This window comes from Pelophylax lessonae, assembly GCF_965119305.1.
Source record: "Pelophylax lessonae genome assembly, chromosome: 6".
NCBI lineage: Eukaryota > Metazoa > Chordata > Amphibia > Anura > Ranidae > Pelophylax > Pelophylax lessonae.
This window is the reverse complement of record NC_138773.1, coordinates 269,248,648-269,537,005: the sequence shown is the minus strand read 5'-3', so window position 1 is coordinate 269,537,005 and position 288,358 is coordinate 269,248,648. Positions and strand designations below refer to the sequence as shown.

At 42.8% G+C, this 288,358-nt stretch overlaps 2 protein-coding genes across 3 annotated transcripts in view; both read right to left on the bottom strand.

Annotated features, from left to right (window-relative positions):
- PLA2R1 (phospholipase A2 receptor 1) overlaps nucleotides 1-23,192 on the bottom strand; it is a 155,109-nt gene extending 131,917 nt beyond the window's left edge. Inside the window, exons 1-5 of the mRNA XM_082260092.1 lie at nucleotides 23,009-23,192; nucleotides 14,506-14,889; nucleotides 10,449-10,622; nucleotides 5,476-5,640; nucleotides 2,616-2,732 (exon numbers count right to left, since the gene is read on the bottom strand). Of these exons, the coding sequence (XP_082116218.1) occupies nucleotides 2,616-2,732; nucleotides 5,476-5,640; nucleotides 10,449-10,622; nucleotides 14,506-14,889; nucleotides 23,009-23,114 (946 nt within the window). The 5' untranslated portion in view covers nucleotides 23,115-23,192. The remainder of the gene's footprint in view (nucleotides 1-2,615; nucleotides 2,733-5,475; nucleotides 5,641-10,448; nucleotides 10,623-14,505; nucleotides 14,890-23,008) is intronic.
- A 40,780-nt stretch (nucleotides 23,193-63,972) lies between these two features.
- Nucleotides 63,973-271,622, bottom strand: ITGB6 (integrin subunit beta 6). Of its 2 annotated transcripts, none has more exons than XM_082261028.1 (16): nucleotides 271,514-271,622; nucleotides 200,932-201,008; nucleotides 177,346-177,425; nucleotides 171,252-171,456; nucleotides 159,946-160,192; nucleotides 155,023-155,185; nucleotides 152,795-152,956; nucleotides 150,427-150,522; nucleotides 136,223-136,312; nucleotides 112,217-112,351; nucleotides 102,652-103,060; nucleotides 99,114-99,336; nucleotides 91,726-91,823; nucleotides 86,816-86,935; nucleotides 71,714-71,880; nucleotides 63,973-65,103 (listed from the first exon to the last, which is right to left on the bottom strand). In XM_082261028.1, the coding sequence occupies exons 2-16, from the start codon at nucleotides 200,990-200,992 to the stop codon at nucleotides 65,017-65,019; spliced, it is 2,343 nt and encodes a 780-aa protein (XP_082117154.1). In that variant the 5' UTR covers nucleotides 200,993-201,008; nucleotides 271,514-271,622; the 3' UTR covers nucleotides 63,973-65,016. The 2 variants fall into 2 exon arrangements, with proteins under 2 accessions (XP_082117154.1, XP_082117153.1); XM_082261027.1 differs by lacking the exon at nucleotides 271,514-271,622 and adding an exon at nucleotides 201,105-201,178.
- Between the last annotated feature and the right edge of the window lie 16,736 nt (nucleotides 271,623-288,358).

The following is a 288,358-nucleotide window of genomic DNA, read 5'->3' as shown; positions in this document are numbered from 1 at the left end:
CAAATGCTGCTCGGATTGACGGAGTAACATCAGCCCGCCTCTCTGACTCTGCCAATCCGAGCAGGCTTTGCATTCAATAATAGAATACATCGCTCACTGTGATTGGCTCAGAGCGGTATACTGTATGTAGCCGAAGCTACGGTACATACTGTATACCGGTAAGGGATTCCCGCACAGCCAGCGTCTTGAGATTACATCTACTGGTAATACTTAGGGTACCTTGGAGATATTATGAGAGATTACATGTATTACAGTACTAGGGTACCTTGGAGATCTATGAGAAATCTGATGTTTTTCAATGGTGTTGCCTTGCTTCGGAAGGGGGGTAGTCTTATACGGCGAGTATAGCCCAAAACCTATGTTTTAACTTGAAAATTAGGGGGGTCGTCTTATACGCCCAGTCGTCTTATACGCCGGAAAATACGGTAATTATTTTTTCACATAGGGCCAGGCAGGTTTGGACAGCCTTTTTTTACCTTAATAAATGAAATCATAATTTAAAAACTGAATTTTGCATTTACTTGGGTTAATCAATTTTTTAACTGTGACAAATATTCAAAATACTTTTTCACAGCAATATACACCATATTACCGAAAGTATTGGGACGCCTGCCTTTACACGCACATGAACTTTAATGGCATCCCAGTTTTAGTCCCTAGGGTTCAATATTTAGTTGACCCACCCTTTGTACCTATAACAGCTTCAACTCCTCTGGGAAGGCTGTCCACAAGGTTTAGGAGTGTGTCTATGAGAATGTTTGACCATTCTTCCAGAAGTGCATTTGTCAGGTCAGGCACTGATGTTAGACGACAATGGTTTAGTGGTGAATTGGTGCAAGAAGAGGTCTCAAAAAAGTCTGGTCCTGGGGACCCGGGGAGGGGGGGAAGGGAGAAGGGAAACACCAGGGGTAGGGGGACCCCCAAACAGTTCAGGGGGTAGCTGTCCACTGTAGCGGCTGCCGGCGGAAGAGACAAAAGAGATCTCTGGGGGGAGACAAGAGGGAAGACAGCGCAGCGCCTTCTAAGTGCAGCAAGACATTTATTGAAGTATGTGCAGCAGTATTACACTCACATTTAGTCGGTGAATAAGATGCAGTTAGTCAAGTAATGTTGATCATCAGGAGCATCACTGGAGCGGGTCCTGGTGATGGAGGCAGTGAATCCCGGTGAGAGCGGCAAGGGGGGTTCCTCCGTGTGTACAGGGACGGCCTCGGTGGTGTCCGTGGGCTCCCCGTCAACTGGTGGAACGCTGGCACTCGTGGGTCCTGGGATCCTGACGTCACTCCTGTCGGTGATGCGGGATGCTACGGCTACGGTGATGCGGGATGCCGTAGCATCCCGCATCATCGCCAGGAGTGACGTCAGGATCCCAGGACCCACGAGTGCCAGTGTTCCACCAGTTGACGGGGAGCCCACGGACACCACAGAGGCCGTCCCTGTACACACGGAGGAACCCCCCCTGCCGCTTTCACCGGGATCCACTGCCTCCACCACCAGGACCCGCTCCAGTGATGCTCCTGATGATCAACATTACTTGACTAACTGCATCTTATTCACCGACTAAATGTGAGTGTAATACTGCTGCACATACTTCAATAAATGTCTTGCTGCACTTAGAAGGCGCTGCGCTGTCTTCCCTCTTGCACTGATGTTAGACGAGAAGGCCCGGCTCGCAGTCTGCGCTCAAATTCATCCCAAAGGTTGAGGTCAGGACTGTGCAGGCCAGTCAATTTTCTTCACCCCAAACCCGCTCTTCCATGTCTTTATAGACCTTGCTTTGTGCAGTGATGAACAGTCATGTTGGAACAGGAAGGGGCCATCCCCAAACTGTTCCCACAAAGTTGGGAGCATGAAATTGTCCAAAATGTCTTGGTATGCTGACGCCTTAAGAGTTCCCTTCACTGGAACTAAGGGGCCAATCCCAACCCCTGAAAACCAACCCTACACCATAACCCCCCTCCCCCAAATGATTTGGACCAGTGCACAAAGCAAGGCCCATAAAGACATGGATGAGCGAGTTTAGTGTGGAGGAACTTGACTGGCCTTCACAGAGTCCTGACCTCAACCCGATAGAACACCTTTAGGATGAATTAGAGCGGAGACTGCTAACCAGGCCTTTTCGTCCAACATCAGTGCCTGAACTTACAAATGCGCTTCTGGAAGAATGGTCAAACATTCCCATAGACACTCCTAAACCTTGTGGACGGCCTTCCCAGAAGAGTTGAAGCTGTTATAGCTGCAAAGGGTGGGCCAACTCCATATTGAACCCTACGGACTAAGACTGGGATGCCATTAAAGTTCATGTGCGTGTAAAGGCAGGCGTCTCAATACTTTTGACAATAGTATATATATATATGTATTTTTTTTAATATATACAAAAAAGTCACACAAGGCTATAGACTAATTGGGTCATCTAAAAAATGGATATATGATCCTATATACAAGACTACATGATACCACACAGGGCCTCAGGAATGCTTGGTCTGTACATCCATTTCCTTAATAACAGGCAAAATAAACATTTATTCTCGCAATAGCTTGTCTGATATTGCATAACAAACAAATTACCAAAAGATTTTGATATACTGTAAGGATAGAAAATATAGATACAGTACTTGATATCCAGTTGACTAAGGCTAAGGGGGAGCCATCCGTCCACTGCCACCCAGAAGTGGTATCCAACTGATGGAGCCCAATCCATAAAAACACAAATCCCGCATTAGCCAGTCTCTCTGCAGTGGGTGAGATAAACAGTAACAGGTTATACTGAAACATTCTTGGTCTGTTGCCTTTATTTCAATAAATGCAATGTCAAATCCTCCAAAAATAAGTAGATGTATGGTAACTGAAGAAGAATGGGTGTCAGAATTGTTGCTTTCAGGCAAACTTGCAAACAACCTAAAGTGTCTGTAAACCTCAGACATAAAATATGAACAAACCATATCCCTCTATGGTGTGTACTTGTCTCAATTAAGAGCACTAAGTGTAATTCCTGTCTTTTGCTTCCTTCCACTGCTATCCACATGAGTCACTTCTGACAAGTGTTCCTGACACCAAGAGAAAAATGGTGACAGGGGAGGGACCTCCAGCTGATTGACAGCCTCAGCTCTGTGAGCTGTGTGTAGGGTGTGTGTCCCTTCACTCCAATCAGAGCTCTCCTCACTGAGCCTTGCAGAGTGTAACTTCAGCTCTCCAGTCTCCACCCCTTTTTTCCCAAACTCTCAGATAAGCTTTATAGTTAAATTCTTTAAACAGATGTAGAGAAGAGAAGACTTTAGATAAACAGGTACAACTTATGTAGGAGGATTTGTTTAATTTCTATTTATCACCTAAACACAGTCACTTCACTGGGTATATGAAAGGGCTTACAACAATTTTAACAGTGGGTGAAAACCTATGGACAATGGGCAATCAGTCCACAATCCATCAAGATCAGAGCAAACCACCCACACAGTGCTAGACATAGTTCTGGGCTCACATGTATTTTCAGCTAATAAAGATTATGGTGGTTGTAATTGTTATTAAATATTTCTTTCAATTTTTTGTAACTTTTTTCCTATAATGTGTTACATTTTGGGAAGTTTACCTGAAAGTGCATGTTATTTTCATTGTTTATGTCCTTGCTGTGATGACACGCTTGTGATGGCATTTGATAATCAGGGCCGGCTAACATAAGGCGGCTTAGGCAGCCGCCTTAGGGCACTAGGACAGGAGGGCGGTAAAATCCAAATCCAAAATGCACCTTTGTCTAAGTAGACAAAAACCCTTGCACTGGCTCTGTTCATAGGCAGATATGTCAATTCTCGCATTGTCTAGCAAACATTGCAATCAACAAGTTGCTGAGATAAAAATTATTTCAGAGTAAATTTCCCCAGAGACTTTAGTCAATTGTGCAGGTATGATCTGGCCGAACTTTTTTAAGGATAGAATAGGTAACGGTTAAAACTCCAATCAGATTTTTTTTTGCTGTCTGTGCCCCTGGTGATTTACCCTTTCTTTTTGCCCTTATGATCTCCTCTAAGCTCTTTGTAGGCATAACCTTCTACATGCAGTCTACTTCCTTGCTTTAGGGTTTCATGCATGCCATTTTTTAGGGTAGGCTTCTGAATAGTATCCTTCGGGAGTACATAAGACAGAGCGACATAGGGCTGAACGATATTCGATGTAACATCAAATATCATGCTGGGCGTGGGCGATAGTCACATCGCCGGATCAGCCGATATTGGGGACTCACAGTGAAGGAAGGTAGAAGAATACAGCCCGACATCCGTCCCGCATGTTAAGTCCGTCCTGCAGCTCTCCTGAATGAGCGGTGAGCAGCGCGCCGTGAGCAGCGGCACAGGGAACCAATCACGCGTGCCTGCACACGTGATTGGTTCGCTGCGCCGCTACTCACGACATGATTGGTTCGCTGTGCCGCGCTCACCGCTCGGTCAGGAGAGCTGCAGGGGCAGACTTAACATGTGGGACGGATGTCGGGTTGTATTCTTCTACCTTCTACCACCACTGTAAGTCCCAATTTCTCTGCCTAAGTTCCACAGCACAGTGACACACTGTCATCTTATTAACCTGCAGTTCCCTGGAGTGTCCACCCAGTTCCCTACATTACCATTAACCCTGGCCTGCCCTGTATGGTTCAACTGCAATGACATTTAGAAGAAGGTTGCTGTTGCACTACTTCCCAAATCCTACTACAGTAAAATTAACCCTGGCTGGCCCTGTAGTACAATCAGAAGAAGGCTGCTGCACTACTTCCCATCCCTACAGTAACATTAACCCTGTATTTAGCCTGGATTGATGGCTCTCTCAATATATATTGTTGGGAAAAAAAATATCGCAATGTACTTTTTTTCCAATATCGTGCAGCCCTACAGCGACAACATAAGGGCATGTTCACATGTGTGGCAGGGACTACCACTCCTCTGAAAAGTGATCCATACACAGATCACTTTAAAGAAGCGCCTGGTACAACTCCTATGATCCTACGCTAGTGCACTGCAACAACATGCATTGCTCGTGGTTGCAGAGCAGCCTTATTCATTTGAACGGGTTGCAATTGGCAGGTGATATTTCCACTGCGGCCATGAAATCTATCCTATGGGACACAAAGGGCAAAAGAACACCTGACAGGGGTTATAACCCTTCTTTACTCTCTCCAAAATGAAAAAAAAAAAATACCTTTAATTCTACTTTAAATCTAAAATTTTGGGTGGTTGTAAGAGGATAAACCTTCCAAATAAGAAAAACAACTAGGTAAGAAATTATTTTCTTTGGGGAGATCTCCTCTCAGTTCCTGTTGAGTCTTGAAGGAAAAAGAAACCAAAAAAAATCTTGACTGAGGCTTTCACTTTTGGCTTTACACTTGGATTTAAAACAAAGAATATGTGATGCTAGGCAAGCTTCCTGCAATACCGCATTAGCCAGATTTCTGGTCTTTTTCTAACACTTGTATAATGAGAGGATTTGTCTACTTACTGGAAATATACTCATGTTCAGGAAGATTTGTGATGCTTAGCAGATCTCCACCTTGAGCTTGACAAGACTCTCTGGCTTTATTCCAGGAGAGAGAAGACCTGAGATTGAATTGGTAGCAAGCATTTGTGACATTGTTTTCCTCCCACAACAAACCACAACCATCGTCTGGAACAAAATAAAAATATCTGTTTTAGATTAAAGAAAAATGTACTTCATCCCTGTTGGTTAGGATTAATGCTCTTCAGATATAAAATAATAAAAAGCAAAGTCCTCCTAAAGATATTTCATGTATGGCCATCCATAGATTTACATGACCACTGCCTTCTTTCTATTTATCTTGAATGGCAGAAAACCTTTACCAGACTGAGGTGTATCTCCCGATTATCGCCAAATAGGGTTCCCTACAGACATAACACAGTGGTTGGACTTCTGGGCAGCCAATACCCACGAGCGCTTCAAAGTTTCAGGTATTTTCCAAAACATATTCAAGCTATTGTTACATAATGGATATGGGCTGAAAGTGCACACTCTCATATTTAATTTGAGGATATGTACATCTAAATCGGAAGAAGGGTTTAGGAATTACAGTTCTTAAAGCGGAGTTCCGGCCTCGAAAACGTTTTTTCAATAAAAATACCCTCGGGACAGTCAGGGCTAGTACATTCCATAATGGATAGCCTCTGTACTGTGAAGCAAGAAGGAATGACCGCACTTCCGATAAAGATCAAAAATGGAGTGTGTTTATTCCACATCAAACAATTGGCAAAATATGATACATACACGCTGTGAGTGCAGAACAAAACGGTAGACGCGTTTCACGACTAGATGTGTCGCTTACTCATTACCAAGTAAGCGACACATCTAGTCGTGAAACGCGTCTACCGTTTTGTCCTGCACTCACAGCGTGTATGTATCATATTTTGCCAATTGTTTGATGTGGAATAAACACGCTCCATTTTTGATCTTTATCGGAAGTGCGGTCATTCCTTCTTGCTTCATGTGACTTTGGATCACGGATCCGACCGGCACCTGATTCCTGTCTCACCTGGAGCGGTCTCCCCAGTTTGGACTCTATCTAGCCTCTGTACTGTCCCGGGTCGCACTTACCTTTTAGAAGAAATACTTACCTTGAAAATTTCTTCTCCAGCGCTGCCATCTCGGATGTGGGCAGCTGAAGCCAGCGCGTCCTCTTCTGCGTCCTCTTCCGTGTCCTCTTCTCCCAGAATGTGCTCCGGTTTGCATTGACTCCTGGGAGATGAACGTCATCGCTCCCAGGAATCAATGCGTCTGCACCGGCCCCGATCGTCACTTCAGGTGCGGGCGTGTCATCCCTCCACAGCTTCTGGGCATGCCCAGAAGCTGTTTAGAAGGGAATGACGCGCCCACACCGGAACTGACGAGCGGGGCCAGTGCAGGCGCATTGATTCCTGGGATGACGTTCATCTCCCAGGAGTCAATGCAAACCGGAAGAGACGGCATGGGCCACGGCTGCAGAAGGAGGAAGTGGAAGAAAGGTGAGTATATTTTTCTTCAATAACAAGGTAAGTAAACAAAAAAAAAAAAAAAACGTAACTATCCATTTATTTTTCAGGTGACGAAAAGCAAGTGGATGGCCCAAAATCGACTATGTCGATTTTGTGGCCGGAACTCCGCTTTAAGAGTAGCCATCCCCTCTTTTTCAAGGGACCAAAAGTAATTGGACAACTGAATCAAAAGCTGTTTCATGGCCAGGCGTGGGCTATTCCTTCGTTATTTCTTCATCAATTAAGCAGGTAAAATGTCTGGAGTTGATTCTAAGTGCGGTATTTGCATTTGGAATCTATTGCTGTGAACCTACATCATGCGTTCAAAGTAGCTGTCCATGCAAGTTAAACAGGCCTTTGTAAGACTTCAACAACAAAATCCATCAGAGAGATAGCAGCAACATTAGGAGTGGCCGAATCAACAATTTGATACATTCTGAGGAAAGAAGAACGCACTGGTGAGCTCAGCAGCATAACAAGGCCTGGACATCCATGGAAGACAACAGTGGTGGATGATTCTCTCTACAGCTCATGTTGTACTCAAGTTGATCGATCAATCAACTTGGTACATTCAGCCTGCCCATTAATAGTTTGAATATCACCAGGTTCCTGCTGAACCGGCCGAGATGCGAGCCGTGTATGGCCGGCCTAAGACATGGACAGATGTTTGCTGTGCTGCTTGTCTGATGAATGTTGGCCTAGAAGTGTGGTCCTCAAAGTGGGCATTACTGTCCCCTGGAGGCAAGGGGAAGATCCAAAGGGGACAGTGGGCGAAAAGGAAGATGGCATCAGAACCAAGATAATGAAAAAAAGTCTAAAGACTGCACTTTTGCTAGGGTCAGAATTCTAGGCTTTTCAGCCTGTTAGGGTCATGTGATCGCCTGTGTCAGCCAGTGGTGGCTGGCAAGGGAGAGGAGAAAAAGCTCCAACAAGGGCTAGTAATGTTTAAGCAGTGACATTACCCATATGCTTTAATGGCCCATCCAATGTCAGCACTTCCTCCTCTCACCTGCAGTGGCATTGGCTAACAAAGGGGAGCAGGATCACGTGACCAGAGCGGCCTGAAAATAGGTAAGTATATACATTTTTCTTACATAGTTTAGGAAACATAGGTGTTAGGAGGGGGAGGGACACTTTTAGGAGTAGTTAGGGTTAAGCCAGTTAGGAAATTCTACTTTAAGGTTGCTCCACCAGTTTGAATGTGTAAACAGAAGAGTCCTATTTTGTCCATATGAAAAGAGAAGGATGTTATTATAGATTTCATTTACGAGGCTGTAAATACCAGAATGTATTGTCTTTTCCAGCTACTTACATGTCTAGTAATATTTTATTAGGAAAGCTCTCAGAAGTCTCTATTTTATTGGCAGGAGCTGTGTTGTACCATGTACATCAGTAGAGGAATGATGTAAAGATGTAGAGCGGATTTATTTGTTGTTGTCTAGATCAGTAAATTAAGATTGCAAGTTCCAGTGTCTCTGGCACACACAGAATTTGAATATTTTGTGCCTGGGGCCTCAGTGGTCTCAAATGCCTTTAGTTTTAGACTGGCTTAACACCTATATGTTGCTTTGATGTGCATTAAAACTCTACTGTATACTCGTGCACTAATACAATGTGCAGGACCCCATGCCACTTTGTGTGTTGCGTTTCGTTCATTCTGAATGGCATCCCAACATGTAAATACAGTAGGGCATGGGTGTCAAACACATTTTCATCGCTGGCCGCATCAGCAATAGGGTTGCCCTCAAAGGGCCAGTTGCATCTGTAAGACTATATAAATATACTGCTTGTGTGGCTGTCGGGAAGCAGCGGGGGCAGAGCTGAGAAGCAGAAAGTGCAGGGTCTGGAGATGGACCAGAGGAGGGCTGGAGTCAGCTGAATGCTGAGACCAGGGGGAGTGGAGACAAGGGTGTACCTGCAGATGCACAAACAGTGCAGGATCTGTAGGAGGAGTTCTGTTCTCATTTCTGCTTCTGACTGCTGAGACGGGGGGGGGGGGGGGGTGGTAGGGGGCAGAGACAAGCATGTCCGCAGCTGCACAGAGAAGCACAGGATCTGGTGGAGGAAATCTGTTCTCCTCTCGGCTGCCAACTGCTAAGATAAGGTGGAGGTGGAGACAAAGGGGGTGCAGGAAAGGGCCACATGAAATGGCCTGGAGAGCCGGATTCAGCCTACGGCCTTGTGTTTGACCTTGTGTTAGGAGCTCTGCATTGCAAAATGGTGTAATGCTGCAGCTCTGGTTCAGAATTATTGGGCTGCCTTAATGCATGCCATGGAAACATGCAGAACAGCTCGCATTAATTCATGTAGATTAATGCAATGCACTACAATGCTAAGGTGGGAAAGGGGCCTCTAATTGGCACAACTAAAGCAAAGCACAAGTGTTTTGTTGGTGAACACATAGTTTGGTATCTACCAACGTAGTAGTGTGCTTACCACGTTACTAAATATGGGTGGAGTATCTTTAGTCTGTGGTGGGATTTCAGTTTGCTGGTAGTGCAACGTACAGCAAATATGCATAAAATACTATTTAATTTTATTGCTTTAAAAATTATTTAGTGTTTTTTTTTTATATAGCTAGTATGGGTTTTAGAATTTGAATTTCATTAAATTAGCTTCCTGTAATTTTCCTTTCAACTGGACTCAGGACTGACTGCATTGCACAGTACTGTCAAATTAACACTGGGTGGCTGCTGACAGGAGGATAAAGCAGAGTGGTGACCTCATTGGTGTGTTATTGATCCTGCATTATCCAATCAGCAAGCTGAGGGTTGTTTTGCTCCAAACTGCATTTTGTTTCAGCTTTGGACAGAGTGGAGAAGCATTAGAAAACCTGTGCCCCTTTAGGGAGATTCACTCTCCTGTTTACTGTTATCACTGAAAGTCAAAGAAAATACCATATTTTGTTTTGTCCCCAGAACAGTAATGTATGGAAAATCTTCCACTGAGGACAGTGATGACAACCAGAGATTTCCTCACTTTGGATAGAATTTCATTTCACTTCCTGTTTTGGCTATGGGATAGGAAGTGAAGGAAAATCTCCCCAATGGGACAAACATTTTTTTTGTTTTCATTGAAAAATACTGAGTGGATTCCCTTATCCCCACAGTGAGGTGGACGGAGGAATCCTCCCTGCTACGCTATTGCATTTCGACAGCGGGACTCAAAATACACTGATTATTGCCACAGCTGATTGTCTGCAAGTGCTGATCGCATGAAAATATATCAACAGTCCCGCTTGAGAGGAGTCCATCATTAGAGATCAACTCTTCTCGGGAGGAAATGGCCTCAGATGGATCAAAATTATTCTGGTCTCTGCTGAACCAGCCAAATTTCGATCCATCTGAGGCCATTTCCGCTGGAGAAGAGTTGAACAAAAACAAAGTTTTGCTTTTACTTCTACTTTGTTTTGTAGATGCATATTTAAAGTGAAATCATGTAAAACTTTACCATTTATGGGACAGTATCCCCATTTTTTGTCCTTGTCAAAGGATATGGTGGTGGCACACCATGGCAGTCCTTCAGGTCTTCCAATGGTAGTACATTCATGAAACCAGCTATTTTGGAATTTAAATGGAAATGCACAAAGATCTCCCCTGGAATTCCCTTTAAGAGTAATGATTTCTGAAAGACAAGGTAATCATTTATCAGCATGGGATGATCAAAGAGGCAGCACAAGTGTAATTGATAATAGGCAACACACCATAAGGTAAAATTAACCACTTGACCTCTGCTCACATTGTTGCTACTGCAGCAATGTGGCCCGTTATCGTCCAGCGACGTAGACCTACGTCTCTGGACTCCTCCCTCTGTAGGCGGCGCTCGCGCGCCGCCGGAGGCGCGCTCCCGCTGTTTTCAGTCACAGCGGGAGAAGGGCCAGGGGAGGAGCAGTGGCGATTGCCGCTGCTCTTCCCCGATCGTCGGGGAATCGAGTGTGGAGATCCGCCCGCTTGTGTAAACAGAGCAGGCGGATCTCCATAGCTGAACATGCGATCTGTCCCTGACTCACTCAGTCACCCCCCCCCACACACGTCAGTAAGCACCAGGCATACATTAACCCCTCCCTCTCCAATAAAATTAACCCCTTCCCTGCCAGTGTAATTTTTACAGTAACAGTGCATATATATTGCACTGATTACTGCAGTAATGTCACTGGTACCCCCAAAAGTGTCAAAAATGTCAGTCAAGGGTCCGATCTGTCCGCCGCAATGTCGCAGTCCCGCAAAACAAATCGCAGATCGCCGCCATTACTCGTTAAAAAAAAAACACCAAAAATGACAGAAATCTTTCCCTTAGTTAGTAAACGCAATAACTTTTGCGCAAACCAATCAAAATACGCTTATTGTGATTTTTTTTTACCAAACATAGGTAGCAGAAAACAAATTGGCCAAAAATTTAAAAAAAATTTGATTTTTACATTTTTTGGGGGAATTTCATATAAAAAAATGTTAAAAATATTGTTATTTTTTTCAAAATAAACGCTCTTTTTTTGTTTATAGCGCAAAAAGTAAAAATCGCACAGGTGATCAAACACCACCAAAAGAAAGCTCTGTTTGTGGGAAAAAAAGGACATAAATTTTGTTTGGTACGGCGTCGCATGACCGCGCAATTGTCAGTTAAAGTCACACAGCGCCGAATCACAAAAAGTGGCCTGGACGTAAGACAGCAAAATCCTCCGGTGGTAAAGTGGTTAAACACAAGACTGTCTGTGTCTAGAACTCCTTTTCCTTCAATTTTTCATTGAGGCCCAGTAAAGAAATTTCATTTTTAAGATTTTAACATTTTATAGCTGTCCGCAGAACAAGAATTAAGGGTAAATCCTCCAAAGGGGACACACCTGTCCTAGGAACATCTGTCTAAAGCCAGCTAAGTAGTACATGGATCGAAAATTGTCCAGTTCAACAAGGACTGGCTGAATTTCGATCCATGTATGGGCAGGGAGGTTGTACAGAAGTCAATCTACCAGTCATCTTCTGCACAACCACCCTGTCAAATATTTCCTGCTCAATCAGCGCTGCAGGTTATAACCAGCGAGGCTGATCAGTGTATTCTGGAAGGCTGTTCCACTAGAAAGAAGGCTGTCCACAAGGTTTAGGAGTGTGTCTATGGGAATGTCTGACTATTTTTCCAGAAGCACATTTGTGAGGTCAGGCACTGATGTGGACGAGAAAGCCTGGCTTGCAGTCTCTGCCCTAATTTATCCCAAAGGTGTTCTATTGAGTTGAGGTCAGGACTCTGTGCAGGCCAATCAAGTTCCTCCACCCCAAACTCGCTCATCTGTGTCCTTTTGGACCTTGCTTTGTGCACTGGTACACAGTCATGTTGGAACAGGAAGGGTCCATATCCAAACTCTTCCCACAAAGTTGGGAGCATGAAATTGTCCAAAATGTCTTGGTATGCTGACGCCTTAAGAGTTCCTTCACTGGAACTAAGGGTCCAAGCTCAACCCCTGAAAAACAACCCCACACCATAATCCCCCCTCCACAAAAGGATTTGGACCAGCACACAAAGCAATGTCCATAAAGATGTGGATGAGCGAGTTTTGGGTGGAGGAACTTGACTGGCCTGCACAGAGTCCTGACCTCAACCGATAGAACACCAGGCCTTTTCGTCCATTATCAGTGCCTGACCTTACAAATATGCTTCTGGAAGAATGGTCAAACATTCCCATAGACACACTCCTAAACCTCGTGGACAGCCTTCCCAGAAGAGTTGGAGGTGTTATAGCTGCAAAGGGCGGGCCAACTCAATATTGATCCCCACAGACTGGGATGCCATTAAAGTTCATGTGCGTGTAAAGGCAGGCGTCTCAGTACTTCTGGTAATATAGTGTGTATAAATATATATATATATATACACAGGGCCACCGTAAAAAATCACCATGCCCCCTATGACATCTAATAGTTTAGTATACTCCAAACCTAGACTCCCAGTATATTCCTGTTCTTAATATAAACATAATAAAAGATAAGGGACCATTCATAAATAACTGTGTTTTTATCTTGATCAAGTCATTCCTGTGACACTTGTAGTCCGATATATTTATGGCTATATAAATACACTCGGTTACAGGAATGACTTGATATAAATAAAAATGCAATTATTTTTGAATGGTCCCTCTCACATAGATCTTATGTTAGCTTTAATTTTATTTCTTAAAGTGATATAAAACCCAAAAGCAAAACTTTATTACATATATTGCAGCTTAGCAATTCTCGTGATGGCTGCATTTGTTTTCTTTTTTTAGGCTTGTATGACAAGTCACACTAGTGGAAACGTAGACTTAAGCCTCGTACACACGCGTCGAAATTCGGCCGGGAATTTTCGTCCGATGACCGATCTGACGATTTTCGGCTTGTTAGTATGATGCTTCCGACAACCGACTCTGACTTTTCGGCCGAAAAAAATCTGGTGTGCAGGCTAAAAATTTTTGTCCTTCGTCAAAACATGTCCGATTTTCGTGCAGTCAGTACAGATTTCGACAGGGAGAAATCTTATGAGCAAGACTGGGCATGCTCAGAGATGAAAGAACACAAAGAAAGCAAACCAACACATGACTTCACTTCTGAAGTAGAATTTTGTTGTGCGGGAAAATTCGTGTGCAGTCTAGGCACATTTCAAATAATGAAACACAACTCTGGACAAAAGACGGACGATCGGTCGGCGGAAATTCGTTGCGTGTGTACTAGGCTTTAGTGTGGTGGCCTGTACTATGATCATTGTAGACTGTGAGCTGAGCTCCCAACCCCCCCCCCCCCGTGTCCACCTTCCTTCTCCTATGGTATTCTTTATTCAAAGCCCAGTACAGCTACACTGTATATGTCCACCTCCCCAGTTATATGTCCACCTCCCCAGGTATAGGTCCACCTCCCCAGGTATATGTCCACCTCCCCAGTTATATGTCCACCTCCCCAGGTATAGGTCCACCTCCCCAGGTAAATGTCCACCTCCCCAGGTAAATGTCCACCTCCCCAGGTAAATGTCCACCTCCCCAGTTATATGTCCACCTCCCCAGGTATATGTCCACCTCCCCAGGTATATGTCCACCTCCCCAGGTATATGTCCACCTCCCCAGGTATATGTCCACCTCCCCAGGTATAGGTCCACCTCCCCAGGTATAGGCCCACCTCCCCAGGTATAGGTCCACCTCCCCAGGTATATGTCCACCTCCCCAGTTATATGTCCACCTCCCCAGGTATATGTCCACCTCCCCAGGTATATGTCCACCTCCCAGGTATAGGTCCACCTCCCCAGTTATATGTCCACCTCCCCAGTTATATGTCCACCTCCCCAGGTATATGTCCACCTCCCCAGGTATAGGTCCACCTCCCCAGGTATATGTCTACCTCCCCAGGAGAGATCGGCAATGGCTACCCCTTTATTTCTGCCCTCACAGGTTCCCTTTAAGCTAATCCGGTATAAAAAGTAGACTGCATTCCCTATTTTATACACACCAAATATGTAAATTAGTTTTACTTGTGTGTACACTTAAAAAGTTAAAAGTCACCTTGAAAATTGTAGTCGCATAAATTGTCAAGGAAGGATCCATAAGCTCTCCATTTATTTATTTGGTATTTGTTGGTGGCAATCAGTCTTTCTCCAACGACGGAAAGCTTGTAATTGTCGGCACCAACCAGAAGGCCATTGTTGCACTTCCAGCTCAGGGTGAGTTGTTCCGTATCACAATCGACCATTGCTATTTTCTCGAAGGGAAATCGGAGGTATAGTCCAAGGCACTTCTTGCTTTCCAGGTTGTAGAGCCGCTTTCCTGTACCCCACTTCCATAGCATGCCATTATTAAAGGGCTCACAGCTTGACATGGATAGGCGGGATTTGTTTATCAAAATGCACAAATGGTTCTGGCTGCTTTCTAAAATAAATAGATCTGGACCTGCAAAAATATATTTGGTTTAGTCTCAGCACATCATACACATGTAACCCCAATCTGAATGGCATTTAGCTTGTTAAAGCAGAAATCATAACCCAGATAGCAAGGATAACTTGCCCCACATTTGTGGCAGTGTTGAATTGTAAGTCTTGTTAAAGTGATTGTAAAAGCAGGTTTTTCATCTTAATGCATTGTATGCATTAAGATAAAAAAAAAACTTTCTGTGTGCAGCAGCCCTCCTCAGTCTCCCTAATACCTACCTGAGCCCCCTCTCCATCCAGCCATGTGCACGAGAGATTCGGCCCTCCACCATTGGCTCCCGCTGCTGTCTATCAAAGTCAGTGAGCCAATGAGGAGAGAGAGGGGGCAGAGCCAGGATCATGGCTCCCTGTCTGAATGGACACACAGAGCAGCAGCTCAGCTTGGGTGCCCCCATGGCAAGCTGCTTGCTATGGGGCACTCGTCAGGAGGGAGGGGCCGGGAGCACCGAAGAGGAACCTGAGAAGAGGAGGATCAGGGCTGCTCTGTGCAAAACCAACTGCACACAGGAGGTAAGTGTGACATGGTTGTTATTGTTAAGCAAAAAAACCCCTAAAAACCTAGACTTTAGTATCACTTTAACCACTTACCGACCAGCCGTTATACGGCGACAGGTCGCCAGGTTCCCGCAAATCGTTGTACCTGAATAGGACGGTTCACGGGAGTGCTCTTGTAGGCACGTCCACACCCACTCGACAGAGGAGAGGCTGAAGCGCGAGGCCGGCAGCCACGATTGCCACCAGGCACCCGCGATCGCTCCCTGTGAAGAGAGGCTGATCACCGCCATTACTAGTAAAAAAAAAAATAAATAAATAAAAAATGACATAAATCTTTCCCCTAGTTAATAGACACGATAATTTTTGCACAAACCAATCAAAATAGGCTTATTGGAATATGCAGAAATATGCAAAAATGTGTAGCAGAATACAAATTGGCCTAAAATGATGAAAAAATTGATTTTTAATTTTTTTTTTTTGGGGGGTGGGATGTTATATAGCAGTAAGTGAAAAATATATATATATTTTTTTTTGCAGAATTGTCGCTATTTTTTTGTTTATAGCGGAAAAAATTTAAAATCCCACAAGTGATCAAATACCACCAAAAGAAAGCTCTATTTGTGGGAAAAATAGGTCATCAATTTTATTTGGGTACAGCGTGGCACAACTGCGCATTTGTCCGTTAAAGTAACGCAGTGCCTAAAAAAATGGCCTGGTCTTTAGAGGCGGAAAATCGTCCAGTCCAGAAGTGGTTAAAATGGAACTTCACTCTCCCAATCAACATCAATTATTTTTAATCACCATGCTGCTAGCATTAGTAAATTCCCCTATAGGGAATTGCTGGCAGGAAGGTGGTTGTATTATCCTGACACGCCGTCATATGACGGTGGCAGGATAATGCGCTTTGCGTGCCCCCTGGGGGCGCGCAGAACGGCGATCGGTGCTGTGGTGTGTCACTCTGACTCACCGCATCTCCGATCTCGGTGATGTAGGCTCTTTACCATGTGACCAGCTGAGCCCAATTACAGCTGGTCACATAGTAAATAGGAAGTGTCATTAATCGGCTTTCCTCAGTTCGTGCCTGACAGACACGAGTAAAGGAGAGCCGATCTGCGGCTCTCCTGACAGGGGGGGGGGGGAGGTCTGCACTGGTAATCAGAGCATTGATTACCAGTGCAGACCTTTGGGGGGGTGCCACTAGAACCACCAGGGATGCCCACCCATGACCCCAGGGATGCCCACCATGGCCACCAGGGATGGCAATCAGGGCTCAGGGAGCCCGCCAGTGCCCTCCCCATCAGTGCTGCCCGCCAGTGCCCTCCCCATTAGTGCTGCCCACCAGTGACCATCATTGCCATCTATCAGTGCTGCCCACCAGTGCCGTCCACCAGTGCCCATTATTGCCCACCAGTGCCACCTATTAGTGCACATCAGTGCCGCCTATCAGTGCCGCCTATCAGTGCCCTTCAGTGGCACCTATCAGTGCCTATCAGTGGCGCCTATCAGTGCCCATCAGTGCCACCTATCAGTGCCCATCAATGCCGCCTATCAGTGCCCACTAATGCTGCATATCAGTGCTACCTATCAGTGCCACATATCAGTGCCCATCAGTGCTGCATATCAGTGAAGCCTATCAATGCTATCAATATTAGTGCCACGCCATCAGTGCCACCCCATCAGTGCCTCCTCATCAGTGTCTGTCACTGCGGCCTCATCAGTGCTCATCAGTGCAGGAAAAAACGTATCTATTTACAAAATTTTACAACATAAACAAAAAAACGTTTTGTTTTTTTTTCAAACTTTTCGGTCTTTTTTTATTTGTTTAGCAAAAAAGAAAAAACCTTGCGGTGATCAAATAGATCAAAGAAAGCTTTATTTGTGGGAAACAAATGACATAAATTTGGTTTAGATCCAGTGTTGCATGACCGCTCAATTGTCATTCAAAATGCAACAGCGCTAAAAGCTATAAATTGTCCTGGGCGGGAAGGGGGAAAAGTGCCCGGTATTGAAGTGGTTAAACTTTTATTTTTACATTTCTTCAGTTACTTCCTGGTTTCCAGGCCTAGGCAAATGATGTCATACATCCCAGGAGTCTTCAGGAGGGGAGGAGAGGAGGAGGGGTTTTCACAGCTCAGCACACTCTCCTGCATGTGTGCTTGAGCTAAGGGCAGGAAGTAAATGCTACACGAATCATTTGCCCCTACTCAAGATGGCCATGGCCAGACATGCTAGGAGGGTGTTTTTCAAAGTGATCTCTCACCAAAATAAAGCATGGACGCATGGATGGTTGGGGGAGTTTGCTTTGAATATTAAAAATTAATTAAATAGTGTTCTTGGAGAACTGCTTTAACTTGCTGTACATTTTCACTGGCAGGTTGTACACTTGCAGAGCACTTGAAGTCAGGGCCGGTGCTAGACTATTTTGCGCCCTAGGCAAGACCAGCTACTGGTGCCCCCCCCCCCCCCCGCCCCCCAAAAAAAAAAAAGGCAAATCTCAAAATAAATTCACGAATCCTGCATAACATTAAACTGATGACCTATAGGGTCTTTTTCGTGTGTGCACCCATGAAACAGCGTAAAACTTCAGTACCTAATCCTACAGGACATCAGGTGTTATGCAGTAGTTCTGATGTTAGAAATATTGCTGTCACTCTGGGGTGCGCGGTGATGCATAACATGTGCAAGGCAATCGCATGCACTTTTTTTTGTGTGTCTGTCTTGGGGGGGGGTCCAAAATGTTTTGCTTTTATATGTGGCTCTTTAAATGTTTAAAAAGTTTTTTTTTTTTTTTTACATAACTTTTATTGCCATTAGATAGAGGACCAATAGCCCCCTATGTGGTAGCATATAGGTGACAGCTACTCTTAAATAGACATTCGGGGTAAATTTGTCTCTGGATGTCTCCTCTGTACTCCTCTACAGCTGATGGAATACAGATGGTGTTCCATCAGCTGCTTCCTGAGCAATGTCCGTCACTGGTCTTTGCCTAGGAGGGAGGCTAAGCGGATGGATGTCCATGGAGGTCCCACCATCCTTCCCAGGGGCCCCCATGACTGCCCTGGGTCCACAGGTGGGATAGCAGCACCCGGTAAACAGAAACAGAGCCAGGTGGACAGGAGAGGGGGAGTGCAGTCTGGTGGAGGGGGGATGCAGCCAGGTGGGGGGGGGGGGAAGGACAGAGCCAGGTGGACAGGGGAGAGGGGGTGCAGCCAGGTTGGGGGGGGGAACAGAGCCAGGTGGACAGGAGAGGGGGGGGATGCAGCCAGGTGGTTGGGGGGTTGGGGATGCAGCCAGGTGGACAGGAGAGGAGGGTGCAGCCAGGTAGGGGGAGGACAGAGCCAGGTGGACAGGAGAGGAGGGTGCAGCCAGGTAGGGGGAGGACAGAGCCAGGTGGACAGGAGAGGAGGGTGCAGCCAGGTGGGGGGAGGACAGAGCCAGGTGGACAGGAGAGGGGGGTGCCGCCAGGTGGAGGGGGAATGCAGCCAGGTGGAAAAGAGAGGGGGTGCAGCCAGGTGGACAGGAGAGGGGGCTGGTACAGCCAGGTGGGGGGGGGGCAGAGCAAGGTGGACAGGAGAGGAAGAGGTTGCAGCTACAGAAGGTGGGGGGGGGGGAATGCAGTCAGGTGAGGACAGAGACAGAGAGAGAACATGGGAGTGGCTGGAGAAGGGATGTTATTAAAGCTGCAGGCATGCTGAAGGTGGAGAGGACAGAACAGAGGGGAATGGATCCTCTCCACCTAGGACAGTTTCACTTCCCGAGCTGTTATCTGAGCACAGAGACAGAGCAGAGAATGGAGAGGCCATGGAAGGAGGGAGGGGGAGGAGAGGAGCAGGTGAATGGGTTTTCTGAGTTCCTTACCTTACATTGCAGGTAGAAGACCGAGGATGCAGCATATCCGAGCAGAGGGCAGAAGCTGTCCAACTTTCCATTTAACAGGCAGATGATTGGTGACGTCATCGGCAGGGGGAAACCTAGTGCGCATGCGCTGTAAAGATTTCCGACGCTGGAGCCAGCAGAGAGACCACACACAAGCCGAGGGCGCCGCCGAGCCGACAGTCACATACAGGTTAGCATAGCAAGAGGGGCGCCTCCCGGCCGGCATACTCATTGCGGACGGTGCAGCAAGCAGGATACTGGCGCCCCCTGCTGAGTTGCGCCCTAGGCGAATGCCTGGGTCGCCTTACAGGTGGCGCTGGCCCTGCTTGAAGTACAAGTTCTAGTTGACACTTTTCCAATTTGCAGCAAATTTGCATGGCAAGTCTCTAGCAAAAGCAAAGCTGCAGTGTTGAGTCTACAGCAAGAGCTCTGCAGGTCACAGTGACCCCTGTGGTGGGATGACTATTGCACAGCATAACTGAACCAGGACTTGCAGCAGACTTGCAGAATGTTTGCAAAGAAAGTTGATCTGGAGTCATGCAATGCGGATTTGCTGCAATTGTGCAACAAACTTGTGAAGCCTGGCAAGTCTAGCAATAGCTTAGCAAGTCATTTTCAAACTTGCAGCCCAAGTGTTTGCAAGCTGGGAAACAATTGTCATGTTTATTTTTTAAAACAAATATGATTTTCACCTTTTTTTAAAAACTTTTTCTGGTACTGTTCACAGGCACTGTTCACATGTGCCCCCCTTAATTGTAGATACTTCTTATCTGGGCAAATGCTGCTTGTCATTTCCCAGGACGGTTTTCCTAATGGTGAGCATGCCTGTACAATGTGCTTTGGCATGGCTGATTGTGAGAGAGTGGGACAAGGTGACAACGCAGGAAAGCAATTGGGAGACAGGGAGAGAGCGTTGTCACCCTGAATGGGAGAAGTGACCATTTCTTTTTAAGGTGTGAGCATAGTTTTAAAAAAAAGAGCAGGTAGAGTTTTTTGGTCCTTTTACTTGTAGAAACAAAAAAGAAATGTATGAATTACTTTGTATACTGAATGGGTCTCAGTCCTTTCCTGCCATTTGTTAAATGGTGAGAAAGAAAGAAGACACTGGACATTGAAGAAGAACAGAAGATGACAGCAATGGCCGTGGAGCAGCAGTAGGAAGCCCGGACCTTGCATCTCTGGAGGAGAACAGATCTAGAGGTATTTGTGCATTTCTGCTGAAAGTACACTGGAGTTCAAATTTACAGCTCCACCTGCTGGCTGAGAATGAAAATGCAAAATATTCTTCCACATTTTTTATCTGATGAAATAAACATTTTTTTGAAATGTTTATTTTTTTGATGGTTCCAAATATAATAGGTAAGGAAAATACATATGTTCAAACTTAACAACAAACGGTCTTTGGAATACAGAGTCAAAATATATAATTCATACAAAACTGTTTTAAATTGTCAAACAAATATACTGTATTTGAAATCAAATCTTTATTATTTTTTGGCAATAACATGGTGTGGGCGGATTTCTGCCAGTCACAGGCTGTGTCACACCCCTCCAGCCTGTGTCTTAGAATAAGAGGGAGATGAAGCCTCTATTAATCTACATGTAATATTCCGCCCCTGTTGTGTTTAGATGGTTAGTGAGCATGGAGGAGGAGGGAGTGGGCTGTAATTCACCACTGTAGTCACATGGACTGCTCAGATGTGATAAGGAGAAAATGCTCAGCATAGAAACTCACTGAAAACTGAGCATGTGCAGAGCTGCCACCACAGCCACGAACTTTCTAGCTGAATTGGGGACATGGACAGAAGGGGGAGATAGAGACCAGCAGGATCAACCAGGTTTTCTTGCAGAATACATAAAATCAGAGGCTTAACTAGAACCTTCAGGGTCCCGGTGCAAGAAACCATGAAAGGCCCCCCCCCTGACCCCTGGCTGGGGCCCTTACCTTCAAGCCTGGGGCTATTCTCACTGATCCTGAGGCCCTTGACTCTCATTGTGGAGCCCTTTATTACACTCCCGCAGCGGGACCCTTTCACAATTTCTGCAGTGGGTCCCCTTCCTGCCATCTTAGGGTCTCCCCATGGTATTGGAATGCCAGGGCCCAGTCGAAAGTGTGACCTTTGCGATCCTGGAAGTTCACCCACTGGTGTCAGTAGTTTTTATTTTTTGGTATTTTAATTGTATAATTTTTTATCATTTTATTTTATTTTTTTACAATGTCACTGACTATGGCTCTGTCCATTCAGAAAAGGAAGGAGCTGGTAAATTACATATTTACCGACCCCTTCCTGGTTCTCTATTGTGACACATCCCCTGCAGCAGCTGGCAGGAGAGGGGAAGGAGGAAGCCGGCAGCACAGTGTGAGTGGGGGGGGGGGGGGTTCGGGGAGGACACAGGGGCCCAAAGACAGAACAACACAAGTGAACTGGATAGGAGGAGCGGTGGGGGCAGCATACAGAGGAACCAATCTCCTCCATCTTCCTCCTGCAACTACAGGAGGAAAAAGGAGGACAGTGATTTCTCTACATGCTGCCCCCGCCGCCCCTTCTATCCAGGTGTACAGGGGAGCCCCACAGGCCCCCCTGGAGCATGGGGCCTGGCAACCCATGCAATTGCAACCCCTGCAACCCCTGTAGTTACGCCCCTGCATAAAATTAATCCCATAGTGACTGAGTGAGCATAAACAGCATGTAATGTTCCATTTATTGATAGTTTTTTTTATGATTTTTTGATGTGGGTTTAGTGACACTTTAATGTTGTTTGGGAGAGTTTAATTCTGCTTTGGTAATGTGGGCGGATAATATGTTGCTCATTGAACCGTATATTTCCATTGGTTACCATACAAATGCTGTTCTGCAACTTGATTGCAATGTACAAAGTGAATATGTTCCTTTGCATTTTGAACCTGTTTGTATGACCTGTATTATCTGTGTGACAATAAATCAGTGTACTGAAATACATTTAGCCAGTAGAGTGGATATCTATATAGGGGACATCTATGAATCTGTACTACTAATACAGCAAAATATTAGTATAGCCAGGATGTAAAAACTGAAATTGCTGCAAAGTAATCTAAAAACATGTGCTGCTCATTCTATCATCTTTGTATCCGGAGAATTCTTTTATGCAGCACCCACACTACAGGATTCACTGCCAATCCATTGTCTGCGAAGCACCATCTCTGGGTATTTTTAAAGACTTAAGACACATGAATTCACCCAGATTTATAGCAACACCCGACAAATCTTTTTCTTAAAATATCCCAATGGCAATGAGTCCCAAGGGAGGAAAGCACTAAAGAAATATGTAGATATATTATTATTGTTATTAAGTTTCTGCTTAAGAAAAAAAATAAAATTTGTTTCTGCTTAGAACAACAAAAGTGCTAAAAAATAAATAAATAAGTACATATATATATATATTAGAAATATATATTATTAAGTATAAATATAACAAATTGAAAAAAAGTTTTTAAAATATTTTTGATAATAATATATATATATATATATATATATATATATATATATATATATATATATATATATATATATATATATATATATATATAAAAAAAATATATATATATATATATATATATATATAGTGCAGAAAGACTCATTAGACAATTATACAAGCTTAGATATTTACTTCCTGTGCTGTTACAGAACAATGTATATCCAGCAATAAATCTTGCTGTGTGTTGCACTCACTGTATGATGTGGAATCTGCAGGGCTGGAAAGAAGGGAGAACCCAAACAGGAGCAGAAAGCCAAGCGTACTGCTAATCAGTGTGTGGCGAATTCTTGCTGGAGTCATGACTTGTGCAGAATTGGATATCACACAGGGCTAATGTTCTCATACTGGAATGTAAAGCTTCTTCTTGTCTTGTATAGATAGGCAGAGGGTTGGGAATAGTTCTGGTATGTGGGCTGGTTTATGATTTTTCAAAGCGCTTGCTATAGGAGGTTTAGGAAGATGGGGGGCTGGACTGCTATTTCAGAACTCCTGTCTGCTGATTTTAGAGCATAAACTTTTTTTAAAGTTAAGAATGTATGAAGCAATCTAGTTGCACACATTCCCAGGCGACAGTTGACCCTTATTTCCAGGGCAATGGCTGGAGTTTGTGCCCTAGAATTTGTCCTTGCTTTTTTGAGTTTTGAGCATGCAAATACATAAATTGATTTACGAAAGCAAAAAATAAAAACAAACAAAAAATCAAACACAAAAAAAGGAGAAGATTTGATGGACCAGTTGGTATTCATCCTGTATTTAAATGAACAGGAGCATCGTGTTTCATTGCTACAAATACAAGCAGAGATGTACCTGCACACAGCGATCGCAATCCCTGACCTTGCTGCTCATTCCCTGATGTTCATTGCGCGTGGCACTGTGCTTGTTTCCCATTTGCTTTGAACATCTATGCTGCCCCACTAATCATATAGGGTGTGCTACAAAATGCAAATTCCAACATTTTACTTAAAATATAACTAAGCCCCAATACAAAACATATTGGGATTAATTTACTAAACCCTGAGAGTTCATAATCTGGTGCAGCTGTGCATGGTAGCCAATCAGTTTCTAACTTCAGCTTTTTCTTAACCACTTAACCCCCGGAAGATTTTACCCCCTTGCTGACCAGGGTTTTTTTTGCGATTTTTTACTGCGTAACTTTAACGGACAATTGCGCAGTCGTGCGACGCTGGACCTAAACTAATTTGACGTCCTTTTTTTCCCACAAACAGAGCTTTCTTTTGGTGGTATTTGATCACCTGTGCGATTTTTTGATCATGCGCTATAAACAAAAAAAGAGCGTAAATTTTTCAAAAATAACAATATTTTTCACATTTTTTTATATGAAATTCCCCAAAAAAAAAAATGTAAAAATCTAAATTTTTTAACATTTTCGGCCAATTTGTTTTATGCTACATATGTTTGGTAAAAAAAATCGCAAAAAGCGTATTTTGATTGGTTTGCGCAAAAGTTATCGTGTTTGCTAACAAAGGGAAAGATTTTTGTCATTTTTGGTGTTTTTTTTTAACGAGTAATGGCGGCGATCTGCGATTTTTTTTTTTTGCGGGACTGCGACATTGCGGCGGACAGATCGGACCCTTGACTGACATTTTTGACACTTTTGGGGCTACCAGTGACATTACTGCAGTAATCAGTGCTATACATATGCACTGTTACTGTAAAAATGACAATGGTAGGGAAGGGGTTAACTGTATTGGAGAGGGAGGGGTTAAGTGTGTCCTAGGGGAGTGTTTCTAACTGTAGTGGGACAGGTCTCCTATTGTAAAAATAGAGATCAACGGTTCTACATAGTAGAACCGTCTGATCTCCATTTTTACACAGGGGAGAATGACAGGCGGCTTGTTTACATTAGCCGCCTGCCTTTCTCCCTCTCTACCGACGATCGCAGTGTGACCGGCGGACATCGGGTCCGCCGGTCACATGCACGGACTCCTCAGTGAACGAGCCGGGGCGGGCGCGCGCTCGCCCGCTATTGGCTCACAAACCGGTGACAGGCTAGTGACGTATATATACGTCACTTTGCCTGGCCGGGGCTGACCGCCGCAGTATATCTACTTGCGGCGGTCGGCAAGTGGTGAAGCAAAAAGAAAAAACTGGAAGCTGATTGCTTTCAATGCAGAGCTGCACCATATTTTGCACTCTCCAGTTTTAGTAAATACCCCATTGCCAAGGTTTAAGGCCCCCTTCACACAAGAGAATGGGGCAGTTAGCGATTAGATGTGTGAAACCTAGCGGGGGTTTCCAGCAATTGGTTGCTGGAGGAAGTCCCGTTGAAAGCAGTAGAAGGCTGACACCTCCCGAAGCAAATCCCAGGCGCTCACATGTAATCACTCCATGAACGATTATATGAGAGCAGTTGCGAATAGCTAAGATTGCGGTCCATGTCCCATTGTGTTCAATAGGGGTTCCATCTGCAGCTGATTCCTGGGGGACCCCCGCTAGTTCTCCCACATCACTAACAGCCACATTTGCAAGTGTGAAAGGGGCCTAATACTATTCAAAAGCAGCTGGTTTTTATAGTTACCTGTTCATGGAAAGCCACATGACACTTCTCCTGGTGGCTACCTGTTCACGGATGTCTTTATTTTGGACATGCCATGATTTACAGGTGTACTTTGGAAAGCTAAGGTGTATACCACACTTGTTAGCAAATGATGTACACTGTAGCCTGTACATTGCAGTTGCATGGTAAATTCTAGCCATGTGCACAACAAAAACATTTGTTTCCTTTCGCTTCGATTCTTTATTTACATAAATTTGTTTAGTTAAATTGGTTTAGTTCGTTTTCGGAATTAATTTTGTTTATTCAAACTTGAATCAATTTGAATTTTCAGAATTCGGTCAAATTGAACTCAGTTCGGAAAATTCGAATCGATTTGAATTGCATTTGAATTGAATTCCATTTGAAATCGAATTTATTCTTTTTTCAAAATTCGAGTTTTGGAAGATGGTTATATTCTTTCTATTCCATTCTATTCTATTGTTTTTTTTCTGTTCTATTCTTTTCGGTGATATCCTATTATTTTCTATTCTAGTCGTATTCAAATTAATTCTATTAGAAATCTGAAATTCGGAAAACAGTTACATTCTTTCTGTGCTATTATTTTCTTTTCTATTATCTATTCTAATCTTTTCTATTTTATTCTCTTACAATTTGAATTTATTCTATTTAAAATTCAAAATTCGGAGGATGGTTATATTCCTCCTATTCTATTTTTTTTTCTGTTCTATTCTAGTCAATTCTATTCTTTTATCTTCTATTTGATTCTTTTCTATTCTATTCAAATTTGAATTTATTCCTTTTGAATTTTGGGAAACAATTATATTCTTTCTATTCTATTCTATTGTTTTTTTAAATTCTATTCTTTTATTTTCTATTCTATTTGAATTTGGATTTTTCTATTCAAAATGGTTATAGCAAGGTTATATTCTTTCTATTCTTTTTTCTATTCTATTGTTTTTTTTTATTCTATTCTATTTTTTTTATATTCTATCCTATTCTTTTCCATTCCATTCTTTTCTATTCTTTTTTTTTTCCTTTCAAATTTGAATGTATTCTATTTAAAATTGGAATTTCAGAAGAAGGTTATATTCTTTCTATTTTATTCTATTGTATACTTTTTTTACTATTTAATTATATTCTCTTCTTTTTTTTCTATTATTTTCTTTTATTTTGTTTTGGAATTCAAATGTATTCTGTTTGAAATTCAAATTTCAGAAGATGGTTATATTCTTTCTATTTTATTCTGTTCTATTTTCTATTCTAGTCTATTCTATTCGTTTCTTTTCGATTCTTTTTTATTCAATTTTATTTTGTTCTTTTATTTTCTATTCTATCCCTTTATTTTCCATTCTATTTTGTTTGCAATCTGTTCTGTTTTACTATTCTTTTGTTTTCTACTCTATTATATTCTTTTCTATTATATTCCTTTATTTTCTATTCTATTTTATTCTCTTCAGAAATTCGAATTTGATTAACTATTCAAAAAACATTTGAATTTAATTCAAAAACTGTTCCAATTTAATTAGAAAACTGTTTGAATTTGATTTGAAAACTGCTCAAATTTGATTTGATTAAAAAACTATTCTAATTTTGTCTGAAATACCTTATTTTGGATTTGTTTAAATTCGTTACTATTGTAATTCGGAAATTTGGATACATCCGAATTTCTGAACAATGAAAAAGTTGTTCGAGTTTAATAAGGAACGAAGGAACATGTCTAGCAAATTCCATAAAAGATAGGATTTGCTTGTTTGTGCTCAATCAATTAACCGGCATATGTGCATATCATTTAGTAAATCAGAAATTCATCTGTCACTTAAAGGCTCCTTGAAGGCCCATTTACACCATTGCATTTTTATGTGTGTTACTGCAACATGTGTTGGTGCACTGCTGTGCCAATCATCTCCATCGTATGGCATCCCAAGGCACTTCCAGAATGTATGTGCCTCAACACAGCACAGCATATTGCATAGTGTCCCATGCATTGCTCTGTAATAAAATGTAGTCTTCAGAATTTTTTGCATGCATTGCTTTGCATTGCAGCCCATTTAGATTCAGAACAATTTCACTATATCCACATTCGTCATTTTGAGACTACTTAATCCAGGATTATGATAGTTTTAAACCCTCTACGGCGTTTGAACACAGGTGTCACACCTGCCTGACCACTCAAGGCCTTATATCATTACTATACACTTCCCTATTGAATGTTACCATGTTACCACCGCCCAAACTCCCCCCAATTGTGAACGGTGGGAACCGTTTGGGGCCCTGCAAGCTCCTGAGGATTGGACCAAGATGTGGGAGGCTCTTTCATTCTTCACAAATTGTAATAGCGCTGGAGAATTTGTTCAAGATAATGTCCAGATGTTACTATACCCCAGCAAGAATTGCAAAATACCTTCCTACCCACCCTGAGCAATGCTATTGGGGCTGTGCGGAGATATGAAGCACATTTGGTGGATGCACCCCAAAGTTAAACGCCTATGGATTCATGTCTATGCTATGGTCAATACTGTACCTGAACATATGTAAGGACTCGTGGGAAGCCCTATCACACAAGCCAATACAACGAAAACAACAGCGTGTATTGGAGACATTTTTATGGCCACAAAGCCGACCATTGCATAGGCATGGAAGATGCCTTTTCTTACGATGTAAAACTGCAGGTACACTGTACCCTAGTGAAGGAGAAATTAACAGACATCCTCATGAACATGCACAATACATTTTTGCATATTTGGCAGCCCTAGTTTGATCAATTCCTGTTGACGAGTCCGCCAATGTATTTTCTAGACTTGTAAAGTGCTACTTGGGCTTTTCCAAACTGGGAGGGTTTCTGTTCTCTCTCTACTGACCCTCTCCTGCTCTTTCTCTTCTTAGTCATTTTCCCCCTCTGGTGCCCTCCTTGCCACTACTTACCCTTATTGACCCAAACCACCATGTGTTCTGTCAGTTCCCTTGTGTTTTAATTTCTCCATACATTAGATACTCTAGAGGGGGTTTTTTGATCTCTATGACCCTATGTGTAGTCGGGTTTGCCGTCGTCCCTGGTTGAATATTGTATCGGTTTGTTGGTACCTCAGGCCAATAAGAAGTGGGACTTTTAAGGCAGGTATGGAATATACGAGAAAGTACAAGCAAAAATTGCTGATAATAAATAATAATAATTGTTTAATTCTTAAAACATATGTACAGTGAAGTACAGTTGCGTGAAAGGGTTATAGACCCTTGTGAAGTTGTGTAATAGAAGGAGGGTTAGTGACATGTGAAAAATAGTGACTTTTAAGGGTATATCTCTGTCTTTCCCTGCTGTTAAGCTTGGGTTGCTCAGATCAGAGATGTCTCCTATATCCTACGCGTTTCGGCCCCTTAATGGGCCTTTTTCAAGGTTGATAGTCACTATTTCTGTTGGTAAAATGCAGATTTGTGTTAAATATTTATAAGTTTCACCACTTTTGTTAATTATATAATAGTGGTGAATTTTTTCAAAAATAGTACATACATGTTATTTTCTTTAAATCCTTGTGTGTTGAAATGGCTCCCTCTTTAGCACAGCGAGAACCTATGCGGTTTCCTGAAAAAAAATATATATATATATATATATATATATATATATATGGGATTCAGTTACAAAGTTAATGGTAGTTCTACAAGTATGTTGTTGGACTTACATGAGCCGTGTCTCGTATCTGGGGTAGATCATGTGAATCTCCCCTAGTAGTTAGTTTTGGTTCCGGTGTGTATGAAACCGGTTCTTAGCAAGGATGTCCTTGTGCCTTTAAATGGTGCAGTTCTATATGAGACAGGTATATGTATTTTGGGAAAATTATATATGTAATACAATAATGCAGTATATACAGTATATAACGTTTTTTGGGTGTTTACCTTCATTCTTAATTATTACAACAAATGGAGTCCCATGCGGTTTTCAGCCGGGTCACACTTAAAGAGAGGGAGAAAAGACTCCTTCAGTAATGTGCCTCCTTTTCAGGGTTCAGTATGTAGCAAGGGTAGTGTTTAAAACTTACATTTTTCTGTGCGCCGCTCTTGGTCCTCTCCCATCCCCGTTCGATTGGGGAATGAGAGAGGCAGTGGTTCCCCGGCCTTTTATCAGACTCGCGCATGCGCTGTGAGCGCCGCACGTCTGAAGCCAGATCACATACAGCTGGTGTATGTCTCTGGTGCGCCTGCGTCCTATGGACGAGTGCGCTTCCAGTTTCCACCGCTGTTGCTCACTGGCGCGGCCGCCGACACGGAGAGGACACAGGTTACAGACTGGCAGAGTCTGAGGGGCCGATGTCGCTGGCTGTTACGCTGTGCCTGTAAGAAGCCCCTAGGAAGGAAAACAGTGGGAGATCCTCCCAGGGGCTTACCGTGCCGGGTGTGCTATAAGTATTTGGAGAGTTTTCAAGCAAGGATTCAGTACATGGCATAAGTGCATTGTAATTTGAAAACAAGAAATATATATATAAAAGAAAGAAAAAAGGAGAAAAAACATTCCATATAATTAATAGCAGTTTTAATAGCAGTATAATAAGTAGTCAGGTTAAAGGGAAAGGAGGGGGGAATTTTCCGGTTATATCCCTATTGGAAAGGATTGAGGAAAGTCTGTTAGATCGGTCTTTTAGAAGCATAGGGAATCTAAAGGGGAATTCGCATTCTTGTCATGTCTTTTTATTTTTATCTCCAACTCGTGTTTTTGATAAAAAATATATATATATATATATATATATATATATATATATATAGTTGGACGAGTTTTTTTGTGAATAGATTGGATTGTGTGATAGAGAATGATTATGAGTATGGGGTGTGCCAATGAATGCTTCATTGTATTCTATCCCTTCTTGGTGAGGTGTTGTATGGGTGATGTTTTTTTGAACAAGAGTTTTTGTGAATGGACTTTCTAAAAGTTTTGTCATTTTTTCATTTTTTGGTGAAGGTTTCTATTCTAATCAGTTTTCCCTGATGAGAAACCTTCTAAAAAGGGGGCATAGCTTTCTGCTTCATTTAGGCCTGGAAAGGTGGTTGCGTTGAGACGTTTGATCCATCTCATCTCTAATTGAAGCAGGGTTTTGTTCCAGTCGCCCCCCCTCCTCGGGATGTGGATCCGTTCTAGGGCCATGAAGGATATTTTTGGCATCTTATGGGCGTGTTTATAGGCCACGTGTCGACCCAGTGGTAGGTGAAAGTTACACATTTCCATTGAATTTACGTGTTTGTTGATCCTCTTTCCGAATTCCTGTCTTGTTTTACCTATATAAAATGCATTACATTCGCATCTCATCATATACACCACGCCTTTAGTCCGACAATTGGTGAAGTGTTTGGGTTCAAATGTTTCTCCGTTCGGTAGAGTGGTTTTGGTGCATTTTCTTATGACTTTGCACTGGTCACATGACCCGCATGGGTATGTGCCTTTTGTCTTACATGGGTCTTTGCGTGTACCTTCTTTAAACTCGCTATGAACTAGTCCTTGTTTGACAGATCCTGCCTTTCTGTATGTGATTGGCGGGTGGTCCGTGAGAAAGTCTTTCACTGTTGGGTCCTCTTTCAAAATTGCCCAATGTTTTTCCAAAATTGCTTTGATTTTTTTATGTTCGTTGGTATATCTTAAAATGATTCGCGTTTTTTGGTCGGGTTGTTTGGGATCCTGGGATGGTTTTTTAAATAGTAACTCCTGTCTTTCCTTGGAGTTGGCCTTGTTGTAGGCTTTCCTTAGTGAGGTTTTGGTATAACCTCTTTCCATCAGTCTTGTGGTGAGTGCATCAGCTTCTTTTTTGTATTTTTCTTTTTTAGTGCAATTCCTTTTAATCCTTAAGTATTGGCTGTAAGGTATAGCTTTTTTTAGTGGAGGTGGGTGAAAGCTCGTGGCATGTAGAATTGAATTGCCTGCGGTTTCCTTCCTGTAGAGTGTGGTTTGTATGCGTCCATCGTGTTCCTTGTAAATCCATGTATCAAGGAATGGAACTTTCTTGTCACTGTAATTTAAGGTAAAATACATATTGTATGTATTGTTGTTTAATGCATTTTTTAGATCCTTGATTTGGTTTTCTGGTCCTGTCCACACTATCAGAATATCGTCTATGTATCGTTGCCATAGAAGGATGTTATCAGTTAGCCAAGCATTTTCTTCTTTGATGAGGAAGTCTTCTTCCCACTCTCCTAGATATAAATTGGCGTAGGTGGGGGCACAACTTGTGCCCATCGCCACCCCGCAGGTTTGAAGGTAGTAACGACCATCGAACGTAAAGAAATTCCGATTTAGGATGAATTCAAGCATAGTGATTATAAAGGTGTTAAATTTTTCATCGTGTGGGCTTAGCTCGTTGAGAGCATTCTTGATTGTTTCCAGTCCCTTGTTATGCGGTATATTGTTATACAATGCCTCGACATCCACAGTGATAAGAAAGGAATCACTAGGGATGGTCATGTCGTTCATTATCTGTAACAGATGCATCGTGTCTCTGGTGTAAGAGGTCAATTTTGAGACATGTGGTTTTAGATAGGCGTCAATCACTTTGCTTATGGCTTCGGTGATGTTGCCATTCCCAGATACTATTGGCCTCCCGGGTGGGTCGATCGGGTTTTTGTGAATCTTTGGAAGTGAGTAGAAAGTCGGTGTCTTCGGGTGTCTTGATCGGATATAGTTCCACAGTGTGGGGGAGATGGTTCCTTCATTTCCAGCTTTGTCAACTTTGGCGTAAAATTCCTCTTTGTATTGTTCAATCATGATGGGCATGATTTGTTTGTAACATTTCTGGTTGTTTAGAATTGTTTCACACATGTCTTTATACTTCGTGTTGTCCATCACGACAACATTCCCTCCTTTATCCGCAGGTTGTCAACCTGCGGATAAAGGAGGGAATGTTGTCGTGATGGACAACACGAAGTATAAAGACATGTGTGAAACAATTCTAAACAACCAGAAATGTTACAAACAAATCATGCCCATCATGATTGAACAATACAAAGAGGAATTTTACGCCAAAGTTGACAAAGCTGGAAATGAAGGAACCATCTCCCCCACACTGTGGAACTATATCCGATCAAGACACCCGAAGACACCGACTTTCTACTCACTTCCAAAGATTCACAAAAACCCGATCGACCCACCCGGGAGGCCAATAGTATCTGGGAATGGCAACATCACCGAAGCCATAAGCAAAGTGATTGACGCCTATCTGAAACCACATGTCTCAAAATTGACCTCTTACACCAGAGACACGATGCATCTGTTACAGATAATGAACGACATGACCATCCCTAGTGATTCCTTTCTTATCACTGTGGATGTCGAGGCATTGTATAACAATATACCGCATAACAAGGGACTGGAAACAATCAAGAATGCTCTCAACGAGCTAAGCCCACACGATGAAAAATTTAACACCTTTATAATCACTATGCTTGAATTCATCCTAAATCGGAATTTCTTTACGTTCGATGGTCGTTACTACCTTCAAACCTGCGGGGTGGCGATGGGCACAAGTTGTGCCCCCACCTACGCCAATTTATATCTAGGAGAGTGGGAAGAAGACTTCCTCATCAAAGAAGAAAATGCTTGGCTAACTGATAACATCCTTCTATGGCAACGATACATAGACGATATTCTGATAGTGTGGACAGGACCAGAAAACCAAATCAAGGATCTAAAAAATGCATTAAACAACAATACATACAATATGTATTTTACCTTAAATTACAGTGACAAGAAAGTTCCATTCCTTGATACATGGATTTACAAGGAACACGATGGACGCATACAAACCACACTCTACAGGAAGGAAACCGCAGGCAATTCAATTCTACATGCCACGAGCTTTCACCCACCTCCACTAAAAAAAGCTATACCTTACAGCCAATACTTAAGGATTAAAAGGAATTGCACTAAAAAAGAAAAATACAAAAAAGAAGCTGATGCACTCACCACAAGACTGATGGAAAGAGGTTATACCAAAACCTCACTAAGGAAAGCCTACAACAAGGCCAACTCCAAGGAAAGACAGGAGTTACTATTTAAAAAACCATCCCAGGATCCCAAACAACCCGACCAAAAAACGCGAATCATTTTAAGATATACCAACGAACATAAAAAAATCAAAGCAATTTTGGAAAAACATTGGGCAATTTTGAAAGAGGACCCAACAGTGAAAGACTTTCTCACGGACCACCCGCCAATCACATACAGAAAGGCAGGATCTGTCAAACAAGGACTAGTTCATAGCGAGTTTAAAGAAGGTACACGCAAAGACCCATGTAAGACAAAAGGCACATACCCATGCGGGTCATGTGACCAGTGCAAAGTCATAAGAAAATGCACCAAAACCACTCTACCGAACGGAGAAACATTTGAACCCAAACACTTCACCAATTGTCGGACTAAAGGCGTGGTGTATATGATGAGATGCGAATGTAATGCATTTTATATAGGTAAAACAAGACAGGAATTCGGAAAGAGGATCAACAAACACGTAAATTCAATGGAAATGTGTAACTTTCACCTACCACTGGGTCGACACGTGGCCTATAAACACGCCCATAAGATGCCAAAAATATCCTTCATGGCCCTAGAACGGATCCACATCCCGAGGAGGGGGGGCGACTGGAACAAAACCCTGCTTCAATTAGAGATGAGATGGATCAAACGTCTCAACGCAACCACCTTTCCAGGCCTAAATGAAGCAGAAAGCTATGCCCCCTTTTTAGAAGGTTTCTCATCAGGGAAAACTGATTAGAATAGAAACCTTCACCAAAAAATGAAAAAATGACAAAACATTTAGAAAGTCCATTCACAAAAACTCTTGTTCAAAAAAACATCACCCATACAACACCTCACCAAGAAGGGATAGAATACAATGAAGCAATCATTGGCACACCCCATACTCATAATCATTCTCTATCACACAATCCAATCCATTCACAAAAAAACTCATCCAACTATATATATATATATATGTATATTTTTTATCAAAAACACGAGTTGGAGATAAAAATAAAAAGACATGACAAGAATGTGAATTCCCCTTTAGATTCCCTATGCTTCTAAAAGACCGATCTAACAGACTTTCCTCAATCCTTTCCAATAGGGATATAACCGGAAAATTCCCCCCTCCTTTCCCTTTAACCTGACTACTTATTATACTGCTATTAAAACTGCTATTAATTATATGGAATGTTTTTTCTCCTTTTTTCTTTCTTTTATATATATATTTCTTGTTTTCAAATTACAATGCACTTATGCCATGTACTGAATCCTTGCTTGAAAACTCTCCAAATACTTATAGCACACCCGGCACGGTAAGCCCCTGGGAGGATCTCCCACTGTTTTCCTTCCTAGGGGCTTCTTACAGGCACAGCGTAACAGCCAGCGACATCGGCCCCTCAGACTCTGCCAGTCTGTAACCTGTGTCCTCTCCGTGTCGGCGGCCGCGCCAGTGAGCAACAGCGGTGGAAACTGGAAGCGCACTCGTCCATAGGACGCAGGCGCACCAGAGACATACACCAGCTGTATGTGATCTGGCTTCAGACGTGCGGCGCTCACAGCGCATGCGCGAGTCTGATAAAAGGCCGGGGAACCACTGCCTCTCTCATTCCCCAATCGAACGGGGATGGGAGAGGACCAAGAGCGGCGCACAGAAAAATGTAAGTTTTAAACACTACCCTTGCTACATACTGAACCCTGAAAAGGAGGCACATTACTGAAGGAGTCTTTTCTCCCTCTCTTTAAGTGTGACCCGGCTGAAAACCGCATGGGACTCCATTTGTTGTAATAATTAAGAATGAAGGTAAACACCCAAAAAACGTTATATACTGTATATACTGCATTATTGTATTACATATATAATTTTCCCAAAATACATATACCTGTCTCATATAGAACTGCACCATTTAAAGGCACAAGGACATCCTTGCTAAGAACCGGTTTCATACACACCGGAACCAAAACTAACTACTAGGGGAGATTCACATGATCTACCCCAGATACGAGACACGGCTCATGTAAGTCCAACAACATACTTGTAGAACTACCATTAACTTTGTAACTGAATCCCATATATATATATATATATATATATTTTTTTTTTCAGGAAACCGCATAGGTTCTCGCTGTGCTAAAGAGGGAGCCATTTCAACACACAAGGATTTAAAGAAAATAACATGTATGTACTATTTTTGAAAAAATTCACCACTATTATATAATTAACAAAAGTGGTGAAACTTATAAATATTTAACACAAATCTGCATTTTACCAACAGAAATAGTGACTATCAACCTTGAAAAAGGCCCATTAAGGGGCCGAAACGCGTAGGATATAGGAGACATCTCTGATCTGAGCAACCCAAGCTTAACAGCAGGGAAAGACAGAGATATACCCTTAAAAGTCACTATTTTTCACATGTCACTAACCCTCCTTCTATTACACAACTTCACAAGGGTCTATAACCCTTTCACGCAACTGTACTTCACTGTACATATGTTTTAAGAATTAAACAATTATTATTATTATTATTTATTATCAGCAATTTTTGCTTGTACTTTCTCGTATATTCCATACCTGCCTTAAAAGTCCCACTTCTTATTGGCCTGAGGTACCAACAAACCGATACAATACATTAGATACTCTGCTCCTCCGTAGGCCTAAATTTGGCCTTCCATAGAAAATTGCTTCCATAGTAGCTCCGTAAAGTTTTGCTTGGCTTTTTTGGCCCTTGCTCTGACCTTTGTTTTGGTTTAAAGTGATTGTAAAGTCTGTTAAAAAAAAAACAAACAAACATGTTATACTTCCCTCCCCTGTGCAGTTGGTTTTGCACTGAGCAGCCCCGATCCTCTTCTTCTGGGGTCCCTCGTTGGTGCTCCTAGCCCCTCCCTCCTGTCGAGAGCCCCCACAGCAAGCAGCTTGCTATTGGGGCACCTGAGCCGAGCTGCAGCTCCGTATGTATATTCAGACACAAAGCTGCCATTCGGTCCTGCCCCCTTTTTCTCCTGATTGGCTAACTGACAGGGATCCAGTGGTGCCGCGGCTGTGTCCCAGCCAATCAGGTGGGAGAGCCCTGGACGGCCAAGGGACTTGTGGACATCACTGGTCAGAGTAGGACTTCAGGTAAGTATTAGGGGGTGCTGGGGAGGATGCTACACACAGAAGGCTTTTTATTTTATTGCAAATAATGCATTAAGATAAAAAATCCTTCCTGACTTTACAACCACTTTAAGTCTACAATTGTATACAGTAATCCCTTTTCAATGAACGTATCTATTTTTGGTGTTTATTTGTATTATCCTTTCTATGGACCAAACTATTTCCTTGGGACTTTATCTCTGGAATGGCCTTCAGTTTTCTGTTGGCATGAGGTTTACCTGACTGTTACGTAGATGGTTTGGCTCATTGCTATTGTAAATTCATGTACCTGTTGCATGTTCTTTATTCCTATTGTCTGAAAAATATTGTAAAAGAAAGGAGAAGCAGTACTCTGATGAGCTCATCTCCCTATGACTCTGCTCACAGGTGTACGCATCACATTGCATTAGGGTGCGCACCCCAAAGTTCAAACACACATTGTTTTCTCTGCAGCCTCCGCTGCATGGGGCAGTGAATGAATGGGAAGTGCTCTGTGTGGAGTGACTTCCTGTTCTTTCACAAACTGAAGCATAGTAAACACATTTTACTTTTCTTCTGTTATAAAAGGACACAGTGAGCAAGTGTGTTCATTTAGAAAAGGAAGGGGCTGGTAAATTATATATTTACTTGCCCCTTCCCCCTCTCTCTATCCTGAAACATCCCCTGCAGCAGCCAGGGAAAAGGAGAGGAGGGAAGCCAACAGCACTGCTGGGCAGGGGGACCAAAACGGGGGGAAACCCGGGCAGTATAGGGAGTCGGCACCTCACGTAGCAATTAGGGTGTGCCCAGGCACACCTGGCACACCTCCTACACACACCTATGACTCTGCTCTATCCTCTTCTCAGCATGCCTCTTGCACTGCAATACACCCGATTGGCTCTTTTACTGCTTCTCCCTGCTACTTTCTGAGTTCTGCTGTACGGTAGACAGCAAGATGCTAATATCAAGTCAAAGTCACGTATTTACACTGCTTGCATTAAAAATGCATTTAAATATTGAAAAAATACCTGTAAAGATGTAATAATGAATACAGAGTTGCATCATATTTGTGCTTTTATATCTGCCTACACTTTAGCTGTAACCTTTATTTAAAACCTATTTTTATTGTGGCTGATTGGTAGTATGGATTTGGGATTTGGCAGTGTGAATTTAGGGATAGGATATGCACTCTACTGAGGGTTTCGTTTAGTTGTAAATAATTACCTGCTTGGGCTTTATTCATTTATTCTTCTTTCACTATTTTATTTGTCTATAGATATTATATTAAGCCAAAATGACCCTTCCCCTTTTTCAAAGTGAAACAGTCTGGCTGTGTGCATAGTAATAAATATGGCCATCCTTTTTTAATGGTTTGATTTCTATTTGTTGCAGCGAAGGGTTAAAACACCCCGTGCTAGATGCATTGCTAGAGAGCCTAGAGAACCTTTGCTCAGCACAGAGTACATTGGTCGGGGTCCTCAGCGGTCTGACATGTCCTCCCTGCACATTGCTTTAATCAGCAGCGTTGCTCAGGGAGTGTAAACCTCGTTAATTGGAGCAGTGTGCGAGGAGGCCATGTCCAGGGACCTAGACCATTGCGCTCAGTGTTCTAGCTACAGGCTTTTTTCACCCCTTACCACAGCAAATTGAAAGTAAATAAGAAAGAATCCAAAATGAATTACTGTGTATGCAGTCTGACCGCATCCCAGTACGAAAATCAGTGAGTTCAATTGGACTTTCATGTGGGTTTGAGATTGATGACCCTGACCAGTTGTTCCAATTTCAGCACTGGCTGGGGCACTATATTTGAGCATAAAACGCATCATCAGACCATTTAATAAATGTGTCCTAAGGTATAGAATTGATTAAAATATATTTACATTTGTGAGTGAATACTGATAAAGTCTGGGGGGGCAACTCCATGTTGTAGTAAGTAATTATTTTTTATTTATTTATTTTTTTACTGGTTAGGGTTCTGTCTAGTTTTTTATTTATTACTAACACGAGAATGAGAAGTGCAGCCTTGCATTTCTTGTGGGATCTGTATTATACAGTAAGTAGTTAGTGCAATGTTATATGTCACCACAGGGTGGCACTGTGGGCACTAATATGTAAACTGGTGCCCCGTTCTATGACATATTGTATCAAAATAGAGAAATGTGGAGAAAATGGACTTTAGTGCCACAAAACAACCTCACAAAAGGCTAAATTTGGCTAAAATATACATTTTATTGCAATTACAACAACAGTGGGGTGTTGTGTCAGTAGTTGGGGTTCAGCTCGACATGTTTCACGCCGACTGTGCTTCTTTAGGAGCTTATTTAAAAAAAAGGGAGATAGTTCTACATAAAGTTAAAGTATACAATCCATATACATGTATAAATTAATTGATTAAAGTTATGACATACTCTACCATGAAACATGGCTATACTTATAAAAGCATTTTGTGCAACAGCAAAACAACTGGAGGGAATATAACCCAGCAAAAGAAGCACGGATGGTCCCACCCAACAATTGTGGCAGTGGGGGCACACCTACAGTATAAGCATTGGCGATGATAAAAATAGGGTAGTAAAGTTGTATATGCAAATAGGGGGAAAGCACTATAATGTATGTGATGCATATTGATTATTTTATAACCCAATACCACTACAGGGCCATCATTTTTTGGCTTATGTAGTATAAGGACTGGGGGGATTACCAGATTGTTTTAAAAGCAGTTCATACTCATAATATTTTATCTAAATTATTATGACTTTTCTTTAAACATACTGATTCATGGTGACCCAGGAGTCCATAATTGGTGTCCCAACAACACACCTGATTATTAAATGGTTTTTACCTATGTTAGTTAGCAAAGAAACAGGATAAACCGAGCTTGTAATATATTTCAGCTAATAATGGTGTCCTTCCATAGATTTTGGATCGAACGATAGACCGTACAAGTCAGGGGAGGCCGCAGCTGGTACATAAACTGGACTATGAAAGTACTTATCAGGGAATCTACCTCACAGATGATAATGTAGTATTGCATTAGTTATTAAAGTTTCTCTGCTAAGGTATTAAGATAATGGCTATAGCGCTGAAATGATATCTTTGCCTAAATTAGGCTAATTGCCTAACGCCGGCAGCGTTGTGTCTTTCCTGGCAGGCTTCCAGCCTGCTCTCCTTAAGTATGCTTCCGACCAAGGCGTCCACGCCCACAGTGGCGCAGGCGTGTGATGTCACTCAGTCTGGCCGGATCCACGTCCCTTAGCTGCTGCTCGTGGCGCATGCGCACGCTGTTACCAAGATAGTCAAAAACATAGTAGTGCACTTCCTGTGTCTTCAGCCTCATAGGTGTATATCTACAGTGTGAGATCATCTAAGACACTGCTGCCTCTGACTGCTAGTCTCCCCACTTGGGAGTGAGGTCCTCCTGACTCTGGCTTATCCATTCTCTAGATCTGTGCTTCATCTACCTTTCTTGCTTCTTCTTAAAGTTGAATTCCAGGATAAACCTAACTAATTATAAAAATACCCCCCCCCACCCCATCACCTATGCTAACTAACCTTTGTTAGAAAGATGTATATAATTACCTATTTTCAGACTGCTCCAGTCCAGTCACGTGATCTCCCTTGTGGCTGCAGGGGAGAGAAGAGAGAGTCCTGAACAAAGGCTGCAATGCCTGGGAGCTGTAACGTCACCCATAGGCTCACATGGCCCATCCGTTGTTGGTGCTTCCTTATCCTGGAATTCTTCAATGATTGCTCTATCAGTCATCAGATGACCACTTATCATGGGGGTAGCTCTGACATAAGGGAAGCAAAGTCTTCTTCTCTACCAAGCTGTCGTGGTAAGTCAGTGTGGCAGAACAGAGAACCCATTATATCAAGAGGCTCATGAGGAGTATAGATTACATCAGTAACTGGGAAAATATCAGCTGTAGGGAAATCATTTGAAATATTGGTGACTAGTTCTTAGTCTTTGCCTCCATTTGTTCATTAACACAATTCACCATAGAGTCACCTGTAAAGAAAGGCTACCATGCAAAAGAAGAGCATGTGTACTTGTAGGTGAGGCCAAGAGAACTTAGGAGCAACACACTAATGTATGCCTAATCCTTGTAAACACTGACTCACAGAACAGTAAGTCAGGCATCTTTAGTTTCGCACATATCTTCTGTCCTACTTCTGGATGATCCAAGGGCCTATGTACTCCACCAGGGCCATAAGCAACGAGAATAAGAAGAGATGAGTCCAATACTTCTTTTCTGCTTTTCTTTTACTGTTGGCAACAATTCAGCCTTGCAATCATAGCGGTACATGATGGCCATTCTTGTTCTCAGACAGGGATGTCTTAACAGCATCCTAATCCTCTTTTTAGCACACTAGAGAATAAGTCTGCAGTGTTCCCTGTCCGAGTAAGGCCATTTTCTGGAATAGTTGCACCTTTCTGTGGTAGGCCTTAAAGTGGAATTACGGCCTATTTTGCAACTTTAGTGAATCCTGGAGTGCTCGCTATGCTGATCAACAATTGGGCATTTTCAATTTTTTTCGTGGGTCCTTTACCTTATATTCAGGGCATTTTTGATTGTACTTCCTCCTTCTCCCCCCTCTGTGGCCACGGCCACCGACATTACTTCCAACTTTGCATTACATCCTGGGAGCTGTTTGTTATCACTCCCAGGAGGCTGGAATCAGGAGGAACTCCCAGAACGCTCTCTGGAATCAGGAAGAAGGACACAGCAGATTACACTGCGGCTTCAGATGACCATGTCTAAGATGGCCAAGTCCAGACAGCGTTTTTTTAAAAGTAAGATTTTGACTAAAATCCAATACTGTACACCTTGTAAGTATGAGATTAGCGGTTCTGTAAAGGGCGATGGATTAGTATTATAGGGGTGTTTTTAGTTAAAAAAGGTATTTGAGGCCGGAACTCTTCTTTAAGCTTTCCCATGGGGGCCAATGAAGGAACTCTCTACCCCCTTCCTAAGACATCTCCTCTTCTCCAACCACCCTCTGCCCACAGCAGCTTTATTAATACCAGCAGCTATGGGCAAAGGAGAAGCAAGAGATAAAATCCCCTGTTTGCCACCTCACACCACCTGTACCAAATACCTAATACCTACTGTACATTTCTTGTGTCTTCATACTTCCCCAATTTCCTTATCCCCAACTGCTGCAGGTCTTTGTCACTTCTAGGTATACCTGCTTTTCCTGCCATATGCTGTACTTCTTGGTGGGAGGAACCAAAGTGTGTGGTGGGGGCGAGCAAGTATTTACAGTACATACTCAGATGTGTTGAATACCAGCAAGGGCCTGGGAACATCAAAGAGGCAGATTTTGAAGACACAGGCCGTTAGAAAAGTAGGTATAGATGGTCTTTTTGTACAGGGTGACCTTTTTTTTTTTTTTTGCAAGTGACCCTGTGGTAATTTAAGCATAACTGTCAAAATATTTGTTAATAAATGAAACTATTTTGTATTAGATGACAAAACAACAAGAGGGGTGCAACAGCCTTGCCTATTACCTTAAGCAGGATTTATTAATTAAAACAGTACAAATATACTCACAAAAGCCATATGACCTGGGTTGCATTGAATGCTTAGTCATATGGCTTTTGAGAGTATATTTGTATTCTTTCATTAAATAAATGCTTAAGTTAATACACAAGGCTGTTGTGTAAGTCTTGCCAATTTGTTGTTTATAATTAAATATTTCATCAATCGGAAAAGAGCGGCATAACCTGAAGTTTTTTGTAAACCTTGAAGGCTCTGGTGATCAAGTCCTTCTGTTTTTCACATCACTGTAGCACTAAAGTGGTATTTTTGTTTGTTCTGTAATTGTGTATGTTCTAATGAATCTACCCCATGTTTCTTCCCCAATTTGCATAATAAATCAACACACGTATATGCATAAAAAAAACACACAAAACATCCCAAAGTATTAAGGGCCCCATGAAAATCAACCCTTGTTGGCTTACCCATTGGTAAGACAACCAGAGTTGATTATCATAGGGCCCTTAATATATATTTTGGATAGAGTAGGGAAGAGTTGGAACCTTTATTGCAGTTTGCGTCCCTTTTGGTGATAATTCTTCTTATTTCTTGGCAGTGTCAGGACAGAAAGTAATGTAAATTTTATCCAATAGGGACACAGACAAAATGGTGCATTTATTGTTGTAATCCATAGAGACTAGTGATATCAGTGACTATGGATGAGCTAAATGTACCTGGATTGGTTTTTGGGAGGTTTGTTGAACAGCTCACAAGTTCGAAAAGTTAATCTGAACCTAAGTGAAATCAACGGGAAATCAATTTTTAAAAAACAAATTTGGCAAATTGGAAGGCTAAAAAGTAAAGGATTGTCAAAAAAGTTGTGTGAAATTTCCCTGCCAGCTTGGTTTTCTTTGTAAAAAAATGTCATGGGGACCTCCCAACATTCATACTAAACCCTTAAGGGTCTCTTATGTTTGTTGTGAGGACTTTGTGGAGGGGGTTCCTGTGCTTTTTCTTACAAAAAAGGGTGGTGGTAGGGAAATTTATTTTTTTCTTTCTAAACTGTCACTTCTGCGATAGTCCATCCTACAGCCAAAAGTAATAAAAAATAGAGCAAACAAATTCTTACTAGAACTCTTACCCTTAATGAGGATATGGTAGGGATTTTAAGGGGGAATCCCACCTAAAAAAGCCAAAAAAAGGGTTCCCTCCAAAATGTCATATCCAACCTTTCCGTCAGGGGGGCTGACAGCTAAATAGCCTGGTGGGGATATGTAACATTGCTAGGAAGCTGGTGGCAGCCAGCTCTCTGACAACCAGCATGAGTGGGAAGCTGTCAAACTTCCCAGCTGTAAGGTTGCATTATGGGAAGCAGAAGAAAATTGCTGAAAGATCTGATTACGACCGAACTTCAAAAATGTAAAATTGGGACCAATCATATGTTTGGTTCGTACCCCAAGCTCATCCCTATCTGTGAGGCATGAAGTATGGCGTAACTCATACCAGGTAATGCCATGAGTCATTTCCCATACAACAACCTACTTTTTCCAAAAACTTTTTCATCTCATCAAATTCTATAGGACACATTTTATGTGTTACATTCAGATGCAAATGTTTATCCAAATTCAATGAAAAACTACTACATGAAACTGAAGATTATGTGAAGCAGCATAACAAGAAGTAAAACAGGTTCTACAGAGAAGACTGAAATGTAGGAGGATGAAGTGTTTAACCGAGTGACTATATTGGCCAAGTAGCTCTTAGCTGCTCAGAGCAACGTTTCATTGACAATACTTTAAAGAACTCCAAATTGTTCTGAAGGGTGGAAACTTTTGCATTGTCAGTATAGCCATATTAGACTGAAGCATTAGTTAGGCAACAAAAGTTTTCTCTTATGTAACAGTACTTATGTCATATCCTTTTGAAAGGAACACAGCCAGAAAAACTCTGTAGAGGAAAAAATTTTCATAAGCCACTTAAAGCGGAGTTCCGGCCTATTTTGCAACTTTGGGGTGATGGGTTGTTGGTAAATGACGCTACCACTTCATAAAGCAGCACACCACTGCATAGAAGTCATAAAATCATAAAACATCTTCTATGTGGGATAGAGCAAAAACTGTGCAATATGCTAAAATATTGGGTCCTACCCAATATAATGAGCATAAAATCACATAGATAGTGTGCAGTATAAAATATTAAGAACAACTGAGTTGTGTTGAACCATAAAAAGTGCACATTGCTGTGAAAATAACGTGTCAAAGTGCTAAGTAATGGATACAGATCCTGTCTGAACCAGTGTTCAACCAATGCCGTGGTTGAAATATAAATAAAAGACTCAGTGCTGGAATAATAAAGTGCCAGTATGCTGGATGGATTCCAGAGGTATATATAATATATAATATGGTAACTTTCAGTAGGCCACGCATGCTCTTAGTGGCTATTCAATACATACTTAAAGTGATAAGTGCCTTGTAAACAGTGCTTAAATAAAACAAAGTTTAAATACAAAAGAAAAAAAGAAAAGAAACCACCTCTTGTGGTAGAGAATTCCACAATCCTGTAGCCCTAACAGTAAAGAACCCCCTGCGTTGCCTGAGGTTAAAATGCTTCTCCTCTAATCACATTGTATGCTCTCGAGTCCTCATGCAATCCTTGCGACTGAAAGGCTTTTTTCTATGCTGAGATCACCATTGAGGTATTTATAAATTGCTGTCATGTCCCCTCTCAGGCGTCTCTTCTCCAGGGAGAATAAATTAAGCGATTGTAGAAGCTCTTCATAATTATGGTCCTCCAATCCCCTAATTAGTTTAGTTGCCCTTCTCTGGACTCTCTCCAGCTCCAACACATCCCTCCTGAGGACTGGCGACCAGAACCGGACAGAATACTCCAAATGCGGTCGGACCAGAGTTTTATAAAGTGGTAGGTTTATAGTTTTACCTTTCTTTATGCATGCTAATATTCTGCCGGCTTTGACAGCTGCCGCTTGACATTGCATGCTATTGCTTAGTCTATCATCTATCAAGACTTCCAGATCTTTCTCCATTTTTGATTCCCCAAAGGTTCCCCCCCTAAAGTGTATTGTGCTTTTATGTTTTTAGTCCCCAAGTGCAAAACCTAACACTTCTCCACATTAAACCTCATTTGCCATGTCGTTGCCAACTCTGTTATTTTGTTCAGGTGATTCTGTAGGATATTTGCTTCATGCTGTGCAGTTATTGCCCTGCCCAATTTTGTGTCATCTGCAAAAACTGATATAGAACTAATGATCCCATCCTCAATGCTGTTTATGAATAAATTGAACAAGGTTGGTCCCAGGACTGAGCCGTGGGGGACCCCACTTACCACCCCAGACCAGTCTGAGTATGCGCTATGTATTACCACCCTTTGGACACGCCCTTTTAGCCAGTTCCATATCCAAGAGCAAACCTTGTGGTCGATGCCTGCAGACCTTATTTTATAAATTAAGCGCTTGTGGGGAACTGTATCAAACGCCTTAGCGAAATCCAGGTACACCACATCCGCCGGTCTCCCCCTATCTTGTTCCCAGCCACCTCCTCGTAGAATGTTAAGAGATTGGTTTGACAAGAACGCCCATTTGTAAACCTGTGCTGATTACTGCTGATGATGTTGTTGTCTTTAACAAACTCTACGATATAGTCCCTTATCATCCCCTCCAGAAGTATACCTACTATCGATGTCAGACTAACAGGCCTATAATTTCCCAGGACATGCCTCTGCCCTTTTTTGAATATCGGTACCACGTTAGCTTTCCTCCAATCCTCTGGTACATTTCCTGTCATAATACTGTCAGCAAAGATCAGGAACAGTGGTTTAGATATAGTTTTACTAAGTTCTTTGAGTACTCTCGGATGTACGCCATCCGGGCCTGGTGATTTATTTGTGTTAATTTTATCCAGCCTTTCTCTGATTTCACCCTCTGTTAGCCATAGCGGCAAGTCCTGTGTATTACTACTAACCATACAGTCATGGTCAGTGTACCCCTCCTTTTCCTGTGTAAAGACTAAGGAGAAAAAACCATTCAGCACGGTTGCCTTTTCAGTGTCCTCTGTAACCATCCTCCCATCATCAATTATGTGTGCAATATGCTCTGCCTTAGCTTTTTTGCTGTTGATATATTTAAAGAATTTCTTTGTGTTCTTTTTACTAACCTCTGCTATTTGTCGCTCAAAGTTGATTTTAGCCATTTTGATTTCGTATTTACTTTTCTTATTTGCCTCCTTGTATTTTGCTCGAAAGCCAATACTGTGCACTCTGATTTATATTTCCTGAAGGTAATTTTTTTACCCCTAATACATTTTTTAACATTACGGTTTAGCCAGCCAGGTTTGGCTTTGTCTCTTCTAAATTTATTTAGGAATGCACTGCGAGATGCATTTGTTTAATGTGTTCCTAGGGTTTGGTCCCAGTTTACCCTTTCCATCATTGAGAACAATTTGGGAAAGTTTGCCCTTCTGAAGTTTAGGGTTCTTATGTTCCCCTCTTGCCTTGTTATATTGTTATTTACGCTAAATGTGATCATCCTGTGATCGCTAGAGCCCAGGTTGTCCTGGACTCCTACCTTCGAGATTAGGTCTGGGCCATTAGTGATCAATAGATCCAGCACTGCATTTTCTCTAGTAGGAGAATCCACCAACTGAAACATGTAGTTGTCCTGTAAGGGGTTCATGAAGAGATGGGCCTTCTGTATGGGTGCTCTTCTTTTATGAGCTGGACCTACTTTACAAGTGGCCTGTGGTAATAGGATTTCTAAAGATGAAACAGGAGGTGATGAAAAGTATTTATTTTCAAAAACACTCTTATGATACAATGGTAAGTAAAATGTGCCAGAAGGCTGACATAGTGATAACAAGTGACAAGTGATAACCCCTTTTCACCCCCTCCTTGAACCCTTTAACTGGGTTTTTTTTTTGTCTGGGGGAGGGATGGACTTCTTGATCATGTGATTTCTGTGATTGGGAGCCTGTCCCTCCATGCTTTGATCATAACCAGAGACTGAGAGCTGTCTTTGAACACCTCAGCCCACCATACTGTAAATGCACATGTGCAGTATGTGGGCGTTAAGGCCCATCCTCCTTGCCACCACACATTTCCGTTATGTGCTCGACAAGAGGTTAATGATCTCTTTTGTAAACTAATTCTGAAAAATTAATTATTAATTCTGTAATTATGTAATAATGATCCTGGCAACCCATGTCATAGAGCACCCAAGATTATTACTGCTACTAACCCCTACCTTATTATCCCTACTACAGATACTGTATCTCCCTCTGTGCATAGATGTCAACACTTTACAACAGCTGAGAGCTGTTGTTGTGAGTTCATTAACGCCTCCTCCTTCTGAGTCATGGAACAATTTATATAATTTACAGTATATATTAGTGTGCCGAGTCATTAAATCAAAAAGTGTTTCAGCGTGGTGATGGTAAGTGCAAATATGTATATTGTTGTGGTGTTGAGTGCAGAAAATACATTTTTTTCTGTTTTGTCTGATGCAGAAGTATGTGTATCTGCTTTGTTGACTAGTACAGAAAAGCGTGAAGGTTCACTGTCAGCAAATGCAGAAATCCTTGTCATTGCAGTGTTGGTGGTTACAAAAGTGTGCATCGTTGTGTGGTATTGGCAAGTGGAAAGGTGCAGGTTGGTGCAGCACTGGCAAGTACAAAAGGATATGTCGGTGACTCCAGATGTGCACACTGCTGTGGTATAGGCAAATGCAAAAGTGCCCTAGGTTTGGTGTTGGCAAGTGCAGAAAAATGCATCACTGCAGTCTTGGTGAGTACAGAAAAGTACATCATTGTGGTATTATCAGGGCTTTTTTTCAGCTGGAACTTGGTGGAACTCTGGCTCAGGTCTTCTGCCCCCTGCTCACCACTATCACTTGTAAACACAGAAGTCTGGCTTGTATGTTTACAAGTGATAGCTTGTCTCCCAGTGGCTCCCATGGGGTGTAAGATGGGGACAAGGGAGATGCAGGTGCCTAGGGTGCAGTGCAGATGCTGACACCCCCACTGGATGATATCCCTGCAAGTAAAAGAGGCAGAGCCGCCTACAGTGTGCGGGGGGCTACTAGAGCCAGCTGGGTGTTTCAGCCTAATACAGCAACACAAATGAGACATGTGGAAGATGGTAGAACTTTTAAGGGGGGGGGGATGGGGGCAGTGGAAAGGGGTTTGTATGCAGGGGTCAGAGCTGAAGAGGGGGGAAAGAGAGATGTGGATGGGGGATGCAGATGTGAGCAGCTGTGGAAGAAGGCTGAACTCTGCACTCTGTGTGTAGCACACCCCAAACTCTGCACTCTGTATGTAGCACACCCCCAAACTCTGCACTCTGTACGTAATGCACTCCTGGTATTTAATGCCCCTTTAAGACCCTCCCACTGTTTGAGAAATCCGACCAAGCCCACTATTTGTAGGGTGTGTGGAGGGGAAAGGTGGGGTTTGGGGGGTTGTGTTTGAGTTCCTGCACTTATTTTCTGAGAAAAAAAAGTCCTGGGTACAAACGTTTGTGTAGGGGCAGTATTTTCTAGTGCAGAAATGCATTGAGGTTTAATTTTGACAAATGCAAGAGTGCATGTTGTTACAGTGTTGGTGAGTGTAACAGTGGACATTGGTTAATGCAGAAGTGTGCAGTGGTGCAGTTTCAACAAGTAAAAAAGTGGAAATGACATCTGTCTGAAGTCCTACAGTTTGTTAAAGACTGGTCATGGGTGGAGCAGGAAGAGTTGGAAGTGTCAGACTTTGACCTTCAACCTGGGGACAGAATGCTAGTCTAACCTAAAGGAGCACACCAGAAAGATAAATTGCAAACACTGTAAAGTGTAGTCTGTGGAGTTTTCCTACAACAGCTTATTCCAGATGTGCTAGTTTATGATGTGGAACCCAAGAAAAGCTGAGAGGCCTACACTGTAAACTTCTCAAACCCATGAAGCAACAGCTGATGTCAGCTTACTGGCTGGCCTCTGCTGCTTTCTCTTTTCCATTCTGGCTAACAACACCAGTACTAAGGGATTAGGAGCTGTAATCTTACAAGAGAAGGTGGCACGGTGAAGGTGACTTCCTACACCATTCCAAGCTTTCATGCCACTGAGCCAGCTGACCTAAGTGTAAAGACCAGGCAGTGTATTATGGCTCCAGTGAAAAACGAATTCCTGTATTAATTCTCTGGGGCCGCAAAACCCTATACACTCAGGGATTGCCTTGAATCTGTGGTATCAGTGAATGCCACCTCATCCCCATTTATTACTAACATATTAATCTATAGGGGGCAGTGTAATCTTGTTTTTCCTGGTGGGATCTGTATCATATGTAGTTAGTTTTGTTTCCAGCTCCACACTCAGTGGTGGTGCAGTTTTGTGTGGTAAAAATAAATTTGAGATTTGCTATTTTAAAAGGAATATCTAGAAATGTAATTTTGCCTCAGCAGTACCCTTAAAATCAAACTTTTGCCATCAAACCCCATGAAAAATGGCAGTGCACGTTCTATGCCTTGAATCTCATAGGTGTATATCTGCAGTGTGCGATCATCTAAGGCACTGCTGTTCTTCTTGTAATGTTCCTGCATACTGTGCTCATGAATAGCTCTCCGTGTAGCAGTCATTTTGTTCAGGTCTCAAGTCTTCCATGCCATCTTGTCTTAACTTAGCTTAGAAAGTTACCAGACTTGGGTTGTAAATACCGCAGTGGAATCTGTACAATACACATATCTGTATCTCGGTAGAATCCATCATTCTAGTATATTGAAAAAACTTCCAAAACAACAATAGCACAGCTAAAATATAGGCATATTTACTTTTCTCAGTTAATTTGTAATGCTCCAAGTCCAGACACCTCTATGTCAGATCATATGGGGAACCACTGGCACCCCTTATTCCTCCTAGGTAAAGTAGACCTCTGAGACCTGCCATATTTATTTCAAAGCAAATTTCATGCTGCACCATAATATGGACATTAGCAGTCTGTAAACAGTAGGTATTCGGAGATATGAATACTTAAAGAAAATTGCCTATGAGACATAGTCATAACCACAGGGACATCCCAGAAGCCACTCCTCAGACGCTTTATTTGCCAGATGGCTTTTGTCAACTCCCATTTGATCCCAAATAAAAAAGGAATGTCAGGACAGTTTGACAGTTCTTATGTACAAAACTATCAAATCAGGAACATCTGTCAAGTTTGAGAACTGATAATACCTGGCTCATCGACTGAACTCTGCTAAACCCAAGGACATTGCATGTACAGTATTCTCCTTCTCTGCTCTGTTCCTGTATTACGTCTTTATTTCTTTAAAACACCTTTTTTTCTGTAAATATTTTATTTTCACCAAAATGACCTTTTTATTATTAAACCTTGTTTTGAAAAGTGCTTAAACTGCCTTAAAGGCTTTTAATGCAAGCTAAACGCATCCCTGTCTCTTGAAGAGTGCTACTGTAAACAATAAATCCTATGAGCATACCTGTCTGTGGTGACAGTGTGTGTTGCAGATGTTTATTCTAAAACCATAATTGGTATTGCTAAAATTACGAGTTTCCTCCTGCTTGGTCCAAAGGGAGTGGTGGTAGCTTAAAGCATTAATTTCCTAATTTTACCCAGTGACAATTTCTCTCCTGCTGCTGGCACCTAGATTGGGTACCGCAAGCTGGGAAATTTTGGTGCTGGGAGTGGCATTGTTACGCAATATGAGATTGGCCAGTATGAGATTGGCCAGTCCTCTGTCACGAGTTGGTGAGGAAGGCAGGGATCTGATACCCACTTCCATCACACCACTGACTGCCAGCCTCATGAACTTTGGATTTGGAGATTGTGGAGCAACTCAATATTAAAGCAGTAGTTCTCTAAACAGGAAATGTCTCCTTTTACTGAAAATCATGCAAAAATTTGCTCCAGCACATTGCACGCTGTCGTTCCTCCCATAGGCTTGTATGTCCTATAGTGACCATGTTGATATGGGAATAGTCAGTATTCACATGTCTAGTAGTGTGGAATACCTGCAATGGTCATGGACAACAAAGCACCAGAATCTGAAGACACGGGAAAGGGGAGTATAGTCGCTGCTCTTCTTTTCAGGCCAGGCTTAATTTACAAGTTATTGTACAAAAAAGTGCCAACCAGCCCAACCTATAACCAGGCTTTGCTGCAAGGTGCACATGGAAGGGCGATGAACATCACAAACAAGCAAAAGATTTCCCAGCACACTTACCATACAGCCTGCAAAACAACCAAATTGGCCCTGTCTAACAGCTTACATTGAAAAAGGGTTTTGTTTGCACACATTTGAAAATATATGCATAAGCCACAGTGCTCATGTCAAGAGACCTCTGTATATAATATGGTCCTAACTCTACCTTTCCAGAGCCTCCATAGTAGGAGCACATATAAGAATGGGTGCCTTTAAGATGGGGTGGGCTCTCTCCAGGCATACCTGCCCTTAATATTTCCATTCTTATATGTGCTCCTACTACGGAGATTCTGGAGTTAGGACCACAGTACATACAAAGGTCCATTGGTGTGGGCACTGCGGCTTACTGATATATTTGCAAATGTTTGCAAACAAAACCTTCTGTTTTTAATGTAAACTGTTAGACAGGGTCAGTTTGGTTGTTTTGCAGGCTGACTGGTAAGTGTGCCAGGAAATCTTTTGTATGTTTGTAATTTTTCAAGCTACCCTGTGTTGACAGAGTCACTAAAGATTAAACAGGAGGTGATAAAATGTACAATTGGGAAACACTTCTATGGTGCAATCAACAATGGTCAGTTATAGCAGAGAAAACTGCACTGTGCCAGAATACTGATAGTCACAAACTGGTAAAGAGCTAGGATCACATGTAAGCCAATACTGACAAACAATGCATCATTAACCACTTGCCGACTGCCCACAGTAATATTACTGCGGCAGTGCGGCTCCCCTGGGTCAAGTCACGTAGTACTAGGCGCGCTGTGTTTAGACACAGCGGGAGGCGGGCAGCGGAAGGAGAGGTGGCGATTGCCGCCTTCCTCCCCCAATCGTCCGGTAAATGAAGAGAAGACCTGCCTGCTTATGTAAACAAAGCAGGCGGATCTTCTGTGAGACAGTCAGGGACAGATCTGAAGTTTCAGCTAAGCTGAAACTGCGATCTGTCTGTGTCTGTCACAGAACCCCCCCCCCCCCACACACACAGTTAGTAAGCATATAGGCATACATTAACCCCTTTGATCACCCCCAGGGTTAACCCCTTCACTGCCAATGGCATTATTACAGTAACAGTGCATATGTTTAGCACGGATTACTGTAGTTATGTCACTGGTACCCCCAAAAGTGTCAGAAATGTCAGTTAGGGGTCTGATCTGTCCGCCGCAATGTCGCAGTCCCACTAAAAATCACAGATCGCCGCCATTACTAGTAAAAAAAAAACCAAGAAAAATGACAAGTGCGCGATAACTTTTGCGCAAACCAATCAAAATACGCTTATTGTGATTTTTTTTACCAAAAATATGTAGCAGAATGCAAATTGGCCTAAAATGTTAAAAAAATGTTGATTTTAAAATGTTTTTTTTTTTTTGGGAATGTCCTTTAGCAGAATGTGAAAAATATTGTTTTTTTTTCACAATTGTCGCTCTTTTTTTGTTTATAGCGCAAAAAATAAAAATATCACAGGTGATCAAATACCACCAAAAGAAAGTTCTATTTGTGGGGAAAAAAAGGACATACATTTTATTTGGGTACAGCATCGCACGACCACACAATTGTCCGTTAAAATAAAGCAGTGCTGAATTGCAAAATAGGGCCTGATCATTAAGGGGGCAAATCCTTCCGTGGCTGAAGTGGTTAATACTGGTTCCCCAGGGTTCCTCATTATCATAGAGAACCCCATAATATTATAGCCACTATCTCTCTACTTCACTATCTCTACCACGGATCTCTCCCTCTGTGCATAGATGTCAAGCAGTCATGGCTTCCTCCTACACCTCATTCCTGGCCTTACTTGTAATATCACTCCTGGCTTAACCTTTGGCTGCAGGGGCTGCCTTCCATCTCCCATGTTGAACCTCAGATGGATAATATATATTTTCTGAAAGCAGAAAACTTGTATAATATAAAGTAGTCGCAAAGGTCACACAGAATTTGCACAACTTTATCAAACCTATATGTTCAGTAAAACAAAACATTAAGGTAGAATTATTAGCAAAACTTTTTTTTTTCATTTTGGATAGAGCAAGGGAGGGTTATAGCCCCTGTCAGGTTTTTTTTTTTAACCATCTGTGTGCCATTGCAGATATTTCCCTTCATGTCCTGTCCCATAGCCAAACAGGAAATGAGACGAAATCCCTGCAAATTAAAGGAATCTCTTGGGGATCCCTAAATAACCAGAACTACTGTCCTCATTGGAAGATTTCTCCTCTATTACCTTTCTGGGGACAGCCCAAAATTTGGAATTTTCTTTTACCTTCACTTTTAATTAAAATGGTAAACAGGACAAATGGGGAGGGGGAATCTCCCTATCAGGGACATAGACAGCAATAAAAACTCACAGGGGTTACATAGCCCCTCTCCACTCTATCCAAAACTGAAGAAAAAAAAAGTTTTGCCTTTAATTATACTTTAGGCTACATTCACACCTGAGCGTAGCGTTTTCGCACGTTTTGTACCGCGATTTTACCGCGATTTTTACCGCGATTGTACCGCGATTTTTACCGCGATTTACAGGCGTTTTTACAGGCGTTTTTTGTGCAGGCGTTTTTAGATTGAATAGAGACCAATGGAAAACGCCTGTAATCTGCCCAAAAAGAAGCTCATGTACTTTTTTGAGCGTTGGGCGTTTTGCTTACAGCGTCAAAACGCTCAGATGTGAACAGGGGCCATTGAAATGAATAGGATTTGTCTTGTTGGGCGTTTTGAGAGCTGATCCTAGAGCAGAAAAACTCCCCAAAAACGCCCCAAAACGCCTAGATGTGAACGGAGCCTAACTTTAATAAAGTGATATAATAATGTAAATCCCTTGCGCTAAAAATAAAATACCACAGATATGAAAATATAAATAAATGTCTGAATAAATAAATGAAATGAATAAATAAATGCTGCTGCTTAAAATGAATCAGGATATATATCAATAGTGAAAAACACACTAAAATATGTGAAAAACCACTAGCAGAGCAAAGAATAGGTGATTAATACTTAATTAAACAAAAGTACTCTAGAAACCAGAGTACTATAACAAAATTCAAAAACAAATAAAAAAGTCCAAAAATAATAATAATCGTGATCAGTGCACAATCCCAGAAAAATATTATTTTGAACAATAACAATAACTTGATTCAGTGCATCCTCAAGTAGATGTGAGTCCCGTGAATGGAGGATAACTCCTCAGGCTAGGCTGAACTCTATACTAATTCGTCCGGCAACTGGAGGCACATTCTACAAGCAGTGCACTGATTAATATGGGATCCTATATTCATCCCAATTACAAACAGGGAGTCTGAGGAGTGTGCAGTGAACATCACTAATCAGGTGGACTGCAGCCTCAGAGGTTCTTACTCGGTTAGCGAGAAGACCGTTGCTCTCCCACTTTCAGAGGGTACTTTGCACCAGCATATACTGTATTCCGGTAACTGCGCCTGATCCCTGGCTGCTAATGGAAGCAGCAGGGCCATCTTACTGAATGGGCACGCTGGGCAGTTGCCTGGGGGCCCCACTTGCCCTTGCACCTGCTCAGCAACCCAGCCAAGCATTAGTCCCGATTCCCATGTGCATCCTGCGGCAAACTTAGCAGGTGGTAAGCGCCTGTCGGCCCTGTGCTGCTGTCAGGCCACTTGGGCCGAGGAGGGGGAGCCCACAACTGCAGGAATGCCTGTCTGCCTCCACAGGAACAGGCACACATAGGACAGTTGAGTCTGACTTCCGTCCGTGTGTGTGTTCACCGGACCCAGCTGCCTTGGAACTTGGAAGCTGTCATTAGCCTGGCACTGCTGTACCAATAAATATCGACCTTATTGATAATTTGCATTATTATTTTCGTGGGTGATTATGTAGGCGGAGCCCCAGTGCCTGGGGCCCTTTAATGCTCTTAAGATGGCACTGGGAAGCAGATCATATTTTCTGGATTCCCCTACATACTTTACTTGACATTAACAAAAAGGACAGGAGAGGATTAAGCCCATCTAGAGGATTCTATTAATGGTTGGTCTATCAGCGCTTATGCCCAACCATGTGAATGGGGGGTATAAATATGTGGTGAGTGTCCATCTGATGGGAGCGGTAGTGGATGGTGGTTTGTGGTGATTTAAGTTATCCTCCGTTCACGGGACTCATATCTACTTGAGGACGCACTGAATCAAATTATTGTTATTGTTATCGTTCAAAAGAATATTTTTGTGTGACTGTGCACCGATCACGATTATTATTATTTTTGGACTTATTCGTTTTTGAATTTTGGATTTTGTTATAGTACTCTGGTTTCTAGAGTACTTTTGTTTAATTTAGTATTAATCACCTATTCTTCGCGCTGCTAGTGATTTTTCACATATTTTAGTGTGTTTTTCACTATTGATAGATATACATATATATTCATTTGAATGCATGCAAACACAATATAATCCTTTTTTTTTTGTAAAATATAAAAGGATGTAACTGTTGAGATCACTGTTACCAAAGATGTCAGTTTTCCAAATAGCCTACAAAATGGCGACAAACATTTTACATAAGCAACACCTTAAAACTGCTACAAGTCATCAATTTAGAGTTAATCTTAAATAATGCCCTTAAGTAATTTCCTCTCAGAAATAATAAATCTGACAAGGGACTTATTGACTTGTTTTGGGGATGCATTTGCTAACGCTGTTAACCTTTTATATTTCCTTTACTACTTGATGCTCATGACAGAAAAACAGCAATAGACTTTAATAGACCATTGATAAGTACCAGCACATGTAAGATTGCAGATTTCTCCTCAGTTGTGTTTATAGCACTTAGCGCCGGTTCACACTACCGCGACGCTACTTTAGGTGGCGACCTCCGAGGTCGCGGTGCGAGCAGCGCGCCGCGACCTCGGATCGGCCGCCACGGACTTCATAACATTGAAGTCTATGGCGGTCGCCTCCTGGTCGCCCCAAAGAAGCTCCGGACCCTTTTTCTAGGTCGGAGCGACTTGTGTTGCTCCTATTAGAACGGGTCCGTAGCTTCCCTATGGGAGACGACCTGCGGCGACCTGTGAGGCGACCAGGTCGCCTCACAGGTCGCCCTAGTGTGAACCGGCACTTAAAGTGGAACTCTATATTTATTTTTTTAACTTTTGTTGTTGTTATTTTTTGACTGGGGATCTAATATAACATATTGTGTTACGCAAATGTAATATAGACTAAACGTGGCTGTATTTTCTATGTGGCTTTTAAGTTATTAATATGCATTACTGAATTCATCGGTTCGCAAACCATAGCCTTCCTACCTCTTAAAAAGACCCTGTAACCAGACTATTCATTGTAACAAAATTATTAACCACTTTACCACTAGAGCATTTTGCTGTCTTACGTCTGGGCCACTTTTTGCGATTTGGCGCTGTGCGACTTTAACTGACAATTGCGCGGTCATGCGACGCCGTACCCAAACGAAATTTACGTCCTTTTTTTCCCACAAACAGAGCTTTCTTTTGGTGGTGTTTGATCACATGTGCGATTTTTACTTTTTGCGCTATAAACAAAAAATTAGCGTTTATTTTGAAAAAATAACAATATTTTTAACATTTTTTTATATGAAATTCCCCCCAAAAAAATGTAAAAAACAATTTTTTTTTAATTTTTGGCCAATTTGTTTTCTGCTACCCATGTTTGGTAAAAAAAATTGCAATAAGCGTATTTTGATTGGTTTGCGCAAAAGTTATTGCGTTTACTAACTAAGGGAAAGATTAATGTCATTTTTGGTGTTTTTTTTTTAACGAGTAATGGCGGCGATCTGCGATTTTTTTTGCGGGACTGCGACATTGCGGCGGACAGATCGGACCCTTGACTGACATTTTTGACACTTTTGGGGGTACCAGTGACATTACTGCAGTAATCAGTGCTATAAATATGCACTGTTACTGTAAAAATGACACTGGCAGGGAAGGGGTTAATTTTATTGGAGAGGGAGGGGTTAATGTATGCCTGGTGCTTACTAACGTGTGGGGGGGGGGAGGTGACTGTGTGAGCCAGGGACAGATCGGATGTTCAGCTATGCTGAACACTCCGATCTGTCACTTAGGAGATCCGCCCGCTCTGTTTACACAGGCGGGCGGATCTCCAAACTGGATTCCCCGACGATCGGGCAGAGCAGCGGTGATCGCCGCCGCTCCTCCCCTGGCCCGACTCCTGCTGTGAATGAAAACAGCGGGAGCGCGCCTCCGGCGGCACGCGAGCGCTGCCTACAGGGGGAGGAGTCTAGCGACGTAGGTCTACGTCGCTAGACGATAACGAGCCACTGTGCCGCAGTAGCAGCACAGTGGCTAGTGTTAAAGTGGTTAAAATAAGATTTTAGGTGCATTTAAATATTTTTTTGCAACTTATTTACCTGTATAAAAAGCCCTGAGACTGGTGCTGGGTGCAGAATATTCCCCTTTGCTCCTCCCCCAGCAGCTTTATAAGGTTTTGAAGGCAAGTGAGATAAGGAACGGAGGAGGTGGACCAACACAAAGTGTTACTAGACACCTACAGAAGAAAAGGCTTTGAACTGCAAGATGAGGGGGCTGTGCCAATAAATTTGTTCCTCCCAGAGTACTCAAATTTTCTAGCAAGTTCACAGGCATATTAAAAGTTAATAAAAATGTATTTATGTAGAGGAAAACACTGCAAGTAAGCATGTAACATATAGCACTTAATTTTTCTGTGCTTTTACATGCAATATTTTGGCTGGTGACAGGGTCTCTTTAAAACAAAGCTATCAGTAGCTTTAAAAGTCTACATTGAATGTGTCAAAAACAAGGCCTGCGGGCCAAATCCAGCCTGCCAGGCCATTTCTTATGGCTCTCATACCTCTCCTGCATCTGTACCCCCCCTTGTCTCTCTCCCCACCTTGTCTCAGCAGTCAGCAAAAGAGAGGAGGATAGAGCCTATCTGCCAGATCCTGCACTTCTCTGTGCATTGGAGACTGCTCAGACAGAACACCATGGCAGAATCATGTTCTGTCTGAGCAGTCTCCAATAAAGTTTTTTTAAGGTAATACCAGAGGTGTGTGACCCTTCTTTTCAGACTTGCATCATCTTTTACAGAAGTGTGAGTGGGCTCTATGCAAGCCTGCACCTGTCCTTCACAGCTTAAGTCTTAGCCTCCTTTCACACGGCCGCTCCGCTGCTTTCCGTGTGTCTGCAAATCATCCTATTTTTTTGCGGATGATTTGCGGACATCAATGTAAGTGAATGGCACTGCGGATGTCAGCGGAATACCATCCGCTGACATCCGATTTTCCTCCTTTCAGTTCTGTTCCATTTTTTGGAACGGAACAGAACCCCATTTTTCCATCCGTGTAAAAAACAGAAAGGAAGGAAAATCGGATGTCAGCGGTGTCATCCGCTGACATCCGCAATGCCATATACTTACATTATGTCCGCATATCATCCGCAAACAGATGGGATGATATGCGGGCACACGGAGCGGATGACACAAATGTCATCCGCTCCGTGGAAAAAAAAAAAAAAAAGTCCCGCAGCGGACTACAGCAGCGGAGCGGCCGTCTGAAAGGAGCCTTAAGCTTTTACTAAAATTAGTAATAATTGAATGCAGAGGCAATTATTTATTATGATAAAGAGTAGATACACTATATTTGTTTTAATGTGATGGTGCGCTTTTCAATGTGAAATGAATATAAACAATATATATCCTACACACAATAAACATAAATGTTGATGTGAAGTGGTGAAAACCAAAAGTGATTTTCCAATTAATCTAATAGTCTGTGAACAGAAAAAATTGACCATATCTAGGTCAAAAAGGATCACACATAAAAAAATTATGACAATAAATAATCCTTCAAACTATGATGATGAAAACAAATAATATTTAGGTGAAAAGTCCGATAGCAAATCAATAAAGTGATGAGTGATTGAGTGTTCCCTCCAACAGGTGAAATGCCTCCTTACCCGGCGGAAAAAAGGTAAGTGCCTGATAAGAAGTTCCTGTGATGGTGATATATATATATCCTAATATACACCTGCAAAACGTGCACGATCCCACCGGTGATAAAGCTTATAAAGCCTCTTACCAGATGATAAAGAAAAGACAGCCTCTTGGTCAGTCGATAAAACTGCAGGCACTTTTCTTATCCCTTTATATTAGGATGGATGCCTCACACGTTGTCCCATATACCAAACAAAAGACAGCCTCTCAGTCTCTTTATATAGGCATGGATAGTTCCCACGGTGTTCCAATGAGGTACATAAAAATATATATAGAGGACTGATAGTGCATTACCTTTTATAAAGTTTTATTTGAAAAAAGATTGCACTTACATTTGCATGAATGGTTCAGGCAGAAAAATCTTAAGTTACAGGCAGAGGATCTCTGTTGCACCTCGGATCCGGCTGCAGCACGGACTCCGAATGACGTAATGACGTCACGCCTCCCTCCTGACGCGCTTCCTCCAATAGGGCTTCGACTGAGATGGGAGATTCATATACTCCAGTAGATACACTATATTGCCAAAAGTATTGGGACGCCTGCCTTTACACGCACATGAACTTTAATTGCATCCCAGTTTTAGTTTGTAGGGTTCAATATTGAGTTTGCCCACCCTTTGCAGGTATAACAGCATCAAATCTTCTAGGAAGGCTGTCCACAAGGTTTAGGAGTGTGTCTATGTGAATGTTTGACCATTTTCCAGAAGCAAATTTGTGAGGTCAGGCACTGATGTTGTACAAGAAGGCCTGGCTCACAGTCTCAACTCTAAGTTATTCCAAAGGTACTCTTTTGGGTTGAGGTCGGGACTCTGTGCTGGCCAGTCAAGTTCCCCCAACCAAACTCACTCATCCATGTCTTTTTTTACCTTGCTTTGTGCACTGGTGCCCAGTCATGTTGGAACAGGAGGGGGCCATCCCCAAACTGTTCCCACAAAGTTGGGAGCATGAAATTGTCCAATATCTCTTGGTTTGCTGATGCCTTAAGGGTTCCCTTCACTGGAACTAAGGGGCCAAGCCCAACCCCTGAAAAAGAACCCCACACCATAATCCCCCCTTCACCAAATGATTTGGACCAGTGTGCAAAGCAAGGTCCATAAAGACATGCATGAGCGAGTTTTGGGTGGAGGAACATGACTGGCCTGCACAGAGTCCTGGCCTCAACCAGATAGAACACCTTTGGGATGAATTAAAGCAAACACAAACAGACCCACAAATTTGTTTCTGGAAGAATGGTCAAACATTCCCATAGACACACTCCTAAACCTTGTGGACAGCCTTCCCAGAAAAGTTGAAGCTGTTATAGCTGCAAAGGGTGGGCCAACTCAATATTGAACTCTATGGACTAAGACTGGGATGCCATTAAAGCGGAGTTCCAGCCAAATTTTTTTTTTTTTCTTACAAAAAATACCCATAGAATAGTCAGGGCTAGTGCATTTAAACAACTATATCCTCTAAACTGTCCCCTGTTTAGTGTACATGCAGCATGAATTACTTACCTTTTGAAGTTATTGTCCAGCGCGGCCATCTGCGGTGTGGGCAGCTGAAGCCGCAGTGTCCCTCTTCCTGGATTTTGAGAGTCCCAGAATGCTATATCCTCGTCACTTTCGGGGCAGGCGCGTCATCACACAGCAGGTTCTGCGTCATTGCACGTGCCCAGAAGCTGTTCTACATCCATCGACAGAGAATGACGCGCCTGCACCGAAAGTGACGAGGGACACCGGTGCATTGACTCCAGGGATTGATGACACTCATCTCCCAGGAGTCAATGCAAAGCAGGAAATGACGTCGGTGGCCACGGCCGCATAAGGAGGAAGTGGGAGGAATGGAGGTTATTTTTCTTTAAAAATAAGGTAAGGGAACATAAAAAAAAATAGCCAAATCGAGTTTAGAAAGGGATATAGGTATGCATGATGTGAAGTTGAAAATGTGGCTGGATCTCCGCTTTAAAGTTCATGTGTGTGTAAAGGCAGGCTTCACAACACTTTTGGCAATATAGTGTATATTTATATAGTGTTACAGATACAACCGGTCTTTGAGGGCAGCCATAATGCTAATGCGGCCCTCGATTAAAATGAGTTTGACATCACTGTTCTACATGAATAAAGCAAAGCATAACTTTAAAAAACTACAATTTTTATTATCATAATAACCACCAGTAATACACATTTTATTTTAGGTCACATTTATTTCAGATGTTCTATTCAAAATACAGATAATAGAAACATTTCTAAAAATCTAAATTTTGACCTTAAACAAGGACCAGCCTATGGTCAAATCATTTTTGTACAAAAAAAGTTGATAATGTATCAAATTCTTCAGCTACAAAACAACAACTATTCTCCATTGACAGAATGCTATAAAGTAACACAGTAACCTTTTAGTAGTCAGTTTTTTATACAGTCTTTTGTACCAGTGTTATATGCAAAATATCTAAAAAAAACAAAAAGGTCAGTTATACACATTCACACTCATAGGAAACATCCAGTTTTATTATTTTAATTCCATTGGCTAGTTTACAAGATTGTTCAAGAGGACAGTAACCCTAAAAAGTCTGTTAGGTCAGTGTAAAATAAAAACTAATACCATTGACAAATATGTAAAATTCACTATATCTACTGTTCGAAGATATCTGAATTTACATTTTTTTAAATTTGGTATGGCGATAAGCTATGAATAAAGATCTGTGTTGTCAGCCATTTTTAGCAAAGCTTAAGAAGACTTGCTTCATGACTTCCAACAGGGTATGTAAGAAATTGACTGCCCAAGGGCCTTTCCTCAGTTACCCAGCTGTTTTGTATCTGCAGCTTTTACATATGTAAGTTCCACTATATGACCAAAAGTTTGAGGACACTTGATCATCAATGATGCCTACTAAATGGCCATACGTATGGGGCTAACCCATAGCACAGGTGTTTTCTAGTGAAGGTAACTGAGCTTTTAATGCTACAACACACAATTACATTTTAGATAATCGTGCCCTTCTAACTTTGTGGCAACAATTTGGGGATGCCATTTTTTTTCTCTTGCGTTTTTTCATTACACATCGGTACCTGACATCTTTTGGCTAAATGGAAAGAAATTCCATCAGAAACACTCCAAAATCTTTTGGAAAGCCTTCTGGGGGGCAAAAGCTTGGTTTTGTTTTGGGATGTTAAGCAAGCTCATATAGATGTGTTGGTCAGGGGGCCATAAATGTTTGCTTATAAAACCAACAGTTTTATAGAAAACCAAGTAGCATTTGGTTTACTGAGGCCTTAAACTGTAAAGACACTAGGAGGTTAACTTGCTGAAGATTAATAAACCGTTCAATTTGCAAAGGAATTGCATGCGCCTTTAGTAAATCAACCCCCTAGAAACAATGCAGTTAGATGTTGTAGCATGACCTTACTGTTGTATGGTCTAGTGCTCAAATGATTGTGCACCCATGCCCGTGGGTCCATGGTCTTGCCATGAACAGAGCCAGCACCAACCTAGCTAATAATCCTTTACCAAAAATGATTATGCATAGAGTCTTCTGGTAGCAATAGATATGAGGACTTTTAATCAGTGGTGTATACAAAAAAAGAAAATGCATTAGCTACAACCACAGAGAAAGCCATTACATCATCCAATATGTTGTTGGCTTTAGTACTTATCGAACGTAGCCCTATCAATTCACTAGGGATTAGTATATCCTAGTGAGCTGGTAAGCTGAACATTGTACCTGATGACAAAATGGCTACAGATAATCTTAGGATTTGATAGATCCATATTAAGTAGAAAAATATCAAGAGTCAATCCATCAAATTTATATAAATAATTTTGCATTTGGTAGATGCTGGAAGCTAATCTAAAGGTGACAAGACATCTGATTTTGAGCTTCCCCTGTCTGCCCATTGTCCACAGCTTTACAAGATGATTTTTTGCATTATGTAGAATGCAACATTGGGACTAGGAACATGGGATGAAAAGAACACACAAAATTTTAAAGATAAATGGGATCATAGCCAGCAACTATAGAAGGGGCTACAGATTCCACCTTTAAATGAAATCCTAGTTTTTGGTGAATTGGCCATCTAATCAGCAATGAAAGCTGGCAGAGCATATGTCCATCAGGCTCTGAGTGTCTCTGAATGCCTCCTGAAATGTGTGAAATTGCCTCTTGAAAAAAGTGTAGAGATGCATTTTTAAATACTTTTCTAAAATTTAACTCCCACTCCCACTCTAACATACTAGAGCTTAAAGTTAGTGTTCACTTATTTAAGTGCTTGCTTTTTTAAAGGTCTGCAGTGACGTCAGAGCCGCCGAGAATAAGCTTCACAGGTTCTGGCATATACAAAATCTTTCAGGGTGACCCCCATTCTGGTTAATACATTAATAAGTAAATAAATGGTGAGAAATATATTAAAGAAATTAAGTAAAAAAACAAACAATCACGAAACGTTTCAATCATATGACACAAAGTAAAAAAACAAAGCAAGTCATTAAAAAAAAAAAAAAAAAAGGTTTCACCATTTAAAAACATTTGGAAGTGTGATGGTGAAACTATTGCCATAGCAGATCTATTTTGCAGTCAAGAATAGGCTGCTTCCTTAATACACTAGTGGCTCTGCCTATCTTTGACCACTGAGGCTCAGAGGGGACAGCAGTGCTCCATATACGGCATCTGCTCTCTGGCTTTATTAACCAGGATATGTAGGTAAAACTCCTTTTTATGCCTTTGGAAGAAGTTTCAGTATTTTGCTACTGTTAAAAGAAATTTCCAAGAAAACTATATTCCTATATATAGTAGCATGGGAAGGTTTCCCTACCGAAAGCTCCCTGGTCTTTTTAGTAGGAAGCTACAACTGCATATTGAAAGTGAGTCTGAACTCAAAAAGTAAACATTTTTAAATTTTATAGAAAATATAGAAACTGGGATCTGGGTGGATCCCGACATTGTCAGGATCCCTGCAGAGCCTGGACCCCCTCTATGACAGCAGCCGACAGCAGGCTTTAGCCCGCTGTCTGTTGAATCTGGGTTGCGGGAGATCAGAACTTAGTGCACCCCTGTAACCCACAGGAGAAGTAAGGCCAACAGAGCTTTGGCCATACTTCCCCTTTACGTTTTGGGTTTACATTTATTGTAAACCAATTATTATTTTGTAGTGTTATTATAAAGGTAAACACACACTGACAGTTATGAATTACGGTTACATTCTATGAACTTTTTAATGCATTTGCAGCAGAACACTGTAGTTTTAACGTAGAGAGGCAAAGTGTCACCAGCACACTAAATTACTATGTAAAGAAATAAGGACATGTATTGTCAGAAGCTGACAATGCACTATAATAATTTTTACGAGTTTTGTATCATTTGATGTGCCAATGATGCCACTCGATTCTTTACCATAGAATGGCACCATTCCTCGTTTTGTCATTAAAGCACCCACTAGCATAAAGTTTAAAGCAGCGAAGAGTACACTGGATCACACTGTAGTGATAATCTCCACTAGCTTATCTTTCCCCAAACACTTTTGAATAACACATGTTCCTTTTGCGATCTGTTTTCTCTAACTGTGGCATTGTGTAACGTAGCCATGGTCATAGTAGCAATTATCCAAAGAGCAACTCGCTGCAAATGCGTAAAAGCACAAAATAGAAATAGTGCAAATACAATGCATAAACACAGTTCAAACAGCAATATGCACATACCCTTATTTACAGTCCTTTAAGAACACAGGGGGCTCTTATTATTTTGCAACAGGCCCCTTTATTTGCAGTTATATTCCTGTCCGAACTGCCGCTTTATTAAGCAGTTCTTTCTTCTTCGGCACTCTGTGATGCATGGATTCTGCCTCGGCCTAGGGCTGTGTTCGGATGAATGGCAAAGTCATGAATTTTTACAAGAACTAATGAACTCGCAGCTCAGGGCCTTGAATTGTGTAGAAAACTCCAGGAATCTGGAATACATTAATCTTCTATACCTCCGCATAGCCACTGGAATATGTCCTCACGCTGCGCCGTCTCTTCTTTTTGCTTTCTCATAGGTGACATTTTTAAATGTGCTGATAGTGTCTTTGTACAATGGGTTTGTATTCTGGAAAGAAAACAATTGGACAGGTTACAATGCTGTGTTGGCACTGACACTAAATTATAATATATTTCTCAAAGGGTCCTTACACAGTATGGTGTTCAGTACTGGAGAGGAACAACCTTCTTCAATAAATAGTGTAAGAGAAAAGGGCTGATTTTAAAGGTTTAGTCCATTGCTTGGGCCATTTGGGGTTTATTTACTAAAACTGGAGATTGAAAAATTTGATGCAGCTCTGCATAGAAACCAATCAGTTTCTAACCTCACAACTATATAACACTTCTTAGGGGATATGATATCAATGTACAAATACTGTACTTCTGGTGACCATGGCATAAGGAACAAACTTTTCAGAGAAAGGGAATACAATAAGACACGTGCCCACTCACTAAAACTAGAGGAAAAACTATTTAACTTTAAAATACATAAAGGGTTCTTTACTGTCAGAGCGGTAAGGATGTGGAATTCTCTTCCACAAGCAGTGGTATCAGCAGGGAGCATCGATAGTTTTAAAAAAACTATTAGATGGGCACCTTAAAGACCACAACATAAAGAAGTATACAAAGCAGTGGCGGCCCGTGCATATGGGGCGCCAGGGCGCCGCCCCCCTACCCCTAAAAAAAGAAAAAAAAAACAAAACAAACAAATAAACTTGTACAAAAAAAAAATTGGGTTCGCCGGCCTGCCTGAAGGAACTGGTGGCTAGGGGGGGTGGGGTTACGTCCCAGAAGAGGCGCCGATTGGCTGCCTTCTGGGGGGTAACCTGGGCACAAGTCTTTGCGATTGGACACCCCCACTTTCTGATATCCTGGCTGTGATTGGTCCAGTCTACAGCCTGGACCAATCATCATCCAGGATATCGCTGACGTCGCAATGGGGGCGGTGCCGGTGCATGCGTCAGTCACTCACCGTCACCGCCGCTCAGAGAAGAGGAGAGGCCGCCCGCCGGTTCCCGCCGCCGAGACGAGGGAGAAGGACCCGCCGCAGAAGAGGAGGAAGAAGCTGAGCCGCGCCGCCGCCAGGTAAGTTTGAAGGGAGCACGCACGCTGGTCTCTGCATCGATTGGGGTACAATGCTGTGGGCACTCTGCAATAATTGGGGTACAATGCTGGCACTCTGCAATCATTGGGGGACAATGCTGGCGCTCTGCAATCATTGGGGGACAAAGCTGTGGCACTCTGCAATAATTGGGGTACAATGCTGGCACTCTGCAATAATTGGGGGACAATGCTGTGGCACTCTGCAATAATTGGGGTACAATGCTGGCACTCTGCAATAATTGGGGGACAATTCTGTGGCACTCTGCAATCATTGGGGGACAATGCTGTGGCACTCTGCAATCATTGGGGGACAATGCTGTGGCGCTCTGCAATCATTGGGGGACAATGCTGTGGCGCTCTGCAATCATTGGGGGACAATGCTGTGGCGCTCTGCAATGATTGGGGGACAATGCTGTGGCGCTCTGCAATAATTGGGGGACAATGCTGTGGCGCTCTGCAATCATTGGCGGACAATGCTGTGGCGCTCTGCAATCATTGGGGGACAATGCTGTGGCGCTCTGCAATCATTGGGGGACAATGCTGTGGCCACTCTGCAATCATTGGGGTACAATGCTGTGGCACTCTGCAATCATTGCGGTACAGGCTGTGGGCACTCTGCAATCATTGGGGTACAATACTGTGGCACTCTGCAATCATTGGGGTACAATGCTGTGGGCACTCTGCAATCATTGGGGGACAATGCTGTGGGCACTCTGCAATCATTGGGGGACAATGCTGTGGCGCTCTGCAATCATTGGGGGACAATGCTGTGGCGCTCTGCAATCATTGGGGGACAATGCTGTGGCGCTCTGCAACCATTGTTGTACAATGCTGTGGGCACTCTGCAATCATTAGGGGACAATGCTGTGGTGCTCTGCAATCATTGGGGGACAATGCTGTGGCGCTCTGCAATCATTGGGGGACAATGCTGTGGCGCTCTGCAATTATTGGGGGACAATGCTGTGGCGCTCTGCAATCATTGGGGGACAATGCTGTGGCGCTCTGCAATCATTGGGGGACAATGCTGTGGCACTCTGCAATCATTGGGGTACAATGCTGTGGCACTCTGCAGTGATTGGGGTACAATGCTGTGGCGCTCTGCAATCATTGGGGTACAATGCTGTGGCACTCTGCAATCATTGGGGTACAATGCTGTGGCGCACTCTGCAATCATTGGGGACAATGCTGTGGCGCTCTGCAGTGATTGGGGACAATGCTGTGGCGCTCTGCAGTGATTGGGGACAATGCTGTGGCGCTCTGCATTGAAAGGGGCTCGCACGCTGAACTCTGCATTGATGGGGGCACAGAACAGTTGCATTGAAGGGGGCACGCACGCTGAACTCTGCACAGTGTTTATTGCATTGAAGGGGGCACAGCACAGTTGCATTGAAGGGGGCATGCACGCTGAACTCTGCATTGTGGGGGCACAGCACAGTGTTCATTGCATTGAAGGGGGCACAGCACAGTTGCATTGAAGGGGGCATGCACGCTGAACTCTGCATTGTTGGGGCACAGCACAGTGTTTATTGCATTGAAGGGGGCACAGCACAGTGTTTATTGCATTGAAGGGGGCATGCACGCTGAACTCTGCATTGTTGGGGCACAGCACAGTGTTCATTGCATTGAAGGGGGCACAGCACAGTGTTCATTGCATTGAAGGGGGCACAGAACAGTGTTTATTGCATTGAAGGGGGCACAGCACAGTGTTTATTGCATTGAAGGGGGCATAGCACAGTGTTCATTGCATTGAAGGGGGCACAGCACATTGTTCATTGCATTGAAGGGGGCACAGCACAGTTGCATTGAAGGGGGCATGCACGCTGAACTCTGCATTGTGGGGGCACAGCACAGTGTTTATTGCATTGAAGGGGGCATAGCACAGTGTTAATTGCATTGAAGGGGGCACAGCACAATGTTCATTGCATTGAAGGGGGCACGCACGCTGAACTCTGCATTGAAGGGGGCATGTACACTGGTCTCTGCATTGAAAGGGGGCATGTACGCTGGTCACTGCATTGAAAGGGGGCATATACCATCTCCTGTACCATGACCTGTGACATGCCTATACCATATCTGTGCCATGCCTATACCATCTCCTGTACCATCACCTGTGCCATGCCTGTACCATCACCTATGCCATGCCTATACCATCACCTGTGCCATGCCTGTACCATGACTTCAAAGTCACGCAATTTTTTACTGCGTTTTTTGACGCGAAGCAATACCTATTACATTTTTATTTTTGCGCCCCCCCAAAAATTTTGAGCACCAGCCGCCACTGATACAAAGTACAGTTAACAGCAAACACACACACACACATCATAGGTTGAACTGGATGGACTGATGTCTTTTTTCAACCCTTACAAACTATGTAACTTCAGCTCGTTCAATTAAGCGTTGACAATAAAACCTGGAAGCTGATTGGTTTCTATGCAGAGCTGCATCAGATTTAGCACTCTCCACTTTTAGTACATTAACCCATGTGTGTCATGTTATCCACATATTGGGGTGTAACATCCAACATGATGGCGTACCTTATCCCCAAAGCCCAAACCAATACTCCACCTAGTTTGAATTTTATGGTGCCCCTGCTAGGGAAAATACAGATTTTTTATTTTATTTAGTGCTCTGCCCGCACAGCCATGTCCTCAAGGCCTGAGATCCATCAATGGCAAATACTACAAGACCCATCTGCTATCATAGCAAAGGAGCTCACAGTACATGGCAGCAACAGGGCAGTGACATTTCCTCAATTGTAGTCCTGCCACACAGAAGGCCGTACAGAAGCTAGGACTGGGGTTAACAGAGCCTGTGCATTGTAGCTGCAATGCACTGATCACAAATGAAATGCTCTGCAGGCTTTAAAGCAAAAAAAGTAGTAAATGCATTTTGATTATAAGATCAGTGTAACTGCATTTACTACTTTTTTTTGGAAGGCTGTCACTTTAACCACAGTAATTCACAGTGATCAGTTAGAATTCTCTCTGCCCAAAACCGTTTCAAGATGATTTTTTTGGCTGCTATGGGTAATTCTATATAATAACTATCTATTTGTTACTTCCACTCTCTATTGAATAGGGCTGTAACTGTACTTTTAACAAAGCTTACTTTTTTTTAAAGTAGATTTAAATTTCACTGGATGACATTCAGTTTGCTAAATCAATATGCATTGCAAACAATTTCTTGTTTTGCAATGTATCACTTGTTTTCGCTAAGGGTGACAACACAAGAGCACAATTGGGAAACAGAGGACATTAAGACTCGGTCCACACTAGCGAGACTTGTCAGGCGACTTGTCAGCCTGACAAGTCGCACTCCCTCGCGGTCCATTGACTGCTACAGGACCCGTTCTAATAGGATAGGGAGCATTGATGAGCACTGATAGGTGGCATTGATGAGCACTAATAGGTGGCACTAATGGACATTGAGCACTGATCAGCAGCACTGATAGGTGGCATTTATGAGCACTGATAGGCGGCACTGATGGGCATCGATGAGCACTGATAGGCAACATTGATGAGCACTGATAGGTGGCACTGATGAGCATTGAGCACTGATAGGCAGCACTAATGGACACTGATAGGCTTCACTGATGGGCACTGATAGGCAGCATTGATGGGTTGCACTGATGGGCACTGATGGACATTGATGGGCACTGATAGGTGGCATTAATGAGCACTGATAAGTGGCACTAATGGGCATTGAGCACTGATAGGTGGCGCTGATGGGCATTGAGCACTGATAGGCAGCATTGATGAGCACTGAAAGATGGCACTGATGGGCACTGATGGGCACTGATAGGCGGCCTTGATGAGCACTAATAAGAGGCATTGATGAGCACTGATAGGTGGCACTGATAGGCTTCACTGATAATCAGGTGTCATTATAACGATCACAACATACAACGATTCAATTTACTATTGACATAAACACACACACATCCACACAGATTGATCTGGATGGACTGGTGTCTTTTTTCAGCCTTTACAACTATGTAACGATGACAGCACCCCGCTGGAGGTTTTCAGGTAAGTTTTTCATAACGTGCTAGCATGGGGTGCATAATAGCACATTATGACATTAACTTGCAGGGAAAAGATTTTTTGTTTGTTTTGCGGTTTACTACTGCTTTAATCATAAATAAAAAAAAAGCAAAATATTGTTTATAATCCACAGTGATTTAAAAAACGAAAAACCATCCAGTTAGGGTTTATATGTACTTTAAAGAAGGTAAATGAAAGTTAAACATGTTTTTAAAAAAAAGGTTTTAAGACGTATTAAATCTTCTATGAGGGTTTAGTCATTTGGTTTACTCATGCATAGTAAGCAATTTTGCACACATATCCTTCCATTTTTTTTGTTGTACATTTTCCTACTGCCCCCTATATGATCCACAGCCATTCTGATAATTCAAATTTCCAGGATGATGGCTAACAAACTAACTGTAGGAATATTAATCAAAGTAGTTATATCAAAGTAAGTATGCCCAACATTCCTATAAAATAGATCACCGTGCCACAAACTCCTGCAGAGATGATCAAGAAGTAGGAATACCTACAAGGATTGCTGAATTTCTGGGATGCCTTGCTTTACACCAGGCATGTCCAACCTGCGGCCCGAGGGCCGCATGCGGCCCACACCCTCAGGCATTGTGGCCCACTGCCCCCTGACAATTTTTTTTTTTTTGCTGGGGAGAAAGTAAGTCAGGTCGGGGGCACGGCCACAGCAGCTTCCAACTAACGGTAAGCAGAGGCTGCCTCAGAGGGGGGAGGGGAGCATGTGCAGTGTTTCTGACTCCTACCACCATGACCACTTCAAATCACTGAAGTGGTCATGGTGGTTAGAGTGTTCCTTTATTATCGCTCAGAAGAAGTAACCCTCTGTATACTGATTCCATTTGATCATCCTCTAGTTGTGTTAAATTTAGTGCGGGGCGCGGGAAGGGGCGCGGCGGCATTTTATTACTTATATACTGTAACTATAGTATATATTTAATATGCGGCCCGAGAAAATTTCTCTACACTCAGTTTGGCCCAGAGAAGCCAAAAGGTTGGACACCCATGCTTTACACCATGGAAATGCAGTGTGTCTGTCTAAGGATTTCCTTGTACAAGTTAACTGTTAGTTGTAGCTGTCTCCATTGCTCCTTCTGGACTGCAGAAGTTTTGATTTTAGAACTTAAATTTTAAGTGTGAGGCACAAATAACAGTTATTGTTATAAAAAAAAATAAAAACAAGTGATTTTAGGTAAGTAATTTTTGTAAAAAAATATTATTTTCCCCATCAAGGAAAGGAAATCTCAATTTCACTCACTGAGCTGCTTTGGTTAAATTTGCTTTTTTCTTTTTGACCATCGCACATTTTTTTTGACCATCATTCTAATTTGTTTATTTTGACCATCATTCTAATGTACCATGAGCTGTAGATATAATAATTATTGACGGGGGTCCCCTGTAACCACAAAGTCATTAAACGGGCTCCTCAGTGTAAAAACGGTTCAGAAAGACTGGCCTAGTAGCAAATCCAGCTGGAGTGATATGTGTGCATTGCATTTACGGAGTCACCTATGCACGTACCTGTGGCCATTTTGCCTTCAACCTCTCTGCTTCGAATTTGGCAACTTCCTTCTGATCATGAAAGGATACCAGCAGCTTCCATATACACAACACCACAAAGCCAATTAACACAATGGTGATGGAGACACCGGTTAGGATCATGGGAATATTTGGAGGTTCAGGGCAATCTAGAGTTTGAAATGAAAATACAGAAAAAATACAACATTACAAAACACCCTGGAAATCTCAGAATGTGTACCTTATAGCAAATAAAATATTTGGTCTTGTATAAAAAAACTGTAGAACAAAAATGCCAAAGTGTCAACAGTTTAAACTGTATACTTGAAATTATATAATTTTTGTATGTATGTGTATATATAAAATGAATCACATCTATGATGACCTAAAATACATAGTGAGTTGCATGCATCTATATATTGTGAGATTCGCATCAAGTGTACAGCGTTTAAAGGACACCGCCACCCGCTTTTTCTTTCTTTTAAGTGTTTTCCTTGCCCATGTTTATTAAAGGAAAGTTCATCAAGCAAAAAAATAACATAGGTTTCCCACGTAGGGGTTTCAGCATTTTAATCCTCAGCAAAAATAAACGATCATTCAGCCTTCCTGGCTTGAACTTGCAGCCCTCCTGGCTTGAACTTGCAGCGCTGCTGTGGCCTCAAACTTCAGGCCTTTGTCTGTCTCCCACAGACTTCGCTCACCCAACAGGGTGCACACGGATAGCAGCCTCGTGCTGCACTGACTCCTAGGCCAAACCTCTTGTCTGCCGGTTAGAGTCCTCCTGGCTCCTGGGCCAGACCTCGTGTCTGCCCGGGTGCAGCTGTCTCCAACTGGGAGCCCTGAGTGCTAAACCTTGGAATAATATGAACCCAGCCCACAGGTGTGCAATCAGCAGGCCCGTCTTAATCAAAACCAGGCATAGATTGCTAACACACACAGTGACCCGGGGTCGCCTTTCTACAATATATATATATATATATATATATATATATACATATATATATATATATATATACATATATATATATATATATATATATATATATATATATATATATATATATATATATATATATATATATATACCAATATACACTATATTACCAAAAGTATTTGGACAACTGCCTTTACATGCACATGAACTTTAATGACATCCCAGCCTTAGTCCATAGGGTTCAATATTAAGTTGGCCCACCCTTTGCAGCTATAAAAGCTTCAACTCTTCTGGGAAGGTTGTCCACAAGGTTTAGGAGTGTCTATGGGAATGTTTGACCATTCTTCCAGAAGCGCATTTGAGGTCAGGCACTGATTTGGACGAGAAGGCCTGGCTCACAGTCTCCACTCTAATTCATCCCAAAGGTGTTCTATTGGGTTGAGGTCAGGATTCCCTCATCCATGTCTTTATGGACCTTGCTTTGTGCACTGGTCCAAATCATTTGGTGGAGGGGGGATTATGGTGTGGGGTTGTTTATCAGGGGTTGGGCTTGGCCCCCTAGTCCTAGTGAAGGGAACTCTTAAGGCGTCAGCATACCAAAACATTTTGGACAATTTAATTCTCCCAGCTTTGTGGGAACAGTTTGGGGATGACCCTTTCCTGTTCCAACATGACTGCGCACCAGTGCACAAAGCAAGGTCCATAAAGACATGGATGACTGATTTTAGGATGTAAGAACTTGACTGTCCTACACACAGTCCTGAGATCAACCCGGTAGAACACCTTTGGGCTGATTTTGAGCAGAGACTGTGAGCCAGGCATTGTTGACAGCCTTCCCGGAAAAGAATAAGCTGTTATATCTGCAAAGGGGGAGCCAACTCAATATTGAATCCTATGGACTTATATAGATAGATAGATAGATAGATAGATAGATAGATAGATAGATAGATAGATAGATAGATAGATAGATAGATAGATAGATAGATAGATAGATAGATAGATAGATAGATAGATAGATAGATAGATAGATAGATAGATAGATAGATAGATAGATAGATATGATGGTACATTGTCATCAGAAGGCAACCCATGGATACCTTTGTTATTTTATATATTTAACAGTTTAAATTGTATGTACAGCCAAGCTTACTCTTTTAGTTTTGGATAGATAGGGGAAGGACTAGAACCCTATTATTACTACTATTCTGTTCTCTATTCAAGAGACTTTTCATAACTTATGGTTATAATGACCATTTCACTGGAGTGGGAAAACATAACAGTGTCACAGACAGCAACACAAAGTTGACAATGGTTTTAACCTTCCTTACACTGCTAAAAAAAAAAATGGGTTTAGATGGGCATACACTTTAAAGCTGGAGTTTAGTTTAAAAGAAAACAAAACGTTGTTTGCTCTACAGCTTTAGCTACATTACTTACCTGTCATGAGGAATGTCTCACATTGTGCAGGCTGCCAGGTTCTGTAGCAATTTCTACTGCAGGGCTGCCCTGTCCTCTTCCTGCTGCTGAACCTCTAGCACTGTGGGCTTTAACAGCTTCAGGTCTCCAGGCTCAGCTGCCCTAAAGATAATCCAACAGGGACATGCCCACGCCCGTCCTCTCGTTTTTCTGATTACTCTGCTGCCTATTACACAATCTGTTAATGGCGGAGAGTCTGATCAATCACAGGAGTCACTTCTCATAGAAGAGGACTGGGCAGTCCTGTAGTGAGCATTTCTACAGAATTCAGCAGCCTGCAAATGATGGGGCATCCTTCATTATAGGTAAGTATTGTAACTAAAGGTGTAAAGAAAAAAAAATGCTTTTTAGCTAAACTTCAGCTTAAAAACAATTCAATATTTCCTTTTCTATTGCTGTAGTTGAAAAGAGCATGGCTGTAAATTTAAAGTGATGTCTGAGAAATAACTTTGCATAATGATGACTAAATAATAGCTGACGAACCATTCTGCAACCACTAGATGTCACTGTGAGCTAAGCGCTGCTTTGCAGACATATTGCAGACTTGCGGATATTAAACAGCTGTTATCAGACAAGACAAGGTATGGAGAATTATATTTGGAGACAAATCCTCTTTCATGTAGCAAACGGGATAAACATCTGAATGGCTTTATTGGGGCTCTAATAATGTTTGGCATAAACTACTATTGATTAGAGATGAACAAAACTGACAGCTTTCATTCTTTTAAAATTTAATTGAAAATCAAAAGATTACAATTTTTTTTTTTTTTTTTAAGGGTACAATGCGCTTTATATGACTCTTTACGGTAACAGAAATTCTTTTTAACTATCCTGAATCTATCCTTCATGCCAAAAAACAGCCCTTTATTACTTCCTTTATTTGACAGCAAAAAAGACACGTACAATATTTACAGCAACAGTACACTAATAATAAATTTATTTTAAAAAAAAACGTAAATATGAAGAAAATCAAATGAAATAAGATAAACTATCCTAAATGCCCAAAAAAAAAAACGAAAAAAAAAAACCCCAAAACATCCTCTAAATCAGGGGTCTATAAAGTTTCTAAACAAAGGGCAAGTTTACTGTCCTTCAGAATTTAGGGGGGCATTGGGAGTAGAAAAGGCCCCAGTGTAAACAATGCCCCATCTTTGGTGTCAGTAGGAGGAACAGCGCCCTATTGTTGGTGTCATTGGGCCCCATTGTTAATGTCTTTGGTAGAAATGATGCCCCATTCATTGGTGTCAGTGGGGGAATTATTCCCCACTGTTGGTATCACTGAATGAAAACCATGCCCCATTAGATTGTAAGCTCTTCTGAGCAGGGCCCTCTTAATCTTCTTGTATTTTATTGTATTGTAACTGTATTGTCTCCCTCGAACATTGTAAAGCGCTGCGTAAACTGCTGGCGCTATAGAAATCCTGAATAATAATAATAATGCCCCAAAGGGCTGGATAAAGCAAGCAAAGGGCCGCATCTGGCCCCAGGCCACCGTTTGGAGACCACTGCTATAAATAAAGAAAAGAAAGAGATTTTCTTTTCAAGCAAATGTCAACGGCGAAACTAAGCAGTTTTACGTCACCAAAGTTGTCAAATTTTGCAAGAATCATCCTGCCTGTTCATCTCTATTAATGATAAAATAACCTCGGAAAAAGAAGAATAGGAGGAAATAACTACCAAAAAATCTCATGTAAACAGTATCCTTTTAACTTGCATTTAAAATATAACTTAAAATAATTTTTATTTTTATTTTGGATAGAGTGGAGATGGATTAGAGCCAGTCAGGTCTTCATTGCTGTCTGTGCCCCAGTTAGGGAGATTCACCCTATTTGTCATGTTTACTGTCATCATCAAAAGTCACAGTAAAAGAAAGTCACAAATTTTGTGTTGTTCCCCAGAACAGTGGTGACAACTGTGTCTTGAAATAACCAGGGTTAATTATTAGGTGTTTCTTTTTAAATCTATCGTAGTGGTTGTGTCATTTTAGTGGTCTTGATTGTATACGTTTGTTTTGCTTTATCATGTATCAACTCCTGAAGAAGGAGCAATGTATGGTTTGAAACAGGTCGAGGTTATGGATTTAAGGAGTGTGGGTTTAAACTTTTGTTTATCTAACATTATTGTGATCCACCTTCTTAGAGCCCATTCACACTGCCACGACTTGTGAGGCGACTTGTGTGCCCTCAAGTCGCCCCAAGTCGCTTGACATAACAAAAGCAAAGTTAATCAATGAGTGCCGTCTTAATTGGCACTACTGAAGTCGCTCCGACTTCTGAAAAGGGTCCTGTACTACTTTGTGGCGACTTGTGATCCGACCTGTCCCATAGACTTCAATGGGAGTCACCTCCTTATCTTATTTGAAGCGACTTGTGATCCGGCTTGTGATCTGACTTTCCATTAAAATGGTCCTGAACAAGAAAAAAAGATAATTTTTCTTATAATTATTAATAGAGCAGGGTAGTGGCTCCTCTCCACCTGGGCGTTTTTGTTGCAGGCATTTATCGGGCATTTTTGGAGGCAGGCATGACTTTTTTTGGATTTAGTGTCTGGGGGGTCTAAAAAGTGTACCTGTGAAGTTTCATCTCTGTAGCATGTCCAGAACCAGAAAAAAAAATATGATTTTTCTTATAATTTTTAGTAGCACAGGCATATGGCTTCTCTTCACCTGGGCGTATTTCTTGCAGGCATTTATCGGGCATTTTTAGAAGCAGGCATAACTTTTTTTGGATTTAGTGTCTGGGGGGTCTAAAAAGTGTACCTGTGAAGTTTCAGCTCTGTAGCATGTCCAGAACCAGAAAAAAAGATATTTTTTCTTATAATTATTAATAGAGCAGGGTAGTGGCTTCTCTCCACCTGGGCGTTTTTCTTGCAGGCATTTATCGGGCATTTTTTGGGCGTCCTTGGAGGCATGCCTGAAACAAAAATGCCTGCAACAAAAAAAAATGCCTGCAAGAAAAACGCCCAGGTGGAGAGAAGCCATATGCCTGTGCAACTAAAAATTCTAAGAAAAATTATCTTTTTTTTCTGGTTCTGGACATGCTACAGAGATGAAACTTCACAGGTACACTTTTTAGACCCCCCAGACACTAAATCCAAAAAAAGTCCTGCCTGCCTGCAAAAATGCCCGATAAATGCCTGCAACAAAAACGCCCAGGTGGAGAGGAGCCCTATGTCTGTGCTACTAAAAATTATAAGAAAAATTATTTTTTTTCTGGTTCTGGACATGCTACAGAGCTGAAACTTCACAGGTACACTTTTTAGACCCCCTCAGACACTAATCCAAAGAAATCTCATTTTTTTTTCAATAATTTTTTCAATAATTGGCTCTCTATCAAAAAATGACAATTTTTAAGAACTTTTTTTTGTGTGATTGAGCATGACCCAGAACCATCATATTCTGATTGGCCAAATACAAAGTCGTACAAAGTCGTCTATCATACAAATCGCACTGAATACGCGCAAAGTCACGCTGAAGTAGCGCTGAAAGTCACGCTAACAAGTCGCCCCTTATGAGACGACTTAGAGGTCACAGCAGCGTGAACCGGCTCTTACTCTGCACTGCGTGGACTCCCATCATCCAACAGCATTGTTGTTGAATGTGGTACACCCAACCTTGGGATGTGTTTTTGAAGACCTATTGAAAGCCAACTGTGGATTCCAGCTATGTAATCTTGTTAACCAGGACACAAATTGGTGCTTTCTCAGCCACTTGCCAAGGGGAGCTGCCTACATTGATTTCAGTTTTCCTGTTCGCCTACCAATACTCTTAGATGTGCTTCACCTTTTATTTTATTATGATTTTTTATTTTTATTTTTTTATGAAAAGATATAATAAATTATGCACAAAAATGTGAGGGATGTACTCACTTTGTGAGATACTGTATATATATATATATATATATATATATATATATACAGTGGGTACGGAAAGTATTCAGACCCCCTTAAATTTTTCACTCTTTCTTATATTGCAGCCATTTGCTAAAATCATTTAGGTTCATTCTTCTTCCTCATGAATGTACACATAGCACCCCATACTGACAGAAAAACACAGAATTGTTGACATTGTTGCAGATTTATTAAAAAAGAAAAACTGAAATATCACATGATCCTAAGTATTCAGACCCTTTGCTCAGTATTTAGTAGAAGCCCCCTTTTGATCTAATACAGCCAGGAGTCTTTTTGGGAAAGATGCAACAAGTCTTTCACACCTGAATTTGGGGATCCTCTGCCATTCCTCCTTGCAGATCCTCTCCAGTTCTGTCAGGTTGGATGGTAAACGTTGGTGGACAGCCATTTTTAGGTCTCTCCAGAGATGCTCAATTGGGTTTAAGTCAGGGCTCTGGCTGGGCCATTCAAGAACAGTCACGGAGTTGTTGTGAAGCCACTCCTTCGTTATTTTAGCTGTGTGCTTAGGGTCATTGTCTTGTTGGAAGGTAAACCTTCGGCCCAGTCTGAGGTCCAGAGCACTCTGGAGAAGGTTTTTGTCCAGGATATCCCTGTACTTGGCCGCATTCATCTTTCCCTCGATTGCAACCAGTCGTCCTGTCCCTGCAGCTGAAAAACACCCCCACAGCATGATGCTGCCACCACCATGCTTCACTGTTGGGACTGTATTGGACAGGTGATGAGCAGTGCCTGGTTTTCTCCACACATACCGCTTAGAATTAAGGCCAAAAAGTTCTATTTTGGTCTCATCAGACCAGAGAATCTTATTTCTCACCATCTTGGAGTCCTTCAGGTGTTTTTTAGCAAACTCCATGCAGGCTTTCATGTGTCTTACACTGAGGAGAGGCTTCCGTCGGGCCACTCTGCCATAAAGCCCCGACTGGTGGAGGGCTGCAGTGATGGTTGACTTTCTACAACTTTCTCCCATCTCCTGACTGCATCTCTGGAGCTCAGCCACAGTGATCATTGGGTTCTTCTTTACCTCTCTCACCAAGGCTCTTCTCCCCCGATAGCTCAGTTTGGCCGGACGGCCAGCTCTAGGAAGGGTTCTGGTCGTCCCAAACGTCTTCCATTTGAGGATTATGGAGGCCACTGTGCTCTTAGGAACCTTAAGTGCAGCAGAAATCTTTTTGTAACCTTGGCCAGATCTGTGCCTTGCCACAATTCTGTCTCTGAGCTCTTCAGGCAGTTCCTTTGACCTCATGATTCTCATTTGCTCTGACATGCATTGTGATCTGGAAGGTCTTATATAGACAGGTGTGTGGCTTTCCTAATCAAGTCCAATCAGTATAATCAAACACAGCTGGACTCAAATGAAGATGTAGAACCATCTCAAGGATGATCAGAAGAAATGGAAAGCACCTGAGTTAAATTTATGAGTGTCACAGCAAAGGGTCTGAATACTTAGGACCATGTGATATTTCAGTTTTTCTTTTTTAATAAATCTGCAACAATGTCAACAATTCTGTGTTTTTCTGTCAGTATGGGGTGCTACGTGTACATTCATGAGGAAGAAGAATGAACTTAAAGGATTTTAGCAAATGGCTGCAATATAACAAAGAGTGAAAAATTTAAGGGGGTCTGAATACTTTCCGTACCCACTGTATATATATATATATATATATATATACAAATATATGTACACACTATATTATCAAAAGTATTGGGATGCCTGCTTTTACACGCATATGAACTTTAATGGCATCCCAGTCTTAGTCCGTAGGGTTCAATATTGAGTTGGCCCACCCTTTGCAACTATAAAAGCTACAACTCTTCTGAGAAGGCTATCCACAAGGTTTAGGAGTGTGTCTATGGGAATGTTTGGCCATTCTTCCAGAATTTGCGAGGTCAGGCACTGATGTGGACGAGAAGGCCTGGCTTGCAGTTTTTGCTCTACTTCATGCCAAAACTGTTCTATCAGGTTTAAGTCTGGACTCTGTGCGAGCCAGTCAAGTTCCTCCACCCCAAACTCGCTCAGCCATGTCTCTATGGACCTTGTTTGTGCACTGGTGCGCAGTCATGTTGGAACAGGAAGGGGCCATCCCCAAACTGTTTCCAAAAAGTTGGGAGCATAAAATTGTACAAAATTGCTTGGTATGCTGATGCCTTAGGAATTACCTTCACTGGAACCAAGGGGCCAAGCCCAACTCCTAAAAAAAAACCCACACCATAATCCCTCCCCCACTAAATGATTTGGACCAGTACACAAAGCAAGGTTCATAAAGACATGGATGAGTGAGTTTGGGGTGGAGAAACTTGACTGGCCTGCACAGAGTCCTGACCTCAACCCAATAGAACACCTTTGGGATGAACTAATGTGAAGACTGCTAGCCAGGCCTTCTAGTCCAACATTGGTGCCTTACCTCAAAATGCGCTTCTGGAAGAATGGTCAAACATTCCCATAGACACACTCCTAAACCTTGTGGACAGCCCTCCCAGAAGAATTGAAGCTGATATAGCTGCAAAGGGTGGGCCAACTCGATAATAAACCCTACGAACAAAGACTGGAATTCCGAGTTTATGTGCATGTATAGGCAGGCGTCCCAATACTTTTGGTAATATAGTGTGTGTGCGCGTGTATATATATATATATATATATATATATAAGACTTTCATGCTAGATTGCTATTAGTGGTGTGGACCATTGAACTTTAAGCACCATGACATCAGAAATGCAGAGCCATACTGGGGATTAAAATGATTGATAATCACCTCATCACCTCATGTCATTTTGAAATAAGATATGTTGTATATTATATATATTGTATGGGCACTCCAAACACATTTTTATAATGTTCTGTAAAATATCTGTAGCACCCTCCTAGTCAGGTACTAGGTAAAAGCATTGGGTTGCTTTCATGCTTATCAAGGAGCAGGATTTCTAATTAGGTCTGTTACATGTGTCCAGGTGTGATTCACTTGGTCTGAGGGAGTAATCCAATTGGGGAGCATGTTGGACAGTGGAGGAAACCCAGCCAGTGACACACAGGCTTTGGTGGCAGCCCCAGTGGGAGGGCACGACAGTGGTGCATCCTGGGATTGACCATAAAAGCCAAGGGCACATGTTACAGGGCAACTTTGGCAGGAAACAGAGTCCCAGGAGGAGGGTGATGGCTGTCTCTCCTCCTGTCAGGTTGGAAAGTGGTCACAGGCAGTCGGCCTAGTGGACCAGAGTGTGGAGCTGAGCTGTGAGGTCCAGGAGAAACTGACGGTGGAGCAGTGGCAGAGGTTCCTGTGAAAAACAGTGTCTGTGAGTACCAGGGAGCTTGCCAGGGGTCTGCCCAGGAAGGGGACCGCTCCAGGGAAAGTCAGTGGACAAGAATCAGCACACACAGTGGGTGAGAAAGGGGATGCCAAGTTAGACCCTGAAGAGAAGCTAAAGTACAGTTCATCAGTTAAATCTTCATCTCAGTGGCAAAGTGAAGCAGCGGCCTTTTGCCGCATCCTCAGCAGATAGTTGTCCTCAAGTTGTGCATAGCAACTAGAAGGAGTATCCCACCCATCCTTTCTCCCATCCCATTATAAAATAAAAACACAAAAAAACAAATCCCCTGGACTGTTAATTGACTGAGCAAAGTGTAAAGTGAGGAATATTTTACAGAGTGTTGCTATGGGTAACCCAGGGGAATCCGCTTTTAGCAGCTCCTACGAGGGCAGTGCTACATATCTATTTAAAGTCTCATGCACATGGTACATGAGGCTGTATATCTTAAATTGGGAGAGAATTTCCATGCCTGGGATACACAGCTGCCAAGTACAGCTGATGCGTAATAATGAATGACTGTATGCGCTACTTGCAAATTCCCACGCATGTGTAAAGTGGGATGCCCCTGTAGGCAGACTGTCTATATCCAGGGTTGTGTGCCTGTAGGCATGTGGGTTTGCGTAAATAGAGGCGTAGATTACCATATAGATCCAACATCTACAGAAGGTTCTTTATCCATAATGGTTTCTTAAAGTGATATTTATATAATCCCTGTTCATAAGGTTCAACTCACTAAGCTGAAATAACCTTTATTTGCCATCATTACCTTTACTTCCTGAAAATAAAAATTGTTATGGCAAATATTGTATGCTTTGTAGCTTAGTTATGTGAGTATTTAGTCAAGTAACATGAAAGTTTAGAATTGTTTTCTGTTATGTTCAGCTTGTCAGAGTCTCTTGAATCAGTCAGTCCAAGCAAAATGGATGTGGTTTTTATGTGTCTATGGGATGTGGGTGAATTATCTGAACTTGCATTCCCAAATCTGTACACAATAAGATTGGGAACACCCATAGAGTAGTAAGAACAGTCAAATTCCAAGGTAGGGGGAAAAAGAGTTGAGAACATTTGGTTATCTTCAAGGTATGGGGTGATTGTGTCTTTTTGGTGCAGACAATACCTCCGCAGGAGACGGCTCTACACCTTGTCTATGTCAGTATGGACGTTGGGGAGATTTCATTTCACTTTCTTTCCCCGAGATACAACTTTGGCATTGATACCTTTAAAAAAGAATTGTCACTGTACCTGGTGGAAGATTTTCCCTCACCTACTCTTCTGGTGCCAACTGTAAAATTATGGATTTCCAATCACCTTTCCGTAGATAATGGTAACAAGAAGGGTGGATCTTGTAGTGGAGGCTTATAGACAAAAATAAACCCTTACAGGGATCCTACCTGTTCTCTAATCCAGTCTTTTTCAACCAGGGTGCCCAGGCACCCTGGGGTGCCTCAAGGTGTCTTCAGGGGGGCCTTGGCAAAATGCCCAAAACTTGAATACAAGGCGGCATGTGGATAATGGCTGCTTTTTTAGTTACACTAAGTCACAGGTTTTCATTGTGCACCATTACAACCTTCTAGCTGCTGGTGTCCTAATGACCAATGGCATCATCAGTTGATAAGGAGGATGTCAGTAACCTGCACAGCATCCTTGTTTTACCCTCCCTTGCCCCTCTCCATCAGGATCACATTCGTTGAGTGATGGAGAAAAACTGAGGGAGAAGAGAAACACTGGAATACTAGTCAGTACAAGTTTGCAAAAGTATATTTGCTTTGGAAGAAAAAATCACCTCTAATGTTGGGTGTCCTACTTCAAATTATGAATGTTGCTGCATTATGTAAAACTATTAGAATAGCTTTTACGTTTTAGAATAAGGTGCCTCGAGACTGTCCATAATTTTTAAAGGGTGCCTCAAGACTGTCCAAAGTTTTACAGGGTGCCTCGCTATTGGTCACAGTTTTTAAAGGGTGCCTTGACTGAAAAAAGGTTGAGAAACACTGCTCTAATCTATCCAATACTTAGCTAGAGCTAAACCTAAAGTGATGCTGGGTCATTTGTACACAATACCAATCCTGCATAAGAAGAAGTTATATACTTAGCGGTGGCCCATGTGTTTGAACCCCCCCTCTTTGCTGCTCCCAGGAGTTCCACACTTCCAGGTATGTGTAATACTTACTCCCCTGCCACAGACATTGTCTCCTCCCGCCAGCTTATATGTATATACCTCAATAAACTAATGATCGCTCATACACACTGGATGGCTTGCCTGTGTAGATAACTATTTATAGGAAAATTCATACAAAAGAGTGTTACAACATGATATAAAAGATGAAAACCCTTGAGCAAAACAAGTTATTCTGCATGGCAATACACGTCATTGGACTGAAATGTTTGCACGGCACGCTGCCGGCTCAAAGGCTCTCATTTTCATTCTTTAGAAATTGATCAGAGTGTCATGTGACACTTCAGCTTTGAGACAGCTGGGAAACGCTGACAGATGAACAGACTGATGATTACTCAGGGGGTTCCACGTCAGACAACACCAGAGAAGGACTGCGATTTACAAAAACGTAATTCAAAATACTTCCACCCAGACCATCAATGTATTAGCAGATCTTGCAATGGTGGGCTGCAGGAAACAGGTCATCACATCTGCTGTTGTGATGTAACTCGAGGACAGCACCTGACCATTACACCTATTTGAGCATGATGGACATCCCATTCCTAAACCAGGGACAATAATTTGGAGTTTATCTCCCCCCCATCCACCTTCCTTTGTGGCTATAATGGCCTACTCTCTTCTGGGAAGGCTTTCCGCAAGATTTTTGAGTGTGCTTGTGGGAATTTGTGCCTAGTCAGTTAATACAACATCTGTGAGGGTAGGTAATGATATTGGTTGAAAAGACCTGGTTCACAATTTATTAACTTCCAAAGGTGTTCACCTGGGTTGAAGTCAGAGCTCTGTTCGGGCCATTCAGGTTCCTCCATGCCAAACCCATCAAACTATTATCTTTATGGAGCTGGCTTTGTGCTGGAGGTAGGGTTGCCACTTCATCCCTTTAATTCAGGACATATAATATTTACACGGGTTCTGAGGCTGATATAATGCACATAAGGCACTAATGGCGCTTTTCCACTGCATGGAACCGAACGGTACGGCTCTCAAAAACAGTACCACCTCGATTGTGGTTCCAAGAGGTACCATACCCGGTACCATATCCCACAATCCTTTGCATGCAGTCACTACTAGCCACTGATCTGGTCAGAGAATCATTCTTATCTCACCCACTTAACTTTAGTACTACTTTAGTGGAAAAGCAAACCATACCAAACCGTACCGAACCGTTCCAACACCGTACCATGCGGTACCAGCAGTGGAAAAGCAAACCGGGCCAAGCAGGGCCGAGTAGAGCCGAGCTGGTACTTGCAGTGGAAACGTGCTATAAGTGAGTTTAATTACCACCTTAATCAGCCACAGAACCTTTGTAATTAACGTGTGTCCTGGTTTAAATGGATGAGGTGGCAACCCTAGCACAGGGGCATAGTCAAGATGTAAAAGAAAATAATATTGCCTAATCTCAGCTTGTAACTATGTGTGATAGGGCTCAATAGCAAACTAATAGGAGGGCCCAGTGCCTTCCATCTAATGATGTTCTATACTAATTGCTTTCACTGCAATTGTATAGTGTAGTGGTGGTCAATCTGGTGACTAAAGATGGATAAGAGTGTGACCGGAGATGTCCAGAGAGCAGAACAATACCATAAAATTTACATTAGCTCACAGCTATGAACATACCATTTTTTCTGTTTTCCTGCATTGCAGTACATCAGGGGTAGGCAACCTTGGCACTCCAGCTGTTGTAGAACTGCAAGTCCCATGAGGCACTGCTAGACTCTGACAGCCACAGGCATGATGGGATTTGTAGTTTCAGCACAGTTGAAGGGCCAAGGTTGCCTACCTCCGTGGAGTACATCATCAAAAAATATGCATGATTATTAATTGGTGTTTTGACCTGCGTTGCCAGCCTATCCTAATGATTGGGCTGCCCTAACACATTGTACATTACATGCACATTAATGCATTGCAGTGTACCTTATATAGTAGGTGTAAACAAGTCCCTAAATTGGATTTAAACCCATTTACCCAGTAAAGTGACTGGCCTCACATAACACAGAGGTGATACAAATCCTCCTACATAAGTTGTACGGTTTATCTGCAGCCTTATTTTCTCTACATCCGTTCAAAGTCCAGAATATATATATAAAAAAAAAAAATTGTCTGAGCTGTCAGAAAAAAAGGGGGCAGGGAGCTGAAATCACATTTTCAGATCTCAGTGGGGAGATCTCTGATAGCTGATTGGAGGGAAGGGACACACCCTACTTCACACAAGACACAGGAACAGAGTGGAAGCTATCAATCAGCTGGAGATCCCTCCCCTGTCACCTTTTTTGTCTTGGTGTCAGGACTTATCAGAAGTGACTCATACTTATAGCAGAGGAACGAAGCGGCAGACAGAAATGACACTTAGTGCTCTTAATTGAGAGAAGTACACACTAAAGAGGGATATGCTTTGTTCATATTTAATGTCTAAAATGTACAATTATTTTAAGTATCCATTCACACTGGTACGACTTGTCAGGTGACTTGGTCAGCCTGATAAGTCGTGCACCGTCACTCCCATTGTGCAGTACAGGAGCCGTTCTAATAGGAGCGACACAACTCGCTCCGACTTAGAAAAAGGGTCCTGTACTACTTCGGGGCGACCTGGAGGCAACTTGCATTGACTTCCATTATGTGAAGTCCGTGCAAGTCGCCCCCTAAGTCGGAGCGACCTAATGTGAACGGGGGCTAAGGGTTGCATGGTAAATAAAAAAAAAACAAAAACACTTAATACAATGCATGGCACTCCAACACACAATACAAGTAGAGGCAAATGTACTATGCAGTGCACCACAACACACATAATGTATGTAAAAAAAAAGGTCATGTACATTTTTCTTGTCCTTTGCTGTACATTAGCGTGCTGGGTGATTTTTTAAAGAAGTACTGTACTAAAAGTAAAGCTCTCGTTAAGAAACCATATCTGCTTTTTCTTTACCATAGATGTTTATATTTTACTTTTTTATATTTCTGAGTGTAGAAGTCATTGTGAAAATAAATTGCCAATATACGGTTTAAACATATATCTTGTACCAGGACTGTATACGATGTATCATATGGGAGGGGTCTGCGGCACAAGCTCAAACGCTTCTTAAAATTCAATCAATATGTCTTTCCACGCTGTATATTTGCCTGCTTTGCATAAGCCTGATAATGGGTACTGCTTATAAAAACATATTTCCGTGCTCCCTGTCAGCGGTAAACGAGATAAGATATATGCACTAAATAGCCGTATTGTGTTTGCCAGCCATTTTGTTAGGCCAGCTCAATTTGTCACATTTCCACCGCTCACATTATAATCTGTGACAGACAATATTAAATGCCTACCGTTTTGGTGCAGGTTATAAATGACTTTCTTTCCGAGCTCGTCCGTGGCCATCCAAAATGTAATAGCACATTCATTTTCACCTTGCATGCTACAGAAAATAGATTTATCCTCGGAGAAATCTGAAGGGATGAGAAGGGAAAGAGACAGCTGAAATAAAATGCATGACATCAAAACAAAAGGTCTGATGGATTGTCATGTCAAGTCCAAGCTCACCAATGGTTAAGATGGAAGCAGACGGAGAAAATTGCCGGAGAAAGTTCAATATTTCTTTTTTTTTTTTCTGTCTTGGTTACAGGGACATACCTGCGTCTGGCTTTGATTATTCTTGTCTAAGTACATTCCGGATATGTCAGTCACCGCTGCTCATCTAAAGCACAAAATGGCCGCCCAATTCGGCAGGCCTTAACAATGTGACTTGGACTGAGCCAGAAGCACATAATAGTCTCATTTGTGTTAAAAGGCAACAGAGTGTTTTCTATTACTTCCAGTTACCTGAAGACACGTTGGTCTTAGCAAAAATTCTTTATTAAGGAATAGTGATACCCCAAGGCGGCGTCTTACCATGCATGGCTTGCTATAGATTGTCACAACAGTTGGAATCACTTAAGTAACGAAAACCAGGAATGTCAACTCTGTGAAATGTGACTCGCTTGCAGAAAGAAGAGGAAAAGTTATTTATGGTTAAGGTCTCCCCGAGTGATGTATTACTCCCTGCTTAGTGGCAGATACACGTTGATAAGATCCTGTACATGGTTGGAGAATAGATTGTAACTGTGGCTGAAACAGTTTATATGTTTTATGTGTTATTACAGGAAAGCCACTGAGTGCTTTCAGTAAGAATTATGTGTGTGCCTGTAATGTAATACCCACCTGAAACTATTTTTAGACTTATTTTCAGCATTTTTACATATTTGTTTCATATACCGAATTTAAATCGACAATGTCACTGGGCTGAAAAAAAAATGTAGCATAAAACCACCTGGAAAAGAAGAAGCTTTACATTCATCTGTCCCACCATTCGTTCCCTTGATCCTAACTCTGTTCAAGAACTATGACCACCTAAAAAAATCTTCACATTATGGACATGCAGGAGTGTCAGATCCCTCCACTCCCCTGCTGCATGCTGTGGTTCTTTCCACTGAACTCAATGTCACCACTGTGTCCTGTAGTGAAGTAGGCGTTGGTGGAAAGAACTAATGAGCTCAGTGGGGGGACAAGGTATCTGACACTCATGGAAGTGCTTTGGATATGAATTGGCCATTGTCCTGCAACAAAGTGAAGGTTGGAGGGATGGGCTTTAGGACAGATGAGTATAAAGCTTCCTCTTTTGCAGGTGATTCTTTACTACTTTCTTTTAACCAAATCAACTAACAATGTCTTACTATCTAGGAACCAAGACTGGTAAACAATACTTATTTAACAAAAAAAGGGTCTCCAGAGTGAATGATATACAGAGAATGGAGGGCCTAGTTGCTGCGCTCAGGGACCAATCAGTGATACACGGGGACCGTTGACTTCAGTGGGATCTGTTCCTCTCCTCCGATGAATATCTGACGTACCTTTAACTAGACCCTGCTCCCAGCGGAGGGGCGGGGTTTTTGGCCGCTGGTGGCACAGGGATACCTTTCCCCTGCCCCCTCCCCTTTTTTTTATCTCCCTTCCACCCTGCCTTTCTACTTACTAACTAATACTTTATCCCCTCCGTTCCTTTTTCTTCTTTCTACCCCCTTTCTTTTATTAGGGCACGTATCTATCCCTTTCCTCTTCATAAAATAAAAAAAGTTCTTCATGGGTATGTTTATTGCCAAGAAAATTTGTTCGTTTGTTGGATCTTCATTTTGCATAAAGGGAGGCAAGGGGGGTCCTTGCTGGGGCAAAAGATAGATCCCGGTGGGACTTTCTCCACACCCTTGGTACTATGGTCTTAGGTGTTCACTCTCCTCATGTTATATTTCTGGGATTACAATACGGTTTTATTTACCCATTACATAGGACTTGTATAATAACATTGTTTATGACGGCCACATCTAACGTTCTGTGTTTTGTAACCACATGATTCATGACGGAAGTTACATTGTACTGTTTGTCATCCCTTTGTTGTCTTTTTCTTGCATACCTCTAAATAAAAAAAAAAAAAAAAAAAAAAAAGGGGTGCGTAGCCCACCGCATAATAGCCAATTGGTCTAAAACATAACCTTTATTAACTTATATAAAATTAAAAAATGTATACAGAGTGTGTATATTAAATCACTTAAAGGGGAACACCTCAGGAAGGAAAAATGAGAGAACACCACAGTGGTCACTTGTCGATTAGCAGGCAGCACCCATAACCACACTATTGTTCTTAGTTGTACTCTGAGCTGACCTAAATGCTCTCACTGCCCTCTTGTGTTCAAGATCTTCTCAGTGCTCTAGAGTCCCTGACAGATAATACCTCACTGAGTTCACACTGCCTGTGTAATACATTGCTTGGCCTATACTGTCATTTCTGCAGCTTGCTTTCAATCAATGCAGTCACACTTCCTATGTTGGTAATCTTATATTCTGTCTCTAAATTTACTTGGTGCTAATTCTACAGTATAAAGTTCCTGATAAATAATATATCACCAAGGTCACAATGCCTATGTTGTAAACAACTGAAAATTCTGCAGCTTGCTTTCAATCAGTGTGGTCACACTGCTTATTCTAGTAGTCTTATATTCTGACTCTAAGTACAATTACTTGCAATTCTTAAGGATCAATATGGTCACTTTGTATAGATTTCTATTGCCCACCTGACCGACCACTGTTTGTCTCACATTAGTCCCAGGTTCTATTCCCCCACAAAAATCATTCTTTTAAGCAAGTGATGGGGTTGCTTTAAGCCAATAAAGGGGGAGGGGTCCCCCTGTGACGAAGTCGGAAGTGATGAAACGCATCGGGCATCGGGGTGTGGCTACATGGCGAACCGGACTATCATTCGGAGGAACAGAGGACGGCTCCTATGGTTCCTGTACCAGCATGGAGGTGGCGAGGAACGGGGCATGCTCCCTATCCCCCATTGAACTAATAATGCTATTGTCCTGTACATCTATGTGAGTGCAATGGATTAGGGATTTTGTTTTTTTATAAATGAATTATAAACGTTATCACACTAGAGTGTATTTGGAGGAGGAAGCTGATGACTACTGGCGTGATTTATAAACTTCAGCGCATTAGCCCATACCATGAGAATGGGGGGCAACAATCTCTGGTGAGTTGCCAGCTAACGGTAGTGGTTGACACACTGGTGGTGGATATCATGGTGATTTGAGCAATTCAGTCCACGGGATTCACTTATCTGATTGGTTCACTCCAATGAACATTTGGAATTGTCTATTTTTTTCATCATCATGTGGGACTATCTTATGAACTTTCACTGCTCTTGATTTTTTCTTGTTTTATGTAGCAGCATTTTCTGTGAACATTGATTTTTTCATGAAATAATTTTCATATTTAATTGATTTATTCACTTATTGCGCAGCTTGGTGTGGTGCTTATGAAGGTTTAGTCACTATTTAATTTTACTTACTGTTTATATTATAAGTCGCGGCATTATTGTTATATTATTAGATCACTATAGTCATTGGAATTTTCACTATAATTTATTAGAATTTCATTCATTTTTTCACAATTTTTCATTAATATATATTTCGTTTTTATTAAAGAATAGCGCGAGGAATTCATTTATACAAATAATACATACCTGAATAGAATATTTTTTAAGCCAGAGTTTAATGTCATAAATTGATTATTGGACAATCTGATGGGAATAAATTGAAAATGAGGGTTGGGAGAGTTGCAGCAAACATTCCATATTGCTACAGCTATGGCAATACCTGACAGATGTGAATGAAAGTGATTGTAAAGGCTGAAGGTTTTCATGAAGGTAAAAAACCTTCTGTGGGCTGCTCCTCCCCACAGTCCCCCCTAATACTCAACTGAGCCCCCTCTCTATCCAGCAATGAGCACAGGAGTCTCAGCTGTCCTGGGTCTCTCTCCTCAATGGCTAAGACAATCAGTGGGAGCCATTGGCTCCCACTGCTGTCAATCATAGCCAGTGAGCCAATGAGGAGAGAGCAGAGCCGAGCACGCACCAGTGTCCCCATAACAAGTGGCTTGCTATTGGGTGCACTTGTTGAGGGGGAGGAGCACAGTCGGGGAACTAGAGAAGAGAAGCGGGGCTGCTCTGTGCAAAATCATTGCACAAAGCAGGTAAATATAACATGTGTGTTATTTTTATTTTTTTTTAAGTATGCCTTTAATATCACTTTAATTGTACATTGGTCTGTATATAATTCATGCACCCTGCTGGTTATATGATGATAATATTCATTAAAATCAGTATATACAGTCAGTTCTTGATTCCTGGCAGGAGTGCCTTTATCATTCTAAAAATGGGAAAGATACCCTGAGCTCCATTCGCACTTACAGCTCCTACTGTTAATATTCTAACAGCCAGCACCACCGGTCAGCCAGAACTCTCGAACAGTGCCTGCATCTGATTTTGTGCAGGTGCTGTTTGGCTGACAATTTTCCAACAGACTCATTACACAAAATTCAATTGAACAATCAACTTTTGTTGAACAGAACAGTGCCAGTACGACCAAACACTAATCAAATTTTGGCAAAGCCAGCAGGAATCAGCAGAAATTTGAACAGTATATAGTCAGCTTAACACAGAATTCTCCACATGTACAAAACCAGATGAGATGAGACATTTTAGTGTTATTATTTTATAGCGGGTGACACAGTGACATCATTTGGTGCTAGGGATGACATCATCCCCATGTGGGGTCAACATAACCCTGTTAAAGAATATCTCTGAAAGCTTTATTGCAATACCAGTTACTACAAGCATACTACTTACTACAAACTTAGTACTACGAACCTTGATCTTTGCTGACCGTGACATCCATTAGGTGACATGTCTCTGCACATGCTGCTGCTTTCTCCTCCTCTGAAAACAGATGGCATTCTACACATGGTCTAGAAGAAACAACATACAGCTCATCAGTCACTAAGAATGAAGACAACATACGTGTCCCAGCCAACGCCGAGTCAAGCATTCCATTGTGAACTTTCGCAGGACCTAAGTCATTGTGCTGAAAGCAGCTTTAAAAGTCCTCACTATCTCATGAATTGCATAGATATCCTGCAGGCTAGCTTTGTCAGACAATTCTGTATGATAAACAGCTCTTTAGTCATCTTACCTGAATTCGATGCATAATCTTTTTTCATAGCTTAGATGTCATGTTCCAGACTCCTGACCTTGCTCCTGTCACTGCCCAAGGGCCCAAAATTCATCAAAACTCTATTTAGAGTATTGCATTTAAAAGGATCTGATAAATAGGGCGATGCTTTAAAAATAATGAAGTGGCTTCATCTACATTTACTTACACCAAGGGGTCCTTGCAAAATCATTACCTGGGCCCCCCTGGCTCCCTAGCATAAAATAAATTCCTGCTATTGAGACTTGCAATATTCTAAGCTATAAAAGATCATCAAGATTTTGCATTGAGATTTAAGTGCAGACTTTTTTTTTTTGGGTATCAAAATTTTAAAATATTTGTATTTATCACAGTGACATTATAAACTTCACATGAGATTTACAGTTAGTTCTAAGATAGGGGTGTCAAACTCCATTTCATCGTGGGCCACATCAGCATTATGGTTGCCCTCAAAGGGCTGGTTATATCTGTAAGATTAGATGTCCAGAGCACCCCACGCCCCCATACATGAGATGTCAACCTCCCCACCATCAGAAGTCAAGAGTCACCCACCCTTCCTTACATCACACTGCACCCCCTTACTTTGTGCTGCTGCCAGGAAGAGGATGCAGGTGGATCTGGGAAGAAGAAAGTGCAGGGTCTGGAGGAGAACCAGTGGAGGGCTGGAGTCAGCTTCCAGAGTCTGCTGAATGCTGTGACCAGGGGGGGGGGGGGGGGCAGAGACAAGGTGGTGTTGCGGCTGCACAGAGAGCTGCGGGAGTTCTGCCCTCCTCTCTGCTGCAGACTGCTGAGAAGGGGTGGGGGGGGGCAAAGACAAGCCTTTCTGCAGCTGCACAGAGGAGTGCAGGATCTGGCAAAGGAGTTCTGTCCTCTCTGCTGATGACTACTGAGACAAGGTGGGGGCAGAGACAAGGGGGATGCCGCAGCTGCAGGAGAGGTGCGAGGGCCACATTGAATGGCCTGGGGGGGCCGCATTCGGCCCGCGGGTCTTGTGTTTGACACCTGTGTTCTAAGACATAGGTTGGGGGTTGACTTTAGAAGTTACATTCGGGTTAAGAGTAGTGATCAGCTTCGGTTTGGTCTGAACTCAGAAGGCAGCTGTTATTCTTTGGCCAATGAGTTGCAGTTGGAACATTCCCCACCCCACAGCTGTATGTATACAAAGGGGCAGGGATGCATCAGATACCATTAATCTAATTATTATTTTTATTATTTTTATTATACAAGATTTATATAGTGCCAACAGTTTGCACAGCGCTTTACAACATGAGGGCAGACAGTACAGATACAATACAATTCAATACAGGAGGAATCATTGGGCCCAGCTCGTTAGAGCTTACAATCTAGGAGCTAATAAGGCCACATGCATATATTAGTTTAATGACATTGACCTAATATGGCTATATGGCCATATTAGGTTAATTATGTCACTGACAGCTGACTTCCAGGTTTACCCGAACCTGGGTTCAAATGGAACCCAGAGCCGATCACAACTTCATCCCAAGTCAAGAGCTAATGTAAAAGTATATCTAAAGGCAATTGTTTTTATTGTTTTTGAAAAAAAATAAAAAATGTTTGTGCTTTACATATACTTTTAGGTTTATGTGGTATTGTATGTGGAGGTTAAATATTAGGTTAGGTCAGCAGGTGGCTTTTACTAATTCAGGTGTGATACTTAAATAACACTTAAGCCTCAAACACAATTCTAGTTTTTGAATGAAAAAAAACTGACAGCTCAGGTCAGAGCCGCTGTGCTAACAATCCGATGTTAGTACAGTGATCTCCCCTGCTGTGCTATTATGTTCTGACAAGGGGACGGCTCCCCTGCCAGAACACTCCGGTCAGTGTTCTCAGCCATTGGCTGAGAGCGCTGATTGGGAGCCAGTCAGCAGACCTTTTTTAGTCATGACCCTTTGACAGGAGCTGGCTGAACAGCCGGCTTCTGTTGGACTGGCTGTAGTACCCACAACATGAATGTCGGTCAGTCTCTATTGAACTGGCCGGTGCCACCCGACATTCGGACCGTGTGTACTGAGCTTTACTGTAGATAGCAGTTAAGTGTGCTGAAACTTTCAGTGCAGAAAATTCTAAAGGAGAATCTGCTACTTCAGAAAAGAACCATGGCCCAGTTTTTAGAAGTAAAAAAACTATTATACTAGTATCTAACAATGCTGCTTATTATTTCCACTCATGGCTGTCACATTGGGATTGGTAGAGAATCTTCAGCCCTGTGTACGCTCCAAGTCTTTATTCTTACCAAACAACAGCGTTGTAAGGCGCTAGACTTACTCCACCTCGATGAAAAATCAACCGTCAAGAGTGATCCAGATGTCAATAGTCACTTAGAAGGGGTGCCTCGGAGTGACCACTGAGATGGTGATGAGAAACACATGAGAACATAACACTGACAAGGCGCTCCTGAAATGACATGTGGGTGTGATAAGACCTCAAAAGGCTGACTAGCAGTGATATCAAAAGCCCAGAAACACATAGGGCGGAGTATCCATTGAAACAGTCTAGGTTTATTCCACACATGGTTAAAAGAAAAATGAGATGAATGGTGGTTACCAGTTGATGACCAACCCCATAACACATGCATGCAGGATATGCTGGGGAACTGGGTTACTGATGAGGACCGTGGGAGCCATTTTGGAGCATTCTCGCCACCCGCAGCAAGGATTTGAGAAAGGGGCGTACCCCGCAACATGTTATCCCCCACCACAGACTTCCTGGTTTCCGCTACTTCCGGTGATGTGGATCCACCCACCTCCCTTCTGATGCCGGCGAGAATGTTCCAACATGGATCCAACAGTCCTTATCTGTAACCCGGGTCCCCAGCATATCCTGCATGCCTGTGGTATGGGGTTGGTCATCAACTGTTAACCACAGTTCATCTCATTTGTTTTTTAACCTTGTGTGGAATAAACCTAGACTGTTTCAGTGGATATACTGTCTTCTGTGTTTCTCAGCTTTTGATATCACTTCCAGTCAGCCCCTTGAGGTCTTATCATATCGTGCATATATGACAACCACATGTCATTTCAGGAGCGCCTTGTCAGTGTTATGTTCTCAAGTCTTTATTCTTGCCTGTCGAGTGGCATTTAGGATGAGTGTGTTCAGCTGATAGGAAGAGCATAAAGTTAACCCATGGCTTTGCCCTGCATGCACAAAGCACAGGGTCACTTTAAGACCTCCAAACAGTACCATTTGCAGAGGACAGTCTCTAAATATTGTACCAATTAAAGTGATATTTTTCCCAAAGTATGAGCAGGGTAAGGTAGATTAAAATGTTGCATTTATGGTAGGGACCAAGGCACCTCTTACTACGCTAGAATAAACGCACCATGCTGGAACTTCTTTTTTTTCTTAACATTGTAATGTGATACCCAAATGAAAAAAAACACAGTGTATGAATATTTTAAATGAACACAGAACAGTTTTCATACCAAAAATAATAACATATTGATCATATGTGATTATCAGTGGCGGGCCATCAGGGCCAGCAAGGCCATTTCTGCTGGCCTAAACATTGCCAAAACTATCAGAATTACTGACTTGTGTTTTACTATATGTATCCAGGAATGTGTTATTCTCAATAGTCTATTCTCTTACATAGCTACATAGTTTGTGATGTTGAAAAAATACATCAGTCCATCCAGTTCAACCTATGATGTGTGTTGTGTTTGCTGTTAACCGTACATTGTATACCCCTTTATGTTGTGATCTTTAAGGTGCCCATCTAATAGTTTTTTTGAAACTATCGATGCTCCCTGCTGATACCACTGCTTGTGGAAGAGAATTCCACATCCTTACTGCTCTGACAGTAAAAAACCCCCTACGTATTTTAAGGTTAAACCGGTTTTCCTCTAGTTTAATGAGTGGCCACGTGTCTTATTGTATTCCCTTTCCCTAAAAAGTTTGTTCCTTATGCTAGGGTCCTCACCAGTACAGTATTTGTGCATTGATATCAAATCCCCTCTCAAGCGTCTCTTCTCCAGTGACAATAAGTTCAATGCTTGTAGTCTTTCCTCATAGCTGATGTCCTCCATTCCCCTAATTATTTTTGTTGCTCTTCTCTGGACTCTCTCCAGTTCCAGCACATCCTTCCTGAGGACCGGTGCCCAGAACTGGACGGAATACTCCAGATGTAGCCGGACCAGAGTCTTGTAGAGTGGAAGAATAATCTCTTTATTTCTGGAGTGAATCAACTTTTTTATACATGCCAGTATTTTGTTGGCTTTGCTTGCAGGTGCTTGGCATTGCATGCTACTGCCAAGCCTGTTGTCCACTAGTACCCCCAGGTCCTTTTCCATCCTAGATCCACCCAGAGGTTCCCCCCCTAGTGAGTAGCTTGCTTTCGTGTTTCTGACGCCCAAGTGCATTACTTTACATTTTTCAACATTAAACCTCATTTGCCATTTAGTTGCCCACCCCATTATTTTGTTCAGGTCCGCTTGTAAGGTTTCCACATCCTGCATAGAAGATATTGGCATGCTTAGTTTAGTATCATCTGCAAATACAGAGATTGTGCTGGATATCCCCTCCTCTAGGTCGTTTATGAATAAATTAAACAGTATTAAACAGGATTGGCCCCAGGACAGAACTCTGGGGGACCCCACTTTCCACACCCGCCTAATCTGAGTACTCCCCATTTATCACCACCCTCTGGACTCTCCCCTGGAGCCAGTTCTCTATCCAGGTACTCACCCTATGGTCCATACCTACCTTCCTTAGTTTGTACAGTAAGTGTTTGTGGGGAACTGTTTCAAATGCCTTTTCAATGTCCAGATACACCACATATACAGGCCTTCCTTTGTCTAGATGGCAACTCACTTCATCATAGAAGGTTAATAGATTGGTTTGGCAAGAACGATTTTTCATGAATCCATGCTGGTTACTACTAATAATACCGTTTTCATTACTAAAGTCTTGTATATAGTCCCTTAACATCCCCTCCAAAATCTTGCAGACTACAGATGTTAGGCTGACCGGTCTATAGTTACCCGGGATATATCTCGGCCCTTTTTTAAATATTGCTACCACGTTGGCTTTTTCCAATCAGCTGGCACCATACCCGTCTGTAGACTATCCTTAAAGATCAAGAATAATGGTCTGGCTATCACCTGGCTGAGTTTCTTAAGTACCCTCGGGTGCAAGCCATCCGGTCCCAGTGATTTATTTATGGTAAGTTTCTCTAGTTTAGTTCTAAGTCTATCTTCTGTTAACCATGGCGGTATTTCCTGAGGTGTATTATTTAATTTATCATTACAAGCTGGGTTAGTGTAGCCCCCCGATTCTTTTGTGAAGACTGAAGAGAAGAAATTATTAACACTTTCGTCTTCTCTCTGTCCTCAGTGGCCAGCTTCCCTTCGTCATCTTTTATGGGGCCAATGTGTTCTGGCCTCGCTTTCTTACTATTTATATACTCTTCCTTTTCTTAGTTTCACTGCTTGCAGCAGTGTTTAAGCTTTTATTCAATCACATTTCAGCCATGATAGCCATTATGTGTTGCCAGGGCCAAAGAAATCTGCCTTGAGGCGTTCAGAATTAACAGTGCAGGCACCTGTAACCTATAGTAAATGTCAAATAAACTGTAGATTTAGTTCATCAGATTTTGAGTTTGTGACACTGGGGCCATCTAGCAGGCACACAATCCACGTTTGCAGCCTTTTCTATTTTTCTAGACCTAAAGGAGACAGATCAGAGGTAGTCTGATGTAAATGGACACAGCAGACCATTGTGTGTCCCTGCTTCTGTAGCCTCCTGGGATATGTGAAAGTTTTACATAAGTAAAAAATGCTGATTATTGTAAGCACCCCTGCTAGTGGTAAATGGTTGTCTCACCCCTGTTCTTTTATAAAACAACAGACTTTACTGGCTAGATCACCAGATGAAAATAAAAGAAAAGGCAAAAAAGAAAATAAATGCAGCCATCACATCTAAAAATTGTTAAGCTGCAATATAATAAATGTTTCCTTTTAGGTTTAATGACGCTTTAAGTATATTTGCTGATTTATAGGTAATCCAGGCCTGCTTTTTCCATGTCCCTGTTTTTTCTACACTGAATTTTTAAGGGTAAAGCCAAATATTGCTGGATTTATTCTGGTAGGACATCACTGAAGGCCTAGGTGTGATATGTACGGCCCACCACGGTGAATAGCATAAGTAAAGTGCAATAACTAAACATCACAAACACAAGGTAATAACAATGTCTTTATGTCACTGAAGCCCTTTAAAATCTCCTGGATTAGTGGGTTTGATAATTAATGGCCATGAAGGAGACCATGCCCCCCCCCCACCTCACTTTTTCCAGCTACTCCTTATCTCTTCCTCTGTCCCTTTTCTCCTTTGGACTGTACCTCTGATTTTTTTGGAATAAGGTTGTACTTAGCAGGGGTGTGGTGCTTTAATATCCATTTTTGTTACATACACTAAAAGCCAAAGAGACCATGGAGATCCTCTGGGGTGTAGAAACTGCCTGCTTGGGAACCAGATCATTTACAACAACATCAATGCTTTGAGATAGCAATACCATTGAGATAATCTTACAGGTGAAGCTCTATTATGCCCCTTTCCTCAACAATCCTTTTCCAAGTCTCCAATGTTGTGCTTGGCTTGGCATTGTCAGGAGCTTGCTACAGCCCATAAGGCCCAAGCAAAGAAAATCCATACAGTCTTTTAAAACCCCCAAGCATTGAACTTGAGAAGAAAAGCTAAACGCCACCTCCCATTGCTACACCTGCGGCAACTCACTGACACCATGCAAAAAAAACAAAGCGGAGGGTGGGCAGGACTCGTTTAGCTCAGTTTCATACCTAAACTTAACACCAACCATTAAACCCCCACTACCAGCTTTTAGGATTCAAAAATGTATGTTTATTCTCCTTTTCTAACACCAACCTTGTAAAAAACCTTAAGCCTTGGGCTGCCTGGCCCCATCCCAGTCAAGACTCCCCTATGCTAAATGCTCCAGGGAGGTACATTGTAAACTGTAATGCTAAATTACATTATTGTTCATAGGAAAACAAAAGCAAAGTTTATAATTTACCTTTGAAAGTCACAGGGATCGCCACAAGTTGGACACCTTTCACAAGTATTGCCAGAGACGCTTGCGCCATAGCAGATACACTTTCCGCATTGACATTTACCTCTTCCACTGCACACAATTCCACTCTCTGAGATACAGGGGTCTATGTTTGTGCTACAGTTACAGTATGGGCCGGTCCATCCACTGTGACAGGCGCACTCCCCACAGTCACAGTTTCCGTGTCCTGTAAAGGGTCATAACACAACACTTTAGCCTTGTCTCAATAGAGATGCTTCATAGTCAATTCAAATGATACACAGGCCAAAAACAATTCTAATTTGAATATCTATGAAAGGTTTCAGCTTCTATTGATTCTTAATTTTACAATATCTAAAATATATACAATATATAACATTTTGGGAAGTGTGGGATGCTTGGAAAAAATGTTTGAACTCGTCTGAATTATTGTTGTTCCTCCAATGACCAAGCTCTATTTAGGGCATCTAACTAAACTCCCTTCTGGACTCCTCCCTCATCTTCATTAGTTTTTTATTTTTAGTTATTTATTTATTTTTCTCTTTCTTCTTTTATTTTCTGTCCTTTTCTCTGTAATATTAAAATTGTGGCTTCAAATTGTGAGATATCGTCCTAACTTATGACTTATTTTTGCATTTGTGGTGAACTCTATTCACACCCACCTTAGTTTAATACTTATTGATGTTATACAGTCATCCTATTGGTTTGAATTTGTTATATATTGTAATTGATATATGTAATTAATTGCTAAATCATTTACTGTCTATATGTACATGTTTTGCCACATCTTTAATAAATATATATTTAAAAAAAAAAAAAATTACAACATCAGAATGTGAAAAAATAAAAATGTACTAATCTTAAGGGGTTCCATACTTTTTCCAGAAGTTTAGTATTTTCCTGGGCTGCGTAGTGGCTAAGTGGTTAGCACTTCTGCCTAGCAGCGCTAAGGTTGTCAGTTCAAATCCCAGCCATGATACTACCTGCCTGGAGTTTGCATGTTTTCCCTGTGCCTGCTTGGGTTTCTTCAGGGTGTTAGTTTCCTCCCACACTCCAAAGACAGGCTGGTAGGTAAATTGGCCCTAGAATTGTTTATGATGTATAAATGTGAGTTAAGGACCTTAGATTGTAAGATCCTTGAGGGCAAGGACTAATGTGAATGTATAATATACAGTGTATGTATGAATGTGTGTTAGGGACCTTAGATTGTAAGCTCATTGAGGGCAGGGACTGATGTGAATGTATAATATAGTGTATGTATGAATGTGAGTTAGGGACCTTAGATTGTAAGCTCCTTGGGGGCAGGGACTAATGTGAATGTATAATATACAGTGTATGTATGAATGTGAGTTATGGACCTTAGATTGTAAGCTCCTTGGGGGGAGGGACTAATGTGAATGTATAATATACAGTGTATGTATGAATGTGAGTTATGGACCTTAGATTGTAAGCTCCTTGGGGACAGGGACTGATGTGAATGTATAATATATTGTGTATGTATGAATGTGAGTTAGGGACCATAGATTGTAAGCTCATTGAGGGCAGGGACTGAGGTCAATGTATAATATACAGTGCTTGTATGAATGTGAGTTAGGGACCTTAGATTGTAAGCTCATTAAGGGCAGGGACTGAGGTGAATGTATAATATACAGTGTATGTATGAATTTGAGTTAGGGACCTTAGATTTTCAAGCTCCTTGGGGGCAGGGACTGATGTGAATGTATAATATATATATATATAAAGTGCTGCATAAACTGACTGCACTATAGAAGTTATAAAATAAAAAGTGCAGCGCAATCATATGGAAATACACATTACCCCAGCAATTGATGTATCCAAGTCCACTTATACGGAGACAAATCTCCAATACATCATGTAGCAAAATGAATGACACCAGTCTGTAAAGTGCAAAGTGATAGAGACAGTCCTTCTGTGGGTATTAAGAAGCAGAAACCAGGTGTTGATAGCAAATTCATGCAATAAATGGTTTAAGTGCCTGGAGGGGAAGTCACATGACTGCGGCCATCTTGGTACACCAAGGAAACAACAGGGACACGCAGACGCACACCCTGTTTGCTTGTTTGAAGCTTTTCATTCATCTGTTTATGTGAGTGCAATAATCATCTTTAATAAAAACCCTTCAAAAATATACAGAGAGCACTAGATCTTTTTCTCCCCCCCCCCCCCCTGCATATGAGTACTGTGGAGGAGACCTTTGAAAGCTATCTTTAGGCGATCAGGAGTGTCAGCATCAGGATATCTGGTTGAACGCTGGCTGGCCCTGAAGGGTCTGTATATGAAGGTGAGAGGCAAAGAATGCCTTGGTGGTGGGATGTCAAGGGCACTTAAACCATTAATTGCATGAATTTGCTATCAACACCTGGTTTCTGCTTCTTAATACCCACAGAAGGACTGTCTCTATTACTTTGCACTTTACAGACTGGAGTCATTCATTTTGCCACATGATGTATTGGAGATTTGTCTCCGTATAGGTGGACTTGGATACATCAATTGCTGGTGTAATGTGTATTTCCATATGATTGCGCTGCACTTTTTATTTTATATTTCATGGAGGTTTTATGTGATTGCCCTTGAGTGTTTAGCTGCTAATCTATATATGGTCTAGAGTAGAGTTCAGCGCTGAATATTCAGTTCAGCCACACCCCTGACGACGTCATCCTATGACGAAACGCTTCGGGATTGGCTGGTGCGGAGACGCATGCGCAGACGAGGGAAGCGGCGGCCATTTTGTCGGTTAGAAACCCACGCTACCGATGTGCGATGTTATACTCATGGAGAATGTAAGCTGCTTTTTTACCGTTTGAAATAAATGTTTATTGAATATGCTACACCATGAGGGGATTTGTCTCTTGTATTTTCCGAGTACCTAAAGGAGGAGTCGGGGGAACCCGGGTGTAAGAGCATTGGAAAGAGGCTTTTGGAAGCGGTCTTCCCTGTCAGTGTCAGCATCTTTATCTGGGCTTGGTTTGACCCTCATGGGTCTATGCAGCTGGTAAGAGTACCCGGTCACTCTGCTCGGTGGTGGTCTTTCTCTGCTTCACATTTTTCATCAATTTAGTAGATGTGGACACTGCCAGCACTTTTGGGACTCACCTTCTTACATTCATCAGCCTGCTCATTAGCACTGTTGATTATAGACTAGCGCGACACCATTTTATAAAATCATCTTGAAGATATATGTTTTCTATCTGTTTGTGTCAGCAGCTTATCTACGATTGAATTTTATACATTGTAATATTGCATATATTGATTTATTTATTGGTGCATATTTCATATGATTTTAGCGCAGCAATTTTACTATTAACAGCGCTGAATATTGTTTTATTTATTTGCACTATATAAGTCCCTGAAATAAATATATTTTTTAATGTAAAATGTGATCCTCACATTCAGTATTATTGTTCTTTTGTGTAAAAGAATACCTTTATTCATCGACATCATCATTTTGTGCTAATATGCCTAGAATGTTTTAAAAACGTGATTTTTCCATTGTAATTTTTACCTCCACATATAAATCCCCTGTGCCGAACGCAGGAAAAGTCATCGCATTCACAGCGAGGTCCATAGACTCGTCCATATATGGATGGATTACAAACGCACTGTCCACAGAAGCACTCCCCGCGGCCACTACACGCATCCAGTTCATTGCAGGAGCTGCTGTTCAGAGAGGCCTCATTACATTCACACTGAGCTCCTAGGAAGCCTGGCTTACATACACACACTCCACACTCCAGCGAGCCATTTCCATGGCTGCACTCGGGGGTCTCCTCCTCAGCTTCTGACTTGCATGAACAAGAGCACTCCGATTGAATCTCAATCTCCAGGCTCTCCTGAAGACCCAAAGGCTTTATGGCTATGCGTCGTGTTTGCTTGGAGCAGGAAGTTGAGTTTACAGTCACACTGAAGGAAACCTAAAGAAACAAATACATACATAAGAATGAACTTGTTTTATTTTCTTATGATATATGCAGGCTGACACGTCTATCTATAACGTTTTCATGCACGATTTACTTAAATGTTGCCAAAATTCACACACTGTTTTATTTGGATTCTATTGGAAAAAATGTGTAAATCTTGGGTGAAAGATAAGAGATTCCTGTGTAAAAACATTTACAAATAGACCCCATTTATTTGGTCTATCAATTGGTACACATTCAGCTATTGCACGGCATACAGATTTCTAGGTGCATTGATGGTATCAGATATAAATCCAAGCATGTAAAAATGTATCCTACCATAGCTTATTAAACTATATAATAAAATAATTTACCATCCAAACCCAACCATCCAAAACACCTAGAATTGTTGAATGGATACAGCAAATGAAAAATTTTGAAACAAACATGGAAAATGAGTTAACAAGTCAATCTAAAAACCAAGCACTTAACAGATACCGTACTTAGTTTCCTTGGATCCAATTCAAGAATACAAATATCTATGAAAACATTCTATTAAATGAAATAATCCGAGATAAATACCAATTTTAATTTTGAAATGATATCTGTTTTTGGATTTGCAGACATCAAGATGAAGCTAAAGATTTGCTGGTTCTGAAACAAACAGTATTTGTGTTTTTTATTTTCTAATATTTTTTACTTTTGATTTCTATAACTATTATATACTAAGTAGACTTATTCTTGTTTAATACTTTAGTGCTTCATTTTCTGAACCCTCCAGATCTCATTGTATTACTACATCATACATTTAACTTTCTTATTCTTACTGCATTGTTGTAACTTTTTATTTTCCACAATATGAAATATTTAAAATCAATATAAAATTAGCATTTAAAAAAAAAAAGTCCTTGGTTTGGAACTGGGTTCAGTTGTTCCAAAATGTCACTGGTTGTTTGCTTGTTCTGGTGCAGTGACTTACTAAGCAATGAAGACATAAGGAGGACAGAAATAGACAGACAATGCAAGGAATCAAGCAGGTTGATAACAAAATATCTGTAATTGTACACATAATCTTTACACGAAAAGGTCAGGTTTTTCTTTTTTTTGGCACCTACAGAGACAATATCAATAAAAGCAAATTATTTATTAATCATTTGCAGATTACAGTTTGATAAGACCATAAATTATTGTGGCAACAACTGTTCATTTTTCTATTAAAGCCTACATAAATACTCACTGGCCACTTTATTAGATGCACCTGTTCAATTGCTTGGTAACACAAATTGCTAATCAGCCAATCACATGGCAGCAACTCAATGCATTTAGGCATATAGTTGTGGTAAAGATGACTTGCTGAAGTTCAAACCCCACCATCTGAATGGGGAAGAAACGGGATTGAAGTGAATGAACGTGCCATGGTTGTTGGTGCCAGACGGGCTGGTCTGAGTATTTCAAAAACTGCTGATCTACTGGGATTTTCATGCACAACCAACTCTGGGGTTTACAGAGAATGGTCTAAAAAGAGAAAATATCCACTGAGCGGCAGTTGTGTGGACAATAATGCCTTAATGATGTCAGAGGTCAGAGGAGAATAGGCAGACTGGTTTGAGATGATAGAAAGGCAACAGTAACTCAAACAACCAAGGCATGCAGAATACCATCTCTTAATGCACAACACATCAAACTTTGAAGCAGATGGGCTACAACAGCAGAAGACCACACCGGGTGCCGCTCCTGTCAGCTAAGAAGAGGAAACTGAGGTTACAATTCCCACAGGGTCACCAAAATTGGACCATAGAAGATTGGAAAAACGTTGCCTGGTCTGATGAGTCTCGATTTCAGCTGCAACATTCAGATGGTAGGGTCAGAAATTGGTGTAAAAAACATGAAAGCATGGATCCATCCTAACTTATATCAACAGTTTAGGCTTATGGTGGTGGTGTAATGGTGTGGGGGATATTTTTTGGCACACTTTGGGTCCCTTAGTACCAGTTAAGCATCATTTAAATGCCACAGCCTACCGGAGTATTGTTACTGACCATGTCCATCCCTTTATGACTACAATGTACCCATCTTCTGATGGCTCCTTCCAGCAGGATAATGCACCATGTCACAAAGCTCATATCATCTCAAACTGGTTTCTTGAACATGACAATGAGGTCAACATTTATAAATACAGAAGGGGTCCATATAGTGAACTTGGTGTTGAGTTATTCACTTTAAGGTCAATATAGAGGACAAGGGGGCACTCTTTATGTCTAGAGGAAAACAGATTTAATTTCCAAATACGGAAAGGTTTCTTCACCGTAAGAGCTGTGAAAATGGGGAATAGACTCCCTTTAGAGGTGATTCTGGCCAGCTCACTAGATTGCTTTAAAAAAGGCCTGGATTCTTTCCTGGGTGTACATAATAAATAAATGGGTACTAATATTTATAGGTAAAGTTGATCCAGGGAATATCCGATTGCCTCTCGGGGGAGAGGAGGAAGGATTTTTTTTTCCCCTACTGTAGCAAATTGGATCATGCTTTGCTGTTTTTTTTTCGCCTTCCTCTGTATCAACTGCGGGTATAGGTTGGGTTTTCTTTACTGTTTTTTTTTTTGTTTTTCTTGGTTGAGCCAGGTGGACTTTTTTCAACCTGACTAACTATGTAACTATGTAACTATATGTGATAGGGTTGGGGGGTACTGCGCTTCTGGGAGATATTATTGGCCAGTTATACAGTGAAATAAATAAATAAATAAATAAATATGTAAATGTGGTGTGAAACACTCAAGTCCCTTAGAAGTGAGGGCACAAAAACAATATCAATAAATATATAAAGTGCTATAGTGAATCTGTGGATAAATAAATATATAAATGACGGAAATAATGCTCTTATCTCCAAATAAATCCTTCAAATATAGAGTACATTCATTTGTTTCCTATTAGACACCAAATTAAATTTATGGAAATTGCTCCTTATTTATCTTAAAATGATGTGACAGGTAAAGTGCAGTGCTTGAATACATAAATTGTGTAAAAAATCAGTCTTTTATAAAGTGCCAAAGGTGATTAAATAAGTTCTTTCCAGTGAAAAAGTATTCTTATATATCCGAGTAATACAGTTTTCATAGAGTGGTGACCCTCCACCTAGACACCATGTGGAAAGAGTGTGGGGTGCTTCTTCACTCCTATGCACCCCTCTAGGTGTGCTAGCCGCTCACCTCTATGCCTCAGAAAATGTGCCTTATTCAAATATCCAGAACTCCTCTCCACTCTTGTTATGACTCTCAATGGATGATGACTTTCAGTTAGCCCCAATGGATCAGCCTTACATATATCCCAATGGCCAGCGGATCTCGAAATACAAAGGGCTCACAATAGTGAATCCCCTGAAGAAGCCAGGTGAGCGGAAGTGGCGTAACGCGTAGGGACGCTATACCGGAAGTGACGTATGCGGAAGTGAGGACCGCGATTCTCCCTCACCCAACCTAAGGCGCATTGTTTTCTTCTCAAATGTGAGTGTTTTTAACCGCATTTTTTTTAAATAAAGCTAAATATTCACAACAATATTGCACTATTGTGAGCCCTTTGTATTTCGAGATCCGCTGGCCATTGGGATATATGTAAGCCTGATCCATTGGGGCTAACTGAAAGTCATCATCCATTGAGAGTCATAGCAAGAGTGGAGAGGAGTTCTGGATATTTGAATAAGGCACATTTTCTGAGGCATAGAGGTGAGCGGCTAGCACTCCTAGAAGGGTGCATAGGAGTGAAAAAGCACCCCACACTCTTTCCACATGGTGTCTAGGTGGAGGGTCACCACTCTATGAAAACTGTATTACTCGGATATATAAGAATACTTTTTCACTGGAAAGAACTTATTTAATCACCTTTGGCCCTTTATAAAAGACTGATTTTTTACACAATTTATGTATTCAAGCACTGCACTTTACCTGTCACATCATTTTTAGATAAAGAAGGAGCAATTTCCATAAATTTAATTTGGTGTCTAATAGGAAACAAATTAATGCACTCTATATTTGAAGGATTTATTTGGAGATAAGAGCATTATTTCCGTCATTTATATATTTATTTATCCACAGATTCACTATAGCACTTTATATATTTATTGATATTGTTTTTGTGCCCTCACTTCTAAGGGACTTGAGTTTTATATTTAAGCACTGTGTTTCACACCACATTTACATATTTATTTATTTATTTAGTTCACTGTATAACTGGCCAGTAATATCTCCCAGAAGCGCAGTACCCCCAACCCTATCACGATTCTCAAACTGACTGGTTACCAGTATTGGTACTTGCAGCATCTGGGTAGGCTCTATCTTGTAACATATCCTCCCGTAGACAGCGCGAGACTCACTCTACAACATATATGTAACTATATGTCACGGTACTCCAATGGCCTGCATGGTCACCAGATCTCAATCCAATAGAGCACCTTTGGGCTGTGGTGAAACAGAGGATTCACATCTTGGATGTGCAGCTGACAAATCTGCAGCAACTGCGTGACACTATGTAAGATTCTGGTACCTCCGGTACCCTTAATCACCACTTTCCTCTGTAATGCGTCCCACCTTTCTCTTCAGGTGGTACGCATATACCTTTAAGAACGATGATGTCACTGCTGAGCGCCGCAGAGCGGCTATTTCAACCGCCGGCGGTCTCACTCACATTGTTCGTTCAACCTGCCTTGTTATCCACATGCTTTCAAGCCTGTCTCTCGATCGGAACCTCCAGATATTCCCTCTACCTGGAGCAGACCGGAACCTCGCTACTGATCCCTGTATCTCGCTACCGGATCATTCCTTATCTACTGGACCTCTCTAAACTACTAACATTACCAGTGATAAGTACCCCGCAGGGGAACCCTCCATAACCTTATTGCACTATCTACCTATGCACATTAAGGACTGTTACTACCTATCTATACTATCCTATCATCTGCACTGTTACATAGATTGCTAGCTCTTCAGCCTACTACCATCTATCATCTGCACTGCTGCATAGATTGCTGGCTCTCCTGTCTACTACTATCTATCCTTGCACTGGGTTAGTCTATCCTGTATTTGTCATCTGCTGTCCTCACCACCTGTTAGCATACTCGATACTAACCTATCTGCATTCCTAAATACCATCTTGAACTCTCCTATACAAAACCTATCAAGTGATTACCATCCTTGTCACTGTTCACACCTGTCCCTTCAGCACATCACCTTCATACTATCATATACATCCTATCACTCCAGGAACATCTCATTGAGTGTGTATATATCTGTATGTTGAAGCTGACAGGCCCACAGTGATGAGTCCTGGAGAGTTGGATCTGGTATTCAACACATCTCTACATGACTACTGAGTGGAGATTTTGCAGCTGCAAATACAGCCTATAATAAAAACGCAGGAGCGTTACACACTATCATGTCAATATAGACCAAAATCTCTGAGGAATGTTTTCAACACCTTGTTAAATCTATGCCATGAAGAGTTAGGGCAGTTCTGAATGCAAAAGAGGGTCCAACCAGGTACTAGTAATGTGTACCTAATAAAGTGGCTGGTGACTGTATGTAACTGCATACACCACCTACTAATTAAGTACAGTAAGTTTGTAGGATATTAGGTTCAATCTAAACATACTGTGTTTCCATGTTATGATGCTGAGTCAGCAGTTGAATGGAGGTGACTGTGCATAATTCTCAGCTACAAGATCTGCTTCTTCAAGAGGATAATGGAGGTATAACTATAACATGCTACATAATGCATGTAAACTATTTCTAATAAAAATGAAAATAAATATATATTAATAATAGTATGATATATAATATATAATACATACATCACCATGCATATGTATTCTCTCATGTTGCTTAAGCCTTGGACCTATCGTTTTGGGAAGGAAATGCTTTCTATTCCCCTGAGATGCAATTAAAATCTGTCGATATGTTTAATGCCATTAATATTATATACGTTATTATATAGCCCTATATTGCCTATATTGATGAAACATCCTTATTTTATGGTTATGAAGGCTTATAACTTCTTGGGTAGGTGCCCAAATATATGATATATAGCTTATAATGTAACTGCAATTTGAATAATAGCTATGGACTCCGCATGTTTATTCTTCAGCTGGTAGATTATGTAATGACTAATTATATAATAATATACTATTATATACACATTTATTAGAGCAAATATGATCTGCATAGGAGTCCTGATGGTCTGCCTTTTCTCCATATGCCCCTGTGCTAGCGTTTGGGAACTTTTGAATGTCTGAACTATAGCCAAGTTACTGCTAATAGTAATATTTGATGTGCACATGATATATACAGGATTTTCACTTTGATGAGGTTATTTTTATGCACTGATTTTCTTGGATCTCACTTTCTCTGCATTAACATGTGGTTGCTTTAAATATACCGCCATTATCCACCCAAAAAAACAGATCTTGTATCTGAGAAACACATGGGGAAGATTTACTACAGTTGGTACACAGAGTCTAGTGCAGCTCTGCATAGAAACCAATCATCTTCCAGGTTTTATTGTCAAAGCTTAATTGAACAAGCTGAATTTAGAAGCTGATTTGTTACTATGTACAGCTGTACCAGATTTTGTGTGGTGCACAGAGTCATCTCTATTTTCATGCTTACTCAGCATCATGATATGGAAATGCTGTAGCATAAAATAGATGTGTTTTAATGTAATTTAATGGGTTTGATTTACTGAAACTGGAGAGTGCAAAATCTGGTGCAGCATTGCATAGAAACCAATCAGCTTCCAGTTTTTACGATCTTATCAAAATTGAATCTGTAAATAATTAATAAAACACTTTTACTAATGTTGTCTCTATCTAAAAAGTCTAACTTTTTATGTAAATAAACTTTCTATCTTGACAAATTCTCTGTAAAATGTATCTAAAGAAAAGAACAAAAATTTCACATATTACAGTTAAGCAGTCCTTAGATGTGGCGGCTGTTTTCTCTTGAATCATTGTCACCCTAGGCAACTAACTACTGATTTAACCCCCCCCCTCATCTTTATAATAATGGGTGAGCTGCTCAGGGCTGGTATTACTACTTGAGATAAATCTGCAGAAGAAGTTACAAGCTTAATGGATTTCTAGCGAGACCAACAGCTATTTTTTTGCAGTGTTAGAACAGGTATGACAAAACCGCTTTCAATGGTATATTTAATTAGCCAGAATGGAGCAAATAAAAGAAAGACATTATTAGGGTTTACATTCACCTTATTTATTTTTTGGTTAAAAATGTAATCTTTATTTGCATAAAAGGCATACAAAAAACAATACTTTTTGGGGGTACATTCACCTTATAGGGCAGTGATGTATTTAGGTTTTGTGCTGTCCTAGGCCTGACTAAGTTTGTGCACCCCCTAATTTAAATATGACCTACCCCTTCCTGTAAAGGCCACACCCCTTTCCGGTTTATGACGCGCTCTGTCATCTGTACACCACAGACCACAACCACAGTCTATCGGTGCCCATCAGCATAGCCCTATCAGTTCCCATAAGTTCAGCCTCATTAGTGCCCATCAGTGCCGCCTCATTACTGCCCATTAGTGCAGCCTTATCAGTGCAGCATATCAGTGTGACCTCATCAGTGGCCATCAGTACAGCCCCATCAGTGGCCACCAGTGTAGCCTATCAGTGCCCATTAGTGCAGCCTATCATACCTGCAGGTAGCAGTGTGACTGCTTTATGGTGGTGCCAGACTGATTTGCCTCCTGGACGCCGCCCCCTGGCCCAATTTGTCCCATAATACTGGCACTAAACTAAAAGTGTAGCGCAAGCCGGCAGGGACCCTTTTCGTGTGGAAGTCGAGAGGAGGCTAGTTTTTTTCATTTGGTGTGCAGCTTTTTTGCTGCCCCCCTGTAAAGTGCCGCCCTAGGCCTGGGCCTTGTCGGCTTAGGCCAAGATACAGCACTGTTATAGTGTAGATGCTGGTGTTCTGAATCACTTACTGTTTTTTTTATGTGGGCCTCTAACAAAGATCTGGATGATAGCTTTGCTTCTTCTACTTACAGAGTATCCCTCCACCTACACATATTTTTTAATAATGTGAGCTACATTGAGTGTCGGATCACACTTATGCGATGCGGGAAGGCTGCGAATTTGCAGCCTGTTCCCGCATCGCAAACGCACCCTTGGCAGTTCACACTGCCATATGCGATACGCTGGGGGTGTCAATGAAATGTTAACGACACCCCCAGTTTGATTGCATATCGCAGTGCGATCTTTACAGTTTGCACAGGATCGGATCGCACAAGTGTGAACCACTGTGCGATCCGATCCTGATGCGGCTGAAAAAAAGGGTCATGTGCGACTTTTGTGCAGGTGCAGTGCGAATTTAGCCATACAAAGTGTATGGCTGAATTCGCACCGCACAGCCGATCGCATGTAATGAAGGAGCAGTGCGCTCCGATATTACATGCGATCACCGCAGCCGCAAGAGTGTGAACCGGCACTAAAACCGCCTGTCCAATAAGCTGTGGCGGTGGAAATTCCCCACCCTGCAGCCACACATAACAAAGAGGTAGGAACGCTGGTGACACCATTGACCGATTATAGCCACATGGACATACTTATCAATAACATTACCCAGATATATACCAATGACGTCACCCTTTTGTTACTTGTAGCTATGGGGTGGGGAATTCCATGGCTGCACCCAATGGGGATAGAAACCTTCTATCATGTGACAGTTTTCCATGGATTGTGGTTGATCTGAGTTTGGCTAAAACTTTAGCTCATCCCTGATTAAAAATAACAATGTTAGTGAGCTCTCCCCCCCCCCCCCCCCTTTGTAATGGCTGTGACAGGTGAGCAGAGCTGGAAATGTACAGAACGAACCAGTGTAGTTCCAGAATGATAAAAGTAATACATGAATGAGCCTGCCAGGATCTAGCCAAATGCACATCATGTTAGGAATGGACTGACCTTTGTTTCTGAGAATGGATTACATGTGCTCAGAGATCAGCTTGCAAACTAAACTCAGCTGTAATTTTAAAAATACTGGAAATAAATATCCATTAATAAAAATTCTAGATTAACTCCAGGATTAAATCGACTTCATGCATACTAACTTTAACTATGAATAAAAGGCCCTCTGCTCTAGGACCTTATTTATATAGTAAATACATGAGTACTTACTCTGTCCCCAACTTTTATTTGCTGGCACCTCCTGCTGTTTGGGATGGATATTTCATTGTTACAGTGCGCAGTGAAGAAGAGGTTAAGTCCATCGGTGTCTCCTGATACTTCAAGCTCAATTTCTGACCTCAGTTCCTGAAAACAGAGAAGTGATTCAGCCATATTGCTAACACTCCAACATTAACATTTAGCTGATTTCCTGCCAAGATGTCAGGAACTTCTTAAGTCCCGTTAAAGTGCTCTGTGAGTCATACCAGCTTTAATCACCTTTCAATAAGGCGAAAATTAGGTTTTTATGTATTGTGCTTTGCATTTATGTAAAACAATGACAACTATATGCATTAACCTAAAACCAAGCAACCGAGTTAAATATGTCATTAAGCCATGAGCGATATTGAAATAGTAAACTGGGATTTTCATAATTCAATGCTTCAAATAAAAAGTGTAGTTTAGAGATTAAGGCTTGGTTCACAATAAGTAGACCTCATAATCTCGCGATTTTCAGTGCAACGTTGGGGTCAGACTTTAATAAACCCTTGATGTGGCTTTGAAAGGTCTTTTACACTGTGTGGCATTGAAGTCGTGTCAAAGTTGGATTAAAGTAGTGCAGGAAAGTTGGAGCGACTTCAGTAGTGCTAATTAAGACAGCTTTCATTGGCTAACATGGGATTACACATGTCAGGTGACTTGGGGTCTCACAAGTCGGATCCCAAGTCACGGCAGTGTGAACTGAGCCTAAAATTAATCATTTGTTACAATGATCAATACAGGAGCCTAAATACAGACTTTACTGCTGCACATTCTTAGGCTGGGTTCACACTGTTGCAATGTCAGATATTGCATGTGATTCGCACTGCATTGCTGTGTAGATCACATGCAATGTCTGTACGATGCAAATTCAGCCATACAGATTGATTGGCTGAATTCGCATCGCATTCAGACCAAAACGGTGCAGGACCCTTTTTTTTGGTCCGCAGTGGAATCGGATCGTATAGGTGTTTACACCTATGCGATCTGATTCCTGCACTATTTCACAGTTCTCAATGCGATCTGCGAGCCGATCTGGGTGTGTCATTACCTTTGCATTAACACCCGCAGCAGTTTGCATAGGGCAGTGTGAACTGCCTGCGAGAGACATGCGATGTGGGATCCCGCACAGGAATATGTGTAAACCCAGCCCTAAACTGGCCACAAATGGGTTGACTGCTTGTGCTGCTTTTTCCTTTCCCAGTTGGATCTCTGCTGTACAGGAACTGCATGAGGCTATCAGGTCAAATTTAGGTACTTACTTACTTATTTAGGTACTTTTTCCCCTCTTGCCAAGCTGGCTGGGTTGTCCTTAAAAAAAACATACTCACATGCCCAGCGAAGCCAGCCTTATCTAGTATAACCTCCCCTCCAATGCTGCATGCTGGGTGCCAACCTGCCATCTCCTCTGCTTTTGTCATCAGGGGGCTAGCTGTCTCTCCTGAATTTTTGTAGCTGGCCCCTTAACGATGTACTGCAACACATGCAATGTGATATGGATTGCCCTGCACATGTGCAGTGTGGAACGTATTACCCAGCTGCTTGCAACCTCCTGGGATGCATGACATGAGTATTTTAGGAGGTTACGGGCAGCTGGGGCTATGTCATCTTTGCCTAAGGAAGAAAGTCAGGAGCTCTATCTGTTTTTCTAACAAAAAAGGTAACTGTAAAAAATTGTATATTTATATATTTGTACCGGAGAAAAGAAGAAGCAATTAAATGTAAAGAAGAAGGCTAGGTTCTAGGAATCGACCGATTATTGGCAACACCGATATATCGGGGGCCGATATGTACTTTCCCAGATATATTGGAATCGGCCCCTGAGGTTACCGATATTGCCGATATTTTGGGAAAGTGCTTGTACCAGGGTGATGCCTGCAGCTAGAGTCCATAGCCGATGGTTGGCTGACTTGTAATGACAACCGATGTGGCTGAGAAGCCGCTTGGCTGTCATTACAAGGAGCAGGAGGGGATGTCCTCCCACCACCTTCCACGGCTCGCCCGGGTCTCCCGTCCCACCGGGAGACCCGGGCATCCTACCTCCACCGCTGCCGAAGAGAAGACCCGATCAAAGCCGTATTCGGCTCTGATCTGGTCTCCATGTAAAAACTTGGTGCCGAATTAAAAAAATGACAGCATTCAAAACAGCCAAACTTGGCGTTTTGAATGCTTTTCAGTACTGAGGAGGGGTTTGGGGTCTTTTAGACCCCCAGATCCCTCCACAAGGAGTACCTTTGTAAAGAAAAAGAAAAACATTTTTTTTTACACGTCCGAAAATATCAGCTGGTATTGGCCGATACCGGCCAATACCGATATCGGATGACCAAAATATTGGTATCGGCATTAAAAAACCGATATCGGTCGATTACTACTAGGTTCATACTTGTGCGTCTGCACTTTCATGCATTTGTTTACATTTTTTTTGCATTTTTTATGTGTTTACTTTGAAGTCTATGGTGCCAATGATGCACTATATTTCAGCAAAAGAAGAACATACGTTGTTTTCCAGGTTGCACGGAAGTGTGTTGCTTAGGTTTGAATTGGCCCCATAGATCCCATCTTCCTCTTCATCCTCATCTTGCTCTTGTCATGCATTGTCCTGAGATGACTGAAACACGACAAATCACACACCCCTAGTTTTCCATATGGGGCTCCTTCACACCTATGCAACTTGAAAAACACCGCAGGTGCATCTTTTGCTTTATTTTTGAACTCATAGACTTCAATGAGCACTCATGAAAAATAAAAGAAAATGGAATGAAAAACTCAGAGGCAGAAGTGTGAACCCAATGATTACTGAGTTGTATATTTGGGGCTTTTCTGCCTGCCTAGAGTTCAGCTTTAGCTTTGTACAACGTATGTTTGGTTTCTGGATGAAAGATCTGTAATGAAAGAATCTCAGACAAGCTTCGACTTGTAAACCCAGAAGCTCATTGACAATCCAAGGCCCGAGGACACTACAGCTGACTGCTGAGGAGAATTTACTACTGTTTATAGAAACTCCAGCAAACTCTCAGTGTAGGAGACTTATGTGCTTTCAGGAGACTCCTTTTGTATGGCTTTACTTTGACTTTACACATAATTCTCCAAAACAAACAAAACGAATCACAAAGTGTGGAAATAATTCTTACTAACACCCACACATCTATAGATCAGACTTTGACATTGTGAAGGATAATGTACTAAACCTAAACTTATGACCTTATATCTATATAAAGATTAATGTGTAGAGAGAAAAGTGTGAAGTGCCCTGTAAATGCGTAGTATTTATAAGCCGCGCTTAGCTCCTTTAAAGAAGAAGTATCATGTACAGCACGCCAAGGGACTGATGTTATATTTAATCTATATTTGGATTATGGTCTCTTTAAGGGAAACGGTTTTGGTGTACAGTTGGTGTACTCGGGGGGTTTTTACCCATGCAGGGTGAGGGTTTCTGGGTAGTCTGATCAGAAAGAAGAGGACTAACTTACAGTCCTCTCTGAATTTGCAGAATTTAGGGCTTCAGAGAGATATTTGGGTGGAAAACAGGGCCAGATCTAGCCTGTCTAATGTGGGGTTGCAGTAAATGTCAGGAGGCAGAGGATGGGAGGTCAGCAGGGCAGAGGATAGGGGTCAGCAGTATGGGGTGAGAAGGGCACAGCAGCAGGACAAGCCCAGCTGTTCACATGAGATCCCCCCCCCCTTACATCAAGAACTCCCATCAGATTCTCCCTCAAAGTCCCCCTCTACATCAGAGTCCTCCCCCTTACATAAGGGTTCCCAGACTCACCCCCTCTGACATCAGGGTTCTTAGAGTCCCCCCCTTACATCAGGGTTCCTGGGTTTCCTCAGCTTTACCGCAGGGTTCCCACTGCCCCCTTACATCAGGGTCCTCAGAGTCACCACCCTTACATTAAGGTCCCCCAGAACCACCCATCTTACATTAAGGTCCCCAGGGTCACCAGGGCCATCTTACCCTATGGGCACACTGGGCAGTTGCCCGGAGGCCCTATTTGCCTGGGGGGCCCTAAATGCCTTGTGACCCAGCCAAGCATTAGTCCTGATTCTCGTGTGCATCCCACTGCTGAACTTAGCAGGTGGCAAGTGCCTGTTGGCCCTGGGCTGCTGCCAGGCTACTTGGGCCATGGAGGGGTAGCCCACAACTGCAGGAATGCCTGTCTGCCTCCACGGGAACAGACACGCATGTGACAGTAGAGTCTGACTCCCGTCCGTGTGTGTGTTCCTCGGACTCAGCCGCCAAACTTGGAAGCTGTCATAAGCCTGGCACTGCTGTACCAATAAATATCGCTCTATTGATAATTTGCATTTTTATTCTCATAGGTGATTGTGTAGGCAGGGCCCCAGTGCACTGCATTGCCCGGGGCCCTTTAATGCTCTTAAGCTGGCACTGAGATTCACCCCCCTAACATCAGGGTCCCTAGAATCAACCCCCTAAGATCGGGGTCCCTAGAGTCCTCCCCCTTACATCAGGGTCCCCAGAGTCATCCCCCAAACATCAGGTTCTTTAAAGTCCAGGCTGTCCCAGTGATATCAATTGGGACGCAGCAACTGTATGGATAAAGCTGCTGCTCCCAATATGACATCTGTGTGGGTGACTCAGTCAGGCAATATTATATCTTTCTGTTTGTAAAAAATCTTATGTGAATGAAAGTGTTTTGGTACAAAAACGTTTTTATTGAATCATCAAATCACATGCATCATCAAATCACAAACCAGTGCCAATGTATTCAGAATATATACAGGTAAAAAGATGGCGCAAATATTCACACAATAAAAGATTTCCTAAGAGAACATGAACAGAGGCAGTAAATGAAAGTTTGCATTCTTTAAAATGGTCCTTTGTCCTGAGGTTTATGTGTGTCTGTAAGACTGTCAGTTGTGTTACAGTAATTTAAGAATTTTGTGGGTACAAGGACTGAGGCATACAGTATATGTACAGTGCATACAGGGACTAAGTTCTGGTTCTGTTTATTCATTCCTCGTTAAGCCATTACCACTGTTAGGCACAACCTCCAATGTTCCACTTGGAATTGGGTTCCTCAAGTCTTTCATAATACTAGTCATGCTCACATTTTGTCACACTGTTTTGACTCTTTCCTTGTAAGGCCAAGCAGATTACTTGTTATGGGCAGTGTTTATGTTTACATATTGTTTATATTTTTAAATTATCAATTATTTTAGATTATAATAGGAGTTCCTGTCATGTTTTACATTTCAGTAAAAGATGCACTCCAAATTTTTCATGCTTTATCAGTGAAAAAAGTTGAAAATGGCTGCACACAGCAATTAAACGCACCACTGCTGCTTTACTATGTAACCAGCAGGCACGTAAAGCCCTTGAAAGCTAGAGAAACCAAACCCAGTTTTTGCCATGGCACACTGTGCGTGCCGCACTTTTTTTTTCTCTGCTAGAAGGGCCCAAGATATGATCTTGCACACAGGCCCACTACTTTCATAAAACGCCCCTGCCATATACATCCTCTACCTAATGGCCTTGTAATCTATTTTTCATTAAATTGTTTCTAGCTGTGTTTTTCATCCTCCTTGTACTGTCCTACGTGAGCTCACAAACCCCCCCCCCACCCACTCCTGTTCTGTTTGGATCGCGCAGTGCATGGTAATTGCAGTCATGAACACTGCTCAATGCACACTACAAATCGCATAATACATAGTCGCTAGTCTATCTCTGGAGTGATCAGGACAGGGTGGCTAAGTTCCTACATACAGTGGGACCATGGAGACTGAACATAGCCAACCTAAAACAGGAAGTCAGATCAAAGAAGCAAAAAAAAGTAATCTGGAGGAGGCTGAGAGCATTATTTTCCAGTTGGATATAATGCCATGTGTAATTTATTTACTCAATTTGATCTGTAAGTATTAGATTTTTTTAATGGCCCTTTTTTGAATGACATTATTCATTACCAATTGAGTTATATATTCTAAACTTGGCACTCTACTCCATTGATATGGGCATATTCTCCTGATGAAGTGAGCTGAGATTCACAAAATGTGTTGAGTTTTAAGATGCATTTTTCTAATTTGATCTTGTATTGGTACCTATAACTTTATTGTATAGAATATACCATTATGTCATTTTTACGCATTGGCTTGATATTATACTACATCACTTTATTATTTATTACTACTTTATGTAGTGAGATTTGTATTTATTTACCAATAAATCTGTATCTGTGTGTGCTATTGTGGTGTTGTGCCTCATTTAGAGTCCCAAAAAAGACTGACCTTTGTTTTTTTTAGAAGGTACTTTTTTGAGATAAGAATACATACTTAAATAGAAATTGTTTTAGAGTTTAGTGCCACTTAAAAATTTCATTTGTATCAGAAAAGTACATTTAGTCTTTGAATAACACTACACTTGTCCTCTGACACATTCACAGAGAAAGGGCATGCTGGAGCCAAGCGTGACTCACACCTTGGAATTATGTTTCATCATTGCTCACTCCACAAACATTTTGAAAAGTAATTACTCGCTCCATATGTTTTAGATGTACTGTATACCTGTCATCCAGAATTATTGATAAAGCACTTGGTATTTTATGTTTTACTGCTGAGTTGATAAAATACTAACTGATGCACCCCACAGAGAAAAGAAAATTCTACTGGGAGAAAATGTTTGCGGCCATCACTGGCATATTCTGAAAATGCCAGTTGTCTGGCTGCCATGCTTATCCAATGGTTCCACTTTTTTTTAGAGCCACTGACTTGGAACAGGTATACAGATGAGCAGTTTTGTCTTCCCAGTCCCTTTCATATTAATTGGGATGCAGCCGCTGCACGGACACAGGCGCTGTTCCAAATTTGACATCTGTGCGGATGCACGGCCCCAAACGCACACTGTCTTCAGGTGTGTCATCTTCAGGTGAACAAAGAAACAAAACTATTCAGCTCCTCTCGGGGAAGCACTACACAGGAAATTCACAAAAAAAACACATAAGCATGCAGCTCTGCATGCTGATGTAAAATCAACAGTAATTTGTTTAAATAAAGGTTTTAGCTGTTAGCTGGGCTGTTTGCGTCTATTCAGACACACAGCCTGGCTTGTCACCATCCCCTGCTCTCTCCTCACAGGTTGTAACTGACAACAGCAGGAGTCAATAGCTACGGCTGCTTTCAGCTAAGCCTGTGAGAGTGGGGAGAGGGGAGAAGAGCTACTGCAGACATGCACAGCACTGGATGGCGATCGGTGAGTATTGGGGAAGGGGAGGGGGGGTGGAGTACTATTGTTAAACGGTTTTTTAGCTTAATGCAAAAAATACACTAAGCTAAAAAACCTTTTACCTTTACAACCACTTTAATTGCAATGTACACTGAGCTGCACATGCACAGCCCAGTATACAATTTTGGCAACTGCTGAGATGAATGGTGCCATTGCGGTTCGGCCAATCAAAATGGTTGAGGACTGGAAGAGGACCAGGTGAAAATATAAGCACCAGCAAGGGTGTCAATGGTGTATAGTTCTGCTTTCATGGAACTAAATCCTCCTCTCCTTTACAGCCAAGGAAACTGCCATTTTAGCCTCTGGTTGATCTGTCACTAATGCAAAGTCAATCTAAACCAGTCCACTGAACATCATCCCCTCCACTGATTGACAATGCTGCTGTTCAAGGGTAGCCTTGTTGCCAGTGTTCCCTTTAGCCTGCGCGCATGCGCGGGCGCGCAGTGTGAATGAAGGTCCCGCGCAAGCACCTATTCAAACCGCGCAGCCGCAGACGTGGCGGCCGTGTAGCAGAGCGTGCGCCGCGAGAGCACGCCCATTGTGTGACAATAGCGAATGAAAATTCGCTATTGTCACACGGATCCTCCTCCTGGCCAATCAGGGAGCGGGTCCTCCCGCTTCCTGATTGGCCGAAAGGCCAACTTCATGCCATTGGCCGAGGAAGAGGCGCCGGGACTCGGGGAGTCAGGAGGACTGAGGAGAGGCAGGAAGCCGGGGAATGAACTGAAGAGAAGCTGCCGCCCGTGACCATGAGGTAAGTGCACGGGGGGGGGGGAACACTGGCATCTCTACATTGATTTGGGGACAATGCTGTGGGCACTCTGCATTAATTAAAAACTGAAAAAATGGCAGAACCATTACTAGACTCGGGACTGAAGAGTCTCTACATTGAAAGGGGGCACACTGGCATCTCTACATTGAAAGGGGGCACACTGGCATCTCTACATTGAAAGGTGGCACACTGGCATCTCTACATTGAAAGGGGGCACACTGGCATCTCTACATTGAAAGGGGGCACACTGGCATCTCTACATTGAAAGGGGGCACGCTGGCATCTCTACATTGAAAGGTGGCACGCTGGCATCTCTACATTGAAAGGGGGCACACTGGCATCTCTACATTGAAAGGTGGCACGCTGGCATCTCTACATTGAAAGGGGGCACACTGGCATCTCTACATTGAAAGGGGGCACACTGGCATCTCTACATTGAAAGGTGGCACACTGGCATCTCTACATTGAAAGGTGGCACACTGGCATCTCTACATTGAAAGGGGGCACACTGGCACCTCTACATTGAAAAGGGGCACGCTGGCATCTCTACATTGATTGGGGGCAATGCTGTAGTACTCTGCATTGATTGGGGGCAATGCTGTAGTACTCTGCATTGATTGGGGGCAATGCTATGGCACTCTGCATTGATTGGGGGCAATGCTGTGGGCACTCTGCATTGATTGGGGGCCACAGAAAAATGATCAAACGTTGACCGGTCCGCGGCGATAAAAAGGTTGGGGAGCACTGCGCTCAGAAATTTTTTTATTTGCTCAGCCCAGTAAAAAATTAGAGGGAACATTGCTTGTTGCTGCTCCAAAGATGCAGTGGAAGAATGACTGTAGCCACCGCAAGACAGGAGGTGTGTTATTGGCTAAACCCCAGGTGAAAATAAAGGAATAAAAGCCTGAAAAAGAAGACTAATGCAGCCACCGCATTCAATGATTGGTAAGTTACAATACATTAAATCTTTGTTTTTTTAAATTAGCCCACACCAAGGATTTAGTTATGCTTTAATTTTCTACTGCAGTCAAGATCAAACCTTGCCCCATCAGCCATCCAAAGTGTAGATACTGTGTAGTACCTCCAAGTACCAATGGTAAACTTTAAAGTATCCCTGTGGAGTACGCTTGGTCCATATCCTACATGGGACCTCAGCTTCTACTAAGTCAACATAAAGTCCTTCCCCATGAATTATATGAAGTTTAGATACTTTGTGCTACCTCCAACTACCATATTGATCTTCCCTGTGAAGCCATCTCATATCTGGCTGTACTTGGAACCTTGACCTCTGTTACAGTCAGGATCAAGCATTGCCCCATCAATCGTCTGAAGAACAGACACCTTGTAAGACTTCCAAGTACCAGTATTAGTCTTCAGAGTGTACCTGTGGAACCCAGTTGTATTATAGGCCTAGGGCAAATCTTGAATTCTGCCCTAGCCAAACGATCAGACAGAGAGTACCTTTAACTTGAAGTTTACTAAACAGGTCCAATATTAGAATTAATAATGCAAAACAGGGTCTGAATGGCAAACAGCATGCATACAATACAGAGTAATAGAAAACAGATTATGAAATTTGCACAAACGATGACTCATCAAAGCAACATCTCAGTGGCTCAATCATGGTAACACGTTGCTGCATAGTATAGTCTTTATCAGAGATGTATAGTAACTAAGTAGAACTACTTCACTACTGTACTTAAGTACCAAAAGGCGGTATCTGTACTTTCCTAGAGTAGAATATTTTTCTCCTACTTCCACTTTTACTTCACTACATTTTTCCAATGATTTCAATACTTCTACCACTGCCGGAACAGTAGATGGCAGGTTTCATGAAGCTGAAAACATGTGTATTATCAGCGCATACGAAAATAAATGCTACTGTATGTATAAATAAAAGCTGCATTTGAAATAATAAAAAACAATACGATGTTCAAACTTTTGACTTCTTTCTTTAATAACTACATAACACAGTACTGGTACTTTTACTTTCAGTACTTGAGTAGCAAAATTTAAAAAAAAAACGACTTGCAATACTTAAGTACAAAAAATGTTGAATACTTTAGTACTTCTACTGAAGTCACTTTTTGATTGAGCACTTCCACTTCTACTCAAGTCACTTTTTGATCGAGCACTTGTACTTTTACTCAAGTATGGGTTTCGAGTACTTTATACAACTCTGGTCTTTATAGAACTTTTTAACAACAGACAGTCTAAATGAGAATCTCTACATTGCTAAAACTGTACACAACACGGGCACTTGCATTGTCCTTATAATAGCTTCTCTCACAAGAAAATCCAGGAAAGCTCTGTTAACACAGGTGAACAGCTGGAGGAATCTCGGGGAAAAAGGACGAAGCGCCACCCTACTGCAATTGCAGCGTTCTAGTCAACAACCAGGAGGTGCTCCCCACAATGATGGGTCTTTTTGAGAAGCCACATGCTATTAGGATCCTGATTGACTGCCTGCACACTGGTCCTGTGGTCCTGATACTGGAGGGCCACCTAACTGGCAGCAGATAATTGAATTTTCTTAGCTACCTCTGCCTCATCAGGTGTGGCCTCGCAGAGCTGCCGAGGGAGGGAAGGAGATAAACGTATCTTCTCTGGACATTTCCAGGAACCCAGGATGTTGTGAGAAAAGGAGTTAAAGGGGCATCAATCCGGGAACAGTGAGTAAATTGGCTTACACCAAGTTTTCTTAAATGCCAGAGTCTTTAATGTCCTTGAAGTTCAAATAGGGTGACACTTAGTTTAGAGATTAGGCAGGGATTCATCTGAAATAAATAATAATAAAAAGAAATGGCTGCACTCCAGATGAGGTCAAAATCCAGGTTTATTACTGGACATCCCAGTGTGACAAAAGGTGGCAAGGTAGACGCGTTTCACACACTAATATGTGTGCTTAATAATTCATCCCAGTGTGACAAAAGGTGGCAAGGTAGACGTGTTTCACACACTAATATGTGTGCTTAATAATTCATCCCAGTGTGACAAAAGGTGGCAAGGTAGACGCGTTTCACACCTTAATATGTGTGCTTAATCATTACTAATGATTAAGCACACATTTTAGTGTGTGAAACGCGTCTACCTTGCCACCTTTTGTCACACTGGGATGTCCAGTAATAAACCGGGATTTTAACCTCATCTGGAGTGCAGCCATTTCTTTTCATTATTGATTATCCATGGAGGCGAGCCGGGGCGTGCACCGCTGTAGGTCATCAGGCTTCTGGATCACCTTGAGCAGTGAGTCTCTTTCCTTTGTAGGGATTAATCTGAGTCTAGAATTAAAGGGTCTTCAAAGGGACAAAGAGATCAATTTGAACACTAACACAGTTACGTACAGGCACTACCATGTTCTGCAATTCAGGACTGTTGTAACCATTGTAGGCCAGTTCAGGTTCACTTCGCAGAGTCTATGTAAGTGACTACAGTGAGTTAATGATATAGCTGGAGATTTCACACATTGATGCCTATTACTACACTGTTTGCATAACTTTCCATGTTAATCAATCATTGGGCTTAGATTATGCTAACTGTGCCACTGACGATCATGGAGGAGCGAAGGGAGGGGCTTGCCATTCTGACTCCTGAGAGCTATTTGAAAGATAAAACCTACGCACCATGGCTACGTACTGACAATATCATTAGAAACCAGTCTTTCAGCCAACTGCTATGAAATGAAGGAAGATAATTTTGTTTATTTTCATACTAGCTCCATCACAAGGTCTTGAGGTTCAGCGACCATCCTAATTTAATGAACTCTTCAAAACAAACTCCTATGGCTTTGGTGCTTGGCGCTGTAGAGAGCCATGCATGGGATAATATTGTGCTTTCCTCCGTTCCTTGCCTTGCTAAATTGAATTTCCCCCTTTCCTTGGCTTCATACTGACTTAACAGCATTATAATAGTCTTAGTCATGGGCAGCTTTATTTTGTAAGTCTGGGCCATTAACCAGCTGCTGCAGATAAAATAGTGTGTCATATTATACAGCCATTAATGTCAAATGTGATTACACAGCCAAGATGGGAAGAGGATAGAGATGGAGCCTAATGTAGGATTCTGAAGAACAAGGCCTGAGTTCATTACCAACGCCACATGATTCAACATATCTATATTGGTTTTGCCACTGTAGCACTTAAACAGAGAAGCGATTTGTATCATCTGAATCCCCATGAAATCAAATAGTCCAATAATGGAGTTTTTAACCCACCTTTAGCCAAGGGGAACAGCAAACCAATGCAAAGAACAAAGACAGGGTCCTTGCAGAAATGAGTAACATTTATCTTGTAGCATCCCATTATTGCTTAGGAATATGCTGAGATTACATTTTTGGCTTTACATGCTTTCAAAAGCAAAGCTGATACATGTGAAACACGTCTACACCCTGCAAAAATTGCTCAAGTAAGTAAACTTTTTTGAAATGGGCACCAGTAGGCTTCTACCTTGACGCAGTGAAATGGTTCCTGCAGTCACCAAATACCGGTGTCCACGGAATGACAGGTCAGTGTGTCGGGAGTAGTAATGTTAGTAATGTAATGTTGGCTGTCTAATGTGGATTGTTTTTCAGGTTTATTTTGCACTATGACTTCTCAAGCAGGGTGACCTTCCCCTGGGCTTAGCTTGGCTCTTGATCATCAATTATCCTAGAACAGTTTGTTACTGTAAATTAGGATTTTTTACCAATAATTTTGGTCAAGAACTCGCCGATACCGAGCACTAATACCCAGGGCTGCTGTTAGAAATCGCGGGGCCCCGTACACACTACCTGGCAGGGCCCCCCCAAGAAAATATTAAAAATATATTTAGCTAAAATTACAACAAAATCACTATTAGCAGACACAAATATAACATAACTCGCATAATTCCTGCTAAATCTAAAAAAAAAACTATGTTAAATAAAAAAGATGAGATGAGAAAAATATACAGGCTGTGCAGTTGGAGCTCAGTGATCAGAGAGACAGAGAGAGAGAAACAAAGTTACAATTTACAAATAAACTCCTGAGCAGAGATAAGTGCTGGGAGGTGGGCCCACATAAGAGAGGGGGATTAGTGAGGGACAACTGTCTCTTTCTCAACAGATACAAGCTGATAGCAGGGAGAGGGACAGATCAGATTCAGGTGCTGGAGGAAGATTTCTGTATTTGTTGTCCATCACTAATCCCCCTCTCTGTGTGGACCCCCCTGTGTGCTCGGGCCCCCTACAAGAGGGCTGGTGGTCCCCCCCTATCAGCGGCCCTGCTAATACCTTTGCGGTGCAATTTGAGCCTATACAAAATGAATGGGTTTAAATCACACTGCAAAGAATTGCATGCGATTTGAACAGGAATGCGGTGCGATTCCTGTCCAAGTCGCATGCAGTTTCTCGCACCACTCCTGTGTGAACCCAGGCTGAAGTCACTATGACAAGCCTGGGTTCACACAGGAGCGGTGTGGGACACGGCATGCAATTTGGACAAGATTTGCACTGCATTCCTGTTTAAATTGCATGTGATTCTTTGCAGTGTGATTTAAACCCATTCATTTTGTACAGGCTCAAATCACACTGCAAAGGTATCGGTGCTCCATAGCAAATCGCAACACAAAGGTATTAGTTTCAGGTATCAGAGCATTCAGGTATCAGAGTAGGAGTACTTGTGCAAATACTCGGTATCAGTGCAACCCTTCTGTAAATATATTAGCAGAGCACGTAATTTAAAGATAAACTAAAAATGCTCACCTCCACATTCCAGCGATGCAGCGATTACATTCCTCACCGACTGCTGTCATCTTGTCCCTGGCTACTTCTGGGTGCTTTGTTTTCAGCCATTTATTTGGCCATTGGGAGAATAATGCCATCCCGCACAAGTGCACGGGTGTCAGTTGTTCCTAGCACAGCCGAAGTGTTCTGGGAATGCACGGTGAGCTCCGCATGCACAGCTTAGTGTTTATTCAATAGAAGACTGTCAGCTGTCAGGTAAGTGTTTGTTATTGCCGAATAAACATAGCCTGTCTATTCCGCAATAAAAAACTGCCTGCTTGCAGTTTTTTTACTAGATAAGTTTAGTAATGCTTTAAAGTGTATATAAACCCTAATTATAAATGTGTTTGTTCATGTTTGGTCTGGTAAATAGAGTGTTAAAAACCTCTGCTTATTTAAAAATACATGTTGACCTGAATTCTAGTGAGCTGATAAAGTCATGTTCTGTGCTCCTGTCAGTTAGCATTGTTCCCAGTCCACCTCTGTGAACTACAGAACCCTCCATGTTATGGGAAGAAGCAGATGTTCTGTAGTCCTAATATACTTCCTGACCTATGGGGACAATGCAGCTCCTCCATCCATACATACAGTACAGTGAGTGAGCGTTGTCACCCTAAGACAGGAGCTGAGTCATTGGCAGGATCACATGAAGAAATAAGGAAAACAAATACATCCACCACATCTAAGTTCTTGTAAGCTAAATATATATTACATTTTTGTTTAAAGTGGCTGAAAAGGCAGAAGATTTTTTTTTTTTTTTTTTAACTTAATGCAAATTCTGCATTAAGATTAAAAAAAAAAAAAAAGATTTCTGCAAGTAGCTCAGTCCCCACTAGCCCCCCTAAATACTTACCTGAGTCTGATCTTGATTCAGCAGTGTGCATGAGAGCAGAAGGCTCTTTCAGATCTCTCTCTCCTAATTGGTTCCTGCTACTGTCAATCACAGGCAGTGGGGAGGGAGTGGAAGGCAGGCCAAGCCGTGCTCTGTGTGTCTTATGAGCACAAAGATCTGGCATGGGAGCGAGCACACACAACGAGTACCCCCATAGAAAGCGTCTTACAATGGGGGCACTTGGAAGGGGGGAGGGGCCATGAGCGTAGGCGGAGGACCCAAGAAGAGGAGGATCGGGGCTGCTAAGTGCAAAACCATTGCACAAAACAGGTAAGTATAACATATTTGTTAAAAATAGTGAAAAACTCACTTTACTATTCACTTTAAAACATATTTGTTGTTGTTGTGTTTTTTTTTTTTTTTTTTTTTTTTATATAAAACGTGAGACTTAAAAACCACTTTAAAGAGGAACTGGAGTCTGCTCACATAATTTGTAATAAAAACATATTTGCCACTCTGAGGCTTCCCTCCAACCACTTTGCATATTATTTTATATGTACTGTGATTCTGTACTTGCCAAATATGCTGAAGAAATCTCCCTCCACTATGTCTGGCTGCAGCCATTTTAACTGTGGGCAGCTGAAGCTGCTGCCTGTTCACATTGCTGTCTGGATTTACACAGATACACACAAACACAGATACACATAGGTAGACACACACACACACACACACACACACACACACACACTCTGTCAGGAAAGGAATCAGCATTCAGCAACAATAGAATGCTGGATGCAGAGCAGGTGTGTCACCACGCCCATCTCCCCAGCCCTGGCCCTATATAAGACACTCTCTGGCTGTGCTTCAGTGCTGGTTTATCATCAGCTCCTGTACCCGTGACCTGTTCGATTGCCTGTTGTTCCTGTTTATCCCGGCTAGCTCCTTTGACTTACCTGCATCTCTCCTTCGTTTGACCTCGGCTTGCCTGACCACCCCTTACTCTAAAAGACACCTCTGCTGGATCTCCTGTGTGCCGACCTTGGCTTGGATCCCATGGACTCTCTCTCTCTTGTGCGGCCCTCTGTACCTTCATCTCCTCGGACTGATTATCTGTGTATGACCCTCGGCCTGGCATTAACCTTTGTCTCTTTTCTCTGAGCATCTATAGATCTCCTGGAAGCGGTCCTGAATCACCATCCATCCATCCATCTGGGATACATCCGCATCCAGTGCTCCTTGGGACGTGTCATCTCCTGTTTCACCACCAGGGGTGATCCGCACCGAGCTGCAAGGGAAGCCCTCTCAGCACTTCGGCCTCCACCAAGGTAACTGACAGCATAAACCAGCCATGTCAGAGGCCGACAGAGGTGCTTCCCCGCTCGAGGCTCTGTGCCAACAGGTTTCAGCCCTGACCCAGGCCGTACAAAGACTACAAGATGGTTACTTCCAGCTGGAAGGTCGGGTACTTAACCTAGCCGGCTCCTCCTCCCCGACGGACCCTACTCAGCCTGCCACTAGCTCGCTACCGGCTCCGTCCCAACCGGATCAAGCTAGCTCCACCCATTCAGTTTCAGCTCCGCCACCAGAGCCACGGGTGCCCACGCCAGAACGCTTCCGTGGGGAGCGAAGGAAGTTCAGGGCCTTCAAGAATGCCTGTTTGTTATATCTGGCTCTCCAGCCCAGGACCTTCTCCTCTGAATCCATTAAAGTAGGGTTTATAATTTCCCTATTGGCTGACGAACCTCAGACTTGGGCACACAACCTCCTGGAACAGAAGAGCCCGATCCTAAATTCCGTAAGCTCCTTCTTTGAGGCTATGGCCCAATTATATGAAGATCCCCAGCACACGGTCACCGCAGAGTCTGCCTTACATGCCCTACAACAGAACAAACGCCCGGCCGAGGACTACACTGTAGATTTCCGTAGGTGGGCAGCTGACACGGACTGGAATGAGGCAGCATTGAAGTATCAGTACCGACATGGCCTCTCTGAAGCTCTAAAGGACGAGCTTGCTCGAGTAGAGACACCAGCATCCTTGGAAGATTTAATCTCCCTTGCCATCCAGATGGACAGGCGTCTCCGGGAAAGACGCTCAGAACGCCTCCAGGGGGCTCGAGCTACTTGGGTCATGCCTAAGGTTCCATTTGCTGCCTCTCCTCTTCCTGGACCAGCTGTCAATGCCTCTGCAGATTGTGAACCCATGCAGATTGGGCTAATTCGTTCCTCCCTAACCCCCGAAGAGCGACAACGTCGCCGCCAGGCGAACCTCTGCCTATACTGTGGAGCTCCTGGCCATTTTCTCCGCAACTGTCCTGTGAGGCCTAGTAAGTGCTATTCACGGTCTGTTCTGAACTGTCAGGTCTCTGAGCCGTCCCCTGCTCACCTTACCCTTCCTGTCTCCCTACAGGTAGCCGAAGAGAGGATCCAGCTGACGGCAATTATTGACTCCGGAGCTTGTAGTTGTTTCCTGGACTGCACTCTAGCTAAGAAACTAGGAGTCCCCCTGCAAGTTAAGGAGCAACGGCTTCAAGTCTTTCTGGCCGACGGGTCCTTGCCTAGCTCCGGACCCGTGACCAAAGAGACCTATCCGGTTCTTACTATCACAACCCCGGGCCATCAAGAGTTCATCCGCTTCGATGTCTTGTCCTCTCCCTTATTCCCGGTAATCCTAGGCCTACCTTGGCTCCAGGCTCACAATCCCCAAATTGATTGGGTAAAGAAGAAGATCTCCTTCTCATCCAAATACTGCCAGGATCACTGCTTCCCTCCTGGACCCAATGCCCCTGCCGCTTGTCTAGCCGTCCAGCCGGTCCCAGACCCCCTTGAAGACCTTCCTGAAGCTTATCGGGACTTTAGGGATGTATTTGACAAGAAAAAGGCTGATGTTTTACCCCCTCACAGGCCCTACGACTGCCCTATTGAACTTCTCCCAGGGGCAGAGATCCCTTTCGGAAGAATATTTCCCCTGTCTGAGAAGGAATTGGAAACTCTTCGAACCTATGTCAATGAAAACTTGGAAAAGGGGTTCATCAGGCCCTCATCCTCTCCAGCGGGTGCTGGAATCTTCTTTGTTGAGAAGAAAGATGGCACATTAAGACCCTGCGTTGATTACCGGGAGCTCAACAAGGTGACCATCAAGAACCGCTATCCTCTCCCTTTGATTCCAGAGTTGTTTCAGCGCTTTCGGACTGCCCGGGTCTTTACTAAATTAGACCTCCGAGGGGCATACAACCTTATCCGCATCCGAGAGGGGGACGAGTGGAAAACAGCATTCAGGACCCGGTTTGGCCACTTCGAATATATGGTCATGCCCTTCGGGCTGTGTAACGCCCCGGCCACTTTTCAACATTTGGTGAATGACATTTTTCGAGAGTTTCTGGACAACTTCCTAATTGTGTACCTAGATGACATCCTGGTCTTTTCTTCCACTCTGGAACTCCACCGGATCCACGTTAAGAAAGTACTAGCCACCCTGAGGAAACATGGGCTCTATGTGAAACTGGAGAAGTGTGAATTTGAGAGAGAGTCCATCCAGTTCCTAGGGCTCATTATCTCAACAGGGGGTGTATCTATGGATCCGCAGAAGGTGAAAGCAATTCTGGAGTGGCCAGCCCCCACAGACAAAAAAGGAGTTCAGCGATTTGTGGGTTTCGCTAACTTTTACAGAAGGTTTGTGAAGGGGTTTTCAACAATTATTACACCCATCACCCAACTTACGCGCCAGCAGATCCGCTTCCGCTGGTCACCGGAGGCTCAGTCAGCCTTCGATGAGTTAAAGAACCTGTTCGTGACCGCACCTATTCTCCAACATCCGGACCCAGCTTTACCTTACATCCTCGAAGTGGATGCCTCGGAAGTAGCCACAGGGGCTATCCTGTCCCAGCGACAAGGCCCAAAGGCCTTACTACATCCGGTAGCGTTCTTCTCTCGGAAAATGTCACCCCCAGAGAGGAATTACGATGTGGGGGACCGGGAACTCCTGGCCATTAAATGTGCCTTAGAAGAATGGAGGTACCTGCTGGAAGGTGCAATGCACCCTATTATGATATTCACGGATCACAAAAATCTAGAATATCTCAGGGCCGCTAGACGCCTAAGACCTCGGCAAGCCCGGTGGGCTTTATTTTTCTCACGCTTCAATTTCCATATCACCTACAGGCCAGGGTCGAAGAATGGAAAAGCGGATGCCCTGTCCCGGATGTTTCCAGACTCTCCCAGCACAACGGAGCCCAATACCATCTTGTCAGCTCAAAACTTTTTCCTGATCCACGCTGACCTACAAACCTCAATTCAACAAGCCTCTACCCAATGTACAGGACTTGAAGCAGAGTCTCTAAAGAAACGGGATGGACTCCTCTGGTACCAGGAAAAAATTTTTGTTCCCGCACAAGTGAGATTGATGGTCCTCAAAACCTTTCATGACCACAAACTTGCCGGACATTTTGGGGTGAGAAAAACCTACGAACTTATTCAACGCCGCTTTTGGTGGCCTCAACTGCACCAGGACTGCAGAATGTATGTGAATTCCTGCATTACGTGCCAACGGAGCAAAGGGGCAAAAGTCAAGTCATGGGGCCTGTTGAGGCCATTACCGATTCCAGAGCAGCCCTGGAAAGGTTTATCTATGGACTTTATAGTTGAACTACCGCCCTCAGAAGGGTTTACCACCATCCTAGTAGTCGTAGATCGACTTTCAAAAATGGCTCATTTCCTGCCCATGGTGGGCACTCCTTCTGCCTTGGAAACAGCCAACGCATTCATCAAAGAGGTGGTCAGGTTACATGGACTTCCGAATAATATAGTATCAGACCGAGGCGTTCAATTTACCTCTAGATTTTGGAAGGAGCTCTGCAAGGCCTTGGCAGTTGGAGTGTCCCTGTCCTCTGCCTACCATCCACAAAGCAACGGGCAGACGGAAAGAACAAATCAAACTCTAGAACAGTACCTCCGATGCTTTTGCACCAGCTCTCAGGACAACTGGGTCTCCCTGCTCCCATGCGCAGAATTCGCTTACAATAATTCTGTACACTCCGCAACCAACCAAACCCCGTTTTGGGCTAATTATGGCTTCCATCCTTCTTTCTTGCCCAACTTGGACCAGGAAATCATGGTTCCGGCAGTCCTGGATCGTCTGGCTGCCATTAAAGCTAATTTTCAGTTACTACAGGACAATATTCAGAAAGCCCAACAGGATTATAAGAAATTCTTTGACCTCAAACGGAAGGTGAACCCTGCACACAAGGTGGGAGATAAGGTCTGGCTCTCGTCAACTAATTTAAAACTTTCTTGCCCATCCAAGAAGTTGGGGCCAAGATTCATTGGTCCTTTCGAGGTCAAGAGAGTGGTGAACCCTGTGGCCTTTGAATTAGTCTTGCCCGGTTCTTTCAAAATTCACCCGGTGTTTCATGCCTCGCTACTGAAGCCCGCAATACCGAGCCCATACCCGGGGAGAGAAGAGGTACCACCTCCTCCAGTTGCAGTGGAAGGGGAGCCTGAATTTGAGATTGAGACTATCTTAGATTGCCGACGGAGAGGCAATCGCACTCAATACTTAATTAAATGGAAAGGATACCCCCCGGAGGACAATTCCTGGGAACCATTGGGTAATATCCATGCTCCTAAGCTTCTGAGAGAATTTCATAGCAAATTTCCGGAAAAACATGGTCAGAGGGCATCCAGAGGCTGCCCCTCGGGGGGGGGGGGGCACTGTCAGGAAAGGAATCAGCATTCAGCAACAATAGAATGCTGGATGCAGAGCAGGTGTGTCACCACGCCCATCTCCCCAGCCCTGGCCCTATATAAGACACTCTCTGGCTGTGCTTCAGTGCTGGTTTATCATCAGCTCCTGTACCCGTGACCTGTTCGATTGCCTGTTGTTCCTGTTTATCCCGGCTAGCTCCTTTGACTTACCTGCATCTCTCCTTCGTTTGACCTCGGCTTGCCTGACCACCCCTTACTCTAAAAGACACCTCTGCTGGATCTCCTGTGTGCCGACCTTGGCTTGGATCCCACGGACTCTCTCTCTCTTGTGCGGCCCTCTGTACCTTCATCTCCTCGGACTGATTATCTGTGTATGACCCTCGGCCTGGCATTAACCTTTGTCTCTTTTCTCTGAGCATCTATAGATCTCCTGGAAGCGGTCCTGAATCACCATCCATCCATCCATCTGGGATCCATCCGCATCCAGTGCTCCTTGGGACGTGTCATCTCCTGTTTCACCACCAGGGGTGATCCGCACCGAGCTGCAAGGGAAGCCCTCTCAGCACTTCGGCCTCCACCAAGGTAACTGACACACTCACACCACTGCTTGCCTGCACATTTCTCCTCTGTGGATGAATACACATGAATCTCTGCAGTCTCCTGTTATCTCCACCCTCATTCAGCCCCCTCCAACTCTGCAGCTTTCATTGGCTCTCCTATGACTCACCCCTCCCTTGCTGGCAAAGAGAGAGAGCTGTGCATGATGTCATTAGCCGAGGCTAATGACCAGACAAGAAAGAGAAAGTGGGCTGTATGAGGTATTTACTGGCAGAAAAAAAAATCTTTTACTATCCAAAGTTAAAACAACAAGGGCAGAAGATTTAATAAATGGAAAGATGAAAAAAATGACTGACGAGACGCTTTAAGCTTAGTTTTGTAATAGAGTATGAAAGTGTTAGCAACCCTGCCAAGACAATATTGCTTTCAGTGTCACCAATAAGGAGATTTTCCTCATTGCTTTCCTTGTGAAAGGGGGACACTGCTATTTAAACCTATCCTTTATAGAGTTGCACTGTTGATCACTTGTGTTTCACTGATTTCTTGTTGATCCAAATGATCTCAAACATCCTAGGAGTAGTGTTGAGCGAACACGGACTGTATTATTCGGGTCCGTACCGGATAATTGGATTTTTGCTACCCGGACACGGACCCGAAAACTTTACTGTATGTTCGGGTTTAAAATCCGTGTTCGGTAATTTTATTTCCTGTTTTGTATGTAATGGCGCGCTTTTAATGGCGGGCTTTCAACAGCCAATCAACAAGCGTTTAACTGGTGTGCGCCATCATAGCCATGCCTACTAATGTATTAGGAGCTGTGATTGGCCAGCTGAAGCATGTGACCCAGGTCTTTATAAGCTCGAGAGACACAGCGCGGTGCGTCAGTCTGCTGTAGTGTAGGGAGAGAGCACACATCATAACGGTGCTGGCTGCTGCTGATTAGGGACAGACAGGGAAAAACAACATTGTGCTGAAAAGAATGCAGGGACAGGTCGGAGTGTAGGCAGGGAAAGATATTTGAGCATTTTAGGGACAGGCTGGAGAGAGTAGGCAGGGAGAGATTAGGAGACACAGGACAGAACAATCGTCCGTTAGCGATCTACATCGATTTTGCTGTGTGGGGGGTGGTGCAGTGAATGATCTTTTTGCCCTCACTTGAGCCCACTGAGGAGGAGGAGGAGGAGGAGGAGGAGGAGGAGGAGGGAGAAACAAATATATTTTTATCAGTCTGTTGTGTGCAGCGTTCAGCTATATTTTACTACAGATTGCTGTTCTAATCTGCTATTTAAAAATTACAAATTTAAAGGGGATTTTTTTTTAAGAGCACTTGCCATGCTCTTAACTACATTCTGCTGCCATTTGCAGCACTCTAGCCCTTTCCATTGGTTTTTTAGAGCCATTTTAGTGCCTGAAAGTTCGGGTCCCCATTAACTTCAATGGGGTTCGTGTCCGGGTAAAGTTCGAAAAAAGTCCGGGACACGGACCCGGACTTTTTTTTCAAGTTCGGCCGAACCCGCCGAACACGGACATCCAGGTGTCCGCTCAACTCTACCCAGGAGTCTTCAGGAGAGGACGAGGGGTTTTCTCCTCTAAGCACACTCTCCTGCATGCACGCTTGAGCTAAGGGAAGATGGATTCCAGAAAGTAAATGCTACATTAATAATTTGGCCTTACTTAACCACTTGCTGACCGTCCACCGCAGTTTTACTGTGGCAGACTGGCTCGCCTGCGCGAAATGAGGTAGCCCTACATCGGTTGCACGCGTGGTATTGGGGGGCAAGTGCGTGCCATTGCTGGCGCACTCTAGCCCCCACTAGGCAGCGGGGATGCCGATCCATGGGACCGGCGGACGCAATTGCTGCTGGGCACCCACGATCGCTCCCCGCAGAGTCTACTAACTACGGGAAAGATTTATGACATTTTTATTGTTTTTTTTTTTTTTTATTAGTAATGGCGGCGATCTGCGTTTTTTTGTGGGACTGCGACATTGCCGAGGACTGATCAGACCCCTGACATTTTTTACACTTTTGGGGGTACCAGTGACATTACTACAGTAATCAGTGCTAAAAATATGCACTGTTACTGTAATAATGCCATTGGCAGGGAAGGGGTTAACCCTGTGGGTGGTCAAGGGGTTAAATGTGAGCCTAGGGGAGTGATTCTAACTGTGGGGGGCGTAACTTCTGAAATGACCATAGAGACATGTGATCCTATATAGAAGGATCACATGGGCTCTATGATCATTTCCGGGAGAAGATCGGTCAGCTGCGTTTACAACAGCCGACCGTCCTTCTCTCTCAGCGGGGAGCGATCGCAATCGGAACCGCCTGACCAGTGCATCGGCTTCCCCGCTGCCAAGGAGGGGTGGAAGCACGCCAGTCCAAAAAATTGTTTCTTCAACAGAAAACTAAAGTGCCAAACAGGTGCTCAAATCTATAAAGGTGCCCAAGTGCTCTTCAGGAAAAAAGACCCCCAATGGGGATGCACTCACCAGACTTTGGGTAAAAATGAGCCTTAAACATATATAATGTTCCTTAATCGGATCACAGGATCAATGCAGCCACCCAAGCATATGAGATATCCCTCGAACGGATGGATGGATGACTTGGGCACCTTTATAGATTTGAGCACCTGTTTGGCACTTTAGTTTTCTGTTGAAGAAACAATTTTTTGGACTGCACCTTAACAAACTATTCTGCACTTTAATGGTCATATTATGGACACCTAATTATAGCACTTTATTATACAGTATATTCATTGTTTATGAATGCACTTTTGGCTATATTAATCAATTTTCTAGAGCACCGATTAATCTTTGTAGCATTTTTATATATATTTATATTTTATTTATATTTTGTCACCTGTTAGCGCTGTCTATTTATGTTTACAGTTTTTTTCTGGTATTTCACCTAGTGAGCAGCAGCTTCAGATTTTTTATATATCGTTCTTATTCCCCATTGTCACTAAATTATACATCACAGCGCGGACAATAATTTATTGTTTTACACTATAATACATAACGCCAAATTTCCATGAAAAAAATTGTACCGCTTTTGGTACAGAATTCCTGACATAATCATACCGCCAGCGGCGCCAGGGAGGTTAAATAAGTAAGTACGGTAAATAAGTATAAACCTTACTTTGTATGCCGTTAAAATCAGCTGTAATATGTTTCTGGAGTCGTCTTTCAGCAGTCCAACTGTGGCTCCAGGTATGAGCTTGGTGTAATTCTACAATAAATAATGAACACAAAAGCGTTAAAAGTGTAGCCCACAGGAGTGCATGCAATGCCTTCTATAACTTACTATGTGCCCAAATATAGAGAGAGAATGTGATTAAAGCTTTTTCCACTGAGATTATAAGCATGCATTTCTACAGCCCATAGAATGTGTTCCTGTGTGACAGAAAGAAGTTCATATATTGTGCTGAGATGTTGATTTTTCCTCCAGAAAAATGCACATAAGGTTATGTAACTGCTACACAAATGAACTGCAGGCAGATATATAATTTTTTTTTCCACTTATGAAAAATCGTTGAAAAAAAAAAAATATATATATATATATACTGTATATACACTGTACATATACAATTGAATCTGTCTTGATATCAGCTTCCTGTATTTCCCTGCAAAGGAGCACTCTCATTGGCAGAAGGAAGGGAAGCTCTGTCAGTCAAGACTGAGGCTGCATTCACACCTAGGCGCTTTCAATCGTGGGCAGATTCGTCGCAATTCTGCCCACGATTTCAAAGCGCCGGGGTGCGAATAACAAATTGCCGAACGCACATTTCAGATGCCATTTATTTGAATGGCACCTAAAATTGCGGTGCAGTTCTGCCATGATTGTCAAGCAATAAATTCGCGGCAACCCGCATCGCATGCAGCAAGTTGCTCAAAAGTAGCACCTGAACTTTTTTTAGGCGAGAAGCTTTCCGCGATACGGGTTGCCGCAATTGCAGCGTGGCAATCGCAGCAAAACCGCCCTGTGATATTAGGAGACATTTAAATGAATGGCATCTCAAATGTTCTGCCATTTGTCACCTCGGCGCTTTAAAATCACAGGCAGAATCGCGGGAAATCTGGAGGTGTGAATGCAGCCTGAGAGTGATCACGTCCTGGGAACCAAGCCTTATTACTTAAAGCAGTATTAAACCCAAAACTAAAAATGGAATATATTGCAGCTTACCAATCATTAGATGTGGTGGCTGCATTAGTTTCCTCTTTTTTTAAGGCTTTTTGTCCCCTCTGTTTTCACCTGGTTATCTGTCCAGTAACAGACCTCCTGTATTAGAGTGCCCCCACTCTGGATGAAGGAGCACAGGGGGAAGGGTGTAGGAACCCACACAAATCTGGGGGGGACAGCATTTTTACTCACCAGGTATATGCTTTTTCTGTAAACTGCGAGAGAGAGAGAGTGTGTGTGTGTGTGTGTGTGTGTACGTGCAATACAATTAATTCATCGAATTTGTTTATTATATCCCACATAACCCACATAGCATTAATAAAAATGAACCCACATAGCATTAATAAAAATGAACCCACATAGCATTAATAAAAATTAACCCACATAGCATTAATAAAAATTAACCCACCTGGCATTAATAAAAATGAACCCCCAAATTAATCCCATGGCATTAATAAAAATTAGTGCTGGTGCTGCTTGGCTTGCTGGCTGGGCTGGCATATGCTTGCTGCCAGTGCCTTGCCTTGCGCTGCCGCCGGAACCTCCTCACTGTGTTATACAAGCAGTTACAGGAACAGGTTTTTTTTTTCTTTTGGAATAAAGATTTTACACGAATAAATAAAATCTGGTTATTGTAAGCACCCCTAACTGCAGTAAATTGTTTATCTCAACACTCTGACTGCTACATTTGAAGGAATGCTTGTTCTGTTAAAAAAACAACAGACTTAGTGCCGGTTCACACCACCTCGGCACGACTTCGGGGGCGACCTGTGAAGTCGCATGCACCGCGACTTCAGCGCGACTTGCACAGACTTCATATAATGAATGTCAATGCAAGTCGCTCCGATGTCGCCCCGAAGTAGTACAGGAACAATTTTCTAAGTCGGAGCGACTTGAGTCGCTCCTATTAGAACGGTTCCCGTAGCACTGCATGGACCGGCCACATGTCAGGCTGACCAGTCGCCTGACAAGTCGCGGTAGTGTGAATGGGCACTTACTGGCTGTATCACCAGATGAAAATAAAGGAAAGAAAGCCTAAAAAAGAAAACAAATGCAGCCATTACATTTAAGAATTGGTAAGCTACAATATTCCTGGGCTCCAAGATCACGGCAGACGGTGACTGCAACCAGACTGCAGACTGTGACACTTGCTTCTTGGGAGAAAAGCAATGGCAATCCTAAACAACACTATAAAAAGCAGAGACATCACCCTACTGACAAAGTGCCTTTTAGTCAAAACTCTGGTATTCCCAGTAGTAACCTATGGTTGAAAAAGTTGGACCATAAGGAAGGTTAAACACTGAAGAATTGATGCTTTTGAACTATGGTGTTGGAGAAGACTCTTGAAAGTCCCTTGGATGGCAAGAAGATGAAACCAGTCAATCCTGAAATAAATCAACCCTGAATATCAACTGGAAGCACAGATCCTGAAGCTGAAACTAGAATACTTTGGCCACCTAATGTGAAGAGAGGACTCATTGGAAAAGACCCTGATGCTGGGAAACATGGAAGGAAAAAGGAGAAGAGGACGACAGAAAACAAGATGGATAGATAGTATCATCGAAACAATGATCATGAAGTTAAAGCGGTTGTATACTCAAAAAAAAAAAAAAACCCTGCAAGACAAAGGCATAATGAGCTTATGCATTATGAAATACTTACCTTAAAACGAAGCCCCGACACGGACCCCCGGACACCGCTGTGGGAGCGGACATGATCCCTCTGCGTCTCTTCCGGGTTTGGCGGCTCCGGCGCTGTGAGTTGCCGGAGCCGCGATGATGTCAAATATCTCCTAAACAGTGCAGGTTTAGGAGATATTAATTGTACCTACAGGTAAGCCTTATTATAGGCTTGCCTGTAGGTAAAAGTCAACAAAATGACTATACTACCGCTTTAAGTAAGCTCCGGGAGGCAGTGGAGGACAGAAAAGCCTGGCATGCTATGGTTCATGAGGTCACGAAGAGTTGGACACGCCTAGACGACTGAACAACAACAACAAGCTGCAATATAATAAATGTTTGTTTTGAGTTTAATACTGACTTAACTGCAAAATAAAAAAGTGAGGTCACTAAGTGGTTAGTATCTGGCAGGGATTGCTCGATCATAAGTCTGGCTAAACAATCTTACAAATTTTTCAGGAGGAAATTCCAGTTGACTTTTTTTTTTTTTTTTTAAGTTAAAAAGAAAAGCTATTGCCCTTTTTGTAAAAAAAAAAAAAAAAAAAAAAAAAGAGGTTGGCATATCCAATATTTGATAATTTGAAGCAAGTGAAGTTTTGCTTTAGTTTAGGTGTGTACGGTCACCCCTTCCCCCTCCATGCTGTCCAAGCCTGAACTAGAAATTCCGGATGTCCTCATAAAAAGCATGCGGATTACTGTAAAAAATGTGTAAGGCCCTTTATAACACATCTATGAATGTGGGCCATACATGTTTGTTTGAAGGGAAATATAGTATTTTCAGTTTTTTTTTTAGATATCCATGAAATAGATCAGTTTGATGCAAATGATTAACTTTTACTTAAAATACCAGTTTTTTTATATAGTCTGTAGTTATATATGTGCATGGGTGCTGCCATATTTGCTGACTACATTGGGCTCTGCTTCCTGCTTTTCAGTGCTACACAATGCACTCCAACTTGCAGTACTGCTCAGGGCTCTCTTGGACCATTCCCACCAGCCATAAGTGCTGGCAAGGTACAAGGATCTGTCTTGTCCTCCTCTAATTCCTCTTCCCATAACAACAACACAGCCACACCAACCACAAGAATGAGGTGATTTTGAAGCTTTATAGTATGCCAATGGAAATGGACCCTCACCCAGTCTATTCGGATGCCCTATTAAGGGCCTTTATTAAGCCTAAACCCTAGTACACAATATCAGGACTGAAAGAAAAAAAAAAGAAGAGCTCGGGAGGAGATCCTATACTAACAATTCTATATTAGCGATCTCCCCGCTGAGCTATTGCTTTCTGACAGGGGGATGCCCCCCCCCCCCTTCTAGGGACACCCCCCGCCAGAACACACTGGTCAGCGCTCTCAGCCAATGGTACTGATCAGATGCCGATCTACAGACATTTTTCGGTCATGCCCCTTCGACAGAAGCCGTATGTTTGACTGGCGTCTGTTGGACTGGCTGCAGTACACATGGGCCGAATGTTGCCCGGTGTCTATTGCACCATCTGATATTCGGCCTGTGTTTGGGGCTTAAGCCCCTGGGTGATGTGAAACGTGTCAGTGCAGAGGAGTGTGGAAAGGTGTCCATTCCCATTGGCATACAATAAAGCCTACTGAACCAACTGATTCAAGTGGTTGGTTAAGCTGTACTATTCTTATGGCAAGTGCTGCACAATGGTTGTACTTTACTACCCTTCTTGCATTACACCCTATGAGTCAGCTGAGTCATTGAAATCATCCCCCCCCTTCTGGGAAGGCTTTTCAAAAAACATTTGGGTGTGTCTATGGAGATTTGTGCTCATTCAGCCAAAAGAGCCCAGGGACTGATGAAAGATGGGAAGATCTGACTCCCAACTGGAGATCCAATTAATTCCAAAGGTATTCAGTAGGGTTGAAGTCAGGGCTCTGCGCAAGCCACTCAAGGTTCTCCACACCAAACTCATCAACCCATGTCTTTATGAATCTGGCTTTGTATACAGGATTTCAGTCATGCTTCTCTAAGTTATTGAAAGAAGGTTGGAAGCCCAAACTGTCTAAGATGTCTTACCAATATCCTTAACTGGAGACAGCAGAACTCCATGATTCGGAAGAGTGTCTGTTTGGCTATATAGGGTATATGATTTGCAGCATTTTTGTGCATTAATGCCCATTAATCAGGTTCCTTAAGCTTCCCGTGTAACACATATGTGGGCAGCAAATAACTGGGCTTTAATGATCACACACCGTACATATGGCGGGCCAATGTTTCTGTGCTGAGAGCACATGGACTGTGCTCTTCCAACACAGAGACTGAACTGTCAAAAACAGCTCTCAGTCCCCACTAACCATAAGTAGCCGGCATGTGGCCATCATGGCAACCAATCACAGTAGTCGCATGGTCACCGATCCTTACCCCAAGACTTACAGGCCCTATTAAAGAGACACTGGGCTGAGCAGGAGGGATTACATGAATTGAAAAGACTTGCTAGATTTGTTGCTACAGAATATTTTTAATCTATCGGGAACTGACCCATTTTTGTGCATTTTAGACTAATTTTAACATTTTCCTAATTTTAGGTGCATTTTTAGAATGCATGCCATAATACACAAAATAAATGCTTATTACGTAGGTACAAAAGGTCTCTCAGACCTGAAAATGCACCAAAAAAAAAAAAAAAGCTACTTGTGGTGTTTGCCTAAAAAAAGTACCGTATTTCCAATGCAGTGATGCGAGCAGACCCCATATTAATAAACGCTGTTACGACATGTCATGCATTGTTTCACAGGAAAACATACACCCATTTAAATTATATTACCCTCCTTTTCATGGAGAATCTCTTGCCAGAAGGATAATTACCCAACTGTGACTTTCTGCCAACATTCCTTGAATTACATGGCAGGCACAATATTACTATTTTACCTGGAACTCTGCCTGCAGCCATTTCTCAGCAATACAAATATTTCTTAATATTTAGATGTGTACCCTGTGCCTGGGCTGGCAGTGTTGTGATAGTTGAGGTAAAACAGAATTTTTATATGGATCACATTTCTTCATTCACTTGTTTGTACTGTATAATCAATTATGTTGTAAAGGTATGTTTGTAATTGAATATTTTTACAGATATTGTAATGCAGAGCAAGTAAAGAAGATCAAACTGGTTCACTTAAGTCAGGAATCTCGGTGGAAGAGGCAAGTTAGAGGCAAAGATAAGTTCAGATGATGCGGCCAAGGAGGGCTCCGCATGGGTGGATTCACTCTGTATACCAGTAAATTGGTCTAAAGGGCCACTTATCAGTTAAAGCGGAGTTCCACCCAAAAGTGGAACTTCCACTCTTTTGTTTCCTCCCCCCCTCTGTTGCCACATTTGGCACCTTGCAGGGGGGAGGGGGGAACGGGTACCTGTTTTTGACAGGTACCCTTCCCCACTTCCGGGATACGGCGCCGCAGCTCCTTCCCTTCGAAGTTCGGCCACCGAGCCAAAAGGAATGCACAGCACGCTTCGTGCATGCGCAGTAGGGACCTGCCCGTGAAGCCGCAAGGCTGCTGACTTTTAATTTTTGGAGGGGGTGGAGGGGGAGACGGAACTCCGCTTTAAAGTGACATTAAACAATATCCTTATTCTCCAAAAATAATCCATACACATCCACTACTTGAAGGCACTGTAATCTATTTTTCATAAAATTATTTTTTACTCTGTCTTTCTGCCTCCTTGTAATGTCCTCCATGAGCTCCTTTTCTCCCTCACTTTTGTTTATTTGGAAGGAGCAGTGCATGTTAGTTGTTGCAATTTAAACTGCTCTAGGCATACTACAAATCCCATAGTCCATCTCAAACAACAGAGGACAGCAAAAAAAAAAAAGGAATTTGAAGATTTGGAGGAGGTGGAGAGTAATAGAAAAGACGTTTTTGAGTTAAAGTGGAGCTAAAGGTCCCTCACCTTCAATGATCCCCATCCCTCGCCAGCACCTTTGTTGGGTTTCCGGCCTTCAGCAATCTGCGCCAAAGAGCCCGCCTGCCTGCAGTTTTTGACAGCAGGACTTTAGTTCCATTTAGGAAAACATACTTGAGTAGAATTTTTTTAAAGGTGTCACTTTAACTTTATTAAAAATAAATGCACCTAAAGCAACCCACACCCTACCTCAGATATATACGTACATAACTATACACTACAGTCACTGGATACAGTTAGGGCTCTTTCACACGGAGCGGACCGCATTGCGATCCGCTCCGGCACTTTTTTTTTTTTCACGGAGCGGATGACATTTGTGTCATCCGCTCCGTATGTCCACATATCATCCCATCCTTTTGCGGATGATATACGGACATAATGTAAGTCTATGGGCATTGCGAATGTCAGCGGATGACACCGCTGACATCCGATTTTCCTTCCTTTCCGTTTTTTGAACGGAGGAAAAATAGGGTTCTGTTCCGTTCCAAAAAACGGAACAGAACTGAAAGGAAGAAAATCGGATGTCAGCGGATGGTATTCCGCTGACATCCGCAATGCCATTGACTTACATTATGTCCGTAAATAGGATGATTTGCGGACATGCGGAGTGCCCGTGTGAAAGGGCCCTTAAAGTCTTTGTAAAACCAAAACGTTTGCATTAGTTTGTAGTCTCTAGTACAGAGTTTTTCAACTAGGGTTCATCCAGAAGCTGCTAGGGGTTCCTAGAGCAATGAGCAGTTTCTGCCTCTCGGATAAGTTCCCACTGACACCATTGATACTTTTAGCTAACTATAAGGTGCTAATTCTTCCCAATGACCACAAATGTAAGGAGCATTATTCCCACTGGCCATCACACTAATATAATATGAGTTGTAGATATAATCATTTTAGGCAGGGATTCCCTAAGACCAGAAAGTTGTTTCAAGGGTTCCTCTGTGTTGAAAAGGTAGAGAAAGGCTCCTCAAATAGATATGGTAGATAGGGGATAAAACCCTTAGCAGTTTATTTTTTGCTGCCTTCGTACCCACTGGGTAGTTTTCCCTTCATTTCCTGTTCTAGACATGCCACAGGAAATTAGAGAAAATTTCTCCCAAATTAAAGGAATTCCTCTCTTGGAGAGTTTTTACAGTTATAGGTGTCCTTATAAGAGGGAGTGACAACTCTATAGTTTGGGATTTCCATTCACTTTCTGCCTCAGTGACAATGGTCACTAGAACACATAGAGGGGTAGATTTCCCCAACAGGCACAAAAACAGCAATAAAATCCTGACCGAGGAGCTAATCCCTTCTTATTCTATCCAAAAAAAAATAATTCAACATTGCCACAACATATACCATTAAGTATAGATCTGGGGCGGGCAAGAGTTTGTTACTTTAGTTCAAGATGTAAACATTGTGGCAGGCCATGGATTTGAGTTTAAGAGGAATAAAAAGGATAAACTGTACTCATCCTTTAAGTAGAGCATCAGCAGCAATGCTGGGACGAGGTCCTCTGACACCCAAAGCTAAAATGCCAATGTGCACCCCCCCTCCTCCTCCCCCTGAGACAGCTTGAGCTGGCATGCCTACACAGATATGTACAATGCCCAATGAGGGATGCCAAAAAGACATTCCCTAAGATTACCATATTTTAGTCCATGGAAATTTTAACAGAATGGGGGAAGGTTTAGCGACATGGATAAATTACTGTAATTTAATCATAAGAGAGTTGGGTTAGGGGCAGATGTGCGCCCCCTGGATGCAATCTGCCTGCATCCAAAAACGCACATCCCGATTGGCCTTGCGCATGAGCCCTTAATGTGAAACTAAAAAACAAAACACATTTTTAAAAAGTTTACATATAAGACCCCAATCACATGTGTACTAATCCATATATTCATACAAACAACAAACAAAACAATAAATTAAAGAAGGGGATGATGGGTTTAATAAATGTAATTTGGAGTTTTGTAAGAGTAACCAAGGGGTTCAAATTTTTATTTGAACATTCCACTAATTCTCGCAGTACAACTAGTAGGGCTGAGCTGTCATTCAAAACAGCAAAGTCTTGCAGAGCACAAGAGATTGCTGAGGTAATGAGAAGCAGTGGTTCTCAGCCATTTTGAGACCAGGGCATGATAAATTCTTCCATGCCCCAACAGTAAGAAATAAAGTTTATACCCAGAGGTAGCTGTGGGAGGTTTCACTGTAAAGACTGAAGGGTCTCAGGGACCCTGGAGGCACATTGAGCCTCTGTGGGAGGTTGTGGAGCATTTTGGGCAACAGCCAGATGGTTTGGAACCACTAACGTAGAGCCAAGAGAATCTCCCACTTCAGCCTCCCCCTCCCAACATAGTGCCTGAGGTGGGTAACTCTCCTGTCTTGCATCAGCCCAGCCCTGGACAGCTGGACACCTCTCCTCCCCAACATCCCCTATGTGACATCAATACTCTAATAATGAAGTACAATACTAAACATAACACTTAGTTAGGAAGTATATTACTTTGATACTGAGCCACTTACAGTGCATTGCGAAAGTATTCGGCCCCCTTGAACTTTTCAACCTTTTGCCCCATTTCAGGCTTCAAACATAAAGATATAAAACTGTAATTTTTTTTTGAAGAATCAACAACAAGTGGGACACAATCATGAAGTGGAACAAAATTTATTGGATATTTCAAACTTTGTTAACAAATAAAAAACTGAAAAATTGGGCGTGCAAAATTATTCAGTCCCTTTACTTTCTGTGCAGCAAACTCTCTCCAGAAGTTCAGTGAGGATCTCTGAATGATCCAATGTTGACCTAAATGACTAATGATGATAAATAGAATCCACCTGTGTGTAATCAAGCCTCCGTATAAATGCACCTGCACTGTAATAGTCTCAGAGGTCTGTTTAAAGCGCAGAGAGCATCATGAAGAACAAGGAACACACCAGGCAGGTCCGAGATACTGTTGTGGAGAAGTTTAAAGCCGGATTTGAATACAAAAAGATTTCCCAAGCTTTAAACATCCCAAGGAGCATTGTACAAGGATAATATTGAAATGGAAGGAGTATCAGACCACTGCAAATCTACGAAGACCTGGCCGTCCCTCTAAACTTTCAGCTCATACAAGGAGAAGACTGATCAGAGATGCAGCCAAGAGGCCCATGATCACTCTGGATGAACTGCAGAGATCTACAGCTGAGGTGGGAGACTCTGTCCATAGGACAACAATCAGTCGTATACTGCACAAATCTGGCCTTTATGGAAGAGTGGCAAGAAGAAAGCCATTTCTTAAAGATATCCATAAAAAGTGTTGTTTAAAGTTTGCCACAAGCCACCTGGGAGACACACCAAACATGTGGAAGAAGGTGCTCTGGTCAGATGAAACCAAAATTGAACTTTTTGGCAACAATGCAAAACGTTATGTTTGGCATAAAAGCAACACAGCTCATCACCCTGAACACACCATCCCCACTGTCAAACATGGTGGTGGCAGCATCATGGTTTGAGCCTGCTTTTCTTCAGCAGGGACAGGGAAGATGGTTAAAATTGATGGGAAGATGGATGGAGCCAAATGCAGGACCATTCTGGAAGAAAACCTGATGGAGTCTGCAAAAGACCGGAGACTGGGACGGAGATTTGTCTTCCAACAAGACAATGATCCAAAACATAAAGCAAAATCTACAATGGAATGGTTCACAAATAAACATATCCAGGTGTTAGAATGGCCAAGTCAAAGTCCAGACCTGAATCCAATCGAGAATCTGTGGAAAAAACTGAAAACTGCTGTTCACAAACACTCTCCATCCAACCTCACTGAGCTCGAGCTGTTTTGCAAGGAGGAATGGGCAAAAATTTCAGTCTCTCGATGTGCAAAACTGATAGAGACATACCCCAAGCGACTTACAGCTGTAATCGCAGCAAAAGGTGGCGCTACAAAGTATTAACTTAAGGGGGCTGAATAATTTTGCACAGCCAATTTTTCAGTTTTTTATTTGTTAAAAAAGTTTGAAATATCCAATAAATTTCATTCCACTTCATGATTGTGTCCCACTTGTTGTTGATTCTTCAAAAAAAAAAAAAAATTACAGTTTTATATCTTTATGTTTGAAGCCTGAAATGTGCCAAAAGGTCGAAAAGTTCAAGGGGGCCGAATACTTTCGCAATGCACTGTATATCACTGGCGGCGAAGCTTACACTGTCCAAACTTCTAGAAGCAATCTCACCTAGCTCCCTTTTAAGGGTTGCTCTGGACTCGGACTATAGTGGATTACATGGAACTCAGATTTAATTATTTTTGTGACTTTAGCACAGCTGTAGTGTTTGCTGGATAACAGTAGCAAACCAGCGGTTTGCACCTGTTGCAGATTTTACTTAAAGAGTAACTCCATTTTCGTGGAGAAAAAATAGCAAATAATGAAAAAGTAATATAGCGTATACAATTGTGACACAAATCATATTGTAATTATACGTTATTAAAATCTACCTTTTCTTTTCAATCTGCAGCCACTGTAATTTTGTGCAAATGCAATGTAATTGGCTAACTGGAGTTGTTCTATACATAGAATGTGTACTGGCCACAACCTGAAAACATAATTTTCTGCTTGTGTGATTGGCTCACTGATTTTCCCAGAAGTCTGCCTAAGATACAAATCAGATTCCAGACATCTCCTGGAACAAAACGGTCATTTTTTGGTGAGATACTCCCAATAGGAACACGTCTAAAGGGATGCAGGCCCAGCAGATTTCCTCATTAGTGCTCTGCAGCTGCACAGCTGATTGATAAATATGAAACCACTCCCATTAGACCCACTCAGCACAGAGGCACAGAGGAACAAGCAGTGATTTCTTCAGAATAACAAAAGGTAAGAACAACAAAGGTTGTTATAATCCTTGCAATGTACAGAAATCACCCAGAGGAGGAATGTTTTTTTCTCAACAAAAGTGGAGTTACGCTTTAATCATTTATTTGCAATAAACAAAACCAAGCTTTTGCACAGACCATGTTAAGCAAGAACTAATGTATTTCAGTGGCAAAATAAAATCCCAACAGATGAAAAAATATGAGAACATTTTCTGCGTCTGATGCCAAGTATATGACATATCAAACATTAACCATATTTTTCTGATTATGGTTTCACATTCATAAAAATAAATTGAACACGACATTTCATGCTCAGATCACATCTGCTCTGCGGCTCCACTTCCCTAATCATTCAGTGAGCGTTATCAGACGGGTAGCCGAGTCTTTCCTTTTTTCTTTGTAATAAGAAAGAAGATTCCTTTATTTCAAAGTGGCCATGATGCATATTAAAATAAGTAATACGTTTTAAAGATTACGATTCAAAATGTCTACATTGACTTTGCCTCGGTAGTACATAAGGTAGACCTAGACTCAGGCAGCTTAATTCTTCAAAAAGTGTGAGACAAGTCAGTAGTAAATGATATAAGGTCTCTGGATCAGAAAGTAATCTCCCCACCCGGAGACAGCAATCCTTCACTACTCTAGCCCAAAACTTCTGGATATAAATGGGAATCCCACTTCGGTTAGAACATTTTTTAGAGCATATAAAATTGGCACACAAGCCATTTTGTAATTTAATGTTGTTAAAAATGCCCTTTCTATTTCATTCCAAAGCCACTGTAATTTTCTGAAACTATCCCAAAAATCCAATGTACTATGGCAACCTGGAAGTTGGTGTCCAGAAAGGCCCCAGAAATGTCATTTTCTGACTGTGATTGGCGTGCTGAACCTCTCAGACATCTGGAGTAGGCTACGAGTATAGTTGTAGGCATCCTCGGCAACAGGAATTTCATTTTCAGCCAGATACTTCCTCAGGGTTAATTACTTCAAAAATAATAAACACAACTATTGCGACTAGGCAACAAGGAGGGTTGGGGACTGGTTTAAATAAAAAATTGCCCGTATCTGCAAAAGAGAGTCATCCTAGGGAACAAGGACCACTTTATAAAACTCTGGTCCGACCACATCTGGAGTATTCTGTCCAGTTCTGGTCGCCAATCCTCAGAAGGGATGTGAAGGAGCTGGAGAGAGTCCAGAATAGAGCAACTAAACTGATTAGGGGATTGGAGGACCTTAATTATGAAGAGCGCTTAAAAGCGCTTGATTTATTCTCCCTGGACAGGAGACGCCTGAGAGGGGACATGATAGCGATTTATAAATACCTCAACGGTGATCTCAACATAGAAAAAAAACTGTTCAGTCGCAATGAATGCATGAGGACACGAGGACATACAATGCGATTAGAGGAGAAGAGATTTAACCTTAGGCTACGCAGGGGGTTATTTACAGTAAGGGCTACAAGATTGTGGAATTCTCTACCACAAGTGGTAGTAACTGCGGGGAGTATGGCTACTTTTAAAAGACTCTTGTACATACATCTCCAGGATCAAAACATTCAGGGGTATGAGAGATGATTACGGCCACACACACCTACACAGGTTGTACTAGATGGACTATTGTCTTTATTCAACCTCAACTACTATGTAACTATGTAAGGATGCTGAAAACAGTTGCACACAGTTACTCGCACAAGGAGTTTAGGGCTATAATCAATGAGTCCACTGGAGTTAGTATAAACATCAAATAATCAATTTATTAGTCACAAAGAATACAGGATGGTGGGAACCACTGGAGAATGATGGTAAACACGTGGCTTCCATCCCAGGATCCACCAGGCAGGCTTTCATGGTAATGTACCATGTTTACCATTATTCTCCAGTGGTTCCCACCATCTTGTATTCTTTGTGACTAATAAGTTGGTTATTTGAAATTCATACTAACTCCAGTGGACTCATTGATTATAGTCCTAAGCGCATTGTGAGAGTAACTGTGTGCAACTTCTAAAAGGATGTAGACAGTGCAGCTTTCCTCTATAGAGCACTGAAAATGCACCAGATGACTATAATGAACCAGACCCTCCCATTCCGAAATCAGTCTGAAAAGGACATGGGAAAACAAAGCTTTTTCTTCAGAACAGAAAAAGATAGGACTCTGCTACCGTTTGTTAAAATCCCTGCAATGTACATAGATCACCCAGACAGGATTGTTTTAGTTACACTTTAAATATGCATAAAAGTGTAGGTAATGGTTTTAACCCCTGTTAGTTTTTTTAAGGTACTATTCAAAAAAAAAAAAAAGGCCCCTTATTTCCTGTTGCTGTCAGGACAGGAAGTGAGAGTACATTTCTTTAACAGGAACACAAGGGAAAGAAAACAACGTGTCATTAGTAGAAATAGAGAAGGCTGGAACCTCCATTAGCTTTTTATTGGTGTCTGTGTTTTCTTTAGAGATTGCCTCCATTTCTTGTCTCAGTGACAACTTTCCTACCAAGATAGGAAGCAGAGAGAAATGCAATGGGATGCAGATATAAAAAAAAATGGATGGTTCTAACTCTTCTCTACTCTATATAAAAAAAAAAAAAACTCTTTTGGCTGGAGATACACTACACATACAGCTACAATAATAGTAAAAAAAAAAAATCTACAAATGTAGATATTTTTCCTACCATAACGACTAACCCAGTTTTCTAGTAAGAATGAAGAGGGACGGGATTATAACAGGTTTTGTTCTTACCTGATACAGAGGAAGTTGTTTTTCTGTAACAGCGAAAATAAGCAGAATATTATTCTCCGCGAGCTTCTCAATCAGCTGACCAAGAGATGGATATTCCTAAAGCCGAAGTCAAACATGACATTATGTATTCTGGTGTGTATCAACTGGTTACTGACCGTAAACAAAGGAAAATCATTTGCAAGTCAAACTTGCTGTTCTCACACTCCTTTTTTCACTCCTGCCTTCCACCCTGCATCAAATTTGAAAACTGCCATTTTTCTTGGCTATACATTGCCTGGTTCTTTCCTTTTCAGATAAGAACCAGGCACCAGGGGTTTTCTGATATATCAATGCTGATTTCTTATCAGCTTCAATAAAGGAATGAAGCAGTTAAGGTATCTACAGAGGTATTACAGCAGCGGCCGTAGGACTCATTGGGGTTGATTTACTAAAGCTGGAGAGTGCAAAAACTGGTGCAGCTCTGCATTGAAACCAATCAGCTTTCAGGTTTTATTGTCAAAGCTTAATTGAACAAGCTGAAGTTAGAAGTTGATTGGCTACCATTCACAGCTGCACCATATATTACACTCTCTAATTTTAGAACATCAACCCAATTTTGTCTGACTGAAACTTTTGAATGAGGGATGAGTAACTGCTCCGACTTAAGCCCCGTACACACGTACTGATCGTCGGCCAAACGATCGGCCGTCTTTTGTCCAGGGCTGTCGTGTCTGTTGAAAACTGCAAAAGACTGCACACGAATTTTGTCGGCAAACAACAGCCGACTGCAGAAATGATGTCATGTAATGGTTAACTTTCCTTGTCTTTTTTCTTTTCTGAGCATGCCCAGTCTTGCTAATCTGCTGTCTGTCGGCCGAAATCTGTACTGACTGGCGAACAATCGGCTGTTCTGGTGACGGCTAACAAAAATTTTACACTTCATCTTAGTCAAAAGGCCGAGAAGCGATGCTAACAAAAATTTTAATGCCTGCTCACCCGATTCTGTTTGGCCGAAAATGCGCTGTCGGCTGTCGGAAGCATCATACTAACAAGCCTACAATCGGCCGAAAGGTCGTCGGCCGAATATTTACGGCCGACAATCGGTACGTGTGTACGGGGCTTTATTCACATATGTGTCTAAATTTAACCTTGAGCTACAGAGCTCTATAAGCAACAGGTTTTAATAAATCCAAGGGGCAAAAGAAACAGAGGAAAACATGTGGAGCCTAAGGCTAATGCTGGCCACATACTATACGAAAAATCGTTCAAACTCATTTTCGAGAAACAAACACTCGGCTGTGAGAACAGACGATCGCATATTGATCGATAAATCGTTCAATGGACATAAATGAATCCGTTTTTCTTTAATTTTGTCACATATGCCGCGGCAGGCAAACAGTTTGGGCGAGAAACACATTTATCGTTCGTTCGGCAGAATTTTCCAAACTGTTCCTTCAATATTTCAGCTCTGAAACCTTAAAACCAATTTTCTATTTGTGCCCATTAACTGGACGAAAAACGAATGAACCGACCAAATGACAGATTTCCGTACAAATTTTCGGCTAGTGTATGGCCAGCAAGACACCACCTGCTAGCTAGATAGCAGACAACATAATATTTATATAATAATATATAATAACATTTATATGTAAGGCTGCATTCACATCTCAGCGTATGGATCGCGGGCAGAATCGCCACGATCCCGCCCGCGATCCGGAGATTATTGCAAATCACGGGACGCATGTGCGTTGCCCGTGATTTGCAATAGCACCCCAAACGCTGAGCGATGTTGCAGCGATTTCCGCCTGCCGAATCGCGGTTACATAGCGCAAAAAAAAATCGCGGGACGCATTAGGCCCAAAAAAGTACAAGAGCTTCTTTGGAGCGTATTGCGTCCCGCGATTTTTTTTGCGCAATGTTACCGCGATTCGGCAGGCGGAAATCGCGGTAACATCGCTCAGCGTTTGGGGTGCTATTGCAAATCACGGGCAACGCACAGGCGTCCCGCGATTTGCAATAATCTCCGGATCGCGGGCGGAATCGCGGCGATTCTGCCCGTGATCCATACGCTGACATGTGAATGCAGCCTAATAGTTCATATTCACCTAACTAAAATATTTATTTTTAACCCTGACCATATTAACTAAAGAAAAGACATGAAAACCATCATAGTTTAGGGTTAAATTAAACAAGGTTTTTTTTTTTTTTTTAAACTTGTGTATAAAGCCAATTTGCATTTGGACAGCCTATACCTGAGATATTGTGGCCAATTGTAAGGCTTTAATGGTAAATTATCCTATGACATTGACCGGCCCGCTCCCCCCCCCCCCCCCCATCCCATATGTGTTACTAATAGGACAGTTAAATACACCAACAAAATGACATATACCTGGACAGTTGACATGTAGTATTCATTATTGCTGTCTAGATGACACTGACCATCATTGGGTATCACAATACCAGCCAGTTTACTGTCCATACCATAGTGGGAATCATAGTCTGTCACAAAAACAAGCAAATGCATCGATCTGTTCCTCCATCCAATCCTGTCCTGAAAATCAAATGATTGATATTAAAACAGTTCTGTTTGAGTAATATAACAATAATGACAACAGCCTTATAACAACTCAAAAAACAAAAAGTACATTTTAAAACATGTTACCAGAAAAAAAAAAGCCCCATAGTGCTTCCAAACCCACATGCAAATCTTTATTGGACAAGTATCAGGGACACTCTGCCTGTTCCTTCCTCTGATGAGTTGTGTGCCATGTAGGGGTGGTATCGTATATTTCCTCTATGTTTTTCTGTTTGCAACAAATAGAAATAGACAGGGCCTTCCCAGCTTGAGTGTGGCTTTGGTCCTGGGAGAGATGACTCTGACTCAAGTGATCTGTAAATGCAATTAGGTAGCCTGGTTTTCAATGGATAGACAGAGACAGTTGTTACTTTATGGGTCTCTTTTAGGGTGATTTCCAGAGTTGTATAAAGTACTCGAAACCCATACTTGAGTAAAAGTACAAGTGCTCGATCAAAAAGTTACTTGAGTAGAAGTGGAAGTGCTCGATCAAAAAGTGACTTGAGTAGAAGTACTAAAATATTCAACATTTTTTGTACTTAAGTATTGCAAGTAGTTTTTTTTTAAATTTTGCTACTCAAGTACTGAAAGTAAAAGTACCAGTAGTTTTGAAAAAAAAAATTGCTACTCAAGTACTGAAAGTAAAAGTACAAGTACTCTGTTATGTAGTTATTAAAGAAAGAAGTCAAAAGTTTGAACATCATATTGGTTTTTATTATTTCAAATGCAGCTTTTCTTTATACATACGGTAGCTTTTATTTTTGTATGCGCTGATAATACACATGTTTTGAGCTTCATGAAACCTGCCATCTACTGTTCTGGCAGTGGTAATTTTTATAATAGTAATGAGTAACTATGCAGCACAAAAAAAAATATCGGAGTAGAAGTATTGAAATCATTGAAAAAATGTAGCGAAGTAAAAGTGGAAGTAGGAGAAAAAAATTCTACTCCAGGAAAGTACAGATACCGCCTTTCGGTACTTAAGTACAGTAGTGAAGTAGTTCTACTTAGTTACTATACATCTCTGGTGGTTTCCATCCTAAGACCACTGCCTTTGCCTGAGATAGGCTTTATAGCTTTGTTACATGTCACTGGCAACCCACAGAATGTGTGAGTTATCAGTTCCGTATTTGGTTCCACCCTTTCCACCTCCTGAGTCTTCCAGCTGATCCTTTTATGTTATGGCCAGTCTCATTGGCCAATGGGGGGTGGGGGGGGCCTAGAAAAATAGGAGGGCGGGGGGAAGCTAGACTTTAGCAGGTCAAATCAGGATCAATGTATATATTCAACAGCCTGAAACCTTGGTTTACTGACCGGTTTGGCTTTTGCTTGTGGATATGCTTGTCATCAAATGGTTAGTCTGAATTTCTCTAGTTTGTAAAAGTATTACAGTCATACATCCTGTCCCTCAGTTCAGAAGAAGAGAAGAGAGAGACACGGAGCGCCTCTAAGTGCAGTATGCTTTAATCCAAGATTACACATACGATATAATAACTCACATGGGGTACAGTAATACAAGGCTCAAGAGATGGTGACGCCAGATGGTCGTGGAATCCAGTGGCCGAAGATGGAGTGCAGATGGAAGCTGATGGATACGGCAGGGAGACAAACTAAGCCATCCGTTGTCTACCGAGATCCGGTACTTCCGCTTGTTGGGCTGTAACGCAGCGTGAAGCCGCGTGACGTCACCAAAGTCTATTGGAAAACACGACGCGTTTCAGAGCATGCGCCAAGCTCCCAGTGAGCATGCGCGCTCTTTTTTCAAGTGTAAATGCAGATAGGTCGGAAGGAGCCTATTATATAACGTCAAGATGAATGGGGAGTGTACATAGCAATCACCGCTACTTAAAACCAGGCAGCGGAATGAATTAAAATGTAACAATGGGCATCGCAAAGGACATGTGTCCCTCAGTTCAGAAATAGGGATCATTTGGCACACTATCCTTTCATTACTGTTACTTCAAACCACATAATAACAGCTTTAACTCACAAAATGGCGGCCCCCACTCCACTTTAGGAATTTGCACAATAAAGAAACTTACTTTGCAGACAGTTGCTTGCATGATTGCATCAAATCCCCCTTCTGGAGAGTCGAGATTTGCTGAAATTGTCTGTTTCTTCACAATGTCATTAAAATCTGTTGTATTATAGGTCAAGGACAAAACATGCTTGTATCCAAAGGTTGGCAAACAAACTACATATGGACTGCAAAATAAGAATAATAATTAAATCCCTTGGATCCCCTGAAGGGAAAACAAACATTTTTATCTTCATCATTATTATTAATTTATTGTAGAGATAAAAGTTTGGTCCAAGGGAAAACACAAGGGTAGTACACTACAGGACTGTATGACATGTGGTTGGGTGTACAGCAAGATGTGAAAAGGTGATCTCCACTGTGTTGTGCTTTAAAGGTTGGAGTGAATGTGCGTTCAGCTTTGACTGAAGGATGTAACTGATTGATTTTTAGATGTTAACAAAGATTTATTAAATATGTATAAGCATTGTTAGATAGGAGAATTAGCCAACAACTTTTTTTTCTAAAATTTTAATGTCAGGTAACCAATAAACTACTCATTTTGCAGCCAACACCTCTAACATAAATAATGAATGTGATATTTTAGTTATATGTGCAGTCTGATGATCGGAGTCAGTCCCTGGCTTCTTACGTATATTTCCTGCATACATAAATAGTAATATTTCTCTACCATGAGACTCTTGGGATGATGTTTGGGGGTGCTGCCACCGTGGGATGGAGGCAAAACCTACAGGATCAAGATGCTCGGTTCTGGCAGTTTTTGGATAGGTAATACACCATAATGCTTTGCATGACCTTTAAACTATGGTCGGGAGGCTTAGAAGGCAAAATAAGGGGGCTTTTGGTTGAGCCAGCCCCTCGCTATAAAATAGAGGGGGGGGGGGGTGGCAGCGCAGAGCAGCCATAGTGTCACTGGGTTGGAAGCTGTTGTAGGGAAAATGTAGAGAATGCTGAGAAACTGCACAGGGAGTGATTAAGATCCGTTAGGAAACTACTTTCATTCTGATTCCGAGCTTTTTGGGGAATCAAACTGTTTTTGCTGCCCTCTTTTTGTTGTTTTTACTATTGGTTGCATTTTTGTCTTTCATTTTAATTTGTGGTTGATTTTTTTTTTTACTGCAAGTCTTTTTTCCCATGGGTTAGTATTTTCATGGTTCTGGTTTATGTTGGGGGTTTATGTTTTTTCATTTCATGTTAATGGGGCACTTATTTTTTAAAGTGGTTGTAAACCCACTTTAAAGACATTTACCTATAGGTAAGCCTATATTAAGGCTGCCTATAGGTGCTATAAATATCTCCTAAACTTGCAACGTTTAGGAGAAATTTACAGTGCATGAAGCCGATGACGTCATCGGCGCATGCGCTCTGAAGGAACGGCCACCCGTGCCATTCCTTCAGATTGCCGGAGGACACGATCCAGGAAGCAGGACGGCCGAACATGTCGGTTGTCCAGTCGGCACTGCGGGGGCTTCATTTTTAGGTGGGTACTTCATAATGAGCTAGTATGCGATTCATACTAGCTCATTATGCCTTTGTCTTTACAGGTTTTTTTTCACATTTTTTCTCAGAGTGTTTACTTCCTTTTTAAGTCAAACTGCTATTTTAAAAGAGTTTTCTGAAAAAAAAAAAAAAAAAATGGGCATTGGTTTCAGGAATGGCATTTGAGGGTTTTTTTTATTTTTTTGGGGCTGTTTTTTATTTAAATTTTATGTTGATTATATAAGTTTAGGGTGCTGAAAGTAGAACTCTCACTTGTTGCTGACAATCTATTCTTGGAGTTGCTTTTTGTTCAGAGGACACTGCTTCATTATTAAAAGAAAAAAAAAAAAAAAACAGTGTGCACCTAAACCCCCTCAAATTATATCCCTCACATTCACTACATCCCCTATCTCCATAGCTCCTAACTGTCCATTTGGAGGGACTGTCCCTGACTTTGAAAAAAGTCCCTCTGTCCCTCTTTACTCCTTATTTGTCCCTCGTTTTGGTCAGATCTATATAGTTGTATATAAAATGCACTAATTATCTATCAAAAAGTGTTTACAGTGCTAAACCTTTCATCCAGTTTTCAAATTGCTACATTTGCAAATGTCAAAAGCCAGTATAAAGAAATAGTAGTGATTAAAAAAAAAAGCACTTGTGGGTTTAACTAATAGTTTTTATGATTATCTTTTAAAGTGGAGGGGGGGGGGGTGTCAAGGGGTGTGTTCTATGCCTACATACTTTTGCTATTAGGTGTTCCTCAGTTGGGAGGGAAAAAACAAAACATAACAAAATATAACAAAATATAAGTTTGGCATACCCCAGTTAGGCCTACATAAACTATCCTGCTGCAGGCAAATTTTACACTGTTGTATCCTCTGCAGAATCCTAATTCTTGTAAGGCCCCAGTGTGGCCTCTTTGTTTCTAGTAAGTTTAGGCCTAACTATATGAATTTGTCCTGTCGCTGGCCTGTTTTACATTGCTGTGTTATCTGCAGATCTAAAGGAGATTGTACAATCAGATTATACAGTGTATGGTGACCATTACAGACTTCCAGGGACACACTTGTGTTTTCAATGATACTGCCTGCATGTCAGTACATAGGTGGGTGGAGGGGAGGGCATGTGTAGGGTGTGTGCTAATGAGGTCACCTGGTGAAGTACTTCCTGTGTCTTAACAATTTCCATGTCCTAAGGAAGTCATGAACTTTTGTAAGGAACAAACTGGAGGCTGAGGTATGCCTCATCCTAAAATACATAGAAATCTTTTTGTTTTCTGCAACAGAAGTCCAACAATAGTATATTGCTACATAAGGAAGCTGGAATTTATAAAAAAAAATGGTGACAAAAATATTCACCCCATAAAAGAACTCTCTCCAAATCTTAGTTGTCACAAGAGGAGTTGTCTCCATTGATTACACCCAGCTATGATATATCCTTTACCAGAAACAGCATTCACCAGGACAGGAAATAGAGGGAAATCTCTACTAAAAGGACACAGACAACAACTCAACCATTTATGATACTGACGGGAAGAGTAAAGGCCCGTACACACGTACCGATCGTCGGCATACAAACGTCGGTGGACGAAGGATCTGACGATTGTACGCGTGTTAGTATGGTGCCTCCGACAGATGTCTGCGCACAATCCGCGGACAAAAGTCTTTCTTGCAAACATGAAAATTTTTGTATGCCTACACCAGAACGGACGATTGTTCGCCTGTCAGTACACAATTCGGCCGACAGACCGCAGATTTGCAAGACTGGGCATGCTCAGAAAATAGAAAACACAGGGAAAGTTAACCATTACATGACATCACTTCTGCAGTCGGCGGACAAAATTCTTGTGCTGTCCTTGTGCTGTCTTTGCACTTTTCAGCAGACACCGACATCCCGGGGAGAAAAGAGGAACATTTGTATGCCGACCATCGGTACGTGTGTACGGGGCTTTAGAACATCCATTGCGTTTTCAATTTCTTTCAACATTCTTTCCCCTCCCTTCTTGTCCGGGTGACCGCTGTCTACGGGACAGTGAAAGGGACTTTACTTAACCACTTTACCACTAGAGGATTTTGCTGTCTTATGTCTGGGCCACTTTTTGCGATTCGGCGCTGTGCAACTTTAACTGACAATTGCGTGGTCGTGCGACGCCGTACCCAAACAAAATTTACGTCCTTTTTTTCCACAAACAGAGCTTTCTTTTGGTGGTATTTGATCACCTGTGTGATTTTTATTTTTTGCGCTATAAACAAAAAATAGCGTTTATTTTGAAAAAATAACAATATTTTTAACACTTTTTTTATATGAAATTCCCCCCCCAAAAAATGTAAAAATCTAAATTGTTTTAAATTTTTGGCCAATTGGTTTTCTGCTACCTATGTCTGGTAAAAAAAAATCACAATAAGTGTATTTTGATTGGTTTGCGCAAAAGTTATTGCGTTTACTAACTAAGGGAAAGATTTCTGTCATTTTTGGTGTTTTTTTGTTAACGAGTAATGGCGGCGATCTGCGATTTTTTTTGCGGGACTGCGACATTGCGCCGGACAGATCGGACCCTTGACTGACATTTTTGACACTTTTGGGGGTACCAGTGACATTACTACAGTAATCAGTGCTATAAATATTCACTGTTACTGTAAAAATGACACTGGCAGGGAAGGGGTTAATTTTATTGGAGAAGGAGGGGTTAATGTATGCCTGGTGCTTACTGACGTGTGTGGGGGGAGGTGACTGAGTGAGTCAGGGACAGATCGGATGTTCAGCTATGCTGAACACTGCGATCTGTCACTCCCTGTCACTTAGGAGATCCGCCCGCTCTGTTTACACAAGCGGGCGGATCTCCAAACTAGATTCCCCGACGATCGGGGAAGAGCAGCGGCGATCGGCGCCGCTCCTCCCCTGGCCCGACTCCCGCTGTGACTGAAAACAGCGCGAGCGCCGCCTACAGGGGAGGAGTCTAGCGACGTAGTACTACGTCGCTAGACGATAACGAGCCACATTGCTGCAGTAGCAGCAACGTGAGCAGACGGCAAGTGGTTAAAAAAAAAAACAGACATCAACTATTGGCTGAAATCCAATTTTCAAAGATGAGAATCTGATTTGCAGAAAATGTGGCACTTACTGAAAACTAGAAACATTTCAAAACAGAAATTTCCAGGGACCAAACTATGATATAGATGTTGCATATATACCAAAATGATTATACTGTAAAACACTGTAATAAAACATCTAATTGTATTCACATGTGAAAAAGTGTGTGAATCTTAGTTCTGTGTCAGAGGAAAAAAAAGTGATGTCATTTTGGCATTCAATGTAATGTTGAAGTACCAATGCTGTCATTTTTCAGCAAGTCACAGATGAGTAATACGTTATACATTGGAGTGATTATAATTAATTCCAGTCAGCACTTAAAGGAAAGATTCTGACTAAAAGTGAGTAAGTTACTTACTGGCAAGGGTTTTCCATTACTTGTGGAACGGTATTAATATACGGTGAAACTGGCTTCTCTACAAATGTCCCGAAGCCAAGCCGAAAGTTGCTGGTTAGCTTGGACATCTCTTGTGACAGAGTGGACCCCAACACCTGAATGGTTTTCAGATCATCATTCATGGAGGCTGACAGGTCCATTAAGTAATATAAATCTACAGGATAATCTTCACTTTGACGTACATGAACTTGAAATGTTACCTCTTTTCCTAATGAAAAAGCAGAAAATAATTATCATATAATGACACTAAACTCAACAATATCAGTGTTGCCAACCTACCAGATTGAAATTTACTGACATGACACCCAAAATATACTGGCACAGCCAAGTTTTTACTGGCATTTCTAAACGTTACAAAATTACAGCTTCTAGTGCAAATTTCTAGTGCAAAGGCTACAAACAAGTGCAATATGCAATTAGCAATGTGTTTAAGGTAGATATTAAGGCAAAAAAACATATTTTTTATTTTATTTTGGATATAGTAAGTAAGTAGCTCAGGGACAGGACTCAGGAGGGTAAGTCTCCATTCACACTAGTCCGACTTGTCAGTCGACTTGGTCAGCCTGACAAGTCACGCACTGTCGCGTCCCATAGTGTAGTACAGGAACGGTTCTAATAGGAGCAACACAAGTCGCTCCGACTTAGAAAAAGGGTCCTGTACTACTTCGGGGCGACCTCGGAGCGACTTGCATAGACATTCATTTTATGAAGTCAGTGCAAGTCGTGCCAAAGTCGCGGTCGCCGTAGTGTGAACCGAGTCTAAGAAATTAGAATACAAAATACAGGAAAAAATATCTGCGCATGGAATCTAATTAGAAAATAACTTGGCAGATACACAGCCAGAAAAATAGATTACACAGCCAATAATGAACAATAAAAACAAAAAGCAGCGCCAATAATAAATAAATAAAGTCCCAAAAGAGAGTCTCTAAAAGAAGTCAGATGGGAAAGGTCCTCCGATCACCAGTGTGCAGATATAGATTGCATCATTAATCACCACCTGACAAATCCAAACCGCTTACCAAAAGGTTTGACCCTCCTTTTACAGAGTAGTCAGAAACAGCAAGATCAAATCTGATGCAGACAACTGATGAAGATTTGAACATGGGGCCTTCCTCCTCCTTCTCACAATGATATCACCTCAGAACAGAAAAAACTCTGTTTATAATAGTGCAGTACGTTCCGACCAAATCATTTTAATGGAAGCATTGCACTTACATATGTAGATGATAAACGAGCATGTATGCAGAGCAAAGAAATTCAAAATCTGCGGTAAAAGAAGCGTGCTGATCGTCCGACTGATAGGTCCGCCTTTCAGTTGGACGCTTCTGAGGTGATATCATTGTGAGAAGGAGAGGGGAGGCCCCATGTTCACATCTTCATCAGTTGTCTGCATCAGATTTAATCTTGCTGTTTCTGACCGATCTGTGAAAGGGGGGTCAAAACTTTTGGTAAGCGGTGCCGGACCTTCAGAGCACCGTGCCGTAACTATGGGCTCCTGTGCACATGCGGCTCCAACCACTTACACAGCCAGATTCTGTGAACCTGGATGTAAGACTGGGAGAAGATGGAAGCTATCTCAGCAGTGACAGCCTGCTGCTGAAGGGCTTCATTTTAAGGAATATATATTTCATAATGTGCTATTATGCGATGCATACTACCGCTTTAAGGTAGGGAAGCCTCCCTGCTGTCAGAATTCAATAACTCTGTGGGAGGGCCTCCCCCATTCACCTCGAATGTGTGGATGGAGGAATCAATACATTTTCTTTGGTTTAACCTGCTGTTTGAACAAGAGAAAATGAATCAGGCATGGTCTACCTCACTGATCATAGGACTCAAATTTTATTGGAGAAATCAGCACTATATATTCACAAGCGAGTAACAAGAAACAGCAGTGGATAATGGCCGTAGAGTTCATCCGGAGGATCGATAGATCTGGGTGCCTGTGGAAGAGGATCCGACCGATCCGCTGTGTAGTCCGCTCGAGCCGATGGGAAACGGCTTGTCCTGAACCCAGGGGACACTGTCGGGGCCTCCGGCGGCGTACTTCCGGCTTGGACGTGGAGCGTGATGACGTAGGCAGGAGACGCGTTGTGGGAGCATGCGCTCCTTCCTCATTAGAGGCCTGAGGAAGGAGCGCATGCTCCGACAACGCGTCGCCTGCCTACGTCATCACGCTCCACGTCCAAGCCGGAAGCCAGAAGTACGCCGCCGGAAGCCCCGACAGTTTCCCCTGGGTTCAGGACAAGCCATTTCCCATCGGCTCGAGCGGACTACACAGCGGATCGATCGGATCCTCTTCCACAGGCACCCGGATCTATCGATCCTCTGGATGAACTCTACGGCCATTATCCACTGCTGTTTCTTGTTACTCTCTTGTGAGTATATAGTGTGCTGATTTCTCCAATAAAATTAGAGTCCTATTAAGGCCCGTACACACGTACCGATCGTCGGCATACAAACGTCGGTGGACGAAGGATCTGCCGATTGTACGCGTGTTAGTATGGTGCCTCCGACAGATGTCTGCGCACAATCCGCGGACAAAAGTCTTTCGTGCAAACATGAAAATATTTGTATGCCGACACCAGAACGGACGATTGTTCGCCTGTCAGTACACAATTCGGCCGACAGACCGCAGATTTGCAAGACTGGGCATGCTCAGAAAATAGAAAACACAGGGAAAGTTAACCATTACATGACATCACTTCTGCAGTCGGCGGACAAAATTCTTGTGCTGTCCTTGTGCTGTCTTTGCACTTTTCAGCAGACACCGACATCCCGGGGAGAAAAGAGGAACATTTGTAAGCCGACCATCGGTACGTGTGTACGGGGCTTTACACTTAGAGTGGCGCCTGCCTTTCTTCTATGATCCACTGCAAGTTTCTCTTCTTACTTGGGACAGAGCAGCCTTCAAGTGTTTAAAGACTTGGTTTTTTATGGACTTTTGGACTTTTATGTGCCACGCTAGTATAGATTTTCCACAATTTGTCCTATGTGATAGAAATTGATGGTATCCCTCTAATTTCTCTTTGTGCCAGTACATCCCCAGTGTTGTGTCTCACTGATCATGGGAATGTAGGTCCTGTAGACCTGTAGGTCTAATCATTTTGGTAAGGCTCCATGCACACTGGCTTAAAAATCGCTGCTTCTACAAGAGTTGTGTGTTTTGCCTGTAGAAGCAGCTCAATGATATCCTACGTGTCCATGCACATTAGGATGATTACAGCCATATTTTGAGTTCAACTTTTAGAGGCACGAAAAAAAAAAACTTTCTGGTTTGCGATCCTGATTGGAGCTTACTGGCTGAAAAAACGTAAAGCTCTCCTAAATTAGTCTAAACTTTGTACAAAAAAATGCTCTATATGAGTGTTTTTTTTCTGCCAAGGGAATTGGAGTTTTTTTAAGCCTAGTGCATGGAGCCTAAGGGTTCCTTGCGACCTGAAAACTGTTTCAAGGGATCCTCTGTGATAAAAAAGATTGAGAAAGGCTGCTGTAGACTGTGAAGGATATCTACAGAGATGAGTCACACAGAAGCTAGCCAGTAGCACGGAGGTTGGAGTGAAATACAATAAAATCTGATTACATTTAGCTTGTTTGGCTTACATGTGGACAATTCTACAGCGCTGGAAGAATGAGTAATACACACGCTGTTGGATTTGTGATGATTCTGTTAAAGGGCATGTATATCTGCCAGCTGCTTGTTTAAAGTGACAGTTATCTTTCTCAATAAAGAGGACCTGAACTGTGGAGGATGCACCCATGAAAGGCAGGCATACGGCGGCACTTACTAATCCTGAGTATTGCATATAGCAGCGATGGTGATACTATGGCACGAGTACCACAGCTGGCACACAAAGACCCCTCTGTGGGCATGCAAGCTAAGTCACTGGATCGCTCCCCAGATCCCCCCCCAGCCAAACCTTGGAATTGTTTTATATGCCTACATATGTCTGCACATAAATGTGTTCCTCCTTATGTATCAGTGCATAATGTCACACTTTTCCTCTACACAGGGCAGTGGTTATTTTACCTTTGCTTGGCTGGTTACCTGAGGATCGGGGAGTGTATCTGCTGTGGGGCCAGACTGCGCTCCAGGCTCGGTTGGTCCCGGAGCCGATTTGTGCCGTAATCCCCTGAGCTGTGCACTGGCATCCAGCGTCATATTTGGGTCCTGAAGCATTTTGCCTTGAAAAACCCCACTGGGACTTCAGTGGAAACCACTTTTATTTATCAACAAGTAATTACCATCATGGATGTAGGGCCCCAGGGTCCACATATATAATATATAGATTGAATGATTCATGAAACGCACCACCAACGCTCATGATGAAGAACCCCATTACTGTCAAAATCCCCTCCCACACCTTAGCGTTTCGTTGCTTAAAAGGACACAATGTTTTTTTTTTAGCAGAATTGTATGTTTTTAACCATATTGGACTAGGTGGGACTTTAGATGAGACCCAAGCTGGTGTTGCCTGGCGTCTCCATCCCTATAACGAGAAACAAAAGGAGGTTGAAGGATTGTAAGAGGTGCATGAAAGTCAGCCAGCCCCCAGTCTGATGTACTCACCCTCCAGTCTGTCACCAACCAAATAAAACCTGTCTCTTGGTACAAAGAACAGGGGTTTAGTTGACACACATTTGCAAACGCATGTGAAAGCTGCAGAGCCACTTCACGGCACCCTGTTTAAATCTGCAGTCCTACACTCTTAATTTAGTGTCCTCACACTGGAGGCACATGGCCGCTAATGGGTGGATGGGGAACAGGTGAGAGGGAGACAGCCCAACCTCCCCCATTGTATGTTTTTGGTCTCTTAGGGCTCATCTAGAGGGGTGATCAGTGCCATCCTCTATACAGAGCCACTGGCAGGTTTAATTCAGCGTTGGCACTTTGAATTCAATAAGTTGGTTTTCTGTTGCTGTTTGGGCACTCGGGCTCAATAAGGTTTGCCATCACTGGCCTATAGGCTCCCTTTTTTAAAAACACTGCTGAACTGCATCCAATTAAAAAAAACTGAACTGCTGGCATTCCTAATTGAAATATTAATTTATATAAACCAATCTGCATATTAGAGTATACTGTATGGCTCTTAGAAGCAGATCTGATCAATTCAATGCTAATATAAAGGTGAATATATTCTATGCAGTAATTCAAGGCTGAACTCCAGCCCTACCTTCAGTCTTGCACGTTGTACAGTCTCCTCTCCTGGACTGAATTTGCTTACCGAGGTCACTGCACACTGTGAGCTTCTCATAACTGTATTAGAAGTTGCAACAAGTCAGGTAGAGTCTGTCACATTTCCTGGCTGGAGGACATAGAGCAGCCTTTCTCAACCAGGGGCCCCAGGCACCCTGGGTGCTCTGAGGTTTATTCAGGGGTGCCTTGGCAAAATGTCTAATAATTGACCAAAAATGATATACAAACTGACATGTGGATGAAGCCTGCCTTTTAGTTACACAAAGCCACAGGTTTTTATTGTGCACCATTACAACCTTCTAGCTATTACATCATCAGTTGATAAGGAGGATATCAGTCGCCTGCATACCGTCCTTGTTTAATCCTTCCCTGCTCCTCTCCGTCAGCGCTGGGGTCACATTAGCTGACTGATGGAGAAAAACTGAGGGAGAAGAGAAACATTGGAAAACTAGTCAGTACCAGTTTGCAAAAGTGCATTAGCTTTGGAAGAATAAAACACCTCTAACGTTGGGTGTCTTATTTGTTTGGATGATGCTGCATTATGTAAAGCTATTAGAATCGTTTTTTACATTTTAGAATGGGGTGTCTCAAGACTGTCCATAAATTTTAAAGGGTGCTTCGAGATACTCCATCATTTTGAAAGGATGCCTTGACTGAAAAAAGGTTGAGAAATACTGACATAGAGCATCTTCTGGGCCTTTCCTCCCCAAACTAAAGGCCCGTACAAACGAAAAGAAAAACAGACGTCAAATTTAGTCTGACAAATGATCTGCCGATTTTCAGATCGTTAATACAGTGCATTCGATAACCGATTAGGAATTTTTCAGACGACAAAAACTGGATGTGCAGGCTATAAAGGAAGATATGCCCCCTCCATGACCAGGCCATTTTTTGAGATATGGCCTGCGTTATTTTAACGGACAATTGCGCGGTCGTGAAACACTGTAGACAAACAAAAGTTTGGTCATTGTTTTCCCCACAAATAGAGCTTTCTTTTGGTAAAGTTTGATAATCTTTGCATTTTTTTTTTTTTATGCGCTATAAACAAAAATATAGTGACAAATTTAAAAAATAAAACAATATTTTTTACTTTATGCTAAAAAACACATCCAATAAAAAAAAAATGAAAAAATCCTATTTCTTTACTAATCTAGGCCAATATGTATTCTTCTTCAAATTTTTGTTGAAAAAAAATCCCAATAAGCATATATTGATTGGTTTGCGCAAAAGTTATAGCGTCTACAAACTATGGGATATTTTTTACGAATAACGGCGGCAATCAGCGACTTATAGCGGGACTGTGATATTGCGGTCAACTAATTGGACACTAACTGACACTTTTGACACTTTTTGGGAACCAGTGGCACTAATACAGTGATCAGTGCTAAAAAATAGGCACTGTCACTGTACTAATGGGAAGGGGTTAACATCAGGGGAAATCAAAGGGTAAATGTGTTCCTGGCCAGTGTTTGTGTACCATGGGGGAGGTGCTTTTACAAAGGGAAGGCATAAATCTGTGTCCCTGGACACAGGATCAGTGCCTTCCCTACTAAGATCTGCCTTGTTTACATAGGCATTCTGCCTGTGTACTGAACAATTGGCGGGTGCCGTCAGACTTCAGTCCACAGTACTCTCTGCTGGGCTTCTGCTGTGTGTAATCACAGCAGGAGCGGGCCGCTGGCGGTAAGCTTGCGCGACCCGAAAGTGTCAGATCATGCACTAGGTAGGTGTGGCTGCCCTGTCAGAGTAATTCTACAGTCGTGAAGTGGTCAAATCATGGTTTTCCTCCTGGTACTCCAGTTTCCTCCCTCACCCCAAAGACATGCTGGAAGAATAATTGGCTCCTGTCTAAATTGGCCCTAGTATGTGTATGATGAATGTGAGTTAGGGACCTTAGATTGTAAGCTCCTTAAGGTCAGGGACTGATGTGAATATACAGTGGATATATAAAGTTTACACACCCCTGTTAAAAAGTCAGGTTTCATTGATGTAAAAAAATGAGACAAAGATAAATCATTTCAGAACTTCTTCCACCTTTAATGTGATCTATAAACTGTACAACCCAGTTGAACAACAAACTGAAATCTTTTAGGTGGAGGGTAGAGGGTAGTAAAAATAAAAAACTAAAATAATATGGTTGCATAAGTGTGCACACCCTTAAACTAATATTACGTTTAACCACTTGTTGGTTTTATTACAGCACACAGTCATTTTGGCTAGGAGTCTATCAGCATGGCACATCTTGACTTGGCAATATTTGCCCACTCTTCTTTGTAAAAACACTCCAAATCTGTCAGATTGCGAGGGCATCTCCTGTGCTCAGCCCTCTTCAGATCACCCCACAGATTTGCAATTGGATTCAGGTCTGGGCTCTGGCTGGGCCATTCCAAAACTTTAATATTCCTCTGGTGAAGCCACTCCTTTGTTGATTTAGATGTATGCTTTGGGTCATTGTCATGCTGAAAGATGAAGTTCCTCTTCATGTTCAGCTTTCTAGTAGAAGCCTGAAGGTTTTGTGCCAATATTGACTGGTATTTGGAATTGTTCTCACTTCCCTCTGCCTTGACTAAGGCCACTGTTCCAGCTGAAGAAAAAAAGCCCCAAAGCATGATGCTGCCACCACCATGCTTCACTGTGGGTATGATGTTCTTTTGGTGATGTGCAGTGTTGTTTTTGCACTAAACATATCTTTTGGAATTATGGCCAAAAAGTTCAACCTTGGTTTCATCAGACCATAACACATTTTCCCACATGCTTTTGGGAGACTTTGTGTTTTTGCAAAATTTAGCCGGGCTTGGATGTTTTTCTACATAAAAATAGGCTTCCATCTTGCCACTCTACCCCATAGCCCAGACATATGAAGAATATGGGAGATTGTTGTCACATGTATCACACAGGACGTTCGGGAGGAAGTAAAGAGGAGATACTGGAAGTGGCAGCAGGGGAGGCTTTCTTTTGTTTTCTGAGTACCTGAGTCCTGGGGAAAGGATGTATATCTGAGTGAATTTGGCTTACCAGAGGAGAAGGTTACCGGTGATGGTCATTTACTATGAGACCTTTAACCTACTGTATGATTCTGTGCCAAAGGTATAAAGAGTCCACGTTCCGTTAAGCGCTCCTGAGTCCATTGTGGTGGCAGCTACACTGGTGGAGGTTTACCTGTTTTTTCCCTTGGAGATACACTTGGTGTATTTGGTGGACTTCATACACTAGGAGACCAATATTTTCACTTTTTATGGACACTCTTTCGTCACTAAGTGGACTTTATAATTGCACTTTGACCCAGGAATAGTATAACGGTCCTTTCACACGGTCCGCATCCGCCGCGGGGATCGAACCTCCGTTTCCCACTGAGCAGGTTGATGACAGCTCCGTCTCCGCTCTGTGTGCGGAGATGGAGCTGTCCGATCCCCGCTGTCCTCTTTGGGGAAATTGGATGAGAACGGACTGCCTTTCCGTTCTCATCCGATCCGATCCGCTGGACGAATGGAAAATAGGGTTTCCATCCGTCTGGATTTCACGGATAGGATTGGAAGAGGATAGCAGCGGGTGTCAGCGGAGATGTCCCCGCTTACATCCGCTTTCCTATAGGGATGCATGGGGCATCCGATCAGGTCCGCCTGAAAAACTGACAGGCGGATCTGATTGGATCGTTCGCGTGAAAGGACCCTAAGCATTTATGTGATGATGCATATCACATTGGTTTGATGTTTGCTTTATGCACTCAGCACTCAAATGTTTACACTTTATTAACTGCTATACAAGTGGGAAGAATCTGACTTTATTATTTCTGAGCGCGGCACATATAAGGAGTATATAAGGTAATAACAATATTGTTGTATTGGAGTGCCTGCAGCCTCTTTTCTTTTTTTCCTTAGTAAGCGCAGTAATCCATCCTAAATCTATTACATGTACCGCACAGCCAGTACTTGCCAGATATTCCTGCAGCTCCTTTAATATTGCTGGCAGCCTCCCTGCCCAGTTTTCTTCTCATCTTTTCATCAATTTTGGGGGGACATCCAGTTCTTGGTAATGTCACTGCTGTGCCATATTTTCTCCACTTGATGATGACTGTCTTCACTGTGTTCCATGGTATATCTAATGCCTTGGAAATTATTTTGTACTCTTTTCCTGACTGATACCTTTTAACAATGAGATCTCTCTGATGCTCTGGAAGCTCTCTGTGGACCGTGGCTCTTACTGTAGGATGTGACTAAGAAAATGTCAGGAAAGACCTACTAGAACAGCCAAACTTTATTTGGGGTTAACCAGAGGCACTTTAAATTATGGCAGGTTTGTACTGCTCCTATTTAACACAAGTTTGAATGTAATTGCCTAATTCTGAACACAGCTATATCCCCTGTTATAAGTAGGTGTGCACACTTATGCAACAACATTATTTTATTTATTTTTTCTAACCCCCCCCCCCTAAAAGATTTAAGCTTGTTTTTCAATTGAGTTGTACAGTTTATAGGTCACATTAAAGATGGAAAAAGTTCTAAAATTGTTTATCTTTGTCTCATTTTTTTTACATCACAGAAACCTGAAATTTTAACAGGGGTGTGTTGACTTTTTTTAACCACTGTACAATATACTGTATATGTGTAAAGTGCTGTGTAAATTGTGGGTGCTATATAAGTACCTGAAATAAATAAATACATGAAGGCACAGCAAATGCAGTTTGTCAAACAACGCCTACACTTCCATACTAACGTCCACCCATCAAGGCATTTTGATGTTTGCTGAGGGCTTTTAGAAGGAGTACTAAGGCTGGGTGTGGTGATGTTTTTGTAAAGCGGAGTTCCGGCCTCAAAATCGATAAAATCGATTTTGGACCATCCGCTTGCTGAGGGCAACCTGAAAAAGAAATGGATACTGGCGAATTTTTTTTTTGGTCACTTACCTTAATATAGAAGAAAATATACTCACCTTCCTTCCACTTCCTCCCTCTGCGGCTGCGGCCTGCGCCGTCACTTCCGGTTTGTGATGATTCCTGGGAGCTGAACGTCATCGCTCCCAGGAATCAATGCGCCTGCACCGGCCCCGCTCGTCACTTCCCATGCAGGCGAGGCATTCGCTGCTAAACAGCTTCTGGGCATGCCCAGAAGCTGTGCAGGGATGCCGCGCCTGCACCGGAAGTGACGAGCGGGGCCGGTGCAGTGCATTGTGGGACTCCGACATCACGGAAGAGGACACGAAGAGGGACGCTGTGGCTTCAGCTGCCCACACCTGAGATGGCAGCGCTGGAGAAGACATTTTCAAGGTAAGTATTTCTTCTTACAGGTAAGTGCGACACGGGACAGTTCAGAGGCTATCCATTGTGGAATGTACTAGCCCTGACTGTCCCGGGGGTATTTTTAGCTAAAATTGACCCCCGAGGCCGGAACTCCGCTTTAAAGCGGTAGTATCCCGCTTTTTGACACTTTGACCTACAGGTAAGCCTATAATAAGGCTTACCTGTAGGTACAAATAATATCTCCTAAACCGGCATGGTTTAGGAGATATTTACAGTGCATGCAGCCGCTCGTGCGAGCGGCGCATGCGCTCTGAAGGTCCGGGGGGGACCTTCAATTAGTTTGCCGGAGTTTGCCGGAAAAATCACTCCCGCGCGCATGCGCGGGAGTGACGTCATCGCGGCTCCGGCCAATCATCGCGCCGGAGCCGCCGAACCCGGAAGAGACGACGAGGGACCATGGCAGCGCCCGCAGCGATGTCCGGGGGTCCGTGTCGGGGCTTCGTTTTAAGGTAAGTTACACATAATGGGCTAGTATGCGATGCATACTAGCTCATTATGCCTTTGTCTTGCAGGTTTTTTTTTTTTATTTTTTTTTTTATTGAGTTTACAACCGCTTTAAGGTAGTTATTTACAAACCCCTGCCAGCCCCTCCATCTATCCATGATGTGCCTGCACTGCATTGAGCAGCAAAGAGTTCCAGTGATGACAAGATAATGCATGCATAGAAAATGAAGCTGTTTTTTTTTTTAAATCTTATTAGCATGTTCATAAGAGGGAAAGAAGGAACCAGGGAAGGCAAAACATAAGCCAATTAAACTTCAGCTGAACACTTACCTGGCCTCAGTTTCAGCACAAGCTTCTGTGGGGATATCTGTGTATCATCTAAACTGTTTGCCTGGGCTCCTTCAGTAAGTGGCTTATTCCTGTGTATTTCTACTTTTGATTCAGGGAATTCAATGTGGCTTAGCAGACAACCCTTTGAAAAGAGCACCGCAGGAGTATCACATCGTGCAGCGACACCTGAATAATCTGTAAAGTTCTAAAAAAAATAAAAATAAAACAGGTACATTATACAGCACAGAATTATATCAAGCTCATATCAGTTTCACAGACTAGTTGTGTGTTATTACACTTAGCACAATGCATTTGACTTTATGAAATAATGACATTGCTTCTAATCCCCTCTATCTCTTTATTGCCCATAGCCATAGGGAATCACACCCTGAGAAAAGTGATGTTCCTGTGTTATAAAGAACAGATAGAATCCTCAGCTGTTGGTGGGCCTGCACATCTCCAGGGCCCACACACTAATATTGATTCACTTTCCATGTCTCTGTAAAGTCAGCTCTAGTAGTGTTGCATGATACAAATAATGTCTTTTGCATAGTTGGTCGTAGGAAGCGAACCTAAGAGCTTAGAAATGGCTCAGTGAATTCTCCCACTGTTTTTTTCTGCATGGTGGAGATTCATGAGAAGCCTAGATGAAAAGTTATTACTTCTATGTACTTTGATCTAGAGCAAGAAACATGACTACTGGAACTTTAGTGATATACCTAACTGCATGGCTAACTAAAATATCAGGTGTGTGTTTGGAAAATAAAATGATATGGATCGTCTAAAAAATAACAAATCTAGAGATGAGGAGTGTCTCCATCACCTCCCAACAGAGAACCTACATCACCTCCAATCGCCAGTATGAGGGGGATCCAATGGGGATCCCACCTACATCATTGCAGGTTATTATGGGGTGACAGTCCTCCATACTCTTTGACATCAATGCACTAGAAAGGAAATTCTATAGTTTCACCTTGGGATATAACCAAAGGTCACCAGTAAAGGTACACTCCAATCGCTAGTATGAGCGGGATCCAATGGGGATCCCACCTACATCATTGCAGGTTATTATGGGGTGACAGTCCCCCATACTCTTTGACATCACTGCACTAGAAAGGAAATTCTATAGTTTCACCTTGGGATATAACCAAAGGTCACCAGTGATAGGTACACTCCAATCGCTAGTATGAGCGGGATCCAATGGGGATCCCACCTACATCATTGCAGGTTATTATGGGGTGAGCGTCCCCATACTCTTTGACATCACTGCACTAGAAAGAAAAATTCTATAGTTTCACCTTGGGATATAACCAAAGGTCACCAGTGATAGGTACACTCCAATCGCTAGTATGAGGGGGATCTAATGGGGATTCCACTTACATCATTGCAGGTTATTATGGGTTGACAGTCCCCCATACTCTTTGACATCACTGCACTAGAAAGGAAATTCTATAGTTTCACCTTGGGATATAACCAAAGGTCACCAGTGATAGGTACAGAACCCACACTCCAATAACTTCCTATGGGGAAGGGGTCGAGGGAATTGCAGTGCACCCTGAATAGACCCTGGCCTTTACTAGGAAAAACTTCTTTACTGTTTCCCTTAAAGCTAAGCTGAAGGAAAAAATGACCCTTGCAGTGGGAGAAAGGAAAATCTGACACTTTTATGACACTCATTTACAAGGTGTGTAACAGAAACTAGACATTCAGGCAAATAGCATTTTTAGGAGACAAGCAACAGCTGCTTCCATTCTCTTACAAAAGTTGTACTTTAAAGTTAGCTTCACTGAACTTGACTTTGAGTTTAAGCCAGGGGTGTAACTATAGGGGTTGCAGGGGTTGCAATTGCAACCGGGCCCCATGCTCCAGGGAGCCTGTGAGGCTCCCCTGTGCACCTGGATTGGAGGGGGGGGGGGGGGGGGCGGGTTTAGCATGTAGTGAAATTACTGTCCCCTTTTTTCCTTCTGTAGCTGCAGGAGGTAAATGGAGGAGATTGGTTCCTCTACCACTCCTCCTATCCAGTTCACTAGTGTTCTGCTGTCTCTTGGCCCCTGTGTGCTCCCCTGGCCCCCCCTACTGTGCTGCCCCCCCTCACTGTGCTCCCTTCCCTCTCCTGCCGGCTGCTGCAGGGGATGTGTCACAATAGAGAACCAGGAAGGGGTCAGTAAATATGTAATTTACCAGCTCCTTCCTTTTTCTGAATGGACAGAGTCATAGTCAGTGCCATTGTAAAAAAATTTAAAAAAAAAAGGTTAAAAAATAATACAATTAAAATACCAAAAAATTAAAATTACTGAAATCAGTGGATGAACTTCCAGTATCGCATAGGTGACACTTGCAACCGGACCCTGGCATTCCACCACCGTGGGGAGGCCCCAAGATGGCAGGAAGGGAGCTCACTGCAGAACTTGTGAAAGGGCCCCGCAATGAGAGTAAAGGGCCCCAGGATCAGTGGGAAGAGCCCCAGGCTTAAAAGGAAGGGCCCCAGCCAGGGGTCCATTCATGGTTTCATGCACTGGGGCCCTGAAGGTTCTAGTTACGCTTCCGGTTGGAGCGTGGGCGTCTCAATGACATCATCATCTCATGGCTGTGACAACAGTGTCATGGCACCAGGGCCTGCAGATATACTCGAAGTTCATGCAATATTGCGTTTTATACTTCATAAATAATTATGATTGTAGGATGTATTATATAGTAACATTGTATATACAGTCATTTTTTCTGTTATTTACCAGATAAAACCTGATTGGTTGTTATAGACAACAGCTCCACTTTTGCTCCAATCTTCAGAAATCAGTGTTTTTGTTTATCTTTATTAGTGTTTGCAGACATAGCTCTGTACAGCGGGATGTTGTTGTAGCACATGCTGCATGTAGGAGCAGGAAGGAGTAAGCGGATCATCGGCAGTGATGGTTGACACTGACACATATTCAGGACCTCCTGCATTTTACAAGAACACCAACCTGAACAATTAATCATTTACCCTGCAGAATGTCTGCAGGCAGCAAATTCCATGTGCAAGCTCTTGAATCACTTACTAAAGAAGAATTCTAGTCTAAGCAAAAAAAGCAGATTATTCTTTAAAAGACCAAGAAGTATGGTCTAAATACTTTAGTTTAATCTTGGAGTTCCTTGTGCATTTCCTCCAAATCTATGCAGTACTGTAATGTTGCATGCAGCAGCTTCTTTATTTTGCCCCTGTGCTGGAGCTTTCTGTAATAAAGACTGCTCTCTTTACTTATACAGGGTGACTGGTCTTGTCTCCGCCCCCTCCTGCAGCTTTCTCCAGGCAGCCTGAAGTGGGTGGTCCTGCTATGTCCCTCCCATAGCTCTGTTCTCTTGTTGGGGAGATTTCCCTTTACTTCATGTCTCATAACCAAAACAGGAAGGGAGAGGAAATCCCTCCCAAAGTAAGGGAAATCCTTGATAGTCACCAGGGTCATTAGAACTAGTATCCCTATTGGAAGAGTTCCCCTTTCTTCCTGTTTTGGAGACACCTCAAAATTTGAGATTCAGTGTTAATGGTCATTAGGACAAAAAGAGGGGGTGAATCTCCGTTATGGAGACACAGCAAAAAAAAAAAAAAAATGCAAAATTATACTAAACAGAGAAGTGGTAATTGCTATAATTCATTCACCTAATTAATATATTGTATATCATGCCACCGTATTTCTTTTATTTTTAATCCCCTAAGTATCTTATTCCTACAGCAGCACTGTTGTGTGGGGGTCACATGTTCCTTCCAGTTCTTTGGCATCTGCAGGGAAAGATCTGTGGGAGGGGCTTCTATTACTCTTCTAATGTATCCTGTCTACAGTATGGGTCTGTGTCTGGTCATCCTTGATTGGTTGGGTGCCAGTCACATGATTAAAAAAAACAGTTTCAGAAGAGCAATTCAAATTAGATTATAAATATCAAATAACTGTTTTACAGCTCCCAAAAAATCTTTATTGAACATCAAATGTGTATTTTTTGTGCATTAATATGGAGTAAGCAGAGTCAGAGATGATAGCTTTTATTTTGTTCAAATGGCATCTGCATCCAAGGCTCTCTTTTTTTACTTTACAGATATTAGTAATTTAATTTGATATATTTAAAGCGGTAGTAAACCACATGTGGTTAAAAAAAAAATCGGTGCAAGGCATGTCATAATGTGCTAGTATGCATCACGTACTAGCATATGATGAGATACTTACCTTAGAACAAAGCCCTCCTCCACTGAGAGGGCTGACATCTTCCCCTAGTCTTCCTCCTGGGTTTGCCGCCACCGGCTTACATGAGTGGCTGGAGGCACGGTGACACTGGGGGCACGGTGGCTGGGGGCACGGTGACGCCACTTCTGCACATACACACAGGAGCCACCGTTTACGGCATGGGCTTTGAAGGTCCGACACTGTATGCCGGACCTTCAGAGCACATGTGCCAGTGATGTCATTGGCTGCATGCACTCTGAATATAAGTATAGGAGTATAGGAGATATTCACAGTACCTACAGGTAAGCCTTACTATAGGCTTACCTGTAGGTACAAGTGGTGTAACAGAGTTTACTACTACCTTAATACTAATTTGTATTAAAACTAAGATTTTTTGTGAGTTTCTTAGTGAATGTAACTAATTGGCATACTATTTCCGGCCCTCATAGGGTTTAGCAACAGGAAGACATGGAAAAGAAGAGAGAGGAGTGTCATTTATCACTGTGCATACACCCACATGTGTGACTGTAGAGTCAGGTGGGCTGGATAGATAAGAAAAAGGAGAAAATTAGGACTTTAGTAGGGAACTTAAATTGAGCATGCTCCATAGAGGACAACAGCTGGTCTATACAACCTCAACCTGCAGCAGGGACACAGAGAAGATGGGAGGGACAGCTGAAGGCAGGATCAACCAGGTATTTTTCACTCTGCACTAAACAAACACTTTAGTGGCTTTGTGAGTATGAGCATGTAATGAGAGTTTTTAATAGTCTGGGTTAATGACACTTCAACAGGTTTTTCCAATCTCTCTCTACTCTATCCAAAACTAAAAAAAAAAGAAAAAGGTTTACCTTCAGTTACTATTTAAGTGAACCTATAGTTTATTCTAGGGATCGACCAATTATCGGCACCACCGATATATCAAGGGCCGATATGCACTTTCCAGAATATATCAGAATCGGCCCCGGAGGTGACCGATATTGCTGATATTTCTGGAAAGTGCTGTACCGGAGTGATGCCTGCAGCTAGAGGCATCACCCAGGTACTGGCGTCCATAGCCGACGGTCGGCTATCTTGTAATGACAACAGATGTGGCTGAGAAGCCGCTCGGCTGTCATTACAAGGAGCGGGAGGGGACGTCCCCCCCTCCCACCGCCTTCCACGGCTCGCCCAGGTCTCCCGTTCCACCTGGAGACCTGGGCAACCAGCCTGCACGGCTGCTGAAGATCCGATCAAAGCTGCATTCGGCTCTGATCGGGTCTCCATGCAAAAACCCGGAAGTGATGTCATGACATCACTTCCGGGTACTCGGCACCAGGTTAAAAAAATGACAGCATTCAAAACAGCCAAACTTGGGGTTTTGAATGCTTTAAAGTGCAGAGGAGGGGTTTGGGGTCTTTTAGACCCCCAGATCCCTCCACAAGAGTACCTGTCAAGAAAAAAAAAAATTAAAATGTGCAAAAATATTGGTGCATATCGGCTGATACCGATACGCATTGGCAAAAATATCGGTATCGGCAACGAAAAACCGTTATCGGTCAATCACTAGTTTATTCTATATTATTTTTAGCATTATATGGGATTTAAATAGCGCCAACAGCTTGCGCAGCGCTTTACAACATAAGGGCAAACAGTACAGTTACAATACAACTCAATACAGGAGGAATCAGAGGGCCCTGCCCGTTAGAGCTTACAATCTAAAAATCTATCAAGAAAAGACATGCTACCTTCCTCCTGCTCCCACTAAGAATGAGCGAAGCACATGTACTCTTTAAAACATAAAATACACTTTCCCAGTAGAAAGGACTAATATTATATTTCTGTGTAAACTGTACTTTTATGTAAGATTTGTAGAATAATGTATTTTTACTTTAATTCTAGAACAGGTCGCAGAGGATTACCTTTTGGGAACACCAAGCGCAGTGTGGTCCTGATTTCAGGCAGTCTTCACAAGTCATTGCACTTCCCAGAGAACAAGAGCCTAAATTTCAAGAGAGATGGAAATTAGTATTAGTACTTGTATAATAGGACATGATCATATAAAAAAAAAATGTTCCTTTCTGTGTGGTCAGATGGGGATTGCAACATTATTCAAGCAGTGTTGTAAAGCTGAACATCGGTATTACCAAAAGAGTCAAGATGAAGATGACAAGAGATGTTGGATCACAGTCTCCTGTTCTGTCCAGTTTAGGTCTCAGTCACACAGGCAGAAAATACATTGCTTTTAGCCCCGTTTACATTGAGGCGATTTGACATGAGAATTGACATGGCAAATTGCAGCCTATTGCCGACAACGGCACCGTCCGAATCGGTGCGACGACAACTTTGTGGCGCCACACTTATTTCCAAAAGTAGTTTCTGCACTACTTTTGACGACTTCAGGGGCAATTTCAATAGAGATCTGTGCAGTGAAGCTGCACAGATGTCTTTCAAATGGCCCCCCGAGCTCGCAATAAATTGCGGGTTTGAAATCGTGCGAGTTCAGCTGAACTCGCACGATTTCAATCCCGCCTTTAGTGTGAACGTACCCTCAGATGTGTACAGCTGATAGTTTTGTATGCATCTACACGCAGCAGCAGGGGAGGGCTGGCAGCCTGAGGCCTGGGGGGCAAGTCCAGTCAAGTTGCCCACTGAACCACCGAATCAGCTCACCATCCATGCCCACCTGGTTTTATAATAGATATTGGTGTTATGATGCAAGATAAATATGATACATTGGGGTAACATAATTTAATGTTAATGGCAAACAAGGAGGTTTAACAAAAATAATGCATTATTGCAGGCTCACCAGTGCCCATCAGTGCAACCTTATCAGTGCCCATCAATGTAGCCTCACCGGTGCCCATCAATGTAGCCTCACCAGTGTCCACCAATGCAGCCTGATAAGTGCCCATCAATGCAGCCTCACTAGTGCTCATCAGCTCAGCCTGATCAGTGCCCATCAATGCAGCCTCACCAGTGTCCATCAATGCATCCTGATCAGTGCCCATCAATGCATCCTCACCAGTGCCCATCAATGCATCCTCACCAGTGCCCATCGATGCAGTCTCACCAGTGCCCATCAGCTCAGCCTCATCAGTGCCCATCAATGCAGCCTCACCAGTGTCCACCAATACAGCCTGATCATTGTCCATCAATGCAGTGTCACCAGTGTCCATCAGTGCAGCCTGATCAGTGCCCATCAATGCAGCCTGATCAGTGCCTATCAGCTTAGCCTCACCAGTGCCCATCAGCTTAGCCCCACCAGTGCCCATTAGTGCAGCCTCATCATTGCCCATCAGTTTAGAATCACCAGTGCCCATAAATGCAGCTGCACCAGTGGCCATCAATGCAACCTGATCAGTGCCCATCAATGCAGTCTCACCAGTGCCCATAAATGCAGCTGCACCAGTGGCCAGCAATGCAACCTGATCAGTGGCCATTAATGCAGCATCACCAGTGCCCATCAATGCAGTCTGATCAGTGCCCATCAATGCAACCTGATCAGTGCCCATCAATGCAGCCGCACCAGTGTCCATCGATGCAGCCTGATTTGTGCCCATCAATGCGGCCTCACTAGTGCCCATCAATGTAGCCTCACCAGTACCCATCAATGTTGCCTCACCAGTGCCCATCAATGCAGCCTCACCAGTGCCCATCAATGCAGCCTTAACAGTGCCCATCAGCTTAGCCTCATCAGGGCCCATCAATGCAACCTCACCAGTGCCCCCAATCAGTGCCCTTCAGTGCTGCCTATTAGTGCCCATCAGTGTCGCATATCAGTGCAGCTTCATCATTGCTCCTGATCAGTGGCCACCAGTGCCGCCACATCCTCTGCCCTGCTGACCCCATCCTCTGCCCCCCCTTTTTTAGGGTCTGATGAGGAAGCCGCAGCCATTCACTAGTCTGTGAACAGCTGTAGCTTCCTCATCAGACCCCGAGACAAGAACAATATACTGCGGCTGGGGTGGGACAAATGTAGATGGTGGGGGTGCCCGATTTTAGTCTTGCCTAGGGCAGCACAAAAATAAAATACACCACTGGCCACTGATGCATTAGCAACCAGTGGCAGTTATTATGTAAACCCTTTGTGCTGCATTAGTGGCACCAGTGTCAGTGTTTATAAACCATTTCATGCTGCACCATACAGGGGTTAATTAACACTGACACTGGTGCCACTGCAACTAATGCAGCACAAAGGGGTTAATTTACTGCCACTGGTCACTAATGCATCAGTGGCCAGTAGCAGTACATTAACCCCCTCCATGCTGCATATTACAAGCAGCATTGAAAATTACCCAGCCAGTTCGCTGTGTCTTAGGTAAAGTGTACAGTGTCAGCCTCTTCAAACTCACTTGCGCTGTTGCACAGGGCTTCACTGGCTCCTCGCAGGTCTTAGCAGCAGCATTCTCCTCTGCTCTTTCTTCCCGCCTCCCGGCTTCTAAATTACATCACGCTGGGCCGGAATAGCAAGCTCCTGTCAGGCAGAGTGTCAGGCAGAGATCGCCCCGCCTAACAAGGAAGTGAATGTGTTCGGCTGGGTGCAGGAGCACACACACTGTAGTGTATACTCGTACCGCTCCGCTGCGCTGCAGCTCTGCAAGTACAACACAGTGTAGCGGCGGCCGGCGGGTGTGATGCCTGTCTGCAGTGCGGAGCAAGCGGCCCTTTTTGGGAGTCATCAGAGCGGCCAGGAGGGCAATTGCCTCCCGGCCCCCCGGCCCAGTCCGCCCCTGCGCAGCAGTATAGTAATCAATGAGCCCATACTCACAGCTGCGTCTACATATTACTAATATAAAGGATTTTTCTTTATGTCTTTTTATTATTTCTGATTTCATTCTTTGTTCTTTTTCTTGTTCTATATTTCATTGTAGATCCTCTATACAGATTCATTGATTTTAATAACAGTTAAATTCAAATTGCTCATAGTTGCTTCCACTATAAATGAATAATTTGGTAATAGTTACCTATTTACATATATGTTAATTTGATTAAAGTTGCATGATATTAATGCAGTAAAACATTGGTGGTGGGTTAGAAACAAGCTATGTAAATCTACCCCTTAAAATCAGAGATGTATAGTAACGAAGTAGAACTACTTAAGTACTGTACTTAAGTACCGAAATGCGGTATCTGTACTTTCCTAGAGTAGAATTTTTTTCTCCTACTTCTACTTTTACTTCACTACATTTTTTCGATGATTTCGATACTTCTACTCAAGTATTTTTTTTTTGTGCTGCATAGTTACTCGTTACTTTTAAAAAAATTACCACTGCCAGAACAGTAGATGGCAGGTTACATAAAGCTCAAAAAAATGTGTATAATGTCATTTGTAAATCAGCGCATACTAAAATAAAGGCTGTGTATAATAAAAGCTGCTATACCAAATATTTCCAATAAAAAGAAAATATGAAACAAACAAATAAATTGTGCTACAGTGCTTAAAGTGCATCAAGAAACTACTAACAAACACAACTTGGCTGTGCGAATAAAGTGCCTGTGCAATGGATATAATATCATAGTTGCCCCCAGTGCCCTGCCCACACTCCACACAGTATCAAAAATAAAGTGACATGAATGTGCTAAAGCCTAAATGCAGTGAAAATAATTATTCCCACAATGTAACAGTAAATTCAATTCATATAAAATATGACAATAAATCACAATAAAATAAGTTATGAAATAAGTTAGGTCAGGTGCGTGCAACAAGTTGAAGTGTGTAAACCTATCTATAAGGAAAAGTCCATAAATGAATTCCAGTGTGCAAATCTAAAGTGTCACTTCACTTGTCAGATGCTTCCACCTCCTTCAGTGCTCGAGTGACCGACCAACACACTTAATGGTGGTGGCACTGGTGGATAGCGTCTGGGTGGCACTGTGGCACTGACTGCACTGGTTCAAAAAGCCATATATATTTAATTATTAAAAATTCTCAATCCCATAGGTCCTCTCCTCATAAGATATTAATAACTTAAGATTAGGTGATGAACTTCTTGGCGGCCCTGGCAGGATGACGGGGACACCCGCCACTTCTGGAGCCGAGCCGCTGTGATTCCCCAACATGTGACAAAGTGACAGCCAGGAGATCTAGTGGCTAATAGTGCTCAACAATACCGCTTTTATATATAAAAATGAAATAAAATATACTGACTCACAATTTAGTAGTAGGTAGCGTGTAGCAGTAGGCAGCACAACTCAATTCAATCAATCCCACAGCCTCGCTCGCGCCGCGGCCCGCGGAATCACTGTCATGATCATCAAGTTAAGACCGCACTGGAGGAGCCGTGCTGCCGTCTTCCCGCTCGAGGTCTCCGCCTCTAAACGTGTTGTGTGTCACTCAGACTCCACCCCTTAGGGCCCTTACTGAGAGGAGTTGTGACGCGGGCGGCCGGACGCGGGAGCAGGACTCGGAGCATTTTCTTCGTTATCTCATCTTCTTCTCTATGAGGTGAGTGAGGTGGACCGTGGAGAGGGCCTAATCCTTGCCATGGCAAATGTGCCATTTGAGAATCAAATAATCAATATAAAATATTAATATATTATATACACACGGGTCATGGGTGGCTTTTTTGAACCAAGAAGAGTGAGACTGACGGCTATGATGATTATCCGACCATCCATGGTCCATGGACCATAAGTGTTGTGTTGTGGTAGTGCCTGTGCTTCCTGCGGCCTGCCTCTGCCTGTGCGGCTGTGCCTGCACTGCAGTGGCCACTGGCAGTGGCACTTGACTTGAGCAAAGCAAATGAGCACTACTAGTGTGAAGGACAGGTGGTGGAAGCATGTTCTGACAAGTTCTTATAATGAAAATAATTTAGACAGCTTTTTGAACCAGTGCAGTGCCAGTGCTACTAAGGTGAGAGGCAGAGAGAGAGGCTATCCAGTCCACCACTTTATTAGAGCAGATCACAGAAGAAAGGTGGAAGCATCTGACAGCAAGTGACAAGCACTTCTTAGATTGCACACTGGAATTCAGTTATGGACTTTTCGTTATAAAGTTTAGTTTACACACTTTAACTTGCACCTAACTTATTCACAATCACAACTTATTTTATTGTGGTGTTGTCATATATATTCTATATGAATTAAATATACATTGTGGGAATATTTTGCACTGCATTTAGCACAGACATGTCACTTTATTTTTGATACTGTGGGTGATGATTTTGAATACAAGAAGAATATATATATATATATATATATATATATATATTATTTGCAGGCACTTTATTAGCATTTTTAGCACAGCCACTTTGTTAGTAGTTTTTGATGCATTTTTCACTTTAAGCGTTGTAGGTTTGATGAAGCTGGCCTGGCACATCATCATCAATTGAGCAAATCAAATCGCGATTAAGAAGACTGCGCATGCTCCTGTTCTGCCTTTTGATCAGCTGAAAAGATGGACGAACCAAAAACACCACCTTCCACCCCTGGCCCTTCAACTTCAAGTGATCTGCCTGGCTGTGAGAGTGAGGAAGCTCAGGAAGGAGACCACCCCTGGCTTTAAAAGGTGGATGCTTTAAAAGGGGAAGGGAGGGACATACTTTATCTGTTTTTTGTTTACAAAAAGTTACAGTCTAAGGAATTGTGATTGTCCTTTAGGTTAATCATTTGAATAAATCATTTGAAATAATAAAAAACAATATGATGTTCAAACTTTTGACTTCTTTCTTTAATAACTACATAACACAGTACTTGTACTTCTACTTTCAGTACTTGAGTAGAATTTTTTTTTCAAAACTACTGGTACTTTTTACTTTTAGTACTTAAGTAGCAAATTTTTTGAAAAAACTACTTGCAATACTTAAGTAAAAAAAATGTTGAATACTTTAGTACTTCTACTTAAGTAACTTTTTCTGCGAGCACTTCCACTTCTACTCAAGTCACTTTTTAATCGAGCACTTGTACTTTTACTCAAGTAGAAATTTTGAATACTTTATACAAGTCTGCTTAAAATGCTTTTATTGAGAGTAATTCAGTTAGGTGTGACCTACCCCTTTCTATTTCTGTTTGAGGCTTGTAAATTGCAAATTTTCAATAAAAATATTTGATAAAAAAAATGTATGCTATGTATAGTTGCGCACAAAAACGGTAAGATACAGCTGCATATTTTATGCATGTAGATCCAAAGATTTTATTCACGTACATGATCATGTATGCGACTTGAGCCACACAGAATAGCATGGCAAGAAAAATCACATTAATTTCAATGGTGTCCGTTCACATTAATGCAATTTTTGAAAAGGTTCCTGTGCTACTTTGATGAGATTTCAGTGTGATTTGGCTCCACAGAATATGCTAACTATATCCAAAATCCCAGTACATACCCACACTAAAAATCGCATCCAAAGCGCATTGCAGTAGTATGAACCAAACCTAATTCTCCCACTCTTTCCAATGTATGTAATAAAATTTCCATTATTGCGCAACAACATTTTACACTTTCCCTTTGTTTCCCTGCAGGTATAAAGTGATTATATTCACCTGTTCTCTTCCTGATTGAACCGTGCCAAAACTCCTACGTGGGACAATCCAGCCATTCCACTAACCAAATGAGCTTACTTCTTACGAATAAAAAAAACCCCAAAGCAGATATAAACCCCATGTAAAATAAAAAAAACTGTGAATTTCCTCCTGAACATGACCGAACCCTTGTATTACATGCGTGGTGTCCAGCGACACAACACCTGTCCTCAGTTCTCAGGAAAATATGCTCACCACAAGAATGCAGCTTGCTCACAAGTTTGTTTTAATACAATTTTCAAAGTAAATACTCAACCTTTCAACACAAATATATGTCTTAACCACTACTGTGCACCGTGCCAGCTTCGTGACCACAAGTAATCCTTTACAAAAACAAGACCTGGTTCACTTATTTTACACACACTTTACTCTATCTGGGGAAGTCAAGGATATAGGCAATTCCAGGGCCTTTGGGCCTACCAAAGTTGTTGCTCAGTTTAAAGTGGACCAGGCAATGAATATTTAGGCTGGGTTCACACCAGTGCAAATTGGATGCGGGTTAGTGTCCCCATTGAAATACTTCCCCTCTATTACTTTTCTGGGGACAACCCAAAATTTGGGATTTTCTTATACTTTCACTTTCAATGGTAATTGTAAACTGGACAAATAGAGAGGGTGAATCTCCCTAAGAGGGGCACAGACAGCAATAACATCGTTCCAACCCCTCTCCACTCTATTCAAAACTAAAAAAAAAGTTTTGCCTTTAGTTATACTTTAAGTATTTACAGATTGTTTGCAAGCAGTGAATGAGCTTTGAAACAACCCTATTTTGTGTGTGGGTGCGAGGGCTATGTCTCAAAAATTTGGACTCTATCCCCCATTTATACATGTAGAAAAATGTAAAGAACCTCCAATTAACGAATATGGAATATTGGAGTGGGGGATGTATTGAGCGTCACTACAAATAAAGTATAAAAGTAAATACAACTTTATTTATTTAAACGTATTAAAAAGTAGTATATACTGTATCCCAAAGAGTTGTAATCATGATGATAAAATTGTAGCGTATTAGTGGATTAACACGTTTCACATATACCCAGGGCTTCATCAGGATCCTCTTCCATTTAGTTTACATGGGTATGGAACATACATACAGTATATATATATATATATTGTGACAGGAAGTCAGGTAAATCTGTGGATGTTGTCACAGACAGGAGATACATGTCTGCTTGGTTTAGACAATTCACCAATTACTATAGGGGGTCGGCTGCAGAGGTAGCCAGCAGGAAGGTTTAAGGAAGTTGAAAAACCTTCAGCTATTCAGAATGAGGAAATTAAGGCCTCTATAATTTGTCCAGAGGAAGTCTATTGATTGCTGCCTCTTGACGCTGTGTGAGTAGAGGAGGACAGTCAGATGTATGCCTCCTGAAGCTGTGTGAGCATAGGAGAGGAATGCCTCCTGAAGCGATGTGCGCTGAGGAGGGTAAAAAGACTGAAGACTTCTCAAGGTGAGGTCATGGATTGTTTCTGTGTGAAGAGAAACCAATGAACATTTGCTGTGTGAAGAGAAAAACAAATGGATATTTTCTGTGTGAAGAGAAAATAAACGGACTATTGATTGTCTGCTGTAGAATCAGCCATGTCTGCCCAGCAGTAGGTTGGGGACAGACTCCTTAGGTAGGTTCCTGTGTGTGAGAAGGTAGCCGCCCACAGTGGCAAGGGTTTATTTTATTTTATGTTTATTTTGAAGTATGATGTTTTTGAGGCTTGCACTTGTGTGAAGAAAATTGCAAGAATAAAACCATACACTGTTGTTTGCAACCACTTCTCGGCTATCTCCCTGTGTAATGAACCCCCCAAGGGGTCATCCACACCCACCACCGAGCTAATCCCTCACAATATATATATATATATATATATATATACAGTATATATAAATAGATATACATACATACACACACACACATATATATATATATATACATATACACTGCTCAAAAAAATTTAAGGAACACTTTAAAAACACATCAGATCTCAATGGGGAAAATATCATGCTGGATATCTATGCTGATATGGACTGGGTAATGTGTTAGGAAGGAAAGGATGCCACATAGTTTGATGGAAATGAAAAATATCAACCTACAGATGGCTGAATTCAAAGACACCCCACAAATCAAAGTGAAAAAATGATGCAGCAGGCTAGTCCATTTTGCTAAAATTTCATTGCATCAACTCAAAATGGTACTCACTAGTCTGTATGCCCCCACATGCTTGTATGCATGCCTGGCAACATCGGGGTATCGGCTGGTGTCCTGGGGTATTTCCTCCTAGATCTGGTCCAGGGCATCACTGTGCTCCTGAACAGACTGAGGTGCAACCTGGCGGCATCTATTGGATTTAGGAAAGGCAAGCGAGGGGGGGTATCAATACCTTCATCCTCCAGGAACTGGCTGCATACTCTCACCACATGTGGCGGGGCATTGTCGCACGCCAGGAGGAACCCAAGACCCACTGCACTGGGGTAGAGTCTGACAATGGGTCCAAGAATTTCATCCCGATGCCTAATGGCAGTCAGGGTGCCATTGTCTAGCCTGTACAGGTGTTTGCGTCCCTCCATGAATATGCCTCCCCAGAAGATCACTGACCCACCACCAAACTGCTCATGCTCATAAACGATGATACAGGCAGCATAATGTTCTCCACAGCTTCTCCAGACCCTTTCACATCTTTTACATGTGCTCAGGGTAAACCTACTCTCATCTATGAAAAGTATAGGGGACCAGTAGTAGACCTGCCAATTCTGGTATTCATTGGCAAATGCCAATTGAGCTCCACGGTGCCGGGCAGTGAGCACAGGGCCCACTAGAGGATGTCAGGACCTCAGGACACCTTCACGAAGTCTGTTTCTTACTGTTTGGTCAGAGACATTCACACCAGTGGCCTGCTGGAGTCATTTCGTAAGGCTCTGGCAAGGCTCATCCTGTTCCTCCTTCCACAAAGGAGCAGATACCGGTCCTGTTGATGGGTTAAGGACCTTTTATGGCCCTGTCCAGCTCTCCTAGAATAACCTGTTTCCTGGAATCTCTTCTATGCTCTTGAGGCAGTGCTGAGAGACACAGCAAACCTTCTGGCAATGGCACGTATTGATGTGCCACCCTGGAGGAGTTAGACTGCCTGTTCAAACTCTATAGGGTCCAGGTATCGCCTCGTGCTACCAGTAGTGGCACTGACCCTAGCCAAATGCAAAACTAGTGGAAAACAGTCAGAAAAGATACGTAGGGAAAAAAATGTCAGTGACCTCCACCTGTAAAACCATTCCTGTTTTGGAGGTTGCCTCATTGTTGCCCATCTAGTGCACCTATTGTTAATTTAATTAACACCAAAGCAGCTGAAACTTATTAACAACCCCCTCTGCTACTTAATTGACCAGATCAAAATCCCAGGAGTTTAATTGACTTGATACTGTACTCTGATGTTCCTTTAAAAGTGTTCCTTTAATTTTTTTGAGCAGTATATATATATATATATATATATATATATATATATAACAATATCTACAATAAAATATATAGGAAAATATGATGGTACAACAAGATGGTTTACATTTCCATACATATATTATATTACATCACATGGAAGAAATCTGAGGGAGAGACGAAGGAGAGGGAAAAAAAAATTGAATTGTTTTTTCTCTCATTCTTCTCTTCCTCAGTCTTCCTCTGTGTCATGTATTATAATATATGTATAAAAAAGTAAAATATCTTGATGTATTATTTTATATATTTCATTATAGATATTGTATTATGTTCCATACCCATGCAAACTAAGGACACATGAATCCTGATAAAGGACTTGATATTTGTGAAACGCGTTGATCCACTAATACTCTACAATTGTATCATCATGATTACAAATCTTTGGGCTAGGGATTACTTATTAATAAGTTTGTGTTTTATTGTATAAATAGTTGTATTTATTTTTATATTTTGTTTGTAGTGACACTCAATATATCCCCCCCCCCCTCTACTCCAATACTGGAGAGAGTCCAGAGAAGGGCAACAAAGCTAATAAAGTGACTGGTGGACTTCAGCTATTAGGAAAGACTACAAGCATTGAACTTATTCTCTCTGGAGAGGAGACGCTTAGGAGGAGATATGATATCAATGTACAAATACCGTACTGGCTATCCTAGCATAGGGAACAAACTTTTTAAGTGAGAGGGAATTTAAAGAGACACGCAGCCATTGACTAAAATGAGAAGAAAAGCAGTTTAACATTAAACTGCATAAAGGGTTCTTTACTGTAAGAGCGGTAAGGATGTGGAATTGTCAAGGTCTTACCTTGCCCTCCTGTTGGCAGCCATCTTGAACATGTGCAGACTGCTGCCTCTTATAAACTCTGATTGCATCATCACTTGCCTGCCGCCTGGGTGTTGCACAGTGATGATGCTGCACACCTGACTTTTCTAAACATTTTTTTTTTTTAAGATTATTTTTTATTTTTATTTTTTTACATACTCCCATCAGAGTAGTATGGTGTCATAGTGACACTGTACAATTCTGGGGGGTAATTAGGGTTTTTCTTTTTAACACTATAACAGTGATGATCACTGTTATAAGCAATAGTTTTAGTAGTCATCAATGGCTTTCTTACTACTGTGATCTGTGATTGGATACAGCTGGGGGCCAATAAGAGCATCACAATAATAAGCAAAACCATCATAAATAGAAGCCATTCATGACTGTTTTGTCCACATTGTAATCATGTGATCGCTATGACCAATCATAGCGATCACATGATACCCCAGGTACTGAGAGCCATGATCCACTGGATTCAGCAGTCACGGTATTGCACTGCTGCGCATCCCAGGGGGTGTCCCAGTGTGCATGTGCTCAGTGACCAGTACGTCACTTAACCTGTAGCTACCACCCACTCGCAGTAAAAGTACTGTAAACAAATCGGCAATTGGTTAAGGATATTCTAAGTATTCAAGTTGCCTGGCTGTGTGTGGTATCAATATTTTCTGAGTCAATGTCCCAGTACAAGAATGAATATTACACAGACAGAGTGAAGTCAGAACTCCAGACTGCAAACTTGTTCCAGGTCAATATCTCACAAAGAACTGATGTTACCAAATCAGCACAAAACCAGGCAACTAGCATTTTTACATCAATCACATTTTTGTGAAAACCAATACCAGTTTTATTGTTCACATATCATGATTAAAACAATTTAATATAAAATCTTTGGCTGACACATTGTTATGTCATGTCACTACATATGACGTTTTCCCCATATTCCTATATATTCAAAAATAGAATAACAATCACGTAAAGTTGCTTTTGTATTCTTGTATGGGGATAGCCCGACGCGTTTTAAGGTTCTTTATCAGGGTTGGAGGTGAGTTAAATTGAGTGACATAAAGTACATATCAGCCAAGATAACAATTTAAAAACATTCCCAGCAGTGGAGCCCACACATCTGCTTAAAAAGATTGGGAACTTTTGCTGAGTACACCCGACCCAAGGTCTTATGACACTAAATGATCCATCCAGGAGCATGCATCTCTGGGGTCCAGGGCTGGCCCGAGACATTGCACTGCCTGGGTCCAAGAATGAAATGCTGCCTCCCCCCCAAAAAAAATCACGCCCATCAAAGGGCGTGAGCAGAAGTGCAGAAGAAGGTGGGGCGGGCACGAGGCCAACTGCATCTACTCCTCCATTTCCACCCAACAGAAATGAAATGCTAGCTGCACCCGAACATTGGCTGCTGGCGGAGCCCGTGGGAAAGGGATCTTTGCTCTTTGTCTCCTGTGGGTACCCCGCCCTGGCAGTACACACACCTGAGCTCTTCATGTGTGCTCGGGTGTTTACCAGCCAGTGTTATACTGTGCGTTAGCACCCTCGCGTCCCGCAACTGAGTATGTGTTTTGAGGACAGCAGGGCGGTCTTTTTACAGGGAAGTGGAGTGGCCCGGAGGGCAGTTGTTACACACAAAACTGCTGGAAAAAAACTTGGGCATCAGTTTTCTGCCCCTCTCAAAGTTCTGCCTGGGTCCAATGGACCCAGTGGGACCCATGGTAGGGCCGGCCCTGCTGGGGTCCTTGCAAGGTGTCTGGTTCTCTGTTCGGCTGTTTAGGTGGACCATTCTTAAAAACTTTCCCTTCCCCCTCCTCCTACCTTTCCTGTATTAAAAGGATCTGTGTACTTACAGTATATTTAATCTGGTTTGACCATGTGGTCCAGCAGCTCCAGCTCTCCTGTGGAGTGGCTGCTGCAGGGGAGAGGAGGGAGAACCAACAACAAAGGTGCCATGGGAACCTATGGGTGATGTTAAGACTCCAGGAATTTACAACTGTTGCTGGGCGTTTGCTGAGGGGAGCCGGAGCTGCCCGATCAAGTGAGCTGACCCAGTTAAAAAGTAAGCACACGTAGGCTGCTGCAAGATAGCTGGGAGTAGGGGTAAGGGAATGTTTTTTAAAATTAGTTATAGTTAGCTTTTATTACCACTTTATAGAACCTCTGCAGGAAATCCTGAAAACATGACCCGTTTGAGGGTACTTGAGGACTTTGGTTGGGAACCACTGCCCTAACCCAATCCATAGGCATAACCATCACCCTTAAAAATATCTAAATCCAAGGCTAAAAAATTAAAATATTGCAGTTTTCCAATCCTTGGATACAGTGATTGTATTTTATTTGTACCTGGTGATCCTAGCAGTAACATTCCCTATCCTGTCATTGTTCTTAATCTATGGAGCAGCAAGGTTGTCAACCTATGATAGGAAGTATGTTAGGGCTACAGAACACCCCCATCTTCCATTTCTATAATATAGTATAATAACTATAATATAGGGAGGAGGTGTTCTGTAGGTCATAGAGAGAACAGAGAACAATTCGCACAGATAACAGTCAGCTGAGGCGGAAACAAATTTTTAATTTTACAAGATTTCTGGAAGGATGAACTGGTATTTTTCACACTTGTAAAACAGATAAAAGGAAACACTGTCAATGGCAGGGATCCTCAAACTACGGCACTCCACCTGTTGTGGAACTACACATCCCATGAGGCATTGTAAAACTCTGACATTCACAGACATGACTTGGCATAATGGGAATTGTAGTCCCTGAACAGCTGCAGGGCCATAGTTTGAAGTCCCTTGGTCAATCGCATATTATATAGAGAAAAGGGAAGCAAATAGGAGGATTTCATTGCATTGCTATACATGTACCTTAGAGCGGAGTTCCACCCAAAAATGGAACTTCCGCTTTATGTATTCTAACCCCCTGACATGCCACATTTGGCATGTCATTTTTTTTGGGGGGGGGAGCGGGTACCTAGTTTTGACAGGTACCCGCTCCCACTTCCGCTCGGAGCGCCGCGGCGCCCTGAACGGAAGTTCTCCTCTCCCCCTCCCTCCCTGCAATCTTCTGGGACATGTCAGAGGTCCCAGAAGATTGCTGGCCAATCAAGACGCGCAGCGCGACTCGCGCATGCGCAGTGGGTACCCGGCTGTGAAGCCGCAAACTGTCACAGCCGGGTGCCCACAGCAGTGATGCCGGCGACGAGGGAGAGGATCGAGGCTTCGGGCGGCCGCATCGCTGGACCATTGGACAGGTGAGTGAAATGGCTGGAACTTCGCTTTAACCCTGATTTTTGCCCTTAATCTTCACATATCCCTAAATTTAAACATAATCGAATCCCAAAATCTAAACTCACACGCACAAATCGGCCATGGTGCAGCACGTATGTTGTGAAAAACTGCACCCGGGTGTGTGCGGACAACCATGGTCACAGAGCCTGTAGTATGCAATGACAGGCTGTCAGCGGCCACAGCTGTCCACTGCTGTTCAGAAGTAATCGCCAGTGATTACCTGCAGTTAGGGACAGATGATCCCCCTTGGATACAAAGAGCTTGAGTCCAGGGACTATCTGTCCCTAACTGCGGGTAATCACTAGCTGTGCGATTATATACAAACACCAGTGGACATCTGAAGCCGCTGTCAGCCTGTCATTGCATTATACAGGCCCTGCGGCTGTCTGCACACACCTGGGCTCTCCGGGAACAGTTCTTTGCAGCATCTTTGCTGCTCCATGACTATCCCGTCATGTGAATGAGGTCTACAGTGAATCTAACTTGACAATAATAATAAAATAACAGTAATATTATAAAGATAAAAATACTATCACAACAAACAAAACATTATCACAGCAATAAAAGAATGAATGTGATATAGTATCCTATCATAGAAATACACAAGGCTCTAAAAAAATGACAAACACTACGTGAAATGAATAATTTGGCTAATATTGGCTGGACACAAAAACATTAAAAATTGCTTTATGATGTTTTATGAAAGCAAGGCCCGAAGCGAAAAAAAAAAAAAAAAAAATAGCGCAGGGCAGACATGACCATGTGAAGAGGGGAGACAGGGCAGGTGTGAGTTAAATTAAATTGTTTTGAGTTGGGGGGTATTCAGGGATTGGTGTATCAGGTTTGGGAGGGGTTGAGGTACAGTTAGGAGGGGTGGCCCCTCAGATTGGAGGTCAGTGGAAGTTCAACGGACGAAGGAAGAAGAAGCTTGGTCACCCACCTTTTTCACTGCAGAGCATCTCACCTCAGCTTCCCTGGTCTGTGATGGCGGATTTGGACGTTTTGCTGGAGCAAATTAAGGCCGCTGCCGCGGTGAAGGGGACTGAGTGGCTCCGGTCCCAGGTCTCCACGTTGATGGGGGTTCAGGACTCTGCACAGGATTCGGAGGGGCTTGCGGTCCCGCGGGCTCGGCGGTCACGGCCGCCGGAGCGTTTTTCACCGGACCCTTCCCCTCGAGCTCAGCGTCATCCTAGGAGCCCCGACAGGGACCCTTCAGGGCCGCCGGCTAAGCGTTCTCCTGCTGCGGCCGTGCGCGCCTCTGGGAGGAATCCTCTGCATGGACGGAGCTCTGGGGGTAGTGGGGGGAGGCGGCCTTCGGTCTCTCCCCGTCCCTCTCGCCGGGGTGCTGCTGGACTGGCGGGCTCCCCTACTGGCGATGCTCCGGTCGGAGGGGTGCCTCGGCGTGGGAGCGGCTTCATGGCGGCCGGTGGCAGCAGTGATCGGCGGGACTCGGAGTCGGCCTCGGCTGGGCGCAGGGAGATGACGCGGCGGGGCAAGTCACGTGGCCGGGTCATCGGAAGTTCGGCTGGTTCACAGAGGTCTCCGTCGGGCGGAGCTGGAGTACGGGGGCGTGGACGCCTGTCGCTCGGCTCTGCAGATGGCGGGAGTGCGACACCTGGTGGACGGATGTCGGCGGTGCCCGGGGACGATCGTTCGGAAGGCGAGGTGTCCGGATCGGATGTGGAAGAGGATGTCGGTGGTCGGTCGGCGACGAGGGAGGCTGGATCGGCGGCTGGGGGCGCCCCCCCTGGGCAGACAGGTGAGGTCACAATTCCTTCTCTGGCTTTGTCTGATTTGCGGGGCTTGTTTGATGTGGGGGGTGGGAGTGCTGGAGGGGCTCGGGGGGTGGGGGTGTCCCGGCCAGTGGGGGCGGGGACCCCGGAAGGGGGTGATGATGGGGGTTTGAGGGGCTTCCTCCTGGGTCTACGGGACCTCTTGGGGCGTTTGCCCCCGGGGGACGGGGGCCGCTTGTCTCCAGCGGCGGCTTGGGTGCCTCCGGCGGGGGGCTCGGGCACGGAGCCGGGGGGGGCCCCGGGGCTGGCGGGGCCGTCTTCCACGGGGCTAGTTGCGGGGGGGGCTGGGGCCCCTCCCCAGGTTGTTGGTGCGCCGGCAGTGGTGGCAGTGACGGCCGGGGCGGCGGGGGACAAGACCGGGACGGCGAAGGAGGGGAAGGCGGACGCTGTTCGCCTGGACGATTCAGCGAAAGGTGAGGTATATGTTTGTTTTGAGGGCCCATTGGGGGCACATTTGAAGCAGGAAGTCCGGGAGAAGATCTGGAAGGGTGAGTACGTGGAAATCTTCACGCTGTTGCCCCTCGAGAAGTTTCACCTGGACAGGGTTAAACCGGAGGAGCGCAAGAAGGAGGACGAGGAGGCGCGACGCTATCGGCTTATCCCTCGGACCTTCGCCAATTGGCTGCAGGCCTTTGCCATTCTGGCGGGCGTCATAGGGGAAAAGGCGCCGGAAAACTGCTCGGCCCTGTTCTGCTACATGGACGCTGTAGGGGAAGCCTATCGGGTTTACGGGGGGTCGGCCTGGCTGCGGTACGACGAACAGTTCCGGCAGCGGAAGGCGGTTAGGCCGTCCTTGCGGTGGGACCACAAGGACATCAGCCTGTGGATGCGGCTCATGTCGTCTGCGAAGGCTCCGAATCAGTTTTTTCCAGGGGGGGCCGGTGGTTCTGCGACCCCGGGACAGCCGGCCGCAAAGAGGAGGGGTTTCTGCTGGCAATTTAATGAGGGTTCCTGTAAGTTCGGTGGCACATGTCGCTTCAAACATGAATGCTCCGGTTGCGGAGGTTCCCATTCCTTGGCTCGGTGTTTTAAGTCCGGAAAAGGGCGGTCCGGAGAGCCTTCGCACAAAGGGGACGACGCCGGTGAGGGTGGAAAGGCTGCGGCCTTTTCTAGATAGGTACCCCGATAGGGCGGCTGCCCGACTTCTGGGGGAGGGTTTTGCGGTGGGTTTTCGTATCCCTTGCTCTTTGGCCTCGGTGCCGCCGGTGGCGAGGAATTTGCTTTCGGCATTGCGCCACCCTTTGGTGGTGTCGGATAAGTTGCACAAGGAAGTGGCTCTCGGTCGCATGGCGGGCCCGTTTTCGGAGGTGCCGGTGCGTGACTTGGTGGTTTCGCCGTTGGGGGTGGTTCCCAAGAAGGAACCCAACAAGTTTCGCCTCATTCACCACCTCTCCTTCCCAAAGGGTGGGTCTGTGAATGACGCCATCGACCCGGATGCCTGTACGGTGTCTTACATTTCCTTTGACGCCGCGGTGGCCTGGGTGCGACATTATGGGCGGGGGGCCTTGATGGCCAAATCGGACATTGAGGCGGCGTTCAGGTTGCTCCCGGTTCACCCGGACAGTTTTCGATTGCTGGGCTGCCGGTGGCAAGGGGCGTATTATGTGGATCGCTGCCTTCCCATGGGCTGCTCCATATCGTGCGCGCTGTTTGAGACCTTCAGTTCCTTTGTGGAGTGGGTGGTTCGGGAGGTTTCCGGTGTGAATTCGGTGATCCACTATTTGGACGACTTTCTGTGTGTGGGCCCGCCCTCTTCCAACGGGTGCGCGATCCTGCTTGCCACGTTGCAGCATGTGGCCGGGAGCTTCGGCATTCCGTTGGCCCCCGACAAGACGGAAGGCCCGACCACGGTGCTCAGCTTCCTGGGCATTGTCGTGGATTCGGAGGCCATGGAGTGTCGCCTACCGGAGGATAAATTGGGGGCTTTGAGAGCTGAAATTGAAGGGGTGCTGGGTTTGCGCAAGATTCAGTTGCGCAGCTTGCAGTCGTTGCTGGGTAAATTGAATTTTGCCTGCCGCATTGTGCCCATGGGCCGGGTTTTCTGCCGACGGCTGTCGGCGGCGACTTCGGGGGTGAAGTTGCCCACTCACTTCGTCAGGCTCAACAGGGAACACAGGGATGACTTGCGTCTGTGGCACGGTTTTTTGGCCACATACAATGGTAGATCCTTGTGGATGGCCGGGCCGATCAGCAACTTTGATTTGGAACTGTTTCCGATGCTGCTGGTTCGGCGGGGTACGGGGCTTTTCACCGGGGGGCGTGGAGCGCCGCCCCTTGGCCGGGGGCATGGCAGGCAGCGGGGCTGGTCAGCAACTTGGTGTTGCTGGAACTGTTCCCGGTGGTGGTGGCCCTGGAGATTTGGGGGGCGGAGTTCAGGAACCTGAAGGTTCGCCTCCATTGCGACAATCTCGGGGTGGTTCAGGTGATCAACCGCGCGTCGGCTTCGTCTCAGCCGGTGGTGCGCCTCCTCAGGTATTTGGTTTTGCGGTGTCTACGGTTGAATGTTTTCCTGTACGCTGTGCACATTCCGGGGGTTAAGAATGATATTGCTGACGCGCTATCTCGTTTTCAGTGGGACAGGTTCCGGGAGTTGGCACCGGCAGCGGAGCAACGCGGAGTCACGTGTCCGGAGTGGCTATGGGGGATTGCCTTGGGGTCCTCGCTGGATGGATCAGGAAGTCGGTGAGCGAGTCCACGTGGTCGGCTTATTGCAAGGTATGGTTGGAGTGGCTGGAGGTGTTGCGGGTGGCATCGGTGGATCCTCTGGGTCCGGAGGTCAGGTGGGTGTTACCTTCTTTTGTCTCTGATCATTTTGAGAGGGGCGCGTCGGCTTCCGCTGTGGCTCGCAAGTTGTCCGGCTTGGCCTTTCTGTTTAAATTTCTGGGTTGTCAGGATTACACGAAGGACTTCGTGGTGAGACAAGCGTTACGGGGCTATTCCAGGGCTTATCGGAGGAGGGACACTAGGCGCCCGGTGTCCTTCGCTCTTTTGCAGGACGTCTGCCGGCAATTGGGGGAGCACTGCGCCTCGAGTTACGAGGTGGTGTTGTTTAAGGCGGCCTTTTCTCTCGCTTTTTTCGGGGCTTTCCGGATTGGGGAATTGGTCAGCTCCTCCCGGACGGTGCCGGGGGGCCTATTGGGTCAGGATGTCTCTGTCGGTCGGGAGGGGGTTACTATCCTCCTTCGACGGTCCAAAACGGACCAGAGTGGCAAGGGGGTCCGGGTCCGGTTGTTCGCGGTGCCGTCTTCACCGCTGTGCCCGGTAGGGGCGGTTCGGGATTACTGGGCAATCCGCCCTTCGCGGCCCGGTTCATTTTTAATGCATGCGGACGGGTCGTCGTTATCCCGTTTTCAATTTGTATCGGTGTTCAGAAGGTGTGTGGGCTCTTTGGGTTTGGATGCCAGTAGGTTTGCATCTCATTCCTTTCGGATCGGGGCGGCCACTGAGGCTGCACGCTGGGGATTGAACGACGATGCGGTCAAACGCATTGGGCGCTGGGAGTCTAGGAGGTTCTTGTTGTACGTTCGTCCACAGCTGTTGGTGTAGGGTATGTACGGGGGGTGGTTTTTGTCGCTGGGGGGGTGTGGGCCTGGCTGGTTATCTGATTATTGGTTGGTTTTCTTTTCCTTTTGTCCCCTTTTCTTGTAGGTTTGGAACCCTGCCTTGTTTGGATCGTGGGACACTCGTATGTTTTCTGGGGGGCCCGGAGGGCTGATGTGCGTCCTAATGGTAGACAACTTGGTTTTTCTCGGCACGAGGCTTGTGTCAGGTGGCTGGGGGTGCCGGGGCTTACTTGGGGCAGGGTCCTTCCCGAAGTGCATCGTTTCGCCCGGTTGGACAGGCAGCCAGATGTTTTGGTGCTGCATGCCGGGGGCAACGATTTGGGGGCCAGGTCCGCGCGGGCCTTGATCAGGGACATAAAGTTGGATTTCCTTAGGCTGCGCACGGCTTTTCCGGCGCTGCTTGTAGTTTGGTCGGATATGGTGGCCCGCACGTCCTGGCGCATGGCCAGGTCGGTCGCGCGCCTTAATAAGGCTCGGATTAAGTTGAACAAGGAAGTGGGGCGCTTTGTGTGTCGGAATGGGGGGTTGGTGGTTCGCCACCTGGAGTTGGAAGTGGACACATGGCGGTATCTGCGGGATGATGGAGTCCACCTCAATGCGGTGGGTATAGATTTATGGGCCCTGGGATTACAGGATGGGATCCAGCGAGCCTTGAGGGTTTGGAGGGGCACGCAAGGGTAAGGTGTCACCCTTGGGTGCTGGTGGCGTTTTGTTGGTCTTTGCTGGCGGGGGAGGTGAACAGTTTAGGATAAGGGTATGGTTGGGACTCATCGTTGGTATGGGTCCCTATGGTGCATTCCATTTAATGTCAGTTTAAATGGAATTCAAAATGGTGGCACTGCGGGGAGTGGTTTGTCTCCGAGCCGGTGACGCGGCTGGAGGCCTATCAGGGCACAGGTCCCGCAGTGCAGGATTTGGAATTATTTGGAGGAGCCTCAAAGACCAACAGGCCTAATGACTGATTGTTTTATGTTTGTAAGGAATGTTTTTTCTCCTTATGTTAATTTTAAGGTAAAAGGGTTAATAAAATGGCTGCTGTGGCCAATTAACTCCAAGCACGGTGTGGTCTCAATTATTTAGGTAAAGGGAAAGGTTTATGGCATGGGGGTGGAGCCTTTGGCTTTAAGCAGCCTAAGAGTTTGGGGGTGACATCTATTCTACATTGGTCAAGCAAGGCCCGAAGCGAAAAAAAAAAAAAAAAAAATAGCGCAGGGCAGACATGACCATGTGAAGAGGGGAGACAGGGCAGGTGTGAGTTAAATTAAATTGTTTTGAGTTGGGGGGTATTCAGGGATTGGTGTATCAGGTTTGGGAGGGGTTGAGGTACAGTTAGGAGGGGTGGCCCCTCAGATTGGAGGTCAGTGGAAGTTCAACGGACGAAGGAAGAAGAAGCTTCCCACCCACCCTCCCTAATTTCTGGGACTGTTATGGTTGATTTTGATTCATGTCTTTTGTGCTTTCTGTCCTTTCTGGGGGAATTTTATATTGTCATGGCAGCTGGGCGTTTTGTTGGTCTTTGCTGGCGGGGGAGGTGAACAGTTTAGGATAAGGGTATGGTTGGGACTCATCGTTGGTATGGGTCCCTATGGTGCATTCCATTTAATGTCAGTTTAAATGGAATTCAAAATGGTGGCACTGCGGGGAGTGGTTTGTCTCCGAGCCGGTGACGCGGCTGGAGGCCTATCAGGGCACAGGTCCCGCAGTGCAGGATTTGGAATTATTTGGAGGAGCCTCAAAGACCAACAGGCCTAATGACTGATTGTTTTATGTTTGTAAGGAATGTTTTTTCTCCTTATGTTAATTTTAAGGTAAAAGGGTTAATAAAATGGCTGCTGTGGCCAATTAACTCCAAGCACGGTGTGGTCTCAATTATTTAGGTAAAGGGAAAGGTTTATGGCATGGGGGTGGAGCCTTTGGCTTTAAGCAGCCTAAGAGTTTGGGGGTGACATCTATTCTACATTGGTCATGGAAAATTCACAAACTATGCATTACATGATCTAATAAATGGAAGGGATACCCCTGCCCAATGAGTCAAATGTGATATAGTATCCTACTATAGAATTACACAAGGCTCTAAAAAATGACAAAAACTATGTTTTTGTGTGTAAAATGAATAAGTTGGCTAATATTGGCTAGACACCCTAACGCCAAAAATAGTTTTATGATGTTTTATCAATGGAAAATTCACAATCTATGCATTACAAGAAATAATAAATGGAAGGGACGCCCCTCCCAATGGGTCTTCAGCATTCGCAAAGTGTTCACAGCCATTCATAACATTAATATTTCAAAAATATTTAATCTAACGGTGGGCCTTTCATGGCAGAAGCCTATGTGACAGTAATAGGAGATGGGAAATTATAATAGCAAAAATACAGTGTTGGTCACAATGGCCGCAGGTGGTCACTGGCTGTGTGGTTACTTCTGAACATTGGTGGACATATGAACCCGCTGTCAGCCTGTCATTGCATTATACTGGCTCTGCGGCTGTTTGCACAGACCTGGGCTCCCCAGGAACAGATTTTTGCAACATCTTTGCTGCTCCATGACTATCCCGTCATGTGAATGAGGTCTACCGTGAATACAACATATTAATAAAATAACAGTTATATAATAAAGACAAAAATACTATTATCACAACAAACAAAACATTATCAAAGCAATAAAAGAATGGATGTGATATAGTATCCTATTATAGAATTACACATGGCTGTAAAAAATGGCAAAAACTACGTTTTTGTGTGTAAAATGAATAATTTGGCTAATATTGGCTAGACACACAAACACGAAAAATTGTTTTATGATGTTTTATCAATGAAAAATTAACAAACTTTGCATTACAAGAAGTAATACATGGAAGGGATACCCCGCCCAATGGGTTTTCAGCATTCGCAAAGTGTTCTCAGCCATTCATGACATTAATATTTCAAAAATATTTAATCTAACGGTGGGCCTTTCATGGCAGAAGCCTATGAGACCGTAACAGGAAATGGGAAATTATAATACCAAAAATACAGCGTTGGTCACAATGGCCGCAGGTGGTCACTGGCTGTGCAGTTACTTCTGAACACCGGTGGCCATATGAACCTGCTGTCAGCCTGTCATTGCATTATACAGGCTCTGCGGCTGTTTGCACACACCTGAGCTCCCCGGGAACAGATTTTTGCAACATCTTTGCTGCTCCATGACTATCCCATCATGTGAATGAGGTCTACAGTGAATCTAACATATTAATAAAATAACAATTATATAATAAAGACAAAAATACTATTATCACACAAACAAAACATTATCACAGCAATAAAAGAATGGATGTGATATAGTATCCTATTATAGAATGGCTGTAAAAAATGGCAAAAACAATGTTTTTGTGTGTAAAATGAATAATTTGGCTAATATTGGCTAGACACACAAACACGAAAAATTGTTTTATGATGTTTTATCAATGGAAAATTCACACACCACCGCAGCTGCTCCATGACTATCCCGTCATGTGAATGAGGTCTACAGTGAATCTAACATATTAATAAAATAACAGTAATATTTTAAGGACAAAAATACTATTATCACAACAAACAAAACATTATCAAAGCAATAAAAGATGGATGTTATATAGTATCCTATTATAGAATTACACAAGGCTCTACAAAATGACAATTTGTCTGTAAAATGAATACATTTGGGTAATATTGGCTAGACACACAAACACGAAAAATAGTTTTATGACGTTTTATCAATGGAAAATTCACAAACTATGCATTACAAGGAGTAATAAATGGAAGGGATACCCCGCCCAATGAGTCTCCAGCATTCGCAAAGTGTTCACAGCCATTCAAGACATTAACATTTCAAAACTATTTAATGTAACGGTGGGCCTTTTATGGCAGAAGTCTATGAGACCGTAACAGGAAATGGGAAATTAAAATAGCAAAAATACAGCTTTGGTCACAATGGCCGTGTATACATTAATCATTTGACAATCTTTGAATGGTATTTTTACGACCCCGTGGTAATAATGAACTTCGGTCTTACCTTGTACATGATTTTTCCCATGAAGAAAGAATGCTAAGAGACAAATCAGTTCAATCCCCATTCGTTTTTACTTCTGGCTGGGTGGAGAAAGAATAAGAAAGGAACAATATTAACTAGTCTTCCGCCCTGTAGAGATGAAGTGGGATCTATACGTGAGAACAGGTAATAATCACTAAAATTCCTCGTGAATCGCAAGCAGGAATGGAATGTACTATAATCCACACTAGACCAGCTTGAATGAGCTGAGCAAGAGCTTGTAAGGAGTGAAAGAGTCAGGCAGGTAGAAACACCTAGCTATCAGCATAATCCTGCCCACTTCCTTGTTATTCTTACCTAAGAAAGTGGAGAACAGGGGAAGGCCCATGTGACAGCCCTGCACGGTGCGTTTATCCACCTGGCTGCTGGCATTCTCCCTACAAGGCTCAAGTTTCTAATCTGTACATCACATCGTGACATCCACACAAATCACTCTAGGAATGTCATCTTCCTTTTATTTTAATCATGCTGGAAGACAGACATGATCTGGTCTTTGGTGCACTTGAAGTGACTATCTAGTCTCTTTAGAGGGATTGCATCATTTCTTAATACTCCTTGAAGATTGAATATGGAGGTAGGTCAAGAAGTCACAGGGATTTACAACTTGATCACTTAAAGCAGTTGTATACTCCCAGGGCTTTTTTTCAGCGGGAGCGCGGGGGAACGCAGTTCCGGCACCACCAGAACTGAATATATACAATGGCAAAGGGTGCTGGGGTGTGATGGAAGGTCTACTGATGCTGGCTTCTGGGGGATCTATTGTTGCTGGAGGGGATCTATTTTTGCATGGCAATCTATTCTTGCGGGTGGGGGGTCTTTAGTTACTAGAGGGTCAATTGTTGCTGGAAGGGATCTACTGTTTAGGGAGGGGTCTACTGTTGCTGGCTGCTGAAGAGTCTATTGATACTGGCTGCTGGGAGATCTGTTGTTGCTGGGGTGAGGTCTATTTTGAGGAAAGTATTTTATTGTCATCAATTCTAACTTCCATACAAATTACTTAGTATTACAAAATTATACCTGGCTCTATATTCTCTAAAAGGGGACGTACAGGGAGTTGGGTAGGGTGTGGAACCAAGGGTCTGTGCTCGGAGGTGCGTAGGGGGTGGAGACACAAAGTAACTTAGAAGGGGGGTTCCTACACCTATTCTCTGAGAAAAAAAGCCCTGTATACCCCACTTGGTGATTTTAAAAATAATGCTTACATGTAGGTAAAATGAATATCTCCCAAACCTGCACGGTTTAGGAGATATTCACCCTGCAAGCAGCCGCTGACATCAGCGGCACATGTGCTCCAAAGGCTTGGCGTATCGTGCCGGTGTTCTGCCAAAAACTCCAACTTGCCAAATTCTCCAAGGACGTTACTTCCAGTGAGTGTACACCAGAAATAATTGGGAGATTTCGACCCCTTGGTGTTTTTACACAACACCGGCAGCCTTTACGCTCTGATAAAGTCTATAATTCCTGCAGATTGTTAGTCCGCCCGCTAGTAACCAAAAACATGGCCGCCTCAAGGGCAGCAACAACTAGCAGGCGGACTAACAATCTGCACTAATTATAGCATCTACCAGACTGTAATGGCTGCCAGTGTGTGAAAACACCAAGTTATCAATTATTCTGGGTGTACAGTCACCAGAAGTAAGGTCGTTGGAGAATTCGGCGGAACACCGGAGCTTCAGAGCTCCTTGCAGGAACAGAGGGCTCCCGCCCACGTGCGCTGGAGTGACGTCATTGCGGCTCCGGCCACTCACAGCGCTGGAGCCCGCAAACCCAGAAGAAACGCAGAGGGAACATGTCAGCTCCCTCAGCAGTGACCAGGCGCCACTGCGGGGGCTTCGTTCTAATGTAAGTATTTGGAAAAGTGCTAGTATGCAATGCTAGTACGTTATGCTATTGTCTTGTCTTGTAGGTTTTTTTTCTGTCTTTTTTAAGCGGTTTACGACTGGAAGGTTTCACCCCCTTACTGACCAGGCCATTTTTTGTGATACGGCGCTGTGTTACTTTAACTGAAATTTGCGCAGTCATGTGACACTGTACCCAAATAAAATTGATGTCCTTTTTTCCCACAAATAGAGCTTTCTTTTGGTGGTATTTGATCACCTCTGCGGTTTTTATTTTTTGCGCTATAAACAAAAAAAGAGCGACAATTCTGAAAAAAAAAAAAAAAAAAACAATATTTTTTACTTTCTGCTATAAAACATTCCCAATAAAAAAAAATTTAAAAATCTAATTTTTTTCATCAATTTAGGCCAATTTATATTCTGCCACATATTTTTGGTAAAAAAAAATCCCAATAAGTATATATTGATTGGTTTGCGCAAAAGTTATTGCGTCTATAAACTAGGGGGTAGATTTATGTAATTTTTATTTTTTTTACTAGTAATGGCGGCGATCAAGGATTTTTTAGCGGGACTGCGACATTGCGGCAGACAGATCAGATACCTAACTGACACTTTTGACACTTTTTTGGGGACCAGCGACACTAATACTGTGATCAGTGCTAAAAAAAATGCAAAAAAAGCACTGTCACTGTACTAATGACACTGGCAGGGAAGGGGTTAACTAACAGGGGTAATCAAAGGGTTAAATGTGCTCATAGGGAGTGCTTTCTAACTGTGTGGAGGATGGCTTAGCTGGAGGAAGACAGAGATCCGTGTTTATGCTTAGCAGAAACACAAGATCTCCATCTTCCTCTCTAACAGAAGGGCAGTCTGCTTTGTTTACATAGGCAGACTGCCATTCTGCCTCTCCTATGAATGACCGGCGGGTCCCAGCGGACATCGCGATCATTCACAGGAGAGGCAGAACGGTTTTGCGCAGGAGGGCCGCCCTGGCACCGTATATCTGCATAGGGCGGTCCTTAAGTGGTTAAATAAAAGTGATTTTGCTGCCGTGCCTTTCTCATTTGGAGAGATATTCCGTCACTTCCTGCATGTGTTGGGGGTTGATTTTTTAAAGACATATAGACTGTGCAGTTGCTCCAGAGTTTAGTAAATAAGGGGAAATTCTTCTGATTTCCATCATCCAATCATGTGCAAGCATATGTTTTTTTTTTTTTTTTTTTTTAATTTCCTTACATGTGATTGGGTATTCTTTGCAGCTTCATCTCATTTACTGAGCTCTTGCGCAATCTGTTTGCCTTTAGTAAATCCACTCCATTGTGTCACCAGGACAAGAAGTGAGGGCAAAAGCGACACTCTCAGATCCCAAAAAAATCAAGATCAAAAGTTCCTACAACAGCAGAGATTTTATTCTCCATTCGGGTGGCCCATGTCTCCAATGTTTCCTCTATTCTAGTACTGCAGCCTCTGCGAGCCCCCAGGAGTGTAGTATGCCTATGTCCCTTTAAGCACACCATGGTTCCATCCATCAGTCCCCTGTGTCCCTATAGGACTCAACAGAGATGTAGAGGTCAGATGATGGAGCCATGGCATGTGCTCATGGAAGTGTTGAATGGCGAAGAGTCCTAACCACTTCAATACTGGGCCAATTCTGGCACTCCGCTCCTACATGGAAAAATCATCATTTTTTGCTAGAAAATTACTCAGAAACCCCAAACATTATATGTTTATTCTAGCAGAGACCCTAGGGAATAAAATGGCGGTCATTGCAACTTTTTATGTCAAACGGTATTTGCGCAGCAATTTTTCAAACGCGTTTCTTTTTTGGAAAAAGAACAGTTTTATGAATTAACCACTTTCATACCGCTGGACGACATATGACGTCCTGGGCTTTGAGTGGGAACATCTGAATGATGCCTACAGCTGTATCATTCAGGTATCATTCAGATATTTTTTTTTAGCCAGGGATTCTCTTCACCATAAACACAATCATAGCGGCTGTTCAGCCGCTTGATTGTTCTTACAGGCGACAGGAGGGGGCGTCAGGTGCTTCTACCGGCTCGCTTCTGCGATTGAGTGAGGCAGAGAAGGAATCCGCTGCGGCCGGATGTACACCAGATGGTCCCCGGCAGTCTCTATGACTCTCCGAGGCCCCGGCGCGACGTTATGATTTCACGCCTGGTCTGGCATTTGTAAATACTGCTGAAATCTTTTTTGATTTTAGGCTTTCTAGCCTGTAGGAGAGATCTGAATTCTTATTGACCCCAGATCTCTACAGCAAGAGGACCTGTCATGCACTATTCCAATTCCAAGGGATGTTTACATTCCTTGTAATAGGAATAAAAGTGATCAAAAAAAAATTTAAGAGAAAGTGTAAAAATGAAAAAATAAAAATAAAATAAACAATAAAAAAAATAAATACATTTAAAGTGCCCCCATCCCTGCGTACTTGCGCGCAGAAGTGAACGCATATGTATGTTGCGCCCACATATGTAAACAGCATTGAATCCACACGTGTAGTGGTATCGCTGCAAACGTTAGAGAACCTGTAAAAAAGTGTTGCATATGGAGATTTTTAAGTACCGAAGTTTGGCTCCATTCCACGAGTGTGGGCAATTTTAAAGCGTGACATGTTAGGTATCTATTTACTCGGCGTAACATAATTTTTCACAGTATACAAAAAAACTGGATGTCCCCTTCAGCCGCCTGTAAGAATAATCAAGCAGCTGAACAGCTGCTATGATTGTTCCTATGGTGAAGAGAACCGTCGGCTAAAAAAAATTATATCTAAATGATAGGCACTATTCAGATAGCTCCACTCAAAGCCCAGGACGTCATATGACATCCAGCCATATGGAAGCGGTAACAGAGCATGTAGGGTTGGATCAGAAGGAGGGTATGAGAGGTGAGTATAAAAGTTATTTTTTTTGCAGGGACCCCACCTCCCTCCCCCCAAACCCAAAGTTTGGATTAAGGTTGGAGAAAAAAAATGGTGGCAACAATACTGACACATAGGATATCATGCATACAAAATAAGGTTGCACAGGTACCAGTATTGATGCCGATAATAAGCATTTACACAAGTATTTGCACTCGTGCAAATGCTCCGATACCTTTGCGGTGCGATTTGAGCCCATACAAAATGAGTGGGCTCAAATCACACTGCCAAGAATCAAATGTGATTTAAACAAGAATGCAGTGAGATTCCTGTCCGAAGCACATGGGGTTTCCCGCACTGCTCTTGTGTATACCCAGACTTGTCATAGTGACTTCAACCTGGGCTCACACAGGAGCAGTGCGGGAAACCGTATGCAATTCGGACAGGAAGTCACCACATTCCTGTTCAAATCACATGCAATTCTTTACAGTGCAATTTAATTTTGTATGGGCTCAAATCGCACCGCGCGGCATTGGTAATTATTATTGGCAAATACTTGAGGACAATTATTGGTATTTGTCCTTAAAAAACAAGTATTGATGCATCCCTGATGCATATGGAACCAAACATGTATACTTGAGAGAGCACCAAATCCAATAAATGGGAGTGGTTTTAGAACAGCACATGTAATTTGTAACCAACTTATCCAATGGATGGTCTATGATTAGGCCATCTCTAGGGGAAATGTGTCCAAGTAAGAAACTAGGTAGGGAGACTGTGGACAATCAACGGGAATAAAATTGCATAAGGTTGGAAACAGACAGTTGAATGTGGGCTTTGGAGTGGTATTGTATAATTGGATGCTGTTAAATTTTGGATGAATGTGGAACTGCACATGTAGTCTGTTACTGAAACTGACATATGAGGGTGGAAGGGGAACTGCAAATGTAGACTGTTACCCAGAAAGGACCAGCCTAACTAAAGGCCCGTACACACGATACGAAAATCGGAAGTAAAATTTAGTCCGATGAACGATCTGTCGATTTTCGCATTGTTAGTATAGGGCTTTCGACAGCTGATCATGAATTTTCGAGCGACAAAATCTGGATGTGCAGGCTATAAAATTTTTATCATACGTCAACACAACATCCGATTTTCGTTTAATTAGTACAGTTTTTGTCTGAAAAAAATCATAAGAGCAAGACTAGGCATGCTCAGAAACAAAAGAAAACATACAAAGCAATTCAACACATGACATCACTTCTGAAGTTGAATTCTATTGTACGGGAATTTTCGTATGAAGGTAACCTCTTCACTTTCAATATGAGACTAGCATGCAACAAAAATCGGACGCAAGATCGTTCGATAATCTGATCGTGTGTACGAGGCTTTAGTCTCCCCAACCCAACTAAGGCTGGACATCAAAACTGCATGACAAGTCGTTCCCAATGTTTTAAATGATACCCATTCATATATGCATGTCTTAAAGTTGCAGCAACTTCAAAGTAGTTTTTGCAGTACTTTGGTCTGGATTGTAATGCAATTTAAGGGCCATAGACGTCAATGTTAACCCTCTGAAATTGCATGAAAGTTGTACCTGAATGTTATACAATGCAACTTGTGTGCAACAGGTGTCCAATATTACTGGTCAAAGCCAAAGTCGCATCAAAGTTGCACCCGTCCGTCCAAAGTTGTGTCAAAGTTGCACCAAAGTTGCACTTCAAAGTTGGCTTAACTTTGGAGTCATACAAGTGTGAATGGAGCCTAATAGGGGTGGGTGTGAAACTGCATATATAGACTGTAAACAAAGTAGCAGGGAACTTGAAAGAGTAACCTTTGAAGCAGTATGTCAAAGAAAGAGCAACAGAATGAAGAAGATGAGGGTCTGATGATATAATAAAAAGTTTTCTTTTTGACAGTCTGTTTAAATGGTATTGCTCTTGGAAGTCTACAGAGAGAATAAAAATGCTCAATATTTCTCCAGAGACATTCAGATTATTATCTTCAGTTATTCCTAGGTGTAAAAAGACTATCTGGGGAGAGAAGCAAGCCATAACCTTCATCTAGAAGAATTTTAGGATGTGACAGCATTCTGAAATCACTAGTGTCTTTTAAAGCGGAGTTCCAGCCATTTACTCACCTGTCCAACGGTCCAGCGATGCGGCCGCCGGAAGCCTCGATCCTCTCCCTCGGCGCCGGCATCACTGCTGTGGGCACCCGGCTGTTACAGTTTGCGGCTTCACAGCCGGGTACCCACTGCGCATGCGCGAGTCGCGCTGCGCGCCGTGATTGGCCGGCAATCTTCTGGGACCTCTGAAGTGTCCCAGAAGATTGCAGGGAGGGAGGGGGAGAGGAGAACTTCCGCTCAGGGCGCCGCGGCGCTCCGAGCGGAAGTGGGAGCGGGTACCTGTCAAAACTAGGTACCCGCTCCCCCCCCCAAAAAATGACATGCCAAATGTGGCATGTCGGGGGGTCAGGACTCCCTAAAGCGGAAGTTCCACTTTTGGGTGGAACTCCGCTTTAAGAAGAACTAATCCCTCCTATCCTTTACAGCCAAGGGAGCTGCCATCTTAGCCTTTGTTTGATCTTCAACTGCCATGGTGCTGCACATGTGGTCAGTTATGACACCAACCATTTGATGGCTTGACAGTTGTGAGAACAAGTATCTGTGACAGTTATTATTCATGGCATGCCTAAATGTAACTCTTTAGGGAACAGTTAAATTGATGGGTTTATTTCCACTTTATGTTTAAGTGCCGGTTCACACATATGCACTGCGGGAACCCTGCGAATCCGCTGTGGGTTCCCGCATTGCACTCGACTCGCAGGCAGTTCACACTGCCATATGCGAAGCACTGGGGGTGTCAATACAAAGTTAACGACACCCCCAGATCAGTTTGAATATAGCAATGTGAACTGTGAGTTCAGACATTAATCAGATCGCATAGGTGTGAACACCAATGCGATCCATTTCTGTGTGACTACAATCTGTATGGCTGAATTCGCAATGCACATACATTGCATGTGATTTGCAGAGCAGTGCACTGCGCATCACATGCGATGTCTGACATTGTATATGTGTGAACCAGCACTTAAGATTTGTGACAAGCTTTGGTATTATCTTACTTTTCTTGCAAATATTCTCTTAGATGGAAAGCCAATTAATATTGTACTTTTAACACATCTTGGATAGGCTAAGGCCCATTTTACACGATCGGACCGATCAGGTCTGTCTGTCTGTTTTTTAGACGGACCTGTTCAGGCCACCAATTCTCCTCTATGGAGAGGCGGATGTCAGCAGAGATGTGTCCGCTGACACCCGTCTGTTATCCGACCTGACAAGATCTGCTTAAAACAGACGGATGGCAATATGTTCGCCATTCGTTCAGCGGGTCGGATCGGAATGGATCAGATGAAAACGGACATGCTCTACATGCTCTAAGTAAAAGTGCTCTCTGTCCGTTACTGTCCCCTAGACTGAATGAGCAGTTAAAGTGGTCCTGAAGTCATAAGTTTTTTTCTTAACTTCATACATTCTATGCATTAGGATAGAAAAAACCCTTTCACTGAATCCCTCCCCCATATACTTACCTGAGCCCTGCATCGATCCAGCGTTGTACTTGCCTTTAGGTCTTCTCTCCTTTCTCCGTTCTCTCACAGGCTTGGCTGAGAGAGCCATTGGCTCCTGCCGCTGTCAGTCAAATCCATTAAGGAGGGAGCAGAGGGCGGGGCTGAGACACATGGTATGTGTTAATATACACACGGGCCCGTCCTCCCACATGTGTGCCAACATAGGAAGCAGCTTCCTATGGTGGCACACGCAGAAGAGGAGGAGCCTAGTTGGGGACTCAAGAAGAGAAAGTTTGGGGCTGTTCTGTGCAATACTAAGTGTAGCATGTTTTTTATTTTCGGAAAAAAAGCTAAACTTTACAATCACTTTAACCCTTGCAGCGCAGACACAGCCCCACTGCGAGGGAGTACTGTTACGTTTTCTGGAATTCAGCTTAAAGTGCTTGTAAAGTTACATGTATTGAGTATTTTGATTCTCTCTGTTTTAGGTCCCTGTTCGGTACAGTGTGTGTTTTCCTAAAATCATAATGCTAAATACCTTTTTTGAAGAGCTCTGTTGTCTTGTCATGTGACCTTCCTCTGCTTCCCTTCCCAAGCAAGTGAGTACAGTGAGAGGGGCTGAGATTTCCCTCTGATGAATGCAAGCTAGCAGAGGAAGGTCACATGACAGCACAGCGGGGCTCTGCAAAGAAGGTTTTTGGCATTATCATTTTAGGAAAACACACACACTGTACTGAACAGGGACTCAAAACAGAGAGGACCAAAGTAACATAGTACATGTTTCTTTACTTTATAAGCACTGGAACAACTGTACGGAATATAATTACACAGGGAGGAGAGAGGAGCAGAGAGGAGTGGGGAGGGGATTGACACAGACTACGGAAGAGGGGGAGATGCAGAGACACTGAGGAGATAGGTGGATGATGGAGGCACGTAAACTGATCATGCTATCAGAGGTCAGCAGCCATGATAAATGTGGTCAGTTTACAGAGGGGGAAGATAGAAACAGGCAGGATCAGCCAGGTATTGTACAACATAGAAAGGGATAATTGACATGGCAAAAGCACTGTGCTATATCTTGTGCCTTAAAGGGACAGAAGCATGTTTTGTTTTTGTTTTTTAGGGTTACAACCACTTTAAAAGCCAAATGGAATGTTGAGGTTTATCAGTAAATCAACAAAACCCAAGACATAGGGTGTTCAGGGTCTTAAAAAGGTTCTAAAGGCTCAAGGTTTTTACCTTCATGTTTCTATGCATGAAGGTAAAAAAAAACCTTCCCTGTGCAGCCCTCCCTAATACTTACCTGAGCCCAATAGTGATCTAGTGATGTACATGAGAACCTTGGCTCTCCGTGGACTCTCACTCCTCATTGCCTGAAGCAGCAGCGGGAGCCATTGAGGAGAGAGAGGGGTGGGGCTGAGCGGCAGCTCTTTGTGTGAATGGATACGCAGAGCAGTGTGTGAATGGATACGCAGATCAGTGGCTCGGGAGTTAGCCTACTTGGGTGCCCCCACAGCAAGCTGCTTGGTCTGAAAGCACCTGGTAGGAGGGAGGGGCCAGGAGCACAAGTGGGTGACCAGAGAATAGAAATATCCGGGCTGCTCTGTGCAAAACCATTGCACCACTGCCGTCACACCTAAAACTAGGGTTCAAGCGCAGGCTTTTCTAATCAGGTTGTGGCTGCTTTCTTCCATTTAACATGGATCGTTCTTCAGAGGGCAGCACACGTGAAAACAAGGACTTAAGAAAAGAAACTTGAAGATATTGATGCTCCTGAATGTATTTAATTTAAACTGAAAGTTCAGTTGACTTTACTATTCGATCCTTGTGAGACCTTTAATTTACAGACTTCCCACATTGTTTCTTCTTTCGGAAAACAAGCAGCAGAACAAGTGATTTAGCCGATACTTGGCCATGATCACAGATACAGAGCCTATTAGCGCATTTGTCAACCGATAACTCTGAACTAACTGAGAATAAAGAGCCTGACAGGGTGGAACATTCTGGGCTGATCTTAAAGATATACAGATGAAAAGCTAATGGGTTTCCTGCATGCACGGTGAGGTTACCTTTCACTTATTCTTTTCAATGGAACCTTCCTGGAAAGATGGTTCTACAACAAGACTTTTATTAAGGAGACACTCCAGTAAAAAAAACATTTTTGCGGTTATAATGGGGGCTGCCAATCTGTGAAATGACTTTCTTTCCTGGGCATTTAGTCCTTTCTTTCTCAATGTCCCTCATACATTATGGCTGCTTTTGTGAAGTCAGCTACTCCAATTTTTTAATCAATATTTTCTTTTTGTATTGAAAATCTCGCATTAAAGCCCAGTGCCAGCTAAAACCTTTTATTTAGTTTTTCATAGAGCAGAGAAGGGTTAGAGCCTCTTTCAGAATTGTATTTTTGTCTGTGTCACTATTGGGTACATTTTTATTAACCTAGGTTCACACTTGTGTGGGTCAGAAATGGACACATACCCTTGTGCATTCCCGCACTGAAATGCGTTGCACTTTAGCAGACCAGCAGGGGTTCCATTACTTTTTGATTGTAAAAGGCTTAAGGTTTTTTCCTTCATGCATTGTATGCATGAAGGTAAAAAATCTTCAGTGTTCAGCTCCCCTCAGCCCCCCCTAATCCTTACCTAAGCTTGATCATGATCCAGCAATGTGCACGAGAGCAGTGGCTCTCCTGAATCTTTTGCTCCTCAGTGGCTGAGATGCAGCAGCAGGAGCCATTAGCTCTTGCTGTTGTCAATCACAGCAAGTGAGGAGGGAGCGGGGGTGGGGGGTGGGGCTAGGCAATACTCCTTGTGTCTTATGGACACACAGAGCAAGGCTTGGGTGCGAGCACGCACGAGTGCCCCCATAGTAAGAGGCTTGCTTTGGGGGAACTCAGCAGGGGGGAGGGGCCCAGAGTGCCAGCGGGGGACATGAGAAGAGGAGGATAGGGGCTACTCTGTGCAAACCATTGCACAGAGCAGGTAAGTATAACATTTTCTTATAACAGTTTTTTTTTTTTTTTTAAGCATAAGCCTTTACAAACACTTTATTGGAACCCCCACGCATCTGCACCTGCAGTACCATGTGGTTAGGTGTGGAGCAATTTAAAAAAGGGTTGGAGACTTTTATCCCTTCATTTCTCGTGGGTACAGCGGCTTATTCAAATGACTGGGCTGCTGAACCCGCATTGTGTGCACACAAATGCACAGCACTAGTATGTTACTCCCAGAAAGGACAAGGGTACACAAAAATATGTTTTGCCCAGAGCCAGGATCACTAAACTTCAGCCCATGGCCCACATGCGGCCCACTATAATGTTTTTTCTGGCCAACTGTTAACATGCACAGTATGCACTCTGCCTCCCTCCAAAAGCTGATGTGCTCTGTCTTTGTCTCCCCCCCCCCCCCACCCCTGACCAAACAGTAAAGGAGGACTCTCATGGGAACCTTGAAAAAAGGGGGAACTCTGATGAGGACCCTGATGTAAGAGGTGACCTAGGGAAGTGAAGGGGCACTCTGATGTAGGGTGGGCCCTGATGTGAAGGGGGGTCTTGTGGTGTCTCCAATGTAAAGTGGGACACTGGATGGGTCTCTAATGTAAGGTGGGACACTGATGCGGACTCTGATTAGTGTGGATATTGGTGGGGACCCAGATGTAAGGAGGGATGCTGATTGGGACCCTAATGTAAGAAGGGGCTGTAATGAGAAGAGTGTAGGCTGAATTCATTTTTGTTAAATCTTTATTGGTGGCTCAAGTTTATTTGTAATTTCTTTGCTTTGTTCTATTGAATTTCTTTTTTTGTTGTTCTTGAATCATATTTTGCTGATTAAAAAAAAAATATATTAATTAATTTAAATGTTATCCCTTCATGTAAACTGATTTTTTTCACCCCTTAAATATTTTTGAATTATACAATGTGGCCCTCATACTGAAAAATTTGGAGACCCCTGGCCGAGACATTCACTTTTACCAACTGTGCATAATTTGCCGATAATAATACTTTTCTTTATTTTCCCAACACTCTACCAATGAATACACTAACACAAAAAATATAACCGACATGCAGCTTGCACTATGCTGTGTTCTCAACGTATTGTCTAAATAAAATATGCTAAGATTATAAATCCTTTCTGCAGATTGCATACTTGCTGTACATTCCATGTATAGGCCACATATTTCCTAATGGTATGTACATACCAGATCAGTAGATGTACAATGTAGATAACACGCAGGCCTCCAAGAGAAGGGGATCATGTTTATAAAACAGAGGAGATTTTGACAGATGAGGAAACTTTGGAGGTATAAATGTTCATTGTATTATTATAATCCCTTGTCAAACTGTGCCATGGTTCATGTAATAAACCTGTGGAGACTTCCTGGAAGTTACACATCCATTGATGTAAGTAAAGTAATGGTAGGAATTTGTTTGGATGAATCGGTTATTAGGGACTTTAAAAATGCCTTGGATACTCATTGATTGAAGTGTGAAACTCTGCATGCGCAGGCATTAAAAGGGGGCACTCAGTGCATGACCACCAACTACACCCAAAAGTTATTGCAGGAAGAGTATTCTGAGCCAAATATCCAAAGGTGCTGAGCAAAGTGTTTTCTTTGCTTGCTTAGCACCCCCCTAGTTTAGAGTAGGTTGCTAGGCAAATTTAGTTAGCTCCTCTGTAATCAGTGGAGCTGGGTTTGAATGCTTTGGGCTTTTCAGTGTCAGGTTGCTGTTCTGCTACTTCAGCCTGTCTTCTGGGGATCTCTAGAAGTATGGTGGGAGGGAGAACAGAACAGCTAGTCTGAATATTTATGGAACTCTGGCCAATCCTTGGATAGGTGTGTCCAGTAGGTGGCTGGAGAGCTTATACATTTTCTTAGGCCTGGATGTAGAGTGCAGAGTTCCAGGGTCCAGCCTTCTGAAGAAGACATCCTGTACTAAGGGCTCTGCCTCTGTGGCAGAGGGAGAGCTAGAAAGGAGAAGCCTGAGGATTCCTTTTGGAGACATCGAGGTTCCTGCTGGGCTTAGCTGGGGCCTACTGAAGAAAGCCGGGATCAGAGTCTGGATAGAGTCAGAAGAGAAGGTGTGAAGAAGTTCCACTAATCTTGGACTGAGTGAATACTTGATCCTGCTACACAGTGGAGAAGTGACTGTGGGGTGCTTTAACTTGCAAGCAAATGCAGACAAGCATTGTTCAAGACAAGCAAGAGTTTGCAATACTGCCTAAATGCCCAGTGCAGCCAAGAGTTTTGCAATACAGCCAGGAGTTGTACGAGTCAGCCAAGAAACAGTATAGTGCAAACGGTTGTGAAATAGAGCCTACATTTTTTACAGAGCCTCCAGAAGCCTAGCAAGTCCTCTAGTTCTACAGTTCAGGGTATCCAATTCTGCCAATCGCTATCCAAGTTCCTGTTCATTAAAACCCTAAAAAAAAAAAAAAAACTCTAGACAGATTTGTGAGCCAAAGGAAGAATGCTGAAAAGGCTGTGTGCCTGGCTGGGCAATGCAGTGAGTGGGGGAAATAGGCCCAAATTACCAGCGCCTACACTTGTAGTGAGCCACATTATAGGGTTACTTTGCCTACAGCATCTAGGTATGGCTTACTGTGAAGAGCCATTCATTTTCTGTTTCAAGACGTTTTTGCAGAAAACAACAAAATCAAATGTCAGTACAACAAAATGTCAGCGTATGTAACAGAGGTTACAAATGATACAATGACATTTTAGTCTAAATGGAATGTAAAAAAGGCATAGATAAGGCATACATCATTATACATACTTATGCATGCTACCATGGCTCTTGTTATTTATATATAGTATGTAGGGAAAGTTGTCATATGGAAATGTTTTGGTGTGAAATGGTTTATGAGGTAGAGAGAGAAGATTAGCACCAGAAATGAGTAGAGCAGGTGAAGGAGAAAAGGGGAAAGGGCAACTTGGGCTCAGAGGGACCCCACAAACACTTTTCAACACACAACTTATTCCCTTTAATTATTTTTTTAAGTTAAGGCTGCAAGCTTAGAAAGCTTCTATCGAAACAAGTGTCTGATGTGTGTGCAATAGCCCTGGACCGAAAGTGAGGCTTGGTTCTGATGGACATACAATAGAGTGTGCAGGGCTGTCTTTAACACAGGGCAAAAGGGGAAGCTGCCCCGGGCGTAGTCATTGTTGTGGGGCCCAAAGCAGCTGCCCCTTGAGCCCCCAAATAGTTGATAAGTGGATTCAAGAGGGCCCAAGAAAATTTTTGCCCAGGGTCCAATCAAGAATAAAGACGGCCCTGAGAGTGTGTCAAGAGAGTGGCTCCTTCAAAGGAGCTTAACTGTGAGTAAGCCATAGTGTATGTGGATTTTCTTCTGGTCCTAGGATGCTACCTCCCTGATTGTGACAAAAGGAGCACTCAGAAGACATAAAACTATGTGGTGGGTATTGAGGAGTGCCTAGTGCAAAAGTTCATATCACTTAGAGGTCTTTTTGAAGCGTTTATTGGTTAAGAGCATCAAATGCAGCCAATGTTGAGGAGCGCCTAGTACCGAACAAACTGCACTCCAGTGATCCACAGTAAGAGTACCGCCAAACAAGCTTTGGCTGTACTTCTCCTTTAGGAATAAACTAATACTTGGACAAAAATATGATCACTTGAATAAAAATAATTAAAACAATTGCTTAGAAAAAAGAAATAATAAATGAACAGTGCAGGTAATTTTAGGTATCCAAAAATTAAGAATGACAGATTCTCAAATCCACTAGATTGTCTACCCAATTTAGTTATAAGGGGTTGTGAGCCAAAATGCACCTACTGGTGAAGATATAGGAATGGATATACAAGACAAGAAAAAAAAAAACCATAACCGAAGATCAACAAAGAATAAAGTTGCTGCCATTCTTGGGATGGCAAAAACAATTATCGCGCTGGGAACCTGGGGCACTCAGTAGAAAACCCTTGGCTCATGCTTTGGGTTTCAGGATCAAGCAATGTCCCTGGGTAAGGAGAAATGTAGGTATTGTATCATACAGTTTAGTCTTTCATTAACCATTTTCAAGGGGATTCGTCCTTTAGAGGTAGTAGGGGGGTTAAAGTTCTATTTTCTTTAGGAAAAAGAAATGAAAGGTACATGTAGATAAATCCAAAGTCTTTTCCCTTTATATAGTAAAAAATAAAAATTCAGTGGCTAGTAAAGTGGAAGTAAAAGTGAAGACAAAAGTTTTTTTTTTTTTTTTTACCGTAATGCATTCTGTGCATTAAAGCTGGATACACACTATCCAACTTTTGTGGTTAGATATCCTTCAGATTTACCTTTTCTATGTAGTGCAAGGGCCTGCCAGATTGCATACAAATTGAAAGTGTTTAGGTTTGACCTCATATTATATGGTTTTGGTAAGTCTAAAGGAAAAAGTCTTCAGAAAATCTTATAGTGTGTATGGCCCATTAGGGAAAAAATCTTTCAGTTGTTGTGTCCCCTAAACAGGTAAAGAATGAATGAGACACACTGTAAAGCATACTATTGCCACATCCCTGTAATACACAGAAGAGAAGAAGGGGGAGGGGGGATGAGAGAACCTCACGAATCAGTGGGGTCTCTCGGCCCCTCAAATATTTTGGGACTTTGTAGGCATCTAGCAAATGCTGATCTCAGTGGGAATAAACATAACAATCACTTAATAAAAATAACATTTATTTGACCGAAGCATACAAAAATGCAACAACAGACATGTGTTCAGTAAAACATGGTATAAACATGCACATAAATAGTAAGACATACTCCTATACCACTGGAACCCTGATGCCTCATAATCTAAGGCAGTGCATATCGATATGATGCAGGTCATGATAAATCATGATGAAAAATCATAAGAATATAGGGTTCACTTGTGGTGGGTGTGGAATCGCGACGCGTTTCGCTTAATCGCTTCCTCAGGCGATTCCTGAAAGGTTGTCTAAAAACGGACAGTTTTAGTTAGCCCCTTAATCAGAATAGGGTGTCCAATTTGTATGCAAGCATGTCTCATATGGCTCCACCGTTTTGTCCTTTATTGACCCCCAAAGGAACGCTGATGATCACAAGCGTGGTCATAAGGAACATCCACTTATTACAGGGGAGTCGGATTATCCAAGGCTCCCTTCACTTTCAAACAAATGCTCAAGAGATGCATGTAAGGAAGAGAAACCGGTCCTGTGTGGAGATACCGTAAGCCTCTCCTCGGAAAGCTAGCTCTGTCTCTGACCTATATTCTTATGATTTTTCATCCTGATTTATCATGACCTGCAACATATCTATATGAACTGCCTTGGATTATGAGGCATCAGGGTTCCACTGGTATAGGATTATGTCTTACTATTTATGTGCATGTTTATACCATGTTTTACTGAACACATGTCTATTGTTGCATTTTTGTATGCTTGGGTCAAATAAATGTTATTTTTATTAAGTGATTGTTATGTTTATTCCCACTGAGATCAGCATTTGCTAGATGCCTACAAAGTCCCAAAATATTTGAGGGGCCGAGAGACCCCACTGATTCGTGAGGTTCTCTCACCACCCCCTCCCCCTTCTTCTCTTCTGTGTGTCCCCTAAACACTTATCTGAATCCTGTATCAATCCAGTGCTGTGCCCACCTGCAGCAGTGCTGCTCTTTCTCCCTGGTCTCACAGGGCAGATTGATAGCAGCAGAAGCAATTGACTCCTGCTGCTGTCAATCAAATCCAGTTAGGAGGGAGAGGTGGAAGGGGCTGAGCCATGCTGTGTGTGTCTATAGACACCCAGAACCCAACTCAGGAGCGAGCCTGCTTGTGTTTCACCATATGGTGGCACACGGAGAAGAGGAGGAGCCAAGAGTGCCAGTGGGGAAACCCAAACCGGAAGCAGCCTCCCTGTGCAAAACCCTTTCACAGAATAGGTAAGTATAACATGTTTATTATTTTAGTAAAAAAAAAAGGTTTACAACTGATTTACATACCACCAAAAGAAATTCCTATCTATCTCAAACAAATTGCACAAAGCTCATTTGGGTACAGTGTTGCTTGACTGAGTAGTTAGCGGTCAAACTATCACAACATTGAAAACTGGGAAATAGCCTGGTAATGAAGGGGAATATACATGCTGGCATTTAAATGGTTAAAAGTACAGATAAGGGTACCTTTATTCAATAATAAAAAGATTTCTCCTCTTGGTGGGATTTTGTAGGCAATGAATAAAGAAAGGAGTTAAAAATTCATAGATTTTATTAAAGGATTGTACAAAAATACACAATAAAAATGCATGTACAAAGCAGAGCAAAGGAGCTCCTGGCAATAGTAGTAATAGCAATACACGTCATGGCTTACACCCCTAAGTAGAGGGAAAATCCAACGTGTTTCAAAATATAGCTTGAACTTTTAGTTCTATTCTTCCTCAGGGATTGTTTTCCCACTCATAGGGGGAGAGAAGACCCAAAAGAAAATCCTTCCTCCAAACAAGCCATATATACAATATTCGGACAAGCCGTTGTTTCCCCAAGAGGGGATAAGGCCATCCCTGGCCGGACTTCTCCAAAGACCTCCTGTAGGACCGTGGGATGTACGTATGAGTCCCAAAGAGAGAGGGGGGGGGGCACGGTAACCAATTCCCCTACAGCAGGTCTTCCCAAAGAGACAAAGCCGTCCCAGATAGTAATTGGAACCCCAACGTGGCAAATAACACCTAAAAAGGCTTCAAAGAAAAGTCAGCAACTACTGCAGTCCCAGAACAGAGAGGGGACATCCTCTCTCCGGAAGGACTGCAGGGATGTTCTTTGTTCTTTCTTTGAAACAGCACAACCTAGCCTTGCAAACACCTTTTATCAAAGGGTTTCCAAGGCTGGTGGTGCCAGCATAGTGAAGCCCAGACTGAGAATCTCCGAGGCCGGCTGTACTGCACTGAAGAAAATGAACATCTCCATGTAAAAGACTCAGACATTCATGACTGTGCTTGCTCATGTGAATGTGCATGACTGTGTGCATGGATGTTTGAGTGTTTTGCTTGGAAGAGACAGTCTACATATTGTACATAGAACCAGCATGTTACTGTTTTGTTTTTGAGAATTTACCTTGGTTACATGGAATAGAAAATTAGTAGTTGCATGGATTATCTGTATTATGGAAAGTCTTTCCAGTAACTTATTCTTCTGTAGGAAGCCTAAATAAGGGTTTAGCTGATATCTGCAAGACATATTGCTGCATGTACCAGCCTGTTGAGTTATTTTTTATTTTACAATTACAAAGTGAATTTACACGTAGGTAGTACGCTCACATCCCACATAATGCCATCAATTACATTTTATGTAACGGATCTGGTATGCATTCGTATTTAATCAAAAAGTACACTTTAGAGAAAACATACAGTGCCTTAAAAAAAGTACAGTAACCCCCCGCTACATCGCGGTTCAGTTTTTGCGGTCCCGGTTATTCGCGGTTTTTTTTGTAATGTTATTTTACTATATAAATCATTAAAAATGAAATATTTTTGTGTTTTCCATAGCTCTTGCTATGTCTCTTCGTATCTTTTATGTGTTTAAATGAGTTTCTATTGTTTTAAAAGTGTGTTTAAAGACCTTAAAATGCTTCTACACGTACAGTGACAGTAAAATAAACATGCCTACAATGCATTTTAATAGGGTTTTTCTATTTCGCGGAATTTCACTTTTCGCGGCTGGGTCCGGAACGTAACCCCCGCAATGGAGGGGGGTTTAATGTATTCATACCCATTGAAATTTTCCCCATTTTGTCATGTTACAACCAAAAACGTAAATGTATTTTATTGGGATTTTATGTGATAGACCAACACAAAGTGGAATATAATTGTCAGGGTTTGTACGGTCATTAAATTCCTGAAAAATTCACGGGATTTTGAAATGGCACTTTCCAGGCCTGGGAAAGTTTTGGAAAATAACTGAACCCCACAAAGTTTTGGAAAAGTCATGGAATTGAGAAAGGCGCCACTGTGGAGCAGATGCTTAATAATTTTATTGACTCATTTTACATGGTGTAAGTGTCTATCTGCATAGGAGGTAGGCGTCCTTCCGTGTCCACTGTTTTTCCATGAGAATGGCCAGCAGCAGCCCAAGAGATGACACTAGAGAACCAACCAGGGACTCACTTCTGATCAAGGCAGCGGTGAAGATCATTGTCAGTGGAGGGCCGCATGAACGTGATGGCGCGCAGGGGGGGGGGGGGGCGTTAACCGGTTTCGAAGCATGCGTGCTCCAAAACCGGTTACCGCATCCCCACGTCACCACCTTTAATGGGGCCCTCTAGTGACTATGCGCTTCACCGCTGCCTCGATCAGAAGTGAGTCCCTGGTTGGTTCTCTATTGTCATCTCTCGACTGCTGCTGGCCAGTCTCAGGGAAAAACCGCGGACCCGGAAGGACGCCTACCTCCTATGCAGATAGACGCTTACACCATGTAAAATGTGTCAATAAAATGATTAAGCATCTGCTCCACAGTGGCGCCTTTCTGTCTTTTCTGCCTGGGACTGTGGCTTCGGCCTACAAAGAGTAAGCGCCACATACTGTATATGTGCAATCTGTGCCATCCACCAGTCTGGCTGCACCTTCATGTCTCTCTGAACTGAAGCTTTATCCCCAAGCAGGAGCACCCATAAATCTTTTTTCTCCAGTTGACTAATATAAGAGTAAGCGCCACATTTGTGCTTTTGTCCAGTCCGGCTGCAACTCCATCATGACTGCCGGAACTGAAGCTTTATCCCCCAAGCAGGAGCACCCATTAATCTTCTTTCTCCAGTATATTGGTCAAATTAAAATAGTTAACTTTATGGGGGTAACGCAATTTCAGCTAACGTTAGTGTGTAGCAATGCCAGGGAAATGCAGATTTAAAAATGTATGGCTTTATGATGGAAAGTATGAGAGGTGGCTGGAGAAAGATCAGGACCCGGGACGTGCTAAATGTACACTGTGTCGTAAAACGTTTGACATTTCGAACATGGGAGAGGCAGCGCGGTCTAGCCACGCTAAGGGTGCAAAGCACCAGTCTGCAGCTGCGTGCTCGACAGCTTCCAATCCGATCGCTGGCTTTTTCACCCATGTGCATGAAGTGACACTGGCTCCCAGCTGCGGCAGCGGTGCTTCCATCTCATCCACTGTAAAACAAGGGACCATTTTGAGTCACGCTGTATCCAGGAACGAAACCCAAACTGCAGAGATACTGTGGGCGCTAAAGGTGGCTAATTCGCACTATTCGTACAACATGTATACATAGACATTTCATGAAACATTAGGTCATGAATATTTACTTGAAGTCATGATAAAGTCATGGAAAAGTCGTGGAATTTTATTGGTAAACATGTGTGTGAACTCTGAATTGTGAAGTGGAAGGAAAATGATAAATGGTTTTTCAACATTTTTTACAAATAAAAATGTGAAAAGTGTGGCGTGCATGCGTATTAAGCCCCCTTTGCTCTGATACCCCTAACTAAAATCTAGTGAAACCAATGCCTTTAGAAGTCACCTAATTACTAAATAGACTCCACCTGTGTGTAATTTAATCTTAGTATAAATACAGCTGTTCTGTGAAGCCCTCAGACATTTGTTAGAGAACCTTAGTGAGCAAACAGCATCATGAAGGCCAGGGAAGATGTTTAAAGCAGGGATAGGTTATAAAAAATATCCCAAGCTTTGAACCTCTAAGGGAGCCCTGTACAATCCATCATCTGAAATGGAAATAGTATGGCACAACCTTGCAAACCTACCAAGACATGGCTGTCCACCTAAACTGACAGGCTGGGCAAGGAGAACATTAATCTGAGAAGCAGCCTAAAGGCCCATGGTAACTCTGGAGGAGCTGCAGAGATCCACAGCTTAGGTGGAAGAATCTGTCCACGGGACAACTATAAATTATGCACTCCACAAATCTGACATTTATGGAAGGGAGGCAAGAAGAAAGCCATTGTTGAAAGAAAGCCATAGGAAGTCCTGTTTGCAGTTTGCATAGAAGCCATGCGGGGGACACAGCAAACATGTGGAAGAAGGTGCTCTAGTCAGATGAGACCAAAATTTAACTTTTTGGCCTAAAAGCAAAACACTATGTGTGGCAGAAAGCAAACACTGCACATCACCCTGAACACACCATCCCTACCGTGAAACATGGTGGTGTCAGCATTATGTTGTGGGGATGCTTTTCTTCAGCAGGGACAGGGAAGCTGGTCAAAGTAGGTGGATAGAGCCGTATACTGGGAAATCTTAGAAGAAAACCTGTTAGAGTCTGCAAAAGACTTGAGACTGGGGCAGAGGTTCACCTTCCTGCAGAACAACGACCCTAAACATACAGCCAGAGATACAATGGAATGGTTTAGAATGATCAAAGCAAAATCATGTGTTAGAATGGCCAGGTCAAGGTCCAGACCTAAATCCCTTAGAGAATCTTTGGCAAAACTTGAAAATTGCTGTTCCCAGACGCTTTCCATCCAATCTAACAGAGCTTGAGCTATTTTGCCAAGAATAAGCAAACATTTTACTGTTTAGATGTGCAAAGCTTGTAGAGACATCCCCAAAAAGACTTGCAGCTGTAATTGCAGTGGAAGGCGGTTCTACAAAGTATGGACTCAGGGGGGCTGAATACAAATGCATGCCACACTTTTCATATATTTATTTGTAAAAATGTTTGAAAACCGTTTATCATTTTCCTTTCACTTCACAATTATGTGCCACATTGTGTTGGTCTATCACATAAAATCACAATAAAATACATTTACGTTTTTGGTTGTAACATGGCATAATGTGGAAAATTTCAAGAGGTTTGAATACTTTTACAAGGCACTGTATGAACACTCTATGTATATTTAATAGAGTTATTTTATTTAAAATAAAGCTGAACTTTTTCTAAAAATGTCACTGCAGACAGATATAAATTACAAATTTATACAGATCTGTAATCATTATTTTATTATGAAGCATATTCATGTTAAATAAATACCTCAATTTGACTTAGTATCAACCTCTTGCAATACCCTGTATATCAGAGCTCAGAATGCAGGAGCAGCACAAGGAGCCAGGCAGGTGTGCTGCAGTGCTCATGTGCTAATGCTTGGTACACATGATGAGATTATTGGACGAATGATCGTCAGTTTTTTTTTTTTTTTTTTTATGCATGCTTGTCTCACATCAAAAATGAAGAGTTTACTATAGTGATGAAAATTCTCGTATGACAGAATAAAAATTCAGAAGTGATGTAATGTGTTGCTGTGTATTTGTATTGTATTTTCGAATGACAATTGTACTGATTAAATGAAAAGTGTACAATCTGGTATCATATGAGAAAAGTTTTCATGCTGGTGCCATTGGCTAATATCAGCTGAACTGCTGTGATCAATTCTCGCAAGCTGTGTAGTATCCATCAGATTATTGTACAGTCGCTTTGAAAGCGGTCTTTATTGTCCGATTTTTAGATCCTGTGTACAAGCCATAACAAGGGAACTGCTGATAGAAGGAGAGAGGAGCGGGACAAAAAAGATGAGCTCATCAGTTTACTGCTTCTCTTTTACTTGCAGAGAGGGACAAGACCTGGATGTGCATCAGTTTTTTTGTTCTACTGGATATGACTCTGGAGATACACAATCAGCCCTACAGTAGATACGGCTATGTGCAGTAAAAGTTCTGTTATCAGGTGGTAAGCTTTAGTTAGCTTGAACCCTACTCAGGGTACAGCCTAGTATGAAGAATTTGACGGTATTTTCCCCCATACATTTTTTCTTCTATCCTGACAAGTGCTCCAATCCCTGCAGCAGAGAAACACCCCCATAACAGGATATTACCACCTCCGTGTTTTACTGTAGGAATTGTGTTATTTGGATGGTGAGCTAGATTGGATTTCTGCCAGACATATCATTTGGTGTTGAGGGCAAATAATTCAATTTTAGTCCCATCTGACCATAACACCTTTTTCCATGTGGCCTCAGAATCTTCAAGGTGTGTTTCAGGGGGTCAGATGAGACTAAAATTGAATAATGAAAAATGGATAGGGGAAAATACCATCAAATTCTTGAGGAAGATCTGCTGCCCTCTGCCAGAAAGTTGTCAATGGAAAGAAGGTTTACCTTCCAACATGACAATGACCCAAAGCACAAAGCAAAAATGACCACACAGTGGTTGAAGAAGAGAAAGGGCTTAGTCAGAGCCAAGACTTAAATCCCATAGAAAATCTGTGAAATTACTTGAAGACTGCAGTCCACAAGCGATCACCATCAAATTTAACTGAACTTGAGCAGTTCTACAAAGAAGAGTGGGAAATTTTCCAAAGTCTAGATGTGCAAAGTTAGTAGAGACATATCCCAACAGACTAAAAGCTGTAATTAAAGCAAAAGGTGGTTCAACAAAATACTGACATAATTTGGGGGGGGGGGGGGTGAACCTTTTTCCAACTCAGTGATTCTGTTTTTTATTTTTTCCGACACGTTGGTGTTATATCTCTTACTTGGATGTTATAAGTTGCACTAATAAAGCTGGATAAAACAAAAACTGTGTCTCTCTTTATTTCAAGCTGCAAAGCAACAAAATGTTAATATTTTAAAGGGGGTTAATTCTTTTCTCCATCCACTGTACAGTGCACCCAGGAACGTATTCACATTGCTTCAGTTGTTCCACATTTTGATATGTTACAGCCTTATTCCAAAATTGATTAAATACATTATTTTCCCCAAAATTCTACAAACAATACCCAATAATGACAACGTGAAAGAAGTTTGTTTGAAATCTTTGCAAATTTTTAAAAAATATAGAACTAAAAAAAAATCCCGTACATAAGTATTTACAGCCTTTGCTAAATATTTTGTTGAAGCACATTTGGCACCAATTACAGCCTCAAGTATTCTTGAGTATGATGCTACAAGCTTGGAACACCTATTTTTGGGCAGTTTCTCCCATTCTCCTTCCATTCCTCTCAAGCTTCACCAGGTTAGTTGGGGGGGTGTCTGTGCACAACCATTTTCAGATTTTTTCAAAGATATTCAATCGGGTTCAAGTCTGGGCTCTGGCTTGGCCGCTTAAGGACATTTACAGAGTTTTCCCACTTTGTTATCTTGGCTGTGTGCTTAGGGTCGTTGTCCTGTTGGAAGATTATTTTTTTTTGCCCCAGTCTGAGGACCAGAGTGCTATGGAGCAGTTTTTTTTTTATCAAGGATGTCTCTGTACATTGCTGCATTCATCTTTCCCTCAATTCTGACACGTCTCCCAGTTCCTGCGGCTGAAAAACATCCCAACAGCATGATGTTGCCACCACCATGCTTCACTGTAGGGATGGTACTGGCCTGGTGATGAGCAGTGCCTGGTTTCCTCCAGATATGACCCTTGCCATTCGGGCCAAAGAGTTCAATCTTTGTTTCATCAGACCAGAGTTCTTTGTTTCTCATGGTCTAAAAGTCATTCAGGTGCTACAATATTTGGCAAAGTCCAGGCGGGCTGTCATGTGCCTTTTTCTGAGGAGTGGCTTCCGTCTGGCCACTCTCCCATACAGGCCTGATTGGTGGAGTGCTGCAGAGATGGTTTTTCTTCTGGAAGGTTCTCCACAGAGAAATGCTGGAGCTCTGTCAGAGTTCTTGGTCACCTCCCTGACTAAGGCCCTTCTCCCCCGCTCGCTCAGTTTGCCTGAGCGGCCCGCTCTAGGAAGAGTCCTGGTGGTTCCAAACTTCTTCCATTTACTGATGATGAAAGGAACTGTGTTTATTGGGACCTTCAATGTCGCAGAAATTTTTCTGTACCCTTCCCCAGATCTGTGCCTCAATATAATCCTGTCTACAGACAATTCCTTGGACCTCATGGCTTGGTTTGTGCTCTGACATGCACTGATAACTGTGGGACCTTATATAGCCAGGCGTGTGTCTTTCCAAATCATATCCAATAACTGAATTTACCACAGGTGGACTCTAATCAAGTTGTAGAAACATCTCAGAGATGATCAGTAGAAATAGGATGCACCTGAACTCAATTTTGAATGTCATGGCAAAGGCTGTGAATACTTACGTACATGGGATGTTTTCATTTTTTTTTTTTTAACTCTATCATTATGGGGTAATGTTTGTAGAACTTTGAGGAAAACAATGAATTTAATCCATTTTGAAATAAGGCTGGAACATAACAAAATGTGTAAAATGTGAAGAGCTGTGAAAACTTTCCGGATGTGCTATAAGCCCCATTTAGCCCCGGTGCATTTGAGTTCCTGTTTAGGTAGCGGCGGAAGTCACAGGCGGGTGTTGACAACCTGTAAAGCTCTATGAGAGGCTGATAGCTACTATGGCTGGACAGGGCTCGGCGGTGCATGGAGTCTAGGCTAGTTTTGTGCCTAGAACATGCACATTACAATATGTACTGATGTAGCACCCTCTTCTAGGTGTGATTCACTGGGTTTGAGAGAGTGTCCCCACTGTGTCCAATGAGGGAGCATGTTGGACAGTGGAGGAAACCCAGCCAGTGACACATTGTGTTTAATGGCAGTCCAAGGTGGGAGGGCATTGCTGCAATGCATCCTGGGATTGCCCATAAATACGGAAGGAGCATGTGACAGGGCATCTTTGGCGGGAAGCAGAGTCCCAGGAGGAGGTAGACGGCTGTCTCTCCTCCTGCAGGTGTGAGGAAGGTGGTTCAGGCGGACGGCCTAGTGAACCAGGTGTGGAGTTGAGCTGCAGGGGATCCAGAGTGCTGACAAGTGGAGCTGCTGGCGGAATCATCTTGGGAAAAACAGTGTCCATGAGTAGCAGGAGATCTGCCTAAGGGTCTGCCTAGGAGAGGGGACCACTCCAGAGAAGTCAGGGGATCAAGGAGCTAGCTCACACATGAAGTGTATCAGTGAAAGGGGGTGCCGTTTAGTTGACCCTGAAGCAGGGGCAGACTGGCAACTTTCGGCCAAGGGGGCAAATACAAACCAGAGACCCATGGTGTAGCAATTCACCACCCTCACATTCTCCCTCAACCCCCCCCCCCCCACTCTCTCAATCCTCCTCCTGACCCCAATTCCAAGCTGAAGCCCTGCTCCAGATACTCTCTACTTACCGGCTGACCTGGCCAGCAGGGGGAGGTTGGGGGGAGCTGGGACAGCTCGGTTGGGGCTGGAGAGTCTCCAGTGGGGCATGAAACCAGCCTCTGCTCAGACACAGTTTACACCATAAATGCTGGTGGGCGGGTGGGAGCCTGTACACTGTCCTTGTCTTCAACCCGCACTCAGGAAACCTTTAGGCATGTCTGTGGAAGAAGCGGTGCAGCCTTCTTATGGGGCATCAGATCGGCCCAGGGGGCAATTGCCCCCCTGCCCCCTGGCCCAGTCCTCCCCTGCCCTGAAGATTAGGAACAAAAGGGGGTGCCAAAAAGGGCCCTAAAGTTGTTCTGCAGTACAGTACAGTTTACCTCAGGATACAGTTTACCTCAGGATACAGTTTACCTCATAAAGTTAATTCAGTCCTGCGTCACAGCTTGTGACAGACTGAAGCAGCGGCCTAGCCGTGACTAGCTCTATTCAGCGTTGCTCAGCATTATACAGCATTAACCAGCGCTATTCACCTCTATTCAAGTTGTAAAAAAAGAAGAACAAGGGCGCCAGGTCACAGTGGAAAATATACAATGACAATTTATTGCAGTAACTTACATCTTAAAGAGGAAGTAAACTCTCCTCTGCAACTTTAACCTATAGGTAAGCCTATGATAAGGCTTACCTATAGGTACTGTAAATATCTCCTAAACATGTACCGTTTAGGAGATATTTACCTTACATGCAGCCAGTGACGTCACTGGCACATGCGCTCTGAAGGAACGGCCGCTGGTGCCTCTCCTTCAGAGCCCCGTGCCGTGACCGTCGGCTCCCGTGCGCGTGTGCGGGCGTGACGTCACCGCGGCTCCGGCCAATCAGATGGCCGGATGCTGCGATCCCGGAAGACGGGCGACTGGACATGTCGCCCGTCATACAGGTAAGCAGACGGCACGGTGGGGGCTCCTTCTAAGGTAAGTATTTCATAATGAGCTAGTATGCGGTGCATACTAGCTCATTATGTGTTTCTCTTTCAGGTTGCAAAAAAAAAAGTTATGGGTTTACATCCTCTTTAAAAACAAATGATCCAGTGCACAGCCAATAGGATGTGGGTCGGCAGTTCTCACAGAAGACGGATGGTCAGGTGAAAGCCTGTGTGACAGTCCTGTGTGGTAAGGCAGTAAACCAGTCTCGATGTCCGCTGGTGTATGTGGATGGCGTACCTGCCTCCTCACTGCTATTGCCTCTATCTTGCCTCCCTTCACATGTGGTGTTTGGCTTCTCTGTTCTCCTCTATTCCAGTTGTCCCAGCCAATTGTGCATAGTTCTTTAAGTTGGAGTGTCCCACTCATTCCCTTCTCCAATCCAAGTTCCAAATAAAGCCTAAAAACCAAAGATACTGGACTGCTTCCTGTCTGAGGGAAAACACTTGGAAAAATGGCAGACTGTTCTGTGGTTGCTAATGGTAACCCAGGGGAACTCGGAACCAGCAGTTTCCATGGGAGTAGTGCTACACTATTATTCTTAAACAGAAATCCCATTCATGAAGAAAATGTGGTTTGTTCCATCCTGCTCCTTCTAATTTTCTCATCATTACTATCAAAAATAAAATTTGGATTTCATCCCACTAACCATTCGAAAATCAAGTAAACGTTCCGAAAACAGAAAAATAAATCACCCGGCTCTCTCTCTCTTTCTGGCAGTGCTGTGATGGCTTTACATTACTAGAGGTGTTGAAAGGTGTGCTGTGATGTGGTAAATGCTTTGTGAGACTGGAGTCAGTTTACACCAGCTATAGTGCTCACTCCAGCTTTCATCAAAAGATCAAGAACTCGGTTTTATATTCTAAATAAGAATTCCATCACTCGAGAAGCGCCCTCGTCTTTTCTATATCTCTGTATGTACAGCCGCAATGATCTCATATTTCTCCCCTAAGGACTCCACCTATCTGATAAATCTGATACTGGACAAGTAAATCAGCAACTTACTTACCCTATTACATTATATCTGTACAAGCGTTTGATGTATTGATTGCATTCAATGACAAAGGTGATTCATTCAAATTAAAATCAGTTTTGTTGATATAGGACAGGGGTGCTCAACCTGTGGCCCAAGGGCCACATGTGCTGAGGGGTGGAGGTGGACAGGGGTGCTCAGGACAGGGGTGCTCAACCTGTGTCCCAAGGGCCACATGTGCTGAGGGGTGGACAGGGGTGCTCAGGACAGGGGTGCTCAACCTGTGGCCCAAGGGCCACATGTGCTGAGGGGTGGACAGGGGTGCTCAGGACAGGGGTGCTCATCCTGTGGCCCAAGGGCCACATGTGGCCCTTGGAGACCTCTAATGTGGCCCACGACCTCAAACCAGGGAAGTGCACTTCTATTACATCCTGCAGGTTTGATGCCCGTTCAGAAAGTGTACCACACCCACAAGATATACGGTAATAGAAGTCTGTGGCAAAGTGCAGCTAACCTGCAGGAAAGTTGCAGGTGCACTACAGCAGTGCCATCTTAAGAGCATTAAAGGGCCCCGGGCAATGCAGTGCACTGGGGCCCCTCCTACACAATCACCCACGAGAATAAAAATGCAAATTATCAAGAAGGCGATATTTATTGGTACAGCAGTGCCAGGCTAATGACAGCTTCCATATGGGGCAGCTGGGTCTGATGAAAACACTCAAGGACGGGAGTCAGACTTGACTATCCTGTGTATGCCTGTTCCCGTGGAGGCAGACAGGCATTCCTGCAGTTGTGGGCTACCCCTCCATGGCCCAATTGGCCTGACAGCAGCTCAGGGCCAACAGGCGCCTGCCCAGCGTGCCCATTCAGTAAGATGGTCCTGCACTACGGTGCAAGTAAATCGCAGCTCATTCGTGTAAAATCAGCCTTATAGGGAGCTCAGAACAGTAAGGGCTCATTTACATTTGTGGTTTGAGGCACGGCAAAACCCCATAGTTGAAACGTGTTTTTACCACACACTCCCAACCACTGGTGCAGTGACATGGGCCACCATGCAGCCTCCCTGTCACATTCTGTTTTACACAGAAAGGGCGACGGGGTTGGCATATAAAGAAAGCGATCCCCTCCATTTTCCTACTGCAATCGCTCAATGGTGGCAGGAGGGAGAGGAGGAGAAGCCGGTTTTCAGTGACTTTCCAGAAGAAAATGTTCATTATGCTATTTAACCACTTGCCGACCAGCCGCCGCCTATTTACTGCAGCAAGTCAGCAGGTTCCCTCGAATCGCGATCCTGGGGGCATCCACTCGCCAGTGGGGAAGTGGGGGCATCCACTGGACCCGTGGGGGGGGGGGGGGGGTATTCAGCCACAAGCCCTTTAGGAGCCAAAGAAGGGTGGCATTGAGGACTTGCCTTGGGAATTTAACAGAGAAGCCTGCATACTAAAGTCTGGAGTAGACATTTCAAGCCTTGGGGGACAATGTGTGTACAGACCTAAGGGGAAAGGATCTTAGTGACTGTTGCTCTTGTTAAGCCCCTGCTACACGAAGTATGAGCCTGGCCTGGGACATTTCTACAGGTGCCTCACTTTATGTCCTACTAGTAAATGGACTGGGTTAGGAAGCTGCTACAAGGGAGAGTGTCCTCTTTTTTCCTGTTAGTCTTAGAGGATCCCACAGCTTCCTAAACCCCATCTAAGTAAACTTCCAATAAACTTTAAAAAGGCAACCCTAGGCTGTTTTCTGTGCCAGAAGTGTAGAAGCTGCTGTTTGCCTGGCTGCGGTTACACTAGTGGGAAGAGAGCCTCGGACACAAAACCAGCATCCATTGTGGGGGTAGAGCTACACAAGTGCTAAAGTGAAATCCCCTCCTATGTCTAGAAAACAGCTGCTTTACATATAGCAGGCCAGGAGGTTCGCCCACTTTACCTATAGTCCCAGTTCACACTATAGCAATAACAGACATCGCATGTGATTCGGAGCGCACAAATTCAGCTATACAGATTGTATGGCTGAATTTGCATCGGATTCGGACACAACTCACACAGGACCCTTTTTTGGGTCTGCAGCAGAATTGGATCGCATGGTGGTTCACACAAATGCGATCCGATTCATGTCCGAACTGTCAGTTCGTACTGCGATATGCAAACTGATCTGGGGGTGTCGTTAACTTTGTATTGACACCCTCAGCGATTCGCATATGGCAGTGTGAGCTGCATGCGATTTGAATGTGATGCGGGAACCCGCATTGGATTGGCAGGGTTCCCGCATCGCATATATGTGAACCAGCACTTAAACATATCTAAACTCCAGGAAAAAAAATGTAGTTTTCTATTTTTAGGCTTTTCCCCCATAATTTTCATTTGCTGATCCTGCCGCACTTCATGTCCTAGCATGACAACGCTCATTCCCCATACAGTATCTATAGAGGAGCAGCATTGTTGCCATCGGACAGGACGACAAATACCTTCCTGTTTTGTCTTCTCTATAACATAGAAGGGAGGGGTTCTGTAGTTCTTGGCGATAGCTGGAAAAATTTAACTGAAATTAGCGCTGCAATTAGCAAGCAGTTAACAGCTCAGAAGATTTCTGTTGGGATCAACCGATATTTTTTACTCTAATTGAACAGATATAACAGAACGCATACACAATGGTATATTTGTTGAAAGCTGAACTCCAGCTGGATATAAAATACACAAATTATATAAAATACACAAATGAATACAGCTCCATATTCTGTGCTAAATCATTTTTTTTTTTAAATGTTAGCATTGTAAAGATCTGATTTTGACTTTGTATTAGCATAATTAAATCCTCTGTAAAGCAGAGCTCAGACTGCAAGAAACAGCACAAGGATCCAATCATTTGTGCTGCAGTGATCATGTGCTAATAAACAATATGCTCATAGGAGGAGAAAGCAGAGTGCTTGTCAGTCTGCTTCTTCTTCACTGTCCAATCACAGGCTGGGGGAGGGATAAATGTAAATGTAACATAATTGCAGCAGAAACAAAACCAGGTCTTCTGCCTTGGTAGAAGAGGGACAAAAGACAATGCAATATGTTTTGCGCCATCTACTATTCATTGTTTTTGACTCTGCCTTGATAGAGGAACTGTGCTGTGTGGCAGAGCTGTGTAAATCTCAGAACTGAATGGACAAAAGTACAAATACTTTGGCAGGTTAACCACTTTACCGCTGCTCACTAGAGCTCTACTGCGGCAAAGTGGCTCGATAACGTCTGGCGACGTAGACCTACGTCGCCAGACACTCCCCTCTCTCGGCGGCGCGCGCACGCGCCGCCGGAGGCTCGCTCCCGCTGTATTCAGTCACCGCGGGAGTCGGGCCAGGGGAGGAGCGGCGGTGATCACCGCCGCTCTTCCCCGATCGTCGGGTAATCGAGTGTGGAGATCCGCCCGCTTGTGTAAACAAAGCGGGCGGATCTCCTAAGTGACAGGCAGGGTCAGATTGCAGGGTTCAGCATAGCTGAACCTGCGATCTGTCCCTGTGTCACTCAGTCCCTCCCCCCACACACGTTAGTAAGCACCAGGCAAACATTAACCCCTTGATCACCAATACAAATTAACCCCTTCCCTGCCAGTGTCATTTTTACAGTAACAGTGCATATTTATAGCACTGATTACTGTAGTAATGTCACTGGTAACCCCAAAAGTGTCAAAAATGTCGGGCAAGGGTCCGATCTGTCCACCGCAATGTCGCAGTCCCGCAAAAAAAATCGCAGATCGCCGCCATTACTCGTTAAAAACAAAACACCAAAAAACGACAGAAATCTTTCCCTTAGTTAGTAAACGCAATAACTTTTGCGCAAACCAATCAAAATACGCTTATTGCAATTTTTTTTACCAAACATATGTAGCAGAAAACAAATTGGCCTAAAATTATAAAAAAATTTAGATTTTTACATTTTTTGGGGGGGAATTTAATATAAAAAAATGTGAAAAATATTATTTTTTAAAAATTGTCACTATTTTTTTGTTTATAGCGCAAAAAATAAAAATCGCACAGGTGATCAAATACCACCAAAAGAAAGCTCTGTTTATGGGGAAAAAAGGACGTAAATTTCGTTTGGGTACGGCGTTGCATGACTGCGCAATTGTCAGTTAAAGTCGCACAGTGCCGAATCGCAAAAAGTGGCCTGGACGTAAGCAAAATCCTCCGGTGGTAAAGTGGTTAAACAGCTTCCTTATATATATTTATTTTGTGGATTTAACCTATTTGCTCGGATTTCAGCTTTGACTGCCAGATTAAGCATTGCATTGGACGCTGTGCACCAGCAGAAAAAAGCGGAGCAGTCAGTATGTGTTCCCTGATAGAATTTCAAGGAATCGTTTTCAGTTCTGACTGGAGCAAGCCATTAAAAAGAGTAGATTAAAATTCTATGGAAAATATGGTACAGCTTATACATGAGCAGGTGTAAATGGTGACATTGGACTTTAAAAATAAAGAACTCACCCAAATACAGGCTATATCTTCTTCATTGTTTTATGGAGAGAAGTCAGGACTTTATTGGAGATTCATATCACAGCCTTGGCTGCATTGCTATGTGCTCAGGTGCCGTGCCAAGCTGACTCTCCCATCTCTGGTGCCTTAAGGCAAAGTGACTAAATCCAGCATTTTTACTCCACATGTTGGGTCTGGGAAATATGAATGTACTCCGGCAAAAGACACGGAGGAGGACATGTGTGGACACTTTTCCAGACGGATCTCAGACATTGCTAGAAATTAGGTTGTGCACCAGACTGGTTTGTTTGTATTGCCTTAAAAGTAGCAGACGGTTTTGCGCTTGCTGGCAATGGATGGATTACAGATGGTGTATTGAAGAGACTTAAAGGGTAACTCCACTTTCGTGGGGAAAAAAAATTACAAATAAAGAAAAAACAATATAGCTTATACAATTGTGACACAAATCCCATTATAATTAAATGCAGAGATGTATAGTAACTAAGTAGAACTACTTCACTACTGTACTTAAGTACCGAAAGGTGGTATCTGTACTTTCCTAGAGTAGAATTTCTTTCTCCTACTTCCACTTTTACTTCACTACATTTTTTCAATGATTTCAATACTTCTACTCCAATATTTTTTTTTTGTGCTGCATAGTTACTCGTTACAATTATAAAAATGACCACTGCCAGAACAGTAGATGGCAGGTTTCATGAAGCTCAAAACATGTGTATTATCAGCGCATACGAAAATAAATGCTACTGTATGTATAAATAAAAGCTGCATTTGAAATAATAAAAAACAATATGATGTTCAAACTTTTGACTTCTTTCTTGAATAACTACATAACACAGTACTTGTACTTTTACTTTCAGTACTTGAGTAGCATTTTTTTTTTTCAAAACTACTGGTACTTTTACTTTCAGTACTTGAGTAGCAAAATTTAAAAAAAACTACTTGCAATACTTAAGTACAAAAAATGTTGAATACTTTAATACTTCTACTCAAGTCACTTTTTGATCGAGCACTTCCACTTCTACTCAAGTCACTTTTTGATCGAGCACTTCCACTTCTACTCAAGTCACTTTTTGATCGAGCACTTGTACTTTTACTCAAGTATGGGTTTCGAGTACTTTATACAACTCTGATTAAATGGTATTAACCAGTTGCCGACCACACACTGCCTTTTTACTGCGGCAGTGTGGCTCTCCCAGGCAAACCGATGTAGCTCTACGTCAGTCGCGCGCCTGCATAGACACATACTTGCATGAAGTAGCACAGATGTCAGGAAAGTCGCATCTGAACTCTCACTGAGCTGCTTTTTTGAAATCGTGTTCCTTTAAGAGAAGTAGCATGATTTCAAAGTCGCATTCAGCATGAACCAGGGCTTAGCACAATCAGCCACTATTTCTTATTGACGGAACTGCTGCTTGAAACCGATGCTAATCACCAAACGCTAATTAAAAAAAAAAAACCTTTATTAATTTATAACCTTTTAATTATGTAAGCCTTACCTTTTTTGTAGTTGCAGTAAAATAAACCCCTCTCACATTCAGCGGGCAGTACCGTCACCCAATGCAGCTCATTAAAAGTAATTGGGGAAAGCTGCAACCACCCTGCGGTGCTGTTTTTTTTTTTTAGCCTTTTTAGGGTTAAAATAGCCATTGAGAAGGTAACATATTGCCACCTCCCCACCATAGATCACTTTTCAGAGGGATGGTAATGGCTGCTGTTTATGTGAATGAGCCCTAAGGGCTTGTTTAAAGTTGCTTTGGTCTCTAAAGAGTGATCCATGTTTGGATCACTCTTTAGAGAGCATTTGGCAGGTGGTGAGGAGGCATTGTATTGCTTGCTTTAACCCCTTGAACCCCGCCCTAGCGCACTTGAATAGGTTGTGCTTGGCAGGTGTAGTGAGTGGACTGAAGGTATCATTTCTACTGTGGCCATGAAGCAAAGCATTGCGGCCCTGGCATGTATATAATACCCCTGGCCACTGCCGCTGCAGCTAAAGGGGGAACAGTTGGGGGGGCAGTAAAAATGTGGCTCATCTGTAGGGTTTTACTGCTGCTATCACTAGTGTGAACGAGCCCTGAAGCCAGCCATACATACTTGGGAACAGCCAGCCTGTCAGATCTTTCTTCATACAATTACCGCCAGCGGCTATAGCTGCCAGCAGTAATCATTGTATTCTGCCAGCCGGGAAGGTTCTCAGAATAAAATAGTGCTGCGGGAAGCATTCGTCTATAAACACTGACTGTGCTGATAGGGGAATCAAGCGATTGTCTTTCCTTCTACCAAATCGTATCTATGGCTTGCTTTACAGCCCCATTTTTATTACTTAACCACTTGCCGACCGCCGCACGACTATCTACGTGGGCGGTCAGCCCCTCACAGGCAAAGTGACGTAGGTCTACGTCGCTCGCCTGTGAGGGTTTAGGGAGCGAGCGCGCACCGCCGGAGGCGCGCTCCCGCTCCCGCGTGGTCACGGACCCCCCCGCGCGCGTGACCGGCGGACCCGATCGCCGCCGGCCACTCTGCGATCGGCGGGGGAGAGGGAGATAGTCAGGCAGCTTGTGTAAACAAGCTGCCTGTCATTCTCCTCTCTGTATGAGAGCTGATCACATGGATCTACTATGTAGATCCATTGATCACTCCTCATACAGTTGAAGCCACAGCCAATCACAGTTAGAATCACGCCCCTAGGGACACACACAGCCCCTCCCTCTCAAATAAAGTTAACCCCTTCACTACCAGTGCATTTTTACAGTAACAGTGCATATGTATAGCACTGATTACTGTAGAAATGTCACTGGTAACCCCAAAAGTGTCAAAAATGTCAGTCAAGGGTCCGATCTGTCCGCCGCAATGTCGCAGTACCGCAAAAAAAATCGCAGATCGCCGCCATTACGCGTTAAAAAAAAAAACAACAAAAATGACAAAAATCTTTCCCTTTGTTAGTAAACGCAATAACTTTTGCGCAAACCAATCAAAATACGCTTTTTGCGATTTTTTTTACCAAACATAGGTAGCATAAAACAAATTGGCCGAAAATATTAAAAAATTTTGATTTTTACATTTTTTTTTGGGGGAATTTCATATAAAAAAAAGGGAAAAATATTGCTATTTTTGCAAAATTTACGCTCTTTTTTTGTTTATAGCGCGTGATCAAAAAATCGCACAGGTGATCAAATACCACCAAAAGAAAGCTCTGTTTGTGGGAAAAAAAGGACGCCAAATTCGTTTCGGTACAGCGTCGCACGACCGCGCAATTGTCCGTTAAAGTCACGCAGTGCCGAATCGCAAAATGCCCTCTGGTCGTTTAGCAGCCAAATCCTCCGGGGCTTAAGTGGTTAAGCTGCTCTATTTTCTCGGAATTCTGATTGGTTGCTGTTATTTGCTGCTTTTTGCACATCATTATTACTCTTTGCATCGCTTCATTAAAGTGGAACTCCAACCAAAGCATTTTTTCTACTATTGGGTGGAGTATGCAGGGGTTAGAACCTCTGTCAACTTTTTATTGTTGTGTCTCATTTCATACATTTTTTTTTTCTGGTGTTCAGAGTGAAGGAAAACCTGCAAGGAAAGGGATGGTTTGTATATCAGTTAAAGAGGGAATCCTCTAACTGCGACATGGCCATCCAGCTTCAAGTCAGATCTCCAGCTAGAATCTGAATGTCATTATTAGTCAGAGGATTTCCCCAGTCAGCAATTTGTTTTAAAACGGATCCAGATGTGACACAGAGTGTGAAGGAAAATAGAAATGTTATTTTTAGTCCATCGCAGGATACAGTGAATCAGCACATCTATGGTGGGGAGATTTTTGCACAATACTGATAAAAAGAACTAAATAATAAAAATTTCAGGGGTCAGTGAAGTTTAATGGGGCTTGCCATTGCTAACCTTTTATTTTTTTTTTTTTTTGAAAATGCTATCTCCCTGGCTGTCACTCTGATGCTTTAACTTCAAGGTTGTCTGAGAAGCTGACCTTGAACAAGTACAGGTTCATCTCATAAAATTAGAATATCATCAAAAAGTTAATTTATTTCAGTAAAAAAGTGATGGATGCGTTACACACAGTGATATATTTCAAGCATTTCTTTCTTTTAGTTTTGATGATTATGGCTTACAGCTAGTGAAAACCCAAAATTCTGTATCTCAGAAAATTTGAATATTATATAAGACCAATAAAAAAAAAAGTATTTTTAATACAGAAATGTTGGCTTGCAAAGCCCCATGGGACTTGTAGTTCTGCAACAGTTGGAGGGCTGCCAGTTTGACACCTGTGATGTACAGTATAGTATGCACTCAATACTTGGTCGGGGCTCCTTTTGCATGAGTTACTGCATCAATGCGGAGTGGAGGCGATCAGCTTGTGGCACTGCTGAGGTGTTATGGAAGCCAAGGTTGCTTTGATAGCGGCCTTCAGCTCATCTGCATTGTTGGGTCTGGTGTCTCTCATCTTCCCCTTTACAATACCCCACAGATTCTCTATGGGGTTTAGGTCAGGCAAGTTTGCTAGCCAATCAAGCACAGTGATACCATGATCATGTGACCAGGTATTGGTACTTTTGGCAGTGTGGGCGGTGCCAAGTCCTACTGGAAAATGAAATCAGCTTCTCCATAAAGATGGTCAGCAGAGGGAAGCACGAAGTGCTCTAGAATTTTCTGGTAGAGGGCTGCTCTGACTTTGGACTTGATAAAACACTGTGGACCAACCCCAGCAGATGACATGACTCCCCAAATCATCAAAGACTGTGGAAAATGTAGCATTTCATTTGGAAATCAAGGTCCCACAGTCTGGAGGAAGAGTACAGAGGAAGAGAATCCAAGTTGCATGAGACCCAGTGTGAAGTTTCCACATTCCCCACTAGCTGTCCTGTGAAACGACGTACAGGTACGTCGTACCGCGGCTGGTCAGCAAGCGGTTAAGGTCAGACTAGCAGTGGTATAAGCACGAAAAATCAACGTCTGGTGTACACAAAAGAGGACCACATATAAGAAATAAATAATATAACACTGAACAGTTCCACTTAAAGTAGACCCAAATGTCTTGCAGGACTGAGAGTTTAAACGTTAGCTGTCCCAATGAGAGGATCTCCCCAAAAGAGAAAAGAACAAGAGATGTTAGGCTGGCTCGCTTGCAGGCTCCCAGTGAGTCAGAGGTTAACTCTCCGAAAATGTTGGTGAGAAAATGTCATAAAGAACCAATCAAAGAACACGGGAAAGACTCTTCTGCCAGCTTGATGGGGCCCTTACGTTGGTGCATAGTAGAGGAGTAGTTTCTTTGATTGAGACTTGGCATTCCCCGTGGGATGGCGAATTAGCAAGCAGAGTTCCCCTTTAATAGATGGCGACAAACCTGGGAATTCACCTTAACCACTTAAAGACCGGAAAGGTTTTACCCCCTTAATGACCAGGCCATTTTTTGGGATTTAGCACTGCGTTATTTTAACAGACAATTGGGCAGTTGTGCCACGCTGTACCCAAATAAAATTGATGTCCTTTTTTCCCCACAAATAGCGCTTTCTTTTGGTGGCATTTGATAACCTGTGCAATTTTTATTTTAAAAATGTTATTTTTTATTTATTTTATTTTTTAAAAATAGGGACAATTCTGAAAAAAAAACAATATTTTTCACTTTCTGCTATATAACATTCCCAAAAAAAAAAAAAGTAAAAATCTAATTTTTTTTATCATTTTAGGCCAATTTGTTTTCTGCTACATATTTTTGGTAAAATAAAAATCCCAGTAAGCGTATTTTGATTGGTTTGCGCAAAAATTATCACGTCTACAAACTACGGGAAAGATTTATGTCTTTTTTATTAATTTATTTTTTACTAGTAATGGCGGCAAACAGCAATTTTTAGGGAGACTTTGCGGCGGACAGATCGGACCCCTATTTGACATTTATGACACTTTTGGGGGGACCAGTGACATTACTACAGTAGACAGTGCTAAAAATATGCACTGTTACTGTAAAAATTACACTGGCAGGGAAGGGGTTAACCCAGAAGCGATCAAAGGGTTAAATGTCAGGGGGATGGGCTTATTGGATCAACACAGGGACCTGTGTTCCTAAATAGGAGGACCACAGGAGCCCTGTGATGATAATTGACAGAACGGCGGTCTGCCGTGTATACAACGGCAGAGCGCCGTTTTGTATTCTCAGGGAGTGATGTCAGGTGCCCAGGGGCAATTGTGGCCACCGTCACCGCTCCTCAGCTTCCCCTATCACGAATCGCCGCGTTCGTCCCCCATGCTCGCTCCCAGGGAGCTATTTATGGGTACGGAGATTTGGGCAGCGGCGGGCGGTTGGCAAGTGGTTAAGGACATCAGATGAATATAGAGATTGCTTAAGCTGGGAAGGGGTGGGAGAAGAATATAGCAGAGGTGTGTCCCTTTAAGTGCAGGACTGGGCTTGTTAAACATGTTCTTTTCTAGGGTCAGAAAGGCCTGAAGTGGAATGCATACAGAATTCCTGCCTATCAAGGTCAAGATTCCACCCACACTATATTAATGCACAAACAAAATCACATTTGATGTTCAATAAAGATTTATAGGAAGTGTAAAACAGTTTTTTTTATATTTATAATTTTATCTAATTGCTCTTCTAAAACTGTTTTTATTTATTTTTTATTAGTCAATTAGTCATGTGACTGGCACACAACCAATCAGGGCTGACCAGACACAGACCCATCCCCTAGACAGCATACATAAGCAGGGTAATAGAAGCCCCTCCCAAGGATCTTCCCTGCAGATGCCAAAGAACCGGGAAAGATCATGTGACCACAAAACAGTGCAGCAGGAATAAGGTACTTAGAGGATAAAAAAAAGGATAAAAAATAAGGTGGCATGATATATATAATTTATGTGAATGAATTATGAAAATGAATACTTCCCTGTTTAGTATCACTTTTAGGCTCTGTTAACAGTTGTGTGATTTTGAGTGCAACCTTTTGTGCAACTTTTACATTCTCTGACACTCAAGTTGCATGAAAGTCGCATCAAAGTAGTACAGAAACCTTTTTTAAGTCGCTATAAATTTGAACAGGTTTCATTGAAATCAACGGGCTGCGACTTGTCATGCGACTTTATATGTCCAAAGTCACATGACAAGTCTCACAAGTGTAAATGGAGCCTAAGTCATTAGGCTAAACCACATATGCTCCTGGAAATGTTCTTCCAGCCATGTCTTCTTCTCCAATTATTCTTTAATTTACAACTGTCTTAGCCACAATCATTAACCAACACATGTATGACAATAGAAATATGGTCATCAGCGCAAACACTTACTATCTGCACATTTGAGAATGAATGGCCTCACTCAAATCCAGTCTGGATGGGTCATTTTGATGTAAAGGGGATGTGAACATAAACAGTATATAAACATATGTCGCAGCATACCTAGCATTGTTCTTGGATTCCTGCTTAATGCCCATCTGCAGCTTTCCATTCCAGTCAATGTCGGTAGTTTCATTCTGTCTGTTCCAGTTATTGCATAACAAAGCAGCCTTGCAGATGGCATTGTCACCATCTTCTGTGCGCTATCAGAGGGGACTACAAATGTACGTGCCAACACACAGCAAGCCAACATCCATTAGTCATTACAGGACAGACTTTTGCTGCACTATTTACCTTTAATCCAGAGTTTTCCCTGGAGTTCTTTTTTCTGCCAATAGATGTCCTCAGTCTGATTGCCAGCATCATTCAACCTACCTCTTCCGATCCCAGGTTATCCTGAACCTACTCAAGCCCCTGACTGGACAGTGAAAGAAGCAGCACAGTGATGAACTCATCTCTGTCGTTCTGCTTTCTCCTCCTATCAGTAGTAGTATTGATTGGACCTTGGGAAAAAAATTTCTTGGGCCTCCCCATGCAATTTCGTTCTCCCCCAACATCCCGAAAAACAATCACACACATAGAACTATCAACAAATAAACCCCCCATCATTACGCAGGACCCCCTCCTCCATCATTACACAGAACCCCTTCCCATACTAACCTGATCATTACACAGGACCCCCCTCCCCCCTACTACCCCCATCCCTTTACTACTCCTCACATTACACAAGACCCCCCTCCCCCATTCTACCCCCATCATTACGCAGGACCCCTTCCTCCATCATTACACAGAACCCCTTCCCATACTAACCCGATCATTACACAGGAGCCCCCTCCCCCATACTACCCCCATCCCTTTACTACTCCTCGCATTACACAGGACCCCCCTCCCCCATTCTACCCCCATCATTACACAGGACCCCCTTCTCCATCATTATACAGGGCCCCTCCCCCATACTACTCTCATCATTACACAGGACCCCCTCCTCCATCATTACACAGAACTCCTTCCCATACTAACCCGATCATTACACAGGACCCCCTCCCCCATACTACCCCCATCCCTTTACTACTCCTCACATTACACAGGACCCCCTCCCCCATACTACCCCCATCCCTTTACTACTCCTCACATTACAGAGGACCCCCCTCCCCCATTCTACCCCCATCATTACGCAGGACCCCTTCCTCCATCATTACACAGGACCCCCCTCCCCCCTACTACCCCCATCCCTTTACTACTCCTCACATTACACAGGACCCCCCTCCCCCATTCTACCCCCATCATTACACAGGACCCCCCTTCTCCATCATTACACAGGACCCCTCCCCCATACTACCCCCCATCAATTCACAGGACTCCCCTCCTCCATCATCATGCAGGACTCCTTCCCTATACGATTTCCATCATTACACAGAACCTCTTTCCTCATACTACCCCCATCATTACACAGGATCCCCTTCTCCATCATTACACAGGACACCCTTCCTCATACTACCCCCATCATTACACAGGACCCCCTCCCCCATACTACAGCCATTAGTACACAGGACCATCACACCAACTTCCACAGATCCCTACGTTGCCTCCCCCCAGCAGCCTAGGTTTTATTTTACCAAGCTGGCCAATCAACGCACAGGCTGCAGACATACCACCCAACCAATCACCAGCTCCCCCAACATTTAAATGTTATCCTTCATCTCCTGAGTAATAGCCAAATCCACTTATCAACAATTTGCAGTCAGCACAGGTTCAAGGCACAGCTCAGCTGCTTTAGGTCCCAAAAAGATGACTGGGCCTGGGGCAGCTGCCCCCTTTTGCCCCCCTGTAAAAGACACCCCTGCCTATAAGTATGATTCCTGTCAGCAGAAAAAACTGATTGGCTCCTTGTGCTGCTTCTTTCTCTCATACTCCATCCCTGCTGTACAGGGACTGCATGAGACTGATACCAGGTCAAATCCAGGTACTTACATTGCTTGCATTTAAAATATGCATTTTATGATGTATTCATGATTTCAGAGATGCAATAAGTATGTCTAAAACCATTTTTCAGTTAATTAGTGTAGGTGTAGCGCACTCCTTAAGGAACCGCAAGTAAAAAAGGGATCCCCTACCCTGCACAGCCTGGCACACAGAATTTCCACAGGAACACTTGAGTCAAAGAACAGTCCAGTGCTTTGTTGTTTTTTTTAATTGTATGTTATTGGGGAGAATAAAGTTTAAATGGGGGGGGGGTTTGGGATGCCTACTTGACTTTAAATAACTCTTCAGGGACAACTCTTCCTAAATACAGCTATATACAGTCTCTATATACACTCCTCCTCTTCCTCCAGCACTCGCTTGTAAAAAACAGACTCACTTTTAGTAAATCTGGCAAAGCACTCAGCCATATCAAAGCAGAAGCCCTTTACATACAGGAACCCCGGGCCCCTTTGGTTGTGTAGCAAAGTCCAGTGTCCAGCTTACTTCCTTGTGGCTACTGATCCCAGCACCACCCCTTCAGGCACTGCCAGCCCACCTGGCTGCAGCTGCCATTTTCACTAGCCCTCCTGGATAATTCTCAACAGTCCTTCCAGATTGACTCTTTCTCCACAGTCCTCTTAGACTGCTCACTCACCAGCCCACCCGGCTGACTCTTCTGGAGACTCCTGGACATGCTCACCTGCTCCCACTGTTCCCTTCCTTGCTCCCGTGCCTCCAGGAAGAATCTCCTCCGTGTGTTGTGGAGGGTCCTTTCAGCACCTAAGCCCCAGGCCTGAGGTCACCCACCAGACTAGGGGGCACCCTCAAGGACCACCGACAGCCTCCTCAGCACTCCATTTCCATCCTCCTCCTGACTGCCCCTTGCTGGCATGATCCATGAGTATTTATGAGGTCTGGCCCTCTTCCAGCCCACTTTGCTGGGGATTGGTTGGGGTCCTCATCCATACTCTAAGCAGCACCTCCTAGACTCCTCCCTACTGCATCTGGAAGCTTCTCCAAGATTCCAGAAAACAGGGGAAATTACCAGAGGTGCAGCTTTCCCTGAGTCACTCATCCCTGATCCAGATTTAACCCATTTCCCTACACTAACAATATGTACACTAGCACCTAGCTAGAGGGTGCTACATAGGGAGAACTAAAACTGGTCTTTTTTGTTGTGGTTTTTTTTTTTGCTGTCTGTGTTTTAGGGAGATTTACCTTTACTTCCTGTAATAGAGACTAAATAAGAAATGAGGGAATATGAGGGAAAACACCTCTTAGACGTGTCACCAGAACAAGTGCCCCATTATAAGATTCCCCCTCTATTCCTGTTCTGGTGGCAGCTCAAAAGTTTGGATTTACCCTCACTATGCTGGTGACAGTAGTGATTTGGTCTTTGACACCTCATGCTCTGTGCTTGAAGCACACACTGAGCACGTTCTCAGCACAGAAACCTCTGCCACCCATGGACACATATGTGCAGCATGTGGGCATTAAAGCCCACCCTCTTTCTCCACCGCACATATACATTACATGGGCAGCAAGTTCTAATACCTATCTCTCTAGAGGTTCTTAACACCGTGGTCCTTAACACCTTTGTTAGTAGGGAAGATAGAGATCCTGTGTTTCTGCTAAGCAGGAACATGGATCTCTATCTTTCCACAGTTAAAGCACGCTAGTAACACATTTAACCCTTTGATCGCCCCTGATGTTAACCCCTTCTCTGCCAGTGTTTTTAATACAGTGACAGTGCATATTTTTTTAGCACCGATCGCTGTATTAGTGCACCTGGTCTCCAAAAAAAGTGTCAAAAGTGTCACTTATTGTCCCATTTGTCTGGCGCAATGTCGTAGTTCTGCTATAAGTCGCTGATCACCACCATTACTAGTAAAAAAATAAATAAATAAAAATTCCATAAAAATACCCCATCGTTTGTAGACGCTATAGCTTTTGTGCAAACCAATCAATATACGCTTATTGGGAATTTTTTTTAAACCAAAAACGTGTAGCAGAATACATATTGGCCTAAATTGATAAAAAATTTGAAATGTTTATAGCAGAAAGTAAAAAATGTTTTTTTTTGTTTGTTTTTTTCAAAATTGTCTGTCTTTATTTGAATATAGCACAAAAAATCAAAACCACAGAGGTGATCAAATACCACCAAAAGCTCTATTTATGGGAAAAATAATTATTTGGGTACAGCGTTGCAGGGCTGTGCAATTGTCAGTTAAAATAACACAGTGCTGTATCGCAAAAAACGGGCCGGTCACGAACGAGGGTAAATGTTCCGGAGCTGAAGTGGTTAAGGTTGGCAGTGAGAGGGCCGTATAAAATTAAGGGACATCCTAGAGTTGCTGCCATCTCTGAGAATATAATACAGACCAACCCTGTGGTTATAGGAATGCTAAATGTTGAAATATCTTATTTAAAGGAGGCTTTTGCAGGCCTGCTTCACGCCTAATAGCACTTAGACCAACCCCCCTCCTTTGTGTATACTCGTCGCCTTCATTACTTGACCTTTTTTTTTTTTTTCATTGTTAAACGGCTGAGGAGACAGTCGATATATCTGACCACCACATTAGAAGTGTTGAATGTGAGAAATGGTTCCTCCAATCCATCAGTCTCCGGAAACACTTCAGGGAAATGGTGGCCCAGCTCATGAATACGTATACGTCTGCGGAGAAGTCTACCTGTCTGAGCCTCATTTATAACCCTTCCCCTCCCTGCATCCATTACAGCTCTCTCTGTCAGAGTCAATGATCGCACTGGCCTCACCGCTTTTTATTAGTCCTGTTTTCTGGCTCTGCGTGAGGATAATAGAATGGATACGGCCAAAAGTTGGATCTCAGCAAGGTGATGGCATCTTTGGCCTCATTTCCTATGATGAGATAATTATGGGGGAGATGATAGTGATAATTATCAGCAGGGATTTTTTTCTCCGAGAATAGGTGCAGGTGCTCCCCTCTTCTAAGTCACTACTTGTCTCCACCCACCTACCTACCTGCGAGCGCTGTCCTTTGGTTCCACCCTCTACCACCCACCAGTACACCCCCTTTTAGAGAATACAGAACCGAGTATCAAATTGTGGTTCTAGGTAATTTGTATGGAATTTGTTAATGATAACTAGAAAAGCAGTAAAATAGATCCCCTGGAATCAACAACAATAGACCCCCCCCCCCCCCAACAATAGATCACCCTCAGCAACAATAAATCTTCCCCTGCAACAATTCCCCCCCCCCCAATAAATCCTCCCCTGCAACTATAGACCCTCCCCAACAACAATAGCCCCCCAGCAACAATAGTTCCCCCAAGCAACAATAAATCCTCCACTGAAACAATAGCCCCACTCAGGGCCGGATTAAGAGCATCATGGGCTTGGTGCTGAGGATTTTGAAGGGCCTTAAGGGCCGTGCCTTGGCATGCACCCAGAGGAGGAAGTGTGCAGCCATGCATGCCTAATTCAACATGGGATGCTGTCTCTGAAGCCCATAAACACATCCATGCATCGGCAACTGTCCCTCCTTGTCCGGCCTTCGTGCTGTGTGGGGAGGTTCTGAGGGAGCTGCCTGGGGAAGCGAGCATAGAAGCCAGACTTCTGTGTTTACAAGTGACAGAAGAGCGGTAACAGTGAATATGGCCAACCCGGGGCCTATATAAAAGGTAGGGGCCTGGAGCTGCAGCTCCAATAGCCCCTACGTTAATCTGGCCCTGGCCCCACTCACAACAAAATGCCCTCCAGCAACAATCGATTCACCCCCAGCAACAATAGATCCCCCAGCAGTCAGCATCAATAGGCCTTTCAGCTCACCCCACTAACCCCCAGCACCCCTTTGCCATTGTATACATTCAGACTGAAGGTGCCAGAACTGCAATCCCCAGCATTCCCACTGAAAAAAAGCCCTGATTATCAGGCTTATACAGTATGGGGAAATTAGAGAATATGTTACCCCAATATTTCATAACTCTGATATGTGTCTGCTGTACCGTGTACTTGTGTTAAAAAGTATCCTGTTCTCTTTGTATTGCTTCCTTTGTGTAAAATCCCTGGTGTTCCTGTCACTTGCCCCCTTTCTCTTATTTCAAACTCACCACACTAGGTATAAAAGCTCATCCCTCCCAGCGTGGTCAGTTTCCTGGCTGAGAGCACAGTCTGCCCGTCCTTCAATGGTGAGACTTGTGCTGACATGCCGCCCCCCCAGCACAACCATTCACTGGGAAGTGACTGGCCTCAGGTGATACACAGAGATGAGAGCTCTGAGAGCTGATTGGAGGGAAGGGACACCCCCCCTTCGCACTACACAGCACACAGGAACAGAGCTGAGGATGTCAATCATCTGGAGGTCCCCCTCCTCTGTCACCATTTTCCTTTTGGTGTCTGGAAATCTTGTCAGAAGTGACTCATGCTGATAGCAGAGGAAAGAAGCAACAGACAGAAATTACACTTAGTGCTCTTAATTGAGGAAAGTACACATTATAGAGTGATATGCTTTGTTCATATTCTATATTTGAGGTTTACAACCACTTTAACTAGGACATGTATGGCAATAAATTAATTTGGGCAAATACAGCAATGAATAGAGTGAAAAATATGCAGTCATGAACTAACTGGGACATACAGTAAACCCCCCTCCATTGCGGGGGTTACGTTCCGGACCCAGCCGCGAAAAGTGAAAATCCGCGAAATAGAAAAACCCTATTAAAATGCATTGTAGGCATGTTTTTTTTTTACTGTCACTGTACGTGTAAAAGCATTTTAAGGTCTTTAAACACACTTTTAAAACAATAGAAACTCATTTAAACACATAAAAGATACTAAGAGACATAGCAAGAGTTATGGAAAACACAAAAATATTTCATTTTTAATGATTTATATAGTAAAATAACATTACAGAAAAAAACGCAATATACCGGGACTGCAAAAACTGAACCGCGATGGAGCGGGGGTTTACTGTATTGCAATTATTAGATTGGGATATATACAGTAATACATTAAATGGGACAAATAAAGCAATGAACTGATTGTAGCATATATAGCACTCCATTGATTAGGACATACAAATTATTTGTTTGATTGTTAGTTGATTGGGATATACGCAGTAATGAATACTTTGGCCATATATAACAATTAAATAAATTGGGACATATTGCAATGAATATGAAGTGAAAAATAAACTGGAAAATACAGTATATAGCAATAAATTAATTTAGACATATTCAGCAATAACTTTATTTGGATATGCGCAACAATGAATTGATTAGAATATACAGTATATAGCAACTTAATTTATTAAAACATATACCACAATACATTTTTTTGGGACACGTACTATAATGAATGGATTGGGACATGTACCACAATGAATGGATTGAGACATATACCACAATAAATTGATTGGGACATATACCATAATACATTTTTTGAGACATGTACTATAATGAATTGATTGGGACATGTACTATAATGAATTGATTGGGACATGTACTATAATGAATGATTTGGGACATGTACTATAATGAATGGATTGGGACATGTACTATAATAAATTATTTTGGACATACTGTATAACACAAAGAAATTATTGGGACACATGCAGCAATGGATTTATTGGGACACATACTGCAATTAATTGATTTGGACATATACAGCTATGAATGTATTAGGACACACAATATGCCACAATGAATATATTGGGATATATATACAGGGCTCAAAATTTCAAGTCATGAGCTACTAGCCAGGCCTTAAGAGTTACTCGCCACTTGTTGCCCCACCCAAACCCGTGCACTTACCTGATGCAGCGGCGGCTTCTCCTCAATCCTCCGCGCCTCTCCTCCTTCTCCTCCTTGGCCAATGACAATTGTTCGCCTTTCGGCCAATCAGGAAACTGGTCTCGGACCCGCTTCCTGATTGGCAAGGAGGAGGATCAGGAGGAGGATCCATGTGACAATAGCGAATATTCATACGCTATTGTCACACAATAGGTGAGCTCAGGGCGCACTACTCTGCGCCCCAGGTCCACCGTTTTCTGAAGAAGAATGTCAATGCAGGCTGCGATGTGAATGGCGGCAGGGGCAGGCACAGGCACTAATACACTCCCTATCCCCATACAGCACAGCCCTTACTCGCCATCCTCATAATTCCACTCGCAAAATGCGAGCAGGCGAGTGGATTTTTTGAGGGCTGATATATATATATATATATATATATATATATATATACCACAATGTACATTGTATTTACTGGGTCACATACCAAATTAATTCACTGGGGGACATTTACCACAATGTATTTATTGGGATATACTGTATACCATAATAAAATGATTGGGACATATACAACAATTATTTTATTGGGATATATACCATAATGAATTTACTGGGACATACTGTATACCAAAATTAATTTATTGGGATATATACAGCAATTCATTTATTGTGACATATACTGCAATGAATTGATTTGGATATATAACATAATGCATTGATTGGGACATACTGTATAACACAATAAACTTATTTGGCCATAAACATCAATGAATTTATTGGGACATATACAGTAATGAATGTATCGGCACATGTGCGGCAATCACTTCATTGGAACAGATACAGCAAATAATTATTTCAGATCAGGTAATACTGCAGCCAATCAAGTAAAAAAAGAACGTCACGTGACATACGTTGTCCATTGACTTTTATCAGGCCATAGAATTCCTGTAAATAGTCCTGTCTATGCAGCAATTGTACTTCTATTCAGGTAAGCTGGTAAAAATCAATTCTTTCTTCAAACTGCCGGATTAATCTAAATGTTCAATACATGAATCACTGTCTAGAATACTGAGATAGTGAGTGGGTGTGTGCCAGTTGTTTGCCATGTGTTTGCTGAATTCAGACCTCAGCCTGGGAGACGGTTCTATTTGTACAGGATATCTTGGCTCTGGTTCTGTATTTTCTCTTTTTCCTCAAGAACCAGACAAGACGTCACAGTTCATGTTTGTGTCACACTTTCATATAATGGTATGAAAACCTATTCTGTGACATGGCTTGTCTAACATGTTGTCCAATCTGATAGCAACCACACAAATGTAAAATATCATTTTTGGCTGGGGTTTGCCTTTAACCACTTTAAGACCGGAACATTTTCCCCCTTAATGACAAGGCCCTATTTTGCGATTCGGCACTGCGTTAGTTTAACGGACAATTGCACAGTCTTGCGATGCCGTACCCAAACGAAATTGACGTCCTTTTTTTTCCACAAATAGAGCTTTATTTTGCTGGTATTTGATCACCTGTGTGATTTTTATTTTTTGCGCTATAAACAAAAAAAAACTACAATTTTGAAAAAAAAAAAAAAAAAACAATATTTTTCATATTCTGCTATATAACACTCCCAAAGAAAAAAAATTTAAAAATCAAAATGTTTTAACATTTTAGGCCAATTTGTTTTCTGCTACATATGTTTGGTAAAAAAAATCACAAAAAGCGTATTTTGATTGGATTGCGCAAAAGTTATTGCGTTTATTAACTACGGGAAAGATTTATGTCATTTTTATTGTTTTTTTGTTTTTTTTTACTAGTAATGGCGGTGATCTGCAATTTTTTGCGGGACTGCGACATTGCGGTGGACAGATCGGACCCCTAACTGCCATTTTTGACACTTTTGGGGGTACCAGTGACATTACTACAGTAATCAGTGCTAAAATATGCACTGTTACTGTAATAATGCTATTGGCAGGGAAGGGGTTAACTCTGTGGGTGATCAAGGGGTTAAATGTAAGCCTAGGGGAGTGATTCTAACTGTGGGGGGGTTGGGCTTTTTAAATGATCATACAGACATGTGATCCTATATAGCAGGATCGTGTGGTCTCTATGATCATGTCAGGGAGAATGACAGACGGCTGTGTTTACATCAGCTGTCCGTCCTTCTCTGTCAGGGGGGGGGGGGCACCCGCACTGGCTTACCCGCTGATGATCGGGGGCGGGAGCGCGCCTCCGACGGCGCAAACTCGCCCCCTAGTGGCCTCCCAGGCAGATGATGCCTATTAATGTGATTTTGCCTGGGAGAGCCACACTGCCGATGTTATAAGGCAGTGCAGCAATGGCAAGTGGTTAATGAATGGCGGAATGGAGCTAACCCTTAGCTATAGATACTGTCAGACACACCAGGCCCTTCTGCCAGAGTTCCTAGAACATCAGCACATGTGTACAGTATGGGTAACAAACATCAAAAAAAAGAAGAGAACACATGCAGCATCGATTGCAGAGCTCTTTAATATTGTCTGCTGGGAGGTGTAAACATTCTTAGCAGACAAGCATTAGCTGAGAAACAAGAACATTCACTTCAGTTACATCTTTGAAAATTGAAGGATTAAAGAGCGTCAGTCTCTGCAGAGTTCCTGTCCATCAATTACAAATCTTTTTGAAAACACTTTAATTTGATGTTTTAAAGCAGGGATCTCCATACTATGGCCCAGGGGTCAAAATCGGCCCACTGCAAGATTTTATCCATCCTGCAGCTATGTTTAATGGCCTCTCATGCAGGTTTTCAGGTAAGCCTACAGTCTCTGTTTCTCTCCAGCATCCACAAATCTTCCCTCCAATCCCCAGGTTCCATGAGCTGCGGACCCCCTGATGTCCTGACAGCCAATAACATGTATGGCCCAGCTTTTACAGGAGGCTAGCACTTCCTCCAGCCAGAGTCACTTTGTCTCTGCTTGATGCTACAGTCAGACTCCCAGGCTATGCTGTAAATAAAGCCTAGAACATGGGCCGAATGTCAGGCGACTTTGGCCAGTTCAATAAAAACCAGCCAACATTCAGCCCATGTGTATGGCAACCGGTCTAAAAGAAGTTGGCCAGCTTCTGTCAGATGTGCATGCTGGAAAACCAGCCAACCAGTTTCCAATCAGCGCTCTCAGCCAATAGCTGACCGGAGTGTTCTGGTGGTGGGGAAGGGGGAGGGCGCCCCCCTGTCAGAACACAATAATACAGCTAGAGAGATTGCTGTACTGACATTCGATTGTTAGTACAGTGGCTTCAACCGGAGCTGTCAGTTTGTTTTCACTTAACCCACTGGGATGGATGAAAAAAAATAAATGGTGTGTACTAGCCTTAAATATGGGAGGTAAAGGTGGCCTCTGATGTAGGGAGGGACTCTGATGGGGACCCTGATGTAAGAGAGGACTGTAAGGAAGGTAATCTGACTAGGACTCTCATATAAAGGTGGATGCTGATGGGGACTTTTATATAAGGAGGGCTGCGACTGGAACTCTCATATAAGGGAGGACTCTGATGATGACTTTTATGTAAGGAGAGCTCTGAAAGAAACTCTAATAAAAATTGTATCTATTGTCACACTGTCCCTGTAGGGTTTGCTGTATGATTACTTGATGGGCCTCCTTTGATTACGAGCAAATAGTCACTTAGGTTACAGTTCACACATTCATCCTTACTCCCAATGGCTCATTGCTCAATAAACAGTCCAGGGGTGTTGGTTTTTTGTATTTATTGTGGAACTTGGATGGGAAAAGGGAATAGTGGGATACTCCAACTGGAACTATGTACATTGGATAAGGACAAGTCTCACTTGGCCTCACCAGGTTACTTATGAAAGCAGTCTCACTGGATAATCCATACTGCCACATGTGTGGAAAGGGTTAAGTCTCCTTGCTCTTTCTCTCCAGCAATAGACTTGGTGATCTACAATCTCTTCAGGATACTCACTAGCATCTCCTTTACGGACACCCGTCCACTGACTCTTCTAGCCGCAGGGGTGGCCCCCCTCACGTCAGGCCCCTTGACACAGATCTGTACTCACTGTACTGCAGAATCAGATCCTTCAGTGTCTCCCTTCCAGTCAGCTACAAAGGACCTCCGGGTTCAGTTCCTCTCTAGCTCTCTCTAGGCCCTCAGGTCGCCTACCTGAGGCCCCATGGCACCTCTACAGAGGAGAAGGCAGCTGCCCCCTCCCTCCGGGACTCCACAATCCAGACAAAAGATCCAGAGCATATGTGCTCCTGGCATTTATACAGTTTCCCAGCATGCACCAATGCATTTCCCTCTGCCAAATCACCAGGGCTGTACTAAATGCCTGTGCACTTATTTGTCAGGTTTCCTCCCACTGTCCAATATGCCTCCCTATTGGACCAGTGACCAGTGTGAAGACAGATTGAGTTGCACTTGAGCACATTGAACAGACCTCACTAGCAGATCTTGCTCTCTGGTAGGCAGAGAACAATATAGATTCACCTGCACCTCTTCTGGTAAGCAGACAGTATCCAAAAACTATACCCTCTCTCTAGCAACTACCTAGGAGGGTGCTACACTATGATGGGGTTTTTTTATATGCAAGGAGGGACTTTGACTGAGACTCTCTTATAAGGATTAACTCTGATGGGGACTTTTATGTAAGAAGGGCTCTGATTGGCACTCTCATAAAAGGACTAACTCTAAAGGGGACTTTTATGTAAGGAGGGCTCTGACTGGGACTCTCATACAGTATAAGGGTGAACTCTGATTGGGAATTGTACGTAAGGAGGGCTCTGAATTGAACTACAAAATAGGGGTGGACTTTAATGGGGACTTATATGAATGTCCCAGTTAGAACCCCTCCATACATAAAAATGTGAATGTGTAATGGGGACTTTTATGTACAGAGAACTCTATTTGGGATTCTCATATAAGAGTGGACACTGATGGGAACTCCCATGTAAGGTGGGACTCTGATGAGTACTCTCATGTAAGGTGAACTCCAATGTATGGCGAACTGTGATGTAACAGCATCATTTTTATTGATTCATTTTTTCAGCCCATGAATCATTGTATATGACCCTTGTACTAAATTGTTTGGAGACCTTTGTTATACAGGGTTGTGCAAGAATAGGCACAGTAGACCCCCACCTAGGGGTTAGCAAAGACACGTAAAGCGGATTGAACATCAGTTCCATATTGTCATGTGATGATGTGACGTACATGCATGCTAAGTGATGTGTAAGTGTAACATATTGCCTTTGCCAGAGATCACAACACTAACCTTGACAATGACTTCATCTAATGTTTTCTCCAGAAGTCAAAATTCTAATTCGTCATCTACTTCCTGGACTGAAATTTCAGCTCAAAAATAATTCAGTCATATAATTCCTGGTTCTTGTGAAGTTTTGGGCAGTGTTTACAAATGTCTGACAACTATCAGCCCCTATCAGCTTGTTACTTGCTTCGAAATTACAGATCATTGGGGAGACTGAAGAAAATGCATTCTTTTGCTGCAGCAGACTCATCTCAGCCTAGGAAACATCACTGTATTAGATATTTTTTTTTTTATAAAGTTACAGTTTTTTATAATACTGTTGCTATATTTTGTGATCTCATAGATTTATTCATGCAGACTAATGAAGTTTTTGAAATGTCCACCTATATGGCCACAGACTTTTCCTTTATTGTCTGCAATACAGTCATCTCTTATAAGAGGACGGTATTTTGCATTAAAGGCCCCAGTGATGGAAATCCAGCCCTGGATACTTAGAAAGTACAAACAGCATTATAACCTTCAATATGTGGCAACCTCAGGAGGGTAGGCAGAGGGGGGAGGGGGGAGGGAATGCCCCTTGGGCCATATGTATTTTTTGCAAAAGAATACATCCACTGAAAAAAGTGTGTGAACCTCACCTAACCAGCCACTGGTATCACCTAATAAGCCATTGAAATAATCTATCAAGCCATTGATATTCTATCAGCCTTCTCACTATGACTATTCTGCAGAGGGATGGAGCTCTGGAACCATCAGACTGCTCTCTCTAAAATGATTCCCCATAGGCTGTTATGGGTTACTTAGCAGATTACTCTTTACCATGATGATTATGAACTTTTGTTGGTAATATCACCTCAATGCTATTTGGCCCATAAATGGTATATAAAAAAAAGTCGCCACCAAAAAAAAAAAGGTCACACACTCTAATATTTTGTTGGCTTTGATTACGGCATGCATTCGCTGTGGCATTGCTTCGATAAGCTTCTGCAATGTCAAAAGATTTATTTCCGTCCAGTTTTGCATTAATCTTTCGCCAAGATCTTGTATTGATGATGGGAGAGTCGGACCACTGCGCAAAGCCTTCTCCAGGACATCCCAAAGATTCTCAATGGGGTTAAGTTCTGGACTCCATGGCAGCCAATCCATGTGTGAAAATGAGGTCTCATGCTCCCTGAACCACTCTTTCACAATTTAAAGTCCCGATGAATCCTGGCATTGTCATCTTGGAATATGACTGTGCCATCAGTGAAGAAAAAGTCCATTGATGGAATATCCTGGTCATTCAATATATTCAGGTAGTCAGCTGACCTCGTTATTTGGGCACATGCAGTAACTATACAATAGGATAGTTACTGCATGCATAGTTAAGTTAGTTGCTTAGTTAATTCCAGGTGGCAACTATTTTTTTGGCCAGGCGGTATACTATGTAGTTGTTTTAGGGATGCTGAGGATAGTGGCAAGGCTATAAAGTGAAAAAGAGTACAGAAATCGAAACAAGCAACAACATGTAAGTCTCTTGAATATAGTGCAGATATGTTCCTGCATGCTGGAGACTATCTACACCTAGCTAGGAGTTGTTCCCTCTCCCCACAACAAAGGGGAACATTGTCTTACTAAATGTCCACATTAAGAAAAAAGCTGAGTCAGTTCCAGGTGCTTGAAAGACAATTATGTAGAACAAAATGGCTTTGCGTCATAGTCTTGTGTTCAATTTTCTAATGGAGCTTGAATGTTCTCGCCATGTTTGCCTTTGTTTCCTTCCATAACCCTCACAAGAAATAGTAGGCTAATTGTCTTCCACCTAGGCTAAATTCAGCAATAGACTGAGCGATTTTCTTTCCTCCAACCATGGGCACGTAACAAAGAAGATCACTGGAGTAGCAGTGCCTTCATCCAGGGTGATCGGCCAGGTATTGTATACTTAGAGCTATATTGGACCAAGCTGGATGAATTTAACTATGTAAAATATACATATCTGGAATTCATCTTCAAAGCCCAACTCTGGGCAAAAAAAAAAAAAAGGTTTCCCATTTCAACCGATCCTCCGCTCCACCTACAAATGGCACTCTACTGCGATCCAGTGGTGCACTGTTCCTGATGTCCTCACGTCCAGAGCAGATCTATAGGCATGATGACATCAGGAACAGTTCCCCGCAGTTCCCCACAAGGGGTGGCGGGCGGGGAGGAACCGCAGGGACTCGTCTTGGATAAACATAGGTAAATATATCGTCCTCCACAAAAAGGGGCAGTTGATCTGTGCAGTGCAGGCACAGGCCCGCTGTATGAGAAAACACTTTTGCTCAGAGTTCAGCTTTAAGCAGTGTGGTGACTGCCACTGGAAGGTATCGGTTTGGAGGAGGACAGTGAAGAAAGGAGAGGGTATTGCAGGTATTTAAAGAATACCAGTCAAAGGGTGATTATTCTCAGCATGATAAAGAAAAGTTATTGAGGGAAGCATTTGTACTTTAATAAGTAAGTTATGTTGGAGGTCCCTATCTGTGTAACCATGGTAAGGACAATAGCCCCTTTAGGGTAGGGACTGATGTGAATACTTAATGTGTTCTGTAAAGCCCAACAAAACGTGTTGTTTCTATAAAAAAACATAGTGGGTAAAGACATAAACTATTGTTGAAAACAAATGCAAGACCCCTGTATATGGCCAACGTTAATGAAGGTTTGTACACTAGGACCGGCACTCTTTGGGTGTTACATGGTCAGTCGAGTATTCAATGCTCTGCTCAGCTTTTGTGTTGCTGTGCAAAGTTCAGTGAGCATGATAAACAAGCAGAAGAGAATGAGACAGAGCTGAGTGTGCGGCACCCTGAGACAGGTGAGGACAGGGAGAAAGAATGAGAGATGAGTCATTGGGTAATAGACAACAACGGAGGAGTCATTACATCACTGACTGCTAACAGAAAAAGAGTCTATAAAGAAGGCAGATAGGGTCATTCATGAAGTGCCAGCAATGCGGGGGTGGGGGCGGACGCGGCAATGATCCAATTTGTCCAGCTCGATCATAAACAGAAAGCATATCAAAGTGCCCTTTTAGCCCTTCCTTGCGGCCCTCCTAATCCTTCCTTGCAGACCTCTTACTCATTCTTTGTGGCTTGCATCCAGCTTAATAATTGAGTTCCCAATTGTTCTATAGATTATTAGGCTTTCTTTCGGCTGGAAAATATACCAGAAGATATTTCTTATAGAGGAAAAAGGAGAAGTGCTTGGCGCTGCCAATATATGCGTTTAGAAGTGTGGAAGGTAGAAGCTAATATAGACAACACAGATGTCACAAATATTATAACTATTATGCACGTTTGAAAAAATGAATATTAAATAAATAAGTGAGGTTTTAAATGAGGTAAAAACAGGAATAAAGTGTAAGAGCATAAAACCTAGAGCCCAATATTTAAATGTATAGAAGTAAATAGGTATGTAAAAAAAGAAGGTGACATATACATCCACAATATACTCTAATAAAGGATATATATATATATATAGTGCCCTTCAAGTGAGGGTGAAGTAGTGGTGTATAAGTGATAATAAAAAGGTAGAGTAGAAAAAATTAATATATATAAATAATTTTACAGTGACTTGAGTGACCATAAAGTGACATGTGCAAAAAAGGAAAAGAGACCTCAATCCCAAGCCTGGGAAGAGAGAGTGCCCAATGTGGTTCCCCAAAAATGACAATGGGGTGGGCCACAGATGGAGGAAAATAAATCCAAAAAATAAATAATAAAAAATGCTGAAAAAAATATATATAAAATGGTGGCTAAGTGATTGATACACAGAATATCTCAAAATCAATAGTGTGCTAGTGAAAAAATGCGCAAAGAAAGTGGTCAAAAATGCATAAGAAAAAACATCCACTGAGTCCTTAAGAAGCGCATAGAGGTATATCAGTCCAAAATAGTGGTGAGGTGCCAAAATCACAGGTGCGACCGGTTGGATGATTCTTAGAGTGAAGACTAAGGTGCTCCCCTATTCAGTGGGTCCGGTGCTCCCCTTTCTAGTAAATACCGAGCTTACCAGAAAGTACTACCCCTACAGGGGTAGAGCGCAGGTCGATAATTGTAGGGATCGCTCCCAAAGCAGAGGGGTCCGGTCACCTGGTCCACTTCTAATATTCCAATTGCCCGAGTCACAACTAATTGGCGTGTTAGTAGGGGTGTTCCAACATTAATGCTCCAACCAAGCCATTCCAGGACATGTATATAAATAAAGAAAGATGCCTCCAAATGGTGAAATACCGCTAGACTTTTATTAAAAACATCCAAGATAAAAGCAGGTACTCACATAAAAAACAGTGCTAACGTTCCCTCAGGACTTAGGAGCCGCAAGGTCCTCTCTGGCGGTGGGGTGATGAACGGTAAGCGTTCTCCCGACCGGAGCTGCGTCCCAAGCCGATCAATACAATGCAAGCGGAAGTGATGCGGTGCGCACTCTACATGTTTCGTCGTATGACGTCATCAGGAGTCCTGACGACGTCATACGACGAAACATGTAGAGTGCGCACCGCATCACTTCCGCTTGCATTGTATTGATCGGCTTGGGACGCAGCTCCGGTCGGGAGAACGCTTACCGTTCATCACCCCACCGCCAGAGAGGACCTTGTGGCTCCTAAGTCCTGAGGGAACGTTAGCACTGTTTTTTATGTGAGTACCTGCTTTTATCTTGGATGTTTTTAATAAAAGTCTAGCGGTATTTCACCATTTGGAGGCATCTTTCTTTATTTATATACATGTCCTGGAATGGCTTGGTTGGAGCATTAATGTTGGAACACCCCTACTAACACGCCAATTAGTTGTGACTCGGGCAATTGGAATATTAGAAGTGGACCAGGTGACCGGACCCCTCTGCTTTGGGAGCGATCCCTACAATTATCGACCTGCGCTCTACCCCTGTAGGGGTAGTACTTTCTGGTAAGCTCGGTATTTACTAGAAAGGGGAGCACCGGACCCACTGAATAGGGGAGCACCTTAGTCTTCACTCTAAGAATCATCCAACCGGTCGCACCTGTGATTTTGGCACCTCACCACTATTTTGGACTGATATACCTCTATGCGCTTCTTAAGGACTCAGTGGATGTTTTTTCTTATGCATTTTTGACCACTTTCTTTGCGCATTTTTTCACTAGCACACTATTGATTTTGAGATATTCTGTGTATCAATCACTTAGCCACCATTTTATATATATTTTTTTCAGCATTTTTTATTATTTATTTTTTGGATTTATTTTCCTCCATCTGTGGCCCACCCCATTGTCATTTTTGGGGAACCACATTGGGCACTCTCTCTTCCCAGGCTTGGGATTGAGGTCTCTTTTCCTTTTTTGCACATGTCACTTTATGGTCACTCAAGTCACTGTAAAATTATTTATATATATTAATTTTTTCTACTCTACCTTTTTATTATCACTTATACACCACTACTTCACCCTCACTTGAAGGGCACTATATATATATATATATCCTTTATTAGAGTATATTGTGGATGTATATGTCACCTTCTTTTTTTACATACCTATTTACTTCTATACATTTAAATATTGGGCTCTAGGTTTTATGCTCTTACACTTTATTCCTGTTTTTACCTCATTTAAAACCTCACTTATTTATTTAATATTCATTTTTTCAAACGTGCATAATAGTTATAATATTTGTGACATCTGTGTTGTCTATATTAGCTTCTACCTTCCACACTTCTAAACGCATATATTGGCAGCGCCAAGCACTTCTCCTTTTTCCTCTATATATCTAATATAATCTCTAGTGGGTTATATTCTGAAGTGGGCTGCAGCCAATCGCTTTTTTTACCCCCTCCCTTCGATATTATCCTAAGCGCGGATTCTTTTCCACTCTTGAGAAGATATTTCTTGCACCTTTAAAAATCTATGCATACCTCAGGAATTATTACATATTTTACTATGAATTGTAATTTGATTGCTAATTTTTAGAATGACATTTAGTTCATTTCTTCTGTTGGAAAATGTAAGAAAGTGCGCTAATAAGTGTAAATGAGCTGCAACCAAAGATCCAATGTTCTGGAATGTAAATAAAATGAAAACAGTCTGGTGCGCTAAAGGTGAATTATCATAAACAAATGAATGTGATGAAAACCATACCTATTTATATATCAATAATATATATATTGACTAAAACAAAAGTGTATACATTGGTGGTGAATATGTAAAATCCCAATTGAGAGTGATACAATTAGTCCCAAAAAGTTCAACTCAAAGTCCAAATGTGAGTGATACAGTTGGTCCCAAAAAGTTCAACTCAAAGTCCAAATGTGCTAGGTGTGATAAACGATGAAGTAAACTGGTGCTGAAAAAAGCAAAGAGTGATCCAACGTAGGATGTGACAGTTTCCCACTTTGAGTTGAACTTTTTGGGACCAACTGTATCACTCCCAATTGGGATTTTACATATTCACCACCAATATATACACTTTTGTTTTAGTCAATATGTATATTATTGATATATAAATAGGTATGGTTTTCATCACATTCATTTGTTTATGATAATTCACCTTTAGCGCACCAGACTATTTTCATTTCTTTTCTTCTGTTGGCTGTTTGGCTAGCTATCAGGTGTGAAGGAGGAATGAGCAGACCTGATAGGCACTAGCAGTCCAACGGCCAACTGAAGAAGTGTGAACAGTTGAACTGGATGGACTGATGACTTTTTTCAACCTCATTAACTATGTAACTGACAACGCTGCTGTCGATTGCAAGGCAGAAGCTTAGGCTCCATGTACACGGGACGTTGTTAAAAGTCCCTTTGAATGCTGGAATTTTTAGGACGTTTGAAACGTCCGTTCGGTCGCGTTTGTACCCGCGTTTAGCGGCGTTTGCGGGCGTTTGTGTTTAGAAGCGTTCCTAGAGGTCAAAAAAATTATTCCCCTTTAAAATGGAAAAACGCGAACGCTAAATGCGGGTCATCGCGTTCAGACACGTTCGGACGCGTTTGTGCGTTTGAAACGCCGGGAAACACACGTTCGAACGCAAATAATTGCGTTCTAAAAACAGTCCCTAAACGCAACTGCCTGCAAATTACTGTAAACGACCTGGTGTACATGGACAGATAAGATAAAATGTAGATGGGTTCAGGGGCTTCTGAAAAAAACACCCAACTGCTCCTAAACGGCCATTTCCAGCATCCCGTGTACATGGAGCCTTAAGTGTTGTCAGCCTGAAACAGAAAGTGCTGTTACTGGCAGGATCCCTAAGCAAGAAACTTTTCAACAGATTTACAGAAAATTATATTCTTAAGAAAACTGTATACAGCGAGCTATGATACCAGACATTATGAAAAATTACATATGCTTTAAAAAAAACTATCAAAAGAAACCTAGGCCATTGTTGATCTGATATGATCTATCCGAGCTGGAAAAAATTCTATCAGAACTCCTGATCTGCTTGGTTATGAAAGTGGCTTTTAAGGCTCTGGGTTTTTTACCGTCATGCATTCTATGCATGAAGCTAAAAACCTTCTTTGATCAGCAGCCCCCCCAGCCCCTCGAATCCTCACCTGAGCTCCCTCTCAATCCAGCGATGTGTGTGAGAGCTGAACTTCTCCGGGTCTCTCATTCCTCAATGGCTGAGACATCAGCGGGAACTATTGGCTCCTGCTGCTGTTAATCACAGCCAATGAGTAGAAAGGGGGGGGGGGGGCAGGGCCGAGCCATGGCTCTGGGTGTCTTATGAAAGCATAGAGTGGGGCTCAGAAGCGACTTGCTATTGGGGGCACTGGCTGAAGAGGAGAAGCCAGGAGCACCGGCGGGGGACCCAAAAAAGAGGAGTGGGGCTACTCTGTGCAAAACCACTGTACATAGCAGGTAAGTATGACAAAAAAAAATTAACCTAATGTCACTTTGCATGAGCTTTTTTTTTTTTTTTTTTTTTTTTTTTTTTAAGTATTTAGGTGTTTTTGATCCCATATACTTAAAGGTAATGCCTCTAAATGTGTGATACATGCAATATCGTGAATTTTAATGCCTGAAGAATTCCTCTCCTCCTCCTCTGCTGCTTCCCTTGCCCTGTCCAGGAAACAAACTCCTGAAGCCTAAACCATGTGCAAAAACACCTGAACAACACCTGTAACACACCTGTAAAACACTTCAAAATCTAACACTACAGTATACCTAACCCTATGCTGGTCAATAAAGCCATGTGACTACAATGTTTTGCTGATAAATGAAAGGTTCAGGTTGGCTCTGTTTATCGAACATTCACTATATTAGGTCTTACATGGTGATTAGGCTTTGTTAGAAAACAAAACCATGTGATCCTTTTTTTCTGAAGCAAATTTTGCCTAAGAAGTCCTCCTGGTAAAAATCTGGGGCTAATTTCGACTAAATTATTTGCAAAGGTGAACTTTCACTGCAAAACAAATTTCACCAAAATCACCAACGACCGAACATAAGTTTTAATTAATATTAGAGAATTATTATTTTATTGTTTAGAATGTAGTACATAGATAGATATTTGGTTCCTCAGGCAAATGGGGGGAGGGACTTTAAGGCAAGTTTAAAGAAATGCAATTTATGCGATTATGCGATTTTTCCAAAGTTTTTCGTAAAAAACATATTTATTTACAATTTCATACAGGTTTATATATATTGTGCTTTGTTGGGTAAGAGACCCATCAGTGAAAAGGTGCAAGAAAGTAAAGGTGTGACACTTGTGATTATGGTGACTTTAGAAACAACGTCCCTGACATCCATGCATTTTGGATGTTTCAGGGGGCGTCTAAAATCCAACGTGTTTCGGCTTTTGCCTATTCGGCTATGCCTTTTTCAAGGGTTCACCATATCTACAATAATATTAGTCATCATTAGTACAATATAGATAAAGTAAATTCTTTTGCTTGTAACATCTGTATTTAGTGGTCAAAATTTTGCTTACATATTATTACTAGTGGCCCATAGAGGCCCTGCCTACGATAGTGGGGCTTTCCGTGCCGGGTGCTAGTTTCTGGATATTCAGAGGGAATTGTCCAAGTGACCTTATCTGAGTCTGCTTACACTGTTTTATATCATCAATAATACATGATAAAAAAGTCTGCACAAAAAATAATATGTAAGCAAAATTTTGATTACTAAATACAGATGATACAAGCAAAAGAATTTACTTGATCTATACTGTACTAATGATGACTAATATGATTTTAGATATGGTAAACCCTTGAAAAAGGCATAGCCGAATAGGCAGAAGCCGAAACGCGTTGGATTTTAGACGCCCCCTGAAACATCCAAAACGCATGGATGTCAGGGAAGTTGTTTCTAAAGTCACCATAATCAAAAGTGTCACACCTTTACTTTCTTGCACCTTTTCACTGATGGGTCTCTTACCCAACAAAGCACAATATATATACACCTGTATGAAGTTGTAAATAAATATGTTTTTACGTAAAACTTTGGAAAAATCGCATAATCGCATAAATTGCATTTCTTTAAACTTGCCTTAAAGTCCCACCCACCATTGGCCTGAGGAACCAAATATCTATCTATTTACTACAAACCAGGGATGTTGGCACACTACTAATAAGAGATATATAACTTATATCCCAACCCTTAGTTCACTAGAGTTCAAAACCTTAAAACCCACAATACTGTTTAGAATGTATACTGAAAGCAGTAACAATGTCTGCTTTTTCCATGATGTCTTGTATCTAGTATTTTGGAAAATGTTTAAATAGCTACCAGGATAACACAGTGATTGCCTCACGTTCCCACTCCAGGCATTTGCTGAGCTAGGTTAATTCGGCTGAAATAAGTTTGGAAAGAGCTAATAACTGCAGCTGTTCCCTCCGTGTTATTTTAAATAATTCTGTGTCCAATTTGTGTGGGTTCACAAGGTTATTTACTGCTGAAGGGACAGGGATTATTTGTACTTTAGTGAATAAATCGTTGGCTATTGCTCTCAATATTTAAAAGGTCTTAGAAGCACTTCCGTTGCTTACAAATACAGCATTTTATTATGTGTTTTTAAAGGCAAGATTTAACAGTTTTGGATCAAATGTATTTTGGGTTTTTTCTTCATTATTTATACCAATTGTTCGTTTTACAAATAAATAATACAGGATGCAGCTATGACTTTTGCACAGAAATTTCTTAGGAGGGACCATGTCAGTGCCTTTCCCTTTCAGTTACACCTTTAGCTGCATGTGTAATCTGAGCTTCAGCTATTGAGATCTGTGAACAAAGAGATTTTGGTATGATCAGTCATATAAAAAGGTGTTTAACGTTGGTCATTGGAAATTACAATTATAACATAAGCAGCATTTCCTGTTTACTTCACAAAAAAAGTATTTTTAATTTTCTTTTTTTATCCTAATCTAAATGTAGCACACTCTAGTAAATAGGTAGGTAAATTTATTTGATATGACTCATGGTAACTGTGTGAGTCTGTAATTAGGTTGGGTTAATGCAGGTAATGCTGGATGGCTCTACAGGGCAGGTCTCTAGTACCTCCCCCTGGATCTAAAAGCTTGGAGAAGCTTCTGGAAGTTAGTGGTAGGAGGCCAGGAGGTCCTGATCTGCATTCTGGCAAGTTGGCTGGGCAAGCCCTTAAATAGGGTGAAGTCTGGCCAGCAGGGGAGTCGGGTAGAAGATGGAGTACTGAGGTTGCTGTCGTGTGGCCTGGGAGGGGACCCTCCAACATGGGGTTCTTATAGACTTGGGACCATACTATACAGAGTGGCCTTCACAAGGCAGCATGACTTCCACATATATTTGCAAATGCAACAAGTTACATTTAACAAGTGCAACTGAAATCTATATTTTTAATTCAAATTGTTAGACACTGTAATTTGTTTTTTTTTGCTTGATGTTATTAGCCCTGCCTAGGTTCTCCCCTGCTGGACTATGGATCACTTTCCCCTTATGTTATGCAGAGGGGGAGGTTTTCTGTAGCCCATTAAGACACTCACTTCATTTTTGGCAGCATCAACAGATATCTTGTCTTTATGTGCAGCATTTTAAAAGAATAAAACATGGGGAACTGTGCTATATTACAGAGATGTACTAAATTTAATTTTTTTTATGTTGGCCTGACATCCACTTCAACCTCTTACACATGGGTGGCCAGGGGACAATAAAAACAGGCTGTTAAGCTGTGGTTTTGCTGCCTCCCGACCTGAACTAAAATCTTACATGGGTCTGTACACATGGTGTGCTCACAACAAGTTTAACATGGCTTGTGAAGTTAACAAGTGGCACTGAATGTCAAATTTACCCACTGGAATCAATGGGGACACACCGCAAAGTCTAATGCTTGGATTGAAGTTGCGGTGCATTAGTTCCATTTTAAATTGCTATTCGGCGCCATAAATCTCAACCTCCTTGGAGAACACTTTTCTATCTATAAATGAAAAAATTGTGAAGAGAGTGCTAAACCAAACTTATACAGCTGCTGGTAAAATCCCTGGTAGGGTAGGATATAGGAGCCAGAAAGTCACGCCTCCACATCGAAGGTCTGAGTGGCGGTGTCAGATGTAAGTTTAGCAGCTTCACACATTGTTTTTATTTGTATTTTATACCTTTTTTATTTTTAAATTTATGTTCTTTCCAATAAATACTGCACTATGAGGCATGCTTTTTGTTTATAGCCTTTGGTATTTGGGGACATACTGTATGAATGGAGCTTTACCCTGTAAAGTGAGAAAGATTGGGAAGAAGTTCATGCACTGAAGCCTTGGTGAGTGTGCATTGCATGGGGGTGAAAGCTGGTGAAGGCTAGTGATCGGTGTTTGCATTATTATTTTTCACTTGGGTGTAATTATCGATATTTAATAATATTACATCATACAAGTTTTTTCTTTTTATACACCTGCAGTTTCACTATTAAGGACAAAGGAGAGGACACACCAACTAACTATACAGGATTGGCATAATCCATTCTTGTTTGCTGCAGTTAAGAGTGCAGCCAATTGTTCTGGTAAGCCTTCAATCCTTATATTGGCTGAACATTCTCACACATATTGATTGGATCACTGGATGATTTGTGTGTTCTTGTGAATAATACAGAAGGACTTTTCTGGACTACACATATAGAGTTTCATTTTTATTTTATTGTATTTTGCACATATAGCGTTGCATATTTTGTATGGTTCTATCCGTAAATGTTGTCCTCAATGCTAAGTCTTACATCAACACACCTACCATGTCTGCTTACAATAACTCTGGATGCCAAGGCTGTTCTTTTATATACTCATGATATAGATAGTATAATGTTACTACCTCTTATGGCGGCGCTTGTGACTTATTCATTCTTTCTTCTATAGACAAAGCGTCTTTTATATGTAGCACTCTCCTAGACAGGTGCTAGGTATAGCATTAGTTTGCTCCATCTGCTTATCAGGGGGAGCCTGATCTTTAGTTAGGCCTGCTCATTGTGCTTAGTGTGTATTCAGCTGGTCTGAGGGAGTGTCCCCACTGTATCCAATAGGGAGGCCTGTTGGACAGTGGAGGAAACCTGGCCAATGATACACAGGCTTTTGTGGCAGTCCCAGTTGAAGGGCACCACCGCAGTGCATCCTGGGATTGACCATAAAAGCAGAGAGCACATGAGGCAGGGTGTCTTTGGGCGGGAAGCCAGGTTCCAGGAGGAGGGTGACGGCTGTCTCTCCTCCTTTCAGAGAGGAAGGTGGTCACAGGCAGGTGGTCAGCCTAGTGAGCCAGGAGTGGAGCTGAGCCAGAGAAGTCCAGAGGAAACTGACAGTGGAGCTGAAGGCAGAGCTACCTGGGAAAAACAGTGTCCGTGAGTACCAGGGGGCTTGTCAGGGGTCTGCCCAGGAAGGAGACCACTCCAGGGAGAGTCATTGGACAGAAGGTCAGCACACAAAGTCAGCGAGAAAGGGGGTGCCAAGTTAGAACCCGAAGAGCAATTTACTGCATAGTTTGCATTTCAACATTTCACCTCAGTGGCAGGGTGAAGCAGCGGCCTTGCCGCATTCAATACAGATAGAAGTCCTCAAGATTGTGCATAGTTATCAAGTTGGAGTATCCCACTCATCCCTTCTCCCATCCAAGTTCAAATAAAATACAAAAAAACAAATCCCCTGGACTGTTTACTGACTGAGCCAAGGACATAAAGTGCTAAGAATTTACAAGTTGTTGCTAAGGGTAACCCAGGGGAATCCGTTCTCAGCAGCTCCCAAGGGGGCAGTGCTACATATATTATCACTTTGTATTGGATGTGCTTCAGTTTGTACTTTTTTACAATGCAAAAATGACAATAAAAAACAGAGTAAGCGTTAATTGCCATTAGATAAAGTACAAGGGCAAAACATTAAATAAATAAATAAAAAGGCAAAAAAAAAGGTTCTCCAGGAGGTGGACTCTAAGCTCCAGCATGTTTCTTCACTAGGGCTGATGGTGAGGATGGGTAAAGAGAGAAAGCTGGAACTAGGCTACAGCCCCCAGGTACGACCACTCAATGATATGGAGACCTCTCGCTTATGCAGAGTACAGGTGGCAGGAGACAGAGGAGGATCCGGGAAACAAGCTAAGGTCAGGGTGGGCAAAAGACACGTATAAACAGAAGACAAAGCCGGGGTCGGTACACGGGAAGTCAGACACTGAATGCACAAACACTAGGCAAAAAAGAGCTCAGAGAACTAGGAAGTTGCTCAGGCAACACGGGCTGCACCAACCATGACTTATATAGGGAAACAAACTAGAAGGCAGGTCAGGAAGTGATAGAAGAGAAGAAAATAAAAACCCACAATATAGCAGGTGACACCCATAGGTTGGCACAGGAGCCAAACAATCTGAGGTCTTGCAGAACCATTGCAGCAGGGTGATAAGAATATCACAGGCAGGAATCTGCAGGCTAAAGCTGGGGACACACTATACAACTTTTGTTGTTAGATTTCCTTTAGATTTACCATCCACTATGTAGTGCAAGGGCCTGCCTGATTGCATACAAATTGAAAGTGTTTAGATTTGACCTCATATTATATGGTTTTGGTAAGTCTAAAGGAAAAAAATCTAAAGAGAATTGTATAGTGTGTATCCAGCTTAAACCGTAGCAATCCACTGCAGATTGCTTTGCAGCGATGGGCGCATTTTCAGCCTCGCTTAACCTTCCTAGCGGTATTCCCGAGTGTGGCTCGGGGTTACATTTTTAGAGCCAAAAGCGTTAACCCTGAGCCACACTCGGGGTACCGCCAGAAGCATCGCTGGATCCTGTAAAATAGGTTTCTTACCTTGTCACCGGGATCCAGCGATGTGTCCGGCGGTCTCTAGCGGCGGTTCCTCCTCCCGATCTTCTCCGTGCCCCGGCTTCCTTCTCCTGGGACGTGACGTTCGCAGGGGGGTGGAACCGGCGGCAAATTTAAATGTAAAAGCACACCAAACACACTGATACCATTCAAAATAAAATAAAATCACATTAGTTTGCCCCCCAGTGCCCTTTCCTGCAGTTTACTGTACTTTATATATATATATATATATATACAGTATATATATATATACAGTATATATATATATACATATATACACATATATATATATATATATATATATACGTAATTCTTGTGAATGAGCAGCCCAAACCAACTGTATACGTTATATATATATATATATATATATATATATATATATATATATATATATATATATATATATAATATATGTATACATAATATATGTATACATACCTATATATACATACATATATATAATATATATAATAAATGTATACAGTTGGTTTGGGTTGCTCATTCACAAGAATTACATGCAAAATAATGGTACCGCTTTCAGCACCTAAAATCCAAAAGAATCATACCGCCAGGGAGGTTAAGGAAATGTATCAACAAGAGTTAAAAAGGACAAAACAACAAATGTCATCTAAAGATAACTTGGACAGACTGACATTACAGAATACACTTGACTAGATAACTGATCTCATGTTCATTTTGAGAAGTCTATTTGGGAAAACAAATTTTGGTCTTACACATGAATCTCCTCTTACGCCCACCTCTTGCCTCCCAATCGACTCCCATGCCCTGAATTCCAATTAACATTCTCATCCTCCTAAATCTTCATTAACAAGAGTGGGCGAGTGTTAGTAACAGCAGCACCGAGTACTACTCCATCCACTTCATCAGACTGCCAACAAAACACTCTTGCTATACAACATTTGAAATATAGTATTTTAGTATTATAGGAGATATTTGTCACAAACAGATACTCGTCTGAGCCTTCAAAAAGTTCAGGAGCTTCGCCGAGTGTTCACACTTGTGTGTTGGAGTGACACAAGTTTAAACTATATTTTTCTGGTTGAAAATGTAATGCATAAAAGATATACAAAAAACAATACTTTGTCGGGGTACATTCTCCCCTGTACTGCGACGCAGCGCATAAATACACTACATTACAATACATTTCCGGTCATACTAATAAATACATTCAATCAAATACATTCAGTCTGCGGTATGATGCCTGATGTGTTGTGTGGAGTAAGGATACCCCGTGCCATCACATCATGCATGACGCCGCAATACCCCTAAAGCATGAAACTTGAAAAACGTTGTCTGTACGTTGCGTTAGTCAGTCAGTCAATCAAACAATATTACATTTAAAAAAAACAACAGGTGTGATGGGGGGTTAGGAGAGTGGGGTAGGGGGAGGGGAATGAAATCACAAGCCCGAAGCTTTATTGAATGGACAAAGACACACAAGGGAGAGTGGGGGAAGGGGAAATCTTCAGACCTCCTCTTCCTCCATGAGATCCATCAGGTTATAGTCTCTGAGCAGACTGTGAACCAGTCTGCGACAGTCCTCAATGGACATCCTGTCCCGCTGGTGGATAAGGCGCTTTCTGGCGCACCATAAAGCGTCCTTAAAGCAAAACAACACCCGCCAGGCGTTGTCAATGTCCTCCTGGGAAAAAGTTCTGTGAAAAAGTCCATTCAGCACACCGAAGTGTGTGATGGCAGTCTGTGGAACAAAGTCTCTAAGTTCAGTTTCCAAGGCCCTCAACAGGCTCTGTGCAAAGGAGCACTCCCAGAAAACATGAAAAGACGTTTCATCATGAATGATGCAAAAAACCTTTTGAGGGTACCAGTGACATTACTACAGTAATCAGTACTATACATATGCACTGTTACTGTAAAAATGACACTGGCAGGGAAGGGGTTAACTTTATTTGAGAAGGAGGGGTTAAGTGTGTCCCTAGGGGCGTGCTTCTTACTGTGATTGAATGTGGCTGTGTGTGTAACTGCAGAGAAATACGATCCTGCATAGCAGGACCGTATGATCTCTGCACTTACACAGGGGAGAATGACAGGCGGCTTTGTTTACATTAGCCGCCTGCCTATCTCCCGCTGTACCGGACGATCGCGGGGGGGTCCGTGAATGAGCAGGCGCGGGAGCGCACCTCCAGCGGCGCACGCTCGCCCCCTAGAGCCTCACAGGCTAGACACGTAGTACTACGCCGCTTTGCCTGTGAGGGCTGACTGCCGACGTAAATAGTCGTGCGGCGGTCGGCAAGAGGTTAACCAACTGCAGGCAGTCGCATCAATAGGCTAGACCTACACAAGAGATTTCACAAAGCTCGGATAAACTACTAAAATTACTTGCAATTAATTCCTAGAAGTAGAAACTGATCGGTGAACAGATGGAACAAGTGACTCCCTATGAAATAAGCTACACAAGAAGCATGTAGCAGCATCTTGTGATGAACTTGATTGCTATACATATTATACTATGTGCAGCTTATTTGATGCATCTTATATTTCCTTGAAATATATCTAAAGCCAATGTCTATTTTGGACAGAGAGTAATGGTATAACACCCAACTGTTTTTTCGCCATTGGTGTTCCATGTGAAAAATGTCCCTTCACTTGTTGTCCTGTAGACTCAACAGTAGAGGAAATCTAAAGTCAGGGATGCCCCTTCTTAGACAGTTGTCGCTGGAATCTTAACCCCCATTAGAAGATTTCCCCTCTAGTTCTTTTCTGGTGTCATTACAAAATCTTGGATTTCCCATTACTTTCAGCTCCAGTGACATTGGTCACCAGTAGGTATGAGCTTGGGTTTGGTCTGAACCTGTTAGTGCCAGCCCAATCAACTGTGGCCGTTCTCCACCCTGCAGCTGCATGTACACAATGAGGCAAATATGTGCATGGCCATATTAGGTCAATGATGTCACAGGCAACCCCACCTCTTTGTGTACATGAAGGTGAAGGGGCTGATCACAGATGACCGAGCTGGCAGTTACAGCTTCCTTTTGGGTTTGGCCAAACATAAGTTTGGATCAAACCCAAACTCATCCCTAGTCACCAGGACAAATAGAGAGAGTGAATCTCCCTAACAGGGACAAAGAGTAATAAAATCGGACAGAGATTCTAACACTTTCCAAAAGTTTTGACTTTAGATATAGTTTAATGTAGTTCTCAACATATTTTTTACAATGTAACAGTTCTGGCACCCTGGTATTACTTAGCATAATCCTCAGTTAGCACTCTATCAGCTATAGTGGCTAATAAATATCAGTCATCGATGCTGGATTCAGTAAGCTTAGTAAGCAATGTCATTACCTCACCAGATGGGAGTACCATTGTACTATTATTTACAGTCATTTCTCCTCTTCCTGGTCTCTTTCTTTCTTTCTATCCATTGGTCCTTTTTGTCATAATGATCAGGTTGTAGCAGACACCATGGGTGTGGTAGAACAGAAAATCAGAGCTCAGTAAAGGTCAACTCACCAGTAACATTCATGGCTCAGGTTTCTGTACTCAGTGCTGATAAACTGCATATAAATATCACAGGGCAGTCTGCAGCGTAGGTGCTAAAGAAGATGCTTGACAGCAGGTGTGAGTTCAATGAATAGCAGAGTTTATCCCAGCGTGGCCGGACCACAGCACTGTCGTAGCAGCTGTTTTCATCCCGTAAATGCTTTAATCCACGCTTTATTTTTTACACCATTTTAAACCTTATACTTACAGACGGAGGGATGTTGAATATACTGTATTTTAAAATGAGAATGCTTTTTCTTTATTGTCACAAAACAATTGATTAAATTATCTTTATATTGTACTTCTGCTGCAATCCTTTTTATATTAAATTCTTGTCCCCCTGCACACCAGATTTCTTCTTTTTTTTTCCTTCACTCCATCCTTTTCCCTTCCCTCCCTTTCTTCCCTTCCCCTTCCTTTCTTTTCTCACTTTATTCCCTTTCCTTTTCCCTACCTTCTCTCCCTTCCTTCTTTTTCTCAATTTTTCCCTTTCACATTTTTCCTTACCTCTCTTTCTTCCATTCTTCCCTTTTCCTTCCCACTCTTTCTTCCCCTCCCTTCCTTCCTTCCTTCCTTCCTTCCTTCCTTCCGCCCTTCCCTCCCTTTTTTTCCATTTCCTTCCTTCCTTTTCCTCTTCTCCTCCTTTTCTTTACATCTATATGTATTTATTTTTCCTTCCTTTCCTCCCTTTATTAAATTCTTGTCACTCCTGCACACCAGATTTAGTTTCTTCCTTCACTCCATTATTTTCCCTTTCCTCCGTTTCTTCTCTCCATTTCTTCCCTTCCTCCCTTTCTGTTCTTTCCATCTTTTCTTGCCTTATCTTCTATTCTCCTCATTCCCTTACTTCTCTCCCCTTTTCCCTTCCTCCCGTCTCTCCCTTTCTTCCTTTCCCTCCTTTTTCCTTCTCTCCCTTTCTTCCCTTTCCCTTCCTTCCATCTCTCCCTTTCCATTCCTTCTTTCTCTCCCCTTCTTTCCTTTCCTCCCTTCCCTCCCTTTATCTTTCTTCCCTCTCTCTCATTCTTCCCTTTCCCTTCCTTCCATCTCTCCCTTTGCTTTCCTTACTTCTCTCACTTTCCCTTCCTTCCATCTCTCCATTTCTCTTCCTTCCTTCTCTCCCATTCTTCCCTTTCCCTTCCTTTCATCTCTCCCTTTCCCTCCCTTCCTTCTCTCCCATTCTTCCCTTTCCCTTCCTTTCATCTCTCCCTTTCCCTTCATTCCATCTCTCTCTTTCCCTCCCTTCCTTCTCTCCAATTCTTCCCTTTCAATTCCTTTCATCTGTCCCTTTCCCTTCATTCCATATCTCCCTTTCCCTTCCTTCCTTCTCTCCCATTCTTCCCTTTCCCTTCCTTCCATCTCTCCCTTTCCCTTCCTTCCTTCTCTCCCATTCTTCCCTTTCCCTTCCTTCCTTCTCTCCCATTCTTCCCTTTCCCTTCCTTCCATCTCTCCCATTCCCTCCCTTCCTTCTCTCCCATTCTTCCGTTTCCCTTCCTTTCATCTCTCCCTTTCCCTTCCTTCCATCTCTCTCTTTCCCTCCCTTCCTTCTATCCCATTCTTCCCTTTCAATTCCTTTCATCTCTCCCTTTCCCTTCATTCCATCTCTCCCTTTCCCTTCATTCCATCTCTCCCTTTCCCTTCCTTCCTTCTCTCCCATTCTTCCCTTTCCCTTCCTTCCATCTCTCCCTTTCCCTTCCTTCCTTCTCTCCCATTCTTCCCTTTCCCTTCCTTCCATCTCTCCCTTTCCCTTCCTTCCTTCTCTCCTATTTTTCCCTTTCCCTCCCTTCTATCTCTCCCTTTCCCTTCCCTCACTTTCTTCCCTTTCATTTCCCTCCTTCTCTCCATTTCCCTTCATTCTTTATCTCCATTTTTTCCTTCCTTTCTTCCCTCCCTTTTTTTTACCTTTCCTTCCTTCTCTCCCTTTCTTCATTTTTCCTTCCTTCCACCTCTCCATATCTTCCCCTTCCCTTACTTCTTTCTCTCCATTTTTTATCTTTCACATCATTCCTTCCCTCCCTTTCCTCTATTCTTTCCTTCCCACTCTTTCTTCCCCTTTCCCTTCCTTCTGTACTTTACTTACATTTCCCTTCCTAACTTTTCCTCTTCTCCTCATTTTCTTTCCATCTATATGTATTTTTTTTACTTTCCTCCCTTTCTTCACATTCCCTCCCTTTCTGTCTTTTCCCTTCCTTCTTTTATTTGCTTCTCGCCTTCATTCTCTTTTCCTTTCCCTTCCTTACAATCTAAATATCTTTAATTTTCTCTTTATTCCCATCCTTTCTCTCTTATTTTATTTGCTTGCTTTAGTCTTTTCTTTTTTCTCTCTTTTCTTTCTTTATTTCCTCCCTTCCTTGCCTTTCTCTTTCTTTTTATTCCCTTGCCTTTCTTTCCTTCCTTTGTATCTTTCTTTCATTTTCTCTATACCATCTCTTTCAATCTTATAATTATCTATCTATCTATCTATCTATCTATCTATCTATCTATCTATCTATCTATCTATCTATCTATCTATCTATCTATCTATCTATCTATCTATCTATCTATCTATCTATCTATCTATCTATCTATCTATCTATCTATCTATCTATCTATCTATCTATCTATCTATCTATCTATCTATCTATCATCTGATTCAGCTCTGCTAGATGATTTAGTGAAAACAGAATGATGATGTCAGAATATCCAGAAAATACCAGGCTTAAAAAAAGGAAAATCTTTTCCCTAATTAAATATACACTGAGGTCCACATGAGTTTTCCAAAAAGCACCTGACCACATCAAACAGAGCTGTATAGGTCGTGGAACTTTCCCACATCAGCAGAGATGAGTCAGCGGGCACAGCACACACAGGGGGGTCAGCCGGAAACTCCCACTTCTCTATCACAGCTTTCACTATCTGCCAGGCCGGGTGATACGGACACACCGACAGTCCTCCAGACACTCGAGTGTAAAACCACTTCCTACAAATCTCATTCATATGTATACTGTATATGTGCCAGCTGTCTCTGCTTTCCAGGGACTCGGCTTTAAATTTATCTCTAGAAATGTGTGTCCAAAGAAATACCCGATTTCCAGTGCCGATAAATTAAATACACTCTATTTCTACATATCAGGTGTAGATATCATAAAGGAGCCAACAGACATAAGATGAGATAAGATCTTACTGATTTCAGCCAGATCAGGCAGTTATGATAAAGTCAGCAATTACTTGAGGACAGTAACTTAATTTGGGGACCACGTTCCTGTATCCCACATTGATTTAATATCAGCCAAACAATGACATATTTGTATCTATGTATGTATATGTTAATTGTTTCTTTTTACCAATTTACAAAATGAAAAGTGAGAACAGAAGAAAAATCTAAATCAATATTTAGTGTGACTACCCTTTGGCTTCAAACCAGCATCAATTCTTACACTCGCACACTTTGTACACTTGCACACAGTCAGGGATTTTGAAGGATTAACGTCAGGTGTAGGATTAACTAATTATACCAAGCAGGTGCTAATGATCATCAATTTCATATGCCGACTGAAACCAAAGGTATTTGTATGTAAGTAGATATCAATGTCAATACATTTCAGCCTCAGCAAACTCTTTCGAGTCCTGGGATCCTTGTTTGTACTATTGTACTTACTGGAACAGTGTCCATGCATATATGAATTTCAGTTAGATCTCATATCCCAAACCAAAAAATCCTTACATTGATAGTAGTGGAAAAAACATGTTGATTCAATTGGAGGTTATAAAAATAATTTGGATTTCACCCATGTGTTAGTCAGCATTATCAATCTTAACTCTGGTTTCAATTTTGTATCAGAATTATCACCTAGGATGACTGAGCACTTGGCATGGATTGACTACATCATAAGATATCAGTATCAGCCCAATAGAAGGCCAGTTTAGTCAGGCTTCAAATATAGATCAACATTCCATTTAGGTATCAAAATAGATACTTGGGTTTTATTCATTTCTGTTTTATAAACGTTGTGTGCCTATAGATTTAATATTTCTTTCAAGATTAAATGTGATATGATGTTCAATCATGATATATTGGGTGCAGGGCCCTGAACCCAATACTGTTAATTGTTTTTAACAATCTCTCTCTCTCTATATATATATATTTGTTTTTTCTCCTACTGTCTTTTTTGTATTATATATTTATTTTTAACCAAACCTTTATATAAGGCCCCCCCCCCCCCCTAAGATCATAAGTGTTATGTGTCATTGAACCTTTCATCCCACATCTAAATTATTGCATTTGTTTTTGTTTTTTTTTCGAAAAGTCAGTATATAGGCTGTGGATGGTAAATAAAAACATTTGTAGCTTTAACCAATAACTTTTGCATATAAATTCTTCATGGTTCCCATTAACTAGGGGTTGGGTAAGGGTATGTTCTTTGGTTTATGCTAAAATGTGCCCCCCATTCCCAGTTGAGAGGTATAACTACTCCCGCTGGCCCACAATTGCTCATAGTAAATAAGACCTAGTCGTCCCCAAGGAAAGAATTAGGTTACATTTAAGCCCGTGGCATTTTCATAGTTGCTAGCATTGAAACAATTAAACACATACACTTTATGTGTGTATTAAAAAATAAATGACTGGGATATTAACGATGGATAAGACAGCCTGTTGGTTCGAATGACCTCTTACAAATGAGAGGCAGGAGTAGGAGCTACGATGAGTCAGCAAAGATATATTGAAGTATCAGTTGGCTCTGCAGAGACCCTCAATCATAAAAAAGACTGTCTGAGTAAAAAGGAAGAGTGGACCTTATCTGCAAACACTTGTTTTATGATGAGTAAGTGAACACCTGCTGTGGTTGGACACACAGTGATAGAAGAAAGCATTATGCCTCCACTATGAGTAATTTATCAGTTATGTTACACATTTTAGAAGCTGAGCTCATACTACATTGGGAATAATAGGGTACTGTGTACACCTACATTTTTAGCAGAACCTTTGAAGATGAAGCAATGATAGTGCTAAATAATACGCTGTCATCTTCCCATTAAGGCCAGAGTGGAAGTGTCCCATGATAGCCTACCCCTACTGAAGAAAGTATTCTTCCCATCCTGGCTCCCTTGCTTCTTCCCAACAGAAGGAGTCCACCTTGGGTAAGCTCCAGTCAAGTGGGGTTGGAGTATACCTAGGTGGATTGAAGCTAAAGCTCCCACCATTGACATTGTACCTGCCTGAAAATCGGCTACTCAGGTAACAGTACGGCCACATGGGGAAGGCCACATGCTGTTCTATTAGAACAATAAACTCAGCATTAACCACTTAAGCCCCGGAGGATTTTCCTGCTAAAAGACCAGGGGGTATTTTGCGATTCGGCACTGCGTGACTTTAATGGAAAATTGCGCGGTCGTGCAACGCTGTACCTAAACGAATTTGACGTCCTTTTTTTCCCACAAACAGAGCTTTCTTTTGGTGGTATTTGATCACCTGTGCGATTTTTTGATCACGCGCTATAAACAAAAAAAGAGCGACAATTTTGCAAAAATAGCAATATTTTTCACATTTTTTTATATGAAATTCCCCCCAAAAAAATGTAAAAATCAAAATTTTTTAACATTTTTGGCCAATTTGTTTTATCCTACCTATGTTTGGTAAAAAAAATCGCAAAAAGCGTATTTTGATTGGTTTGCGCAAAAGTTATCGCGTTTACTAACAAAGGGAAAGATTTTTGTCATTTTTGTTGTTTTTTTTTTTTAACGCGTAATGGCGGCGATCTGCGATTTTTTTGCGGTACTGCGACATTGCGGCGGACAGATCGGACCCTTGACTGACATTTTTGACACTTTTGGGGTTACCAGTGACATTTCTACAGTAATCAGTGCTATACATATGCACTGTTACTGTAAAAATACGCTGGCAGTGAAGGGGTTAACTTTATTTGGGAGGGAGGGGCTGTGTGTGTCCCTAGGGGCGTGATTCTTACTGTGATTGGCTGTGGCTCTAGCTGTAAGGACACTGATCAACGGATCTACATACTAGATCCGTGTAATCAGTGTCTTTACAGCGAGGAGAATGACAGGCAGCTTGTTTACACAAGCTGCCTGACATTCTCCCTCTTCCCCCGACGATCGCCGAGTGGCCGGTGGACATCGGGTCCGCTGGTCACACGCGCGGGGGGGTGCGTGACCGCGCGGGAGCGCGCCTCCGCGGGAGCGCGCTCGCTCCCCAGACCCTCCCAGGCTAGTGACGTTAATTAACGTCACTCTGCCTGGCAGGGGCTGACCGCCGCAGTAAATCTACTTGCGGCGGTCGGCAAGCAGTTAATAAGACCTCATTAGGAAAGTGCAGTTCAGTTTTGGGCACCACTTTACAAAAAAGATATCAGGGAATTGAAGAACCAAACTTATAAGAGGCATGGAAGAGCTCAGGTATTGGGAAATATTAGCTGAACTGAATTTAGTCTCTCTTGAGAAGAAGCAATTGAGGGGAGATATGATCACCATGTATAAATACATAAGTTGTCCATATGGTGAACTTGCAGTAGAGTGTTTTATTCAATTTAAAGGGACCATGCTTTATAGAGGGTTCTTTTTGCCTTCCTCTGGATTAACTGTGGGTAGAGGATTCTGTATATGGAGGTTTTCTATTTAGTCCATGTATTTATTTATTTATTTTCTGTTGGTTGAGATAGACTTTTTTTTTAACCTGACTAACTATGTGAGGGCTCTGTCATAGCTGGGAGACTGCAAGGAAACCCGCTTATGAAGTCTCATTGGACGTAACGTGTACGGGAGGAGGAGGTGCTTTTGGTTGTGTCTTTTGCTGCTATCCTGTCTCGCCTACACTTGATCGGCTGTTACCTCTGGTATTGTTGATACAACGCTGTTGTACCAAGAGGATTGTTTTGTACCTTTTTAACATTTAAATAAAGTGTGCATGTCTTCAACTAGCAGAAAGCACTTAGATCTGTTTTTATTCATGCCCAGGTAGAGTGAGGTGAAGTGAACCTCCGCACACCTAAAACATCCAATCATGTGAGGTTTCCTTTACAACTTTATATAGTGGTGCATTAATTTGTGTATTTAAGCAGTTCCAGCCTCTTAAATTTTTTTTTTAAAGTCAGCAGCTACAAATAATGTAACTGCTGCCTTTTATTGTTAGGACACTTACCTGTCCAGGGATCCAACGATGTCGGCCCCCGAAGCCGATTCGTCCACCGGCTCCGGTGCAGGGGACGACAGTGCAACTAAGGGAAACCAAAAAAAAAAAGATATCCAAATACGAGGGGGGTGGGGTGCTCGATTGAATTACACCTACTTTGATTTTAGCTTGGAACTCCGCTTTAAGTTGTGTTTCCTTACGGCAGTCCAACCCACCACAATGCACATAAAACCAGATATGTGCCATTATTTTCAATGCTCCGCACCAAAACACAAAGATGATTCACATCTATGCATTGAGGAGTGCTAAAATGAACATGCGTTGAGATGCTCTTCAACAGTGCTGAGACAATGTCTTCCAGTGCCCTGGGAGAAGATGCCACATTGTGCCTTCTTTACCACATTGTGCCTTCTATACCACATTGAGCCTTCTATGCCACATTGTGCCTTCTATACCACATTGAGCCTTCTATGCCACATTGTGCCTTCTGGTTTATTATGCAGGACTTAGTACATGCCTGATCATTTGAGATCCCACACCCAGATGCCACTGCTCTTGTCTCAGCATCACTGCACAGCTCTAAATCCACCAGTCTAGTTTTATGTGGACACAGAAGAGAGCAGTGATGTTTTGAAACCTTACTGCTGAGTGATTGTAACTAGAACCAGACTGGCCAGGGGCAAGACAAAAGATAGGGTATGCATGTGATGAGGAGGACACAGCTCATCACACATCACCTCCCCATCCCACATGAAAACACTGCACATGGGGCAGCTGCCCCTCCTGCCTCCTCTCATCCTGGTCCTAGCTGGCAAGGTGCGCCGTGGTACTATTAAAAATAAATGCGCACCAAGACACCTCCGCCCAAGGTGTTCCTTACTCTGCATTTTACCACACATTATCACAATCCACAGGTGTGAAGCTTTTCTCAAGGACATTGATGTACATGACTGGATTGTTAGTAAATCAAACTACGTGTCCAGATTCAATAAATGCGACCCTGAGCCAAAAGAAACTGAACTTTTTTGGCAATCTTTTACATTTATTCCTCTTCCCACCTCCCCTCTTTTAAAAATGTACAATAGTTACTTATGTATTTGCTTTCCTTTGTGATATTCCCTAATTAATAAAATAAAAAAATAACCACATAAACAGTAGCATAAAATAGACTGCGTTGCTAATACAATATATTATTAATAATAATAACTATTATTATTATTTTATTACTCATTAAAAAACTATACTAAATTCAGCCCAAAATATAACATTTCCTTATTAGATATAAAAAAAATAATATAAAAAAATAAGGAAAGTAAAATAAAACTGCGACTGCTATTTGAATCACCTAAACATCTTTTATCTGCTAAAATGTTTAAAAAAATCAAGGATGCCTGGAAAAATAAACTACCCAAAGAACAAATGATATACTTTTTATCACTGTAAATCTTATACTAGAGATACGACAGCTGCATTCTGATTGGTTGCTACGTATACCCCTTTGCCTTTTGCCTTTCCTCTGGAAGCAGATTCATACCCATCACAGCAGACAATATAAGTAGAAGACTACCTACCTCTTGGCCTCTTACATCAGAAAAGACTCGGATTCGGAAACAGATCCATTCCTAGTGTTTCCTCTTGCTGCATTATCATTCACCCGACCTTGATGCAAACAAATTAATTGCGCTTGGCTACTAAGAGTCGAGATAAAAGCAGATTAATTTTAATTCACTTGTGAGTGATTCTGTGATAAAGCCCATCATTTAAAGTCCTACAGGGATAAAGCACAAGTGAATCAGAGCATGCTGCATGGGGCCAAATGCTTAGTTAAAATTAGACGAGTGAATGTAAACCACAAACTGACAAATGGCAAAGTTATGTCAAAGTATGTCTTATTCTGAAGTGCTGTGTAACAGGCTCCTGGAAGCCCCCCTATCTCCCTCCCCCTCTTTTAGGGAGGAGAAGGGTCTGACTTTAAAAAGTAAAGGGTCAGGCACGTAGATAGAAGAAAGCTCAGTCCTGATACAAGGTGTAGAGGCAAATTAATGGTGCTTGAATTATTTGTGTGCGTTCATGGGAAATAATTAGTAATTCAGCAATGTTGTTTCATCTGTTGCTTGTTATGTTTATTATCTAATATTAGACAGAAACATTTTACACCTTACCGGTGTTAAAAAAAAAAAGTTAAAGCCGAACTCTAGACATTTAGGGCACACATGAGAGCAGCTCTATGTTCATTAAGACTTAACCACCGGAAGATTTGCCCCCTTAATGACTGGGCCATTTTTTGTGATTCGGCACTGCATTACTTTAACGAGCAATTGCACGATCGTGTGACGCTGTACCCAAATAAAATTTATGCCTTTTTTCCCCCCACAAATAGAGCTTTCTTTTGGTGGTATTTGATCACCTGTGCGATTTTTATTTTTTATTTTTGTGCTATAAACAAAAAAAGCAACAATTCTGAAGAAAAAAAAATATTTTTTCACATTCTGCTATATAACATTCTCAGTAAAAAATGTAAAAATATATTCTTTTCACCATTTTAGGCTAATTTGTATTCTGCTACATATTTTTGGTAAAAAAAATCCCAATAAGCGTATTTTGATTGGTTTGTGCAAAAGTTATCGCGTCTACAATCTAGGGGAAAGATTTATGTCATTTTTTTTTTTTTTACTAGTAATAACGGCGATTCATGATTTTTAGCAGGACTGCAACATTACGGCGGACAGATCGGACCCCTAACTGACATTTTTGGGGGCACCAGTGACATTACTACAGTAATCAGTGCTAAAAATATGCACTGTTACTGTAATAATGACACTGGCACGGAAGGGGTTAACTCAGGGGCAATCAAAGAGTTAAGTGTATGCCTAGGGGGTGTTTTCTAATTGTGAGGGGGATGGGCTTGTGGAATCAACACAGAGACCTGTGTTCCTAAATAAGAGGATCACAGGCGCTCTGTGCTGATCCCTGAGAGAACAACGTTTTGCTGTGTTTACAACAGCAGACCGCCGTTATCTCTCCACGGGGAGTGATCATGGGTGCCCAGCAGCAATCGCAGCCCCATGAGTCAGCTTACTCGAGTTAACTCCCCCCCCCCCCAGGATTGCTCCCGCGGATCGCCGTACAGATACAGCGATTTGCGCAGCCGAGCCAGCCTACCACAGTATATCTGCGGCAGGCAGTCGGCAGGTGGTTAATTAAAGCTAAACTCTAGGGTAGGCAAACATTATGTTAATACAAAATACTTTTATTCTTTCTTGGGTCTTGGTGTTCTTTGTGTATTTTTTCTAGATCTGTGCGGTAATCCGGTCACTGCTGCTCTCTCTCTCTCCTTGTGCAGGGTGACTGGTCTTGTAGCCGCCCCCTCCTGTAGTTCTCCTGTAGTGGGTAGGACTAATGTGCCCCTCTGCCAGTGTTGCCAACCATCAGTATTTATACTGGCAGCCAGTAAAAAATGGGCACTTTTCTCCTGCCAGTAAATGCCAGTGACAGGAAAAGGTTGCCAGTAAAAAATATGGCTGTGACACTCCGCTGAGACCATCTGAGTGCCTGCTACAGTGTGTTTAAGCAGCGCCGGCAGGGAGCGGGTCTGGCAGAGGCGGTGCCTGAGCACGTCGTGTGATGTCATAGTGTAAGGGAGCCGAGCAAATTGGCCAGAGCTTCGTGTGCTGGTTTGCGGGACAAGAGCAAGGACAGCTTGGAGCAGGACTGTCAGTGCTGTTTGGACTGGAGTGGACTGAAGGGACCACCTGGCGTGTCACTATGACCATTCTAATTTCTTCCCCTCCTGAGTCCTGTCCCTGAGTTACTTACTGTACTTACTATATAAAAATAAAATACGTTTTTTGCCTTAATATCTACCTTAAATGACACTTCTAATTGCATATTGTACTTGTTTGCAGCCTAAATACTGAAATTTGCACTTAAAACTTTAAATTTTGAACTTTTGGATATGCCAGTAAAAACATGGCTGTGCCAGTAAATTTTGGGTGTCGTGTCAGTAAATTTCAATCTGGTAAATTGGCAACACTGCCCTCTGCTCTCTAAAAAAGGCTTTGCGCAGTACTGTGATGATGTCCTGCTACTTCTACAAGGTAATATCTGGGTTTGTGACGGCATTTGGTGAACACTAATTAGATTCCCATTGAGGCTATTGAGGAACATATTTAAATTAAAGTTTTTGTGCCAGGAGTTAAGCTTTAAATTCAGTTTTTAAATGCAAACTGTGTAAGTACTTCCATATGACTTGGCACCAGTCATATGACAGCAGAGCAGCGGCGGCCAGTCCATAAGAGGCGAAGGGGCGCTGCCCCACTAATCTCCGATGCGTCGCCTCCTAATCTTCATGTGGGGCACCGGACTCATAGGTTTCTATGAGTATTTTTTTTTTTTTTTTTTTAAAACACATGATTAGAGCCTGAGGCTCCAATTGGCTTCAAAAAGGTTGGGCTCAGGGAAGCATTGTGCCCTGAACCCACCCACTTGTGACATTAGCGAATCAATATTTTTTATCGTCTTCCGGCCTCTCCTTCCGGCCAATCAGGACAGGAGGCGGATCTTAAGACCGGATCAGCCGGGAGGAGAAGCCGGGACAGGGCTGCTGTTAGAAATCACACCTGACGGAGGCCCCCCCCCCATTCGAAAATGTCAAAATGATATTTTCAGAAAAAAATACATGAAAATTATTATTTGTGGACACAAACTTTCCGTCATACATAAAAAAAACATACATTCCATCTTCAAGCCAAAATTCTCCCCAAACAATAATGCACATAGTCCACCAACTCCCACCCCCAATCCTGCCCCCCAGCTCAAATCCCACCTGAATCCCCTCTCCTAGCACATATCTCCCTCACCCCAAAAAATCACCTGCCTAGCACATATTCTCTTTCTCAAACCTTCTAACCTAGCAGAAATTGTATTCCCCAAATCCCCCCTGCCAGCACAAATCCCCCCCAATCCCTCCTATTAGCCCAAATGTCCCCACCCCCTCCTGGTTCAACCCCTGCCCAACCACCCCCAAACCCTTTTTCTAGCACATATCCACCCGATTCTTTCTTCTAGCACATATGCCCCCTGCCCAAATCCCCAATACATTTCCCAACACAGATAGCTGCCCATCGCCCTCCCCCCAACTTACAGGGGGAAGCCAATTAAAGCCAGGAGGAGGTGCGCTGTGTTCTGCTCTCTCCTCCAGCAGAAGAGAGCTGGTCTATACAGCACATAAGACCGGATCGCTTTTACTGTAGATAACATTGTACTCACACACACAGCCCCCTATCTCCTCCAAGGGCTGCTCACCTCCCGGCAGCAGGAAATGTGGATAGGGGGCGGGGTGTGTACAGTGCGATCCGGTCTCATGTGTATAGAGAAACGCTCTTCTGATAGGATGGGAGAGCACAACACAGCTCACCTCCTCCCGGCTCTTTCCTCTCTGCCTCTTCTCTCTCGGCTCCAGGCTGCCGTCTCTTTGTCCTGGCTATGAGTGCGGGCGGTAGTGGGGGCAGGGGAAGGAGCTCAGTGGCGGCCGGCCAAGGGGGCAGAACTGAAATCCAGTCATGTGTGTTTCTCACCAAGCAACTGAAAGCCGATGGGAGGGAAAGGGATTGCTGGGAGAGACACACAAAAGGCATTGTTTGTTCTCTGCTCCACCAATCCTCCTGCTGTCCGGGCCCCCTGTGTGCCTGGGCCCCGACAGGAGGACCGGTGCCCCCCCCCCTATCAGCGGCCCTGGCCGGGAAAGCCGCAACCTGGATGGAGTAAGTGTGGCCCCCCCCCCCAAAAAAAAATGGAGCACCAGCCACCACTACAGCAGTGCTAAGGAGGTGAAAGCAGAGTAACAGACAGATGAGTTCATCAGTATGCTGCTTCTAGAGCAGTTAAAAGTCTCATTGAACTGAAAACTCATAGGGCAGATTCCTGAAAACTGTAGAAAAAAAATAGCACAATAATGGAGCTGTTGCTAATAGCAAACATCAATGTTCTCTTTTATTTTATGGAAAATCGAACAATAATTTTGAGTGATGGCTATGGGTAACAAATGTTATTTTGTACTTGTTTTTTTTTATTTTTGTTATTAGTAGTAGTAGTAGTAGTATTATACAGAATTTAGATTTTTAGTCATCATCAATCATTCCCAATATTTGCTTTTTAAAGATAACTTTTTAAATCAGATTAACATTGGCCCCCATTTGGAAGTTAATAACGCCCAACAATTCCTTGAATAGGGTTTTTCACTATTAACTACGTTCAACCCACTGGTTAAAATGAAAAAAAAAAAAAAAAGGCTCATGCATGGCCAGCCTAAGTACCAGTAAAATAGTGTTCCTCCACTGGCCATTTACCTAGTTGTTACTCATACTCTTTTTTCATATTGCATGACTACCTGCTTCCGAACTTGACCCCGGCTGTTCTTGATTTTGCTCCTCTCTCTTGCTGTGTGATTAATATTGTTGCATAAATAAATCGCTTTATTTTACTTGCATCTTCGGGTGGTCTGGTTTCCTGGTACCCCAACACCTGGGCCCTGTTACTCTAAATTGTCCTGTATTTTAAGAGTAAATTGTCCTGTATTTTAAGAGTAAATTGTCCTGTATTTTAAGAGTACTAACACAATTATTGTTCATTTCACCCCTTACCTTTGTTTGCCTTTACCCATTATATTATATGACAATACATTTAATTTGTTTTACTAATTGGTCTGTTGTTTGCATTCTTTGAAATAGCATTATAGTTGGGTAAGACCCCATTCAGACTAGCACGACTTTTCAGGCGACTTGTCAGCCTGACAAGTCGCGGTCGGTCGCTCGCCATTGAGTAGTACAGGACCCATTCTAATAGGAGCGAAACAAGTCGCTCTGACTTAGAAAAAGGGTCCTGTACTACTTTGGGGCGACCTGGGAGAGACTTGCATAGACTTGCATTATGTGAAGTCCCTGCAAGTCGCGTCGAAGTCGCGGTGCACACTGTGCACCGTGACTTCACAGGTCGCCCCTCGAAGTCGGATCGCCTCAGTGTGAACTGGCTCTAATAGTGTTATTGTCTGTGATTTCACTGTGAAACTGTTTGTTTGTGTACTTAGCATGGTGTGTCAGAGGGGCTGAGGTCTTTGAGAAGGTCGAGGCCAGCAACAGAGGACCAATCTTAACTAGCAGCTCCTTTAGGGGTAGTGCTATAGAAGTGTTGGAATAGAGTTGTGAAATTGGTTAGGGATATTGTTTTTAGAATAATATCTGAAATGCAATATCTGAAATGTCACTTTCAGCAAGTGGTATGTGATTCTATAAATTGATTTATCAGGCCCCAAAAATGAGGCAAGGGTGAGGTTGGCAGCCTGGTGCTTGTATCACATACCTCCTTTCTGCACCTTGTTCTTACCCAAAAGGTAATTTCTGTTTCAATACCCAGCCATTGCAATGCTATCCTGACCAACTCTACCTTGGGTGTCCGTGATATTGCCTAAGACACAATCTAATGCATATAGAGGTCAGGTGGGTTGACTGGCAGCTGGGCTTGGAAACCAATAGACTCCCAACAAAATCAGGTGACCTGACACTATTGTAGGTAAGCTTTAGCTGGAGCTCAGTCTAGCTGAGATACTGTTCCTAGTGCCTTGAGCTCTCCATACAGTCCTTTGGGCTATCCAGCATGGGGTGCTGCACACAGAAATTCTGTATCATGCCCTCTAGTGAAATTTTTACAGGACTTTATCATGTGATAGTGAGCAGTGCTGGAACAAATACCACCTCTAGGTGCTATGAACTACTTCAGCATCATAGGTTGCAGGTCCTGCTCCTTTGGCACACACCCTCTAATAAAGTGCAGCCTCTTCTGCCCACCCCTCGGCCCGGCCCTAGTAGTGAGAGATCTCCCTTTTGGAAAGACACTAGTAAAGATCTGGAAAGGTATGGAATCCTGTCTGACTTGCTAGTTTTAGATGGGCCTGTTCTTTCATTTAACATTTTGTTACATTGTACATATTAATGTACTGTATGTTATAATGCTTGCTCACAGGAAACATAGTGCTACAGGACAAAATTCTGTCATGGTCCTACTGTACGAGCTGGAAAAGTGCTCAAGTAGTGCACCCTAAACTATTTTTTTTTGACACAGTGAAAAAAACATAGTAGGACTGTCAAAGCATTTTTTTTGCTTCCTTGCATATATTTAAATCTAAAGTTTAGGTATGGATATGTTTGCATAGTTATATTGATCAAGCTTGGATCAATGTAAATATGTATGCGTCATACTTGGGCGAACCCCATGAAAGCTGGAAATCAATGGAGGTCACGGTAAAGTCCCAAGTTAGGGAGAGTAATGCATTTGCAGCCAGCAGCCTCTCACCACGATGCAGTCTTTTGTGACGCCCCTGACGACGTCATTACGTATGACGAAACGTACGTCGGGTGTCCCCATTGGTGGAGGCGGATGCTTGCGCAGTGGAGGACGACGGCGGCCATATTTTCGGTTTGAAACAACTACATGTGGATATACTCAACGCTGCTGCCACTCTGCAGAAATGTAAATGCAATTTAAATTGATTTACGTCAATAAAAGATTATCTAGGATTTATTACACTATGAGAGGCTTCGCTTGTATCTTTTTGAGATCAAGTTTACGAGGGAATATCAGCGTATGAGATACAGTTGACTATGGATACCTGCTAAGAGCCAGTCTTATGTCTATTGATATCTGTTCACGTACACTGCTCATAAGATGGTGAGATCTGGTAAGGGTATTTAAGATACCTCTCTTGGTGGTGGTTTTATGTCACGCAGTCTTCCGAGGGAGAGCTGGTGAAAGCACCATTTCCTATCCACACGTGGTTATCTACTGTCTGATTGATTTTAAAGGACTTCTTCTTTTTAATTATATGGACTTTTTATCATTTTAAGCGCTACAATTTTACACTTTTTATGTTTTATGATTATTTCAGGATCTTTTTGTGTAGCTGCTTTTTATGCATTTTATGTAATTTTTCAAACATTTGCAACTATTGATTGTTTGCCAAGTGGCGCATAGCGCAGCTGTTTTACACCAGTCTTTTGTGAAGCCTACTCCTCTTCTCTGGTGTCCCAAACCCTGGACATTTAAAGAGTGCCTCCTGGGGAGCCCATGGTTTTGGCAGCAATGCTGGATGATCCCTTATGAAGTCAGTAATGCCCCTCTCCTCCAGTTTACTGCATCTCTCCGACGGCAGCAGCCTCTGAGCGAATGCAGCAGCCCACTCCAACTCCAACATCACTGGGAAATCTGGCAACAACCAGCATACTCCAAAATGTCACCACTCACTCCCCACATGAGACTCCCCCAGTCCAAGTGTCTCCTTCCTTTTTCCACCTCTCCCAGCACACCATCTCTCCTGGGACTTGTAGTTCCATACGGTGCTTTGCTTAATAGAGGCTGTCTTCCAGTGGACTACATTCCCCATAATTCCAGGTGGCTCTCAGCACTAGTCCTTTACCATTCCCAGGGCAGGATCCACCTTTCCTAGGCTCTACTGCAGCCAATCACAGTATATTTGT

Coding starts and splice junctions, on each gene's coding strand:
- ITGB6 (XM_082261028.1), bottom strand. CDS start 200,992: ATGGGGATTGAACTGATTTGTCTCTTAGCATTCTTTCTTCATGGGAAA. Junction 150,523..152,794: donor ACTACATGTCAACTGTCCAG/GTATATGTCATT, acceptor CTTCGGCTTTAG/GAATATCCATCTCTTGGTCA. Junction 71,881..86,815: donor TTATAACCTGCACCAAAACG/GTAGGCATTTAA, acceptor TTCAAACTCTAG/ATTGCCCTGAACCTCCAAAT.